The 288,358-nt window shown below is 40.3% G+C and overlaps 1 protein-coding gene across 2 annotated transcripts; it reads right to left on the minus strand.

The window, feature by feature from the left end:
* Positions 1-72,755: 72,755 nt before the first annotated feature.
* On the minus strand, positions 72,756-207,906 carry Sh3gl2 (SH3 domain containing GRB2 like 2, endophilin A1). 2 transcript variants are annotated; one of them, XM_027400369.2, is made up of 9 exons: positions 207,722-207,906; positions 114,637-114,705; positions 103,926-103,998; positions 83,484-83,627; positions 82,506-82,639; positions 80,825-80,983; positions 78,694-78,797; positions 76,406-76,536; positions 72,756-74,439 (listed from the first exon to the last, which is right to left on the minus strand). In XM_027400369.2, exons 2-9 carry the CDS (start codon positions 114,643-114,645, stop codon positions 74,240-74,242), a joined length of 954 nt encoding a protein of 317 aa, XP_027256170.1. In that variant the 5' UTR covers positions 114,646-114,705; positions 207,722-207,906; the 3' UTR covers positions 72,756-74,239. The 2 variants fall into 2 exon arrangements, with proteins under 2 accessions (XP_027256170.1, XP_035295705.1); XM_035439814.1 differs by lacking the exon at positions 207,722-207,906 and adding an exon at positions 118,766-118,967.
* Between the last annotated feature and the right edge of the window lie 80,452 nt (positions 207,907-288,358).

Genomic DNA, 288,358 nt, shown 5'->3' on the forward strand with positions numbered 1-288,358 from the left:
CTAATAAAGTAATTCTTATCATTCTAACCAGGAATTTAGTATGGAATTCTTGTTTTAGAATGCTGGCCAGTAAGAAAGTACCATTCACAAGGGCCCCCAGGCCTTCAGAAGGAGAGTAAATGGGACCTTCAGCATAAGTATTGACAATATGCATGCCATCTCCTCTCCCCTTTACCGCTGAGAGACAAAGAGAGGCACACTTGAACAAAGAGAAGAAGAACAAAATTAATACCAGCACGTGGGAATAAGATGCCTTGGAAAGAAACTGGCTGCCCTCACCCATAGGATTACACATGAGTACACATTACACATGAATTCATCTTGGAACGGAGAGTCAATTAGGAGTGCTAATTATGGATCACAGGCTGGCATAGCACAATGACTCAGACTCCAGTGAGCCTGGTGTGAGCTCCTCAACTTTACAACAGATCCTACTTACAAACATTCAGCATACATATTTTCAAAATCATAAACAAAGTGATATCCCTAAAGTAAGATACTGTTAACTTTTCCTTTCGACGCAGCTGCTGTCATAGGAGATGTCTTGGACTCTTCATCCTCAATTTGTAGTCAACAAGGTGATGCTTCTGTTTACCATCAGTGCTTAAAGTTTTGATAAGCATAAAGTGAGATATTTGAAAGAGCTGTTTTAGAAGGCTGCAAAGGCAATGAAAACATTTATAAGTGAAAACACTTGAAAGTGACAAGAAGATGACAGATGTCCATAGACTGCTGGGATGCAGTCATTCATCAAGAAAGGCAATTTCAAAGGACAAAGAGCAATCATGCAATGGGAGAATCTCTGAGCTTATGCCAAGGAAAGCAAGAGACAAAGCCGTTGTTGATAATGGAATACTTATGCTTACTATCAGAACTCTATTAGCCCAATGTTAATGTAAGAGAGGGTTCTAGGGATGTTGTAGAACTGCATGGGAGAATTTCAAAAGAAGCAGAGTTGGTTTTCTTTTGCAGAAATGGCCAAAAGAACATAGAGCAGCAGAAAGCAAAATTGCACACCTAGGTGTAAGTTTAAAGCTGCAGTCATGAAAGGCCTGGGAAGAAAGGGACCTCGAGCAGGCTATTGAGGATGACCACTGTGCAAAATGAGCTAAAGCTATCTTCTTATAGAAGCATCATAACCAGGGCCACTCTGTTACAGAGGGAGGTCCGTTCCCAGGTTTGGTTGAGAATAGCATCCATTCACAGCATAATGTTCGGCTGCCAAATTGCAGCGCCAAGGCAAAGGGACAAAGAAAGGGGGTCTCTGGCAAGCAAGTTTCAGAAACACCTTGAAGAAAAAAGCTTTATCTTCTGCCCAGTCAGTTCTACCCTCTATCCTCCAGAGATGGAGCTGCAGAGAGGTCCTAAAACTGGGATTGCAGTTCCAGGGCTAATGTGGCTCAGTGGAAAATTGTCTCTGCCTGTGTGTACATGTATGTGCATGAATACACACACACACAGAGAGAGAGAGAGAGAGAGAGAGAGAGAGAGAGAGAGAGAGAGAATTTAAAAGGCTATGAGATCTTTGTTTAAACAGGTGTTCAAGAAAGTACTGACTTCGAGATAGGTGTTCACTATGGCTGAAAAAAATGAGAATTCATTGAAGACAAACACTTAATTCTTGCTCAGTAGGAATCCTTAGTGGAGGTTAGGGGAGCCATATTTGTTTATCTTAGTGGGCTTATTTGTGAATGCACTTAAGGACCAACTCTCTCTCTCTGTCTCTGTCTCTGTCTCTGTCTCTCTCTCTGTCTCTCTCTCTCTCTCTTTGTGTGTGTGTGTGTGTGTGTGTGTGTGTGTGTGTGTGTGTGTGTGTGTTACACTGAGGGCCTTACACTTTAGGGCATATGCGTACCAGGAAAGTACTCCTGCAATGAACCCTAAGTCCAGTTTTAGTTGGATTTGAATTGAGAAACAGAGCAAACTAGACTGATCTCTATAGAAAATCAGTATGAATTCCAGGAGAGAAGAACCAAGGGTAGACATGACAAGAAGAAGAGGGCTCACGGATGACCAGGCTAGAGACAGAAAGATATGGAATAATTCCTGATTTCTGGATTTACTACAATGTTTTAAAAGGAAGGATGTCAGAGTTTCCATTTTCATAAGCTTAGTCTCCAGCCATCATGGGACTTTGCAAGTGACGAAAAAGAATTAGGGCTGCTCCCAGTGGGAGGATACAAGGGACAAAAGGAAAAGCCCCTTATGCCTAGAGAGTTCATTCTAGCTACTAAAAGTAAGCCTCACAACTACCACCTCCCTATACAAACACACATACACATGCACACACACATACATATATACAAACAGGCACATATATATACAGAGACATCCTTATGACACACACACACACACACATATGTTCCCATGGACACACACCTATATGCACACATATACATATATACACAATGCTTCCATACACACACACACACACACACACACACACACACACACACACACACACAAATCTATTCCTTACTACTGCCACCAAGAACCTTAGGAATATTAGAAAAGACACCACACAACCTGTGTATTTTCCATATGTTTCTTATTGATACTTCCTAAATCTTAAAGAGCCAAAAAATTCAAACAAATAGAGATCTCAGGCCCACTCAGGAGCTGAAAACTAGGACTCGTCCCTAAATGGCTCTCCAAGTCCTCACTGTCACTCTAATAACTACAGCACAGCTCCAAATCCTAGGATTCCTTCCAATCTCCTAATGACTTCCAGAGCATTTCTCAGAGATGGAATAAACCTGTCAGAAGAAAACGTCAGGTAGCTTGCAGGTCTCTTAGCAGCCAACCTCCCTCTATTAGAGTGATCCCTGGGCATTTCTCGATGCTTTGTGACAAAGGGCTCTGTGTTGCCTGTACTTCTGGCAGACCCTATGTGTTTGCAGTTATATTTACTTCTTGTTTTCCCTTAGCATGGAAGTCTTCAATTACAATAGCTGATATTTGGAGCTTCTGAAAAGTCAAACAACTTGAAATGACTAACAGTCAAGGTAAGGGAAGGAGTGTCTTAGAGACATCAAACTGCAAAGAACTGGCTAAAGACAAGCTCTTTATCTAGAAGGGTTCAGATAATCCTCTGGGACTTGTGATTAGTTATTTGGTTGGTTGGTTGGTTGGTTGCTTGCTTGCTTGCTTTGACTGTTATGGAATTTAGAACCTAAAAAGCCAGCTAAACTCTGCAGCTTTGGTGTCTTCTGCATTTTCTACTCAAGATGTGTGGAGAGGTTGTTTCCATTCTCAAGACACATTGACTGAACCTGCAGGAAACCACACCAAAGACTCAGAGATACAGGTCTGTTTCCCCTGCCTGTCTCATGATAACCTGCAATCCGATTCTAGTTCATAATCTGTGCCCAAAACTTCATGTGTTTATCTTAACTATTGCTTAGCATAGCATGTTTCTGCTCCAATAATTCTGCATAATGGTGACTTGTTTTTCCCAGTGAGTTGTTCTTAAGGAGCCAATGCATTGGATATTAGCAAACCAAATCTATATTAAATATAACTAGAAGCCTCACCACTTATGGAAAGGCTAACAAAAAAATCTATAACACAAGTGGTATCCCTTGACTCATTTCTCCTACAAGTTTGTATGTGAGCAGGCTCTCTTAAAGTCCTTGATATCTAACTTCTTTTAAAATGTGATTATTCTTGTCACTAAACAACTATTTAACCATAATCTCTTTTTATTTCCCCAACCCTACAGTCCTATAGCATATTTCAGTTACACCAATGTCCTATTGGCAATTCCTTTCTTTATGGAATGACTTTCTAATTGGCTTAAACATAAAACAATTGTGTCACAGAAGAAAAATGCCCATCACCATTAAGCTTAGCACTCTGCACTATTAACATTTGCAAAGAGGGAGGCAGGCCTGGGGAAGACCCAGGACTCTAAAGCCCTAGTCTAGGATTAAATGTGTGCTAATCTATCATTGTATCATACTATAAAAGCATTCCGCTGCTGCCTCAGCCTTCACACTGCACGAAATCAGTTCATATATATTTCCCATTTGGGGTTTTGGGCAACGTTCCACTGAGATCTCGTCCAGGAAACTCCCTTAGGGCTTTCAAGGTCATAAGTCCTGCAGGTTTATGATGGTTTGATTTTAACTTCTGACTACATTGGGCAAGATTTTACATACCTGATGATAGCAGGCCTCACTGCAAGCCAAAGAGTTCTGCAATCCAATTGGTGGTAAGTCCTACTGATTCCCTAAAGCCTAGCAAGGAAGTTGAGGAGAAGGATAAAATACACCAAAAAATAGAATTGTTGCTAGGCACACAGAGTCTGGCCCTCCAAAGTGTAATGGGATTGACTCGAGAATATGTATACTTGTGAATTTTTATATAGAAAATGTGTCCTGAATTCTACAGTCTTGCTGCATCTGATGTCCATACAATCAACTGAAAATCCTAAGAGATACAAAGAGTCGAATCTTGAAAGCCAAAGCCAATAAGAGCCAACCAGGACTCCTTGACATTTGAGGACATGCTGACAACTTCCACCAACAGCTTCATGATCATTCTTTCTCCCCCAAGGCTACACAATACATCTAAAAAGGTAGAAGTTTTCAAGGTTTATTTTTTTAAGAAAAAAGTATCTTTAGGTAGCTTTTGACATCCTGGTTTATAATATATGTCTGTTTTCCTTCCAAGACAGTCAAGAAAAAGCACAAATAATTTTTACTCATACTAATTTTTTCTTTCAATTCTGCCTTCCCCTCCTCCCATTTTTGTATTGTTACATCTGATTTAGAAGATAGGTTCTCTTGCAGGGAAATGAGTTGCTGGTTATCGTTTTATTTTGTTTTATTATTTTATTTTGTCAACTTGATACAAGATAGAGTCATCTGGGAAGAAGGAAAATTAATTGAGGCACTACCTTCATCAGATTGCCTATAGCCAGGTCTATGGGGCATTTTCTTGATTAATGATTGGGGTGACCCAACCCACTGTTGTCAGTGTAACCCCTGGGCAAGTAGTTCTGTTTGGTATAAGAAAACAAAGTGAGCAAGTCAAGAAGAGAAAGTCAAAGCCAGGTTCTACTATGCTCAGTTCTTGCTTCCAGGTTCCTTTCTTGAGCTCCTGCTGTAGCTTTCTTTGATACTGAACTGTGATCAGGACCTGTTCCCCCAATACACCATTTTCTTCCTGTGTTGCTTTTGGTCTTGACATTTATGAGAACAATAGAAAAGCAAACTAATAAAATGAAGACTAGCATGAGGCAATATTTAGCACACAAGGAGGCAAATGACAAGGATCTAAGTAAACTCATATTATCTATGATCTAACAGATAACAATAGGTGATCTCCCTCAAAAGGATACATGAGGTTTATACAATAAATATTACATTTATTCAAAGGCAGAGTTTGAGATTGTTACCTCACAATACACATCTTGTGATAGTTTGACAAGCGTGATCCCAAGATTGTAAAACTAACCCAGAGAAATGCAGATGACACCAGGAAACTTTCTAGAAGCAGTGTGAAGGAAGCTGATCAGCTCAAGCCAGAGACAAAGTTTTTGGCCTGATTTCTTGGCATCCTGTCATCTTGGGCTCAGAGTGGGGGAGGCAGCTGCCAGGAGGTCAGTTGCCATTTGAAAATTATGCTATTGCTAAAATGGCAGTTGCAAAAATAAATTCAAGAGTGGAATAGCCTGTTCATATGGTTTACAGATTTTACCTTTTTTGTTTGTTTTTTTTTTCTCCCTTTGCCTCCCTTCCCATTCTTCATGTACACATGGAAAGTAAAATGGATAAAATACAGGAAAATCAAAACACATAGATCACAAAGATGACAACCAAACTTAATATCCAAGACCATGCTATAGTTTTAGAATCCACTCATATATACAGAAGCAACCATTTAAATTCTCTGGTAATTAAAAATATTTATGAGGTAGTCTTCTTTCAGTTATTGGCCACAAAACCAATGCCAACTCTGACAAGGGCTAATTAGCATTGCTCATATAAGAGAGTGGTAAAGTGATAATACCATAGTGAGCAGGTAGGCGGCTCCAGGTCCTTGCTGTACAACCTCAGTACCTAAGGACATCTAATTACTTTAAGGCATTAACAATCACCTTGTGGCCATAAGAAAATGGGAGGGGACCAAGGGAAAGGAGAGAAAAAGAAAAAGAAATTAAGATTGTCTAAAACTTTTATTTGGCCCTGTCTGTCAACTATACTGTCCTACTGAAACTGTGGAGAGCCAGTGTCCAGCATGCAGGGCAGTTCATCGGAATGAGTATAGTGCAATGCTTTGTTACATTTGGGCTTGTAAAGCAGGCTTTGAGGACCCTGTGGTTTTGGCTGAAAGATTTTTCTGAGCTTCAGCAGCTCAACTGTTGGAGCCCAAGCCCTGTTCCAGTGCCAAGCATTTGTCCACACACCATTCCCTTGCAGAGAAGACTCAGCTCTGTCAACATCCTTGTGACTAGCGCAAGGTACTCCTCCTCCCATCCCACATGTGAGGAGTGTCCCCTGGTAATGAAGTCATAGTGGGCTGAATGCACAGGCTTGAAATGAGCTGCAGCACCAATCCTCAGAAGGGACAGGGGAGCTGGTCAGCATCCCATAGTACCTGACCTCTTGGCCCAGAAAATACAATCAGCTTTCAGGGTTGTACAGCTTTTCCATTCAGGTGTTTCCAAGTTCTGCTTATTAGATCATTATAATTTACAGGACCTCTCTGCATAAGGTGGATGGGTTAAAAGATCAGATAGTTGCATCAATGTAGCCTTTCTGTCAATGCAAGCTTGCCAGACAATGAGGGACTTTGTTGCATGAAACCTAGTCCTCATTAGACTTCTCTCTGCTTTGGAAAACCAGTCCCAGCTGAATAGGCCTTTTTTTTTCCCATCATGTACATGATGTGTTATCTACAAGGATATCAACATAACCATATTTTGAAATAATAGGCTCTCTACGTTTAGGAAATGAAGACTGGGGTAAAGTTGAATTTAAAATCACTTGTGGTTGCGAATCCACTTTTCAGCTTTTCCCAGAAAATCAACAAAATGCATATAACACACACGAAAATTTACACTATCAGCAAAAGTGTAAGTAAATGACTTATTTTAAGAATTAAGGCACTCAAGCACTTAAAGAGTCCCTTTCCATCCATCTCAGTGGACCTCTATACAGTTAGAATTGCCATTCTGAAGCCATGGAACTCCCCTCCAGATTTCCACTTTCACTCATTTGAATGGTTTCCTTAAATTACCCATGTGAAAATTTTGTGTGTTAATATGAAATAAAGTGATTTTATATTTTTTAAAAAGGGAAAAGGTCAACTTTTATTATCTGCAAAATTAGAGAAATAAGATTGAACATACAGTTTTGTTTCCTTGTACTAAAACCAGTGAATAGAGCTATTTACGCATGGCACTCTCAAAACAGACAGTGGACAGGCAGAAGTCTCCTTAACCTGCCTGTGGGTAAAGACTGCTGCCTTCAAGAACTGCTGCCATCCTTTGTCCTCTTCTCCTTTGTGCCCTCATATTTTCTCTATATCCAGTCAGAGACAGGAAATCCCAGAAAGAGACTGAACAGTACAGACTACCAAAGTAGACCACAATAGCAGAATCACCCTTTGGGGATTGACACATCCTAGATTTGTGACCTTCTAGCATTTCCAACAGCACCAAAAAGTCAATGGTGGGGATGATGCTTGTCAGTCTAACAAGTGTTTTTAAAACATTCTGCCTAGAGTTAGAGTAAATCTAGATTCTGTACATATTAATGCACTGTTCAGCTTCTCATTTAAAGAATAAGGTTGTGATGGTTCCTTTTATGTCAGCTTGTCACAAGCCAGAGTCATTTGGTAAAAATGAACCTCAATTAAGAAAATGCCCCCACCAGATTGGTCTGTGGACAAGCCTATAATGTATGTTTTTGGATTTATGATTGATATGGGAAGTTCCATCTCACAAAGGGTAGTGCCTTTCCTGACCTGGTGGTCCTGAGTGCTGTAAGAATTCAGGATGAGCAAGCAATGGGGTGCAAGCCAGTAAGCAGCGATCCTGCATGATCTCTGCATCAGCTCCTGCCTCCAGGTTCCTGCCCTGTTTGAGTTCCTGCAGTGAAGGTCTGATGTGGAACAATAAGCTGAATAAACCCTTTCCTCCCCAAGTTGCTTTTGGTTTGATGTTTATCACAGCAATAGAAACCCTAACTAAAACAGGGGCCAAAGAAATGGCAAAAAAGAAATGGGTTTGAAAATTAGTATGTATATCTTTTAAAAATGCCAAAGGGGGGGAAACCTGGGAGGTTGGAATCCTAATACAAACATACTTATAGAATGAACCAGAAGGAAATTTAAGAAAGCCATATCTCATCCTTACTGGGAAGACATGGAAGAACAATAAAAAAAAAACATACTGAACAGAGCTTGAAATAATAAATCTGAGAAGAAATACATAAGTAGCTATGACACAAACTGCTAAAACATGAAACATTGAACAGCAGATTTTTAGTCTATAGTACAAACAAAGTTGACCCTAACAAAAATTAAATTCTTTAATGGCAGAGCATGTACTAGGTAGACAATAGAGAGCTCTAAAAGATTACTGACAAAGCCAGGTTTAGTGGCACAAGCCCATAAGCTCGGCTACTTGGGCAATTAAGGCAAGAGGATCTCACATTTATGTCCTATGTGGACTGTAGAGTGAGCACAAGGTGAACCCGGGAAATGTCATGAGACACTGTTTCAAAATAAAAATGTTTTAAAGAGAGAACAGAGATTGAGCTCAGTGCTCAGTATTTCCCAGCATTCACGTGAGACCTTATGTGAATCCCCAGTTCTGTAACACAGGAATAAAAAGGAAAAAGAATGCTAATGGTGTCAGAACCATTGTCCAGAACAAATGCCTCTGAATTGCCCATTTTCTTCTTGCTATTGCTTAGGAGAAGGAAAGAGAAGATGAAGAAATGACTTGGTACATAAACAAGATATCTAGAATTACACAGACTACTCTAACTGATGAAATGGACTCCATGGCTGTGTGCCCTTCTCTGGACTCAGATGGGAAAGAGGGTGGTTGTGATGGGGATTTATTTTATTTTGCATGGAAGCAGCACATCCTTGTCAAGGAATGGACCACAGACCTCCTTACAACTCTTTCAGCACATAAGCAGAGAGGACCCTAAATTGTCAGTTCCACATTCACTCTTAAATAGGATAAAATATGTGGGCTATGGATGAACATATGGAGAGCTAGTCTGCAACTGCAGCCTTGAAAGCCATACTTCCTATGCTATGAGGAACCTAATTGTAGTCCCTAGTTTACTCTGAATTCTTATATCATTCCCCCAAATCAAATGATGCTATACTACACAACTGAGATGGACATACTACACAACATACTACACAACATATCCTTCCAAATATGTTTGGCGTTTGCTAGCTTCATCTTTCTTTGAAGCTAATCAAAAGATAATGATAAAAATTTCACCGTCAGCCTAAAGGCAAACAGATGAAGTGCTAAAACAATAACTCCCATTGTTAGAACATCATCCATCAGGCCACTGGCAGGCTGGCCACCTCTCCAGCTGTGAGGCTGTCAGCTTAATGCTCTTAGGCTGGGATGGAACAGAGTACCAAAGTAGACATTCCTAGAGATGCACACCATTGACTCACTGATAGATCCTCTTCTTCTTCAATTAGACTCCAGAACATGTGTGACCAGGAAGCTGGAGCTGGTGGGGTAGCCTCTGCCTGCTTGGTTTCCTATTGCCCACAGGAAGGACGGATCTCCAAGTTGGTGGGTATGGGAATTTGGGAGGGCATAAATATGGGAAGATGGAAGAGTTTGAAATCAGACACATAATCAGCTGTACTTCTATCTGTAATGATAACTCTTCTGCCAAGCAGCCCCAGCCCTGCCACCACAGGGTGCCCAAAATAACACACAGAGATTAATATTAAGTACAATGCTGCTGGCCAATGACTAGGGTTTCTTAATTGCTAGCTCATTCTTAATTATCAACCATAGTTACTCACCTATATATTTTATAAGGACTTACCTAATCGAGGACGCCAGTGGCATGCATCCTCTCTTGTTGGGCTCACATGGCGGCTACAGAGAAGAGAGGGGGAGGAAGAGAGCAATTTCCTGCTTGTCCCTGCTTATATACTGAGTCTGCCTGCTATGTCACTTCCTGCCTGGATCATAAGACTTCTTTTTACTGCATTTCCCAGAATCCTCCTCGACTCCTAGTCCTGCATAACTTGCTTCCCTATTGGCCAACAGTATTTTATTTATCAACCAATAAGACAAACATATACACAGCAGAAGGACTTTCCCCATCATCTATCACTTGAGAATTGTGTGATTCAGTGTCCCAAACCTTCAGTTCCTCAATTCCAAGATGTGGATACTAGTAGTTAGTTTCCTTGAAGAGTTGATGAGAGACAAAGAAGGCAACTCCTGGAGAAATAGTCAACATCAAATCGTCTTAAAGTGATGGAGAGGCTATAAAGGGCAACCTGGAGAATTGCCCAGAAAATAAGCAGCTAGCAAAGGAAAAGACAGCACTTAGAGAATCATAACATTAATATTATATTCCTATACCCTTGACTGTAAAGACTGGCTTTATTTAGATGCTCTGTGAATGCAGGGAAAACCTACATACAATGTGTTAGGAAGCTTTATCATCCTGTGATATAAAAGTTGACATAAACAACTTAATAAAAGATTGGTTTAAGCTCACAATTCAGAGATTTCAGGCCATAGTCTTTAGTCCTGCTGATTCTGGTCTCCTGATGAGGCAGAACATCAGGACAACAGAGCAACATGAAAGAGGAAGAAGTTCCCTCATGGCATCAGGAAACAGGACAAGGAGGGGACTAGAAACCAGGAGTTCCTTTAAATACACATTTTCTCCAGCTGGTCCTACTGCACAAAGTCTCTACCCATTCCCCAAATAATAACAGCATCTGGGGAACAAGCATTCAAAACATAAGCTAGTGTGAGACAGTTCATATTCAAGGCTTAGCATACATGCACGTGCATGTGAGCACTCACACACAGAGACATACAGAGACAGAGACAGAAACAGAAACACCTAGCAGAAATCTACCAGTAGAGTTGATATAGAATTAAATAGATTACATTGGCAAGATTCTATATGTAATTGATGACATATAGTCAGAGCTTCTTTAGACAGCTACAATATTTTGAGTGATTTAGTGCATGATGCTTGTTTTTATTTATACATGATATATTTTATATGTTAAATATAAATATACAACATGATTAGATATTATAATACACACTATAGCATAGTTTACATATTATAATAGGTACTATGCTACATAATATGCACTACAGCATATATAACATTGTATTTTTTCTACCAATTACTGAAAGATATAAGAAAATGCAGTAAGTTTAAGAATGCCCCCATCACACATGCACACTTTATGCTGTTTATCTTGATAGGTGGCTAGTCAGTTGCTTCATCATAGACACATTTATCGATTATAGTAGCTTTCCAAAATTCTTGCTTATTTTTATTATGGATGCCACAATGTGTGTTTGTATGTATTATTTTAAATTAATTCATACATAATTCTACTTATTGAGTACCTTTGTTACAATAATAATTATTACAATTGTAAAACAGTTCCCAATTTCAGGCCTTATCCTACATCTATCCCCCCAAATAAAACATATTTACCTAAAAACATTACCATTTGTAGGTACTTGCTTACTAATAATAGCAAGAAGATATGAATATTGTTTTTGGAACCATAAACTCAGAGTTATGATTATGTTAATGGCACATGCTTGGTAGAAAATTATACTTTAAAAGAAAGTCTTAGATATAAAATTATATGTATACCTGAACAGACTAAGAAAACCTGACAAGATCCCCAGAGAGGAACCTACAATGACTCATAAGTAGTTCACAGGATAGGGGAGTAGTTAAAGGCCCACAGTCCTTCTTCCTGGCCTGAACTCATCCTGGCTTCCATTGCAGAGAGGTGAGATGGAGTAAAACCTGAGTTCTTGGAAGAATCTCTAATCAAAGTGAAAGCTGACAGGTATCACCTGTGTGGATCCAAGTCACCCAGGAGAGACTCTTTACAAGCCAAGGTCCAGTGCAGCTAGGAAAAGGAATTCTGAAAGCCACCCTGAAGGCAGGATCTGATGGTCACTAACCTGGCCAGCTCTAGACAAGGCCAATAAAGCAAGCCATATGGGACCTAGTATAATAATTCACTTTCCCACAGTTATCTATGAATTTCAATGACTCTGGGATTTTCCCCAGGATCCCTAAAGTTTAGTTATTTATTTATCACACCAAGAGATGTCAACGATTCACATGGAAGATACAATAAAACAAAGCCCACTGTTGGAACATCCAGCCAGGTAGAGTATATGATTACATTCTTCACATTTCAGAAAAGATTTGCACCATTCCTCCTGGATGACTGGAAATTCTGGTGCCCACTGGCATTAGTGGTGTTCTAGTTTTATTGAATGGCTTCTGTGTGAACAGAATGTGAGTCTAAAATATTCCTTGTTTTCTTATTTATAAGTCATCCATAACCAATCATCTCAAATTATGTATGAGACTAAGACCAGGCCTGCCTCATGGGTAAAATAACTGATAAAATGACAAACAGGATGGCTCAGAATATAAAGGCACTTGCTGAGTAAGCCTGACAAGCTGACTTTGATCGTTGGAACTCATGGAAGATTGAAGAAGAGAACCAACCCCAGGTCGTTGTCCTCTGGTCTCCACTAGTGTTCTATGGCATATTGCCCCACAATAATAATTTTAAATTAAAGGATAAAGAAACTGTATGTATTATGACTTAGATGTAAAGTGATACAATGATGTCTTAAAGATCTATCTTTGCATTGCCTTCTACATGGTGTGAAGTTCTAGAGAGCTGGACGTGGGGTGAGGCAGAACTGGAAAAGCAGATGGACAGTGGAGCAAAAGCAGTCGGATGATGTGAAAGAATGAGAAAGCAGGTGGGTGGCAAACAGAGGAAAAGCCAGCAGACAGTGTGGCTTAAACTTACTCCATCCTTCATGCCTCGGAACCCACAGGGGAAGCCCCTGAAGCAGTTGTCTTCCTCACAGCATCAGGGAAATAGTTTCTCCACATTTCAACTAGTATGTATCCTTTTGCAAAACTTTCTCTTGGTCCAGTTCATCCCTAAATGGTAGTGCAGATATCAGGAAAACAACCATCTCCAGATGCACAGCAAGCCAGGGTTGTCAGCACTCTAATGAAAAGAATGGGCCTCCTGTAGTCTGTTGGTGGAGATATTGCAAGTCATCTGAATGGCAAGTAAGTGGGAATGTAAGGCTTGTTTAGGTACCTGAAGATCTAACCATCCCTTGCAACAAAGATGCACATACCTCACCTCTCCTTGGAGGTGAAGTGAGAAGGCGTCGCCTCTCCATGGGCCAGAAATTGAAATGATAAATCCTGCTTCAGGGTTACACTTCTTTCAAATTACAGGAAAAAAAAGATCAAAATCTACATTTATCCTTTGAACTTCATTTGAGAGAAGAAGAAAAGTAAACTTAGAGAAGACTAAAAGGAAGGCTCTTCTCTCATGGAAAGAGGAGACATGTTAGTGTCACCTATGTTGTACACTAAATATAAGCAAACACAAAACATTCTTTAAAAAAATTTAAAGGAAAGAAAATAGCCAAAAGATCCTGGATCTAGTCTCAGATAAAAATCCCACCCAGGAAGCAGAAGATGCTCATCAGAAACACTTTGAGATATAATATTTTCAAATATCTAAATTCTGTAAATGAAAATAATAAAACCACCGAGGGAGCAGAATGGATGTGCAGTGAAAAATTAAAAAAGAAAAGAAAAAAAGAAATACTAGAAAATAGCATACTATATCAGATAACTAATTAAAAACAAAGTACAAAATAGATATAACTGGATTCTTTAATCTGAAAGAAAGCCTTGTGTGTTCTACACTGAATGTTGGCAAGAATGACAGTGTCTATAGCACCAAGAGAAGAAGTGTGTATAGAGAACAGATCAAAACATAGTTCACTTAGTACATTAGGGTCACTATTAATAAAAAGAACAGAAAGCAAGGATTGGTGAGGAAACAAATAATTGAATTTTGTGAACTGCCAGAAGGAATGCAAAGCTGGTAGGAAAATGAAACAACAGTTCTTCAAAAAAAATTTGATACATGCCAAATGTGGTGGCATATGCCATTTATCTCAGCACTCTGGAGGTGAAGGCAGGCAGATCTCCATGAGTTCAAGACTCTATATGAGTTCCAGATAGCCTGCCTCAAATAACCAAACAAAAAATCAAAATTATTATTTTATCTATTTATTACTTCACATATCTGTATTTACACACATATATGTATATATGTTTATACACGTACATATATATCAACTATAGGAAACACACACATATATATAAATGTTTTTATATATATATATACACATGAATGTTTATGAATGTATATGAAAGAGTTGAAAGCTGAATCTTAGACATTTGCTGCACCACACCCACATTTATAACAGAGTTGTTCAAGTAGAAAAAAGGTAGAAAGAGACTCAATGCGTAATGACAGATGAGTGCATAAACAAAGCATGGTAGATAAAAACCATTGGATACCATTTCATTTTAGGAGAAAAATTCATACATTTTATGCTATGCATGAGCCTTGAATGCAATAGGTTAAGTGTAATAAGTCAGTCACCAAGTGATAAATACTGTATGATTTTACAGATGTGCATATACCTAGCAGGTCAAATTCAAAGATATGAAGCAGAATGTTGTTATCTGGGAATGAGTAGAGGGCTGAATAAGGAATTGCTTCAAGAGTATGTAGTCTCAATTTTACATGATGGAAAGATCTGCAGATGGATAGTGGTCATGGCTACACAGCTGTGTGGATGCAATTGACACCGCTTAATTTGACACTTTACCATGGATACTTTACTGAAACTTTCTATTTTTTAAATGAGCCACTATGCTGACAATGTTGTATCCTTTAAGTAGATAATTCAGTAAATAAACCAGAATGAGAGAGATGAAACATAAAAAATAGAAAAATTCTGAATAAATTGATCTGTAACAACCTATGTAAAGATATAGCCTCATTTCTTTTCTTTTTTTTTTGGAAATAGATATTGTTATTATTATTTTTAGAAACAAGCTTCTTTTACATATCACAGTTCCCTCTCCCTTCCCTCCCATCCTCCCCTGCCCCGCCCACACTTCCCATCCCAATCCCTTTCTGCTCCCCAGGGAGGGTGAGGTGTTCCATGGGGGATCTTCAAAGTCTGTCATATCATTTGGAGCTGGGCCTAGACCCTCCCCTGTGTGTCTAGGTTAAGAGAGTATCCCTCTATGTGGAGAGGGCTCCCAAAGTCCATTCACATACTAGGGATAAATACTACCAGAGGCCCCATAGAGTGCCTAGACCTCCAAACTGACATCTTCCCAGGGGGTCTAGAACAGTCCTATGATGGTTTCCTAGCTATCAGTCTGGGGTCCATGAGCAACCCCTTGTTCAGGACAGCTGTTTCTGTGGGTTTCTCTAGCCTGGTCTTGACCCCTTTGCTCATCACTCCTCCCTCTCTGCAACTGGATTCCAGAGTTCAGCTCAGTGTTTAGCTGTGGTTGTCTGCTTCTGCTTCCATCAGCTACTGGATGAAGGCTCTAGGAAGTCATATAAGGTAGTCATTAATCTCATTATCAAGGAAGGTTTTTTAAGGTAGCCTCTCTACTATTGCTTAGATTGTTAGTTGGGGTCAACCTTGTAGATTTCTGGACATTTCTCTAGTTCCAGAATTCTCTTTGAACCTATAATGGCTCCCTCTATGATTGTATCTCTTTTCTTGCTCTCCTCTATTCTTCCCTGACTAGATCTCCCTGTTCACTCATGTCCTCTACTCTCTTTCTCTTCTCCCTTTCTCTTTCTTCTAACTCCTTCTCCCTTCCCCCAGGCTCCCCATTAGCTTAGGAGATCTTGTACCTTACCCATTCTGTGGGGGACCATGTATGTCTCTCTTAGGGTCTTGTTTCCTAGCTTCTCTGGAGTTGTGGATTGTAGGCTACTACTTCTTGGCTCTGGATCTAAAATCCATATGTAAGTGAGTACATACCATTTTTGTCTTTTTGCAACTGGGTTACCTCACTCAGAATGGTATCTTCTAGTTCCATCCATTTGCCTGCAAATTTGAAGATTCCATTGTTTTTGTTGTTGTTGTTGTTGTTTTTTGTTTTTGTTTTTTGTTTTTTTTTTTGTCGAGTAGTAATCCAGTGTGTAAATGTACCACATTTTATCCAACCATTCTTCAGTTGAGGGGAATCTAGGTTGCTTCCAGTTTCTGGCTATTACAATAAATGCTGCTATGTACAGGGTTGAACAGATGTCCTTGTTGTATGAATGTGCATCTTTTAGGTACATGCCTAAGAGTGGAATTGCTGGATCTTGTGGTAGACTGATTCCCATTTTCCTAAGGAACCACTATACTGATTTCCAAAATGGCTGTATGAGTTAGCACTCCCACCATCAGTGGAGGAGTGATCCCCTTCCTCCATATCCTCTCCAGCATAAACTGTCATTGGTGGTTTTGGTTTTAGCCATTCTGATAGGAGTAAGATGGTATCTCAGAGTTGTTTTGATTTGCATTTCCCTGATGGCTAAGGATGTGGAGCACTTTCTTATGTGTCTTTCAGCCATTTTAGACTCCTTTATTGAGAATTCTCTATTTAGTTCTGTACCCCACTTTTTAATTGGATTAGTTGGTGTTTTGGAGACTGGCTTCTTGAATTCTTTGTATATTTTGGAGATCAGCCCTCTGTCAGATGTGGGGTTGGTGAATACCTTTTCCCATGCTGCGGTGTAGCCTCATTTTTCTCTGAACTTCAATCAGCCAAATTTAAGAACTATATACATTAACTATTCAGGGAAAAGAAAAGTGACTTCTTGTATTAAGAAACTATCAATCTGGCCTCTTGCTTTTTCTGTAGCATCATGGATCATATTTTTCTACTTTCTTTTAGATTTTCTCCCCTTCTTTTTCTTTTGTTGTTGTAGTGTTGTTGGTGGTAGTGGTGGTGATAGTAGTATTGGGGTGTGTGTGTGTGTGTGTGTGTGTGTGTGTGTGTGTGTGTGTGTGTCTGTGTGTCTGTGTGTCTGTGTGTCTGTGTGTCTGTGTAGTAGTAGTAGGGATCAAACCGAAGACCCTGCCTCTGTTTTGTAGGTTGTCTACCACTAACCTACATCCTCAATCCTCTTTTAATGTTTTTCCCCAAATTTTAAGATCAATAAATTATAATCAGAGAGTCTTATAGTCAGTCAAGTCTATGTTCAAGTAAATATGAGCCACATAAATGTATTCACAAATTTGGAAATTCTCAAACAAAATATGTTTAGTAATGCCTACTTTTGAAGATGAAATGTGAATCTTTCAGAACTTGAAAGGCCTATATAAATCATTGGTATTAAATTCACTTAAATTAAAACTCAGACTAAAAATTGCATCAATTGTTTACCAGACTGAATAGAAATATATATTATATTTTGATTATACAACAAATAAAACCAATATCCCATTAGATTATAATAACAAATACTTTTTACCTTGTCACATTAGGTAAGGTAGAGAATCATCTCCACAAGTTCACTCCTTGTCACATCCAGATCTATGAACAGCTTCTCTTTAGAGAATACTATTTCCACTGTGGAAAGTGAAACCTCTTGATCCCAAGCTGAAATATGCACGTGTGTGTGTGTGTGTGTGTGTGTGTGTGTGTGTGTGTGTGTGTGTGTGTGTATGGACAACTTGTTTTAAGTGGAACATTTTTAAATTTTTAAACTTTTAAACACACACATACACACACACACACACACACACACACACACACTAAAACTTCTTACTCACAAGAGGCAAATATTATGCCCAGTCATAATTCACTGGCTAATGCAGGCAACACAATCAAGTCTATAACCATCGAGAAGGGACTTTAACTAACTACAGAGCTTGGGGAAAATTGGATTGGAGAAAATACAAAAGTATTAATCCCATCTTTTCCATAAAGAATCTATTTATTCCTTATAAAGTCAAAAAGTGTAATGAGTATGTTGTAAAGATCACAATCTCTTAATATTTTTCTCCCTTAACATTCTAGGAATCTTATATAAACTACTCTTCTGGAGGTAAAGAGACATTGTCAACTGGCCATGAGGGTTGACATTTGCAATCCAATACTCAGAAGGCTGAAGCAGGAGGATTGACAAGAAGTTAAATTAAGCCAGGGTTACACAGTGACTCTAAGACCATCTTAGGCTACAGAGTGAGACTCTGTGTCCAAAAACAAAAGGCAAACATAAATGACATGACTTACAACAATTCCATTGTTTTGCTTTACTGTGGCTCTCCTATATAACTTAAGTCAAGTAAAATTAAATATAATCCTTTTTACCTAAACATAGAATTCACCATTGATTCCATTTTAATAAAATTATCCCTTTCCCTTGTTTGGTTTTTGATTATATACAAATATATGTCTAGAATGAATTTCACTACTGTTAGCACAGATGGGTTATTCATCCTTTCCTAAGTGTGGAAAATATACCCAAAATGTTTGATTCTAACAGGAAGTGAAAGCTTTGTTTTGTGGTTTCTATACATGGTCTCCTTGCCTTGTTGCTTTGGGCTTGTGGTGACACAATACACAGCAGGTACATGTGGTAGAGGAAGCCTATTCACTTAATGGCACCTGGAAAGTAAGGAGCCAGGTGGCAAGAACCCAGGATCCCAGTATCAGCTTCAAGAGTGTACCCATTATTGCCCAATTTCTTCTCACCAGGTCTTGCTTTCTAATGATTTTAGCCTTTCACAATAGTGGCTGCTAAGAACAAAGTCTTCAACACATAGGCCTTTGGAGGGTATCTCAGATCTAAACTACTGTAATAGGTTACCTCTAAAGTGATGCTATTTGGCACAAAATGTTGTTTGTTTCTGTCATTTATTATTATTATGATGATGATGATGATGATGTTTATGTTTATGTTTATTATTATACCCTTTTACTAATAAAATCACTTTTATAAAATTGTCATAAAAATTCCAGTCATGGGCAGATATATATCTCATTACAAGAGGTCTCATGCAGTGGTAGCCATTTTTGCTATTATTCTATGACCTGTTTTCCTATTATTCTTCCATGTGAGGGCATAGCAATAAGGTATAATTTTGCAAGTATAGCCTGCAGTAGAAACTAAACCCTGGCACCTTGATCTTAACCATCCCAGCCTCCATCACTGAGAGAAATAAATTTCTCTCTGTTGTGTAATAATCTTTTTGTACACTGTGAAGATGTGTCTCTAGCAAGGCACCTTCTGATTGGTTTGATAAAGTGCTGAATGACCAATAGCTAGGCAGGAAGAGGTTAGGCGGGACTTCCGGGCAGACAGAAAGGAAGAGGAGATGAATGTAGATGTGGGAAGGATACCAGAGGACACAGAGAGTAAACAGGAGATGCAAAATGGAAAAGAGGAAAAAAGTCACAAGGCAAAACGTAAATTAATGGGTTAGATTAAGTTATAAGAGCTAGTGGGACAAGTCTACACTATAAGCTGAGCTTTGATAATTAATAATAAGTCTCTGTGTCATTTTTTTGTGAGTTGGCAACCCAAAGAAAAATCTTCCTACAGTCTTCTTTAGAAAATAAATGGACACTTGACCTTTGATACACCTAAGCAAAGGCAATAAAAGCCTTTACTTAACTCAGGAGGTTCCCTTCAGTCTGATGGGTTTTCTTCTTCCATTCCTCATCAAAGCACACAGCTCCCACTGAGATTGACTATTGCCTTTTTGGCTAAATCCAGCAGGAGGAAGTTTTCTTCTGGTATCTTCATAATTCTGTCAAACTCTGCTCCAGGCCACATTACCCATGAGCAATCCCCAGAATACTATATGGTAATGGGTAGCTAATTACAAGTCAACAATAATGTAAGGCCTAAGTCCTCTCAGGCTTCAAGTCTTGAATATTCATTGGGAAATGATACAAATCTGGTTTAATATCCTGTCTCCAGTCACATCCCAATTCTTAGGCCTATTTTCCAACCTCCACACACTGGGAGGAAGAAAGCCACTTTGCCTTGAAGAAGACTTCAGTGACGTTACCAACCAAGATTCCTAAGGGATGCTTTTACTTTCATGAAATTTCCTTAGGGGCACATAGGTTTGGGAGTATGCAAACATCTGGGTTAGTTTTCCCATTGCTGTGACAATTAATATAAAAGACAGAAGGGTTCATTTGGCTCACATTTTAGAAGTTTCAGCACATGGGCATCCAGCTCCATTACTTTGAACTTAAAGGAAGGCAGGTAGAGTGTGTATAGCATATGTGGCTCACCACAGGACAACATGAAAGCAGAAAGAGAATGGGCAGATAGGGTCAAGGACAAGTTTATTCTTCCCAGGTACATCTCCAGTAGCCTACTTCTTGTAACTAGACCCCACTTCTCACTTTCCTTCACCTCACAATATTACCATCACATGACTCCATCATAGATTTAATGTGTTGACAAAGTCAGAACCTTTATGAGCTTATTGCTCCCCAAAAGTCTATCAGCTAGCAACCAAGCTGCCTCCACAAATAAGTCACTTTAGGTTACTATACAGAGCTGGACATTCTGTTTGTTGAATAGAAACAAGGGAAAGGGACACACACACACACACACACACACACACACACACACACACACACACACACACACAGTCTAAAGGAAGGATGAAAGATGAAGGAAAGCCACTGGTTGACAACTCAAAGGCACTTTTTTAGCACATCAACACTGAATGTAAAAGCTGAGAGGTCAATTTGGAAGAGCATGTACCTGCAGACTACAATCGCTTTTGTTTTTGGAAAGGTCCTCAGCAAATGATGAAGAGGTTGGGAGTTAGTTATTTTTCTGGAAGACTGTTTTCAGCTAACCTCCAAAACAGAGCAATGTCTTCTCCAGTATGCCAAGTCTTGTGAAGAACAAGAAAATGCTTAGGAAGGGTCTGAAATATTGGAGAAGGGAGTAAGCAGGATGTCGAAGCAGGCCAACTAGAGGATTTATGGCCAGTGGGATTTTATAACCAGACAGATTCTCATTTAGACAGAAGCTGAAGGGGGTAAAGAAAGCAAGAGAAACAGACAGAAATGAAAGAAAATACATTAACAAAGAGGTAGAAATTTTAAAACTCAATTACAGATCTGAAGTTGAGAAAATCTTTCTAACCAACTAGAGTACATTGGCACAGCATAAAGCCAAACAGCTTTTAGGTCTTTCTAGAGACTTAAAGGCATAGGAACATGATCCATACAAAATAGCTATCCAATGTGCATAAAAATCTGAAAGCACTTTTGTTTTGTTTTGGTTTTTTTGTTTCTTATTGTATATTAGCCATGGGGCCATTTAAAGAGGGCATCCCGTAAACAAATGAAATGGTACACGGCAAGCTTATGTCCCAGATGGTGAATCTTCCAGCTTAAGTGCTTGGGGCATTTTCTGCATTCCTATAGTATATCACAGTTCCCAAGCAAGTTATGTTGTTAATTCAACTCAGATAGGTCAAGCTTTTTATGCATCTCACAAGTAAAGGAAGCTTTAACATTAAGTAGAAATTACAAATACTATCAGAGAGGAATATGCTGCTAGAGTCAATTTTACATGCTTTAAACAAACAAAAACCTTTGCTCACTTATGCTTTGCTCTTTTATTAGATTATATGTATGCTCCATGTCATTCCAAAAGAATCTGATATATGTGTTATACACAATGTCTGCAGTTGTGACCTAAGCATTGGCAACCACCCAAGATACAGTTCTCACAGTTTTTACCCTGATATTCACAAGAAGGTCAAGTTGCCAAAGTCTCTAATTCTCAGTAATTTAAACAATTGTTGTCAAAGGTGACAATGATAAAATGTATCTTTCCATTGATGTTTTAAGCCTTGTCCGAACATCAGTATTAAAGCAGCTTGGTTATGTGTCAGGAATTCGTAGTTAGTTCCAAATCCTTTGAGAAAACTATTACATAGAGGCTATGTTCCATTCATCTCTGATCATTTTCCCCTCTTGGCTCAATGCTACCTGTATGCACTTTCTCTTCACCATGTGTCTTCAGCCTATCAATAGCTTTCAGCAAATGGGTCTTAATTCTGTCACTTAGATTTAGAGTCTATCTAAAGAAGTTGGTGAGTCACCAAATGCTAATTTGCTTAAATATATTTGATGTTGAAGTGGGAGCCTATGTATAGTAGCTAATTAATTATTATGTCCTGACCTTCAGGTCTCACTACCAAGTCCCTCTACCAAAACAAACCAGGAGACAATTGCTGAAACCAATAGTTTCAAAGACATGACATTAATACTATCCATCTTCTTTTTTCTTTTATTAAAAGTATACTTTATCATATAATATATTCTGATAATGGTTTTCTTTCTCTTCACTTCTCCCAGTTCCTCCACACAGCCCTTCCCATCTGTATCTACCCCCTTCTGTCTCTTACCTAGAAAGCAAACGGTCATCTACGGGATAATAATGAAGTAAAATATAATGTGATAGGATTAGCAACAAAAGTTAAAATAGGACAAAACAAACAGGAAGAAACCAGCCCAAGAAACAGACATAGATCAGAGATGCACACATTTGCATACTCAGGAATATCATAAAATACAAAACTGGAAACCATAATCTGTACACAAAATTTTTAAGGTAATAAATAAGCAAATAAAATAAAAGTACAAAAAATTTAAAATAACATTTTTATTCTTTAAAAAGCCCTGTTGTGACATTATAAGACAAGGAAACTCCAAAGATGCTGCTGAGTTCATTTTCTGCTGGGTGTGTGGCCTACACTTAAGTGTATTTTATTTCCCCAGTGAGATTCTCTAGGCCAGTGGTTCTCATCCTTCCTCATGCTGCGACACTTTAACACAGTTCCTCATGTTATGGTGACCCCCAACCATAAAATTATTTCATTACCACAATTTTGCTACTGTTATGAATCATAATGTAAATATCTGATATGTAAGCTATCTGATATGTGACCCCTGTGATGGTCACTACACACAGGCTGAGAACCACTGCCCTAGGAAAACAACCATTTTTTTCATTTGTAAGCAGTTATTAATTGGTGATATCTTCTTAGTTAAGGGATAAGGGCATGGACCCCATGGATGCCATCTGGTGCAGGCCCTGTGCATGCTGCCTCAATCTCTGTAAATTCACATGTGTATCAATCAGCACTGCTGGGTTTAGAAGGCTTTGTTTCTTTGTTGCCCTCCATCCCCTCTGACAATTTCTGCCTCCTCTTCTGCAGTTCCCCTCAGGGAGGGGAAGAGTTTGACGGAGACATCCTTTCTAGGGCTGAATGTCCCAAGTTTTCTCACTCTCTTCATATTGTATGACTGTGGGTCTCTGTTTATGTTCCCATCTGCTGCAGGAGGAAGCTTCTGTGATGATGGCTGAACAAAGCACTGATCTATGAGTATGACAGAATTATCATTAGGAGTCATGTTATTGTGTTCCTTTTGTAGAACAGTAGTATTTGGTTTTCCTTTGGGTCCCTCCCTGCACTATATAGTCTCAGGTTCTTAGTCACATAAGTAGCTTTGGATATGGGTTCCATTTCATGGAGTGGGCCTTAAATCAAAGCAGATATTTACTGGTTACTCCCACAAGCTTTGTGCAACCTCTTCATTGGAGTATCTTGCTGGCAGGACACTGTTGTAGATGGAAGGTTTTATAGCTGGGTTGGTGCTTACATTTCTCCTTTGGAAACAGTGCTAGCACACATGAGTGAAGGCGCCATGTAGGCATCATGAGTTGTATAAGTGTTGTCTTCAGCAATAGGGTCTTGCAATCAATTTGTAGAAAGCAACCTATAGTCAGCGACAGCCTGGGTTGTTTGGAGGATCCCATGGGACCCTTTTGGTCAATAACTCAATTCCCAGTTCTGAAGCCTCATTGATGAGAGCTATCTAATTGGGGTTCTGTCTCCTTCATTTTTTAGCAATTTCATTTAGATTGCCTTAAATATGTGTATATTTTAGGAAGCTTCTACTATATTTGTTTCCATATAACCCTTAATTTTAGATGTCCCTCATTCCATATTCCCTTACCAGATATTCCCTTCCTCATCCCACTCTTTCCTCTCCCTCCCTACTTAAACCTTCCATTCCACCCCTCACATCCATCCATAGTCATCACATCTATCCATAACTATCTATTCCATTTCTACTTCCTAGGGAGAGCTGTCATTCCCCACTAGTCCCTATTCTATATCTAAGCTTTGTGGTTCTATGGATTGTAGATTGCTTATCTTTGACTTAACAGCTAACATCTGCATACAAGTGGGCATATGCCATATTTATCTTTCTGAAACCACCTCACTCCGGATGATCTTTTCTAATTTCATCCATTTACCTTTGAATTTCATTTTTAACAGTGGAATAATATTCCATGTGTAAATGTATCACATTTTCTTTACTCATCCATTGACAGATATTTAGGTTGTTTCCATTTTCTGGGCATCATGAATAGAGCAGCATTGAACATGGTTGAACAAGTGTCTGTGTGGTAAGACAAGTCATCCCTTAGGTATACACCAAGAGTGGTATAGCTGGAGTTTGAGGTAGATCAATTCCAGCTTCCTGAGGAATGCCACACTGATTTCCATAGTGGCTGTACAAGTACTCACTCCCACCAGTAATGGATGAGTGTTTATCTTACCCCACATATTTACTAGCTGAACTGTCACTTGCTTTATTGATCTTAGCCATTCTGACTGGTATCAGATAAACTCTCAGAGTAGTTTTGATTTGCATTTCCCCGATGATTAGGGATGTTAAACATTTCTTCAAGTGCTTCTTAGCCATTTGAGTTTCCTCTTTTGAGAATTCTGTTTAGATCTCTACCCCTTTCAAATTAGTTTTTGAGTTCTTTATATATTTTGTATATTAGCTTTCTATTGGCTATGTAGTTGGTAAAATCTTTTCCCATTTTGTAGTTTGCCATTTTGTCCAGATATCAGTGTCCTTTGCTTTACAAGGGCTTTCAATTTCACGGGGATCCATTTATTATTAACTGTTGGTCTTAGTGCCCAAGCTAATGGCTTTCTGTTCAGAAACTCACCTCCTGTGCCAAAGATCAGTGCTACTTCTCATTTTCTCTTCTATTAGATTCATGGTATCTGGCCTTATGTTCAGGTCTCTCACCCATTTGGAGTTGTTTTGTGCAAGGTGATAAATATGGGTCTATTTGGATTCTTCTATATGCTGCAATCCAATTTGACTGGCACCATATGTTGAGGATGCTGTCTTTTTTCAAATGAAACAATCTATCTTGGAGAAAAGCCTTCCTATTTTTCAAAAGGAGAAAGAAAGATATGATGTGCTTGGTGGCAGAGTTCTCTGTACTGTGACATGTTCATTGTCTAGTAAGTCTTTAGGACAGAAACGTGCTTCAGACCCCATCTCCTGTGTCCCTGTTTAACACACCAATTTTGCAAGTGAAAAACAGTGACTGGTAAAGGAAGAATTGCCAGACAGCTCTAGAATTTAGAAAAGCTAATCAGGGGTGGTAAGATAGACAAAGAGGGGAAGGTCCAGGGCAAGGTGCAGACTTTGTTACTTACATATAGACACTTTTGGATGGACCCTCCCAGTAAGGCAGGGTTCATTTATATTCTTTCTTAAATTATTAGAAATGACCACATTTTCTTTTTACCTTGTCATAGTTTGAATACTTCGGTCCCTCTACAATTGATTCTGCAACCCAATTCTCATGGTGACAATATTTAGAAGTGAGTAGCTGTAAGAGAATAGCCTGTGTGAATAGGTGGGTCCCTTATAAAGAGTGGGGGGGCTTGCTCTACCCTTTGGTCTCCTATGGAGGGTTCAGCCCCTCTCTAAAGGAATTCAGAGCTTGGGCTCACTTGAAAGCATGGATTGAGTCTTTTACTGGCATGGATTTGCTAACTCCTTGGTTATAGACATCCCAGCTTCCACAACTGTGAGAAACAAATTGCCATTACCTATTCATTACCAGTCTGGGTTATTTTGTTATAGCAGCAAGAATGGACTGAGACAAGCTTTATCTCTAAAAGGAAATATCTTCTCTTTATAAACATGGCCATGATGCTACCCTCCATTCTCAGGATTGAGCATTACTTTCTTGGAAGCATACAAGGATCTTAGAGATTTTTAGAAAATTTGATGCCCAAATTAAGCATTTAAAGGAATATAAGAATGTGGTTTATATTGCTACTTTATAGTAATATAGAAAATATTCTTTTTAAGCTCCAATGTGGATATGGCCTTTAAAATTATCTGAACATTTATAAAAGATCAGTGCTTGATTATTGTGATCTTTTAAACATATTGATTTTTATCATTTTTATTTAAACTACAAATAATCTTATTTTATATATCAATCCCAGTTCCCTCTCCCTCCCTTGCCTCCCACTGACTCCCATCCCACACCTTTTCTGTTCCATAGAAAAGATGAGGCCTTCCATGGGGGATCATCAAAGTCTGTCACATCATTTGGGGTAGGGCCTAGGCCCTCCCCGTGTGTCTACACTGAGAGGGTATGCCTCTATGGGGAATGGGCTCCCAATGTCTATTCATACACTAGGGATAAATACTGTTCCACTACCAGAGGTCCCATAGACTGTCCATATCTCCTGACTGACATCCACATGCAGGGGACCTGGTTCTATCCTGTGCTATCAGTCTGGGATCTGTGAGCTCCCCCTTATTTGCATCAGCTGTTTCTGTGGTTTTCCTCAGAATGGTCTTGACCTTTTGCTTATCACTCCTCCCTCTTTGCAACTGGATTCCAGGAATTCAGCCCAGTGCTTAGCTGTGGGTCTCTGCTTCTGCTTCCATCAGCTACTGGATGAAGGCTCTATAATGGCATTTAAGGTAGCAATCAATCTCATTATAGGGGAAGGGCATTTAGGATAGCCTCTTCACTATTGCTTGGAATTTTCATTTGGGTCATCCTTGTAGATCACTAGACGTTTTCCTAGTGTCAGTTTTCTCTTTAAACCTACAATGGCTCCCTCTATTAAGGTATCTATTTTCTTGCTCTCCTCTATTTTTGCCCTGACTAGATCTTCCTGATCCCTCATGTCTTCCTCCCTCCTCCTCTTCTCCATTTCTCTTTCTCCTAACTCCCTCTCCCCTCCTCCCATGTTCCCAATTTGCTCAGGAGATCTTGTCCCTTTCCCCTTCTCCAGGGGACTATGTATGTCTCTCTTTGGGTCCTCCTTGTTTCCTAGCTTCTCTGGATTTTAAGTTAGACAATGCTACAAATAAAAGCATTTTCTCTATTTCCATTTGAAAAAGAATTTATATCCCATGCTACAGAATTCCATACTAATCAACCCTAAACTGCTCACTGGCTTTACACTACGTAAGACTGAGAGTACATTTCTTGGTACATAGCCGTCCAAACTCCTGAACACATTTTCTAATCAAATCCTCATGTTCTTCTCATAGATTTTCTTTACATCTGGGTGGGGACAATCTCCCCAAAGTTCAAGTCTGAGGTCATAGACCTCTGTTTAAACCACAGGGACTGAGGGTCTGGCAAGAAAAGGGGGGTGAACCAAGTAAGCCACAGGCACTTAGAGAGTTGGGGCTGCCTTCTTGCCCCCTTGAATTCTGCATTACATCTGGACTACAGGGAGCTTTAGAAAGAACGAACAATGTTGGTCCCCATACATACATCAGCTGCTGAGAATTTGCTGTGATTCTTGGTGGAGAATGAAAACATGGATCCACAAGTCTGTATAACTAATAGTAAAATTGGTTTTCCCAGGGGTTGGCAAAAGGAACTCTGTAATTGGGAACATTTCAAGGGTGTATAAGATGAGCATTCAATGCTGGGAAGCATTAAACAGGGGTTTTACAGTACGTGAAACTCAGCACGGGTTTGCTTTATGCTCCTTCTTCGAGAAAGAAACTGTTACATCATTCTCCCTGCGGACAAATCACCCATTTGGGCAAAGGGAACCACATCATGAATAAGGGGCAAAGCCAGTTTCATTGACACAGATGTCTTTTCTGAACTAGTGAAAAGGGGAAATACATTTTACAATAGAAATAAGCTCTGAATATAACCTCTGGAAGGGTCATTCCTTAACGTGTTTCTTGCACAGTCTGAACAGTACTGAATCTTTTCATTGTGGAAGGAACATCCCAAATGCATTCTTGATTCTCAAGATGAGGGATACTGAAATAAAGCAACTGAGCAGAGTTTCCTCCCCAGCTTCAAGGCAGGTGATGCTATTGGAGCCATTTGCAGGCAGGTGTGAGCCAACCTCCCAACAGAAACGTTCCACATCAGAGTCCTCATCATCACACCTGGAACTTATTGGCCTCCATTTTGGCAAATTCAGTAAGTAGGCCAAAGATTAAATAGGCCTTGGAGTATGCACAACCACTTCCGTTCCTAAGTGTCATCAACTTCAGCCCAGGGAGTGGGGATTCTGGAACTTATCCCAGAGAGATGACTGCCCCACAGGCCCCACACCTGCACCAGGAACACACTTCAACTTTCAAAATCCTCAGATGAAATGCCTGAGTCTGATAGAATGATCCTTCAAATTAGAAACTCCTGCTTGCTGTAGATTTAAAGACAAGTTAACACACAAACACAAAATAATACTTTCAAAACTACATACTTTGAAAGAGTGATACATTAAAAAATATTGGGAAAGTAGATGATTTTTTGGTTACTTAGGTTTTTCTCACATTTATAAAATTCTTGAAGTTTTCTTTTGATCTATGTGCTTGAAATGAATGTGTTTGTGAAAATTATATGCACTTGTGTTTTAAGGCAGCATTTCCCCCCTCCTAAAATGTACAGTCTCTCTGTGCATAAGCTCCCATAAGTCATCAACAGGAGCTTCCAGTCTAATGGGTAAGAAAGACTAATAAACAGATAACTACAATGAACGCTGTAATTACATATTGGCAAAGGGAGACATGGGGCCCTGTAAAAATACAAAAGGGAGCCAGGAGAGGAAGATGCAAGAGCTGTGTATTTGGTTTGCCAGCATGTCTTGCCAGTCCATGCTTCTCTGTGTTTCTACAACGTGCTGGTTTTTGAGGCATCTGAAAGAGATTTGCATGGGTGGAATCTGAGATCAAGGGAAAAGTTCCCAGAGGTGAGGAAACAGACTTAAGTGGAAGCCATTTAATTCTGGCTGGGCATGGCATGCAAAAGAGACTGTGCTGATTCAGGGGAAGGAGTGAGGCACAGAGGAACTAAGTTCAGAGATACTGACTAGGTAGAGCTGAGTGATAATGGATGGTGGACATGGAGACGAATGTGGGGTGATTCCCAGCTGGCCTTGTGCCTTGGCTTATCTAGGGCAGTTTAAGATCTATCAGCCTGGATAGCCTGTTCTCTCGGGAAGACATAGCCCTCATTTATTCATTCACACATTCATGGATTCTCCAAAAGCATTTTAAGGAAGCTGGGCCCTAGCTGAGGCAGTGGAGTTAGTTAGCAAAACAGCATCAATGCTCACCTCCCTGGGGCTTAATTCCAATGAAGAATCACAAGCTCACTCAAATATCACGTGATGGTATGGCAGCCAGAGTCATTAAAAGGGGCCCAAGATTCATTAAGAGCAAATAAAGGAAGCTTCCATAGGGCAAATGTTCATAAAGGTTAGGAAGAATGGGGGTGAGTGACGGGGAGCAAAGCAAGAGTGCTGGGTAATAAAAGGCATCATCAGAAAAGAAGACTCTTTAAGCAGAGATGTGCAAAAGGTAAGGAGGGAGGCAGAGGTGTTCCAGGGAGCATGCGCAAGGTCACATCCCACACAGAGGCGGTCATCGTCCAGATGCAGTCTGTTCCCAGGTGTGTTCCCTAAAAGGTCTAAGTGAGGCAGTGCCCCGCCCTTCCCTACTCAGCAAAATACTACAATTCTTTCTGAAATTTCTTTTGTTTTCACTGAAAATAGATTATTCTGTCATACAATACATCCTGACCACAGACCCCCACCCAGTGAAAGCCACCCTTTTTGCTCCTCTGGAGGCAACCCAACCCACTGCCATTTGTAAATTCATGATCTCTGCCTGCTTAAACAAACTCCCAAATGATACTGTGCCCAGGTTTACCCTTCATCATCCCTCCACAAAACTCAGTTGCAGAATTGCTACCACTAAAGATCAAAGGACATGGTAATCAAAGAGACTCTCCTGCAAGAATTAGTGGATTGGAAAAGGTATGTTTAGGAGAAAGAGAGCCCCCTCCCCCAGGGTGCAGGGAATCCCTGACAACAGGACTTGTGTTTAAAGGCAAAGAGAGGGTATGTATGGCACTGCCCAGCAAAAAGTCCTTGTATCTGCTACACACCACCAGCAAGCTCACTTGCAATCAAAAAGCAAAGTGTCAAAGAACTGGCTCCATGAGAGAAGGAATTCTAGAGGGCTGGAAAAGAAACAACAAAGGGAACTCTAGGGCCCCTAAGTCATAGGATGCAGGGGTAAAGTCACTTGATGGTAACAGCAAGTAGGAAAGATAGCCACATTTATTTATACCCCAGACAATGGCAGCAGAGGGAGGTTGAGGTACTCCATGGGATGCTGAGAACCAACCAGAGGAGTCAGAGGACACTAGGGAAGGAAGGGACGACCTCACAAAACTTGCCTCCAGGTCCAGTGATATGAGGCCAGAAACAGGAAGAGAAGAGTAAGGTACGAGTAGTGGATCATATGTTCTTTCAAGAAATTCACTGAGGAGAGGAGGAAAGAGAACATCTAATCAGGTGGGGAGTGGGATGGGTGTTGGTGTGTTTATTTTGATAGGGAAAGCATAGACAGGTACTAGTAAATGTTGACATGACAGAAGCAGTTAAAAGGGAAAGATTGCAGGTAGGGGCCCAGAAACTAAGGGCAGGTTATGACCAGAGACCCCCTCACAGGAAAGGGGGTAGGATTCTGGAGGTCTTGCAGATAAAAGGGACACAGTCACAACATTGAATTGTGGGTTTGCTTGTAAAACAAGCATTTTTTGTTACCTTCCTGCCTAAACTCACTGTATTCCATGGGAAGACCCATCTTTCAGCTTCACAATATAATTTATCAGGTGCCTGGCCAAGGCAAGTGTGAAGACCAAGTGTTTTGGGTTTTTAAAAAAACCAAAATGAGAGCCCCCTTCCCCAGGATGCAGAGAATGTCTGCCAACAGGACTAGGCTGGGCATCAAGACCAGGCTATTAAGGCTAGAGCATAGCCCTATGGATCAGCAATTTTGTGGCAAAGAGGAAACCACAGACAAGTGGCCAAATATGACATTCAGGTAAATTTTCCTATCACACTGGAGGGAGGTAAAGTGTTTTCCTTGACTGAAGGAAAACCTAGAGAGAAATCAAGATGATACCATTTTAAAGCAAGGCAGCAAAGACCTTCTTTGTATTGTGTCAGCTCTACTATGATGCCACATTGGTCCATTGTTTGTATGTGAGTCTGATGAATGAAAAAACAGATGTTGAAATCTCTCTGGAGTTTCAGTCCTAGCTATTCATATCTCTCCTAATCTATAATCTGCATCAGTTCCCTGCCTTTAAAGGAGAGCGAAGTTAGAGTTCACTTGAGTGTTTGAATGAGGATCCAGTTAGATAACTCATGGGCATTCCCTGGCACAATGGAAGTATGTTTACAGGAAGAATCGATGTGATATCTTGCTTGCGTTGGCCATCCAGTAGCCCATATGATTACTCTGTTTCTTCACTGGAGCATAGTGGTGGGACTTTTCTTTAGCAGTCACAGTAAAAATGCTTTGAAAAAAATCCAATTCAAAGACAGAGATGTCAAAAGCACAACTATCAGGCAATGAACTATGCAAGCCTTGATTTTTGACTATCCCATCCTGTTTCTTTCCACCATGGGCCTGTTCTATTTATTATATAACAGCATAGGAGGCAAAGGCTGGCAATGTTCCTGATGCTTTCATTACTGACCCTCAGTTCATTGACCAAACAATTACATAGCTCAACGTCATGTCAGGATTTGAAACCTGCTTTTTCAGTTTTGTGTTGCATAGTGGCAGTATTTCTGCATTGGGTTCTTGTTACTAAGAGAAATTGAGTCAAATAAAATACTAGTTTTTAAAAGTAGTCTACTGTCTATCAAAAAAAGCAGTCTATTCTCTAGTTTAAAAGTAGCCTAATTGTCTACTATAATTCAACAAACTTCCAGCACGTTGTGACTTAAGACAAAAACTTCATTTTCTTTTCCATGATTCTGGGGTTTATTGGCTTGGGTGGTCTTGCTTATGGGGTGTCTTGTAGGTGGCTATAGTCAGGTGGTGAGCTGGGACTGGAATCATTAAAATTGGAAGGCTGCTAAGTAGGAAGAGTATGTTCAGATGACAACTGAGTGCATGTCTGTGTCCTGAAATAGTCTTTCCTTTCCAGGAAAATGTTAGGGTTATTTGTAAAACTCAAGAATCTATTTCATTAGTGGTGACACAAGAAGCTTTGGGATGGTTATGGTGGGTCAGGGCAGGAGGCAGACACAGATCTGAGATGGTCCAATGGAAGCCTGAAAGTAAAGGACATAGATTATACAAATAGAGGCCTTGGGATCAACTGGCCACTGTGGCACTTCCTAAGTCCTGTTCACTTTCTCTGTACAGGGAGGACGTCCTTGTCCTATCTAGCTTCATTTTTCCCATTTCTCAAAGGAAGCTAGTGGTGCTTGTGTTAGAGAGTATTTGTGAAGGACAGTGCTTGTGTTTTTGGTACTTGTTAAGAATTTGAAGATAGCAGGAGGCTTCCTAAACAGTGCTGAGCTCAGATATAGTCCAACAAATAAGATAAGCCAGTGTTGAGAAGCTTAAGTTCTGGGATCTCTGATGTAACTGGAGTCAAACATTCCTTGCACTATTTTAAGTTCAAAAAGGAAAATGTTTTTGATGAACAAACTTGTTTCAAAGATACTTGTTTTTACCTGCATAAGTGTCTTTGTAGGGTGTCCCCTAAAGAAAACCACAGCCACAGCTTACACTGATGACTTGTTGGTTTTTATTACAGCGGTTAAAACACTTTTCCACTCTGTGAGTCTGGCTCTGGGGAAAGGGGAGTTCAGATCACAACATGCTCTAAGTGGGTGTGTGCCGGAAATGCCCACTGCTAGTCCTTTACACACAGCACCTCTCCCATAAACTGTCAGATCTCCTGGTGACAGCTAAATATGTGCTTTAGATGTGTGTTAAAATTCAGGCATGCCAGGCAGGCTCAGATTTCATCTTGCTGAATCACCTTCTGCATGAGTCCTGGAGCAATAACCCCAGCTCCGATTAAGTTACTATCATGAAGAATTACAATAGAAGAGTCTGGCTGGAGAAATGGTCTTGGTATTTAAGGGTATCACAGACTTATTACTGCTTGAGTGCCTTAAAAAATTAGAAGAGGGCATTTTTATGCCCTAAAACATTTTGTGGGCCTTTAAAACCCAACTTAACAAGCTAACTGAAAATGGACCAGCAGGAAAAAGTTATACTTCTATCAGTATTGATGTTAGGACAAGCCTTTTGTTCAAGGGGCAGTGAAGCAACCAGAGCTTTAAGTCCTCAAGAAGATTTCAAAACTCATGATACCTCAATGTTAGGGTGGGTGTAGAGCCAAATCTATCTTCTTTTGGCTTACTTTGCAAGACATCTCTTTTTACCAAAATAAACAAATGATCAAAATAGCAGGCCAGGGGTGGAGAGAACCTGACTAGGGAATTTTAGTCATTAACCCAGATCATGGACTAAATTTAGAGTGGGCAGTTTCCTCGACATCTTCCCTGGTCAAATGTGAAGCTTTGTGATGAGTAAGATGAGGGTCAAGTACAGTATTGATCCCTTTAGTACATGTGGCCAACCCATAATCTCACATGACAGGTCTGTTTATTTCTGTTAGCCTTTAAAGGAAATGATTTTTTTACAAGGATCAGCAAAAAGGATTTACCAATTTTTCATTTTGAGATCAAAGAATAAAATGACTATCAAACTTGACTGGAAATAGACATGGAGGCAATCTGTGATTAGATAAATTGAATACAGATCACCTAATGAGTATTTCTTAAAGCTCTTGGCACATATATGGCTATGATTTCAAAGTCAATTTTACTTAATCATAGAAATAAAAAGTAATATTCCAAGGAACATTTCCAAATAATGTAGCCAAGCATGAGCTAAAGAAAATTTAGGTGGCATTAACAAGAGACATGAAAATGATGCTAAGTTCCAATGTGCCCAGGGTTCCAAAGGCAGCATTTGAAGTGGGAATAGTGATAATTTGGGAAATACACAAGAGAGAGAGAGCAGAGTCAGAAGAAGATGTAAACGTGGAACATAGATAATCTTCAAGACCAGGAGCTACTTAGGTGAGGGAGAGGGACCAAGAGGCAAAGGAATATGATGCCTTTTTTACTTAAGCAGCTATGTAATCTTTAACCGGTTTCTATCATTGTGCCAAGATGAAGTTTAAGGTGTATGGGCATCTTAGATGGGCATCACAGTGGAAGTGACTTTGCTGCCACAGATATGCTTAAAGGGTCCTTAAATGGAGGTACAGTAGAGTGATGGACGAGAACAAGAGTCGGATGGTGCCGCAGAGAGGTATGATGGCTACAGAAATAATTAAACTACATTAATGAATTCATTTCTGATTCCTGCCAATTATTACATATGACCCTGAGCACTTACCTTCTGAGCTTCAGTTGCCACATTAGGGAATGGAGGTGACAGTGTCTGTCTGATAATATCTTGATAAATAAATTTACTGATGAATAGAGATCTAGTTTTGCTTCACTTATAGCACCTGCTCCTACCTTCAATCACAATTGTGAGGGGTTTTACTTGCTCGATTGCCAAACATAAACTTTCCAGATTATCTTGTTTCTGGAAACTTGGGCTATAACCAAAGTGTGTGGCCAGGCCATCACCCTAGTGTGTCTGCTGGGAGCAGGTCTGGAAAGAAGCATCAGGCAGAGAGCAGCGAGCTGTGAAGAGAGGAAGAACACTCATCCTGGCCCCATATACTCACAGTCAGAAATACAGGCCAGGGATTAGCGGTGAGGTTACTGTGTTTTGACTTTTATATGAGTACTGTTTTTGTTTGGCTTTCATAGAATAAAATATCCATTGGATACATGGCAGTCTTCCTGAAAGTTGATGCTGATGTTGACATTACTCCATGACAGACAAGTGAGAAATGTGGTGTTTGCTAAATGTGTTTATAGGCATGCCAGAGACATCCTGGACATACATATAGCAACACCCTTCTCACCCAAGCACAGTTGCCTCCAGCTCAAGCTTGTATCTAAAGACATAACCCACACATAAAGGCACCTAAAAGTCCTTTCTTGCCTATGTCTTCCAAGAGTATTATCCCCAAGTTCCTAGTGAAATAAACACAAAAGTACAACTTTTCCCCTGGGAAAAGGACATTGGCATGGGGACCAGAGGGGCATATAGTCACATCTTAACTACTTTAGTAGTAACTGTTAGGCTTTAGATCAAGCTAGGACCAGGACCCAAGCCTTCATAAATTCTTTCCAGGAACACACATGCACACACATGTGTGTGCATTTCACACACACACACACACACACACACACACACACACACACTGGGGGTGGGCAGGGAATGCAGGCACATACCACTCTATGTATAGTGAGTTTTAAATGCAATTTCATGACTTATTAGTTATGCAATTCAGTAATTTCTACTAAATATATAGGAATGTATTTGAAATAATCATGTAATGTCAGAACTGCCTCTGTGCTGGCATGTTGCAGTCTATTTTTTTATTCCCACACCACACTCACTGGCATGAGTCTACATCCTGGTTTTATAAATTTACTTCCCAGGGCATGTTATATAAATGATAGCAAACAATATATAATTGTTCTCCTAATTTTAAAAAAGAAAACTGTCCGTTGACCAAAAAACATGATGCTACCTGCCTATTTTTCATAGGGTCCCTTTATTAAGTTGAGGAAATTATTTTCTATTTTAGTTTATTGGGAGGTTGTTTCCATCAAGAATACTATATTTTGTAAAAGGAGATTTATGCATCCATTTATATGGCCACATGTTTTTGTTTTATTTTTATTTATATTACCATATTAATATGACATTAATTAAATTTATTAATTTTTAGATACTAAACCAATGTTATTACTGGGTAAAATTCTACTTTGACAGAGTGCATAATTATTTTTATATGTTGATATGCGATTATCTTTGAGAGTCTGAACCTAGATTAATAAGGAATATTGGCTTGCAATTTTCTTGTCTGTTTGGGGTTTGGGGATGATATTGGCTTCTTGGAAGTTAGAGTGCTCTTTCCATGCTGTGTGGAAGACTGAGTTAGCATCCATTACCAAATACCCAAGAGAACAGCTCAAGAGGAAGGATTTCTTTGGCCTGGTGTTTCTGCATTTCAGTCCAAGCTTGGCTGAAACCCTTACTCTGGGGAAGAGATAAGGTAGACCGTCACTATAACATGAAAATAAAAGACTCAGAGACAGATATGGGGTTCAAGCTTCAAGCTGAAGATCAGAGAAACAAAGCAATCAACACAGTAGATCTTACATCTGATGAGCTGAAAGGGCAATCCTATCTCCAGGAATCCTCAGAGGCAAAAGGCTCTCCATTCCTGTCTCCTCCTGCCTTTTATTCCTTTCTCTGCCCAGTCACATCACTCCTGGTCCACCTTCCTAGTGCTGGGAAGAAAGGTATGTGATCCCAGGTGCTAAGATCACATTTGTGTGAGCTGGATCTATTTTGTGTAGTCAGTGTGGCCTTTAACTAACAGATCCATCTACCTTTTAGTGTGTGCCACCACTGTCTGGCTAGCTGGTATGGGGGCTGGGACTAAAGATGTGTGTCACCACTACCTGACCTCTATAGCCTGTGGCTTGCTTTGCTTTCTGAATCCTTAGGCAAGCTTTCATAAATCATAAATAATATATCAACACAATTCCCCTTTTTTGTCCAATACAAAAAGAAGGCTACAACTAACATAAGAAAAACTATATGCAATAAGTATATACAATATATACAAGCAACAAGTTCATTAATAACATCTAGTCCATTTGCATTTAACAAATACAGAGAAAATATCTAGTCCATTTGAATTTGACAAATTTAGAGAAAACACTTCATTATCTATCCTATCTTGGTGAGTTCCAAGTCTTGTACCTAATTTACTTTCCATTCTAATTTGCATTATCAAAATATCTTTTAATGTCATTAAACCTTTTATACTTTACATATCTTTAGTGAATATCTTTTCTGAGTCTGGTGACAAGGAAAACTGTAACTATACTCTCTAGTTTTCATCTCCCTCAGAGACCAGAGAAGGAAATAATATTAAGTGACTAAACAGGAAGTGCAAACAAGCAACTTCCAAAAAAATGTGAGAAATGACAAAAACATCTGACTGCCTGGATAGTCACCCAAAGTTCTTCTGAAACTTTGGGGCATCCAACTTCAGCTTACAGACCTAGTATATCTGACAGGCTTTTCTGTAAAGCAGGATTTTCTGAAGGGCTGTCCTGACTTGCCTTGGCAAGGTTTGTAGTCTCTCTCTCTCTCTCTCTCTCTCTCTCTCTCTCTCTCTCTCTCTCTCTCTCTCTCTCTCTCTCTCTCTCTCTCTCTCTCTCCTCTCTCTCTCTCTCTCTCTCTCTCTCTCTCTCTCTCTCTCTCTCTCTCTCTCCTCTCTCTCTCTCTCTCTCTCTCTCTCTCTCTCTCTCTCTCTCTCTCTCTCTCTCTGCCCCCTCTCTCTCTTTTTGTCTCTCTCTTTCTCTCTTTTTATCTCTCTTGGTTTTTTGAAACAGGGTTTCTCTGTGGCTTTGGAGGCTATCCTAGAACTAGCTCTTTGTAGACCAGGCTGGTCTCAAACTCACAGAGATCCACCTGCCTTTGCCTCCCGAGGGCTGGAATTAAAGGCATGCACCACCAACACCTGGCTGTAGTCACTCTCTTTTGTGTACTATTTGTCCAGTTTGGACAGCATACTGTCAGAAGTCAAGGCAAGGGCACTTTCTTGTCCAGTAGCTACTTTTGCCACAAAGTAAGTAAACTCCATGTAAAGTTTCTTTGATGCCCATCATCTTCTCTGTAGTAGATTGGTGCTGCCTGGAGCAGACATGTCTCACTGTCATAAAAAAAAAGACCTATGTTATTAAAACCTCGTAATTTCCATATTCTATAGATCTCTGAAGTATCTGAATATGGCCTGTCTTTCTAAAATATATCTCTGTTTGACCTTGAAAACATGCTTGTATGATCTGTATAGGTACAATAGCTTGAACAATATTAAAAATGTATGTAGAGTATGTTTTAAACAATTAATTTCAAATTTTTATCAATAATGTAGATTCAATAATCTTTATTTATATCCTATCATATCTGTATTCCCTCTTAAAAAAAAAACAAAAACTTGAACCTAATCCTCTTTGTTAAACTTTCTTCCTGATTGTAACCAATGCTCCTAATCAATGACAAATATCCATAACCCAAAGAGTGACCAAAACCCACCCACCCACCTCTTGGAAATGTGGGAGTTGTGTTCTCAGAGTTACTTCCTGCTGTCTGGTGGAGGCAACAGCATCTTTAGGTGATGGGGAATGTACTGTGTATGTTTATCTTATTGATTATTGAATAAAATACTGTTTGGCCAATGAGACAGCAAGTTAGACGGAACTAGGAGTCAAAGAGGATTCTGGGAAATGTAGTAGAGAAGTGGTGATCCATACAGGAAGTGACATAGCAAGGAGACTCATATTTAAGTGAAATAGAAACAGGAAGGGCCCTCTTTTTCCCCCTCGGCTCTTGCTCCAGAGGCATGATGTGATCCACCAGCTAGGAGGGACGCCAATAAGGCGTCCGATAAGATAAGTCTTATAAAATATATAGACGTATGATAATTGAGACTGAGCTAACAGATGAGAATCCTAGTCATTGGCCAAGCAGCATTGTAACTAATACAAGTCTCTCTGTGTATTCATTTGGGCCTAACTCGGGCAGGCGGCTGGCGTAAAGCACACATGTGGCGGTGGGGCTCAGGCAGCTTTTGGCGGAAAGATTTATCGTAACATTTAGGGGATCCAAAAAGAAAATTTTGGGGCTAACTGTCAAGCTGCATCATTTTTTTCAGTCTTTGAATAATGGGAAAATACAGAGCTTATATCAAGTCCTGGCTAATGTAGTCTGTGAGGCTGGATCATCTCAGCTGGCCACCTTGAAATTGTTTTAAGCAGTTTGTAGTCCAAAGTAGATCTTTAGTTGGTGTTGTTCAGCTTAATGGTGGTGTCATAGTCCTTATGGAAAACTGGTAGAGACTCAAATCCAAAATCATGTATAAGAAGGTACAAGAAACTTTTCCTAGAATTAGTTAGTACTCTATATGACCTTTAGTATCATGACAAAATATTTAAAATATATATGTTAAACTTATAAATTTTTATATAACTATAATATTTATGATTTAAGAAAGCTGTTAAGTCCATATAAAACCAAAGAATTAAGGGATTAGTGGCAATACAATAGTCCTTAAATACTAGTTTTTCTTCTGTTCCATATCAGGTGGCATTTCTAACATGAGCCAGAGATTTTAATTTTTCTTTAACAAGCATTGGGTTTACAGAAGGAGAGAGCCATACTCCAACTCAAAAACTAGTTTATCTTTAATTGAACTGGGACTACAAAAAAGATCATTTGCATTATATGTCTGTAGAGAAAAGCAGAAACAAGCATTTGGGAAGATTTAGAAAATTTATCCTGTTGTAAATGTGATATACCAATAGGCCAATTTACTCCTTTTCTTGGGATAATTTTCCTGGATTATTTGTCCCTTTTCTTCAGATGTCTCAATTGTCCGGTGGTATCTGGATTCCTTAGCTGGATACCTTTAGTCGCCTGAAAAGACAAAAATAAAACCCTTCCCCCAACCCTAACTTTGGGGAGGGTCTCCTTTGGCAAGTTACATCTGATCAAATAAAAAGCATTTATTAGTTTTTCAGATTAGTTTAGATTAAATGGCCATTCTGTTTAATGAATTATCATCTCTTCTAATTAAGAGTTGTCTTGTTCAAATCAAATCTTTATCAATTTTGATGGTATCCATAGCTTTTCTTCACCGTGGAAACAAAAGCAAAACCTCTTCCCCAGCATAACACATGACCTGGTTTCCATTCAGAGGTCAACACATCTTTGATGTATATTGGCTGATTTAATTCCATGTTTTTTTCTGTTATCTAAATGTCCCTCCACAGCTGTTATTCCCTTTTCATTAGCATTCAGAAAATTTAAAGTTAATAAAGCACTATGCAATCTATTTCTGGGGTTCTTTATCATCCCTTTCTGTTTACTTGACATATCCTTTAGAGTTCAATTTGATCTTTGTATAACTGCCTGTCCTGTGGGATTGTATAGTATACCTGTAATATTCTTTATATTAAAATAAGCCAAAAAACCTGTTTCATTTTCTTAGAGACATGTGCTGAAACATTGTCTGTCTTTATTTGTACAGGTATTTTGATAAAGGCCATAACTTCTAGCAAATGTGTAATTTCTGAATCAGACATTTCTGAAATCAAAGCAGTCGCCCTCTGAAAACATGAATAAGTATCAATCGTATGGTGCACATATTTTAATTTTCAAAATTCTACAAAATGAAACATATCCATCTGCCGGATTTCATTCCTTTGAGTTCCCTTTGGGTTACTTCCTGCAGGTAGTAGAGTTTGGTTTTATGAAGAACAGGTAGGACATTTACTTATAATACCCATGGTTTGTTGCCAAGTGATGGAAAAATCTCTTTTTAAACCTTTGCTATTGGCAGACTGAAAGAACATCTCTGCAGTAAGTACAATTAAAGCAGGATCTCACAAGCTGGTTGTAGATGCTAAAATGTTTGCTGGTTTGAGACAGGGTCTTCTGTAGCCAAGACCAGTCCTCAGCTCCTGATCTACCTTCTTCTACCTCCTAGATGCTGAGATTTTAGGTGTGCTTCACCATAGTGGTAACCAACAAACCATTTTAATGAGTCAAACACTTAAGATCTGTTTCAAAAGGAGACATATAAAAGTCTAATTCATTTATGAGAATGCTCACCATCATTAGTCATCAGAAAAAAAATTCAATTTTAAACTCCTATGAAATATTTGGTAATTAGAAGGACTAAAATTTCAAAGAATGATAACATCAAATTCTGACAAGATATGAAACAATTCAAACTTTGATGTACAGCTGCCTGGAAGTGGAAAATAGTACAAATGCATTGAAACAATTACTTGGCTATACCTTAAGGATGTCAAACATAGGAGTTCACACATTCCAAACAGATCATGTGAACAAAACAAAGAAGGACTGGGGAGATGTCTTAGTCAATAACATGCTGATTTGCAAGTGTGAGAGTCCAAGCTAGGTGTGGTAGTATACACTTGTAATCCTGGCACTGAGGAGGCAGAGGTAGGTGGACCCTTTACACTCACTGTTCAAAGAGTCTATCCTAACCAGAGAACTCATAGTTAATGGGAGGGATGAGACCCAGTGTCCTCTGGCTTCCAAACACACATGCATATGTGTGGAGGCACATATGGGCACACTCACAAACATATATACATACTCAAATCCCAGAGAAGATCATACTCTGTTTTATTCCATTAATATAAAGCTTAGAGGATATTGTATAAAAGGTAAACCAATCAACATTTACCTTGAGTTTATAGGGCCCATTAAGAAAAAAAAAATCACAGTAAAAGATGGGCCAGGAGATAGCATTCCTAAAAGTTGTTTTTTGCCTCCATATTTGTGCTTTGGAATGCACTCCCTCCAAATAAATAAATGTATTAAGATGTTTTAGTGTAAAGGAGAAAATTGTCTCAATATAGACTCATCAATTACTTTCCCCTCAAAAGTCTAAAGAAGCACAGAGAATGTTTTGTGAATTCACTGACACAGACACACTTGAACTGCACCATCCCTTCTCTCAGGATCCCTCTTGCAGGCAAGTGAATTGCCCTCCTGTGGTGAAGGGCTGAGTGACCCACCAAGAGATAACTATTATAAGTATAATTGCATTACATCGCCTGTGATTAAATATTAGTAAATGTCCTGTCCTTCTTTAGAATATAAGGAGTCCTAATTGCTTACTGTTGTGCTCTAAGGTGGCAGGGGAGGGGGAGAGTCTTGTGCACACTCCAGATGTGAGCCTGCCAGTTTGGAGGATGCTCATCTTAGACATTTACATCAGGGTTTTCTGCCCCCTGTGGTGAAAAATATCTTCACAGATAAAGCCTGTCATTGAGGAAGGGGTCAGATCATTAAGATAACTCTAGTCCATGCTAAAGCAATATACTGTCTTTTATATTGTCTTTTAAGCTTTTAAGCTGAGAGGTTCCTAACACCTCTTAGGAAAGTAAGAGAACTAGCAAACATCCATGTGTGGAGACTAGAGGCATGAGATCAGCGTGAAGCCTGGGAGAAGCCATGGCCTGAATTAAGATGGGAGTACCAGAGTGAAGAGAAGATGGACTCCAGAGGCAAGCAAGCAGCAGAATCCAAATCTTCTCAGGCAAAAGACTCCAGCCTTGATGGTGGGTGGGATGTGGGGAGTAATGCAGAGAGCAATTACAACTAGCCCAGGTTTCTGCTCAGGCTGCTGGATATGTGGTAGTTCAAGGAGGAAATCTGGAGGTGGGGAGGGCAATAATGAATTCAACTTTGGCCCATTCCAGGCTGGAGGTGCAGAAGGTGTCTGTCTGGTGGGCAGGTGGGAATGCAGCATTGGTGCACAGCACTGAATCTCAGCTTGCCTGGTGCTTAGAATAAGCCCATGTTTAGAAAAAGCTGGTTGCCAGGAGAAGGCCAGCCTCTTCTTCCTGATATCACTGATGCTTTCCACCTGGTCACCATGCTTAAGGAAGACTGAAAAGCATGCCAGTCTTTTCTTCTTGGTGGTTCTGTATCAAGGTCTAAGGCTTCCCTCTTCTAGGAAGAGGACCCTATTTACCCTTTAGCCTAATATGCCTGGTGGTTTACACTACAGTTTCTTCATCACAAATATGGAACTGTGTTCATCTGACACTTATTAAGCTTTTATCTTACATCAGATTCTGAGCTAGAACCATATTTACAACATGCATAAACATGACCTGTGCCTTTGAGCTCATAGTGAAAACAGATACAAACACAGTTGTAACATGATGGAGTCACTAGAGTTCCAAAGATATATATCCTTAACTTCACTGGGATTTGGAGGGTCAGACCACACCCCCCTAAAAATGGGGCAAATATAAGAGAAGAAGTAGTTTTAGGCTTGACAGTGAAGAAAGTGTAAAAATCAGCTAGTCATAGCAAGACACAGAAGATGAGACACGTCTAAAGATAAGATCATGTAAAGACTTATGGTGTGAGAGAGCCTTCGTGTTAACAGTAAGTGGTTGCAGACCACTTGCTATGGCTGGACTGCAATGTACAAGGACAGGAGTGTGTGAGCTAAGTCCGGAGGGAGAATAAGTGGTTTGTTTATAGAGCAAGTGCTAAGCCTAGCATGGGGTTTAATGTTCCACAGGCAAGAACAGCCCTCCTCTCATTTGTTCTTTTACCACAAGAAGTGCATTCACCACTTAGAAATGGAGAGGCAGTGATCCCAGCAGCATCAGGAATAGTCAGGAAAGGACTCTAGCTGGTTAGTGATGATGCTTGCAACTGGAGTAAACAAGGCTGTGTTGTCAAGGGCTGGAATTTCAGGGACAGTCCAGCCAACTGTAGCTAACATTATCCTCAAGTTCCAGCACCACTGGGGTGCAGCAGTGATGGAGTCTAGCACAGAACATTTCCATGACTCAGGATGACATGAAAATTGATAGGGTCTGGACCCTGGGCACTAGTGTAACTACAGTACTTGCTTGAAATAGATAATTAACTCTCCTGAGTAAAGTTAATTCTGTAGGACATTGACATACTAGGTTCCTAGAGAAAGTAGTCAACACAGCAAGAGCCACAGGGACCACCAGGACTCAAAGGTACACAGAAATCTCAGACCCAGAGAGACACAGCAAGGGTGTGACATCAATTTGGACATAGCTGCCCTAACACACACACACACACACACACACACACACACACACACACACACACACACACACTAGACATGACATGAATTCTTGCAGAGATACACTGGGCTTCTGGGTTCATTTTCAGACTCTATTTTTAGTACAATCAATTTTTGACTTTCACCACTTCGTGAAGGAAGGAACCTTGACACTATTCTCAAACTTCCCATTAAAGCCACCAAATTTCATAGCATCTAAGAGGATACATACGGTATTATTACTTTACATACTCTTATGATAACATTCCACTAATCCTAAGGGTTAGGCAACTATTAGACATTGAATTGGCATTAGTCATGTTGGCAAGAGTTTCCTATGCTCCCTCCATACTGGGCACTTCCTAAAGAGCACTTCCTAACCCCATTATGGTTTATTACAGTCATGTGACTAATTTAGATTAATGAACTGTGAATGAAAATGACCAACTAATCACTTCTAAGTTTGAGACCATTGAGGCACCCCTTTCTAGTTCGTACAACTACCATATGGGCTGGTAGTAATATTGGAAACAGTATGCAAGACACAGGACTTGCTAGCTAGGCAGGACTATCAAGTCCTGTGGCAGCTCTGATAAGCCTTCTTTGTGCTCCTACAAGTGGCTGAGACTAGAGAACAAGCCTTGAATACATGTGCAAACTTGGGAACAGTGGGCTTTACTCACATCTATCAGTCTTGTTTCTCCCTTCTGCACCCATATTTTAAAAAGAAGATAGTGTTTAGTTCTGGCTGATATGTATATTTTTCAGAAATATCTTGATTTCATATACCTTAGTCCACACTACCTCTAAGTGTATTCAAGGAAGTACCATGCTTAATCTTCATTGTTGACTAGACTGAATTTGTAATCACCATGGAAATAAACCTCTGTGTAGGAGGCAGGATAGAGAGACAGAAGAAACTTGAAGAAGGACCCTTACCCAAGGATGCAGGTGAAGCCCCTTACCAGCAGAGAAGCAAGAATTCCAGGTAATTAGCAACTGCATTGGCCCTTTTCCTCTCTCAGCTGTAAGACTATGATTTTTCTAGGATGTCAGAGAAGCCCATACGCAGGCTCTCAAATGTGTGTATATTCACTTCTCGAATACCTCACTTCCTCTACGCTTGTGCTTAAGCCTATATTAAAATGTCTTCAGTACAATCTCCAGCCCTGCTCTTCAGCAGTAAAGTTTAAAAACCCAGTCTGCCCTCACTGAAGGTCATAAAAGCTGAGGGGACTGCCTCAGCTCATGAGGCTGACAGCTGTGTCTCTCCTTGATCCTGACCTCATGACCTCATGTATGTCCATGAGGATGTGCCCAGAAAGGTTTAACTGAGGAAGGGAAGACAAGAATGTGGGTGGCACAACCACGTGGCATAGAGTCTAGGACTGGATAAAAACTAGTTGAACTGAGTACCAGAATCCATCTCTCTCTGCTTCCAGAAGGTGGACACAAAGTAATCAGTTGCCTCCTGTTGCTGTCACCATTCCTCCTCAGCCATGATGGAATGTGCCCTTGAACTGTGAGCCAAAACAAACACTTCCTTCCTTAAGCTGCTTTTGTCAACAATGACTGATTAATATTGGAGTTCACGGCTTATAATCTCCCTGTTTGGATTTTAATCCCTGGTTGCTATAGGCACTGGTACAAAGAAAGACTGTGGAAAGCTAGCACATATATTTGAAATCACTGGGAAAAGAGGTGATACTACAGGGTGGGTAAAAGGATGAAGTGGTGTTCTCCACAAAGACAGAAGGGAACACATGGGACTCATCTGAGGCTGGGAAATTGATGCTGCAGCCTAGCTTACAGAAAGGCCCAGAAAGTTTCCTTGAAATGAAATTTAAAGGGCAGTGCTTCTAAATGGTACATGTGGAGATTTTTAATACAAACAAAACCCTAGCACCCACATACTGGATTTTAAGCACTATTCTCCACTAAAGGAAATTAGGGTGCTTAGAAGAGTTAGATGATACCAGCAGTAGAGCTGGAAAGTAGTACAGGAATAGCCTCGGAAAATTTGCTGGGCCAGAGGGTGGACACTTGCTCATAGAATGTAGGGACCTGCTGAAGAGACAGGTGTCAACTTTAGGAAGCTCAACCTGGGACAAACTTTGGTGCAAAAAGTTTGCACCCTATAAACTGTAACTCCTAGAATTCAACAAGAATCCACTGATCTACACCTAAATACTTACATAAACAAGTGACAAAGAAATCTAACATATAGAAGTAAGCTAGGCAAATATAGAGAAATGGACTAAAGAAAAAAATTACCTTGCACCAAATACAATAATAATCATTTTAGGAAAGAGCCTCTAATCAATACAGAACTAAGAAGGAAAGTATGTTGACAGACAGCATTTTTAGATAGTCTAGAAGTGTCTTCCACAAAAGAGATAAAATTAGCTGCATCCTGCTACGCTGGACAGGAGTCTGTAACAGAAAATGATTTAGAGCAAGGTATGAACAGAATAACAACTGTGTGAACACTAATGTCTTGGTATTGATAACAGTGTAATCATAACACCCTCATTTCATGAAATACGTGCTGAAGGACTTAGGTGTAAAGAAATCTTATGGCAGATGTAGTTGCTGGTGACTGAGGGAGACAAGGAATGTTAACATCTTGGGAATCTCATTTAAAAGCATATAGGAATTCTTAAATATTTTTGAAACTTCTATATAAGTTTGAAAGTATTTCAAAATATTTTTTTTAAAAAAATAAAAATGGGAATTTCTCAGGGGATATCTACTTGAAAAATATCCATGGCACTCCAGACAGGGTGGACTGAAGGAACTACTTATACTCACCATGAGTCCAGGGTATCTTTCCTAATGTACACATCCTATAATTACTTTTCCTAGTATAATTTCATAAGGCCTTTAGCTAGCAAATGATGGTTCTGTGCACATGCCCATATATGTACTCAGATACTGAATGCCTGTGACACACCAGGATAATCTCAGAGCATCTCCTCAGGTCACACTACCCAAAGGACAAAAGATCTCACCAGCTGCCCCCAACAAAGACTCTGACTATTCTTCTGATTGTGTCCCCTCTCCAGCTTTTCCTGGCTGCTAAGAAGCCACCCAGTTTCACAAAGTTTCAAGTAGGTCATTTAAAACATGACTTTCAATCATGCTGTTTGTCTTCACGTTTGGCCAGTATCTATCTAAGGCATTCTAGTGGGAAAAGGCACTGAACTGGGTGTCATACATGCACTAACTAGCTGTGTGAGTTCAGGCAACTCACTTATGTAATTCTCATTCATAAAATCAGGAATTCGAACACAATCTTCTTGAGGATAGTAATGATGGTTCCCATTACCTTCAAAAATCATTGTCATTAAAGGTAACAGCCCTCTTACCTCAGACAAGTTGTTTATTCATAAAAACGAACATTTCCTGCTAAGTAAAATCATCAGCTATCTCACTTGATTCCCAAGGTTGACCTTTGTTTGAGTTCATAGCATTGATATTGCTTTAGCCAAGGGAAGGATTACAAGTAAGAGGCAGCATTCCCACACCCAAGTTCTATTTTATAGCTCCGCCTGCCAGCTTTGCTATGTTTAGCTAAAACTATTTCTGGATGTGTAACAGTTAATCACCTCTTCCAGTGAAAAGTTAAAGGAGAAAAATGCTAGTAAAGAAAATAACAAAATTTAAAAGGCCTTTAATCAGTCCTTGATGCCCCCTGAATTCTCCTGGACCCCATCTCTTTCTGCTATCACTGCAACATCAGGTTTACATGTTGTTTCTCTGTGTGGAGGCTCAGGAGCCCATGGCTCTCAACCCTGGCATGGCTTCAACATCTCCAAGTTGTCAAGTTGTTGGGAGAGCTGTGCCCAGTTTTGCATGAAAGGCAGGCTTTGGGCATATACATCTTAGAATCATTTTCCAGGCTCTGCCTTTTCCCTTGGGCTATTCATCTATGCTAGTCTTTGGCTCTTTCCCCCTATATCCAAATGTCTAACACATCATCCTTTCTCTTCCTAACTATTAAACAAAACTCTATTTACTTTTTACAGATTTTTCTTTGATGTCATTGTTACTTTTTTCAAAGGAAAAAAATCTAAGCAAGAAATTTATGCTTGGTTTCCCTTATGAGTCTAGAGAAGGGCACACAATGGGAGTCTCATATCTCAGAGGAATGCAAGGAATCCCAAAGATAGCCACAGGTGCCTAAGAATGCACAGTGAAATGGGCTATGTCCATTGATACAAGCGAGATAAATGAACCCTGAGTCCTAGAAGACTCCTAAAGTTTTGAAGTTTCTATAAAAGTAACCAAAATTCTAATCCCTCTGTTAGATGTTAGAAATGCACTCTAATGTGTTATAGTGCAACACATTATTTTTTTAAATCATAACATGAACAATATGAAAATAAAAAGCATACAAAATGAGAGTATAATGAAAACCCACAGCATTCTGTCCTATTTGCTTTCTTGTATTTTCTCATCTCTTGCCTCTCTGTTGTGCAAGTGTACATACATGTACAAGTGTATGTGTGTGTATGTGGGGTATGTGTTTGTGTGTGTGCACCTCTGTGTGGATAACTTCAACATTGACCTGTTTCCTGATGAACTCATTTATCTCACTGTTTCTGTTTACTCAGGAGATTGTATCTCAAGGCTTAAGAACCATATTTAAGACTTGTGAAAGATTCTTCATATGTAATTCTGTGTGTCTCAGGTTGAAACATATGTGGAGGCACATGATACCAGGTTATACTGTCAGGAACCTAATTTTTGTTGAAAAATACTTTTTCATACAAAGTATTCTGATCATGTTTTTCTCCTGCACCCCCATATCATTCCCATATCCCTGCCTAGAACCCCATTCTCTCTCTCTCTCTCTCTCTCTCTCTCTCTCTCTCTCTCTCTCTCTCTCTCCTTCTCTCTTCCTCTGTCTCTCTCTCTCTGTCTCTCTCTGTCTCTCTCTCTCAAGCAAATAGGAAAACAGAAGGAAAAAACACAAGAAACTCTTTGTGTCTTGTGCACACACACACACACACACACACATAAAATTGGAAAACATAATATAAAAGCAAAAGATCAATAAAACAAAAGAAAATAAAATGCCCAAACAAAAAAATGAGAACAAAAGGTTACAAAAACACCATTGAGTTTGTTTTGCCTTGGCCATCTACTGCTCGGCATTGGACCCATCCTTAAGTGAGATTCCATTGGGAAAAAAACTGATTTTTTTTTTCTTTGCGAGTCTAGGTCAATTGCAGATAACTTCTTGGTTAGGAGTGAGAATCCATGTTCACTTCACCCTCTCAGAAGGTTGACCCTGTGCAGGTCTTATGCTGCTGCCACAGTCTCTGTAATTCATGTGTGTCAGTCCTGTTGTATCTGGAAGACAATCTTTCCTTGGAGTCATCATTACCTCTGACTCATATTAAATATTTTTGCTTCCTCTTCCATATGGCTCCCTGAGCCCTGAAGGGAGAGATTTGATGGAAACATCCCATTTAAGACTAAATGTTCCAAAGTCTCTCACTCTCTGCACAGTGACCAGTTGTGGGTCTCTGTATTTGTTCCCATGACTGCAAGAGGAAGCTTCTCAGATAATGGCTGAGCAAGATATTGATCTATGGATATACCAGAATGTCATTAAAGGTAATTTTATTGCTGTGTTCCTTTAGCAGAAGAGCACTATTTGATTTTCCCCTAGGTCCATGGCCTATCCAGTCTCAGGTTCTTGGCTACCCAAGCAGTGTCAGGCATGGGAGGAAGACAAATTTGACCACCTGGAAAAATATAGTCAGTCTGCCTTTTTACTTTGCTAGATATAAGTTCTTCACAATCACTGGGCTCTGTAAAATTTTGCAAAATAAACTACAGAGCTTAGAGTGCAAATGGAGTTAGCAGTATAAATTTTAAAAAATTGTCAGTTATATATGTTAAAAATATTTTATACATGATAAATGGTTAAGAGATAAATAAAAACTACAACAAATGTGATACTCAGCCTTGAAAAAGACCCAGTAGAGTCAGAGTTTGTGCATCACTGAGAGGCTATTGAAACAGGGTCATCTTAAACAGAATGGAGAAGTTTAAGACAGACAGGAATAGCTTGTGGTAAAATCAATGGAAGAGGTAACAGATACCTGAGGGGTCTCTCTCTCTCTCTTTCTCTCTCTCTCTCTCTCTCTCTCTCTCTCTGTGTGTGTGTGTGTGTGAGAGAGAGAGAGAGACAGAGACAGAGAGAGAGAGAGAGAGAGAGAGAGAGAGAGAGAGGAGCATTTTTGTGCCCTACATAGGGTTGGTTCATTGGGGCACAAGTTTTTGCATTTGTTCTATACATAAACATACATGGGCATTCATGCAAATACACAATACTTACGGTGTTCCCCTTACAGCAATTGCATTGACATTCAAGACAAATTGTTCATTTTGAGACAAATATTTTATCAACTTTATCCCAATTGACCAATTTGGTACTTGCTGCATCTGTCCATTTTTCTTTGCTTTTTATTTTTGTATTATTTGTTTGTGTATGTGTGTGTATGCATATGCAATGTGCATTTGGAGACCAGATGTTAATGTCAAGTGTCTTCTTCTATCAGTCTCTACCATATATTTGGAGACAGCCTGTTACTTGGCCTGCATAGGTCAGCAACTCTAGAGATCCTCCTGCCTCTGTCTCCCTAATGCTGGTATTAAAAGTACATACCTTAAAACCTGGCTTCCTATGTGGGTGGTAGGGATCTGAACTTGGGCCCTCAGGCTTATGAGGTAAGCACTTTACTGACCAAGCCATCTCACCAGACCTTGTCCATTTTTCTTGATTAGTTTTGTTGTTCTTGCTAAAGCACAAGTTGTTACTTTCATTGAAGTCTTCTGTTCCTTTGTTCTCTGGTTCATTTATTGTTTTCATGTTGTATGGTTCCCTTCTTTACACTTCCTTTGCATTTAATTTATTCATGTTTATCTAGGTTCCTGAGGTATTTAGTTTACTTCTTGTAAATCCTCTTTCCTAAATTTTTGGCTATACATTTTTCTCTACTGTTTTAGCTACATCTCAAAAGACCTTGCACGATAAGTTTTGTTTTCTATTTTTTAGGTCTTTGTTTGTTTGTTTGCTTTTGCCCACATTAAGTTCAACATAATTTGTCATATTTCTAAATCAGTAATAATAAATCAAATATACGCCATCCTCCCTTTTCTGTTGAACATAGCAAAAATTCTCTCTCTCTCTCTCTCTCTCTCTCTCTCTCTCTCTCTCTCTCTCTGTGTGTGTGTGTGTGTGTGTGTGTGTGTGTGTGTGTGTGCAGGGGGTCTGTGTGTGTGTGTGTTAAGAAAACTGTTAGATAGAAAGCAAAAGGAAGAATAGGAACCCTGAGGATTGACAGCACAGAACAGTGGTATCCTTCATATCAGAGGCGAGTGAAGATCATGACCTCTGATCTCAACCATCAATAATAAAGAGGCACCTGCTTCCTGTCAGTGTCGGCTAACTGGGTATCCTGGATGTTATGTCCCACCTGAAAGCAACAAACTTTTCCTCCCCATCCCATTGGAGCAGTGTCAAGAAGCCTGCACAACAAGTTTCAGAAGTTTATACAATAATAACCAAAATGTCAGGTTTCAAATGAGAATAATTTGTCCCATAAACAGCCAGGAAAATCTTAACTTGAGTGTGAAAGACAGAGTAGTTGACAACATCAAAATGGCACTGACAGTAGAATTGCTTGACAAGAACTTCAGAGTAGCAGTTGTAAAAATGCTTTTAGAAAAAAAATTTATCAACACAATGAAAAAAATGTAAAGAGCAAAGCAGAAAGCTTCAGCAAGTAAATATAATCTGTGCCAGAACTTTACAACCAAAATGCAATCATTGAAATTGAAAATGTTGTGAGTGGACATGCCAGGAGAATGGAGAGGAAAGGGAAAAAAGAATAATTTGGAGTTGGAAGACTCTTACCAACAGATCAAACGGCCTGGGAGAGAAGAACAGAGCCTTGGAGGTTGGCGGCACTCTCGTAAAGGAGCTGTGCTCATGTTATCAAAGTCTCAGAAAGAGAGGAGAAAGAAGTCAGGAAGAGAAAGTGTTTAGGCAAGTAAAGGCAAATTCTGCCAGAGTGGGCAGAAGGCCCACAACTGCAAATCCAGGAAACTGAGTCTCAAATACAGTATTCCCACAGAATCCCACTTCAAGACGTTTCGTTAGTCAGACTCTATAAGCTGTGAACAAAGAAAATGTCTTGAAAACAGGGCAAGAAAAGCCCTGCCTATCCCCTGCACAAAACTGTAGCATGAAAAATAAAAGACCCAGAGGCAGATATTGGGGTTCAACCTGAAGATCAGGGGAGCAAAGCAGCCAAGCTACCAGAGAACTCTTACCTCTAAAAGGGCTTGTGGCTTACTTTGTTTTCTGAATCTTCAGTCAGGCTTTAATAAACAATAAACAATTGTATCGCCACACAAGATTAGTTCAAAGATAACATGTTTCCAATCAAAACGGTGGAAGCCAGAGAGAAGTGATTCAAGATTTCCTACTGCTGAAAGTCATTGTCAGTTAGTACTGTATTCAGAAAGAAAACATCTTCCAGGAATGAAGAAAAAAGTCCAGATAAGGTAGGTAGAAGGAAAAACTACCAGCCATTGACACTAGAAGACCTACCCTAAGAGAATGGCTGGAAGGATTTCTTTAAATAAACAAGAATAGTAAAAGAAGAATATCTGAGGCAGAGTAAGGGACAGTTGAAAGAATGGGTATGAATAAAGGATTTTTCCAAGTCATGTTTGATAGTTGAGGGACAATTATAATTTCTCTGACACAGTTCTCAGTGTATGTAGATTGTTGGAATTCTACTATTTGTGGCAACTCAATTTGGAGGATGGCTGTGGCATGAGCTAATGTTACACAGTGACTGGAAGCAGTAGACACGGTTAATGCATATTCTCTTCAGCAACAGATAATATCCTAAGTAGGACCAAAGTTAATTATTTAACAGAATTACTTAGGTTTAGAATCTGGCTTCTGGAGTGTTTTGTTTTAAAGAAGCAAATGTATAAGACACAAAATTGAAGGACCATGTTGTGGTGGTTTGAATGGAAATATTCCCCACACCTATTCCAAGTGTAAATTTATTATTGATGGTTGAGATCAGAGGTCATGATCTTCACTCTGCCTCTGATATGAAGGATACCACTGTTCTGTGCTGTCAATCCTCAGGGTTCCTATTCTTCCTTTTGCTTTCTATCTAACAGTTTTCTTAACACACACACACACACACACACACACACACACACACACACACACACACAGACCCCCCCACACACAAACACACACACACACACACAGGCAGGCTCATAGGGAGTGGCACTATTAAGAGATGTGGCCTACACTTTGAAAATTGGTATGGTGGTTTCTTAGAAAATTGGGAATCAATCTAACTTAAGACCCAGCTATACCAATTTTAGGCACATACCTAAAGGATACATGCTCACACCACAAGAACACTTGCTTAACTATGTTCATAGCAGCATTACTCATAATAGCCAGAACCTGGAAACAACCTAGATGCCCCTCAGCTGAAGAACAGATAAGGAAAATATGGTATATTACCACAATGGACTACTACTCAGCTGTAAAAAATGATGACCTCATGAAATTTGCAGGCAAATGGATGGAACTAGAAAAAAATCATTCTGAGTGAGGTAACCCAGACCCAGAAAGACAAACATGGTATGTACTCATTCATAAGTGGTTCTTAGAAGTAAAGTATAAGATAACCAACCTACATTGCACAGCCCCAGAGAGGCTAGATAGCAAGGAAGACCCAAAGAGGGATACATGGATTTCTCTGGGAAGAGGAAATAGAAAATATCTCCTGGTAAACTGGGGGTGGGGGGCTGGGGATATTGGGGGATGGTTTGAGCAGGCTGGAGGCTAGAGATAGGAGAAAGGGGAGAGTAACAAAAGATAGGGAGCATTTCAGGGTTAGGGAGAAACCTGGTACCAGGGAAACCCCCAGAACCCCACAAAGATGATCCCAACTAAGACTCCTCACAATGGTGGAGAAGATGCTTGAACTCACCATCTACTGTAAGCTTCTTTAATTGCCATCAGAGATACTTCATCCAGTAACTGATGGAAGCAGATGCAGAGATCCACAGACAGGCACTGTGCTGAGCTCTGAGAGTCTTTCAGAAGAATGGGAGGAGGGATTGTACCAGTGGGGGGAGGGGAGGTCATGATGGGGGAACCCTCAGAGACAGCTGACCTGAACTCATGGGAGTTCATGGATGCTGGACCAACAGTCAGGGAGCCTGCATGGGACCAACCTTGGCTCTCTGCATATGTGTGACAATCATGTAGTTTTGTCTCTTAGTAAGGCTTCTAACAGAGAGAGCAGTACCTCTCCCTGGAGCTTAGCTGCCTTTGGTAACCTGTTCCCTATGCTGGATACCTGGCCCTGCCTCGACATATGGGTTCTGCCTCAACTTGATGCTCTATGCTTTGTGCAGCCCATGTGAGGCCTTTTCCTTTCTAAATGGAGATGGACAAGGAGTAAATGGGGAGGGGGGTAGATAGGAAAGGGGAGAGTACAGGAGGAGAGGAGAGAGGGGAAACTGGTTGATATGTAAAATAAATGAAAAAAAAGTGTTATTTAAATAAAACAAGATGTGCAGCCTTGTTGGAATAGGTGTGGTATTATTGGAGAAAGTGTGTCACTGGTAATGGGCTTTGAAGTTTCAGATGATCAAGCCAGGCCCAGTCTCTCTCTCCCTCTCTCAATTAAACGTTTTCCTTTATAGGAGCTGTCGTGGTCTTGGTGTCTTTTCACAGCAACAGAAACCCTAAGAAAAATATATAGAGAGAAGGGGATCTAAAGGCAGAAATGAACCTAGATGCCCCTCAACTGAAGAGTGGATACAGAAAATGTGGTACATTTACACAATGGAGTACTACTCAGCAGAAAAAAACAATGGAATCTTGAAATTTGCAGGCAAATGGATGGAACTAGAAGAAACCATCCTGAGCCAGATAACCCAGTCACAAAAAGACAAACATGGTATGCACTCACTCATACATGGATTTTACAATAGAGCAAAGGATTACCAGCCTACAATCCACACCACTAGAGAAGTTAGGCAACAAGGAGGACTTTAAGAGACATACATGGTCCCCTGGAGAAGGGGAAAGGGACAAGATCTCCTGAGCAAATTGGGAGCATGGGGGGAGGGGAAAAGGAGCTAATAGAATGAGAAGGGGAGAAAAGGAAGGGTGAGGAGGACATAAAGGAGCAGGAAGTTTGTGTAGGGGGAAGAATAGAGGAGAGCAAAATAAGAGATACCATCAGAGAGGGGGCCAGTATAGGTTTAAACAGAAATCAGACACTAGGGAAATGTCCAAAGATCTACAAGGATGACACCAACTAACCATCTAAGCAACAGTGGAGAGGCTGCCTTAAATGCCCTCCCCTGATTAATGACTAACTTTTATGCCATCCTAGAGCCTTCATCCAGCATCTGATGGAAGTAGAAGCAGATACCCACATCTAAAAACTGAACTGAACTAGAATCCAGTTGCAGAGAAGGAGGAGTGATAAGCAAAGGGGTCGAGACCAGGCTGGTGAAACCCACAGAAATAGCTGACCTGAACAAGAGGGAGCTCTTGGCCCTCAGACTGATCAGTGGGAAACCAGCATGGAACTGATCCAGACCCCATGACTGTGGGTGTCAGTGTGGAAGCCTCAGAAATCTATGGGGCCTCTTGTAGTAGATCAGTACTTATCCCTAGCATAGGAATGGACTTTGGGAGCCCATTTCACATAGAGGGTATAGGCCCTATACCAAAGGATATGACAGACTCTGAAGACCCCGTATGCAAGGCCTCACCCTCCCTGGGGATCAGAAAGGATATAGGATAGGTAGGGTGTTAGTGGGGGTCAGGGGAGGAGCAGAGGGAGAGGGAACTGGGATTGGCATGTAAAACAATCTTGTTTCTAATTTAAATTTTTAAAAAATGGAGAAAAAAATAAACACAGGAATAACAGAGTAATAAGGGAATGACAGACAGACATTGCATGTTTTCTTTCATAGGTGGGATCTTTACACACACACACACACACCACACACACACACACCATGAAAGCAGGAGGAGAACTATGAGGGAGCAATAGGAGAACTATGTGGGAGCAGAGGAAGGCCCAGAGTAAGCAACAAAGGTGAAAACATGTTTGAAAATATCATTATAAAACTCAGTTTTTGTATATTAACTAAAATATTAAAAACAATTTTTAAAAGACGTCTACAATCCAAGCAACTGTTTGTGAGATTGAGCCCTTGAAGACATAAGGAATGTATTCCAAACCGGTATCTCAAAAGATGCCTAGGAATGAGAGATCTGCCCCCTCTGTGTGTTTGTGAGCGCACATACCTGTATTCATGTGGAGGTCAGCAATCCATGTTGGATGTCTTCTTCAATAGCTCTCTCATTCTTATTTCTTGAGTCAGAGTTCCTTATTGAACCCTGAGCTCACCAGCAAGCCTTGGTTAACTTCCAATCCCCATTTCCCCAAAACAGAGGTTACAAGTGTGCTCCACCTTGCCTGGCTTTTGGGTGAGGGCTGGGGATCAAATTTCAGGTCATTGTTCTTTACTATAAGCCACCTTCGCAGCCAAAGAAATGGATCCTTTCAAGAGAGAATACTTTGTTTTAGCAGATGTTCAGAGGCTTCACCCAATGTGAAGACATGAAATGGGCCCAAAGCCTAGTTAGACCTAAGACAGCACGAGGCACGTGAACACAGTCCCTCCTTGGTTAAGAAACCTGGCACAGGACAGTTCAAAACCAGTTGTGAAGGGTCCTGGCATCTGAAGAGAGTGCTCCCCAGGGATTTCCAGTGACTACCCAGTTTCAGTTAGCCACAGAACCCGCCATATTTAACACAGAGTTACTGTATCAATAACTGCAAAATCATTTGGCCCTCTCCATATTTTATGTCCTTAGCCTTAAGCTGAAAATGCCCTTGGACTTGTCCTGACTAGAAGCCAGAAATGCCACAAGTGTTTGGGCACTCTGATCCCTGGTCTGGATCCTGAGTGATTTTAAGGTTACGCATTGGGGTGGGGGTGGGGGTTGGGGGATGGGGATTGGTACAGTAGCTGTGAAGACCCATAAGGGGAAGCTGTTGCTCTGGGCCAGAAAAATGGGATCTACCTCTGGGTGGAGACATGTCATTGCCTTCTCTCTTAAGAGCTAATCCAGACTGGCTAGTCAAACGCATAACCAAGGATCTATGCCCTCCCCCCCCCCAGGTGGTATCATCATAAGCCAGCTAAAGAGATAGAGGAATCATTAACCCTTTAAGGAGAAGAGACAACATACTTCTCCAACCCCTAGAACAGGTTTGGTGGGGACCAAGACTCAGAAGGATTTAAATTTTCTTCTGTCTTTTTCTTTCTGTTGCTGGCTAGAGTCTAAGTTTGCTTTTTCTGTCATTTTGGCCTTTCTTACTCTTGCCCTCACCATGTGGCTGCTTGTCCACCAGTGGTTGACTGTGTTGGTTTGACACAAATGACTTGGTTTTTCCCCTTCTCTTCTCTGTCTCCCTCTTCCGGGCAGCTGCTGAGATTTTACCCAGTGTCTGCTTTGAGGTTCTTTTTTTAAACAGTAATAAAATTGTCCTTGAACTTCAAAACAAGATTATTACTTTTATTAGTTTACTACTGTAAAAAATGTATTTACGCAAAACCTAAAAAATCTTATGAATACAGCACTTCCCATGGAAATAACTGGTTAGATGATATGAATTATTTCTCCCAGTTATGTAAAAGTCAGTCCAAGGGCAATACCATGCTTGAGAAAAGTCTCATACAAGTCACAGTGTGTGCTGGTTTGGGCTACAACTTTTCCTTCCTGTTTTGCCTCCATCAGCCTCTGCTGCTCTGACAGCCCTGGGGTGTTTCTGGGTTGCAGCCTGACTCAGTAGGCTTCTTTACATGAAGCAGGACATTGGGCCTGGAAGCTTCCTCCATTTCATTTGGGACCATCTTAGCTTCCAATGCTGAGATTCAGGGTGTCCCTAGGAAGAGAACCCCCAGAAAATCACCATTTGTGAGGAGCAGGACCTGAGGCCTACTCTAGAGCTGGCCAAGCTTGAGCCAGCACAACACAGCACAGCCCCTGCACTGGTTTTCTGGCCCTGTTCTGTTCTTCTAAGCCTGGGCTGGGATGGAGTCTACAGTGTGTAGCCATGTGAACACCTTGAAACTTCTCTCTGCTGATTCAAGGTCTACAGTATCTTAAAGAAGCTTGGATGTTGAAGACTTGCCGACCTCCCAGAAACCTTAGTGAGCACAATTAAAGCATTTAAACCCAGTTATCTTTTAATGCAGTTCAGCATACTGGGGCAATTACAAAGTGCTGAGAAACAGTCATGGACCAAAATAATCCCACCCTAACACATGCTAAAACAACTGCAGCCTGGTGATGTGTTCTCATCATTCAGGAATCAGTAAAGGTTGTCAACTAATTTCTAATTATCCTAGAAATGAGAGTGGGGTTTATTTTCCCGTTGATTTTTGTAATCAGGGGTCCTATGCAGAAGTTCTCCCCAGCTTACCAATAAGGACAAATTATCTCCAAGATACTCAGGAGCAGCAACACTTGCTGTTCATTATGAAGATGTCACTCGAACGAACACTGAGGCTGACCGTGTGAACTAACTCCAACGTTGCATTTCTTGAATGTATGCTTTCTGCACTTGTGCCTATCTCATAACTACTTCATTGATGGTGATGTGGGAAGAGAGTGGGACTGAGGAGCTTACAATAAAACAAAGCAAAATAAGTATAGCAACAACCAAATCATAAGTGAACTTAATCTATACTGAACATCATATGGACAAACATAGTTGCATGAAAGGGGATGCCCAGCTCTTCATACTCCTTAAGGCACACCTATTTCCAGAACCAGAGAACACATAAACTGTGATTCTGGAAAGTTGAATTTGAGGTGTACAGTAGAACAAAAGTGAGTAATATGTTCTTCCTTCTCCATTTAGTCTGGCCAGAAAGGCAAGTACATAAACAGCAAAGCACACCATAGCCTGGCAGTGATGATAATGGGACACTTCCGCTACCTTTCCCCAGTGCAGCACACACACCAGCCAGGGCAGCCCCCTGGGGGATGCTTTTCCTGTTTTTTTTTTTCTGCATTTCCTATGCTTCCATAACCCTCAAATAGGATCCCAAACTTCAGCTTTTCATGAATACTCAATAAAAGGAGTAGGACCCCAGCAAGCCCAGCTCTCTTCACCCCTAGTGTGCCCACTTTCATTTCCACATACTGGCCCCCAAGGTGCCTTTGGTACCCTTGATGCTATGCTTTGCTTGCCCACTGGGAGGATCCTTTGAGACTTACTATGGACTCACACTGTCTCTATGCTGGAGTGCAGGGAAAGGCTAGTTTTAGGTTAAGAATTACTTCACCCTGATCCCATCCCTCACCTTGGTTCCCAGCAGGATGTGTCTGCCCATTCCAGTGTTCAGCCCAGAGGCAGGCATTGTTCTGGGTCTCCTGACAACATTTGTGTGGTAATCCAGGAATCGGAGTGTGTGTGCTTCCTCCTTGGAGATACGTAAAATCTATCTCCCTGCCTACTTTACCCTGTCATTCTCTTGTGACAGTATTGCTTGACCCTCCATATCTCCCCAGTAGCAATTAGGGTTAGCCCACTTTCTCCCGAAGATACAGGATCATGCAGGTGTCTGCAGACATGCCATCCTTCTGAGAGAAGACCAGGAGTGAACATAAAGCCAGATCCACACAATTCCCTGTGGTTGTGATGTTCCTCACTGCAACAGTGGACAGAAACTCCAGGAGCCCTCCAAACATTTCAGAGCAAGAGCAAAATGTTCCTCATGCTCTCTGTTTTTATGCCGGAACAGCTAAACTATTTTAAATTGCACAAGGGAGACAAGGAAGGGAAGACAATAACTGAGCTATTTATTTAGCACATATGTAAGTAAAACTTTATAGCACGTTGGCAATTTAATTATGTTTCTTCTTGCTATCCAAAACATGTTAAGCCCACAGTTAATGCCAGGAAGTCAGATCCTATGCCCTTGATGGGAGGCGGGTGATTTGGTTTACCATCTGGGGAAAATTGCAGCAATAGTCCGGGATTTGTAAAATGGAGCATTCCTCAAAACCTCATCCAGTTGTTTCTTCTCAGAATTCTTACAGGAACTCTCACAGAACCTTATAGCTTCTCTCTGGCTGCACCCTAGTGCCAGCACAAAATTATAGGATAGAAATAAAAATGAACCCATAAGCAGTTAGGCATATTAGTGTAAGCATAATTTATGCATATTATATGCACAATGTATGGAGATATGTGTATAATTTATGTGTGTTGTTTTTGTTTATAATTTATGTATATTATTAGAAATGGAAAAAGTTTATAAGAGACATCAACACATAGTCCCTTAACAAATAGCACCCTGGTTACTGGTGTCTGTGCCATATAGAGACACAGGAGGCTTGTAGTGAATGGTTACTCTGGTGGCATTGGGAGGGAGTTGCTTGGACAGAAGCTTTAGAAGCATGTGCTCAGCCCAGCAGGAAAGGAAAGAACACTCCAGGCAAAGGGGCAGCACAGAGCAAGGCAAAGCTGCATCCTTGCTAAAGCAACCCACACATATTCAAGGTCTTCAGAACAGAGGCTGAAAAGTGGGGTTGAGGGGTAGGAGATACCAATGCAAAATTTGCAAGTCCAGCCAAGGTTCCCAAGGACAGTGAAGTGCAGGCTTTATTCTATGAACAAAGGGGTGAATACATTTGAAGGGTGGAATGATAAAAGCCATGACTTAGAAAGATCACTGACGGACTGACGGTGGAAGAAAAGGACTGGGAAAGAGGGAAAAGGCAGACCTGCGATGAGAATGATCTTGTAGAAATGGAGTGAGGAGGAGGAGGAGGGGCCCAAAGCAGGGAAGCACTGAGCAGTGAGGCGACTCAATAGAAAAACGGGCCTTTTCATAATGAATCCCTCTGCAAACATCCTTCCTCAACTGTTAGGTATAAGTATTAGAAGAGGTTCCTGTCTGTAAATGGCAAGAAGCCATTGGATGTTGCCTTGGGCTCCTATTTTTTTCAGAGCTTAGCCTGAGAAAGCCAAGCCTCAGATTCAGGTGTGCGGGCACCACTTGGTGGCCACTTTTGGAATTGCAGGTATGGGACAGAATTATCAAGGCCATAATCAGGAAGGAGGAGGGTGTTGTTAACTTGTCTTAAATGACAAATGCCACCCTGGGGGTTTGTTGCATTTTTTGGAGGAGAGAGAGTGTTGTTGTTTTCTTAAGTTATACAAACAGATATTTTAAAGAGGCTTGCCACTGCTAACATAATAAAACTGCCATTCCTGTTGAAATAGTCAGGGGTGAAATCAGCACATCCCTCCCCCTGGTGTTTGTACAGGGGCCTTGTAGATCACCCAGTGCTGTCAATCACAGGATGATGTAAGAAGTCCCCACTGTGTAGTGGTTCACTGTTCTTTAAAATCAGAGACCCTGGTGTTGACAACAGTTGTTCTGTGCTCATTGGCACTGGGTATAAAAAGGGGGTTAAGGTTGATGAGTAGTTCAACCTCTGTTTAGATTATACCCTTAAAATAGAAAAAACAACCCACTCCGGAAGCACACACTGGTGATTACAGCACTAGAGAGATGGAGACAGGGGATGAGAAGTTGAAGGCCATTCACCTAAATTACATAGTAAGTTCCTGGCCAGCCTGCCCTACATAAAATTATCTCAGAAGACAAAAGACAGAAAGGAGGATGGGAAGAAGGAGGAACAGAAAAAGAGAGGATGAAGAGGAGGGAAATAAGATAGAAACAGGACTCTGGATTTAGCAGCCCTTCCTCTCATATCCTTAGGAGAGCCGTCCATCATAAATCATATCAATTGCCCTTTAAAACCTCCCAACTTTAGACTGTGTGCCACCTCCAACTGCCATTTATGATAGCCCCAGTAGCACCACTCATGGGGATTCAGAAATGGCCCCCTAGATGTCATTGGCATACACTGCTGGCTTACCCCTCTAGGCAGTCAGTTTTTGAAAGTAATTTAGATAAGGCCACTCCCCTGATCAAAGGATTCCTGCACTATGAGGAAAAATCCCATTGCTTGCCAGACCTATTAGTCCCTTCCTTACTCCTTGCTTTGGCTCCTGTTGCCTCATTATAGCCCTTTGAATATGCTGGCACTTTCCCACGTTAGGTCTCTTTGTATTTGCAAGTCTAGAATGTTCTACAATTTATGGGATACAATAATGAACCCCAAATAACAACTTTTACCATACCTTATTTTGTTTTCCCATAATATTTCTCTAGATTCTATGTGGTTAGAATGTGTTGATTTGCATGTCTCACGACTTAGAATATATATCCCATGAAGGCAAGGATTGAAAGTGGTCCATTTAACTGTTAGTCTCAGCTCCTAGAATAATGCCAGGCAATACCAGGTTGGCAAATACTAATCAAAGAATGGATACACTATATTCATTTCCTAACCCAGACCTATGGGAACAACACATCTACCCCCTCCCCCAGCATCCCTATTAACCTGGCCTATCCTATAATATCCCACAGAATGAGGAAATGGAGCAGGCTTTGCAGCATGCCATGAGTTGGGACATTTTCAATCTGCCACCTTATCATCCTTAGACCACTTGAGCTGCTCTCAGGAACTCAGTGGTTGTACCTTGCTGCCTAAGGAGAGGAATTTGGTATTGGCCATCAGCAATGAATTTCAGAGGTGAGTCAGACTGGGTCCTCACTCTGCCTGACATCCATACAGTGCATGATGCACGAATTCTGTAAAATCTAGCTTCAAATAAACAATGCATGACTTCAGATGGCTGGTTAAGAAACCCAGGATCACTTCTTTTATGGAAAACAAAAAGTTAACACTACAGAAATCAAACTGTCTCTACAGGACACTCAGCCAAAGACTACAGTGCCCTCTGCTGGCCAAGGTACCTAACAAAGCCAGGGAGGGACTGTGATGGATCACAAAACCTCTTTTCTTTAAATGACTAATGAAATTGCTGTAAAGTATTTCTATTTGTATTAGTTGGAGCTCTCCAGAGGAACAAAACTGATAGGATGAGTATATAAAAGAATTTACTAAATCAACTTACTTTAGAATATCAACAACTCAATCCTACCTGAGAGGCTGACAACCCCATAGTACTGCCCCTGAGGCTGGGGCATTAGTATTTGAGTAGTCTCACAATGTCTGTCTTTCACAGGCCAACAGCCCAAGGAAGTGAGTGAGTTGCTGAGTCCCAGAGGTTGTGTGCCTCAGCATTCCAATCTGGCACCAATGATCTAGTAAGTTCCTGAAGAGCTGTTCATCCTTGTCAACAATGGAAGCTTGGAAACACTGCTTCTGCTATCAGAAAAGTAAACAGTGGCAGCAGCAGGGCAAGTCAAATTGGGTGGCCCGAATGACGTTCAGAGCAAAAGGCGAGTCATCTTCCTCTGCCATGGCCTTTGTACTGGGTTGCTATCAGAACCTTGCCCACACTCAGGGTAGGTCTTCCTGTATCGCTTATAGCAATCAGAATAGTTCTGCAGGTGAGGCTCCCAGCTCAGGTGATTCTAATCTGTGCCAAGCCAACAATAACCGTCACGCAATTCCTCCAAAGAAACTTGGCCAAGGCTATAATAGCGGTGGATATCCAACCTGTTTCCAAAGGATTAGTATGGGGGAAGAGAAATGTGGAAGCAAGAAGAACAGGATAAATGATGTAACCTAGAAGACAAGATGCACATTGACTCAGCATGTCAGGTGTGAGGCGATGCCTGAGTAGACATTTGAAAGACAAAGGGATTTGGCCATACGAAGGGAACAATGGGCACATGGGAGGTACATTCTAAGAGATGAAGCCAAAGGTGAACAAGTGTGGAGGAGAAAGAAAACATGGCTAGACTGAACTTGAAAGTTGGGGTAATTATTTTTGGTTGCCTACTCATCAACCAACCTCCAAACTGTTTTCTCTTGATGATTCCCCTTCTTCTCAGTGGATCCAAGTACCAGATACTCATTTTTCCAAATGACTTTATGGTTAGAGATGGTCATGTGACCCAGTCCTGACCAATAATTAATATGTAAAGGGATTTGCCAGAGGAAAGGCTGAGATACAGTTTCTTCCAGGATGCAGACACAGAGGAGACACCCATGAAGGGAAACACTTTCAATCTGCTCATTTAACTTGTATGAAGATGTTGACTTGATATTCACCTGGTGACTATGAATGAAGACCTCACCTGTGCTGTGGGGATGGAAGCCCTGGGTGACAATGCAGATTTCTGAAACTATCCAAGTTCAAGTCCATCTATCTTTGGATAGGTGGATACTTGTTTTGGAAGAAAATACAAACTGTGTGGCCTACATCACTCTTGATTAGCTATTCTATTATTTATAGCCAATCACTGTGTGTGTGTGTGTGTGTGTGTGTGTGTGTGTGTGTGTGTTCACTGACACATTCACATTCTGTGGTGTACTGGTTAGTTTCTGTCAGTTTGACACAAACCTGAACTATCTTGGAAATTTAATCACCACTGAGGAATTGCCTCCATTAGAATGGCCTGTGGGCACATCTCTGGGGCATTTTATTTTTATTGTTCATATATGGGGAAGGTCCAGTCCCTGGATAGAAGAGTCAGGGATATATGAGAAAAAATAGCTGAGTAGCCAGAGAGAGCAAACCAGGAAGCAGAATTCCTCATGGTCTCTGCTTCAGTCCCTGACTCTGAAGTCCTGCCTTGAGCTCCTGCCCTGACTTCCTTCAGTGATGGGCTTTTAGCTAGAAGTATAAGATGAAACAAACACTTTCCTCCAAAGTTGCTTTTAATCGGTGTTTTATCACAGCAACAGGGAAGCAAACTAGGACAAGATGGCCTGGGGAGCCAGTGGACAGTTTTTAGGAAAACTGCCACACACACACACACACACACACACACACACACACACACACACACACAGCATTTCAGAAATGTTCACTTTTCAAGTAATGAGGGAACAATTTGAAAGAGACAAAAACAATCAGGTTATTTCCTGGTGTAAATAGATATAGTGGAAAATGCCGAAATTTGAGTCTGCCCTCTTAACTACAAGAAATGAAATGGGTGGACATATTTTCATATACATTTTATAAAAATTAGAAAGCAAAATACATAGGCATTGCTCATCCACAGGGGAAGCTAGCATATGAAATGAAGTGAGACATCAGAAATGAATCTCTAATTGGGGTTTGGGTAATGAGGTAAGTTGACACACCATTTATTGATAAACGTTTTAAGAGAACTAAATCAAGGGTGGAAAGGAAATTATGGTTTCCATTGGGGTACACTAGGTATGTAGTGCCAAGATGTGATGTCTAACAGACACCTGAGTGTCTATCTGGAGCTCACATTGACCTAAGACAATATAAATATACTCACACATACCAGGGAATTGAAGCCAAGAAAGGGATTTGTAGGAAGCACATGTGTAAAAAAGAAGATAAGAAAAGAGAATCAGAGAAGAGTCTCCTGATAGCCATCCATCCCAGTCAGATGGGAAGAAGAGCACAGAGATGAAACATCAAGGGAAGAGAATTGTCTACAAAGGCAAAATGAAGTTTCCAGAAGGAAAACAACAACAACAAAACAAACAAATGAAAAACTGACTTCCTATATCAGAAGAGGTAGGTAAACAGTAAGCAAAGGACACTGCGGTGACCTTTGCCATTGTCATTCTATGGTTGCTGAGCGCTCACAGTGGGTACAAAAGTCGGAATTAAGCCAAAGAGATGAAATGGATATGACTTAACTTTGCTGTCATGAAGATGCCTATGAAAGGAAGGAGAAAGACTGACAGACAATTAGGGAATGTATGGAACCCAGAGGTGGGTTTTTTCAAATTTTGTGAAATATAACCTTATTTACATATCAAAGAGAAAGAATTAGCAGAGAAGGCCTTGTGTTGGTGGTGCATGCCTTTAATCTCAGCACTTGAGAGGCAGAGGCAGGTGGATCTCTGTGAATTCAAGGCCAGCCTGGTCTCTAGAGCAAATGTCAGGATAGGCTCCAAAGCTACACAGAGAAACCCTGTCTCAAAAAACCAAAAAAAAAAAAAAAAAAAAAGAATTAGTAGAAAGGATAATGGCTGACATAAGAGAGGAAGTCCTTTGATGTCCCTGAGAGTTCTCTGGATTATCTGAGGAGTATAGACACCAACATTGCAAACTCAAAAATCACAGCTCCTTCTAAAGGAACAGATATCCAAATCTCTGAAGGAAATTTAACTCCAGTCAGTATTGGAGCCCTTGACTTCTAGTGGGTTATGTGAGGGTTCTACCAGTGTCAAAATATCTTCAGGACACTCCAGCTGTCAACTACAGAGTTACCACAGAGTTCCTCTTTCTTTTGTCCTGGCAAGTCGGCATCAGTGCCTGTATCCCACACAGTATTGGGCCCCTGTACTGGGTGGAATTTGCTTGCTCTGTCCACCATCACCCCTAATACCCAGAAAATCATTCCTCTCTACAGATGGTGGACAAATTGTATCAGTTTGATCCAAATAGTCTCCCTTTTCTACATACGTAAAGGTGAAAGCTACAATTTCTTATGTTTTTTCATAAGCAAATGTTCATAGACCATCTCTTCAGTGAAAATGTAGGAGCATAGCATGCTTTCTCATGATTATGCTAGCCAGAGAGATTTTAAAACATGACCTTGGCACTTGAGATCTGTATTGCTTTTACATTAGCTGGCTATAATTCAGTGCTATACAATCCCAGGGCCCAATCATCATTTGGATTGCTTATTCCATATTCATGATATGGATGATGATCATCCCAAAACGCATCTGTCCTTTGTCATTCTCACCTAGCAGTCAAGTAGCTCTGCAAATCAGGTGTTCGTCTCTAGATTCACTGCACCTTTCAAGAAGAAAATGACTCAGCCTTGGCAGTTAATGATATTTATATGTATGGGCAGTGGCCAGTACTGAAAGCAAGTCCTAGACATCTCCCAAATGAAGATCCCTGTGCTGTTTAGTTGACCTACACTCCAAAAGAGAGCGTGTTCAAGAAAAGGTAGCTATGTTAAGCCATCTTGAAAAAGAGGAGGCTTGGTAGTCTCTCAGAATATCACAGGAAGAACCTGAGAGTATAAATGAGCATGCCAGACCTGGAAGAAATCCTCCATGAAAATAATTCCATCAGGAAATTGGAGCACAGTGGAGCTGAACATTGTGATTGACAACCAGCTGAAAACAGGTCAAATGCACTGAGACTAAAGTGGAGGCTCCTGCACCTATGAAGAAAGCACGGCGATTGGATGACTCGGTCTTTTTGGCTTATGTTACATGCCTCTCCAACAACTGGCATCCCACATTGCTTGAGTGAATGTTTAACCATCGTTAAATAAATGAGTCCTTGCCCCTCGTTCTCTTGAGGCCCATTACATGTATCTGCCCATGTGAGAAACAGCTTGTTCCCACATGTCCATGCCTGGAATCTGAAGCATCTGGCCCAATGACTTCAGTCTCAGCTTTATGTTTGAAAGCACAGCTTAATTTTGCTGTTCACTAGCATAGCTCATGGGATCAATACACCCACAGGCCTTTCATTAGAACTCAGCCTCAGAGCCTCTGGAGCATAAGAGGGTGGATCTGTGAAAAATCCCCCAAAGACCTCCAAAGACAATGGGGGAGGAGGACATACCACAAACAACTTAAACATGAATGTATTGTCAAATGTGGGGCCAGCCTGATGCTAAGAAGGGGTCAAAGAATTCCTAAAAAACCTGATTTTCTTCTCATCCTGAGGGTGGCTGCTCCCCCATCTTGCCCAGGCAGACCCCAACAGTTAGGATTTCCCAGAGCAACATACTTCTCCAAAGAGGAACTGGTTGTTGTTTACCTGACCACCAAATCATCCCAGGTTAGATTTTTTATGATCTTACAGAGTTCCTTCTCCTGGTCCCTACTGCTCCCAGGTATGCAAATAAAGCTTCCTAGATGTTTTTGCCCCAACCAATGACATAACACCACATGAATCCAACTGGCTAGGCCATTCCTCCTAGGGTATAAATGTTCCTTGCCCCTTCTGAATAAATGAGCTGTTCACTAACACAGCCTCCTGGATGTATTTTCCCCAGCTCAGATCTACCTTTTGGCTCCACTCATGCTTGGCCCTGTTTTCCCTCCCTGGGCCAGGCTAGTCTACCGTGCCCCATGGAAGCAGGGCTCAAGCCTGATAGTAAAAACAGACTTAAAATTTTCTTAAAAAAACTGTAATTTTTTCTATAGAATTAGTAATAGAGTTTGTAAGTTATATATAGACTAAATTGAATAATTTAGCATTTTAATTTATAAAATCACACCCCTAGCATCTAGTCTATGGCCTTAGGATTCTGTGAAGAAATATTTAGAAACATTAGTTCTTAATCATTTTAGAAGGCATTTTGATCACCACTTGTAAGGACTAATTAATGACTATTTTGAAGATGGGCAAACAGAAGCATGTCAGGATGGGAAAGTAAAATGGGGATGGGTGGGAAAGGAATAGCTACTAACATTAGGGGTATTTTTAAACTTTAACAACCTACCACATAGGGGATAATACTCTTCCAAGGCACATAGGTTTCCAAGTGAAAAGCCCAATGCTAGGTGTGGCTACATCTCCTTGAGTTTTTCTTTAGGAGTGTCCCAGATAGGAGAAAGTAAGGTTAGCATTCGTGGTGGTCATTTAGGGGAAAAGCATCATAATTAGTAAGTTTTCCCATAGGGTTAGGGTTAGGTGCAAGGAGAAGGTGGACATCTAGGCACAGGACTCAGACACAAAGAGCAATGGGAGTTATAAGGATTGTGGCATTGGCTATTTTAAGTAAAGATTTGAACCTCCTGAAAACAGAAAATTATGACTCTAGGTCAGTGTACTATAAGCTGTGAAAACAGGGAGCCCCTAGGGAAGTCTTTAAGAGCCTCAGAATCTGCCAAAGAGAGAAAGTTGTAAAATAAATCCAGTTCTCATATACCAAAGCACAGGAAAGTATGAAGGAGCTGGCTAGGCAGACAAGCCTCAGAAGTTTGGAGTCTTGGAATCTTCTGAATTAGCTCACCCAGTAGGGGGAAATTCTTCCCCAACTGCTCTGGAAGAAACCAGACTCTCCTTGGTTGAAGACACTGGCCAGCAGATGGACCTCTCTCTGCCTCCAGGGGGGTGATGAAGTGCTGTGTATTACCACAGCCAGAGCAGAGACATAGAGACCACTCTGAGAGAATATCTTCACTTTGAAGGAAGAGTTGGTGATACTGGCAGAAACTGGGGGAAAACAAATGTCAGTGGGCCTTAAAAGCACTGAACTGAAGCTGGATGAGAGAAATACCAGTGTGAAACGGAAATAGTTATGAACATGGGGAGGGCTGTCTTGTGACTTACCTTCCAGAACCTGGAGACTGTCCTATATTCAACCTGACTCCTCTGCAGTAGACAAGGGAAGACTGTCCTACACTCTGCGGGACTCCTCTGCGGTGGACAAGGGAAGGATGCTGGAGCTGTGCTGTACAGAGTCCATAAGGAAGCCATGGGAATCATGGCGGGGAGCACAGGGTAGGGTATTTCTCCAGATGGAGGGCTGGTTGAGCCAGTATCATTTATCCATTTAACTAAAATGCCTCACATTTTGTACTTTTAAAGTATTGCCCACTTCAAGTGTCCTGAAGATGGAGGAAGCAGGAAGGGCTGACTATACATGCACACAAATTCATTGTACATTAATTACACCTCAGTGAAATGGCTTTTAAATGGCTCCTTCTAAGAACACTGCTTATGCTGTGGTGGTTTGAATGAGAATGGCCCCATGGGCTCAAATGTTTGAACACTCAGCCCCCAGTTGGTGGAACTGTTTGGAAAGGAATAGGTGTGACATTAGAGGAGATGGATCACTGGGGATTGGGATTTCAAAGTCCCATGACATTTTCCAGTTAATTCTCTCTGCCTCCTGTCTGCAGATCAGGATGTAAGCTCTAGGCTACTGATCTAGCACCAGGCCTGCCTGCTGCCTGCCTGCCTTCATGGTCTTCATCACGATGCTTATGGACTCAGCCTCTGGAACGAACTGTAAGTTACTATAAACCCTTTCTTCTAGAAGTTACTTCGGTCATGTCACTTTGTCACAGAAGTAGAAAAGTAACTAAGACATATGCGGAATGTAACTTTTATGATTGTCCCTGAAGTCAGAATTTCTTGAAGGTTCAAGGTTAAATGCATTTTATCTGAGGTCCAGAAAACAAAGGGCATATGATGAGCCAGTTCAGAGTATGGTAATTCTAATGCAGTCAAAATGCAGTCACCATGAATGGCTGAATAATTACACATCGATGGCAATTCTTTATTAGAAGAGCAGACACAAGGTTTTCTTCCTTAGGATCACATATTTCACTGGGTATCAATTTGACACTAGAACTACTAGAAACAATCAATTAAAGGAGTGGTATCTTGAGCAGTACGCCAAGGACAAGGGAGATTTTTTTAAGTTCTGCTACTAAAGAAAAACCATACAATTATTAGAGGTAATGTAAAGCTTTTTAATTGATTAATTAGTATGTGTACTTTGGCCACCAGAGGGCAATGTAGGCCCCATGAAACTACTTTGGAAAATGAACCAAGAAAGGTATGGGAGGCATGTAAAGACTGAACAGTAGTCTGGCGACACTGAAGTTTTGGTGCCTGTGAATAGTCTGTCAATCCACCCAGGTATTTATCAAATTCATACTTTGATAAATTCCTCCTCCTCTTTCCAGTTCTTATATAACTTCAGCTCTCTAATGTTTCTACAAGAGACAAGGCTGTCACTTCTGGCTTCAAGAACTGACCTGTACAATCTCCAATGTTTCTTGTCTCTGTCATCCCACAGGAAACACTTGCATGACAGGGTGTGATGAAAGATGCTCCATACCCCCCCCCTTGGTTGCCAGTGTTCCAACTTTTCTTCTATTACCAATCAATTTCCCAGAATGAACTAGATTTCTTTAGAGTATAGTCTTATTGACCACTGGCATATAAGTACAGGATTGGACAGGATGCCTGCAATAGCATGCAGATCCTAGCCCACCTTTAGGTGAGAGTCAGAATCTCCGTTGTCAGAATGCAAAATGAGGAAGAGCTTAAGCATTCTGTTTGCACACTGGTAGCATTTTCTCTTGGGATATTAATATGAATTGTATGATGTATCAGTCCAAATTAGAAAACCAAGAGTTCTGACAGGAGCCCCGGATGGGATATGTGGCCCTGCTGTAGCCATTCCTTTCTCTGGTTCCATCACAAGACAGAGTGACCAGGAAAGCATCGACAACTGACTGCAAGGTGGGAAATCTAGATAGGCAGATACTCAGCACACATGTGGCACCAGTGGGTCTTGGGTTTGTGGTATCCTTTTTGTGTGAAGGTGGAAATACACACGTAAAATCATATAGAATTCATCTATAAATATAACTGCTTTGAGAAGGCAAAGTAAAATGTTAAAAAAGAAAAAGTCAGTTAATAGCACCCTGCTAATTTAAAAATATCTACATATAGCCTAGTGCTTCCCAAACTTACCAGAATCTGAGAGTCCTCTGGGGAAAGGGGTACAATGTTTGCCTTAGTTGGGATTTCTGCTGCTGTGAGAAAACAGCACAAACAAAATCAACTTCATCTTACACCCTGCTGTTCATCATCCAGGGAAATCAGGGCAGGAACTCAAGGCAAGGCAAGAGCCTAGAACTGATGCAGAAGCCATGGAGGAGTGCTGTTTACTGGCTGTCTCAGCTCTCTTTGTTAAATACCCCAAGACCGCCTGTTAGGGGAGGCACCATCTACAATAGGCTGGGCCCTCCCACATCTAACACTAATTAAGAAAATGTCCTACAAGCTGACTTACAGGCCAATCTTATAGTGGCATTTTCTTAATTGATTTTTTTTTCTTCCCAAATTACTGTAGCATATAGATAGTAGTAGATATTGCTGGGAAAGGAAGAATCCTCCTTTTTTGAAGTTTTGGCCACTGGTAGGTTTTCCATGCTTCATGCATAGCCCCATACTTACACACATGATCAACACTAACTGGATTTAAAGACTCCAAGTTGGTTGAAAGGTGTATTGGGGGACACTTGAGAAGTTGAAGGAGGAAATAAGAGGGAGAAATGATATTTTTTCTACATACATATATGAAATTAAAATAAAGGAGTATTCAAAACAAAGCCAAAAGTCTGGCCAAGATACTTTATTTTCCTCTTTTTAACACTGTGTTCTCCTGCTGACATCACTGTTTGTTAAATCACATAACTTTCTTCTCTTACTTACCCTCTCCGCCAAGTTTTTCTCCTTCCTGGCATTACTGCTGCCAGTGCCTACTCTAGCTCACCTTTTGTTTCTTGAACCTCTCTCTCCTGTATGCAACAAGCTGGAGATGAGGTTGGGACCAGGTCTGGATTGGCTGCATTCAATGGCAATGGAGATCAAAGGAGTCTTAGTCCACCCACTGTCAGACCAAGGAACTGATAAATAAGGAAGAGGCAGAACCCTCTGTTTCATCTTCAGCAATATTTATTGGAAACAGCAACGCTTCCCATGGTGAGTTTATACATTAAGCAGGAAGATTTACCTTTCACTCCACATGAACCACTACTGCAAGTGGCATATCGGAAGCAGCACATTAAACCTCTGAAATAGCCTGTACAGCTAGATAAATAGAACTCTGGGTGCCTAACAGGACTTCCATGACTGAAGGGGAAAAGAACCAGAGAAAACACAAAATAAAAACAACACTGATCAGCTTGCACAGCACTGTACACACAAAATGAAGATGCGATAGAAGGGTTAAAGTAATGACTAAAGTGTGAAAGGGTTTTATATGCAGCCACATACTTAAACTGCTAAGCACAAAAATCATCTTTATTTGGTCCTCATTGAGGGCAGAATATACACAAATGATGTTCAAGGAACACAAACAAGATAAAAGTGGGAAGGAGCAACGGTCACTATGTCTTGTTCTATGAAGATGTGGGAAATGCTTACTAGTGTTTCTCTCCTATGTTTTTGTGGCAGAGGGACTCAGGAAATGGACTGATTCCTGGGTAAATAAACAGAGAAGGGAAGACAGCTGTTCCCCCTTCCTGTATCCTTCAGAAATGGGCTACGTATATATACAGCTTCTATACAGCAAGGAATCTGAGCTTGGAGATCAGATTCTTCCCAATTCATCCTGGAGAATTTTCTCTTTTCAGACAATATACACAATGCTCACCAACTCACTCAGAAATAAGTGGGAACGCCACCTCTCTAGTGCTTTAACAGAAGGGAGGGAAGAAAACTGGTATGTCTCAGAAGTAGGAGATAGATGATAGATAGATAGATAGATAGATAGATAGATAGATAGATGATAGAAGATGGATGGATAGATAGCTAGATGGATAGATAGATAGATAGATAGATAGATAGATAGATAGATAGATAGAAAGATAGATGGATGAGAACAAAAGTGCTTTGGACAATTAATACTTCTGCTGATGGCATCAAAAGTCCAAGTTGTTTAGGCCAGCAGACAATTTGCTGGTGGGGGATGCTTCACCAACAATTCTGTGACTCACACATTTAGGAAGGGAAAGTGCAACAGAAAGGACTTTCTCCTCTGTACATGGGGAACTCCAGACCTTGAAATGGCCCCTGGGTGAGAGACAATATCTTCAGTGAGGAGAGTTTTTCTGTGAGGTGGCTCACAGATTTATTATCAAAAACCGCACCCTCCTGAGAACTGTGTGAAGAGCAGTTCTGTAACCACTGGCTAGTCTCAGATGGAGTTTTAAAGCATGTGCCAGACCCACTGGCCTTGGAAGATACCGTCTATCACCAGGTCAACTGTAGGAGCACACAGGTCAACCCAGGACATGTGTGGGCTTGATGACTCATCCACTGCGGCCTGCATTCATGATGTGTTGGAAGCAGCATTACCAAAGCAGTGGTTAAACTTAACTATCTGGGTCAGAAGGAGGTGAGCCAGCCAGCATAAGATCCTAATGGGGCAGAGCAACCAGAATTTCTACATAGTTGATGGGGAAAAAGCCAGACTGGCCATGAAGCATCCCCTCATACCAGTTCTCATCAATTTGATTAGTGAGTGTGATGATATCACCCTCTTTAAAACCCAGTTCCCCTTCATTTTCAGGTTCAAAGTCATACAGGGCACGGCAGCAGGGCTGGTCCATTTGGGCACCTGAGAATCAGAGGCAGAGAGAACACAAAAAAATCACAGGGTATTTAACCAGCAGCACTTACTGCCTGCCCCACCCACCAGCTTGGTTCCCCATTCCCAGTCACTCAACTCCCTTCTGATCTTCATCTTCCTCCAGCACCCACTACAAAGCATCTTTGTCTCTACCAGCTTCCCTATGTTCCATTAGAGCTTTAAGTGTTGGTGAACATTCTCGGTTGACATGTCCAGAATGAAAAATGGTTACTTGTTTTTTTGTGTGTGGTAAGTATAACAGAGTTCATTAGGTTTATCTTCCTGACAATGCTGAGAGGTGGGAAAGCAATGGCTTTGGAGTTAATAATTAAATTAAGGTTAATTACAGGCATGGCCAAATCCATGCATCTTAATACTTTTAAAATAGTCTAATTAGTTACACAGACAACATTCTAAAACCTCAAAATCATAGGTCAGTTCTCACTCTTTAACAACTGCAGAGCCTTGAGAACTGCTGTAGCCACATAAAGCACTAGGCCCAGGGTTTTTCTCCATGTGACCTGGCTCAAACATTCTGTTTGCTTCTTCATCCAAAATTAAAGTTAACAGAATTTGCTTTAAATTATTGTGTCATCAAATGACAAACATTTTAAAATTCACAGTCTCTATTCAGTAAACTGGTATGTAACATACACATGTGAGTACTGGGTAAAAAAACACAGCCTACAATAATAATGTAGTGCATATTGCATAAATTAATAAAAATGGACTGTATCATAAAAGGGATCTCTTTTAAATGAGTAAACATATTAATACAGCATATGCATAAATACAAATACAAAAGTGATTATGGGCCCCACACTAGCTAGATGTCCTAATAAGGAAACAATATATTTTTTTACTTAGAGAAAATTAAATGTATGTCTTTTTCTGGGCAAGGAGAAGTGCAGTCATAGATAATTAACTCGATGAACTTTAGGGTCACTGCTGTCTGGGCCCCACACTGAGTAACACTGGGCAGTCTGAGCTGTGGACAGAGCTTCACCCTCTTCTTCATACCATGACAGCATGGTATAAAAGTTCTCCAATGCAGTAAATCAGGAGAATGGGAGAAAGCTGTGTATCTTTAACATCTGCATCCAGTGTCACGTGGATTCCCCCTTCTTTAACCTAGACAGTTTCACAGTTGGCAATGCCTGAAGAGAAAAACCTGGTCTGATTTGTATGTGGGCAGTTGAGAATGATCATGGCAATGGAGAGACTGAATTAGTGAGTACAATCATTATTCCTGAAGGAAAAAATGTAGCTGTCATCATGCTGACCACAGTTCACGAAATGATGAACTGGTCTACAGTACAGAGTAAAGAGAAAACTAGCATGTGTTGAGGCTTTGTAATCTATCCATCTACAGATATAATCAAACATATGCTTCCTGGAGCTGCCATCTGTGGGTGATAGGGGGTGTATGTGTGCACGCACAGTCCAGGGGCATTCAGTCCCACCTCAGCAGACTCACAGCAGAAGGAAAAGGCAGGAGAAATTATGGTATGATTTACAACTACAGAGGAGGGTGTTTGCTGGGCAGTGGTGTCGCACGCCTTTAATCCCATCACTCAGGAGGCAGAGGCAGGTAGATCTCTGTGGGCCAGCATGAACTATAAAGTGAGTTCCAGGAGAGCCAAGGCTACAGAGAGAAAACCTTGTTTCTAAAAACCATATAAAAAAATAGAAAGATGTGTTATGTGTAGTGGGAGGCCCTTGTGAACTAGAGCATAAGAGAAAACATGAAGCAGAGAAAGTTTCAGAAAGAAAGAAAAGAAAGTGGGATGATATGGCAAGGATGAAAATATCCATGAGCAGACAACCCTCTCATGAGGAGCAGATTGATGGGCAGTTCTTGAGCAGGGGATATGGAAGGCTCTGAATGTTCTCAACATGGTCTATGATGTGCCCAAGACCCAGGGAAAGGGATTTGTAGCCTTCAGCTGCTTACCTCCAGGTTTGGGTGTGCCTGTGTGGGAGAGACCCCCGTTGGGCTGAGTACTGTCTCCAGTGGCAAACTCTAGGCTCATTCGTGGTTTTGGCTGATATTCCCTTCTTGGCTGAGATGAAGCTTGTCTTATTCTGTATCACAAAGAAAAGAGGTGATGGAGAATTATATAGCCAATTAAAAAGCAACTAGAATGGCAGTAAAATCCAGGAACTGCTTGGCTCACTTAGAAATCTGCTATGACCTAGTGGAAAATGTACTAAGAAGCCCTGGTCTTCCACATGCATGCAATGTGTTCTTGGGGAAGTTTCTCTTTCATCTTGTCTTCACTGCCTTCATCCTTTCTCTCAATCTCCCACTTCTGCATTCAGAGTAATTTAAGCTCATATGCACCATGTTAGGGCCAGGAAAAGTGCACAAGACATAGTTGTTGCCCCAAAGCAGCTTGTGCTACATAGAGGACAGCAGGCGCTGCTTGACCACTATAAATAGCAGTGTTGTTGCACAGATTTCCACAAAGAGCTCAAGTACATGGAGCAGAGGTTAGAGGCATAGAGAGTTCACTTATTCATAAAGAAGTGAGAAAATGTTTTAAGGAAAGAGATCACAGGTCTACTAGAGAACATGTGAAAGAAAGCTATTTTGTGCAGATCCTGAAAAGGTTTGGAGGTAGGGTAAGGGGAATGACCATGAGCAAATGAGATGAACAGATGGAGATCAGAGTGGGGAAGGAATAAAGAAAACAGGAAAAGGGAGGGCCTGTCAGTGGATTCTGCCTATCACTAAATCTTTTCCAGTTTTAGGGATTCATTAAGGCAAGTATATTTTATTTTAAGATGAGAAAGATTAGGGGTATGGCAATTCTAGAATTATACTTATTTCAAACATGTTTGTGACTTTTAAAAAAGAGGACATATTCCTTTCATTTTCAACAGATGTGACAGGCATATAGTGTTGCTGTAGTTTTCTGTTGCCTTGGTTTTAAGCCTTTCCATTATAGACACTTCAGTATTAGATATACTTCCATAAGAGTGCTTCCATCAAAGATTTATGCAAAAAACACCAACTGAAGAAGGAAGATTCTAAGGCAAAGTGAAGACCAGCTAGAGAAAAAACGATGGAGAACAAGTGACATCTCCAGGATGCAGCATGTGACCGGAGCCTCCACTCGATATTCTGCCACTTATCACCCAGGAGAGTTTACTGTGGACATGATCTCAAAAATAATGGATGCTATGTAATTCTTTGATGGTTTTAGTTATCAAAGCAATCCTCCTTTATCTAGCTAAATAAAGCAAGAATAGTAAGGTCCCTGGTTAATAATGACGTCACCTGGCTAAATAGAGTATAGTCAATAAGGCCCCTGCCTTACAATGGTTCACTTCAATATCCTTTATCATTATGATGCAAAAGGGATTCCTAATCAATAGAAACCACACTCTAAACTCTGATATTTTCTTAGGCTAGTTGCAATATAATGTCCTCTCACAGTGCCAGGCACCACAAATCCCACTCAGCCATGTAATCACAGCACAGACCACTGACAGTCTTCAGTACACTCAATGCTAAGCTATGCTGTTCTGGGAGGTGAGGACTATTACACCCCTTTCCTTTATGAGAACATACTTCAATCTGATGTTGGTGAAGGCACACCTGCGTTACAGCACAAGGTCACAGCATACACTCATTCAGGCTATACCTCACAACAAAGAGCCCTGTTCACATAGAGAACTACTACAGCTCACTGGGAGGCAGATTTAAGGAGACTGAACAGGCACATGGAAGCAGTCCTCTCTGGAAGTGGACCCCCTGTATTATCATTCCAGAAAACACAAGACTGAAAAGACAAAGGCTTCCAAACAGTTTATTCTCGCCTGTGTGCCCCTCCTGCACCACTCTGTAAGACCCTTGGTCATTGCGTCACCTCTCTGAGCCTCATACTGTTGCTCATCTTTTTGGTCCACGGACCTCTTTCAAAGTGTTCATATGCATGGGAACCATACAGAATATTGCTCAGCAAATCAGTCACCATCATCAACAGAATTTGGATGTGCCATCCATGGCACAAATATACAATTTATACATTAGCATCTCATAAACACAGGGATGAGAGTCAGAAGAAAGTAAGACAAGGCACAGTGCAAAATATAACCAAGCAGTCAGTCCACAAGGTGCCTGTGCTGGATTAGCTGGGGCATGGGCAGATGCTCATCTCCAAATGTATTCTTTTATTTCAGTTCCTTTGAGCATCATTTTCTAGCAGGTGAGAAACACAGGGAAATGTAACTTACCTTTCCTCCAGCCTGACAGTGACTTGCTGCAGGATCTGCACTGCCTGTTTGTGGTATTCCAGCTGGGCTTGCACAAGTGCGGAGAGCTGGCTCACCTGTTCAATCTGTAGAAGGATGGGGAGACCGTCCTTCAGTTGCCAGGTTACTGTCTGTCTTGAAGTATACAACACACAGCCCAGCTATTAGGGATGCCAATGACTGTGCAGCCTGCCATGAACACACACAATGGTTCTACAGGTTCTAAGTTGACTTAGAATATGAGACGATTCTTATGCCTAGGACCCTGCATGCAGTACATCAGGAGAAGCAATGAGCATCCTTGAGAAGGTCTCATTGCTTTCATTAAACAGTTTTGTGCTTAACTATAAACTTTCTGGATAGGATGTAACTTCTTTCATTGAGGTCCTAGAGAAGAAAGATTCACTGACTAGAGGACTCTGTTTCTTGCCTCCAGAAGCCAACATGAATGAAATCAGAGCTTCATTTTACATTCTAATAACTGCTGGTAATAAAAAAAAAAAAACAGGAAAATTGATTTCTCACTTCAGGTACCATGGGATGAAATAAATCTTTTGACCTCTTAGCTTGATCCAAGTGGGATTTAAAGCTAATTATCTAATTTTTTAAGCAGCCTTACTTTTGGGTGTCTTGTGCTGTGGATTAGCTGAGTACTAGCCTCCAAGTCAAGAAGGGCAATGAATGCTGTCCCTATGGGTTGAAGGGTGTAGGAAGAGGACCCAGGGTACAAGGAGACATACTGATCAAGTTTCTTACAGTATTGCACTTGAGTAGTTAGAAGGACAAAAGTTGTCTGTAGGCAAACCCACACTGTCTCTGGAAGAAGAGGACTACATGTTCCATATGTCTTCCCTATCTCTTAGGAGGTAAGCTGATAAGATAATGTGGTGGAAAATTTTGGATGACAACATGGCTAATTTAAAGGATTCTCAAAAAGCTAGCAAAGCATGCCCCTTTGGCAAGTCTGCTTCCCAGAGGAGATTTGCATTTGAAACCAAGGACAAAGAATGAGCTGTGCATATCTAATATAGTAGACACTGCCCAGTCCGTTGAGGGTTCAAATAAAGAAAATGGCAAAAGAGATTCATTCAATCTCCTCTCTCCTGAGGCCAGAGATTCTGCTTCTCTTGCTTTTGGACATCAGAGCTTTCAGCTCTCCATTCTTGGGGTTTATTTTCCACTTCTGTTAGGTTTTCTAGCCTCTGGATACGGAATGAATTAGCCCATTACCGCCTTCCATTCTTGGGCTTTTAGAATTGGCCTGAGCCATGTTTCCAGCTTCTCTGGTTCCCCAAACTTCAAGAGGTATATGTGGGACACCTGTGCCTCAATAATCTCCTTAATAGGTGATTGAACTTTCCTACTGATCTCAAGCTAAACATACTACACCTACACCACCTGTGTATATATCCTTGTGGTTTTCTCTGAAGATTCCTTGCCAATGCAAGTGATGAGTATGTAAAATCCTGCAAACGTTGCAACTGAATTGATGGATTTGAAAGGTGGATGTGAACCACAACAGGAAAGCTGTTTTTTCAGATCTCGACACGTGTGAAATAAGGATGAAAGGACTGTTCAGATAGCTTTATAGCTGAAAGAACTCAAGAAAATTTAATGTCCAAAGCCAGGAGTGATAATTTAATACTCTGGAGATGCAGAAACAATTCTAAAACGTCCCAACAACTCCCCGAACATAGTCCCTATACTATAATAATCAATTGTATTTTGTATACTTTTTCAATGAAAATATCAACCTTACTTCCATATATTGACCACCTTATAATTTTGAATACAAAATTCCGAATGTACTTTAGTTGTCATTCTTAGCTGCAGATCAATATGCTCTATATTTAAACTGTAGTTTTTAAGATGCTGGTTTTATACCTGGGTTATCCCAAGCATTCTTTATCTCTGCACTATTGGTAATAGTTTAAAATTCATTAAGTTCCATGCCTAGTTTATGACAAATTATTCAAAAGAAGCAGTCATCTATGTGTTCTCATCATTTAGAGTTACCAGACAGTAGCATGTTACCCAATGTATCATCTTTCAACACATCCATGCTGTGCCTTCATGATAAAATTGAAGGAAAACCCAAAGGAGAGCAGCTTACGTCCATCTCCAAGAGATTGAACATGCTCGACTCGGCGATTTCTTTAGATTCATCGAATTTCTCCAGTGCTTGGCGAAGTTCTTCATCTGGAATCTTGCCTTGTCGTTTCTTCTTATAATCAAAGTCCAAGCGCCGGCCTTCCAACTTTTTCAGGTGATGCTGAAAAAGTCAAGGGCAAGAGTATGCTTCCAAAGGGCATATTATGGAAAAGGCCAGCTTGTACCTCATTTCCCTTACATTCCTGGTTGCCTCCAAAATGAGACTGGTTGTGTTTGAAATGGCTTGTCACCAGAGAAATGGACACATGCATCTGCAAAGGGCTAACTGTGCAGTGACATCTTTACAAATAATTCAGAATGAGAAACCCTGGAGAGATTGGATTTGGCATTTGAAGCCAACATCAAGTTAAACTTGCCTCTTCCATCAAATGACAAGAAGGAAATGTGAGTGTGCATCCTTCCCACACTCCTCCTTAAGCAAAGGATACACACAGAGCCCATGAGTCATCTTCTCAAGAGAAATGGAATCTCAAAGAAAGCAGAGGAAAGCCCCTTTCTCTGAGTTCAAGGTCGAAGAAATGAACTTCTTCTTTCTTTACTAATCTAGTTTACCAGAAGCACCTAATGTGTCTGTTAAGAATGCAGATTCCTGACTACCTGAGTCAGAAAAACCAGGGCTGAGCCTAGTAATCTCAACAGGTGCCCCATTTGACAGAGGAGGCCTTTAGGGGGCAGATGACTTAGGTTAAAACTTCTCCATGGACAGGTGACACAAGTCAGTCACCAAGCAAACTACAAGGGACCTTGGAAGAGATTTCATCAAATGCCCCTCAAGTCACTTTTGATCCCTCGCAGCATTATCTGCAACAAGGTTTCCAACCCCTTTAGGGACTTGGTTAGGGAGGTTTGCTTTTGTTTTGTTTTCCCTTAAAGACCAATAGCACTTCCCCTGTGGCAGCTGTAGTATCCCATGACTAATAGGGAAGAGAAAAGGATGATTTCCCCTTGTTCCTTAGTGTGTATGAATGAGGGCAGAAGAAAATGACAGCACAGTCAGGAGCAGCAAAGGCCTGGGAAGGGAGGGGACAGCCAATGTTCTAGAAACTCCCCCTCTGGCCACATTTCCTACCTTCAACTCATACTCTTAAGTGTGTGTGTGTGTGTGTGTGTGTGTGTGTGTGTTTCCTTTAGGCAGGGGTGTTCTTAGAAAGCATTTGAACTCACAGCCAGTCAGAGGCAAAGCCAGTTGAATTTATTAGCAATAGCACAACTGTTTTCCATGTTTTAGAAAGAGTGGTTATTTCTTCTCATTTCCAACAACAATCATGAAAACATATGAATGTGCTTAAGAGTGACATAGTAGCTACTTATTTTTAGCTAAAGAAAAGTACAACTAATATTTAAGGGCCACATCAGCCTGGCCCATCATTCATATTAACAAACGTATACATTTCCAGATAAAGGACATCCTGATGAAGAAAAAAAAAATAGTGCCAAGACTATTTAACAAGGAAGTTAAACCAAACTTGAGTTGTGACAGTGGATTGAAGTGCCTTTAGTTTCTGGTTCCTTTTGTCTTGTGGGGCTGCTGGGAAGCCATATGTGTACTGCTTTGTAACCCAGTAAGCGCTGTCTGAACAAATGAGAATCTGCACGAGTGTGGGAAGATGAAGTGCACAGACCTGAATCTCCCTCAGATCCTTGTCATGAAGATTCTGAAGGGGGTCGATGAAGTTCTGCTTCACTTCCATGTCCAAGGAGTCCTTCACCTCTGAGAGCTCCCTCATGGCTTCTCCTACCTCACCAAGAGCGGGACCTGAGAGGGGAAAATGAAGATATAACTCCCATGATGAACAAAGACCAGCTAGCTTTGCAACGGCAACCTTCAAGATGGCAATGTAGGGATTGCTTCTGTCCTATGAAAACAGCAGAGACAAGGAGGGAGCCCATGGTGCTCTCAAGAAATAACAGTAGCTTTCCTATTTCCCACAGAACATTCTGAAATCCAGGTTCCATAGCCTTTCATATGGAGGAATATTCCTCCTTATCAAGAATGTAACACTTTACTCTGAGCAGTAGTTTGGAATGCTCTTAGTCCTATGCTAGTTTTCATATCAGTTGCAGCCCAATGCGTTTAGCAGAAGCAGATATCAAGAATGGAGAACTAGGGTCCAGAAAGGTCAGGTATCAAAGAGGAGGGGTAAAGGCATAAGGTATATAGGGTCCTGGGAGCCAGAGGATAAAAGAGATGGAATAAATGCTATTTTGTCTGGGGATATAGAATCAGGGACCACATACAAATGAGCAGCAGATTAATCAGAGAAAGCCCAGGTGGCAGGGTGGCAAATCATGCTGATTGTGACTGCTCACTCTGTCTCTAAACCTAACTCCTGCCAGATACACCTGGTACAGTGCCAAGGCATCTGGGTATGTCTGCCAAAACTGTTGTTAAAGCTGGGGTCCCATTAGAGAAAAAGGACAAAAGCCCTTAGACAAATCACTTTAGGCATTAGCAATCCTAAAATCACATTTTAGCCACCATGTCTAACATCTACAACTGAGAATTAAAATATGAAATAGTTGACTAGTGATGTCTAGAGTTGCTTTTTACCAGCATTGTAACCTCCATGGAGAGCCATGGTGTGACAAAGGCTATTTACCAAAGTTGCAATCATCGCCCAGCTCCCTGCCGAACTTGAGCATGGCCTCTGCCAACAGTGCTTCTGCCTGAGGATAGCCTGGCCCCTTCTCCTGGCCACGGATTTTTGACATGGTGTTGATCATGCTGAGCTTAGCTCTGGAAGCTGGAAACAAAGAAAGAACAGCCTTTAGAAGCAAACACTTCTGGAGGACTGGAGAACTCAGCCTCAAACCAGCCTACACACCCACTCAGCTCCTAAAGCTGCACCTTCATTGGGCTCACAGTCTTTGCATACAATATGTGGGCAACCAAATATACATCAGCTCTAATCTTTCCCTTAAGATCCAAGTAGAATTCCACAGCAAGGCAAAACTTAGGTCTTGATGAGGCAGCACCATGGGCTCGGATGCTGTCCACACATTTTCACAGTCTACTGGCTGTAGTGACTCAAGGGGCATGGTTGGCTATAAACAGCATTCTTGAAATATCTGGACTATCTGCTCATTTCCAAGTTATATTCCTGTTTCATATCTCAGCCACAGGAGCCTGTGGATTAAGATAAGGGGTGATGGTGAACTCAAGAAGTGTGGGCCTGAGCTTCATTTTGATTACAACATGTATAAAATGAAACCATTTTCAAAGTGATTTCTCAACTAAGAAGGAAATACTACATTTATTAAAATATCTAATTACTTCTGTTAATCATGTCACCTCAAGTTGGTTTTGCTTCTCAACAATTACATCTCTATCCCCTTTCTATTTTTGTTTTTCTAGAAAGGCACCTAGAAAGTAGTCCCAGTTTTATCGAAGGGAGTCATGTTAGTAACTTATTAAGCAAGACTATGCTTTGACTGACTCTAGGTGTCACACCCATTATCAGAGTTGATTACACATTAACCTAGGGCTGAGTCCATAATGATAGCTGCATGAAAACCCTCGAGGAAATCACAGCTGAAAGTAAAAGTGCTTTTAGCATCTTTGATCTAAAGCATACAGTTCAAATAGGCTTATATTAAACTTTGGGCTTCCAAGGCATAGAGTGGAAATGAGAGAAGTTATCCATAGTCACAAAGTTTTTAATGAACTGAAGCCAAAGTCAGCTATATGAAAATTAGAGTTAAGTGTTTACATGAAATGCCAGGATGGAATACTACAGCAAGTTGAATAAGCAAGGCCCACAGGGCAGAGCACTGAACAAGCAAATGTCCATAGCAGAGCTTCACTGAGCTTTGAACCACATAGTTATGCAGTGGCAAGTAGCACTAATATCACATGCCAAGCTGGCAGTGACCACAAAAAATACAAAATTTTCCTTTTGTTCACCTCAAGCTTTTTTTAAAAAGTATATAATGCATGTTAAATCTGAGGAAGTTGAAGTGCTCGTAATGACCTATTCATTGGCGTAGACCTGCACAGCCTTTCCTACAGGCAGCCAGGGCTGAGATGCAGGAGAGAGCTTCTGCCGCACAGCTCTCACTGCAGAGTATGAAGTCAGTGAGACAATTAGAACTGGTAAGTACTACGTCAATGCTAGGACCAGACACTAGACAGCAGGACATAGAGAAGCAGCAGGAACAACATACACAAAGGGAAATAGCAGACCCCAGAAAATAAGGACAAGGTGACAGAAGGAGAGAAGGGAAGTGGACACCACAGAACCACGGTAATAATATCCTAAGAGGCAGCCACACCCCTTCAATCATGCCTCATCCGTGATGAACATCTTTTATAAATACTGGTTACTGATTTATGACTATGCTTTGATTTTATTAAGATCTGCTTTTCAAAAGTAATGTTTGATATAGTGTTGCTGAGTTTCAAATTCTTTTTAAATGTTGTTAAATTATATAGAAACTTACTATTTTACTAATTACTTAAGAACATATCGATACAGCCTACATCTTCAGGAAAAGGAAGAAAGCCATAAGATTTTATTTCTTCAAATACTCTAAAAACTTCTACATCTACATGTTTGAAGGAACTGTCTTTCATATTCATTTGTGAACTCATGGCTTTCTTAAGAACCTTGGATGGTTAAAACGTCTGTGCCCTTGAAAAATACCATCAGACTGCTAAACTACTATCCTCCAGTGTTAGCATAATTGTTTCAAAATGCTCTTCTAAAATGGTGATTTAAAAAAAAAAAACTGACAAAGAACCTAGGGAACAGGAATAGAAGACATTCAAAGCCTTATAATGTTATCTTTTCCTGGTTGCTATACCAAATTATGTATGAGTCTGGAGCGCTAAATCCTTTCTCTCCTAAGCAGACCTGACTCCTCTCCTTCACACTATCCCCCCTCTTAACTCTCCCTCCATCCTACTCCTAGTTCACTTGCTTAACGAGTAAACACACTCCCAATACCATTCTCTCCCCTGATATATGAAAGTGAGACCTACTACAGTGGGTGTGTATCTGCCAGCAAATGTCAACATACAGCAGTGTGCGCAGGGTTAACATATCTGCTGCAGGCATGACATGACAGACAGTCATCTGCGAGAAGACCAAGCATGGCCTCAGTTTGTCCAAACAGACTGCTCACATGCTCTGGTTTCTACGAAGAAGAAGCTTTCTAAGATGTAACGGAGACTAGAAACTAGAGCCTTGTTTCTCTAGATGGAAGAGAAAAGGTGTAAGAGTCCTGGAGGTCTCTTTTGAGAAAAGGAGAGCTGAGCATGATGAAGGTAGGATTCCACAGCACTCACCATGTGTACTAATCAACTAGTATGGCTCTAATATGGATTGTGTGCCCCCAAATGTTAAGGGTTTGGTCCCCAAGATGATACTATTGTTCTCATTCAATCTCTCTTCTTGTCTAGCTTGATATGGCCATTTGTTCCAATACACGAGCCTACCATGATGTAAGGCCAATTCTCTGCTGTCTTCACAGGCCAACTAATAGAGCCCATGTGTTCATCACCTCTGAGCTAAACAAGCCTGTGTTTCTTTACAGGTGCCCAGTGGTCAGTACATCATTATAATCATGCAAAGTTGGCTAATATACCAGCCTGTGTCCTCTATTTTTCACCAAAGAACCTGACAGCCAGGTTGTAACCTCTGAAGGGAGAGGTGTGTGGATGTGTCTCCAGAATAAAAAGACCACTGAAAATCAGTACAAGGTCTGAGGTCCACATAAGGGCCACCAGAAGGAACTGTAGGTAGGATGCCGACTTCAGACAGGAAAAGACAGGCTACACACCATATGAGGAAAGAGACATTAGAAAAAAAAAATGGAGCAATTAATTGAGATTTATTTCATAAAATAACCTATCAGGGTACCTTCAATTATCAATGAAATAAAAAGGTCCAATAGGGATGTTTTCAAATGACACCATTAAGGTTACAATTCTTTTTTTTTTCTTCTCTGAACTCACTAAAGAGGCATTCTACTAAAGGAAAGTAGAAACCAAGAAGAAGGATAGGAATGAAAACTAGGAAATAGGAATGCAACACAAGGAGACAAACAAAGCATGACAGCAAAGAGATCTCAGGGAGGCCTTGTGCCAGGAACCACTACAGCTGTGCCAGGTGTGCAGCTCCAGCTCAGCACAGGTTAATGCTGAAGTGGGCATGGCTCCCGTGAAATTCGGCAAGAAAACAGCTAAAAGGGAGGAAAGGGAGAAGTCTTCATGCAGGAGTGTTTACCTTCACGACTAGAGGTAAAAACCATAAAGGAAAAAAGAAAACAAACAAACAGTCAAGAGTCTTAAATGTTGCTTTTCAGGAGCAGAAATGGAGGAAGGGATTTCAACCCTGGGGGCAGCTGGAGGTTTATTTGTACAGTTCTTTGCGTGTAAAGTAATTTTAAATAACATGTTCATGAATTATTTCCATTATGAAAGAAGAAATCAATTAAAACTACTTTCCAGCCCCGGACCTCACCCCCAGGAGAAGAGTTTAGCCATTATCTAGTGGTTAAATAGTGGACAAATAGAGATCTGACAGGCTAGCCATGCGTGTAGTCTTAAGGGCCATCCAACTGAAAATTTTTTCTATAGCATATGTTCACCAGCTTAAAAGACAATTGGCCAAGGAGAGAAAAGTTAAAGAGGATTGACGTGTAAAATGGGATCAGAAAACAGCATCAAAGGAAAAGACTTGGTGGATCTATGTGATGCAATTATCTGGAAAGACATCTATTGGGTAAACTGCAAGAGCAGAACATAAAATTAGGATGATCATAAAAGGTTGACTCAACCCCCAAAGGGCTTTGCTGCTGTGTCCCAGCACAGAGAACAGCTTCCTTCCTAAGGCAAGATCTCTCTACCTTTTAAAGAATACAAACCTGGGGAGTCTGGCTTGTTACCAGCTCCCAGGGTGAGCTCTATGCAGCCTCTAGCCTCCCGCTGAGCTTTTTTAATTCTGGGCACAGCTGAGGGAAAACCCAGGCTCGTCACAGAGCAAGGCAGTAGTAGGCAGGCTCTGCCTGCAGTTCCCTGATCAAAAGCAATGTCCCTGTGAGTCACTGCTCAGCCATCCTAAGGCTACCTGTCTACTGAAGCAGAAACTAGTGGGGAATGCTCAAGAGTCACACTTCTGAAGTCTTAAATTTATTTTTTTATTTCTTACTCCAAACAAGCAAACAAGTCATTATCAGGTCTTGCCTTCTTTCATGGGAAGTAGTGTATCAGCTTTGAGTTCTTGCAGACGTAGATAAAAGCAGGCTGTACATTTTTCTAGCTGTGTATTCAGAAGATGATGTTATTCAGGAGGTTGTTATCAGCATTCAATGATAAACAGCAAAAAGTCCAAGCACAATCACAGCCTGTATTGGATGACAGAGCCTTTCCCCCTTTTCTCCCCAGCTAGGCTCTGATGTGACAGTGCTTCAATGCTCTCAGGTCACACTATGGTCCTGCAGTCCTTCGGGGAACTATATTTCATAGAGTCCCTTTCTCTGAACATTTCCACATGCCAAGTGAGGACTGATCCAAAACAAGAGCTTGCAAATTTGAGAGGTGGAGACAAGTGTCAACAGGATACTAGGGAAGCAGTCATTGGCTGGAGGAGTGAGAGGTGGGGGCAAAGGCATCCTCTTTTGCCTTGAGTTAAATCTTTTCACTTAAAAGTTTTAAAAGTTCATTGGACATTTAGAAAAGGCTTCATTTTCTAGTGCATTCTGCTAGCTTCCCTCTGTACTCTGGAATGGAGCACGAGGATGGTAGACTCCACTCCCTGCAGTGCTTGGTCTGATGGGCAGCTGGCTGGAGATCAGGAGCACTGTGGGTGGCCTGGCTAGCATTTCCCTCATGCACATTAGGGTCTACAGTTGCCAGGCCTCACAGTCTTCAGACTTCCTTCCTAACCACAGTAGGGTAGAATCCCACTTCCTAACTGCTTAGTCCACAAGGCAGGCAGTCACTCCATACTAGGAAGCACCATTTTTTGAGCTATAAAATCAGCTTACTGACAAAAACTGGGCAATCTTTGTGACTCGGCGAACAAACTCCCATTTCTCCCAACAAAGAACAGTCCCCAAGCTGAATTATGAGTCCTAGATCAACAGAACCAAAACCACTAATGAATATAAAGTCATAGCTCACTATTTGGACATGCAATGGCAGTTGTTCTCAACCTGTGACCCCATGATAAACTTCTATCTCCAAAAATATTTACATTTTGATTTATAACAATAGCAAAATTACAGTTATGGAATAGCAATCAAAATAATTTTATGGTTGGCGTCCACCACAAAAAATGAGAACTGTATAAAAGGGTAGCAGCATTAGGAAGGTTGAGAACCACTGCCCATGTGGGCTGGGTGAGTTGGAGGCCATATGACTACACAGAGATAGATGTAGGGCAGTCTGGGCACAGAGCAACATCCTATTGCACTCACACAAAATTAATGTCAATCATTCATTGCAGAGGTCACACTGGAAAGATTTATGTATCTTTTACACAGTAAAGTTTGGAATACCATGGCTAGATTGGTTATTTACCAAAAATACAATACTTTAAAGAATTCCCATGTAATGATAAATGACACAGTATTTGTTGAGCACCTACTCTGTGAGGCAACTGTGCTAGTGAGGCCTGCTCTCAAAAAACTCATCTACACCATCAGACAGCCCCTCACTGTTATGAGGCAGGAAGTGGCCCACACTACAGGCTATTTAGACCACAGAGAAGAGCACACACCCCCTAAAGTAGCAAGGCTGGGAGGCTCATGAAGCAACTGGTACCTGAACTCTTTTCTGGAAGTGGACTTAAAGGTTGAGTTTGAAAATCCATTCTGAGGATCTGCAGAAACAAGCTAAGCCCATGAAACAGATGCCCCAGGAACTCAGAGTGAGCAAGCAGAACTCTCAGGCACTGCTCTAAGGGAAGGGCAAATTTGGATGCTAATATGGCAATATTTGCAATGTTTGAACACAGGTCTATTGAAAGGGGAAAATTAATAAAAGTCTAAAACCCAGACTCCAAAGCCCAAAAAGAAAACTCTGAGTTCCCTTAAGGCAGCTCAGCAGACAAGGCTAAACAAAGATCCACAGGACTCAAGCCCTTAGACCAGATATCACACCCTAGAAAGGTGTCCACATTCCTCTGGTCCAAAGAGGATCAGATAGTTATCAATTGTAGAAGTCCCCAACCCAGGAGACAATTAACAAACTCATTTTCTCTGAAGCAACCTGCTTAATTGCACCTTTCCTGAGGCATACAATCTTTGACCTGTCCTGTGTAACCATGGAAATTTTGTAATCTTGGGGCTTCCAGCCCTACAATTTTCCCTGATAAAAACACCCCTCAGTCGAAAGTGGGTACTCCATTTGTTCCCGAACGAATGGGGTCCGTGCTGCAGCTCGTATCCTCAATTCAATAAAGAAACCTTTGTCCTTACATTCGGTGAGTCATCTCCTTGTTGGTGGGTTCTTTTGGGGTTCCGAAATCTGGACACAACACTATGACTCCACCTCTTTGCACATTTCTCCTAGAAATGTGTCAATGAACAACACAGATGTACACAAATGTGCCAGTCAGTTTTGTTGAAGAGCCACTGCAGAAATCAATTTGGAGTCTTCTCAAAAACAATTTAAAATGGAACTACTACACAACCCAGCTGTTTCACTCCTGCACAAAGAACTCCACATCCTACTACAGAGACACTTGCATCCCATGCTTTTTGCTGCTCTATTCACTATAGCTAGGAAATGGAAACAACCTAGTTGTCCATGAACAAATGAATGAAAAATGAACACATAGTATTAGAATATGATTAGTTCTAAAGAAAAGAGAAATCACAAAGATTTCAGGAAAGTGGGGGTACTTAGAATGTATAATATAAATTACGGTCACCCAATTTCTTGAGGGGGAAGCATGTTGTCCCTGCTATGTAGCTTCTAGCCTATAATATATACATGCATACAACTAAAGATTTAGGGTGTGTGGATATAGTAGAACATTTAGGAAGGAGATCAAGAAAGGGGAATTAAGAAGAAAAAACTACCTACAATACATATACATATGCATGTACTCTGTCTAGGTCTTTTGAACACTCCCTCAATGGACAACACATTCTCAATGCAAAATTGGTCAGTGTCCACCTGTGATTCCATGGGGGCTGTTCCCTAACAGGAGATTCAATATGAATTTTTTTATTGAATATTACTATAGAATGCAGTTTGTTATAAGCACTACTAAACAGTTCATCTTATTCTTAAAATAGCTATTAATTAATATAATATTGTTAGAAGTATGTTTAAAATACCATTATTATAAAAACTCTGAAAATGCTTTGCAATAAGGATATGTTGTCCTTGAATCTCAAAGATCAGCATGCTGGGAATAAACACACTTTTTAAAATAAAAAAAAGTAACAAAATATTTAAGGTTTATACTTATTCTCAAGATTGATTTCCTTTTATTCACTGTGATACCAAGTAAAAACACATTGACAAGGCATCTGCCACAGCAAGGATGAAGAGCCATTGCCCTTGGCTCATGTTTATGAGCATCAGAGGTACTCTAGGGCAGAATAGGAGGCCACATCATTTCCTGAGATACATCTTCATGTTCTGATTGTTAGGAGAAACACAATAGACTTAGCCATCTATTAGGGAAGAAGAGGGATGTAGAACATGTTTTCTAGAAGTTTCTATAGCTTGTGGGGACTCGTTTCTTCTCCAGCTCTCCTAAGAAAAGCCAGGCATCATTGCTCAGGAGAGGAGAGATCTTTAGCAAGACGATGCTGACAGACTGTAGGGCTATTCATCAATGCTACTGCCTGCAGTACAGACACAGAAAGATCTTGAAAGTCTTTTAAAAGCTGAATATCAGAAACACATTTCATTCTGTGGCTGTCATTTAGAAGTACCTACTATACACAGTTCAGACACAGCATCTTTTTAATCCATGCAATAGCCCATCAGACAGGTTTTCTTTCTCTTACAGAAGAGCAGAGAACATAATTGTTACATGAAGACTTCACCTTTAAAGAACTGACAACAATCTATCAGGAAAATTTCTACAAAAGTAAAGAAGAAGTGCTACTTAAATCATACCAAGAGAATACAGAATCCAGACAAACACTAGAATGTTACAGATTCCTTATGAAATCTAATATAAAAATTATCAACAAAATTCTTAAAGGCCTAGACCAGCAGCTATCCAAAGAAGTATTCACAGGGACCAAATAGATTCTACTCCTAGAACAGAAACCTTTTCTATCTCCTGTGGAATATTATCCAACCTCAAAAAGGCAGAGGATCTTACATATGCTATAACATGAATAAGCCTTGGCGATATCCTAAGCAAAATGAGCTAGTAACAAACACGAAAAAAGTACATGAGTTCAGTCACATGGGATATTAAGAGTACATGAAGTTACATCACCAGAATGTAGAATGATGGTTGTCAGAGAATGGGGAGCTATTATTCAATGGGAATATTTTTATTTTCACACATGAAAGGGGCTATGGGAGTAGACCATGTTGATGACTGTACTGAAATGCATATTTGAATTTAATTAAGATGATATATTTTACCACAACAAAATACCAATTTTGAATTAGAGCTTCATTCATTTTCGTTATTATGTGTATGAGCATTTTACATGTACTGAGCCTATGCACCACATGTGTGCTTGGTGCCCTGAGTTGCCAGAAGAGGGCATCTGATATCCTGCACTGTAGTTACACAGTTGTGAGCTGCCACTCAGTTGCTGAGAAGTGGACTTACATCTTCCATAGCAGCAGCATGAACTCCTACCCATTGATCCATCTCTCCAGCCCCTTAATTTTGAGTTATTTTAGTTAAATTGGTAAAGCCTAGTACAAGGATCACAATGGAAACAAAAGTATAAATCTGCAAATCACACAATTACATCTGAGTTTCATACTTTCAATCAAATCCATATAATGAATAGGTTTCGCACATGTTTCCTGATAGTAATATGCAATGACTATATGACAGGCAGAATTGCAGCACACCTACGACATGGAACTTCCACCCTCCGATGCTCTCAGAACTGTGAACATGGTGCCCCCCTCAGTTTGCACACTAATAATGACTAAATAACCACCAAGATGCAGATGCAATGAAGGCTCAGGTAAAGCTCCTGTAGTTAAATACTGTGAAGAACTGAGGAGAGAGAAGGTCTGCTTGCATCTTGTATAAGCAGGCAACTCAAGTACTGGAACATGGACTTTCAACCCAATAACTGAATTTATGTAACACCACTCTCTCAGGTGACAGCTATCCCTGCGTGGGAAGCAACCGAGCAGTATTTTAGGACACTGTGCACTCAGGCACACTCAGCAGCTGTAAGAACTTGTGACATGGACACCAAATATTTCCCACCTCAGGATGGGATGTTGCAAGTAGCCAATAAAGATCTCACAGCATAGCCTGGGAAAGAATGCAATTGCACCCCAAGAGCATAAACTAGTTTGTATAATTTGAAAGATACACAATTATCACTTTACTAACATGAGGAGTCTTTGCTTATGTGGGTCTGTAGAGAAAAGAGTGGCATTTGGTGCTATGATATCGGTGGGGCCTGCCTCAGGTCAGATGGGGATATGCACCTGAGATGTTTTCTGGAAGAACTGCAGGGCCCTGGGAATGGAAGGTGAGCGACATGTCTTGAACACCTAAGAAGTGATAGGCATGCTAGTGAGTAACTTTCACAACTGTGTTTCCAAACACAGAAAACTCCCCAGCCTTAGTACAGGATAGCAGTCTTGTAGTGTTAAGGACACTTAATCATAAGCTGAAAGCAGTAATGGGCACTCCCAATCTACCTTTGCTCTATTGTACTATAGGTAACTGAGAGCTAAAATCAATAGTAGTGAATGGTCCAACAACCTACAAGAGTCTGGTTGGGTAACTCCCTGCAGGACACACATACTACATCAAAAGTTTCAGTAATAGAGAGAATCCCCAAAGTTGTCTAAGTGACGTTTGGTATCTGGGTCAGTTGGTGTCAGTTAGAGTTATAAAAATGATGACTAGACAATTTTCAATAATTTTCCCAAAGATTTGGAAAAATTAAGAAAGTCCTCCAGACTTTTCAATAAATATGATATACTGTCCATTTCCAGACATGTTTTCTTCTTTATTGTATTTATTCTCAAAAGACCTATCCTTCTGAAATTCAACATTTCCTTATATTTGTATAGGGGAATCTCCTTTGTATGTTTTGAATCACTTCTTGGTGTCAAGATATGGAAAAGTAAAATCTCTGTCTATAAGTAAATACACATCCCTTACTCATTTAGTGAAGGCTGGATGTTGTATATTCCCTCATTCACATATGTGGCCAAACAGAGGGCAAAAATGTGCTGGGATCAATCCTAAGTGCCCTGAAAGACATGATGACGAGAGATCAGGTCCTCCTGCCAAACAGGAAATAAATATGTTGTCCAACCAAGCATTTGGTTAAATGGATACCAAATGACATATAATTAATGTTCAGTTCCACTACCAACTAATAGCTGATCAGCATCATACGTATTCATCTTTGGAAGGAGATGACTAAAAGAACAGCCCATGGGAAGAAATACAATTTTAATATAAAATTATCACAGGGACTAATGAAGCATTTAAAAATTAATGCAGCGTGCTTTTACTTCCACGGGCAATATTCCATAAGTGAGAAATGAAATTACTAAAAAAAAAAAACCCTCTCAACAGAAATCCAATACCTCCAATTTAGTACCTCAGATATCAAGCATACTGTATAAACAGCACACGGTCATCAGGGAAAGCTCTTCCTACAGAAAGGCAAGTGCCTGCTATGCATAATAATCCCCATGTGTGAACTGCTGCTGCCCCCGAGGAGCTTGGAAATTATTATTGTATTATAACAGTCAGGTCAGAGCAATTGCTCAGTGAAAACTGAAAATGCCTCTGGTGCAGAAAGCATGGCAAGCCTAAAACGACCCCATACTGTAATCTGGCCAGAGCTATCCACCTAACAGAAGGGAAACCTCCACTGTATCAATAAGAAATGGATTTTCAGGAGATTAAAATAATTAAAGCTGTCTTGATGGGAACCTAATCATTCATTTCTTTATTGACAGTAAAGAAAACCCTGCAATACACAAACCAAAAGCTAAATATCAGATCTTTATCAAACTTTTGCTTTGCCCACACATGTTCTAGAACAGATGTTTACACAAAGGGAAAATTCATATGATGTGTACATCTGAGGGCCGATAATCTAAGGAAAACGAAGACTTCCTCCACGTGCCCTTTGTGGAGCAGCTGTAATACATCAGCCAGCCATGCCTGATACATCACCATTGCCAAGAGCTGACTGGCTGCCTGTGCCTGAGATGAGCCCAGGGAAGGCAGCAGGAGTGAGATGATTCAGGGCCTGAAAGAGCTGTCAGCTGGCCATGATGGAGGCTTTGGGCAGTTCATCCAGGCAGGGAGGCCTTATAAGCCACTTTAATTCCCAAAGCATGAAAACACAATTTAATGTTTTATGTAACATAATATGATCAGATTTGCCGTTTTAAAATGCCACTCTGGAGGAGGTCAGGGATGAAGATGGGCCTTCATAAGGCGTGTTCACGAATTCCTGAAACCAAACAAACTCTCCTTCTTACCCTTTTAGATAAGAACTAAGTTTAAAGAATATAAAAGTTTTTGAGAGTCTCAAACTGTAAGGCTATGCTCTAACAGGGGTACTCTTTAAATACCCTGGATGTGTCACTTCCCACGATTCTATAAGAATCTATTGATTGTCTCCAGTGAGGGTCCTCATCTAACTCAAGCCAGATCTTGTATATTCAGCACCCATGATCAGTCTCCAAATGGGTTAACCCAGGTTTAGTTCCTGGGATGCAGAATAGGGAGCATATGTAGACAAGTCTGGGGATTCTCTCAGTTTGTCTATACCAAAGCACTAAGGACTCTGGGTATTGGTTAAACTTCTGTGTCTCCTTCCAAGGACAACCAGCTGGTTTTGAATAGCCAGCATAATGACAACTAGCCACTTTCTAGGAACTCCATGTGATGCCTATTTCCAGAACAAGAAATTCAGAGAGAAAGTAAATCCTGTCATAAATTATCAATATGAACTATTTAAATTATCTGGAATTATTATATGGAATTTTGTTTGGTTCTAATTTCTTTGGTGTGACATTTATTTTCATTTTTATGTGACCTACCCACAAATAACTGCTTTTCTGGAGAAAATGTTAATTTGTCTGATGATGGCTTTAAGTTTTTTTGTAGGTAGCACTGGTCCATTCAGTTCTCAGAGTCATAAAATAATTACAGTGACAAAAAAAACACATAGTACTCTATTATGATGTGTTATTTCTAAAGTTTTCTATTTGCTCCAAACCCTATAGGTCCATACATTTGATGTTCTCCATTACCAGGAAGTAGAACTGCTTGAGAAAGACTAGAAGTCTTAGGAGATGTGACTTTGCTGGAGTAGGTGTGGCCTTATTGGAGGAAGTGTGTTATTAGAGGTGGACTTTGAGGTTACAAAAGCTCCAAGCCAGACACAGTGTTTGTCTGTCTGTCTGTCTGTCTGTCTGTCTGTCTCTCTCTCTCTCTCTCTCTCTCTCTCTCTCTCTCTCTCTCTCTCTCTCTCTCTCTGGGCTGTCTCCAGATCAACTACTGCTCCAGTGCTGTGCCTGTCTGCTTTCTGCCATTATGATCATAGACTAACCCTCTAAAACTATAAGCAAGCTCCCAATTAAAGCTATCTTTTGTAAGAGTTTCCTTGGTCAACTTCAGGTTTGTTTCTTTGGAGCAATAGAATAGTAACTAAGATACCTGGTCTTTTCTTAAACATGGTGACCTAGTCTTTGTTTTGTTTTTCTGGGAGAAAACAAGACTACCTAGCAATATTATTTTATGGTGCTACTATTTCAATTTACTACAAAATTAACTGACTTCAAACAGTGGGATTTATTCTCTCACAACAGGATGCCAGAGATCTGAACTCAAACTGTTGAGAAGGTTGGTTCCCTGTGGAAGTTTTATGGGAGACTCCTGCTCCTTCTGCATGGTATGGCTCCTGGCACTCTCTGGCTTATGACAGCACAACTCCCATGTCTGTTTATTCTTCACTTGGTCATGTCTCTGTGTTTCCCAATGCCATCTTCTTTTCTGTTAAGGTGACTAGTGCTGGATTCAGGACCCACTCTTAAATTTAGGGTGAATTCATCTGAAATTACCTCCAAAAACAGTATTTCTAAGTAAGTTCACATTATAAAGTCTGGGTAGATGTGAATTTGTGCAGAGATAATGTTCAACTCAACATACCTACCTGCAACATAGCATAGTTTCATTAAAATTAGGAAAAATGATTAGTGATGGTCTTTACTAAGAATCTGCATTTCTCTCTCTCTCTCTCTCTCTCTCTCTCTCTCTCTCTCTCTCTCTCCCTCTCCTCTCTCTCTCTCTCTCTCTCTCTCTCTCTCTCTCTCTCCTCTCTCTCTCTCTCTCTGTGTGTGTGTGTGTGTGTGTGTGTGTGTGTGTGTGTGTGTATGTGTGTCCAAGTTAGGGTTTCTACTGTTGTGAAGAGACACCATTATCATGGTAACTCTTACAAAAGAAAACACTTCATTGGGTGGCTCACTTACAGTTCAGTGATTTAGTACATTACTGTCATGGTAGAAAGCAAGGTAGCACACAGGAAGACATGTTGCTGGAGTTCAAAGTCCCTCTTGATCTAAAGGCAACAGGAAGTGAACTGAGACATTGGGCAATTATGTTGAACATATACGAGCATATATCAAAGCTCACCTCAGCAGTGACACACTTCCTTCAACAAGGCCATAGCTACTCCAACAAAGCCACACTTCCTAATAGTGTCACCCTCTTTGGAGGCCATTTTGTTTCAACCTACCACAATGTGTATGATGTATGTGTTCTTTGTGTGTGTATGAGTACAGACACAGGTGTTCTATAGCATATATGTGGAGGGCAGAGGACAAACTTATGTAGGTGTCTGTCCATGTTTTTTACCTTGTTTGAGATTTGAGACAGGGTTTCTCTTACTTGCTTCTTCATATACTAGGCAACATGACCCTTAAGTGTCTGAGGATTTCTCCGTCTCTGCTTCCCAGCCTGATAAGAGAATGTTGCAATTCTAGGTGTGTGATACTGCATCTGGAGTTAAGTGGGTTCAGGAGATTCTAAGCCAGGCTATCAGGTTTGCATTGTGACTACTTAATCACAGAACCATCTTAGCAGCCCCACAACATGTTTTTAATACATTTTACACTATGAACTGATTACATTTCATTTCTATATTAGGAAAATCTCGTAAAAGAAAAATTATTACAGATACTAATGAAATTCATAAACTTATTAGACTAGACCTTAAAACATGTATTTCATGAGCTTGGCAGCTAAAGGAAGTGAATTTCTAGACACACATGACCTACCCCAGTTAAATCAAGAGGAGATAAATAATTTCAACACATCTAGTAAGATAACAAAGAAGAAAGAAGTAGGAATAATAAAATATCCAACCAAAAAAGGTCTAGGCCTAGATGGATACAATGGTGAACTTAACCAGACCTTCAAAGGAAAACTACCACAATGTTTTTCAATTATTCCATGAAACAGAAAAAGAAGCAACACTATCTGTCTTTATTTATTTATTTTTTTACAAAGCCAGTATAAAGTCAATATTATCTTGCTATTTCAACTAGATAAACACACACACACACACACACACACACACACACAGGTCTTAGGGGTAATAAGTATAATATTTGAAAACCAATAATTGAATTCAAGAACACACAAAAATATCATTCACTGTGATAAATTTGACATATAAAAATCAATAAATGTAATAAATTATATAAATAGACTTAAGGACAGGTATCACATGATCATCTCAATAGATTCAGAAAAGGCTTTTGACAGCATCCAATATTCCTTTATGATAAAGTTATAAAGAAACTGGGAACGGAGGAGATATAGCTGTATACAATAAAGACAATATATGACAAAACAAACATTATATTACAAATAGAAAAACTCAAATAGAAAATAGAAAAACATTTCCACTAAAATAAGGAACAATACAAGGCGGTTCACTTTGTCTACACTCATTCAGTAAAGTAGTAGAAGCCTTAGCAAGAACAATAAGACAAGAGAAGCAATTTAAAAAGAAAACATACAGGCAAGGAAGAAGAAGAGTCCTTTTTTTAATAAATGGTGTAAGTCAATACATCAAATCCTAAAGACTCCAACAGAAAACTCTCAGAATTGGGCAACTCTTTCAGTAAACTGGCATGGTACAAAATTAACATTTAAAAATCAGTAGCCTTTCCATATACCAGTGTCAAATATTCTGAGGAAGAAATTGGGAAAATATCTGATTGACAAATGTCATAAACACAAAAATAGAATGACCCTAACCAGAGAAGAGAAAGACCTCTCAAACATTAAAAGAAAATTGAATGAAAGCAGACACGTGAATGTGCAAATATATCCCAGGCTTATATTGGAAGGATCAACGTTATAAAAATGGCTATCTTATCAAACACAATCTATATATTCAACATAATCCCCTTCAAAATTCTAATGCCATTCCTCACAGAAATAGGTTAAAAAATGTTAAAATTCATCTGGAAGTACAGACATCCAAAGTAACCCTGAAGGGGAAAAAACAGTCAGGCTAGAGCTTTCACTATACCTCATATCAATTTATATTACAGAGCCATGGATGGAAAACAGTGGGAGACTGTCACAAAATACATCAACACAACAAAACATTCAACTATGAACTCAAACAATTATAGCTACTTGATTTCTTTTTACAAAGGCACCAAAAATTCACTGGAGAAAAGGCAGCTTCTTTAGTAAATGGTGCTGGGAACCTGGCTATCTCTATGTGGAAAAATTATCTAGATCTTGTCTTTCACCTCTCCAAAAATCAACCCCAAATAGAAGGAAGACCTTAAGGTAATAATGAAATGCCAGAAAGTGCTAGAGGTAAAAATAGGGAAAACATGTCATCATACTGGTATAAGTAAAGTCCTGGAATAGGACCTAAATGCTCAGGAAATAAGGTCAACAGCTAATAAACAGGACCTCAGGAAGTTAGGAAACAGTTATGAAGAAACAGCATACTGGATGGGACACAATCTTTGACAGCTATACATTTAATAGAGGATTAATATCCAGAATATAAAGAACTCAAAACAACAACAACAAAACCCATGCAATAAGAAATTAAAAACACAGCTATGGAACTAAACAGAGAGCTCTCAGAAGTTACAAATGACAAATAAATATTTTTATAAAGTGTTAGTCATCAGAGAAATGCAAAATAATACTCCTTTGAGATTCCTTCTCACTCTAGTAAGAACATCCATTATCACAAATGACAACACACACTGGCCAGAATCCTATTCATTCACAGTAAGCTAGTGCAAACACTATGGAAATAAGGGAGAGTTCTCAAAACCCGGAAACTTCCATATGAACCAGCAGTACCACTCCTGGGCATGAATGCAAAAGATTCTATATCCTACCATAGACATACCTGCCGTCATGTTTACTGATGCTCTAATTCACAGGAGCAATGAAACAGAATAAACCTAGGCATGCCTCAAAGGAAAATGTGATGCACAATGAAATTTACTCAGCTGTGAAACAAAGGAATTATGTAATTTGCAGAATAATGGTTAGAACAAAAAACAAAACAGATTAAGTGTGGTAACTCAGATTCAGAAAGATGAACTATGCATGCTCTCTCTTATACATGTATCTTAGCTTTGAACTTTATATGTGTGCTTATGAGGGAGGGAGTTTCTGTACAGGCCAGGAAGTGGGAAATGGGCTGTTAGAGGGGTGAAAATGAGGTTTTGGCAGATGCTAGTTAGTAGAATAAGGTAATATGAAAGTAAAGGAGGAAACAGTAAGGGTTAGAAACACTGAAGCAAAGATGGGGCAGGGAGATGTGAGAGGAGGGGCTAAGAAGGTAAAAAGTAAGGATGTATAAAAAAGCCGTAAGGCAACTTCCTAGTATGCAAGCTAATTAAAAATATAATTAAAAATCAGAAAACAAAGAAGTGTGAAAGCAGTGCCCTGTGCTGGTGGACAAAGCTGTTCCCAGGAGTCATAGGTTATTAAACAATAATCCTAGTACTGAGGTCCGATATTTCCCTACGAGTTGTTGGTCATGAAAACTCCCAAAGCATCCCTCAATAATACAGACAACTGCCACTGCTATTGGTTGCCCACTAAATCTATACTGTAAGAGCATTTTGTCGAGGATACAACACTTTAAGATAGGAGAACATTGAAAAATGGAGCTGAATTTTGCTGGAAGCTTCCTTCCTGCTAGTTAGCCCTCATATTATCAGCAGGTTCTTTTCAGGCCACTAGAGAAGTGTCAACGTTACATTAGCAACAACCAAGCAAGATATGTTTCTTGGTGCAACAATGGCATGTCTCTTATTGGGGCAACCAACCCCTTCCTGATTAAGTTTGAGGCTCACTTCATGGGAGAAAATGCATGCTTACTTCCAATTTAGTTCAAAAAGCCCATGATGGGAAGGACACAGGCCTTAGGTTGTAGGCTAAATCAGTAACTTTGCTAAATCGACATGTTGCCCCACAAAGTTCTTTCTAAATATTTCATTTCTGCCTACAGATTAGTGATTCCATCAGCTTTGGTCAGTGAAGTTTCTTTTGTAATAGATATTAGTTATTGCAGATATCCACAACTGGTAAAGTTTGAGAGAATAAGATATTGAGTGTTCAGCACAAAATGAGATGTCTACTCATAGCCTCCATCATGTAGGGAACAGTGCGATAGAGAAAGTAGAAAGAATATAAGAATCAGAGGAAGAGAGGAGTATTGTGGAATAAAGTGTTCCAGGTGTGATGTGGCTTTCACTCGACTCACAGGAGGTGTGGTTATCTAAACAAGACTATGCCTGTCCACTTTCCATCACAGATGGGGGAAACTCATCAGGTCCCACCTCTCCCTGAGGATTTAGAGGCAGTTTAAGGCTTCTAAGAGAGAAGAAGTCATAGTCCATGGTGTAGCCCACTCACAATTGCTCATGCTGCTACACATAACCCTTCCCCATCTTTGTAAGCAACTCTGATGCTCACTGGACCACACATGCGCAAAGACTTGGTAGTAGGAAAGGGACTGGTTGGAAAGTAGACAAGTATCAGTCAGGGGAGGAAAAAAAGAGAGAGGAACTAGCTGACTATGATCAAAATATAATATATACATATGTAAGATTATCAAATAAAATTAGCTAAGTTTTAAAGATGAGAATGTATGTTACTAGTAATGTATTGAAGCTACAGTAGAACTTGACAAATACTCTATTTTTCTTCTCATTCCTGACACTAGGCCCTTCAACATTTAGTTACCAATATAATTCATGTGAAGGAATCATGGGGTACTTGAAGGGTCTTTGCAAAAGTAATAGGAATATCTCTTGCTTCCACAAAACCATCACTGTGGTAAAGCACAGTGAGGTGAGCTATTCTCTTTTCAAGCCTTGACCGAGTACAGTTGTTTGAACAAATGTGTTCGTCTACAAGATCTTTATATCTCCATGGAAAATAAACACTAGAAAGAAGGTAGGCCATAGCACAAAACTTTGCTTCTTGCTGGTCATTACACAGCTTACAAATCAGCTTGAAAACTTACCTGATCTACCACCAGTTAAACTCGTTTCTGTACCCTATCATATCTTCTTCTATATTCCCCCATCACATCATCTCATCACAGAAAGAATATCATTTCTACATCACTGATTCACTTTGAAATAGCAACTGAGATGCCACTGTAAATAAAGATGGGAAAAAAGCTGTAGTCAGCAGCCAAGAGTCACGAAAGAGCCTGCAGCCTCAGCACCATGACACTTGTCTGCTTCCTCCTGACACTCTCTTTTTACACATTGTCATTTAGACCCTGCATCTGAACCCATTGAGAATGAAATAATTGCCTGTATCTCAAGGACTCCCAGAGACCTAGCATCCTAAGTGAAATTTAAAAAAAAAAAAAAACTAGACTCACGGGCCACCAGCTTTTCAAATGCTCATATTTCACCCAAGTAGCACATTCAGCCTTGCTTCAAGTTATAGCTGGGGTCAGGAACGGAAGTCCATACAATGTCAGAAGGCCTATGATGGAGGCTGGTGTGCTCTGCTCCACCTAGAACTAACAGAGACAGCAGCAGCCATTCCTGGTTTTCTCTTCTAGACATACTCCATGATCTCTACTACAATCCTGTCTCAGATCTAGTGCAAGAAGTTAGCAGGAATTAATGCTGGCCTATGATGTGCCTGGGGAAGCCTCTAGGCTGTATGAGCATAAACCATTTTTATGTCACAAAAATGTCTGGCTTCCTCTTTTTCTTATCTTTTGGAAGTCATCACAACACATCTCAAAATCATCTCGTGTTCTTTCTTATCACTTCTTGAAAAATTAAATATCAGATTGAAGGAACCGGCTTCCCTTTTGGCAGCCATAATGGTCGAACATGTGCTTCTATGACCTTGTCCTAGAAACCAGAAAGTCAGATGCCTGTCTCGTGACAAGGAACCAATCAGAAGTTAGCTGGTGGCGCTATGCTTTATGGCTCTGGGTGTGCTTTACGGACAAGCGCACAGCAATGACGTAGAGAGCATAGCAACCACCCTGGGAGGGCCTTAGCTCGTTAAATTACAATAAAGCCTCGTGCAGTTTGCAGCAAGCTCTCGAATCCGCCTGGTGATTTGGGTGACCGCGAACCTGGCCTGAGACCCCGGATACTTGAGTTTTCGGGGGTCTAACAAGATAAAAAGATCTTGTAGCTACCCTGTCATGATGTATCATCCACGCTGTACACATTTACTGTTAAAGACACACAGTTAGATAAAATACCACTTGTTTTGCAGGCATTTCAATGTGAGCTTTAAAATGACCCCTCCCTCACAGGAAGGAGAAACCTACCAAATCTAACCTGTCAATCAGTGAGAGGCTAACCTGAGGGAACTCCAACTGTACAGGACAACACTTACCCGGATTGGGTTGAAGATATTCAATTGTTTTCGTCATTATTTCCATCACAGCCCTGCTGGTGACATCCACTTTCTGAAATGAAAAAAAGTTTGATAAATGGCACAATCATTTGCTTTAGAGCCTGAAGTTTTTTTTTTTTGTTTTTTTTTTCTTTCTGAAGCCTATATAGGACCCCAGTAGAGCAAGAAAGCAATCGAAAGTCCTTCAGGAGCAGGGGAGACACTATAAGGAACAGCTGGAGGGGAAAATGACTTCATGTTAAGCACTGTCTTTTGAAAAGTCTATCCACCCAAGAAGGAAACTGGTAATTTCACCAAATTTGCTTCAAAGGAAACTTAATTGCCTTTCAGCAAAATTAATAGAGTTTGTCAGTAACATTTTGCCTCCATGCTTTTACTAGATGCCATGAATGGGCCAGACATGGCAACAGGTTTCTTTTCCAATAGGAATAATGCTGGGACACCCAGGTGGCTCAACAGATAGAGCTTACCAGCCAGCCTGGACACCTGAGTTTAATTCCTGGAGTCTACATAAACGTAGAAGGAGAGAAGTAACTCACAAAGCGGGCATCTGACCTCCACACTCATACTATGACATACATGCTCCCACATGTGTATCATGCACATGGTGAGGGGGGGTAAGAAATAAGATAAGAGCAACAATAATACTTTACAAAGAGTGTATCTTCAATTCTGCTTCTACTATCTATGCACATTCTGACAACATCTCCAGAATACGAAAGTCCTCAGTAAACACATCTAGTTGGTCCGTGACCTTTGACTAATTATAAATGCCAATTTCTGACACTAAAAATCCTGTCTCAGAACACTGTGGATGGTCAGCATTTTCCCCAGCAGTCCATCCCCACCCTCTCCACACTGCCAGGTTAGAAAAACATTATTGTAAGGTAGAGCTGCTCTCCTTTCTCCAGGAAAATCTTTTCTTATCAGGCTGTGAAGGGCACTGGTTCATACCACAGCTGACTAACAGGTATAAACCAGTTCCCCTGCCATTGGTAACATTTTTGTTTTATCACTTTTTACAGGACCTCAAAGGTTACTAACCAGTCGCCCTAAGTAACTGTATTTGGTGAAATCTGCTTTGGACAGAGTAAACCTCCTTCTCTTCTATACTATATCTTTTAAAATATCTTGTTTTGTTTGTCTTTTCAATTTTTAATAACTTCTTATCCCACCAAAGTCATAATACAGCAGGAAGTTGTGATTATATGGATAAGCAAAAATACATTATTTTTCTTGCAACACTGTAATGATAATGGTATAAAATAACCTTTACAAGTATTCACTTTTGGATGCATTAGCCTGCTGATGAACTCTATACCATTGTCCTTTTGACTGGCTCAAAATTTTAAGATACTTGAGGCTTGAATGATTAGTGATAGAGGAGTGGCAGCTCCCTGGAGCAGAGAACTGAAAAAGGAGGTCCTGGCAGTTTTATCAAACTGCCAGGCAACATTATGCACTCAAGTCATAGAATGCTTGATGCCCATAGAAAGAGCACAGGTTGTATACTGAACAAACATGCTGAAAGTGTAGAGAACATGAGAGGACAAACAAAGATCTACTGTTGACTATAATATAGACTTGGATTGAGGAATGAGATGCCAAATATATGCAGTGTCCTCTGGGGCCATGGCAGGAAGCAACAGAGTCCAAGGGTCAAGGTTTCTAAGAAAGAAAGCATCTGAAGCCTTGAGACTTGAACCACCTGATGTCCATTTGATACTGCAGTGTCATCTTCTGCTAGGTGGATGACCCGTTTATAACTTTTCCCATCTCTTTCTCTATATAAAAAAGTTTTAAACATCATTAAATGAAGGAGAAAACAGATATAGTAAGATTCAGAAGCTTGCTGTGTTTTTTTCTGAAAATGAAAGGTCAAAAACCCAGAGACAGGGGGCTGGAGAGATGGCTCAGAGGTTAAGAGCACTGGCTGCTCTTCCAGAGGTCCTGAGTTCAATTCCCAACAACCACATGGTGGCTCACAGCCATCTATAATGAGATCTGGTGCCCTCTTCTGGTGTGCAGACATACATAAATGCAGAATGAACACTGTAAACATAACAAATAAATCTTAAAACAAAAAAAAAAACCCAGAGACAGATATTGGAGTGTGCCACCACTGCCCAGCTTCTATTACTGTGGCTATATTTGCATTCTGATCCCAGGCCAAGCTTTATTAAGTAATAAACAATATATAACCACAAGGTCCCCAAAAGAGGACATGAGGTTATGTTTCTCGCCAATAGCAGAAGATACCACACCAGGCCTGAAAGGCACTTTGTACTATTCCTAACTGGGGTTAGGAATCTGAGAAGAGTAACCAAACAGGGTCAGGAACAAAGAACTGCCACCCTAACCTCTGGTTCGTTATGAAAGTTTGTGGTGATATCTTGCTTGTACAAATAAAGCCTGTCTGAAGATCAGAGAATGGAGCGTGCCACTTGCTAACTATATAGGTCTAGAGGTCTGTTCAGACAGACAGGAAGTGAGATGGCTGGGAAGAGAAAGGATATAAGCTGGAAGAAACAGGAACTTGTTCTCTTGTCTACTGAGACAGGGTAAGGTGTGGATGTGACTTGCTCCTTCTCTCTGATCTCTTAGCGTTTTTCTTCATATCTGACTCCAGGTTTATATTATTTAGACTTTTTACAAAAGTCCTTAACACTTATGGAACATTCAACTACAGTAAATATCTGGACCTGACCCCGCAGAAGTGACACTACCATACTGACTTGCTGGGCCATTTATCCCCAACTATTTTGCCTTCTCAACGAAGGCTGCAGCAACAATGACTAAGGTACATTGTCCAAAGGTAGGTTAGTAAGAAAGATATGAGAAGCAGTTCACAGAAATCAAGCCAGTGGTCCCAGATCTCCAGACACCTTAGTGGCAAATATATTGAGAGTATTATTTTTGGTCCTCAAAGTGGAATTCAACATTAACATGTAATGGAGACAAAAAAAATTCTCAGAGTTCCCAATGATCTGAGCAAAGTCTCTGAAGAATTTGACAACACAGACTTTTTTTTAAAACTCTACTCACTAATGCAGACACCTCCAGTACTTATTATCAATATGAGACAAGCTCCATCAGAAGTATTTGATAGGAGTATAATATAATCTTCACTTGAAATTCACTTTCTTTAATTTAACAAGCTTTATTATAAAAATTGGCATAAATACATCACACACCAAAATTAACCAGACCCAATGTCTATACAACTCAACGAACTTCTATACAGTTAGAACAGGCAATTGGAACAGAAGCTGTGTAGGTTCACATTAAACTTTATACTTTCAGCACAGAATATATTTTAGGCACTTATCACTTTTGCAAAGATCTTCATCCAATATGGTTATTTCTGTGGTTTCTTTTCAGGACATGGGCACAACATGGAATAGCCTTTAGCAATTTCTTCCACTGGCTCTTTACTTTTTATTGGATTCTGCTGGGCTATTGCCTGATAGAGAATAGAGATAATTGACACAAGAACAAGAAATCAGTAGTATAGTAGCCTAATCCCTGACCTTTGAAATGTACAACTCAAAGATTTAGAGAGGGGAAATGAACTTCCCAAGCTCACATAACTAGTGACATAATTATAAAAGAAAAGTCCTCCCAAGGCCATAGATGAAAGTCAATGGTCTAATGACTATTCATTATTCTAAATACATCTTCCAGGAGAAGGGTGACTAATCTCTACTTTCTATTTTTTATCCTCAGGACTCTGGCTAAACAGACTGTCAAACAATGACAAGCCAAGAGCACAAGTGGTGACAATCCTTAATACATCTTGTTAGGTTCCTGCTAGGAAAGCTATTCATATACTTAAGTGGGCAATATCCAGTCATATATTCTTTTAATACTAAATCTGGTAACACAGCATAAAGATTTATTATTTATTAAAACAAACAAGAGCTTAATTCTATGTAAGAACAGCATGATTTACTTTGATCCTATGATGTATATGTTTGTTTTTCATTGTCCAAATCTCCTAGTATGAAAATGACTTTTGATATATTATTAATTACAAACATCTTCTAATTTGGAGAGTTCCCAAGCCTCTGTTTTTAGTTGATCTTGCTTTGACTGGGGAAGTACAGTATATTGCTTTGGATATGAAGCATCTCCCCAGAATGTTCATGCACTGAAGACTTGGTTCCCTAGCAAGTGGAGCCACTTAGTGCAAGGTGACTGAGTCATGAGGGCTCTGCTATGACTGATGGGATTAATTCACTTATGGACTCACAACTGACTATTAAGAACTGGTGAAAACTATGGAAGGTGGGGCGTGCTTTGACAATGGAATTGCTAAAGGTATGCCTTTGATGGTTGGATTTGTCCCAGCCTCTCCACTTCTCAGCTCTGCATCCCAACCATCAAGCATTGCATAGCTACCTTAAACCATGTGCTGCTGTTGCTATGATGCTCTACATCACATTAAGCCCAAAGCAATGAGCCAGCTATCCTTGGAATGAAACTTCAGAAAAACTGTGAATCGAAAGAATTAACTTGTTGCTCTCAAGTTTTTGTCACAGCAATGAATTTTGTTGTTGTTTGTTTGATACGTTTTTTTTTTTTTTTTTTTTTTTTTTTTGGTTTCTATCATGGGGGGGCTACTGGGAAAGATTGTTGAAAGGAAATGAACTGTGAATGTATACAGCATAGGTTCCTATTTAAGGGCTGTAAACCCATGTGTAAAATATGACTTTCTTATTTATTTATTTATTTATTTATTTATTTATTTATTTATTTATTTTGGCTTTCTTTTTAAGGCAGACTCACAGGCACATATTATTCACAGATTCTGGTCTGTGTGCTTCCATCTTCTTAAAGCCAGATTTTAGCAACTCTCAATACTGGAGAGAAGTCGAGTCCAGAGAAACAAACAAACAAACAAATGGCTTTCTTGGGAAGCGGAGATAGCTCAGTGCTAAAGTGTTTGGCACATAAGCCTAAAGGCCTGAGATGGAACTCCACAACCCACCAGATACACTAGTGCAACTTCTTGATCCCAATGTGCCCTACTGGAAGATGGAAGTTAGGACAGGAGCCTTAAGTTCACAGACAAGCTAGCCTGACACACAGGAGACACTGTCTCAAACAACATAGAAGCTGAGGCCACACACTGGAGCTCATTCCTTGAGCTTCACATGTATGCTGTGGCTTTGGAATGCTAGCTCCTGTACTCCACACACAGAGGGAACAGCATTTTCAAGTTAAAGAAGGGGTTGCCAAACTAAGGCCAATTGTTGAAACTATGCCAATAAGCCACCCGGCAGGGTGAGCTTCAAAGGCTTCCTTCTGTGTAGCCTGAGAGTTAGCAGCCTGTCTCCAAACTGCCTTGCTGTAACAGCAAATATCATATGTATTCAGAAAGTCTGACTGATAATTTGAAAAACAATGAAGGAATTAGATTCTGATTACCAATGAAATCCATTTTAATTTTCCTAATCTTCTTAAATATCCCTTTACTGTGTATAGATTTGGAGATAAACCCTAAACATACCTGCACACCTTAAAGGATTAAGAAAGAAGTTAATATTTCTATTTTATTGTACATAATAATCATAAAAATTCTAATTTCAGTGTCCTCAAAATTTTGTTTTGTTTCTTTTAACATAGCTGTACTGATTGACATAGGCATTGCCAATGGACCCTTTACATATCTTTTACATACATAAACAGCCCTAGAGAGGAGTTACAACACAGAGGGCAAAGACCCTGCAGCCCGAAAAGTTTCAAAGATTTACCAAAAGAATATGCTGATCCCTGATCTAAGGTGTGAGCTTTGAGCATGCTGTGCTCTATCTCTGAATGAGGTTGCTACTTCCAGTCTTGAGATATCAAATACCGGAACACTAAAAGGCAGGGAATTGGCATAATGGGATTATTGTTTCATATACAGATGGATGAATGTAAAATAATGTTCTCCCCTGTAGAAAATAAATCAGCATTTTGTGAACTCAAAAAACATGAAAATTATGGAATCTTTTACAAAGCAATGGAAGTATGAAAGACATTATTTTATATTGTCAAATGCCGGAAGCAGAACACCTTGTATGTGGCCCAGGTAGTCTGTTGGTTTGGCAATCAATAATAATGACATGAATTAAATGCCCACTTAGATAAGGAAAAATTCCCAGTGGTTTCATCAAAGAACTTAAAATGACATATAGAACACCAACATATTTTCAAGTTTTTAATTTTATTATTGCTGTAGTTAGGGATATACACACACTCACTTGAAGTGCTGAAAGAGAACAGCTAAATATATAAGTCCCAGAAACAAGATGAAAGCAGCATCCTGGGATAGCCTGTCTGGCAGAAAGACAGCTGATCCAAACTGACATTTGTAATAGCTCCCTACTGACTCTGGGAGAATTAACAGCCATCTCCAAACTGCCTGCTTTATAGCAGCAACCATATATTAGAAAGGCTGACAGATAATATTTTGAAAATAAAGGATAGTTTAGGCTCTGGTTACTCTAACATATTAATTTTAAGTTTGTGAATCTTCCTAGGCATTACCCCAGAGTATAGCTTGGAAATACACTTTACACATGCAACTGAAAGGAAGCCTATCTCCATAGAAGTTTTGGCAGAACAGAAGGATATCTTTGAAGCTCATCTTGTTTGTTACTCAAGCTCCTCATCTAGCTTACACCAGCAAGATAATACTGCCTTAGGCCAGTGACCCATGGCTCCTTCACTACTGTTCCATAAAGGAGACCGCTGGTAGCATGGTGGACCCTAACTCTACTCAAAAAAAGATATTCTGAGAACACTGGCCAAAATGTTGTTCCTCTCTTCTCTCCCATTTGAGGTATATCACTGGAATCCAAGAGTGGTATCTTTTAAAAGTGCACACCTAGTAGAAAATTACTTGCTACAAAGCTCAAGCAATGACAAGCATGATTCCCATGATAGCTGGGAACTGTAGGCTTAGCCTATGTTTCAATGTGAGCAGGTAGGGAATTCGGTGACTTCTGTGGCTTCTTCAAAAAACAACTTTGGTAAACAGAAGTTCTCTCTCAAAGTGAGGCAGGTGGTTTCTATTCATGAATCCTGTTCTCTCACTAGGGATTGGATAAGACTAACCCTCTCTCCCTGCAGTAACTAAGGTATGAGGGCAATGACCATGGACACCCTCTACCAGCTCCCTCCACACTGCATACTACCATCAATTTTCACCCTCTCACATTCAGTTGGAATGGCAGCTTTTTGTTTCTCTCTCAAGATCTTCCCTTTCTTAAAATTTGAGTCTCACCATTAGGAATTCTATTTTTTTACTTAAAGGGTTTATTTCCATGTTTCTCACCCCAGAGCCTTTTGTGGTTTAAACAAAGAATTTCCCAAGATGCTTTTCAAGTTGCAGAAAGACTCCATCCCCCTTGACTTGGAGTCTTGCGTGATACTCATTTGCAGTACACAGAAGATTTGAAGATTCAGTTCAGCCATCTCTCTTCTAGAAGTTTCTGCTGTTCTAAGAAACCTGTGTTTGGCCTCTCTCTGGTGTCTCTTATGGAAATCCTTCCAGGGCACTAAGCACTATATCCTACTTGGTATCTATTTATATTCCCTTTTTACCACCCAAATTGAAAGCTCTTTTGGGGATTTGGGCCTCACGTACCTCCATGTTTCTAGTTCTCAGCACAATGTCTGGAACATGGAGGTATTTACATATTTTCCAAGGTAATTAATAAAACAACTACATACTCACTCATCACCCCCCCCCCTATTCAGTGTAACTGTAGCAGCTGATAGAAATTTGAGAAGGAACCAGAAGTTCCTCAAATTCCAGAGTCTTCTATTAACAGCCATCAAAGACAAAAATCTGCAGGTTTATAAAGGAGAAATTTTCAAAATGTCTGGATCACAGAAAGGAATTTGGCCTATATTTAATGAAAGTGATAAGCAATGAAAACATTTACAGTTAAAAATGAAAGCAACTCTGTCCAAGGCACTTAGGAAGAAGAGAACAATGATTAAGGTCAAGACTCCTGTGGATACAACACAGCCAGAGACCTCAAGCATCAGGCTGCAGTGGTGCTGCATCTTAATAGCAGAGCTGATTAGATTGAGATTAGAGACAACTTCTAGGAACCTGTCTCCCTGGAGTACTGCTCCCTTCAGACCTCTAATTTATTTCATATTGTTGACTAATTGCACCTCTGAGAGTACAACTAAATAAAGCTTTCTCCACCTCAAACATTTGCTGAACAGAAACCCAACTGTGGAAGGTCAGATGGTGATGCTTTTGTAGGCTTGGAGACACTGAGTTAAAAGATTTTTGTGAGTATCTAACTTACTAAGATTCAAAGTCCACAGAACTGATCTTCAATGACTGGAAAAATAATCTACCTCCCAATACATTCGTTACAAGTAGAGTACAAACTTTAGGAAAATCACAGATAAGCCAAAGGATGTGTGCAATAAAATCAAATTAAACAATTTCTACACGGTACTGAAATCAAATATCTGAATTTACCTAGAGAAAAACCCAACTGCAGGAATATAGGTAGGTTTGCTTTATTATTACAGGAGTATCTAGGTTTGAAACAAACACCCCAGAGACTTTTGATGAAACAGGGAACATAAATCTTACACTTCATCTTCAGACTCTGAGGGAAGTCTGTGGATATTTGCCTAAAGTAAAACGCCTGGCAAGATCCTCTCATTTTAATTAGTTTGTAAGACTGGCATGGATTTCATAGCAAAATAAGTCTCCAAAGGTCTAATTAGCTGCTCAGTGATTAAAATCCATCCTCCACATTCCCTTTGCTTTTTAGTTTTATTTAAAACACAAAGAGCTGGCTTGTCTTAGCTTTATAGTCAGATACCTAGTTTATCAGCTTTAGTCAGGCAGATGTGCAATGCAGGAGTACTCTTGACACCTGCACATTTCCAATTCCTAACTATTTGTCTAAGCTTCTATAATGACATGGTATTTAACTATGCAGCATAATGTAAGTGCTCTCAAGAGGAATGAAAAGAGAGAGAGGCTGAGCAAGTACCCAGAAGCTGGTGCGCATGAACAGATCCATGGGTTCCTCAGGAAGAAGCAAAGCTCTCATCCTGAGGATGTGTGTCTGTCTAGAGGCATGGACATTGACACAGGATAGGGAAGATACTATTTCTACCACCAGGAAAGTCAGCCTTGGGTGAAGATCAAGAGGAGATGGGAAATAGGGACAGACTTTGACTTCAGTTGGAGAAAGTAAGGTGCCAGGGACTGGGTATGAGAGTTAAATTCTCAGGCTTTTGGGCAAGACTCAGAACACTGGTGTGGGATATCAGCAATGGGCAGCCACTAGCAAAGCTAAGGTAAGGAACAGATACGGAATGGCTGGTCCTCCTGGAACTGCCCAGTTGTACTTAGAAGAGCTGGCGTTTTGCCCTCATCTTTTCAGGAGCTCCACTGTTCTCTCCTGTTTGCTTCTGTGTTACTTCCTTTACTTGAAACATACTAAATTCTCAACTCTTGTTCAGTCCCCACAGCTCCATCAGAAGGTCACCAAAGTCTCCAGCCCCGAGTTTAGTTGGCTGTATCACAGTGTCATTACATATCTCCTCTGTCTATACTGTGGATGCCACACATTCGGGAATATCTGCATTATATGGCACAGACACCTGAAGCATGTAATTTTTAGTGTATCCATAAACCCATTAGGAGGAAACTGAAAAGATGGGAAGCATCAAGGAACAGTCTGTTTTACTCATCAGAAAGGTAGCAAAGCAGACCGCTGGAAAGGAAATAGACTAATAAAAAATTAGGCCCATAAAAATCTTCTGAGAGAGTCAAAATAGAATATAAAGAAAAATCTTTTTATTATAATAGTCTGCAGAGGCAAAATATTAACAACACTTAAATGTACTCTCGGTACCATGGGCTTACAACATCCTCTTTCAGCATGGGGACTTGCCCTTCACTACAGTATTCTTTGCACATTTCAGCAAGCACTCATCTTCTTAAGTCTAAAAATCTCTTGCTATGAACAACCTCAAAGTGAAAGAGAAAGTGCATCGAATATCTCAAGAGAAAAAGAGACTTAATTCACAAACACCAGCCTCACTTGCTGAGGACCTATGTTTCAAACAGAATGCTAAATGATTTATTTGTCTTTAGTCAATCAGAAACATTCCTAAGTGAGCATCAGTAATCTCATTTACTGCCATATGAAAATAGAAACTCCAAGAAAAACTGCACTTTTACAATAGTGCTGGAAGCAGAGTCGAGGCCAGGTCAACTGGCAACTGGACTCCCAAACTGCTCTCTCCTCGCTGTTCTGACTGCCTCTGGCAGGAACCATCTTCATTAGGAAAGTACACTGAAATCAGAGAGAGACTCAAAATCAGAGAGAGATTTGAGACCTCATTCTCCATTTTATTCGCTTTCAACCTCACCCAAAAGCAAGCACAGCTCTACACACACCACCCTGATGAGGAAAAGTAATGACAAAATCTCTCAGGACCATTCATCTTCACAGTGGTTCTGTTCTCTGGATGGACAGGGAAGATAGGCTGCTTTCCAGTTTGTACTTCAAAACATGCAGTGAAAGGAGAGTGGTTTTGTTTGTTTGTTTCTAAACAGAACACTTGGAGACTCTAGAACTGAACAGCTTCAGACTCCCCTCTTCCAGTGGACAACCCCATGCCAAGGGAAGGCTAAGAAATGAAGACTCACCCGTTCCATCTCCTTGAAGTCATCATCTAGCTTGGTGCCTTCAGCTCCTCCAACCTTCTCACTCACTTTCTGCAGAAGATAACAAAAGGGAATCATTAGAAATGGTTTCTTTTCATTACAAAACCATGTTAAAAGTTTTGGGCACAGTTTAGAAACAGCATGCAACATAACCCTGGAACCACTCTCTGACTGTGGTAGGCAGTTCCATTTTCATGGCAGCATAGTATTAGCTTAGAGCAGCTAAGCAACAGTCTACAGGCCATGCATCTGGTGGGTACTGGAGCAGGACTTCAAAGCTGCATCTTCTGATTTCAAACCCCATGCTCTTTCTATTATACAAATTGCTTTATAACTACCTAATTGCTAACATTTTCCTTTGTAAATCCTAAGGAACACCAGCATCACACGATAATCATTTTCCTCTGATAAAGGATCTCAAATGCTCCTAGGTAGAAAATTGCTACTTGTTCAACCTGCTCCTCAATGGGCTATTGAACAGATAATCACAGCATCCATTTAACTATTAAGAAGAAATGAGGCCAAACGATTCCAGATAAAAGGACTTGCTTTCTACTCTCCCGTTTATATCCTCACAAGCAGGCGATGAGCTATATCAAACTATGTTGAGGCATTTCCTTGCTACTCAATCATTTCCTATTACTAGACATTTTTATTTATCAGGTAACATGTGCAAATTATCATAGTTCACATATAAAATTCACATGAATAAAAGTGGATATACTAGTCTTTTCTGAAATAATGATTCAAACTAAGGAAAATAAGACATATGACAAGATCACAGAAAAAGAGATTTCATCAAAGACAGGATTATTGAATTTTTTTCAAATACCCTAACTGTAAAGGTGGATAAATGTTTTTCCCCAAGACATTCCTGTACTATAAAAAGTCCACACAAACAGATAGTGAAGTTCTAACTTCCTTCAAGAGTTGCTTGGCTGGGAGTGTGCAGAGGATCCCACTGTGATCTGCCTGCAGCAAACTTCACAGTGATGTGAGCTTGGCTCATGTTTCTTGAAGGGGTTTCTGGAGACCTAGCTCCAACTCCTGGATCTAAAAGTACTGGCAGGCTCTTGGTGGTCCCTGAGGTGAGTTCTTACCCTTTCTTTCTCTCTGCCTTTCTCTGTCTTCTGCCAAGAGGAAAACATTCAGAAGAGACTACCATTACTACCCTAAGATGCCACTGTTTACTGCACTAGCATGGGGTAGAATATTCACAGATGAGGCACATGGAGGTGTCATGAAGATTACATGTATAATAAGAACCTAAATCTGAACTAGAAATTTATACAACCAACTCTACTCCGTAGGAAGGTGCACACCTGCTTCTCAGCAGTTTGTTTAACTTTCATTCTACACTTTGAGAAGCCAAAATTTTTTTAATGCAATCATAGATAAATAAAGGTTCAATGCTTCAAATGGCAAGATTAATGAAAATAATATCAATAAATTTGTGTCAATGTCACTTTTGCTCAGTGACAGTAATTTAGCTCATATTTCAGCTCTTCTTCTGCTTATGCTCAAAATATATAATTGACCACTATTTTGGGGCAAGCAAACACTAATCTACTACAACTATAAATTGACATCTCTATTCAATACAACTGTTTCCAATGTTGTAAAAACTCACTATGTCCAAAGTCTCTTTTTTTCAGAGATCATTATAGTTAGACTCCTCATGTGACCTGGAACTGAGGTTACAGGTCCTCAGTTACTTACAAAATGGATACCAAAAGCATGTGTAGTGGGTATTTTTTCTTTGTCCTGCCATGTCCCCCTGCCACTCCAGCCCCAAATAAATACACAGATGCTATATTAATTATAAAAGTGTTGGCCGATGACTAGGGCTTCTTATTGGCTAGCTCTGTCTTAATTATTAACCCATTTCTATTAACCTATGTATTTCCACATGGTCTTAGTTTACTGGAGAATGCCAAGACCTGTTTCTCCTTTCAGCAGCTATATGGCATCTGTCTCTGATGGGCTCTCCTGCCTACCTTACCCAGAATTCTCCTCTTCTCCTAGTCCCATCATTCTTCCTGCCTTATTGGCCAAACAGTGTTTTATTCATCAACCAATAAGAGAAACATATATACAGAAGGACATGCCCCATCAAGCATGTAGCTAAGAAATGCCTCTATGTTTATTAAAATGAGAGAATTCTGATACAGAGGAGATAATCCAGTTTTCCCCAACTCTTAAAAAAATACATGATTTTCATGCAAATCACAAGAATTCATATCACACTTTCAATAACATATGCTGCAACTAAGAACTGGTTTTATTTCCCTTCTTTCTGTACCCCTCAATCAATAAACACCACAGTAGCTGACTCTAGATATCAAATGGAACACTAGGGTCACACTAGTAATTAGTAACTCATACTAATTACTATACTGGTTTCAGCTATTTTGTTTACACAGCATGACCAAAAGTGGGTGGAGAAGAAAAGAAAATACAACTAGACTAGGGCAAGAGCAATTATTACTTTTTTCCTACCAAAGCTGACATTTAAACTTCTTTGAAATGGTTTACCACACAGAATGAATGAAGCCAGTATGTATGCTCATACTGATGATGTATTAATTGGCTGTTTGATATAAAACTTTCAAGTTATATTCCTGAAAGGGAAGTAGTACTCATAATAACTTCCACCTATTCTCTTTGACAGGTTCCAGGTCACATGGCACAGAGGTAAATACTAGGTGACTTAAATACAGTTGACTCATTCTGTAGGAGTATAGCAAATATCTCCTTTTGTTTGAATAAGTGCCACCAAAACTTAACTTCTCATGAGTAATACTCAAGGTAAGGGAGATGGGTCTCTTGAGTCCACATAGCCATTGATGAAGGCTTCTGGCATTATTATCAGGTAACTTTATTTTGTGCTATCAGTTTCCACAGAAGAGGAATCTAAAACTACGATATCACAATAGTTAATATATTGAGTATATATGATACCATTTAATATTCTAGTCCTTTGAATACTTTCTCACTTAATCTAAGTAAAAGGTATTAATTTAAACATAAAAGTACAAGACAGCCACTATTTCTATTTGTAACAGCTACAAACCTAAAACAACACCTAAATACTGAAGGGACAAGCCCCTTGCTTTGGCAGCCATGACAGACTGCAGAAAAGAGTCAACAACATGTGCTGAGCTCCTGACCTTCCCTAATTACTGGGAATCAACCTCCAGATACTCTCCTTGTGGCAAAGAACCAATCAGAGGTTAGATGGCAGGTTCTAGATGTGCTTTATGGTAACAGTGGAGTGCAGAGCATAGCAACCACCCTGGGAGGGCCTCCAGGCATAGCAACATTCCTACAGCTGCAGTTGACCAATTAACACAGGACAGGCTGCCCAATCCTGGAGGTGCAGCAATCTTGAGACTGTTGCTATGCAACTAGCAGACCCCCAGACACTCCCATTGATCTACTCCAATATAATCCCTACCCCACTGCTGTTTGAGGTCCCTTGCCTGGTCCCGCCTGCTTCACCCACTATGATGGATGGACTGGGAAATGGAGTTAGTTCGTAAAAATTAAAGACTCTTTGCTTTTGCATTGGATCAGGTCTGTTGGTGATTTGGGGGTTCAGAGTTTGGGCACAACAAATACAACTACCCAATGTCATCTAAAATCTATAACATTAAAGGTTCAGGATGGCCAATGGTACCCCTTTAGTATAAAAGGGAGATTGTACTTCTATTTGGTTCTGTCACTACACTTATATACTACATTCTAACCTAACCAATAATCTTTTAAATTAAAAAAAAAAACTTTAAACCAATGACTGTACCCTCCTCATAATCTTGATTATAATCCCTAAGAAAAACTTGGTAAAGATTTGCCAAAGTGAACTGCAATGTGAATTCTGCAGTGAACTTATGAGGAGCAAATAAGACTGATCATTCTAGGTAGTCTTTCAGAAACTACAACTTTTCAGTAACAATAGCAATCAGGTCTAGTTTAAATCTAATGCTTAGTTCTGACTCTGCACACTCTCAGGCTGCTGTCTATCTGCTAAATAAGCATAATGCAAAGGAGAATCAGCAGCAAGATACATCTCCAGTTAGTTACTACTGTCCCTAGTCCAAAGAATGCTGACCTGCTTTGCAGTAGTGACTCTTCAGCCCTCCAGCCACATGTCACCTCCAGGCTCCATCTTCTCTATGCAGCTCTGATCCTGGTCAGCACTACATTTCATTTACCAAACATGTTAGAGCTGGGTCTCCTCCATCTCCATAAAAAAAAAAAATCAAATTGGTCTATAGACTCTTATACCTCTTATTTTGCTCCTAACTTCTCTGTTTACTTCTGGTTTTGAACCACTTTATCTCCTGATGTTGCAGGATATTTGGTCACACTGTGAACCCTGAGATTGTGTTATTTAGTTGGAAAACCTGTTTCTAGTTGTGGTGTGGTTCAGCCCTAGCAAATACTTGTAATCTAAGAGCTTTCTATTTGAGTATTGTAAACGAGATTAAATAAAGTCAATTGTAGATTAAGAGGCAGAACAAGCAACCAGTTGGCAGGAAATAACAACAGAGAGTAAGATGGAGTCAGTAAGATGGACAGAGAGAGGCACAGGAAGTACAAGGGAGGGACACTCAGTTTGAGGAGTTTTGCTTGGAGACAGTGTAAGAAAAATTCACTTTCTAGAATGTTGGCAGAAGAGGAGGGTCAGCTGGGTGCTTTCTCTGCCTCTCTGAGCTAGCAGTCTTTCACCCCAGCACCTGGCTCCTGAGTTTTTATTGGTAAAATTGAGCAATTGCGATTTAGTCAGAAACAACATTCTACTGTCTATCATACAAAGCCAAGTCTCTTTGCTATATACCAAACATGCTGTGTTTATTTCTTATGCTTTATAACTGTACCTATTCCCTTTTCTGTTCTTCAAATCCTATATATTGTTTAAAATGTCCATGTAGACTCCTAACTTCTCCATCATCAGTGACTGTTCAACCTAGCAGAAAGTTTTCAGATTCCCTCAGGACTCTTCATGAGTCTCATCAGCCGTCAGAGTATCTGCAACTATTTCACAAGCAAAATTACAAAAGGCTTTTGCCCAGTTGAACTCTAAGGTGGACAATGGAGAACTCATACTGCATGTGTTTGACTTCAAAATGTCGGACAGTAAGGAACATAATGATCAGGGGCAAGAGAAAGATTTCCCTGATGAGAATAACTAATGGAGGACACTTACTTGTGAGTCACCATTGGCTCTGAACCTCTATGAATTAGAGATACACACTAAACAGATTTTATCTCAGTAAGAAATAGAATTTAAAAAACCAAAAATTCAAACAGCTAATATGTATGGTAGGTATTTTTGATGGATATTGGCTATATTTACTTTATATTTTTAGTTAAAATTTAATTCATATAATTGTATCACTTTTCACTCCTCTTTCCTTCTCCAGCCACTTGAGACATAAATTTCAGTACTTATAAGGTGATCTCTCAGTTGTAAAGAAGGTAAATGCATAGTATTTCTTACTTAATTTCTTTCTTCACCTGAGATCTGGGACTAACTTCACTCAGCACTAGATCACTTTACAATTAAACCAGATTATGTGTGGAAGAGAATGCTGAAATTTTTCCAAAGTAATTCTTAAAATAACGAATCTTCTTTAGGTAGGATTTGCTAGAGAAGCAACCCTACCTTAGATTTGCACCCCTGTTTAAGTGTTATTATGACTGAACAAAAAAAACACACACATACACACACACACAGTGGAACTTTCAGCTTTTATTTACAGTTTGATAAAATTAAGGTTCAACCTTCACAAAGAAGCTGCCTTAGCTATCCCATAGCATGCTGGTCTGTTTTCCCTTTCTGTAGCCTGTCACCCCAGAGACTGGAAGCACACCCTCTAATCCTCCTTAATATCTTTAGTGACACTAATCACAACAAGTAGAAACTCTGAATGCAACGGTTGACAGTATGTCAGAAAGGTTAATCTTAGAGCAGCACTTTCCTGACTCTGGGCTCCTGTGTGTAGAGCTGGACTATTCCAGATGGTGCCACTCCCATGGGTGGAAGACAGGATAGATTCCCTTTATGGAATATGAGTCTCACACCAGCTTTTCTCAGTGGTTAAACTGGAATGCTTAAATGCCAGGATGTTTCAGAAAATGGATTTCAAAAAATATACATTGATCTTTGCCATCCAGACATTTAAATTTTTCATATTTATAACTAAAAGTATTTTTATGTATCTTCTAGGTTGAACAAATTCTGACTGTTTCTGAGACTAAGTAGTAGAACAATGGAACTCTTTCATAAAAGACAGAATTTTTGTTTGCTAAAAAGATTCAACAGGATAAAGACTGGTTTTCTCTGACTATCTACAGCTAAAATCCTTGAAAGAAGCTTAGGTGAGGCTAACTCCTTGGTCTTTCTCTAGGGCATGCCCCCCTATCCTTGTCAAATACTATGCAGAAAATGCAGGCATCAATCTTTATCATGGTTCTCAAACTTCCTAATGCTGTGACCCTTTAACACAGCTCCTTTTGGGGTGACCCAACCATAAAATTATTTCCATTGCTATTTTGTAACTGTAATCTTGCTATTGTTATGAATAATAATGTAAATATATGTGTTTTCCAATGGTCTTAGGTGAACTCTGTCAAAAGATCTTTTGACCCAAAGTGGTCTCAACCCACAGTTTGAGAATTTCTGAGAACACTTTCTGCTGTGGTGGTTCACTGGGGTGAAAAGTAATCACCCTCAAATCCCCGTTGTCCCAAAACAAAAGCTTCCTTTAGATGACAGGCCTAATTACTTCCAGACACACTTCTAAGGAAGCCTGCGAGCTTACCTCTTGTGCTTTGTGGAGAGTGAGCCCCTCACTAGGAAGGCACTTTGTAAGCATTACTTCTACAGTTTCATTAGCAAATAACCTTAGTTTTGTCTCACAGAAAACCATACCAGAATCTTTTAGCAAGCACTTTTCTAGTCCCCCCCCCCCCCCCGCCCCATAACGTAGTTCTCCAATGGATAAAGAACAATTCATGAGGGCAGTTTACTAGAGGAAAGTGGCATTTTATAGAGCTTCCTACTCAGATGGCAGAAGAGTTTTGTTTCCTTTGTCTGATGTGCACCTCAGTTCTACCAAAGAACAGTCTTATAAGACCTAAGACAACATTATGTACTTGGGCTTGTTTCTTCAACTCCATTAAAAGCTGAGTCACAAATTTCCTCAACTAAAGAAACAGAACTCACAAAGAAAAGGCATGATGTTAATAATGACGTTTTAGATCTGCATAACAAGTGAGTGAGAGCACAACGCCTGATAACTCTGTCTGCAAGTCAAGGAGGGTGTCCAGCTGGGCTTTCGTTAATAGGAGATACTACTAACCTTTTATGAATTAGGGTTTTTTTTTTTTTTCATACAAATTTCCCAGAACCTCTTTCTTCAACTATAAAATGGGTCCAGAGTATATGGACCTGGAAAAGAGAGAATTGTATGACAACTTACAACTAACACTACGATGCCTGCCTCTGAGCTAATCAGCTGGGTTACAGTACCAAACTATTCAACAATCACTAAGGAAAGGGTGCTAGGAACCTACTATTACAGAGTTGATTAAAGGGAATTATCCTTAACAATGTGGGCAGGTTTCATCCAATCACATGAAAAGCTTTTGCAACAAAATCAAAGTTACTGTGGCAGAGAAAAATCTTCTCAAGACTGTTGTCATGATGACTTCTGGCAGTGTCCTAGCATCTCCCACATCTCAGACAGTACCCACAACTGCATGAGCCAATTTACCCAAATAGAACTCCCTCCCTCACTTGTATATCCACCTGGATCTGTTTCTCTGAGCAACGGTTCTCAACCTGTGGGTCACAACCCCTTTGGGAATTGGAATCCCCTTTCACAGGGGCAGCATATCATGTGTCCTGCATATCAGATATATACAATAAGATTCCTGACAGTAGCAAAATTACAGACATGAAGAAGCAGTGTTATAATTTTATGGTTGGGGCCACTCCAACATGAGGAACTGCAAAATTAGGAAGGCTGCGAACCACTGCTATAAAGAAAGGCAAGGAGCATGGTTCTCCCTACTGCAATGCTTTTTACAATACAGCAAAGCTAGGCCATGGATGAGAAAGAGAGGAAAGGAGAACATACTGTACAAAGCATCTACAGGGAAAATGACATGGTGGCGTTCCTTTGCTTTCTTTTAGAGGGCATCCCTGATACAGCTCTGGCTGGCTTGAACCTATTACATCAGGCTGGCCTTGAACTGTTCACATTTTCCAAATGCTGGAATTAAAGGCATGTTACATTTACCAGGTTCAGATTAAGGTTACTTTTGGGGCATATAACATTTTTAAATAAATAAATAAATAGTAAAAATCACCTTAAGTTTATAATAAATAAGTAAATAAATAGTAAAAAAAAATCACCTAAACTATCAAATGGAAAAACTACAACAGAGATCAAATCAATATCCTTAATGTGCCACATATTTTGCTAGCACTGAAGTCCTGGTTCCCTCACCTCATGCCCAATGGAACTTCTCTTTCTAATGTTGCATAAAAAAAGAAAAGATTCAGAGGCTGATATTGGGGTTCAAGCTTCAAGCTGATGATCAGAAAAGTAAAGTAGCCGGCCACTAGCTCTTTCCTCTACCTCAGACTGTAAGGCAATCCTGGCTCCACCAAATCTCAGACTGTAATCCCAGACTTCATGGTCTCCTGAAAGTGGCTGAAGAATCCTGACTACTGAAGACCTTTCTCCCATCTTTTAAACCTCTCTGGTGCTGTGATTAAAGGCCTGATCTCTGTTACTCTTTTAGACTGATTCAATATCCTGTAGCTCTGAGTGGCCTTGAACTCAAAGAGACCCATTTGTCTTTGTCTACTAGGTCCCAGGATTAAAGGTGTGTACCACCACTGCCTGATCTCTAGAGCTTGAGGCTGAATTTGCTTTCTGAATCCTCAGGTAAGTTTTAATACACAATAAATAATATATCACCACATTTTAGAAAACATTCTATCTGGGTTGCTAAACCTATATGCAAATTTTATGTGAAATCATATAAAAGTTTTAACTTGTTTTTCAGATCCATTCGTATTGAAATTTTACTGGTAAACGGTTTATTGGTTACCAACAAGAATTGATTGATAACACTTCCATGATGCTGACTTTCAATATCAAATATCTAAGTTACTCTGTTTATACTCCCTGCAGGGAATGATCACTAGGTAATCTGTACCTGCCTAAAGACTGTCAGAGCCTTCTGTGCAACTACAGCCTGGTTCAGTACACACACATACACACACACAGACACAGACACACACACACACACACACACACACACACACACACACACACACACACACACACACACACACACACATTCAAATGCTCCTTTGGGGTTCCTGAAAGACACTGTTTTTGATCTTGCTTACTGGGTCCTCATAACTCAGGTAGGCCGGGACATGAAGCTAGTCTGCAGTGTAAAAAATGATTTAGTCTGCAGGGTCTTCCTTCATCTTCTTTTTTCTATTAGTTCACCCTGACCTGACATCATTGCCTCACAAAGAATCACTGGATTTGCTGCCTTCCCTTTCCCACTAAATCCCCTCTACTAGTGGCAAAGCTTGAGGAGCAGAGGTTGTTACAGAAAAGAGAGTAATTCTAGTTAGTGGCTATCCTGGTCACATGCTCTTAACAGTATGATCGAATAAGAGAATAAGAGGAGTGAGGGTGGCCAAGGAGGTAGGGCCAACCACGGAGGAGTGGAAGAGGCCTGAATGAAAACAAGGTAAAACCAGAACTCTGTGAGTTCGAGGCCAGCCTGGTCTCCAGAGCGAGTACCAGGATAGGCTCCAAAGCTACACAGAGAAACTCTGTCTCAAGAGAAAAAAAAAGAAAAGAAAAAAGAAAACAAGGTAAAACTGCACATGTTTGAAACTGCCATAACAAAATTTATTATTTTGTATCCTGATATAGTACATACAAAGTGTAACATACAGGCTTCAGTGTTTCTGAGTGTAGGATGGGATGAAATCCAAGAAATCAGGGCAAAAGCTAGAGTTTGCCTACTTAGAACAGTAATTAGTCAGAGTGGTCAGTACCTCCCCCCCCTTTTTTTTAAAAAAAGATTCATTTATTTATTATGTAGACAGTGTTCTGTCTGCATGTTTGCCTGCAGGCCAAAAGAGGTCACCAGATCTCATTATGGATGGTTGTGAGCCACCATGCAGTTGCTGGGAATTGAACTTAGGACCTCTGAAAGAGGAGCCAGTCCTCTTAACTGCTGAACCATCTCTTCAGCCCCATTACCTTGCCCTTTTATATGCTTCTCTAGACATCTTTTCTCCTCAATCACCTGCATCACTTCAATAGAAATGGCTAGCCTCTAATATCTCTCCTGCGAATTCATTTTGGAATGTTCATTGGACATTCTTAAGTGCCAGGTACTAAAGACCCTGCAAGCAGGGATGTGAAAAATAGATGGGAGAAGCACATTTCTTTAAGAGGCTGGCATGCTGGAAGACTGGAGGAAGAGGGGGAAGTCATGAAAGTGAAGCTGAAAAAGCTGCTAAATCCAGATCCTATAAGCTCGTGTGGTCCAACAAAAGTCTTCTTTTTATGGGCAAGGAGAGAGTATATTAGTTTTGGTATTACTCAAAATAAAATACACTCTAAATGATGTAAACAATAGAAAGTTATCTCCCCAGCTCTGAAGGCTACAAGACTAAGATTAAGGCAGTAATATGCCGATGCTTTTGACAGCTGTCCTTCTGACTTGTAGCTAGTTGCCTTGACACTGCACCCTCCTGTGGCATGGGCTCTACCCTCAAAATCTTACCTAACCCTAATTCCAAGCCAATGATCTCACCTCCAAGGATGATCACAATGGGTGGAACTCCCCCATTTGATATTAGGGGGATATGAGCCCTCAGTCTACAGCAAGGAGAAACATGATTGAAATTATAAGCTGAGAGTATCACTCTAGATATTCTTGATGCAGAGGAGAGCCCTGTATATCACAGAGGGATTCTGCATCAGGAAGAGAGTTCACTGCTGCTCTGAGGCCCACACAAGGCATTTTGCTTTGATTTGTGAGACCACAGTCGTGACTGTCACAAGGCTGGCATACAGTAAAGAACATACGGCTCCTCCCTGGAAACAGTCCTACTTGCCTCAAGCCCCAAGATGGTTAATAAAAACATCCTGTTCTCCCAGTAAGCTTAGTGAACACGTTCTTTTAAAAAACTCTGTTGCTTTTGCTTCTTCTCTGTCATTTTCTTTGTCAGTTCTGGTCCCTCTCTTACAGCAAGCACATAAAGCCCCTCCATGGCATTAAATTTTCTGGAACCTGAAGAAAATTTACTAATAAATTATCTTAAAGTTCCCTTCAAATTGTGTTTCTTTTGAATAGATAACCAATCCACTCTTGATATATTTTTTTAACTCAGCATGTTCAAATCATCATCGAACTCAAGAAAGCCTCTTTAGTACAGTGAAAGGTTTAGATGCCCAGTCACTGTTAGGAGAGACAGCTCCACTCCAGGTAAAACAGAGGACAGTCGCCTTAGATGTGACTGCCGTGGACACCTTCTCTTCCTAGTTAAGTCCAGAAACGTTACTTTATTCTTACAACAAATTGATTTTGGCTGATATTTGATGAGCATGTTTATGTAGAAAGCAGTTTTTCTGCATCACCAGTGTCAGGTTTCCAAAAAAAGAATGAAGAAGTAAGAGCAGTTTCTCATAGAAATCCAGCATCATTTAAGTTAAAAAATTGTACACCTAGCTATTAAAAACATTAGTAGGTAGCCACACCTGCTGCAGATGTTTCTAAGTAAAAGAATGAAATGTGACAAGTATTCTCTCCTCCTTGCTGTCCTATGGGGTGGTAGTATGTATGTGTGAGTGGGAGAAGAGTCTGCTCTTTATCTTGTTCTGCAGTTCTCCAAAGCAGAGCCTAAGACATGGATGGAGTGCATCGGCTTACTGCATGGTGATATTAGTAGGCTCACAGAGGAGCAGAAAGAGAGGCACAGGGCTAGGGCAAAGCCAAGGGGGAGTGCTATTAGACATAGAGACTCCCTCCTACAAGATTCTTGTGGGGAGCCAAAAGTAAAGAATTCTTCAATACAGTCCCTTGGAAGAACCAAAAACTATGCAGCCACCTGTCTGATCTGTGTTCCCTTTGGTTGAAGGTCACCTTGATGTTTTCTAACTGCTGAGAATTCAGGATGAACCCAGGAAGTACATGCTATAATTGGGCTCACAGAGGCCACAGGTAGAATGCTGGAAGTGCCTGTGAGACCCAGGAATAGGGTATGTGTACTGACACTCCTGCCATCTGCATGGAGACTGGGTTGTTGAGTAAAGGGGAAAATAGAAATAGGACTAAAAGTCAGGTATATCCGGTGTCACATGTTCTGTTTTTGTTTTCTTGATAACAGTTTAACAATGCAATCCTTTTCTTGTAACTTTTCAAAACCAGCCATGAATTAGGCTTAGAGCACACCCTATCGGCTACTAATGCCCATATTATCAACAGCAAACATTCAGTTACTATTTTTTAACTAACCCAAATGGTGCCATATATTCTATATCTTCATTACTCTATATACATCAAATTCATACCTGTTAAGAGGTCAATCATTCACTTTACCTGCTACACACACACACAAAATGTGCTTTTCCATCTCTTCACCAGTGTATGTGGGATTTCTTTAATGCTTTCCATGATTATAAAATCTCAGCAATAAACATCCCTTTGTGTTCCTATTACATGTAAACAAGTTTTCTCTAGAATATTTGACATGAAATCAAGTTCTGTCATAGGTATGTGCATATATAATGGTTAATTTCAGTTGGCAAGTTGGCAAGATGTAGAATTATATGTAAGGGAAATTTCAATGATATGCTGCCTAAATTAGGTGAGCCTGTGGAATTGCCTATAAGTGATTTTCTTCTTAAAATTTTTATTAATTAACAGGTTAATTAATTAATCTGTCTATCTGTTTATTAGTTTAGGTAGGTATGTACCACAGTGGCTCCTGTGTGGAGATCAGAGGACAACTTGTATTTTCCTTAATCTACAAGGAAATGAGTACAGGATGAACTGCCTTTGACCTACTGGATCACTCTGCTAGCCCAGGGATTTTTTTTTTTTTTTTACTGGGTTAACTGATGTGGGAAGACCCATCCTAAAATGTGAGTGCAATGTTTTATGGCTAAGTCTTGAACTAATGGAAAGGAGAGAAAGACAAAGTGTGAGTATTGCTGGGCTAGAGTATGTATAGCTGTTTTCTTGTTGGCTACAGATGCCAACTGTGCAACTGTTGCAACTGTGACTTCCTCCCAGTGATGGGGTGTAATCTGGAACTGTGAGCCAGATAAATGGTTTCTCTGCTAAGTTTTTTTATCATAGAAGTTTATCACAGCAAACAAGAAATATAAGACAACATATAATCTTCAACCTGCCTAGTTATTGCTCTACTACTGTCCACGGTAGTTCTATCCTTTATAGTGACACCTGAACTTTATCAAAATTTGATTCCCCATACGTTTTCCAACACTTGGTTTTCTCAGAATTCTAAATGTTTGGAAACACAATAACTGTGACTTTATTTTATATCACCATGCTGAAGTCCTCATAAATACCTGGGAGTGGGAAACAATTTAGGAAGGTTCGCTATTACTGAGAGAACTGAATATGAGAGAGATGGTCTCTGGTTCACAGTTCACCAGATAGAAGTGTTTACACGGAGTTAAGAAAGATGTTGAACATGGTATTCAACAATAAGACACACCTTTAATCTCAGCCCTTGGGAGGTAATCAGTTACCAGCTCATAGTGTGTGATGTGTGTTTCTCACCCATAAGGAAGTGGAGATTGCACCCAGCCACCAACCAGCAACCAAGTGTGGCTACTGGATTGGTAAAGACTACAGGCTTGCCTGGAACATGTCAAAAGGGATGTGCCTGCCCTGGCAAGAGGTATGACAAGCTAGAATACTGCCTTGAGACTCAGACAATCAAACAACACAAGGCAGCAGAGCAGCCCCATATCAGCATGTTAGGACAGGGAGCCCAGAAAGCACATGGGAGGTGCCTCAATATTATAAAGGACCACATGGGGCATATATGCCACTGTTCCCAATATATCTCTTTCCATAAAACTTAGTAAAGTAAGGAGATCTTTCCACACCTTGCTAACATTTCAGTTTTAGCTTCCACCTAGTTGCATATAACCAACTGGCACTTAAGTGGAGTGGATAGATGGTGGTGGGCCTTCTGAGATACTGCTCACGCTCTGTAAGAACGTTACTTTATGTAATGCTAAACTTTCAATGTCTTATAGATTTGTTGGGGGGGATTTTTTTGGATGAAAAGTCAGAACAGAGACTAACTAAAGAGGTTAAAGGAGACACCTAGCATGAGGAAGAAATGGTACTACTAGGAGTCACAAGTTGCTGGGTAAAAATCTCAGTGTCATGAATGTGTTGCTATCATTTTAGTTTGTTGCTCAGGGAGGTTCCTAAGACCCCCCAAAATCATAAAGGTTGATGCCATTGCTGTTGGCTTCATGTCAGAATTAAATAGTAAGATCCTCTTGATGAAGATATTGGAAGCTTTGGCTGCAAGACATGGAGAAATCAGGCTAGGGCAGAACAAGAAGCCCCTGCACTGATGTCTGGTATCACAGAGCCAGAAGGTAAAATATAAGCCACTAAGGAGAATTATTTCCAGACAGGCAGTGGTGCTATATGCCTTTAATTCCAGCACTTGGGAGGTAGAGTCAGGTGGATTTTTTTTAGTTCAAGGCCAGCTCTGGTCTACAGAGAATTATTTCCAATAACACTACTCATCTATGGACACTGTATACCATAATGTCAACACTCTAGGAAAAATGTGTCCACTGTCCCAATAATGGCAACAAAGTACAACCAACTGCTTTCTGATTAGATTTAAGCCCCATTCCATACACAGGAACTCACAAATAATACTATAAGACAGTGCAAAAGGCAACAGCTGGAAAGGTCATTGGCCCCAGGAGCAAGGCTACTGTCATTATTTGGTTCAGTGAATGTAATGTTCGTATCAAACTTCCTTCTCAATGTTTATTGAAGCTTATGCCCATAGCTCACTGATACTGGTGGCTTCATTTGATCATGGAGGAAAACAATGTTTTTGCAATGCACACTGCTGCAGGGACACATTACCCATTAAGCTCTTGAGAACAAGTAACTTCTGCTGTCACATAGTGGTCCAATACCTAGCCATTGATGAAAAAAAATCTAATCAGACATCTACATTACACCTTCCAACTCTCAGAGAACATCATAGAGGCGGGAGTTTAAGAGCCAGAGGAAGGGTAGGAGAACACAATAGCCAATTCTTCTTGAAATTGAAATTTCTTCTTGAAATTAAAGCATTCCATCTTTGAGGGAGGCTCATCAAGCCTCAGGAACTTAAACAGTCCACAAGTCTCAAAAAGTTCCTGAAACTAATAGGATTCGTACTAACAGGATTCATAAGACCATCTCCAATATTAAAAATCAGTAACCACTGCTGGGAAGAAGAGACTCTCCTTCTGGTCAAGATCCTGTGAGTTGTTCAAGAAGTGCCAGGGATACAATCTTAGTACTTTGTCACGCATGCTGGGTTGGCTTTCCTATAATATAGCCACCTTTCAGTCATCTGTGCTCTTTTAAGTAACTCCTCACTCTTCCAAGTAACCGGAATGAACATGGGTACGATGATTATTTTGTTTGTTATTAGGACTTTATCTGTGTTGAATGGACTTTGTTCACATCTCAGCAGGAAATGCACAATAGTGGCAAATGGAGAAGATGAAGCAATCCCAAATCATAGAGACTCATAAGCAGAATGAGAACATTGCTTTCCCTGGGGTATAGCTGTAACTTCTTCTAACCAAATATTAGCTGAACATTAAGCTCCCCTAACCCAGTAGTCTACCCTAGAGGGATTAAGTAAAATCACATTTCTTTCAATCTGGAAGACCCACATATGTCTGTACTGGATCTTGTCAAGAAAGGCTGGACAGGGAACTCTGAACCAGTAGAGATTTGCTGAACTCAGGACAAACTAAATTCCTGAACTGTGAAACATACACAGACAGACAGACAGACAGACAGACAGACAGACAGACAGACAGAGACACACACAAACACACACACACACACACACACACAGACACAGACACAGACACACACAACACACACACACACACACCACACACACACACACAGAGAGAGAGAGAGAGAGAGAGAGAGAGAGAGAGAGAGAGAGAGATATTCGAATTCCTAGTTGATCCAAATACTTCAGGCAGACCTGGAGGTGACTCCAAGTGAATCATACTAAACAGATAAAACACAGAACAAAATAATACCACAGGCTACGTGCTGTAGGGAACAAAGGTTCATGATCAAACAAATAATACCAATAAACTTCCAGATAATGAAATCAGTACTAGAGATACAATGTTATCAATACATAGAGGGTTTTTAAAGAGACTTCTTGCTTTTCTTCTTAATAATAGTTTTTTTTCTTTTAAGAATTACATATAGAAGCACTCACTATAGCTACCTCACTCCTTTCTGTGCTTCTCTTGCTTCATTTCCTCCCACCCACCCCTAACCAATGAGCTCTTCTTTAACAATTATTGTTACATCTATATAAAAGCATACAGATGAGTGTAAAGGGTTTTTTCAACCAAAACCTACATTAACCTTGCATAAAAACTAACACATACAATGAAAACAAAATCAAACAATGAATAATCACTAAACAGCAGGCAGTACCTCTGGGTGGCCCAAACACTGGATAAAGACTTAAAAGGCTGCCATTAAAAATAAATTCAAAGAAATAAGGCATAATGACAATGTTTCACTAATCAGAGGCCATGAATAAAAATATACAAAACTTGTGGAAACCAAATGGAAACTCTTAAGTAAAAAAGTACAATAACAACAACAACAACAACAAATTCACAAGAGTGCTAAGTAATGATTTTCATTAGCATAATCAAGACCTGGCCCAGCTGATGATAGAAGACTAAATAGTCCAAAAGAAGAGAAGCAAAAGAAAAAAATAAGAAAAAATTCACAAAGCCTCAGAAACATGAAACTATTACATGTATAAATACATTTATCCAGAAAACTCAATAGCCGAGGAGAGAAAGGAGCACAAAGAATAGGCAAAGAACTAAAAGAGAAAACTTTCAAATCAGCAAAGAGCATTTCCAGACATTTGAGGCTCACAAGTCTGGAAGGTCCAAGAACCACACCAGACAGGTGAAAAGCTGAAAGCCAAAAATCAGTTCTTGAAATCAATAAAATACTATGTATTGACTCCTACAATGAGCTTGCAGGAAGATTGACAGCTGGCCTTTCATCAAAAACACCAGAGGCCAAAAGGCAGCAGCATAACATGTTCAAGGTGCAAAGTCAGGAAGATGTGCATTTCTATTTGGAGAGAGACAAAAATCCCGGAAAGTATATCTGAGAATAGTCTTGGTGGGTAACAGGAAACTCAAAGCAAATACAGGATGAGTGGAGAGGTGACAGCTAGAATATGACGAGTGAGAGGAAGGGTAAAATAATAAATACGTTGTGATAACGTCAATTGTTCAGAGATTGTACCAGAAGCCTGCATATTTATGAAGGGATAATACATAAAATCATCTGTCTACCTGGTTTGGAAATTCATGAGAAATTAAAGGCTCTTTCATCTCAGCAGGCTACTAAAAGGCATTCCTTAACCTGATCTGCCAGCAACCTGAACTTTGTATTTGAAGGTGATTTATAGAAAAGGTAGAAAATCATTTATTCCTCAAAACATTCTGACTAAATTATTAATATCAATTTACAAACACATGCCATGTGGGTAATGTTGAAGGCAAAGGCAATGCCACCAGAGAATTCTTTCATTCAAATGTTTTACCAAATATATAGGAGATGAAGTTTTGTTTTTTGTTGTTTTTGTTGTTATTTTAAGTAGTGGACACAGGAAATGCAAAAAAAAAAAAAAAAAAAAAAAGCTCTTGTTTGTAATTCCAGAAAAATGGTGGCACTGGTAAGTCACATTATGATACCCAAGAGAGATGGCAAGACATGTCAGTAAAGCTGGGGTAATAAGCAGCAGCTAATCCCATTTCGTGCTCCCCAGATGCACATTTCCGATTTCCGACCTGTACTCTTGATGCATCATTGTGGAATTAATCCCACTTTTTACTGTCAGACAGAAACATAAAATACTGACAAAAGAAAATGGCTAACTGATAAAGAGCAGTAGTGAGGGTAAATGGTGCCTGTTCAGACAAGGAAGAAAAGAGACCCCCAGGAGGATGAATGCCAATGAGTCCTTTTAAACAGAAAATCTATAAACAAGTTTTACTTGTACCCAGAGTTAGATAACAAGTATGCAAGCATGCAAGATAAAATGGATGCCCCCAAGTATATGAGGAAATTTCTTTTGACTAATGGGACACTAGTCTAAGTACTGGTCTAGCCCAGAGATAACTGACAGGTAATGTTGAGAGTTAAAGTGACGTTGCATATGAGAAAAACTAGTATTTTTTTATAAGAATGAAGAGCAATGATGCTCACTCAGTAGAAAGTAGTCACAATTACATTTGTCTTCACATATCAGGCACATACTAACTCTATGTTACATAAACTAGGGCCTAGCTGTAATGGTTCACATCTTCATTCCCAGCACTTGGGAAGCAGAGGCAAGCAGATCTCTATGAATGTGAAGCCAGACTCATCTAAATAGTGAGTTCTAGACTAGCTAGAGCTACATAATAAGACCCTTTCTTTAAAAAGAGAGGATGGGAGACAGGCAAGCTAAAACTCACATTTTCTGGGTAACAATCCTATAACTCCCTGCTTACATCAACTTGGGCAGGGGTTTCACTTTCTCAATGCCTCATGATTCCTTATATATTGTGTTAGTTAACTGTATTATCATTGCTAAAAAAGATATCCAGCAGAAACAATAAAAGGAAGTGAGGGATTTTAATATTCCAGGGTAGATTCCATCATGGCAAGGGGGTCACCACAGGAAGCAAAGGGAGAGGAAGGGCACTGCTCAGCTAGCTTCTTTTTATGCAGTCTGGGGCCCAGTCCCAGGGAATGGTGGAAAAGATATTAGTATATCATAAATTACAAATAAATTACCATTAAAATTGCATGAGTATAATTGTAAAATACTTGTAAACAAGATAGAATTGGGGTGCACAGTGAGACTTTGTCTCAAATAAACTACAAAGCTAAGGCAAAGAAAAACAGATGAGGACCCAGTGGGTCAAAATGATTTCCGGCAAGAGAATTTCTCTGTGATTGTATTTTTCATAACGAGTACATATGAGTTTTATAATTCTAAAAGCAAAGCTGAAATGTCATGCTCCATAAACACTCTAGATGTTTCCTTGTCAATGCTGGTTTCCAGAACTAGATAGGGGAGATGTGTATGCATCTAAAGGCCAAAATCAAAATTAGAAGCCAAGGAAACTCCCAGTGCAGAGACATGCAGAGAGACCCCAGCACATGGTCAGGAAGAGCAGGTGGAGTTTCCATAGTCTTATCTCACTATAGCTAGTGTGTCCAATGCTAGCCATGGATAAACGTCTCACTTCCTTTCTCCATTATGCTCCCAAATAGGAAGAAGATCATGCAGTTAATTCACTTCCAGGGAAACTTCTGCAGCACTGTCTTACTACCAAGTTAATCTTCTTGGATGTATGTGACAGAAGATGTATAATAATTAAATCTTCAAACTGATTAAAACCAATTCCTTCTATTGATGAAAAAGCTTTGTCACTGATGGCTGTGTGTATTTATTGTTACCAACTCTATGAACAAGATACTCAACAATAGAGGAGGATCTCTTGTAACAACAAAACAGAAATGAAAAGAATTCTATTTACCAAAAAGAAGATGTGTATAGCCTATAACAGAGTGAAGCATTATTCTATGACTCGGAATGATGCATTAACTTGCTAGTTAAAGCAGAATAAATAATCAAGTGTGGGAAGGAATCTTCACCTTCACAAGGCACTATACTTTATGAATAACCAACCACAAGGGCATTGGAAAGTCCCAATATACAGCTAATGTTGTGATGCTGTTTCTTCTTTATATTTATGAGCTGCCTTGACCTTGGAAGTGCACAAAAACATCAATTATGCCTGGAAGGAGTTTCTAGGAACAGTCTAGAAATAGATGACTCATGCATACAGGGATTTATGTTTTAGACGTTATGGTTTCACTTATTTTAACCAAGTTAGAAAGAAGTAATACTGGGCTGTGGAAAGATTACAAAGCAACCTGTGTTGACTGAGGAAGGAGGCACGTCATTTTCAAAACTCTAATGACTAGATTGATTCTACTGCTCCTGGCATACTCAATCAACTTAAATGTAATCATCAAGTATTATTTGTACATCTGTGTATCTGTGCTTACTGAATAAGACAGCAAGAATGAAGTCTTTGAGATAAGAATAGTATGTCTCATTCTTCTGACACCTCCATCTAAATTCTCAATATGAATTTGACCCATCAAAGGTAATGAAGGAAAAGAATGGAAGGATAGAAGGAATTAGCATATAAGGCACGGGCAGAAAGGATGCTTCTCATTTGCTACACCAGTGTTTCTCAAAGCAGAACCACCTGATCCAATTCCAGAAACTAATTAAAAATGCATTATCCTGGACTATTAGGTGAGAATACTTGGAAGAAGGGCTTACGAATTCCCGTGTAAGCATAATAAATACTGCCACACAGCACATCCTCCCAGGAATGACCTTAGGAGCATGTTAGATCAATAAACAGCATCTCCTCTCCATTTCATTTCGTCTACTGCTGGCATATCAATGAGAAGCTTCTAATCTCCAGTAAGACACTCTAACATCCTGTGAGTGGAGAACAGCATAAACTGGTGCTGCAAAAGGAAGGCTCTGGATTTTGCCTCTGCTTTCTGCTGAACGTGTTTACTGCTTGCTCCATATGGCAAATGCTAAAGTCTTAACATAGCCATCTGGAGTTGCAAAGTGTTCAGCAATGAAAATATCAGTAGAGATGTAGAGTGCCCTCCTTAGAAGACTTGAGTTCACATAGAAATTCAGCTGTCTTTTGCAAGAGCTGAGTCTACACAGTGGTAGAGAAAATCCATGAAAGTGAACTTAATGCGAGTTTCCATGCTTGTGGTCACCACCATGCACTGAAACTCAATAAATATGTAGGATCTAGAGGTTTTGAATGGAACCTTTAAATTGAGATGATCTAAGACATAACAGCCTTCAGAATAAAGGAAAGGGTCAACTGTTGATACATCTTTGAATATTACCACTAATAATACCAGCACATCTATAGCTCATTATTGCATACTGAGTTTGCCTCACATTCAGGTAGACTTTTTCTACTAAGTATCACAAGCCAGAGAGGAGACAACTGAGGCTCACGTAGATCTGGAGAGGTGACATGGGAAGGAAAGGAACAATATGATCTGAAAACTGAAGTAGGGCTACTGTGGAGAAGGAATTAGACTCAGCTCACAACTGCACTAGAGAAATTAGGGTGGTGATTAGTAGGGGAGTGACTTCAGCTATTGTAAGAATACTACAGTTGTAACTGAACCCCAAAATATCTAAAATAGGAAATATATTCTTCAAAAGGGAGAGGTATATTGAAAGGGTTTTGTGTAGAGGTTTGAGACTCAGCCACATGACCTTATGGTTTCTACTTTTGAACTTCTGATCCTCCTGCCTCCACGCTTTAAGTGTTGGAACTTTGTTTCTTCCTCTGTGGTCTCAAAGTACTCTGCACACACAATACCCTCAGAAATGCCATCACTCTACTGTCAGTGCTTTGTATTTCGGTCTCCCTCATGCATCAGTCAGCTACTTGAAAACAGGACACATAATCTTATTCGTTTTTGTATCCCCAGTGTACCTCCACAGAATCTAGAACATACTAGAAGCTTAATGCATATTTGTTAAATTAATGAATGCCAGTTCAACTGTTCAAAAAATAAAAACATTACCATAATGTTTATCTCTCTCTTCTCTCCCCCTCTCTCTGTGTATGAACGTGTGTACACTTTGTTAAAGTTTATAAGTGTCCTGCCAAATGGAGGCATTGAAAGTCTTCTCTCCAGTTCATGAATCCAACCATTTCAAGTTTTATTAATGAGGACTCTGACTCAATCAATTAATTAATCTGTTGGTAGATCTGCAATTTGATGACATTCCTGGAAAATAATGGTTACTGCTAGAAATGGAGCCTATTGGAAAGAAGCAGGTCACAAAGGGTTGTACCTTTGAAAGGTACATCTTGCCCTTGGCTTTCCTGGTCCTCTCTATGCTTTTCAGATGCCATGAGGTGAGCAGTTCTGCCCCATCATGTTCTCTGCTTTGAAAAGACCCAAAGCAAATGAGCTAGCTAAGCATGGACTGAACCCCGGAACCTCAAGGCATTCTTCCTCCACTGTACTGTTCTAACAACAGCACCCTGTCAAACACCCAGGTGAGGTCACTACACAGAATGGGTTTACATTCATACTAAAACTCCTTTCCTCACATGTACTCTTTACATTCGCATGTTAGTCTCCATTTACACTCAAGCCTAATGATGCTGCCTTGTGGGTCCATTAAACACAGTGGAGACAAATACAATAATGGCCCATTACCTGATAGAATGCTGAACACAGCACTAGAAACAGACTAAAACCCATGGCCTTGCTCTCTGCTGGGGAACATACATACTTGTGTCCTTGTCTATGTGCAGATCACACATCTTTGGTTTCATGAACATGCCCACATGAGAAACAGGTTCCAATGCCTGCAATTAGGAAACTGGTAAAATGTTTTCACCAAAGGCTTTAATAATGTCATGCTGGATGATACAGAACTGAAGGAGTAGGCAAACCTGGTGAAAGATCACAGAAAATGGCTTCCTGAAGCAAATGCTTGAAGGAAAATAAAGATTGGTTTCTAACTGTGCATATGAGATAGATGACAACAGATTCTTTTCAATTTCGTTGGTAATCCTGGTAAAGGAAAATGTCAAAATTTCTAAAGTGGTACAGCCTTTCAGAGAGGGCCTCTGCTACCCAAACACTATTCACAGATGACAAGAGCAGCTTTCTATTCACCCATCAGCTCATTTGGACTATGGCAGATTGCACTCAAGTTTCTCCTTCTGAAACTCAAGCGAATAAAACAGCTTCTTCCAGGCCCCCACACATCCTTCTTGAGCCTCAAATAAACAACCCCTAAGAAACATTCCAATACTCACCACCAGATTTTTCATTGTTTTTATTAGCAAGAGAAAAAAATCACTTGGGAAAACATTTTATCTGCCTTATAAATAAGTTTTTAGACAGGTAAGAATCACAGGTGTGGTGTGTGGGTTAGTGGTAGAGAACATGCCCAATATATGCAAGGCATTCTGTTTGGTTATCAGCATATATGCACAGGCATGTCACACACACACACACACACACACACACACACACACACACACACACACACACATATATGAGCTGTAACAGCAAGAAATATACTCATAAACAAAAGTGTGCAAGGCAACAAAATCAACCTCTATACACTGAGGAAAATAACAGTCACACTACAAAGGAATCAAAATGAAAGAAAATATAACAGTATTGAGAATGAAATTCTTCTTATATAAGCCATGAAACACCTAAAATTCAGGTTTTGTTCTTAGATCCCTAGTTCTTAGTACCTGTGCTAAGAAAGAATCTCAAATACACTTTGAATTTCTTTAAAACTAAATCTTGTAATCGGGTTGGATTTGCATAGCCTAATTTCTTAAATGGGGCCACACAGTCTTTAAATAGCGCACTTTAAGCATCTCAGAAGCATCCCTCCTTCAACCAGGAACTTTAAAACAAACTAAAGAGTACTGTCTCAGTCACACTGGGGTCAGCAGGCTGCATAGCTGCCAGAGCCCTGACCACAACCTCATGGTGGAAACACATCAAGTTCAGGAGTCAAAAAGTGCAGGCAAACATGTGTATCGGGTTCCCATGAATTTATTGGACTTAGAAAATCAAGTCTCTTGATTCAATCCTCAATCTCGACATGCTATAAAGGCCCAAGTTAGAATATATCCAAAGTGGAATTGCTCTACTTACAGGGTTCTTGAATTATTTAAATTATAGTTTCTCTAAGAAACAATCACTTCATATGAAAATAGGGCCGGGCATATTTTAACACCATAAAATCAAAGCATACAACATAATAATCAGTTAGCACTCAGAAACACTCAGCAGCACTCAAGCCCAAAAGCCAAACTGAAATACAAGTGAAAGACGAATAGAGGACAAGGATCAGAGAGAGAGCCAGAGCAGTGCTACTAGGCAGGCACAGAAGCCAGCGAGAGCACAGGAGCCATGAAAGAAAGAATTCAGGAGAATGAGGGTGGCTCCAATCTGGACAAACCACTCCCTTCCATCCCAGAGCTCCAAGGGCAACAATGACCCTCTGACCAATCCTAATACAGATTCAGAGAGAGGAGGGCTTTCTCAACCACCTTTGCACACTCCGAAAAATGTATTGGGAACATCATACACAGAGTCAGCATGTTTCCAAGAGGTTAAGTATGAAACTGTGTCTTTCCCCACAATTATATTTGAATGGAATACACCAAGTAAGTAAGTGCAAATGATGGGAGTATGTGACGTGATGCACACTTAGGAAGTCACCTTTAGAGCCTTTTGTGTGAAGACAGAAGTTTGATTATCCATAGCAAGTGGACAGGCTAATAGATTCTCAGACATAAGTAAATGGCTGGTGTCACTGTTCAATACTATTGACAAGAGTCATTTAGTTTTGCTGAAACCTAACTATATTTACACAAGTTAGCTGGAGATCAAAGTGAGTGAGATATAAGAAATTCATTTAGTTTGTGTTAATGAGTACACCAAGGAGTCAAAGATGGTCAAGACGACAGAGCACCCAGGATGAGGGGGAATGGTTTCCATGGGGAGTTCGCCAGATCCAGTGGCACATGTCTCATTGGAGATGTGAGGCTGTTCTCATAAGTTTCTGGTCTTCAGCATGTGTGAAGGAGTAGTTGGTTGCATACCATTGTCAGGTCTGCAACTTATAGGTAAAAAGCTTAACAAAGAGGTACACCTAAAACCCCTCTCTTTACTATAGCATGTTACAATTCTCTTAGAATGACCTCTGTCTACATTTTCTTTTGTCAATATTTTATTGCGGCAAAACCATATAGCAAACTTACTGTAGGCTTCCCTGACTCCTATCAGGGCTCTTATGTGAGGAGGGATTTTTAAATGTCTTTATTCATTTTAATGTAAGATTAGACACAGACATCAAGACAGCAAGCACATATAAAAAAGATCTAAGTACCTGGCATCTCACACAGTTAAAGCTGGAAGGGGGAAAAGAACCATACAAGTTTCCCTTCATAAACAGAAATATCCACTAATACAAAAGAAATTTTAATGAAGATAGTGTCTATCATATACTTACTAACACACACACAAAATGATTCAATGTACCTCATCCAATTTATGGTGGAAAAGGTGATCATGAGAAGTTTTTACCAGGGTGAGGAAAAAAAAGTGGCTCATGAACTATTTTGGGAAATACAAATTATTCTTGCTGGGCCTAGCAGGTCAAGAGCGCATGGCAGGAGCTAGAATAACAGGCAATGTGGGCAAAGGGTTGAAATCACACACGCACACGCACACGCACATAATGTTAATGCCCATCATGCTTTATGAAAATATACATTCTAAGAGAATGAAGATAGCCTTTCTAAGGTATGGGCCCACATCAAGGACACAGGGTTGGGGGGCCAAGACCCCAGGAAGCCATGACTTACTTGGTGCCAAGGGATGTTCTTCACTGCTGTCATTCCAAAATAAAGGGCACAAACTCTCATATGCTCCAATCCTAAGATTTTGTTAAAATATCATTTGAAATCTTATTTATATTCAGTGAAATTACTTTGATATTGCTCAGTGCACTCTGATCAGTCTTTAGCTCTATATCTCCAGAATATTTTTATTACATTGTTTTTCAAAAGAATCTTAGTAAACTAACTACAACATGTTAATCTAAATGCATGGTCATAGTCATTGAAAAATCTAATTAAAAAGTATAACATAAAAGTCTGGGCATTAGTCTCCCGATTACTTGATCTCAGAGGCATCTTGAGTTTCTTTATAAAAAGCGATTTACTTAGGCAACTGTTAAAATGTATTTGTGGGTTTTCTTTTTCATTTTTTCCCCTCTGAGCAAAAGAAATTCCTTAGATGCTCTGTTTTTGTTTTTTTTGTTGTTTTTTGTTTTTTGTTTTTTTTTCATTCCATGAAGGCAAAAAATCCTGGAGGCAGCAGCCTTTAACATCTACCTCTCATTTGTATTGAGTCTCATTCAAATCTGTGAGGTACTGGCCGGTGGCTGACATAGAGGCATCCCTTGAAGGATTTAGTGGAGGTTGCTGGGCTGTCATCTGCCACAGTCCTACAGACAGGACAAAGCAATGGGATTCATTCAGGTCAGAGCAAGATCCAGGATTATCGGAAGGATAATCAAGGACAAGCACAGCTGACAGAGGCATTGACAGATCCAGAGCATGTAGAGCTCTGGAAGGGAAGCACTTCTAAATTTATTTGAACAGGAGTTTCTACAGCATAGCCCTCCAGTTTTAAAACAATTCTAAAGTTATAGAATGCACATGTCTATCTTTAATATACATTTTATATACCAGGAGATTCTTTTTCATATCCTTTAAGATGAGCATGGATATTAGGGTAGCATTTATTTTAGAACTGTGATAATGGGATCTCAATGTTAAAGCAGATATAACTTCCTACACACACACACACACACACACACACACACACACACACACACACACACACATAGACAAAGTCTGTCTTACAGATAAGATGGCATGGCAGCAAGGACATCCTTCACCACAAACAAACCTAGCCCTAAGGTGGAAATGGGGACGCATGAGGTCCCTCTACTTGCTTTTCTGTCTTTCATTTTTTTTCCAGGTCCAGGTTCTTGTTGCTGCATTTGGGGTTTTGTTTGTTTTCTGCATTGCAGTGTGATTTCTTTTAAAAATATGTACATAAGTTCTTTATTCCTTTTCTTCTTTTTTTTCACTTCCTAGGTCTAGGGCCATAATTAGAAAAGCCTTCACTAAACTAATGTTATTAAACTTCTTCCACAGTTTCTTTTAGTGTTTTCTGATTTCAAATACGTCTAACTCAAAGCCATGTTGAAACTGTGACTTATTCCATGTGGAATTATACAAAGATAAGTATAAGCTGTGAGCCACTGATCCAATCTTTCCCAATTGTCTCAATGTCACTTGTTGACTTATCAAATTTGTCTTGACTGAATTGAAACCCACTTGTATCTTACCTTAAATTCCCATATACGTTTAGGTCTACAGAGTCTTTATTGCCTTTCAATGATCTTTCTTCATAAAATACTAGTATTTTCAGTATAAAAGATTTTAAAATGTGTTTGATGTGCATTAAAGCTACTCTCCCCTATTAGCCTTTCATATACCTCCATGGTTATATTTAACAATATTTCATATAATTTATGATAAGTTTATCATATTACAAAAAATAACTTAGGATATAACTTACAACTCAGGGATATAGTGCTTGGCTTACATGTGCACAATCTTGATCTAAAAAAAGAAAAATTATTACATTCCATTGCCAGCCTGGAATACAAGAGGCCCTTTTCATGCTGCTTTAGCATCTACGAAATCATGATTCACTTTTGTATTTCTAATGCTGTTGAGCAGGACTTCTATGCATAGTATTTTTATATTTAAAAAAAGAAAGTTACCCTGAAACATTCCCAATTTTAAGTTTTAAAATGCTACTGCATCTGAGATATTGTGTCTCTTGCATATAGTATAGCATTCTTGCTTTATGACTCAAAGCAAAATCCTTCTTATAAGGCAATTTAACCCTGTAATTTTATTGGTTTTGTAGTGTTATGGGTTTGTAATCTCCAAAAACCCATGTTGAAGTCATCTTTTGATACTGTGGATGTGACTTCATTGAAGATACAATCACATTTGGAATCCTGTACAGATGTACTCAAGATGACAAAATAGTCTACATGGGTGACTCCTTTAATAAATATGACTGATGCACTAATAAAAGAGGAAAACAGGGGCTAGAAATATGCTCAGCAGTTATGAGCACTTGTTCTTACAATAGATCAAAGTTTGATTACCAGCACCCACAGGTAGTTCTTTTTTTTTTCCGTTTGTTTTTTTAGAGACAGGGTTTCTCTGTGGCTTTGGAGGCTGACCTGGAACTAGCTCTTGTAGACCAGGCTGGTCTTGACCTCACAGAGATCTGCCTCCCTCTGCCTCCCAAGTGCTGGGATTAAAGGCGTGCGCCACCACCGCCTGGCCACAGGTAGTTCTTAACTGTCTGCAATGCCAGTTCCAGGGAATCTTATGCCCTCTTCTTACCTTGACCTCAGTGGGCATCAGGCACACAAGTGGTGCACAGACATACATGCAAGCAAAATGCTCTAACATGTAACATAAATAAATCTAAAATATATATTTTTAAAAGGACAACAAATATAGGGACAAAAAGAATGGCATGTGCCAATAATGGCAAAAGCTAGGATGATGGACCTTAACAATGCATTCACCTGCTTCATATGGTTTGTATACACAAAGATATCATTCTTTATACCACAAACTGAAGTACTTGAGCTATAATTGAAAATATCAGAAGCCACATGACCTTGCTGCCAACAGAACTTCAGCTCAGATCCTTGTAAATTCTAAGAGATTCTTCGAATCAATCACAAGCATGGAACACAGGAAATACTTCTAAAGAGTAAGGTTAAATACTAGAAAATTTAGAAAAACTTGGGATGACAAATAATCTTTCCAAAGAAGAAAAGATAAGAGACTGGGGAAATTGCTCTGCATTTGAGAGTACACACTTCTCTCCTACCAGGACCTGAGTTCAGTTTCCAGCACCCACTTTGGGTGCACATAACCACCTGTAATACCAGTGCCAAAGGATCAGACATGTTTAGTTATTACAAATACCTGTGTCCACATGCACATATCCTCACACAGACACATAAACACATACATACACATAAATACAAATTTTAAATGAATATTTAAAAATAGAACAAAAGATGGACAAGAATTGATTACCTTCAGAATAACAACACATATCAGAAACTGGTAGTCACTAATCTATGGCCATAAGGAACATGGTGATTAAAAAGGTCAAGGGAGATATATCCCACACCCAGACAACAAGAGACCCTAACTCAAAAAAAGGTGTTAGTTTTAATATGAAGGAATTCTGCTGTGTTTTCAACTCACAAATAGGTTTAGAGAATTACATTAGTAAATTTTATCTTGCTGAATTTACACTTATGCTGCAAAGTAAATCAAATGTATGTACATGGAAAACACAATTAAAAGATTAGAAATGCTTGGTAGGCTAAGAGAAACCTGACAATTCCTTCAAGTAACATGGGAGAACATAAGCTAATTAGCTTTTCTCTGTATTCAAATGGATCAACAAGACTAAGTCAACGTAGAGGTTCAGGAGACAAAGCAAGAAAAATAATAAAGCCCTAATACAGGGATCCTCAAAAATGAGGAGCCCAAGTTCTCTAGAGATAATATTGTCAAGTGTGTAGTCATGTGTTCCTTTCTGAAGACCACAGTATCCAAAGCCATTTTCTTACAGATAGATCACCAGTACAGGGGACATGAAGAGCACTCTGATGCTCACTCATCAATGTAATCTGGTATTATTTATTCTGGAATACAATTTTCAGTTGAAATTTACCAGGCCTAGATTTTGTTATAGCAACATGACACCCGAGTCTCTAAAGAAATGAACAGACATACAGAGGATATGTACAAAGACATAATGAATACTGGAAAGGTTCTAAATATTTACCATTTGCTGGCTGTCTAAATAAATAAATCAGGTTATCAGGGACATATTATGTGACACAGAAAATATATGAGGCATTGATATAACTCAGTTGCCCATTGTCAGACAGCCATATTGTTTATGCTGGAATATCAGGCTTGTGAGAAGTCACAACCCAACAGACAGCCCTAGACAGCAAGACAGTCAATGTTTAACTGTGGAACCCCTCAGCACGCACTAAAGAGCAGAGACATTAGGAAACAGGAAGATATGAGGCTCTCCACTGCTTGAAAGCTGATCTTGGTGAAATTCATTTTTTGGCTATGTAGACTGGGTGGTAGTAGTTGGGGAAGGGAATGGGGAAGAAGGGTACAGAAGAAGGTATCCCTGGAGGGCAATACTGAAATTCCTGTCAATCTGGAAAGGATGTATTTTACTCGAGTTTAATTTAGTTGGAGGAAATATAAGATTGAACTGCTTATTCCCTTCACCTTGGATGTTATGAAACAGTTTATGATGCTTATACAGAAATCTAATAGTATCTTTAGCAATGACTGACAGTGACTCAATCACAACTTCATATGTATGGAAATAGTTCAGAAAAAGTTTTGACTTTTCCTTCCCACATCTTTCTGCATTTGACCTTTTTTAAAAAAGGAATTTGCATATACTATGCCTTTGGGAAAAGAAAAAAGACTAAAAGAAAAAATAATGACTAAGGAATAATAATTTAAAAAGTGACTAAATGACCCTCAAGGCCAGAAGCATCTCTATTACCTGTGACCTACACAGAATATGAGATAAAATAAATATAGTCCAACATCCTTACTTATACCAAAACAAAGCAAGAAGTTTGCTATATAACCTCTGTAGAAACATTCTATTTATATAGTTATCTTCCTCTATGGAATACTTTTACATGTGCTTATAACTCATCAACTTCAGCAGATGAAATCTTATCTCTTGATATTTCCTATCTTCCTAGTTTATCTAAAGACTAAAAATCATTCTAGCAAAACATATCCATAATGATTGACAAATACTTTCCAGATTTTCATCTGGTTCTCTCCCATTCACTAAAACATTCCAAATGTTTACCCAGCCACTCTTCTGTCTATTTTAATGGAATCCAAAGCTGGCATTAAAAGAAGTAATCGTTTTATGATTCTAGCATTTGGGAATCTGAGTCAGATGCAACAGGATTGGTTTGTACTGTACAATAGAACTTGTCTCAAAAAAAAAAACATGAGAAAAGAAACATACAGAATAGCAGTAATCATTGACAATATGGCCTGGGTCATTTTTAAGAGTCAGAAATTTAAATTGAGACAGCACCATTTAGACGAAACACCTGAAGCCTGGGTAGGAAAAGGGGTAGATTAAGATGTTGACCAAAGCCCCAAGTCAAAATCTGTATGTAGCTCACACTCCAAGTCGTAGTGTGCCTACCCATGAATCTTTCTACCTAGTACAGGACATCGGTCTTGAAATTCTTCCATCATCTACCCAATACACTTATGGATGACAAAATCTAAGAAGGTCATCCATGGGACAAGACTGTGGTAAATAAGAACTCGGGGATGGATAAAGAGGGGTGATCTATTCTAAAGAGCCCTTTAGGTATTTAACACTAACCCTATTATAGTAACAATATAATGGCAACAGAGCAAAGGAAAACACACACACACACACACACAGAGAGAGAGAGAGAGAGAGAGAGAGAGAGAGAGAGAGAGAGAGAGAGAGAGAGAGAGAGAGAGAGAGAGAGAGAGAGAGATGAAAGCCCAGCCACTCCCAGTTGTTCCTGCAACCTATACCAGGAGTGTGCAGTTAACATGAAGGTGGGTTGTCTGAGTATTGAAGAGGAAGATGAGAGAAAAGAAAAAGATTTTGTGAGCTCATGCAGAGGCAATTCAGGGGCCTGGCTTCAGGATGCATAACTGTAGGACAGGTTGATGCTCATTGGCCTATCCTAAGCTCAGAAACAAAAGGATGTTTGATATGGTTTCCTTGACTAAATTTTCAACAGAAACTGCACACTTGCAGATTTATATATTTTTAGATGCTTCTAAAAGAGTAACCCTTACTTCAGAGAACAAAATGTTACCTTGTACTCCTCAGGTGATGTTTTGAACACAAGAGTCGTGACCAACTACTCTGACATAGATAACATAAATTCACTTGAAGAAAAGCCCAAGGTAAACACTGTAAAGCCAGCTGTGAATATGGAAGACAGCAGATGTATACACAACTGGTAGCAGTGACTCTGACCAACCTGAGACCCCAGTTTCTTCATCCCACATGGCCTTGTAGGAACTGTGATTTGAGAGACCTGATTCATGAAGAGTAAATTTTGCCTTGGAACTTCAAAGTCACAGCATTGGCCTTCAGTGCACCCTATGATCTGTGGGAGGCACAGAAGCTTCTGTGTATCCAGTCTGCCCCAAATTCCTCTTTAGCAAGTACAAGCCTGAAGCAGCCAAGGAAGGTGAAAAGGCTGGCTCTACAGATGCTGTGTAAAAGGCGGTGCCAGGCAGGCTAGAGGTGTAGGCTGAGAGAGGCTGCAAGTTGAAGGGGAGTAAAGTGATTTCTTTTTCTTACTATACAACATGCAAGTATGCTTTCTGCTTGTTTTTTTTTTTTTTAATCCAACTGTTTTCATTGCAGTAAACTTCCTTCAAGGTACAAATTTGAAAACATAATTACAAAATTTAAAAGTACTAATGTGTACTGAAAATATTCTTAGAATTATAATGTTATCTTTAAAGGTTTCTTAAAAACAGCTCTGTAATGTCATTAATATGGGCTTGCCCTGGGTTTTTAAGCCACCCCTAATTTTCAAAACTGAAGGGACTTTGGGGTGATAGAAGACATTCCCTGAAGGGAAAAAGAAAGGAAGGATCCAAGGAAGCCACATAATTGGAATATGACTTCTGAAAATCTCAGACGACAGCCTGCACTACAACTAATAGGCCTGGTCTCTTCCTCTCTTGCAGTTTACTGTTTGCCTCACGTTGGGTCAAATATCTTTTGTTTTAAATTTATTTATCACATCATTATTGTCTTCTCTCTCTCTCTCCTCCCAACCATATTTCTCCATCTGTCTGCACGAGTGTGTACGAGTAGGAGCAGGGAGGGTAGCTCTATGTGACAGGGTGAGTGTGCATGTGTTACAGTGTCCATGTAGAGGTCAGAGGCTAATTTTCAGGACTGAGTCCTGTCCTTCCACCGTGGATTTCAGGGCTCCAACTCAGTTCCTAAGGCTTGGCCAGCAAGTACCATTACCTGCTGAGCCCTCCCATCAGTCTATCTAATGTTTGTTAAAAACACAACATCTATTGGCCCAAAACAGCCTCTATCTTATGAAAGACAGGTCAAAGAAATAACCCTGATGCTCCCCACCAATTCCTTCAGATAAAAGGCTGTTCTCCTATTTCAGAAACATCAAGATTTTTTTCCTGATGTTTTCAGTTAAAAAAAAAATCGAAATAGATTTTTCTTTGCTGATTCCTGCCAAGAAGAAATCCACCCTTAGCACTCTGCCTAAAGGCCACCCTGAAAGAAAGAGACTGTGATTGTGTAACTGCCATTCGACCCACCACCACCCGTGAGCATCAATACAGAAAGAGCTTTTTATAGAGAAGGTCAGAAGGCCCCAGGCGAGCATGCAGAGAGTCCAATACCTCCCAGAAGCCTGCTGACGGTTGCCATCTGCAGGAGTGTACTGAGATCTAAGCAATGGCATTAGTTTCCCAGCAATTATATGACACCAAAAACCTTACTGACTCGGAGGAAAGAATCTAATCACTCCTTGTGTGCACAGAGGACAGAGGCTCGGAAAAGTTTCTAGCCTTTTGGAAATAAAAATCTGCAACATTTGCTGATACCTTGGGCATCTAATCTTTTTTAATCAAGCAGAGGCCAGCTCCTGGGGGCCCCCAGTTCCTCCCACATCCTTTGCCATGGGCCTATCATCTGAAGAAAGCAGATGACTTCTGAAAATCTCAGACGACAGCCTGCACTACAACTAATAGGCCTGTCTCTTCCTCTCTTGCAGTTTACTGTTTGCCTCACGTTGGGTCAAATATCTTTTGTTTTAAATTTATTTATCACATCATTATTGTCTTCTCTCTCTCTCTCCTCCCAACCATATTTCTCCATCTGTCTGCACGATTTCAGCAGCATTTCAGGCTAAGAAAATAAAAACATTTTGGTAGGGATGTCGAGCTAAGAAAAGCTATCGAGAACTGAAATCTCATCAACTGGTCAAAACCCAGCAGACGACCAGAACAGAGGCCGGAAGACACGCCAGCAGCTCTCTGCTCAGCCATTCCTCTGAGGTCCCCGTAGTCATTGTTCCAACTCCTCTTTTCCCTGTCACCATCTCTGGATACATTCTATTCTTCCTTCATTACCAATCTCTTATAACAGCCACACCCCATTCTTCAAAATTCAAAGCTGTGATTGCTGCAAAAGAAGAAGAAAAACAAAACAAAACAAAAGAACAAAAAAAAAAAAAAACAAGGTTTTAGTTGCCCCATCCCACTCTCTACCCAAACCACTAGGCTCTGTGAATGTGAGTTTGTTGTTTAATGCATTTTTCTCCTTTTTATTTAAATTAGAAATAATGTTATTTTATATATCAATCCTAGTTCCTTCTCCCTCCTGTTCTGTCCTCTTCTGCTCCATGAAAGGGTGAGGCATTCTATGGGGGATCATCAAAGTCTGTCACATCATTTGGGGAAGTTCCTAGGCGCTCCCCCATGTGTCTAGACTGAAAGAGTATCCCTCTGTGGAGAATGGGCTCCCAATTCCCATTTGTGCACTATGTATGATTGCTGTTCCATTACCTGGGGCCCCATAGACTGCCCAGGCCTCCTAACTGATACCGACATGCAGGGGGCCTGGTTCGGTCCAATGCTGGTTTCCCAGTTCTTAGTCTGGTGTCCATGAGCTCCCACTTGTTCAGGTCAGCTGTTTCTGTGGGTTTCCCCAGCATGGTATTGATCCCTTTGCTCATCACGCCTCCCTCTCTGCAACTAGATTCCAGGAGTTCTGCTCAGTGTTTAGCTGTGGGTGTCTGCTTCTGCTTCCATCAGCTACTGGATGAAGGCTCAAGGATGGCAGGCACATAAAGTAGCCATCAATCTCATTATAGGGGAAGGGCATTTAAGATGGCCTCTCCCCTATTGCTTAGATTCTTACTTGGGGTCATCCTAGTATGTTTCTGGACATTTCCCTAGTGCCAGATTTCTCTTTAAACCTATAATGGCTACCTCTATTAAGTTATCTCTTTTCTTACTGTCCTCTATTCTTCCTCTGACTCAATCTTCCTGCTCTCTCATGTCCTCCTTTCCCCTCTTCTTCTCCCCTTGTCTTTTACCTACGTCCCTCAACCCTCCCCCATGCTCCCAATTAGCTCAGGAGATCTTGTCCCTTTTCCCTTCTCTAGGGGACCATGTATGTCTCCCTTAGGGTCCTCCTTGTTTCCTAGCTTCTCTGGAGGTGTGGAATGTAGGCCAGTAAACCTTTGCTCTATGTCTAATATCCATGCATGAGTGAGTACATACCATGTTTTTCTTTTTGTGACTGGGTTACCTCACTCAGGATGGTTTCTTCTAGTTCCATCCATTTGCCTGATAATTTCAAGATTCCATTGTTTTTCTCCCTCTGAGTAGTACTCCATTGCGTAAGTGTACCACATCTTCTCTATCCATTCTTCAGTTGAGGGGCATCTAGGTTGCTTCCAGGTTCTGGCTATTACAAATAATGCTGCTATGAACATAGTTGAACAGATGTCCTTGTTGTATGAATGTGCATCCTTTGTAACCCAATACATTGTCATAGTTCAAAAAAGCAAAACAATGTTCACAAACCTATAGTAAAAATATTTCTAATCCATCTTTGCCTTCCAGCACATTTCCTTCCCCTATATAATATTTATACACAATCTCACATATGTATTTCTTGGTTATACTTCCAAGGTTTCTTTAGATATGTACCTATACATGCACACATGCACTTATGCTCACACACACAAGCATACACTCCAGTATACACTATCTCCTATTTTTAAACAAAAGTTCACTTAACTGTTTTTGACAACACCCATTCTCTATTAATATACATACATATACGTATACGTATACCTATACATATGGTCTCTTCCCAAATGTTTCCATTTCAATATGCTGTACTTAATGATTGAACATGGAGGTTATGTCACACCAAACTCTACCTTAGATATACTTCTTAGAAACAGAATATATTTGTGATTTTTTTATTTTTAAAAGATTTTATTTATTTATTTATTTATTTATTATGTATACAACATACTGCTTCCATGTATATCTGCACACCAGAAGAGGGCACCAGATCTCACTACAGATGGTTGTGAGCCACCATGTGGTTTCTGGGAATTGAACTCAGGACCTCTGGAAGAGCAGTCCATGCTCTTAACCTCTGAGCCATCTCTCCAGACCTACATTTGTGATTTTAATAGTACTGTCAAATTGGGTTCTATTCTTCTGATTCTCCTGACCACCACAACAGGCATCTTTTCAGATGTACTCCTGAAGGACCTAAGGCCGGGGCTGGTGAGAGGGCTGGCTTTCAAAAGAATGCCTGCACAATAAGACCACCTGAGTTATGATCTCCAGAAACCCCCAGGAAAAGCCAGCATGCTGATCCCCATTGTAACCCCTGCACTGGGAAGGCAGAGACACGTGGATAACTCCAGGCCACTGAGACGCCCTGTCTCAAAAACAAAGAAGAGGGCACCTGTGCTGGCTGGTTTTGTGCCAAATTGACACAAGCTAGTCATCATAGAGGAAGACGTTTCAGCTGAAGAAATGCCTTCATGAGATACAGCTGTAAGGCATTTTTTCAAGTAGTGGTCAAGGGGGAAGGACAAGCCCGTTGTGGGTGGTGCCATTCCTGGGCTGGTGGTCTTGGGGTCTAAAAGAAAACAGGTTAAGCAAGACAGGGGAAGCAAGCCTTTAAGCAGCACCCCTCCATGGCCTCTGCATCAGATTCTGCTTCCAGGTGCCTGGCCTGTTTGAGTTCCTGTCCTGACTTCCTTGATTGATGAACAGAAATGTGGAAGTGTAAGCTGAATAAACCCTTTCCTTCCCAACTTGTTTTTTTGGTCATGGTTTTTCTTTGCAGCAATAGAAACACTAATTGCACCTGAGTAGCAACACCCATGTTTGTCCACTGGTTTACACATGCACACATATATGTGCACACACATACACACATACACACATACACACACACACACACACACACACACACACACACTATATATATATATATATAGGTAAACAAACAATAACGTATGCTAAAAGCATATAAAACTTATGCTTTAATATCAAAGTTTCAAATATCAAAGATTTAAATAACTAGATAAAAGAGCAAAATTCCAGGAAGAAGGAAAGTTGGACAGCAAAAAAAGGATGAAATAATATCATGTATATTTCATGCTATTACTAAAATACCACAAGTTTATCTTGTTAATAAAATATAAATCAGGTTTTTTAAAATCCTTAAGCACAAATAACTTTGTTATAAGCAAGGGCAACAAATTAAAGTGAAAATTCATCTTGTAGAATTTTAAAAATCAGTTAAGTTCTATATAATATAATCCAGTAAACTGTTTATCATTTCACAGCTTTAACATCAAAGGCCAACAAGATGGAAAATGGACATAAATTATGACAAACCCTGCTAAAAATTAGTCTTGAATGGACTAACTTAGATTCTGCTTCCCCAAATAAAGGCCACCAAGTAAAGTTCTAAGCACAGTTGCATAAACAATAAGCTCAGCTCATGTCTAATTTTCCATCATCTGCCAAATTTACAAAGAACTATTAATGCTTTCTGGTTAATAAAATACAAGTGAATTTAGGGTTTGGATGGAATTTAAAGGAGGGTGATTTATGTCTAAAGGGGAAGAGTCCAAAGTCTGGGGGAAGTTACCAAGTAAGGGGCCAGGCACTGAGACAAACTGAGAAATTAAACCTTGAGGAACGTCTTAGAGGAGGAAGTGGAAAGGAAGTACACAAGAAGATGGGGCAGACAAGACAAAGATGCCCAGCCTACAATCCATCACAGAGAAGCTAGAAGTCTCTTCCAGAAACAGATGGAAGCAGATGCAGAAATTCACAACTAACCACTGAGTCAACCTCCTGGAGTACAGTCAAAGTGAGGGAGGAGCAAAAATATGAACAAAAGAGTGAAGACCATGATAGGGAAACCCATGTAATCAGCTGGCCCGAGCTAGTGAGAGACTACTGACCCCAGTCCGACAAATGAGGAACCTGCATAAGACTGGATTAGATTCCCTTAATATAGGTGACAATGGTGCGGCTGGGACAATATGTGAGGCCACTGGCAGAGGGTCCAAGATCTAACTCTAATTCACAAAGTGATTTAGTGGAGCCCATTCTATATGGAGAAATACCTTGCTCAGCCTAGACACAGGTATGGGGGATGGGAAGGTGCCTTTGTCCTAGCTCAATTAGATGATGGTATAGACTTAGTAGACTTCCTAGGGGAGGCCTGACCCACTCCAAGGAACAGATGGGAGGTGGGGGATAGCGGGAGGAGAGGAGGGAGGGGGAACTGGGATTGGAATGTAAAAAATAAATTAATAAAAATGAGAAAGAAAAGAAGAAGAAGAAGAAGAGGAAGAGGAAGAGGAAGGAGAAGGAGAAGGAGAAGGAGAAGGAGAAGAAAGAAGAAGAAGAAGAAGAAGAAGAAGAAGAAGAAGAAGAAGAAGAAGAAGAAGAAGAAGAAGAAGAAGAAGAAGAAGAAAGCATTGAATGGACTCAAGGGGTTACAAAAAATGGAGTAGTGTGACGGAGAATGGGAGAATGTCTGGGGAGAAATGGGAGTGATGATTTGGGGGGTGTGTATGAACAAGATGCATCATATACACATATGAAGCTGTCCCAAATCTTCCTAGTCCGGGCATCTGTTTAATGGAGTATGCTACATAGCATCATGGTGCTAAGGATGAAAGAGCAGCATGAGTCTCACTCAGGTCTACAGTACAAGCCCTCCATCTAAGATTCAGGAGACACCACAGAAGATGAGGAAGAATGGTTAGAAGAACCAAAGGACCAGGACATCTGCTGCAAGACAGTGTGATCTAGATATGACAGGGAAGCTGCACACAAGAAATCTCAACAATATGGTTGCCCAAAGAAAGCCTGCATAAAGACAACACTAGTTGTTGTCTTTCACAAGGCCCTTCCACTAGATAAAGAGTTACAGGCAGTCTCTTGCTGCTGAGAGAGGAATAATCCATTTCTCCAGGGAGGATCCCCTGTGCTCATCCAATTCCAAGTGCTCAGACCTAAACACATGTGTACAGAAACAACCATTACTGAAGAAAGCCTGTAGTGTGTGTGTGTGTGTGTGTGTGTGTGTGTGTGTGTGTGTGTGTGTGTGTGTGTGCGCGCGCGCGCATGCGTCCTGTGCATCCCAATTTTGACAACATAAAAGTAGTCTTAAAACACTGGAATAGTTTTATCCAGAGATCTTGGTTCACATGGCCACTTGTACAAGTTTTCTCTAAGGCTTCTATTTCCTACAATTATCAAAGACAAAACACACAGCTTTAAGGCTACTGAAGTACTTGTCCTTATCTAACCATGTAAAGGTAGAAAATTGAATACTAAAGAATCTAAATTATTAGTTGCTTTTCTCTTAAAAGCACAAAGTAGCCTCCTCCACCCCCTAAAAAAAACCCTCCAAAATCAAGTAACCCCTTGGTATAATAAAGAGAAAAAAAACACATAAATGTTAGTTGACAGAAAAGCTGGTCCAGGGTACTGCCAGGACACACACATCATTAACTTTAAGTACACACACCAGGACTCTGGTTATAAAAGGCTTCCAGTAACTCCACTCTGCAAATCCTGCTCCTGCTTAAATGGAACTGTATTTGCCAAGACGTTGGGAATGAGGCTTACGAGGCCAGGGGCCAAGATGTAGACTTCTGTTACTTCTTAAGGATCTCAATGTTTACAATTCATTCAGGGTAGTTCTACTCAGTGACCTGAGGACCTTGGGATCCGCTTGATGAGTAAAGGGTGCCAGTATCTGAGGACCATTTGTTTGCATTATGAGGTCTTCAGAGTTTTTGTATCTCATACCTGGCATTCTGTCAGTTATTCCTGATAAGTGTGACTGGTTGGAAAGGGAGTAGGAGGGTGTTGATTCCAAGTAAACGGACTTTTTATGCAAGCCACAGTATATATATTGCTAATACTGAGCGAGCTGTTGATGGGCGCTAGCCCCTGACTTGGGCTTCACTGCACGCAGGAACTTAGTGTCACAGCAGTACAATTATCCAGCAAAGTTTCTAGGTTTGCAATCCAGAAGCTTGGTTAACAAACAACAGCAGGGGAGTCATTCATTCTAAACAGGACATATGACACAGGAAAAGGAGGTCAAAGCCAACAGGACAAATACGGAGGGAACTACATCATGGGGGTGCTCAGATTGTAGCAGGGAAGGGAGCCCAGGAGGAGTCCCCAAGCAAAGCCAGCCACATTTAGTTCTTAAGCAGTGTCTGAGGCCTCTAAAGAGGAATTCTGGAAGCAGTTTAAGGACAGATGTAAGCAGATACAAGTATGTGACCCATAAAAGCTACTAAGCAGTAACTTCTTACCAAGGCCTGAGCTGGGTACTACAAGGAACAGAGATAAGTCATCCGCAAAACTACTGCAGCATAAACAAAGACAAAAAGTCATTTGCAACAGAGCCAGAAAGCAATGTGCAGTTGGCATTTTGAAAAAAGACTGAGGCATTCTTATGATATTTCCCTAGCACTCACCTCCCATATGCCACACATCTGTCTAGGGGCTACAGATGTAACAGCAAACACAGCTGACAAAGTCCCTGATCTCATAGGAACTAGAATACATATGACAGTAGACATAAAAGTAAATTATTATTATTATTTCAAGACATACTGAGTATTACAAAGAAAAATTACACGAGGTGATAGTTATAAACCACAAGAGATACCAGAATGAACAGAATCATCAGAATAGATCTTTCTAAAACAGCAGTGTTTGCAAAACAAACACACATAAATTGAAATGAACAGGGCCTGTGAGACGGCAAAAGAAATGGGAAACCAAGGGAAGGCACCAAGATGAACTAACTCTTCAAGTGTAGCAGCAAAGCCAGCATGGGCAGGACAGGGCTAAGGAGGGGGCGGCTGAAAAAGAAATGAAGACAGAAGAGGCCAAAAGAGGCAGACCTTAAGGGCCCACTGAGTATAATCTAAAACAGGGCTCACATGCACTGGGCTTCAAACCCCTTTTATTAATATGACACATATCACAAAATTCACGACACAAGATTGGTGCAAGAAGTGCATAGACTGTTTACATCCCCTCCTCCTTTATTTAGCGGTTTCCTGGGTGCTTCAGGATTCCATCCAAGGTACCATGGTACCTTTAGTGTTACTGATACCCTTAGGCTCCTCTTAGATGTGACAGTTTCCCAGACTTCGGTTTGTTGTAGCCTTCATTTGAGGAATAGTAGTAGGTTGTATTACAGGTTGTCTGCCTGCTGGACTTTGCTATGACTTTATAGTTTCATTAGGGGTGTAGGCTTGGGTGCGGGGAAGACCACAGCAGTATGTAGAGAACCACTTTTATCAAATCTTATCAGCATGATTTCCCCTGCTGATTCTGACCTTGGCTGTGGAATGTCAGTCCTTTCCTTGACTGTAAATGTACTCTACCCACTCCCCCCTTCCCTTTCCACTTGTACTCTCAGCTGGAAGTCGGCATGAGCAGCTCACCTGCGGGGAGAAGCAACTGAAAATCCTCCCATTTCAGGACAGAGTGCAGGCATTATTTATCCTTCTGCAGAAGAAAGTTGTTTCTCCTTCCTTTCTAAATATATTTAAAAATCTATGTATATTGGTATGGATTCATGGCTATTAACTTGATACTTCAACTTACGAAACAATACTATCTCACTTATCTTTCATTGCTCTAATTATTCAGTCTCGGGCATGTGAGAGACCTTGGAGATGACTCCTCTGTCCATTTGACAAACTCCCATCACATGCTGGGTTTTTGTTTTTTAAGTATTTTCTTATTTTATGTCTCTACAAAATGCTTCAGACTCTTGCCTGTGTGCTTCCCTTAGGATCAGTTGTTTCACCAAGGTGCTCTGGCTCAAACCTGAGTACTGAGTAGACTTATGACCACTGCTACTTTCTTCTACTGGCCTTAACTTCCCCCCTTCTACTACTGCTTTGCAATTTATTTCATGTTTCTCCCACTGAAGAACATGTTACTTCTCGTATTATATCCAGCAATTGCCTTTGACCCAGTTTCTATCCCAGTGTATACTGTTGTTCAAACACCGATTAAAGCAACACATATTGAATATTATTAAAAACAGAAAATGACTATATAAAAGGCAATTCTACTGGTTCTTTTGTAAGCCAAACATCTTAGGCATTTCACTGTAGTAATGCTAGTTAATATATGTGGCTTTATATTAGGTGAATAGAAATAATGCAATAATAGAAATAACCCTTGACTCTACATTAGGCAAGTATCTTTAAATGAGCACAAGTTCAAAATAGGTTCAGATTGTAGGGAGTAACCCTAGCCCCGCCCAATAGTCCTGGGGCAGGTACCAGGTGGACCTGGGGACTCGCCCATAAGGGCGGGGTGAAGGAAAGCCAGCATGACGTAAAGGGGGCTTCTTAAAGGACTGCACGTGGGGACCGCGCTCTCTCTTTGTTCTGGCCGCGCTGGCTGGGTTCTTAACCTAGCTCTGGCCTGTGTTTCACCCGGTTGTGCTTGGAAATAAAGAGACCTTAATCCAATATCTGGCGCCCTATATTGGAATGGATATTCTTGCCACATAAGCAGAACAAAAAGTTAAAGACGTATATAGAAAAGATTTCTGATTTGATTTTAAAGGGCAAATTAAGACTTCGTCAGTTGACTGGGAAAGACCCAGCAGAGATTATAGTACCCTTAACTAATGATGAGATTTCCTCCCTATGGAAGGATAATGAATATTGGCAAATAGCTCTCACTGACTTTTTGGGAACAATTAGTAACAACTATCCCAAAACCGACAGAATTAAATTCATAAAAAAGACGGTTTGGATTCTTCCACGCATTGTAAGACAAACTCCCATTTCTGGAGTTCTTACCTTCTACACTGATGCTAACAAAACAGGTAAGGCTGGTTATAAAGCAGGTGAGGTAAGTAAAGTAGTTCAAAGTCCATATACATCTGTACAGAAAGCAGAATTATATGCAATTCTTATGGTGCTCATGGATTTTACAGAACCTCTTAATATAGTTACTGATTCCCAATATGCAGAAAGAGTCGTCTTGCACATAGAGACTGCAGAATTTGTCCCTGATAACACTAAACTAACCTCGTTGTTCTTGCAGTTACAGGAAACAATCAGAAACAGAAGTAACCCACTGTACATTACGCATATCAGATCCCATACGGGTCTGCCAGGCCCACTGGCACAAGGCAATGATGAGATCGATCGTTTATTGATTGGCACTGTGCTAGAAGCCTCGGAATTTCATAAAAAGCATCATGTAAATAGCAGGGGTTTAAAGAAGGGCTTCTCCATCACTTGGCAACAAGCCAAGGAGATAGTGAAAAACTGTCCTACTTGTTCCTTTTATAACCAAACTCCACTGCCAGCAGGATGTAATCCTAAAGGCCTTCGGAGGAATGAGATCTGACAAATGGATGTTTTTCACTTTACAGAATTTGGAAATTTGAAATATGTGCATCATACCATTGACACATTCTCAGGTTTCCAATGGGCTACTGCTCTCAACTCTAAAAAGGCTGATTCCGTTATTACACACCTACTAGAGGTGATGGCAGTTATGGGCATACCGGCACAGATAAAAACTAACAATGCTCCAGCATATGTCTCCACAAAAATGGAACAGTTTTTCAAATATTATAACATTAAGCATGTCACAGGTATACCACACAACCCTACAGGACAAGCAGTCGTCGAAAGGTCTAACAGGACACTTAAGGAGATGCTCCATAGACAAGCTGATAAGTCAAAACCCCCCAAACATAGATTACATAATGCCTTATTAACGCTAAACTTTCTTAATGCCAATGACAGTGGGCAGACAGCTATGGAAAGACACTGGACTACGAAAAAAACAGCTAAACTAAACCAACCAGTGTATTACAAAGATGTGCTGACCTCGGTATGGAAACCTGGACATGTGTTACGTTGGGGTAGGGGTTTTGCATTTGTCTCCACAGGAGAAGAAAATCTTTGGATACCATCAAAATTGATCAAGATTCGAGTTGAGGGAGACAACCCCCTCGACAAGGATGACTGACAGGTATTTTCTGAGGAACTGCCCTCTATAAGTCAAAGGACATTACATGTATGGATACTCAAGAAAAGGACATAGCTATAACCATCGAACAAAAGGAACGTGCTATACGGTAAAAATTTACAGCTGTCTCTCGAATAACTCTATGTCTATTCATTTCCTAGTCCCTATTCAACTAAATCGAGGCTGGATTTAGAGTTGGGTTTGGCTTTCCTACTCTAAAATCCAAGCATGTTATTTAACAACATTTAAAAGTTTCTGTGTTATATCAAGAAGCCAATTGCTATAATACAGAATAAATAAAGAATAAGAGGACTATCTTTGTTTTTCTTGGCTTTCCTTTTACACCCTCTCATAATCGTTGTTAGTCAAGGTTCGTCAAGGTACCTTTCCCGGTACACATACATAAACAAGCGAACATTTCTCTGATGACACTTATGTTTGAGTCCCATACAGCCATCAAGACCCAGCCTAACAACAATCCCTACATGCTCCGGAAAAGGAATTGGACTACACCTTCCTGACTACACTGGATTCAACTCACTCCGTTTCGACTGACACTCCAACCAGAACCTCGAGTAACGACTTCAATCAAGTTGAGGATTTCAACGTAGATCTTCAATCAAACAAATCATCTAACATGGACTAGACATAACTCATTAGAGACTTTCCCTATACTGACATTTTTTTCCACAGGGCCCCCACATGACCATCTTCGTCCCTTTTCAGCAGGAAGTAACCTAGAAGATGCTACGCCCCCGTTCCCCATTATTGTGTATTAGGGTAGTGTAAGCCTAGTTAAGAATAACCTTCTTATTGTTTAGAGTTGGGATTGGAAGAAGGTGTTCAAGTTAGACACTTTTTCCACATAACTTTAAGACTTAGCTAAAATAGACATAGGATGTATCATAACAGATTATTGTATATTCTTGTATTCCACCCTTATGATTGTTAGTTTTGGATATTTTACACTATTAAGTTTTAATCCTCTCTTAGACTAAAAGGGGAATTGTAGGGAGTAACCCTAGCCCCGCCCAATAGTCCTGGGGCAGGTACCAGGTGGACCTGGGGACTCGCCCATAAGGGCGGGGTGAAGGAAAGCCGGCATGACGTAAAGGGGGCTTCTTAAAGGACTGCACGTGGGGACCGCGCTCTCTCTTTGTTCTGGCCGCGCTGGCTGGGTTCTTAACCTAGCTCTGGCCTGTGTTTCACCCGGTTGTGCTTGGAAATAAAGAGACCTTAATCCAATATCAGAGGACTCTGAAATTTCAAGTAATCCCAGAAAAAGAACTCCAATACTATGGGAGAGCTACTACTGCCATGTTGAACATCCTGTGCACATCTTTATACTGCAGAATTACACACATATACTATCAGCCATATTTCAAATAAGGTTAGCTACAGAACACACTTGTCTTCACCATAGTCACAAATAAGAAGCCATGTTTTAAATCATAGGACCCAGATAATAAGTGGCCTTTAAGAATCTTTTTACATAAATCTTTAAAATTCATATCATTATTTTGCTCTCAATGAGCATAATAATAATAGATATTCAACATAATAGTAGTCATCAGAGGACAGATAAACATGTATCTTAGTCTTAATGTATCACCAGGACAGAAAAGTATCACAATTATCCATAGGGAACATTACTTCCTATTTAATTATATACATGTTTCAGAGTGCTTTTAACACTACTATTGCAATATGACTTTTTATGAAGAACATACTCCTATAATTACTTTCTATGACTACAATTCTGCTTACAACTTAAATATATATTCTTTTAAAGCTTATTTTCCAAAACAAATATGCTACTACAGTGCACATTCAAATAAAATTCCAACCCACTATTGACCTCAATTTCCCTCCATCACTGCAAAGACTGCAGTGCAATGATTTCCAGAATTGTCATGAAATCCCACAGTTAAACTTCTCCCCTTGCAGATGAAGTCATAGTGAATTCTGAGCTTTCAAAGCTTTGTGCTGACTAGGCTAATGAGACCAGGCAAACTAAAAGGGCACCTTTGTACTGAAGGAACACAGCGCATATATAAGTGCTTATATTCAGTGATTATAATAAAATCATAGCAAGTACTTGATATAGGAATGAGGACACATAAATAATGCTAGGTTTCATCTCCAATTATATTATCAGTTTATTTAATGTGCATCTTCTTACTGCTACTTCCAGACAGAAACGATTGTGATGTAGTTCCCTGCTGCATTGCGTCATTTGTAGTGGTTCCATTATCAGCCTTTCCATATATCCATTGATAGACCCTAAGATGACTAGTGTATCAACTTGGCTAGTAATCAGTTATTCATCTAGACACTGATGCATGCATTGTCATCACCAGACCCTGTATACACAGCTGAAATGTGTGTGCAGCTGATTTAAGTCAAGGGGATCATTTCAGTAACATAGATGTGTTTCATACAATCAGTTGAAAGGTTTCAAAAGACAATATTTACATTTTCCTAAAAAAGAAATTCAGCCAAAAGACTGCAGCACCACCTACTATTTGATAAATTTGCCCCTGACCTGCCCTATGAATTTGGACTTTATCAGACCTTAGAATAACATAAGCCAATTCCTGAAGTTAACCTACTAAAATACATATACACAGGTACACACACACACACACACACACACACACACACACACACACACACACACACACACACACACACATGTGTTTTTCTGGTGAACCCTTATTACCAAACATATTAGTACCTTATAAGTCACCAGATCTACCATAATGAACTAGGATCAAAAAAATATCAGGGGTCACAGCAAACTCATGCAGTAAGACTCATGGTTCACTCATCCAGGTTGCCAGTTCAGTTCAACATGACCCTCATCCTCCTTTCCATGGCCAGGTAAATGTGAGCAGTGCAAAGGAAAGTGATAGGGTGCTGCACAGATTTGCTTTATTTCCTTCATTCCGGCACACCTCCTAATCCTCTTTAGGATTCTAGGTTTATGTCTTTTGTTTCTGCACTGCCTAATTTTGATAAGAATTTTTCCTTATCTTCAGTTTGTATATAACTCTTTAACTGCCTTTAGAGTTGTTTTTGTTTTCTTATAGTTTGAGTATGCGGTACACACACACACATAGCATATTCAACCTAAATTTTGTTATTGAGTATCATAGGCCTGTCATTTGGTGTCTGCCATCTCTAATTATTTTTCTCTGTCCTGTTTTCATTCTCGGATTTGAACTGTCTATGTTTTGAAACACCTGACGGTGTCTAATTTTTAACCTATCTTTAAGGCACTGATTCTTTCATTTCTGTTACAATGTTTACCATTCCAGAATTTTCATTTTATTCATTATCATTACAATTCTCCTCTAAAAATCTCATTTCTATTCATAATTATCTACCTTTCCCTTTAAAACTTTTAACCCAGTGGTTCTCAACCTTCCTCATTCTGCAACTATTTCATACAATTCCTCATGTCATAGTGACTCCCCACCATAAAATTAATTTGTTGATACTTCATAATTATAATTTTGCCACTGTTGTTAGTTATAAATGTCTAATATGCAGGATATCTGATATACAAGCCCAAAGTGGTCATGACCACATGCTGAGAAGCACTGCTTTAGCCCATCAAAAATACTCTATTTCCTTTTTTGTTTTGTTTTGTTTTTCCATGGCCATTTTTTGTTTGTTTGTTTAGCCCTGTCTGTCCCAGAACTAGCTCTGTAGACCAGAGCTGGCTTGGAATTCACTGGAATCCACCTGCCTCTTCCACCAAAGTGCTGGGCTTAAAGGTGTGTGCCACCACCACTCAGCAAAAAACAAATAAATTAAAGGAAAAAAATAATTGTTATAAAATCTCTTATATTTGTAGTAACTGGGTACTATCTAAGTATGGTTCTCCTGGTTTCTTTTGCCTCATGTAAGTATGTTTTCCACCCAATTTCTTAGGACCTCTTTGCAATCTGGAATTGAAAGACATCTTGTGTAGAATTGTAGAGAAAGAGGTAAGCAGGTTTTTATGTCTGGAAATGAGTGTGATTTCTCTTCTGTTAATCTTTAGAGCAGAGCTGGTTCAATTTAGTCAGGAGGTAACAGATAAATTTTGGTTTTACTGTTGCCATGGTTACACTCCACTCAGACACGTTCCGTGAGACTCAGGGCAGGACTGGTTTCTGGACAGTTTTCCTCAGGGTCAGCTCCATCCTCTGCATTAGATCTTCCCTCTGTGTGAGCACCTCAGAGTGCCTCTCCATGCTCTTTCCACTTCCACAGGAGTAGAAGTCCTTAGTGTCACTCCCTGTGCAGTGCCTGGTGTGTGCACAAAGGAGGAGGTGTTGTCTTGGTCACCTTGTCTTAGGCAAGATCTGTGTAGCTGGGGGTTGGGGTGGGACCTTCCCACTGGTTTTGCTCCTCCCCCAGTGGTAGGATCTCTGGCAGTCACAGTGGAAACTCTCTCTCTCTCATCCTCTGGATCACAGTGTCTTACACTGTGGATTACAGACCCATATAATTTCAAACAGTGTGGAGGGCACTGCCCCTGCTAAAAGGTTTCTGGATATGCAACATTAAAAGAGTATTTTCTGAATCAAACTTATAAAAATTTCAAGTATTTCTAGCAGCACTCACCTATGTCACGTCTTGCCTTGGTTCTGAACATACAACACGAATACCTGAACCAGTAAGGCTGGCATCCATGCAATTCCTATGAACACCTCATGATATACTTGAACTCAAATTCAAGCCTATTCCATGCTCTGAGTTTCAATATGTTTACTGTACATACCAAGTCTTCACATGTTATAGAAACATTGTAGTTTTACTATGGAAAACAAGAAGTTTTAGTTTTCTACCATCATTTCTCAGCATTTACTTGCCTATTAATGCATCTTTGAACTGTATTGCATTGGAGTGCTTGATTTTTAAAAGCTGCTGCTTCTAACTTGAGTTTCACAATGAAACTATTAAATGGTTCTTGGCCTTTGATTAAACAGATTTTCCAATAATTCTAGAGTGACCACAAACATGCTTCTGTTATTTTTGTGGTATGTAATTATGTGAAGCAATGTTCTCAGCCCAGTGAGTATAGAGTCAAACTGTCAATCAACTCTGGAAAACAAAGACAATGCCATATCATGTAGCATCAAATATTCAGCCAACTCTAAGTTCTTTATGTGAAAATAAATTAGAAATCCATTTAATAACTATGAAATCTGATTTCTTCCTAGTCAATGGTTAAAAATAATTTTATGTTTATCAGTAACTATTTAGTCTGTATATCTATTTTATATAACTATATGCCCAGAACTGTGTAAAAGTTTCTTAGGCAAACCTTTTTGTGGACAAGTGGACAACTCTTTTAAAAAAAACCACCCTGCTCTAGATAGATGATGACTTTTTCTTCCCCCAGATTCCCTGAGATGGAGGTGGCCAGCCCTTCCAATCATTTAAGATAGAAAAAGTGTTTCAAGCAACAGAATAGGAGAAAAAGTAAATGTCACTATTCTGACACCTGACAAAGTAGACTTCAAGCCAACACTTATCACACCCCTGTGATGGGAAGACAGTCATGTCTTTGAGATGGGGCATCTCACTGACCTAGGCTAAGTTGGCTGGCAAGCCCCAGGGATATGCTTGTCTCTGTGTCCCTAGAGCTAGCATTACAAGAGTGTGTCACCATGTCTGGCTATTTATACACAGGTTCTAAACTCCTGTCCTCATGATTAGGCAGGAGGCATTTTACCAGCCCCTAAAATGCTACTATTTACAAATAATTCACACTGATATCCTTTGTGTTCCATGGCGATTTGTAGATTTGGCACTCTTTTTTTCCCTCCAGAGTCTCACTATGTAGAGTAAGCTGAGCCTGAACTAATAACCTTCTCGCCTTCCTCCTGACTGATTATAGGTATATGTCACCGTTCCCAGCCCTTCCGTCCAGTTTGATTTTATGTTTTCTTTACTTAGGCAGCAGAGTTAGTGGTGATACAGTGCTGCTCCACAGAAACCCTAAATGAGATTTAGTAATTAGTTTTTATTTTAATATGTTGATCAAGGAGAGAGGAAAACATGATGATAACAAAGGAAATTGAACCACTATTTGACATTATTAAATACTAATCACTATAGTCCAAGTTCCCTAACTCATTTGTTTGGCACATATTTCTTCTTTCTTAACTGTAGGCTTAAGGCTAACATTAATTGATAATATTGTCAGTGCTATGTATCTTTCTGCTCTGTCCTATGTTTTCACTGTAATCAATCTTAAGAGTCTTTGGAAGCTAAGAGACACATAAATGGACAAAAAATTAACGTGAATTTGTGAAATAATAACATATTCCCTTATCCTATTAAGGGAAACATTGTGGAATCCAAATTAAGCACGTGGTAGAAGTTTTAAAATACTAAAAGCAGCTGTGTGTGTGTGGGGGGGAGAATAAACACCTTTAATCTCAGTACTCAGGAGGCAGTGAGATTGAGGCCAGCCTGGTCTACATGGTGAGTGCCAGAACAGCCAGGGATAGGTCTCAAACAAACAGACAAACAAACAAACACAAAGAACCAAAAGGATGCTAAAATTTATAATTAATAATATTCAAAGTACTCACTTTAAAACTAATATTGAACTGTAGCCCTCAAAAAGCCAGGGACTGTAGGTCTACAAAAAACATACAATCTACATGTGATTTTAAAAGTCAAAGGTACATACAAACATGACCATACAGTCAACATGGACACAGAAAAGGACAAAGGGACAAAAACAACTGAGCAGACTGCAGTGCACACACAAAAGGGCACAGGTCAAGAATGTATTAGACACATTATTTTTGTTTTTAAGAAGACAAAGCTAATCTGTGGAAACTGCAGTGAGGCTATATAACGAAGTGGCACTCATAAAGACACACAGCAATCATACTGCAAGACATAATATGCAACAGTGCTCCTAGACACTACTTGAAGTATGATAAACAGCTCTTTCACTCTAGATGCTCAAATACATGTCAAGTTACAGATGTAAGGAAAGAAATGACAAAGAATTATTAAGAATAATAATGAAGGGTAACAACAACTAGAAAGAATATGGTGAAAACAGAGGGGTTGTGCACAGTTATTAAACTTGGATGCACTTCTCTCCATCCTAACCTTTTTCCTTTTCCCACTTGCCAGCTCCCTGAGGTAGACGCAACGCTTCTAAGCACTGACGGAAAAGCCCTCCACGAAACAAATCTAATACACGAGTAAAACCATTAGAATTTTCCTAAAAACATTCCTGAGAACAGATAACTGGACTAGACACAGCATGCCTGCATTCTTAAAGCACTGATGTTTTTTTCTCTATAATAGGCAAAGAATTTTGTAGTGGGGGGGGGGATGGGAGCTTGTAGGGAACTTAAAATACCTTGCAATAAATACAGGGTCTTTAGTTCTGTTTTTGTTTTGTTTTGTTTCTGATGGATACTGGCATTAACCAGATGCTTCTAATATTCACATGTAAAGAAATTTCCTCAAACATTTAAAGGTGGCCCCAAATTTAAGTAACAAAGCAAGCTGCCTGAGATGTAGAGTTCATGCTCCCAGTGAAACAAGGTAATAAACACTCAAGTCAGCCAGCAACAGCTCACTGATACAAAGTAACTGAAAATAAACATTACATCAGCTATCAGTTCATGCTATTTGTACGTCAGGGAAGACACTCACAATGGTAGTTAAATGATATTATTTTCAATTCTCTGTGCGCTGAATTCATTTCCTCTTAATTTAACAAAACATGACTCACTCATCAATGTCCACTGAAAAGATGACAAAATCTGTTGTATACTGCCGGGCTCCAAAAGTTTATTGTACTGCACCTTAATTGAAGAAATGCACTTCACTCTAAAAAGGAGTGTGACCTCTTAAAGTGGGGAGACCTCCATTCTGCCCAATTTATTATTCAATGCTATCCCATCTTCCCTGAAAGTTTAAAAGTAATATTTAGTTTTAATTTCATATGGAAAAAATTTAAAAGATAGCAAAGAATTCTGAGCTGATTTTTAAAAGAATGCTTGAGATATGGTCATTATGAATTGTAAGTTATACTACAGAGTTATAGTAAATAAAAACAAACAAAAACATGGTACCAGCAAAAATACACACACACTGATCAACAAAAGAAAACTAGGAACCTGGATATAAATCCATATACCTACAGCCATCTGGTCTTTTACAAAGAAGCCAAAAATACACACTGGAGAAAAGATAGCATCTTCAACAAATGGTGCCAGGCAAATTGGATAGCTTCAGGGAGAAGAATGAAACTCAATCCTTAACTTTCATCCTGTTAAAAACTTCAATTCCAAATGGATCAAGGTCCTTTATATAAGACCTAACACCCTGAATCTAATAGAGATATTAGAAAGCATTCTTAAACCTACAGACAGGCACAGGAAATGACTCTCTGAACAGGACCCCGGCTGCACAGGTATAAACACCAACATATCATTCAGTTAAAGAGACAACCTATGGAATGGGAAAAAATCCTTACCAGTTATATAGCTAACAGATAATTAGCATCTACAATATAAAAAAGGAAAAAAACTAAACATCAAGAAAACAAACACATTAAAAATTTGGGTGTAGAACTAAATAGATATTCTCAAAAGATGAAACACAAATGACTTAGAAGCTTAAAAAAAAAAAAAAAAAAAAAAAAACCTCAGTGGCCTTGGCCATCAGGGAAATCTAAGTTAAAGCTACCTTGAGATTCCATTTCACCCTCATCAGAATGCCCTAGTTTAAAAAAAAATGACTCCAAATCATGCAGAAATTAAAGGTAAGGAAAAACCTTATTCACTGCTGGTGGGAGTACTGATGCAGCTGATGCTACCAACATAGACTCAGCATGGAGGTTCCTCAAAAGGCTGGAAGGAGAGCCACCACCAAAATCCAGTGATACCAATCCTAGGCATATATGTGTATGGGATATAAATACTCACAAAGGACTCTGCATCTTACTACAAAGATATTTGCTCACTTAGGTTCATTGTGGTCTCTATTCAGAATAACCAAGAAATGGAAATAGCTCAGACATCCAACTACTGATAGATGGACAATGAAAATGAGTTAACCCAGACCCAAAAAGACAGGCATCATAGATTTTCTTTCCTGTGAGGATGTTAGTTTTGATATGCATATTTCATTTCAAATACCTCCAGGGGTTAGATAACTAGTAAGGGCCAATGAGAGAAAACTACACTATAGTGATATAAAGAGGAAAGAGGGCCTGTGGAAGGATTAAATGCAATGGAAATGGGAGGCTAGAGGGGGATAACTAACAATAAAGGCCTTTTGAAAGGACTGTGGAGCTTCCATATATAGAGAGAGTGGAGCATAAATGGATTTACTCTACAATGGGGGACAATACCCCAACTAAATACCCCATGATAGCAAATAAAATCTCCAGTGTCAGTAATGGGTTACCTCCTTTTGAATGCTATGCATGCCACTAGAGGAGAAAAGCAATTGTCAATCTCACCAGATGTGAAGCCTGTGAGATACAATGACCTGTTTAGGACTATATACCCACTGATATAATAGTGGTAGAAATGCTATAGGAGTAACCAACCACTTTCTGATTGGCTTTATGGACTGCTCCACAAGATGCAGCCCATACATGGCACCATAAAAGAGGCCAAGAACTTATTATGGCTAGATAGGTAATAGGTGTAAAGGGAGATACTAATACTAAAGTTCTCCTAGTAGGACAGAATATTAAAATGACTCCTAATGATTTGTTGCTATATTCATACATCAAATCATCTCTCAGCCCTAATTATAGAGGCTTCTTCTTACAGGATATGGCAAGAGACCCCCAAACAGTCAAGGCTCAGACAATAAGAGAATATAGAGTGATCAGTCCTAAAGTGGTTGTTTATATGACACCCCTCCCCTCAAGGCTCAGGGATCTTGGTGAATGACTCCATACCCATGAGTCCATGGGCAGCTGAAACTGGGCTTGACAGGTTATTTAAAAAAGAAAAATAACAGGACATGAAGTTTCAAGGTGGGAAGATGGGGGTGGATCTGGGAGGAATTCAGGGGAGTTCAGGGGAAGATGATCAAAATACATTTCATAAAATTCTCAAAGAATTAATAAAATGCAGGGTTTTTTTTTGAAGGGAGACATAAAACTTGCAATGTGTGCAAAGTCTACCACACAAATAAGATAATATATAAAAGGTGCCCAGGGTTTACAGCGTTCTAACAAAGAGTACTGTGCTAGTGACAAGAAAAACAGCCACAGATGCTTCCATCCATGAGTGTTTGCTCCTTTGCATATGACTTAGCTGCTCTTCCCTTTTAGATAGAATCTGTCCTCATGATTTGCACTGATCAATCAATGCCACAGAAGTGCCACAGTAAACCTCCTGGACCTGGGTCTGGAGACCTAGCATTTCCACCCATACTTCCTTGCTGTCCCCAGACTAGCACATAAAGAAACAGAGTGTAGCCCTGTAGAAGAGAAGCCAGTCTGGGCCAGCAATAAACTTCCAGACATATGTGTAAAGTCACATAAATCACAGGATGCACAAAAACTCACGAGTGACTCAAGAAAAGACCAAAAGAATACATATTCTGCAGAAACCAACCTAATGATTATTTTCCAATAAAATCAACAACAAAGTAAAATGTTTATTTTTTTAAGCCACTGTGTTTTAAGGTGACAGATACCCAAAATAAATACAAAGAAGATGTCACTAATTCTCAGGGACATCATATGGTGGGAGCAAAGATATTCCTTGCTCCCATTACACAGTCCTGATTCCACAACTTCACATTCTCACAGCTTATGACCTTAATACTGCATATGCAAATGTGAGGTCAAATCACAATGACTTAAGCTGCCACACTAGTTAAGAACAATACAAGAGGAAACACACACATTTTCCACTCTAAGAGTGTTCACATCACAGTGAGATGTTAGGCCAATCAAAGGAGTTTAAACTATCTTGGTGACCAAATATCACACGTAAAAAGCTGAAATATGGTCAGAATTGTGTGCCTTAAAAATTCCTTGTGCTTGTAGTTTAGAAGGATGGGCCAACATCAGGGGCAGGAGAATGGGTCTGGGTCAAGGTGAGCTGAGAAACAAAAAAAGAGACTTGCTGAAGAGAACTGCTGAGGCAGAACTGTTGACATGACAAAGTAAGTAACTATATGTGAGGATAACAAAGCAGGAAGAGTAATGGTTCAGTGATGGTTCCATGGTCAATCAAGCAAGTGCAGAGCAGGAGGCACATTAATCTTTTCAGACATACAGACAAGAGAGAAATTCCTTCAAGACATTTTTAATTTAACCTACTAATAAAATATTCAGTGTATGTTGGACTATATAAGTCTAAGTCTTTGAAAATAAGAATGAGGCTGGATTTACAGTTAGATGTCATCTATATCAGAGTTAAATCCGTGAGCTAATCTGATCCATGGAAAGCTGATACCTACCTCAGAGAGAGCTGTGGGTGCATGACACTGAACCTCCTAATGTAGGTATGTAATGCATGTGCTATTTAAAAACCAGTCACTACTTGGAACTTCCAGACTGGGAAGGAGGAGACAGGTACTGTTCAGAAGAAGGGAATTCAACTTGTTTTGAAGTATACAGCCTGGTGAGTTAAGGTCAAGACCCTACCTTCACTAAAAAAAAATGTCAACTTAAGACCAAGTCATTCTCATTGACTACGTGACATGCTATACTTACCTGGCCTCCTTTTCTGGGTGATTCTATTACTTAATTCACTAACCTTGTCAAATGAGCTCCAGGTCAAAGAGCTTAGAAGTCACCTGACTATAATGCCTGTTTGGGTCTCCACATAATCAATTGTTTTTGCTTTTGGTATCTTGGAATAAAGCAAGTGGTACACATATCTGGCAATGCATTTTTGGTTGCTTGGAAACCAAGTCCTTTTACATTGTTCTTCTCCGCTCTCAATTTTACTGACAAACCAGAAACTTTAATATCTGTATCAATCCAATTAACTATAAAATAAGGAAACTTACAGGCTACATTTTCAAGACCTACAAATAAATGCATGTGTCTCCTACTCTAGAGCAAATTTAGGCCAAAACAAAACATCAGATTGCAAAGGTAAATTTCCAGTTAAGCTCCAGAGGACAGTAGTCACTAGGAACTGCCTAGTGACCCTGTTGACCAAAGTGGGATTAATTAGCTATGTCATTTCATTTCAGTCAAGGGATGCTCACAATCCTTGATGGGGAAACAGAGCTGCTAAACAACTACAGAAATGCTGATTCAATTGAAGGCCTTACAAAGTCAAGGTCACCAAGACATTACCAAGTGCTTCCAATGCCATTATTAAGTCTGTAAACTTTGCAGCTTTGGCTTTCCATTTTCCTTCAGTTAATTATATGTAGAACAAAGGAACAGAACTGAAGAAGTTATTCAAACAATCTTAAGTTGAGTGTTTTTTTTTTTTAATACAAGGTCCTAAAATTTCCCAATATTCATGCTGAATACTGGTCTGGGAGTGGAGTCTAGAGACCTGTTTTAACACACATTCCATGTGGTTCTGTCATCAACTGGAGCTTGAGATCCACTGCACACCTAAGTGTCACTGTTTCAAATAGGGAAAAGAGGAGGAAGAGGAAGAACAAACCTGATTCCACAACTTCACATTCTCACAGCTTATGACCTTAAACTCCAGGAAAGTTACAAACAACTGCACCAAGCCGAGACAATTTGCCTGCCTTGGTTGTCGAAACAACAAAGAAAATACTACTTGATGGTCTGCCTGTAATGCCACAGCAGGATAAATCACACACAGACATCTAAGTGCTGTAATATGGCATTTTTATTTAACTGAGTCTGGGAAACATATAAAAAGGAAAGCTGCCAAGTGATATTAACCTCTACCAAGTATGAAAGCATACTCAAAAGTTTCTATAATTGAAAAGTTTAGTAGCTTTTAATAAAAATAAACATGTAATTATCGCATGACTCAGCAATTGTCCTAATGGGCATGTATCCCAAAGAAATGAAGCCTTATGCTTACACAAAACTCTGAACATACATGGCAGCTTTACTAATAAATACAGTGTCTGGGAATACATCTGCTGTCCTTCACCAGGGAGTGGTTGAACAAGCTGTGGTGTGTCCATATCTCTGCAATTATTCAATAATAAGAAGGGACTGTACCATAACCTGGATGAATTTCCAAGAAAACATGCTGAGAAAATCAAGAAAAACTCAATTCCCAAAAATTACATATTGGAATGATACTGGATTCAAAGATACTAAAGAGAAGAGCGAAATTAAATGCAACTCCTATAGATGAATTCTGAACTCAGCAGAGGGGAAACTCCATACAAAAGTCACTATTGAGACAAATGATGAAATTAAAATCTAGATTGTGAACTTGTTGGAATTTGTTCACTATATTTATAATATCTAAGAAAATGTTGGGAATTAGTTCAATGGCAGAGCACTTGTCTAGCAAAGGCAACGAAGTTCTAGGTTCAGTACTCAACTAAAAAGGGCGGAGGTGTTCTAGTTTTTAGATTTATTCACTGAAATATTTGTGGGTCAGTCCACACAAATTTTCAGGTGTGTAGGAAAAGGATAGCATGAATGCAAAGGGAAAGCAGATTATAACAAAGCCACTAAAGGAACAGTAGGAGAATGATGAATCTGGATATAGCATCACTGCAGACCCCTTTTCTAACCCTTGGAACTTCCCTATCTCACTGCATTTAAAATTAAAAGTTACTTTAAAACTAAACATTTCTGTTAAGCAAATAAATACAAAGTTTCCTGAATATTTTGAACAATTTACCCCCTGAAATATCACTGTTCTCTATGAAAGTTGAGGGAATCAAGGAAGAAAAAGAGCACTGGATCTCTGCATCTGGTTCCATCAATTACTGGATGAGCTCAAGGAAAAGGGGGAGGAGGGAACATATGAGCAAGGGAGGTCAAGATCATGATGGAGAAATCTACAGAGACAGCTGAACCAAGCTTGTGGAAACTCATGAACTCTAGACTGACAGCAGTAGAGACTCCAGGGCACTGAACTAGTCCCTCCATATGTGGCAGTAGGACCATGATAGAAACTTGGTACATGAGCTAGCTTGTTGAAGCCCATTCCCTATGACGGGATGCCATGTTCAGCCTTAATGCATGGTAGAGGGGCCTGGCCCTGCCCCAACTTGCTGTGTCAGACTATGTTGACTCCTCGTGGGAGCCCTTACCTGTGAGGAGGAGTGGACTGGGGGTGGGCTAGGGGGGAAGGTAAGGGGTGGGAGGAAGTGAGGGGGATGGGCGGAGCAGTGGGAGGGAGAACTATGGTTGGAATGCAAAATAAAATTTAAAAAATTAAAAAATATTAAAAAAGCACTGGAAAGAAATGTTATTTGTATTCATGGCTGGCCAATATTTTAATTCCTTCCAAGACAGTACTCCTATGTTTTCTATAATCAAAATCAATGTCCTTTTCTTTTTTTGTTTATTTTTCTCCATTTTTATTTAAATTAGAAACAAGTATGTTTTACATGTCAATCCCAGTTCCCTCTCCCTCCTCTCTTCCTCTGCTCCCCCACCCAACTAACACCCTACCTATCCCATACCCTTTCTGCTTCCCAGGGAGGGTGAGGCCTTCCATGGAGGGTTCTTCAGAGTCTGTCATATCCTTTGGGATAGGGCCTAGGCCCATCTCATGTGCCTAGGCTCAGGGAGTATCCCTCTATGTGGATTGGGCTCCCAAAGTCCATTCCTATGCTAGGGATAAGTACTGATCTACTACAAGAGGTTCCATAGATTTATGAGGCCTCCTTACTGACACCCACATTCATGGCATCTGGATCAGTTCCATGCTGGTTTCCCAGCTATCAGTCTGGGGACCAAGAGCTCCTCCTTGTTCAGGTCAGCTGTTTATGTGGTTTTCACCAGCCTGGTCTTGGCCCCTTTGCTCATCACTCCTCCTTCTCTGCAACTGGATTCAGTTCAGTGTTCAGCTGTGGCTGTCTGCTTCTCCTTCCATTAGCTGCTGGATGAGCACTACAGGGTGGCATATAAGTTAGTCATCAATCTCATTATCAGGGGAGGACATTTAAGGTAGCCTATCCTCTGTTGCTTAGATTGTTAATTGGTGTAATCCTTGTAGATCTCCAGACATTTCCCTAGTGCCTGATTTCTCTTTAAACCTATAATGGCTCCCTCTATTATGGCATCTCTTATCTTGCTCTCCTCTATTCCCCCAACTCAACCACAGCAAAGGATTACCAGCCTACAATCCACACTGGCAGAGAAGCTAAGAAACAATAAGGACTCTAAGAAAGACATACATGGTCCCCTGGAGGAGGGGAAAGGGACAAGATCTCCTGAGCAAATCGGGAGCATGGGGGGAGGGGAGAGGGAGCTAGGACAATGTTATTTTCCTTTTCAAATATTAATCCATTTTAATATAATGATTATAAATAAATGTAAAGTTTCTCCTTTCTAAAATTCTTGATTGTCTTATGATGCTGTGAACCCAGGACTGATTCACTTTCATTTTTAACAGTGATGACCCATAGAGGCAAAGAAATACAGGCTGTAAGAGCATTTCAGGTGAATAATGCAAATGGGAAGCCAAGGACTGAAAATGCCTGAAGCTTGATCCCATTCCTGTGCTACAATCACCTTCCTTAATTTTATTTTGGATCACACACTGATAGATAAATGCACAGTCAGAGAAACAACAACAGCAAGCTCTCTTTTCTAGCACGTTCCTGGTAATCCATTTTACCGAAAGGACATTAAGAAAACAGTTACTGTATTTTAATTAGAACTTTGTGGCTTAATATGTCTGACATGTCCCTTAGCACTAGCTACTTCGTTTGGTCACACTCAATGAAAGCTTGGCATGTAAACATGGTGAGGCTAGAAATAATGACTGTTGACCAAGGGCAATTTTTTTCCTGTTTCAGTGTTTTCTCCCTTAGTATTATTTTATTTGAAACTGTCACTAATCATGACAACGACCAAGAACTGGAGATTGGAGAAGTGTCTCTCTTCATACCTAAGTAGCAATAAAAACAATTTTACCATGAATTGCCAAGACTTTAGTTCATGATATTCTAATAGTTTTGACTTAACTTTAAGAGAGCTTACTTTCGGGTTTTTTAAAGCTGTGGTTTATTTTAGCTTCTATTTCATGTTGATCTATGTGCAGAAGCTTCACTTTAATCACAGATCCATAATAGTCAGTCTGCAAGACCTGGATTATATTAAACAGAGTGTATTTCTATCAGCCTTGACAACTCTATGACAGATCCTTCCCCAGGACCACTAATAAGAGTGTAATTAGCAAGCAGCTACAAAGCGTCAGACCTGAATTGCAGAAGAACAACATCAAATTCATATTTCGGAAACCTGAGGGGTCATGTCTTTCAATCCCAGAATAAATCCCTTGTACTTATATTTGCCTTTTATAAAATTGGTCAGAATATATGTATTAAAATTTTGATCCAACAAATTAATAGAATGCATAATATCTAAATCAGTAAACAGGAAAACAATTATAAAATAACAAATGGAGGAAAGTAGGGGAGTAAATGTGCAAGAGACCAAATCCAGGTGTTATGCAGACACCTAAGGCTCCTACTACCTAGCTGCAGCCCTAGACCTATCTTTCTATCTTTTTCATGCAAGGCATTTTGCTGTTTAGCAAAGTTCTAAAGCAGAGATACTGAGAGATACTGGTAGGCCCACCTCTCTTGGCACTGGTCATACATAAACCATCGTGAAAGCATCTAAAAGTTGTATTAAAACTGCTAACATTAATGATTTAATGATTCATTTTGTTTGTGTGTTTTCAAATATTTCTTTCAATGTTCTTTTTCCTAGAAATGTCAGGATACTAGAAATGGAGAAATTTGACTCCCCATTAAGCAGACTGCCTTTTGCTATCTGCACTGTTCTGAGCCAAAGAAGTCTCAGTCATACAGATGGCCAGCACCACTGTCAGGCCTGTACAGTCATCTTGAATAATTCATGGACTTCTTGAAACAACCCTTTTTATTGTTATAATATTTATTTAGTTGTTTGTCTTATATTTTCTTAATTCATTTTACATACCAACCACAGTCCTCCCTCCCCTCCCCTTCCCATCTACCCACCGCCATCCACTCCTCAGAAAGAGTAAGGCCTCCCATAGGGAGTCAACAAAGCCTGGCGCATTCAATTGAGGCAGGACCAAGCCCTACCACCACCACCCAGGAATAACTCTTAAAAAGACAACTGTCAACTGTCCTAACTCTTGAAGATATAATCCCAGCCAGGGATGTTTAACTTTTTGCAGTGACATGTCTTGGCAAACCATATTTCCAGCTCAGGCAGAGGGAGACTAATTTTTTCTGGTAAAGAGATCATAGGATGACCAGGGTTGGTCAAAGCACAAGCCCTGATGGCCATGGTGGGTACTAGAGGAATGGCTATGACTGGGCAAACAAATGGCTGTGGTTGGTCCAAACAGCTCTCTGGCTATATAAGCAGGATACACAGTCTCACTCAGTGCTCTCTGAGCTACTCCTCTCTAATGCTGCAGCACCAGCTCCAATACATACTTCGGTGGAGTGGCCTTTCCTAGTCACTCAGGCTGAAGAAGAAGCACTAAGGAAGCAGCAGACACCGCAGGGGATAGTAGCAATAGGGAGAATTGCCTCTGGCAGGTACCATCTACAAACTCGGCCCATGTGTACCCACCAGTGACTAGACAGTTGAATATCCTACTGGCACCACAGGAATCCAGTGTCTTGGGAATCCATTCCTTTTGCTGGGCTTCCAAACAGCTCTGTGTACCCCCTTGAGCCCATTCCTCTGAGCACAAGAGCATCCACAACTCCTTGACAACTAAGATGGTCAGGTGATCTTGGAGGAAATTCCAGGAGTTGGCACCCGGTTTCCAATTCCCACTGCTGGGTTCCTAATTAGTCTTGTTTTCTATTGATATCTAGTACCCAAGTCCTAGATCCAGTGCAAAGCACCCCAAACCTCGGACTGATGGCTGAAGAAGCTCTGGCACAGAGAACTTGTTCCACATATGTTAGTCCACACTGCCACTCTGACTGCCCACTGATGGTACCCAGGAATTACATCTGCCCAATGAATATCCTGGCCCTGTAAATGGATATGCCTGACGAAGTGCTCAGTGATCATCTAGATGTCCACTCCTGAGTACTCAAAGGAGACAAGTAGCTAAAGTTGTGCTAGCAGCAACCACTGACAACTGAAGGAGTGGTTGAACAGTTGAGTAGGGTCAGGATGGGAAGAGGAGTCAGAGGTTAAGTCATTTCTCATGCAAGTACGAGGATCTGGTTAGGAGGCCCAGTATCCACACAATGCTGAGCAGTGTTTGGGGAATCCAATACAACTGTGATACTGTGTCTCCGTGAATAAGGTGGGGAGTGACCAAGGGATACTGACATCAACGTTGAGCTTCAACATGTACACATATGCTTGCACCCACCCACAAAACACATACACAACATGTACACATGAGAGAAAGAATTTAGAAAAGAAGAGCCAGGGCAGGAAGAAAAGAAGTAGAAGTAAAGAAAGCAAGAGGGCACAGACTGATAAAAGGGAGCCAGGGACAGGAACCACAGTTGTCAAAACATCAAGGCCAAGGGTGTCAGACTCTGGGCTGAGAGTTGGAACACTGGCCAATGTCAAGAGGCTAAGGGTCTCAATGTCAAGGGCCTGCACAGCACAGGACTATAAGCTAAATATTGAAGGAAGAAAGGTCTAATGACACAGTCTGGAATGAAGGGATGTAATATTAGAGGATGAAGCTTAATGCTGTTTCTGCCACCTGCTGTGGCTGCTCAAGAGGGGAAAAAAGCCAAAATAACTTGATGAGTTGATCAAAAATGAGAGATAGAGAAAGAAAATGTTACTTAAGCCTGGCTGCTCTGTTCTCATTAAGATCAGAAACAAAATGAGGCCCTCTGCTTTCACCACTCCTATTCACACAGTACTTTGAGCCCCAGCTAGAGCAATAAGACAAGTGGAAAAAAATAAAAGCGATAAAACAGGAAAAGAAGTCAAAGTATCCCTATTTGCAATGTCACGATTATATACATTAGAGACTCCAAAGACAGCACCAACTGATAAACACTCTCAACAAAGAGGCAGGTTACCAAATTAACATGTCAAAATTCCCTTCCTCTATGCCAAGAAATAGACTGAGAAACTGTCAGGAAACAATCACATTCATTATAGCCTAAAATAAAATATCCTGGAATAAACCTAACCAAGGAAGTGAAAGTACTAGACAATTAAAACCTTAGACACTAAAGAAAGAAATTGAAGAAGATTCCAGAAGATGGAAAGATGCTCAGTGTCCATAGACTGGTAGTGTTAATTTTATGAAAATAGCTGTCATACCAAAGCAATGTACAAATTCATTGCAATCCCTATGTAAATTTCAAGCAAATCTTAACAGAAACTGGGGGGTTCTTAAAATTCCTATGTTTACAACTCATATAGAAGCACAAAAAGACTCTGGATAACCAATATGATTCTAAACTACGAATGATGGAGGTATCCTCATTTCTGATTTCAAGTTATACAACAGAGCCGTAGTTGCAAAAACAGCATGGTACTAGCATAAAACCAGGCACAGTGACTAAGGGAATAGAACTGAGATGCAGCTATTTTTTGACAAAACTGCCAAATACACATATTGGGAAGGAGACAGCACCTTTAACAAATGGTGCTAGAAAAAACATTATCTCCATGTATAAGGATGTAGATTAACCCTTCTCTCTGAGAACAAATCAATTCCATATGGATCAAAAACCTCAATATTTGTCCATTTGTCCTGAAACTATGAAACTTCTAGAAGAAAGAATAGAGAGTACACTTCAGGATATATGCTCAGGTAAGGACTTTATGCCAGGACTCCAGTATCCCAGGAAATAGAACTAACAATTTACAACTGGGACATGACAAAATCAAAAGGCCTCTGTACTGCAAAGGTAACAGTTGTCTGAGACAGCCTACAAATTGGGAAAAGGATCATTGCCAGTTAAACATCTGACAGAGGATCAGAGTCTATAATACATGAAAAACTCAAAAGTCTAAACACCAAGAAAAAAAAGCAAACCAATTTAAAAAAAATAGGCTATGGAGATGAAATGAGAGTTCTCAAAGAATAAGAACATATGACCAGGAAATATTTTATAAAGGTTTTCACTATCCTTAGCCATCAAGAAAATAAAAATTAAAACAAATTCAAGACTTCATTTTACTCGTGTCTGAATGGCTAAGATTAAGAAAACAAATGACCACACAGGCTGTCAAGGATGTGGGAAAGTGGGAACACTCATGCTCTGCTGGTGGGAGTATAATGTGGTACAGCTATTATGGAAATCAGTGTGATGGTTCCTAAAAAAACCTAGAAATAGATCTACAATATGACCTAACATCATTTCTGGGCATGCACTCATAGCATTCTAAATCATATTAGTGAGACACACACACATTCATGTTCATCACTGCTCTATCACAACAGCTAGAACGTGAAAATAGTCTAAACGGCCATCAACTAATGAAGAGATAATGGAAACATGGTACCTATATTCAATGGAGTTTTATTCAGCTGTAAAGAAAAACAAAATTATGAAATGTGATGATAAATGGATGAAACTGGGAAACATTATACTGAGTGAGGTAACCCAGACCTAGAAAGACAAACATGGCACATTCTCACACATATGTGGTTCTAGCTCCAAATCTTTAGATTTGTGGGCTTAATTTGAAGTATCTGCAGAATCCAGGAAACTAGAAAGGAGCTACTAGTAGGAAAGAAAGAACTTAAGGGAGAACATGTGGAAGGACATAGCTTATATGAAGAGGAGGAAGGAAATAACAGGGAGGGAGATAACACACACCTACCCACCCACACACACAGAGAGGGGGGGAGGGGAGAGAGAGAGAGAAACAGAGAGAGAGAGAGAGAGAGAGAGAGAGAGAGAGAGAGAGAGAGAGGCATAGAATTCAGAATTGCCCATCACAAGGAATAATTTTCTCCCCAGAAGCCAAGGTTGCCAAATAAAAGTCCAATCATGTGCTAGGTGTGGAAATCTCCCTCCAAATTGTTGATTGGGTTTGTCCTGGAGACTCGAAAAAAAAATTTACAAATTGCTTGTGGTAAGATTCCATTGCTGAAGACACCACATACTTTGGTCACATGACATGGAGAAATCCAGCTAGTACTGACCAGGAAGCTTCTCCACTGTTAACTAGCTTTCAGTTACTGGAAGGTGCTATGCCAGCTGTTTGAGGGAGAAAAATCATCTACTCATTGAACACATTAATAATAAACCCAGTCAGTAATAATGCATCCATATGACATTAAGGATAGAAATCAATAAAGCACTTCCCCCTTGGTGTCATTTGTCTACCAGTGAGCCCTAATTTGAACTCTCCCTGTGTCTTCTTTCTCTTATATGAGTCTGAACCTATGCGGGCCTAAAGCTGTTTTGTGATTCTCTCTCTCTCTCTCTCTCTCTCTCTCTCTCTCTCTCTCTCTCTCTGTGTGTGTGTGTGTGTGTGTGTGTGTGTGTGTGTCTGTCTGTCTGTCTGTCTGTCTGTCTGTCCCTGATAAAGTGATTTGCTCTGTAATTATTCAACACCACAGAAAGCATCACATGGTAATGGAATGAGGGATACTGTACTGAAAGCTTTAGCAGAATTTTGCAAGGGATTAAGTCATTGACTCCAACTGACCCAGATAACGAACAGTACTTCAAACATCATTGCTGATCAAGCAACATCAACATTTATGGTAGATATTCATTTTATAAGATGCCTTTTAAACTATATTTCTGTTTTCAGCAAATGGTTATCATAATTTACATAGAAACACACATGCATTGCTCTTGGGTCAAGAGCATGGAAGAGTACATAAGATTACAGGTATTCATTAGCTTATGTTGTAAAACTGTTATATGGGATATTGAAGGTCAGCAAATTTGAGTGTTTGTTTTACAGCTGGTTAAACAATCTAGTTAAGTACACAGTAGGATAGCAGTCTTATGTCTTAAATGACCTCAAGTTGTATTATTTACTCTGGCTGCAAGGTCTAGCAAAAGTTCCAACCACTTAAAATGTAAGAAATGCTTTTTATCATAATGCTTTCTAACTGTCTTACTTAGCTTCGAACCCTGGGAGCTACAGTAAAAGCCAGTGTAGTAGGATATGCCCATGGGAGCAGCAATGGCATGAATGTGAGCAGCCACTTTCTGTCTGGTGACCTGGCACAGTTTGTTGAGGCCTTTTCTATAGGAAGAAACACATGCCTGGTACTATAAATCTACCTAAGAAACCATAGTTAAGGAGCTCATAAGCTCCCAGAGTAAGCCAAGTGCTATTATTTGCTAAATAGACATGCTATCAAATTCCCTCTAAATTCCTATCTTTCTACCCACAGATTAGTTCAGCTTTCAGGCCTAATCAGGGAAGTTTCTTGTTACAGTAGATTTCATTAGCTGCTCAAAGTGCATAGACAAAGTATCAGTGGAGTGCTCAGACACAAATGGGATACCTGTATCACAACCCCTCCCACTCAAGTCTCAGGGAGAATCTTGGAAGAGGGGGCAGATAGACTGCCACAGTCAGAGGTAAGGAAGGACTATGGTGCCTTCTTGGCATGACAGGACCACTACACTCATGAAGTCAGCAGCTGTGGCTGCCTGTGTAACATCAAGCCAACAGATATTCCAGCATGGAATAGAAGGGGTTCATAAATCCTGCCCTTAACTGACTAGCTATTAACATTAACAGTTGATGACTTCTGAGTGAGAGAAAACCCATTTTCTTTAATGGTATGGCCCCCAGTAGGTTGACTATTTTCCAGTGAGTGGCTCCACACCCATAAGTTTATAGGCAGCACAAACAGGACTGCATGGGTTATTTACACAGTTTTAAAAATGACATTAAGTTGGGAGGAGACAAGGTAAATTTGGGGGAATTTAGGAAGGAGTGGGGGATGAATATAATCAGAATACATTGTATAAGTTTGTGTAAAATTCTCAGAGAATTAATAAAAAATATAAAAGACAATGCCTATGCAAAACAAGGCAAAAATTCATCTGGTTTAGGGTTGAAGTCGCTATGTGCATTTAATATTTCTCTTTACTGCATTATCAGTGGGCCAATAGAGAAAGGGAACTCTGTAAGTAAGGTTCCAGTATCACAGACAGCACTATATACTCGTCAAAAATCTGTACTTACTGGCAAAGCAACACTGGTGAGCTTGCAGGCTGAGTGTGCAGGATGTCCTAAGGCAGGAAAGTGGTCGTACATGGCTGAGTGGAGGATATAGCCCACCCAGAAAAGCTGCCAGATGCACAAACTGAGGGGCACAGTTGGGCACAAGTACAAGTGCAAAGCAACCACAGCTTTTCACTGCTGGAGTGCAAGAGAATATGGTAAAAATCTCCTGATGCTTACCTATCAGCAGAAGTTTTAACTCAAATATAGTCCTGACTAGACAAAGCACATCTAACTAGAGAGCCCACTTACTTGCAATCATTTTGCATATTGTCTTGATATATTATTATCTCAGCTAGCACTATAAGAGACGAGGGAACTGCCCTTCAGAAAGATGAACTATAGTGGTCTACATTACTAGCAGGTGGTAGAGTTAAAATAGAAGTGTCTCTACTTGATACTTCCACTGCCAGGCAGTAGTGGCACAGGTCCTGAGTTCAAGGTCATCCTGAACTACAAAGTAAGAAAGCAAGTTCCAGAACAGCCAGCCAAGGTGGTTACACAGATCAACCCTGACTCAAAAAAAAAGCTTCCTATGCAAGGGACAGTGGCAGAGGCAGATTGAGGTTTAATTAACAATTTTGTGACTTTCAAAATTATAGTATTTTATTCAGTGTTCCTTAAACTGACTTCACTGTGAGCACGGAAGAGACTCTAACTTATACACCAGGAGAAAGTGTTTGCCAACAATCCTGCCTCAAATATGAGCTAATGGAACCTCATTGACTCTGTATTTCCTTAATCTCACTTGGGATGCTTATCGCCAACAGCCATCTGAAACTGTTGATTTTTATCAAGCCAACAAAATTACATGGAATCTTAATGTTCATAGCACTCCAAAGTGAGGCCCAGGAAAACCTCCTACCGAGATAACAGATATGTAGGGTTCAGACTTTCTGCTGCAAGAATAATGATTATAATGGAGGGCTTACAAACAGAAAAACTGCAAAAAAAGAGAAAGTATCTTCAACAAAAGTTGCTAGGAAAAATAGATAGCCACATGCAGAAGGATGAAATTAGAAACCTATCAATCGACATCCACAAAAGATATCCCCAATGGATCAAAGACCTAAACATGAAGCCTGAAAACACTGAAACTGCCAGAAGAAAACATAGGCAGTGCCCTGTAGGATGTAGGCTGTAGAGAGCCATTTCCTGACTAGGACTCCATTTGCCCAAGAATGAAGGCCAACACTGGATGAGTGAGACTTTATAAAACTAAAAACTTCTGCACAGCTAAAGAAACAACCATCCAAGAGAAGAAGAAGCCCACAGAGTGGAAGACAATATTTGCCAGCTCTACATCTGACAGAGGATCAACATGCAGCATATATAAATACCTCACAATCTAAACAAAACAAAACAAAACAAAACAAGACCCATTCAAATAATGGACTGGAGACCTGGACAGAGAGCTCTCAAACGAAGAAGAAGAAGGAGAAGGAGAAGGAGAAGAAGAAGAAGAAGAAGAAGAAGAAGAAGAAGAAGAAGAAGAAGAAGGGGAAGGGGAAGGGGAAGGGGAGGGGAAGGGGAAAGGGAAGGGGAAGGGGAAGGGGAAGGGGAAGGGAAGGGGAAGGGGAAGGGGAAGGGGAAGGGGAAGGGGAAGGGGAAGGGGAAGGGGAAGGGAAGGGGAAGGGAAGGGGAAGGGGAAGGGGGGAAAGGGGAAGGGGAAGGGAAGGGGAAGGGGAAGGGGAAGGGGAAGGGGAAGGGGAAGGGGAGGATGACTTAGGAATATCTCAAAAACATTCATCTTCCCTAGTAATTAGAAAATACAAATCAAAACCACTTTGATATTTCATCTTAAAGCAGCCAGAAGTGCAAAGATCAACAAAGCAACTGACAACACATGCTGGAGGCAATGCAGGGAAACAGAACCCTCATTGACTGTTAGAAATCATTGTGGAGAATTCTCAAAAGCCAACAACAAATCTACCCTGTGATCCAGCTATATTACTTCTTCCCATATGCCCAAAGGGCTCGACACCCTCCTCCATGGATACTTGCTCATCCCTGTTTATTTATGCCTTATTCACAATAGCTAGGAAATGGAAATAACTTAAATATCCTTTAGTAGGCAAATGGATAACAAAAATGGGCACATATACTTTATGGATTAGTATTCAGTGCTAAGAAAGAATAAATCGTGAACTTCTTAGCTAAATAGATGGAACTTTAAAAAGAACATACTAAGTAGGTAGCCCAGATACAGAAAGACAAATGTTGCAGGTTCTTTCTCATCAGAGAGTCTTGGGTTCAAATCTTCAAGTGTGAGTGCATATCTTGTAGTAACTGCAGAAAGCAGGAAAGTAAAAAGAAATCATTGCCAGATAGTGGGTGGGGAAACAATAGAGAGGGGAATAGCAGGGCATAGATGATCTGGGAAAGAAGAGGGGAATAAACCCAGAAGCGGGGAGGAGGGTAAACAAACAGTGAGGATGTTTGGGAAAAGTCAGCAGGAATTATACTACTGTCTACATAAGGGGGAAATACTGTGATACACATAAACACACACACACACACACACACACACACACACACACACACACACACGCGCGCGCACACGCGCGCGCGCACACACACACACAGTTTAATTGAAATTTTCTCATCTGTACTGACAAGGCTCCCTCCAAGTGCCAAAGGCCATCTCACAAAAAGACCAATACCAGGCATAAGAAATGTTAAATTGTTAGTCAGGGTTTTCTAAGAAAGTACCAAAACATTACAGGCAACTAATATTGTCCTTGGTTGCTCACCAGACATGAAAGGTAAATCCCTATGGTGGAAGGTGCTATGCACTTCAGAATCAGGGCCCAGAGGCCCCTGATCTGGAACTGGCCTCAATGTCTCCTCCCTGAAGACTACCTGTCATAACAACAGCAAGCACTAAGCAAGCTTCCAAAGGAAAGAAACAACTGATAGTTCTACCCAATTATGATGCCAATGAACCACAATGACTAGCATAGCATGATAATCCTCAGGCTGCAGTAGTGGCACGCATACCTTCGTGGTAGCCAACTCTTTAATTAGACTCAAGATAAACTCAACAAGAAGTAAACTATGCCTTGGACTGGAAACCTAGACTACTACCCAATACTAGCAAAGTCATGGATCTTAAGTAACCTATAACTACCACTTTACTAAACCAGCATAATCCCTAACTACATTCTAAACCTCTGTCTTTATACCAAAATATATGTATGTATATATATATATATATATATATATATATATATATATATGAATAGTCCTCACCCCTCACCAAGGAAACTTTTCTTTGCAACAGTGACCATTACAGAAAGCTTCAACCAATCAAAATGCAGAATTGTGGAACCCAGCCCCCACACCTAAGTCTCAAGAACATTGAAGAGAAGTTATAAAGATTCTAAGAGTCAGAGGATCAGGAGTTTGCTGTGAGACTTTGACTCCTAGGAAAGTCAGAAGCTCACCCATACATAAAGGCTTACCAACACAACTGCCAAACATGAGCTGAACAACAACAACAACATATATGCCAAAGTGGACAGGGGAAAGTCCACAAGGTCTCATCACTACACAAAGAACTAAGGTAAATAAGGAATGCTGAAAATGGGAAAAAGTCTTCTCATGGTAGTTGTCCTTATGTATATATATATTTCTCTTATTGGTTGATGAATAAAACACTGAGGCCAATAGAGGCAGAGAGATAGGCAAGACAAGGAAAGGAGGAGAATTCTGGGAAAGGTAGGCCAGAAACAGTTTCCATGTAGCCCACCAAAGGAGTAACAGGTCCGGACCCATCTCCGATAAGATAAGACCACATGAAAATACTTAGATTAATAGAAATGGTTTAATAATTAAGACTGAGATAGCCAATAAGAAGCGCAAACCATCAGCCAACAATTTCATAACTAATATAGTGTCTTTGTGTTTATTTGGGGTTGAGGTGGCTACAGAACGAGGCTGGCGGGAAAGAAGCCCACAACAGTCTCCTCCAGGGAAGAGCATACCAATTGTTTATCCACTACCAAATTGCCATCCCCAAAAAACATAATTCAAGTAATATGATACAGACTGAGATGGTTATATTTAGGAATGTATGTATATATACACACATATATATGCACATAACAATTTGATAGAGAACAGGAAGAAGTATATGGGAGCCTTTGGAAGGAGGAAAAGGGGAAAGGATGTAATTAAATTATAATCTCAATATAAAAAGAAATATTTTTTAAAAAACAAAGAGCTGAGTATATCTTAGTTTAATCCTCACAGTTACTGGAGGTAAAGGCAACTATCACCATTCATCACGTACAGATGATGAATCCAAAGCACTGCAAGATTAAGAACCAAAAGTTACACAATGAGTGCCAATTATATTAGGCAACTAGACTATGCATATTGTTTCTCTGTTGTCAAAGCTCAGTCAGGCACCTTATCCCAACTGGTCCTCATAACTGCCCCTGGGAGGCAAGTGTTTCCACTACTGACCCTAACTCATAGACAAGAAAACAGGCATGCAGATGTGACTGACGTGCAAAGCACACTTTATTACACGGGCTGCCATCAGAATCCAAGTCATTCCCAGTGCACAGCAAATGCTATCTGCACAGCCGTGCTACTGAGATTTTCCTCCATCTAGTCTCAGTCCCACTGCACTGGTTTCTCTCCACCCAATCGGGTCCCAGTCAGCCACTATGAAATAACCACTCTGAGACTTAATATTTATTTATAATTTTTTGGCCATTGGCGTAGGCTTTCTGGGGGGAGAACTCACACAATGATGGTAAGTAGCCACCTCAGTCTTCTGTACCTGGAAACACAGCATCTGCAAGTAGGATGCTCCAACCATAACCCAAGAGAGAGTTCAAAGGAGCCCTTCCTCTTCCTTATAAGGGCTCACGTCTGCACACTGAAGCCACACCCTATTGTATGGCCATTATCTCAAGTCTATTGTCAGGAAAAGATGCCACTACACCATGCACCTGCCAATATTTTGTCTGTCCATATTTGTTAAAGAAGATACCCCACCTCCAAATCCCCATGGGTTATTCTCTTGTGCCCTCAGTTTTATAAGAGCTGAGTGTTCACACCTCTAGGTAGTCTTTATATTAGTACACTGAAGCAGCCCTTTCTACAATCTTGCTAGAAAAACAATTCCTGGTATGCAGGAATATGTGTTATTCATCATTAAATATAAAGTGTTTGGTGGCTAGCAGGCACTGAAAAAACTGGAACTGAAATACTAAGTTGATGGGACTGTTTATCAGGTCACATTCCTCCATGAGGGTAGGTCGATCAAGGACCAGTATGTCATGAGCATTCCTTAGGAAAAGTCACATTTTATTTACACTTCAAGAATCTTTATACCTGACAATTGCAGGATGTGTCTTGGTTATACTGAATCTCAAATAGTTATGTGCTGCCCAATACATTATTTTCTGGATGCCATGAATGAGCTCATTGTTTCAATCATTATCATTAGAAAATTTTTTTAAAAATTACATTTTCCATAAAAATTATATTTCCAAACTAAATTATTCACTGTTTAACTTGTGAAGTAATTATATGTATCCTTTAAAAAAATTAGAGACTATTCAGTTAAAAATTTTTTGATATGCATAAATGTTCTGATGCATTCAAGAGATTTGAGTAATGTAAACAGCCACCACCAACAGTTACTACTCTAAGACATGAAAAAATACGATATAGAAACTAATCATTGACATATACTTCAGCCATTTCTTATTGTTACTGATTGCTTATGAAAATGGCACTGCAAATACAATAGATATTTTTCACTAATATACACAGGCAAGGTCATTCCTATCACTCAAAATCTGCACAGCAATGGCCCACTTTCCGAGGACTATCACCCATCAAAAACATAGAAAGACCTTCTAATACAGCTACTCATGGATAATCACCAGAGCAAACCATTCCTCAAATTAATTTTATTCTTGTTATCTATGCTCAGTAAAACCTCTTAGCTTTCAATAAACTGGCTTTTGCAAAAGGTGAGATACTCTCCAGGTTTTATGCTATATTGGTGTGATAGTTCACCTTAACAACTTGACTCGATTTTCAGTGTACCTCTGTGCATGTCTGTGAGAACACTTTTCTAATTGAACAGGAGAGACATACCATGAATGTGGGTGCTGTCATCTCATGGACTGGGCTCACAAACTAAATACAGAGGAAAAAGTGAGCTCAGGGATGACATTTATCTCTCTGTGTGTTCTGAGTATACTCATTGTGACCTGTTATCTCATGCTCCTGCTGTTATGGGCTTCCTCACCTTGACAGACTGTATCAGCTCAGACTGTGAGCCAAACAGACCCTTCTTTTCCTAGGTTAATTTTGCTAAGATTCTGTCACAGGGAAAGGAAAAGTAAGCAATACAGTCTATTGGCTCATTTTCTGAGGAATACCATCCATCAAAAACATGGAAACACCTTCTAATCTAGCTATCCATGGATAATCACCAGAGCAAACCATTCATCAAATAATTATGACAAAACATTTTCTAATAAAAATGACTTAATGAGATGATGTTATGTACAGAGAACATCAACACATTTCATTTAGAAATCAGAAGAATTCAAATACTGACTAATTAATAGCTAATTTTTAGAAAGCCAACATAAGACACTGAGTTCCAACCTCTTCTAGTTCTTTTCCCAAAAATGTGATGCCATAGGCCAGGTGGCACATGCCCTTAATCAGAGCATTCAGATGGATCTCTGAGAGTTCTCGACTAGTCTGGTATATATAGCATACCCCAGGCCAGCCAAAGCTATGGAGTGAGACCCTGTGTTATAAAAAGTAAGATAGATGATACATAGGTAGACAGACAGACAGATAGATAGATGGATGGATGGATAGATGGATAGACAGACAGACAGACAGACAGACAGACAGAGCGCTGCTTCCCAGTACAGCAGCTCTTCACCATTCTGTTCAAGAGCTTAAGGAAATGGACAGATAGCTCTGTCCTGTAATCCTCACCCAAGTGAGCCTTTTTATCAACTTATTTTTGATCAAAGAGGAGTCCCTGCAACTCTGGGACCAATCTCATTTTATCACCGCTGGCACTAATATTTCTTATGAGAAAGTAAGATAAATGACCATGAAGGTTAGGTTATCTTGGCAAGGCTCTCATTTCAAATGGAGTGAGAGATAGTTAATTCTTGAACCAAATACAAGTGTTTATGGCCAAGGGACACAGATTTTAGGTTCCCCTAAGCACTATACTTCAAAATGGTAAGAGTTATATGAAGTTTTTATAGTAACTGTATAAAGAAAACCCCAGGGATTTCAAATTACATGTGTAAGAACATCATTTAGGTTGTTAAACAGCTAAGCAAGGGTGTCTCCGCTACAGGCCTTGGGTGCAACAATGAGACCCTTGGTCTTCTGTTTGTGGAAGCTACGTGCTCTCTATATTCTAAAAAGAATTTTACCTAAGAAGCACTAGGGGACTAGGTCAAAGACAGAAGTGGGAATAAATAGCTATTCAAGAGGCAAAAGAAAGTCTGTGTTCTATCATCCCAGCCCTCCAAAGCCATAGTTCTGTCAATCACCTGTGTAGAACCTTTAACATGTGTCTTGTTCATGGGTGGCAGGGGCGTTCAGTTCACAGTCCCAAACAAAGTTTGAAGTTTTGTATGTTGAATAATACACTTTTAGCTCTGGTCAGTGCATTGTTGTTTTTGTTTTTGTTTTTTGGGGGGTTTTGTTGTTGTTGTTTTTAATGTGGCACCGAAACCAAAACGGCATTAGATTAGAAATAGTTAAAAATAAAAAGAACATCACTAGAAACCAGCACCAAGAGAAGGGGTGGGGATCATATTTAGATAAACAATTCCTTTCAATTCACCAGAGAATTTGAGATATGAACCAGTCAATGAAGCTCTGATCTTGATGGAAAATATGCCAAGCTGGGATTAAAAGACCCCTGCCCTATGGCGTCAAGAATATGAATTCCTCACAAAGTAGCCTGAGCCCACTTCCAATCTCCCACTGGGACACAGCAGGCTGGGCCAGGACTACAGGGTTGGATACAGTGACTCATGGACAACAACCAGGGTCACCACATGGCTCAGCTATGTGCAGTGTGCCTAAAAGCTTGGAACAGGCTTAATAAGCAGGGGAGGAGCCACAGAAAGAGACCAAAGGCACCAGACAATGCATAAAGTAAACTTGCTGCAAACAACATTCCAAATCTTTACTTTTTGTGGTATGTCAGAATAAATCCAATGTTGGGCTAGCAGAAATAATGCTGCTGTGAACTGTCATGACCAATAACAAAATGCTAGATACTATGTGACTTTTCTTAATCATTTCAAATTATTAAGCTGCAACATAAAAAATATGCTTAATTCACTGGGTATAAGTGCACACATGTGTGCACATATATGGATATGTGTTCCCATCTATGTGGGTGTGTGGGTTTTGCTCTCAGGAGCCTTCTGCCTTGTTTGCTAAGTTCGGCATCTCTGTGTGGCTTGTCAAGTGGGTTAGGCTGGCTGGCTAGGAAGCCCAAGGATCCTTCTGTGCCCAGCACAGGGATTACAAATGCCACACCACATCCTGCTTATTGCATGTGCTAGAGAGTGAACATGAGTCTTCATGCTTGTGTGGCAAGTGCTTCATCAACTCCATTATCTCTCCACCCTTTTAACTTCTGATAATTCTGACAACTTAGAGTCAACTTACAAGGTACCTAAGCTATAAAATAAGATAGAAGCCTTTTTATGCTGTCTTATCTGAATGGACACCGTTCATTTATAACACCACTTCCCAAACTGTACTGAAGGAGGGAAAGCCAAAGCATGCAGTATGTTTATACTGCACTAAGCATACCCCACATCCCCACCAGAGGCTCGGGTACAGGGAGAGCAATGGGATAGCTCACAGGGTCACTCCTTGTGTTGTCTCTCTAGCTACAGAAGTGCTGTATTCATTGATTTGATTGTTGCTATGATTATTAACTATTATTATCTGACTTGTTACACTTCAGGTTTTCCCTCACTACTTTCTCTTCAGAGACCATGACTTAGAAGCCCTCAGATGTCCACAGAGTTTTCAGGGGGAATGAAAATGCATGCTTCACAAGCACCCCTTTATCGCATCCTTCCATTGAAGCCTGTTCTCATGTGCACACAATAATACAGAGAACCACTGGCTCTATGAACATCTGCAGAATGGAACCACATATTTTGATAACTCAGTGAATGTCGCTTCAAAGCTCCTGTTAACCTCCACAAACAGCTTGACAAGCACAGGGTAAAGGAAGATGCTCAAAAGCTACCTGATGCCAGTTTTTCTTTCTGTTGTTACTTTGTTTCCTCCACATCTTCCTCCACCTCTACATCTTGCAGTCCAGCTCTAGCTGTAGGACATTACACTCACTCACTTGATAAGGTGGTCTTACTTCCTTTGGTCCACCAGTTTTTTTCATAGCAACAGCTGGCTAATGCACTGAGATTAACTTTCACCTACAACTTTGTTTTCATGATTTCTTTCTCAAATTCCCTCTTATGAAGTTCTTGGGCACTCTCACCATGCTGGGTTCTAACCTGTGCTTTTGCCTGAGTCTTCCTGACAGGCATGCTGCTGTCAGGGACAAGGTCCGACCAAGAAATCAGAACCTCAGTTGCATAGCCAAGAAACAAGAGATGTTCTAGAGTTGAATTTCACACTGCTTATCCATTCATTTTGTAAACAAAGCTTCCCTGAACACAGGAGATAAACACTGCTGCCCGTTCCTTCTGAGCACTGGGCAATCACCACCACAGAGGAAACAGTATATAAGACTCGTGATCAGACAGAGGAGGGCAGGGCAACAGTGGTCAGCAAAGCAAGAAGGGCGTCCACCCCCAGGAGTATTAACACTTCTAACCTGGTCCTCTTCTGACAGGGAAGGTTCTCATTTGACTTTGCACCCCTTGCCTGTCCACAGCATGTGCCCTTCTCTGTGGTATGATGCCTAGAAGCTACAGCAGGGTCAAAATCAAACCCTGAAAGGAAGGGCAGAATAAGCAGTGGTAGTAGGCCTGTCTCGTAAAGAGCATTGTCCAGCTACTGCTCTCTGGTTTATAAACATCTTTCAGTCATTTTCTTTTGCCATACACTGGGTATTTTCCACCTAACCAAAGCCAGGTTATTACAAACCTCCACATCAGCTTCCTGTAATTTTTCCCATAAATATTTACCAAGGAAGCTATCCTCTTGTGTAAGAATGGCATAGTTCAACCACTCAAATTTAACTACTTTCATCCCCAGGCTCTGTCTTAAAATTAAGTTCCTCTGAGCAATGTGTCATATCAGCCCTGGCTTTTCCTGTCCCATTTCACACATCCTTACAGGATGAGTGACAGCCTTGGTCAGTGTGACTCTCACCACTGTGGCCCTGTGGCCTCCTGGGGCTGGAGAAGCTGCTGCTCATTTGCCCTCACCACATTCACTTGGTGATTCTCTAAAGTTAGCCTCTCTAGAGAACAATGGCAGAAGAAGCTACATAGAGCTCAGTTTTATCGGCCAGAATTCAAGAAGGAAACCGGCACAGTGCCTAGCATAGAGGGGAAAGACAGACTGAATCGCTGAGGATTCCTTACTTCCTTCAGTTCCTGCTGGCAAGACCGAACTTCAAACAAGTTCTCCTGCAGTCACTTGAGTCTTGTTTCAGAGGAGAAGCTGATTTCTCAGAGAAGGGACTGGTTCTCAGTATGACAATGAGAACATTTAACATGAGAAATCACTCAGCCAGTGTCAGGTCCAAAGGAATCTCTAATTTCCCCAACTGGAAAGAACACTCCAAACATCCAGAAATGAGCTCAACCTGGACTACAAGAGGATTTCTGGTGTTTAGATAAAGCCAGCATTCCTCAGGAACTTGTGAAACCAGTTCCCATTTACCAAAAGCAGTCATTTGCCTTACCTTTGGCAAATATGGTTACCCTGATGCCTATCAGCATATCAAGGCACATGCTGGCCCCTAGGCTCCCTCCAAATCCCAAGTTCCTGTTACACATTTCAAAGTTCATGCTAGCATCCTAGCCCTTCTCACCTCCTCTCCTAGCCCAGTGGCCCTCCAGGTCATGGGCTTCCCTCCCCATAGCTACTCATCCTTAAATCCCTGCTAGTTTCATTATGTTCTGCTCGTGCTATTCTCACTATGCTGTCTCTATTCTTTATCCCCTGCTATTCTCCCTTCTTTTGCAGACAGCCCTGAATATGTCCAGACTACTGGACATATTCAGTGTACTTCTTTCTCAGTCTGCTCTGAACTCTTTCAGATGCCTCTGACTATTCTCTCTCCCATATCTACAACAAAACCTTTCTATACTATGGTGTGGTCAGTTCATACAACCAGCACACCTAGTCATCTACCTTATCAAGAGATACTATTTGTATGACTTATAACACAACTGGATTTCTGTTGGTTAATATCTGTGTAGACTTTGTGTATATCTGTTCATTGGCCTTCTCAATCAGATTTTCTTAGAAAACATTTTTGCACATGCAAATTTTCTCATGCTGAGTAGATATCAAAATGTATTTGTGATGCTACACAGAGTATGAGAGACTACAGTCATTTGTAAAGGACAGAAATGTGTTTTTCACAGTTCCAGCTGAGGCAGCCACCAAAGCCCTGTCACAGCAGGTAATAAACCACCAAGTGGTGTTCTGAAAAGGCAAAACATTTAGAATAGCCTCAGGCAAGATAACCAGGGAAAAATAAGCAATGGGGCAGGACTAGGAAGGGCAGATACAAAGACTTGGCTGAGATCTCTGCAGCACACCTGCAAGAAAGCAAACTCCATGTGATCTAAATTTTAGTCAGAAAAAGACAACTAGACTAATACAACTACTGAATTAAGAGATGGGGAAACAGTTTTGTCTACAGACAGTCCATAACAGCCAGCCAAAGCTACACAGAGAAACCCTGTCTCAAAAGAAACAAAAATAAAAACAAACAAACCTGAGAATCAGCACAAAAATAAGGATAATGCTGGAAATATAAGAACAAAAGGAAATGGAATGTTACCATTCTAGAATCTACCACTTAGAAATAAACATCTCTCAAAATGACAGCAAAATCAGGAGTTCTTTAGATAGGGAACACCTGAAAGAACCCATCATCAAGAGACAGTGAAAATGATGCAGAAATGTAGCTGGGGACCAATGTGAGTTTGGCAAGATTGCCCACAGGACAGTTTTCCTAGACCACAAAGAACAGTCAGGAAAAAGGAAACTGTAGCACTTAATCATAAGAGCAACAGAAACAATTCATCCAGTGAACCTGACAAAAATTACTGGAGAAAAAAATGTTCAAATATTAAAAGGATGTTCTAAAGTCACTGAGAAAGTAGAAAGGAAAGATGGTTATCAGGCAGGATGAGTTAGCAGTTTAGTGTTGTCAAGGTTACCTATAATTAATTCATAACCTCAGAGCATTTCCTTTACAATCTATCAGAAATTTGCCAGAATTCAAGGATTACATTTAAAAATATGCATGACGGTATGAATGTAAATTAATAGCTTAGAAACTTAGGCATTATTTGGAGAAAATTAAGCAAAAGCCAGAAGGAGTTTCTCTTTCCATATACTATAATTAGTCATAGTAATTAAATAACATAAAAACTAATATAAAAAAGAATCAAGAAGAAAGTTTTTTAAAAATGGCTATTCTACCATTTTCTTACACACACACACACACACACACACACACACACACACACACACAGGTGTGTGTGTGCTCGCACAGACAAATGAAGAGAAAGGGAAGATTCCAAAGTTAAGGCAACGACAGGTGCCAGAATATCAGCATATGAAAATTTTTAGGGTTCTATAATTAAGACATCAGGGAGAACAGGAATGGGAGAAAAATAGCTAATACATAGAACTGTAGAAGACAAATACCTTACGATGCTCTAAGTCAACAAATGCCTGTCAATCTTTCACATATGTAGACCCCAAATATAACAGTCTACAATGTGTTCCCTTCTGCTTCACCTTACATGTTACTACTTACCTATGGTTTTACAAAAATTTTCTTCAGTGTATTGGCCATGAAAACATAACATGGGCATCATCTCCTATACTCCAAAAACAAATCCTAAGAATGATATGATTATTAACTTGGAGGAATGCATGTTTTGTGTCCTTCCAATTGTTATATGAATGTAATTTATTTTCAATTTCAGTAAAATACTAACAGTAATCAATTTTCCTTATTTTATGCCGATGTACAATATAGGCAATATTTTATTCCATAACTAAGTTGAGGTTATGAATGAAAATAACATCTTCTCAACTGTTTATTATATTTATTAACTTGTGTATGTGTACATACAGCCACCCATGCATTCACATGTCATAGCTATGTGTGTGGCTCAGGATGATTCGCAGAATTAGTTCTCTCCTTTCATCATGTGGGTCATGGGAATCAAACCCAGGTCATCAGGTCAAAGACAAATGCCATTATCCACTACAGATCCATTTCACCCACCTCTCAACTGTTGTTTTCAAAGATCTAATCAGTACTGAAATAGCAACAACTCCATCATCCATACTAGAGCTGACACACACACACACACACACACACACACACACACACACACACACACACAGACACACACACACACACGGACTCAAAGGATTTTCGCTTAAAATAACTTGGCATGAGTCATCCCATATTTTTTTTCTAGATAGAACATCTGGACATACTAAATACCATTCAGGTACAAAACCTGTGAAAACTATTAACCATGGGTTTTCTTTCTCATTTCTCTCTGTTATTCCAGATGTATAGCAAATTAGTCTAAAGTGTTTATTTTTGTCAAGATTCAAGCATAGCAAGTTTTAGATATCTGAGTAAAAGGATATTGCAATTTTTAACTAAAATATTGAACACATTGTTTTTCTTGTGCCAGGAATATGTTTTTTTTTTAATTACATTGCTTTCTTTCAGGCTAACAAACTCACTTGTGTGAGTTAAATGTTACATCATAAACTAATTCAGTTTTTCATTCCAAGTATAAAAGATGAGCTTTGGGCACCTCCTACTGCCCTTTCAAATGTCAGACATTTGGAGACTTATAGGTTTACCCTTATACAGCTGGTTTTTCATCTGAATCATAACTGAAAATGGAGATATTTTGACCATATAAGAATATAATATTTTTATGAGAAAACAAGTGCAGACATGAACAGATCTGACTAACACAGATTGTCCTTTACCTATTACTATAAGCAAACAGATCTGACTAACACAGATTGTCCCTTACCTATTACTATAAGCAAACACACACACACACACACACACACACACACACACACACACACCCTTTTTTTGTCTTGCTAATGTCTTCTGAACCCTTCTCAAATCATGGTACCTTACTCATTAATCATTATCACTGCTAGGAAGCAAGTGAATGAGACTCATGATACACTTGTGTGCTGTGAGGGAATGTTGTTTTCACTGTTTCCTTGTCCCTGACTGCCTGTCTATGAATTTATTCATTCAGAGATGTTGCAGTAGTTTCAGGCTTGAGAGGCTCTTTATTGAGTGAAAACAGACACATCCACAAAGGGTAAACAGAACAAGAATCCTAAGAGAGCTACGAGTAGAGGTTTATGGGTACTCCAAGAAGGCCTCTAGAATCACAAAGCAACTGTCAGCTAAGACTGCTATGCTGGGTAGGGAAGAGGAACTTCAACTGAGAAAACACTTCATCAGGCTGTCCTGCAGGCAAATCTGTGGTGCATTCTTGATTAATGATTGATGTGGGAAGGACTAGCCTATCAGGGATATTACTACCCCTGATCAGGTGGTCCTCTATTGTATAAGAAAGCAGGCTGAAACACACACACACACACACACACACACACACACACACACACACACACACACACACACACACACACACACACTGAGAAAGGCAATAAGCAGCATTCCTCTGTGGCCTCTGCTTCATTCCTGCCTCCAGGTTTTTGCCCTCACTTCCTGTCATGATAGGCTGTAAGATGAAAGAAACCCTTTTCTTTTCAAGTTGTTTTTGTTCATGCTGTTTATCATGCAAAAGAAACCAAACTAAAACAACTGGGAACTTGAGGTCAATCTTCTTGCGCCTGAATCTTGGACCACAACCCAGCCAGTGTCCAGTCACCAACTTGGGCCACCACACAGCCAGTGTCCATGTACCAGCTACACTTGCCCAGGTGGTAATCTTAATTCACCAAGTCTGAATGAGATGTGATCTCAATTGCAGGTCTGAGCTATGTCACAAGCTGACTTGGCACTGGCTTTGGAATGCTTATTTTCAAGCAGAAAAGTTCTCAAACTAAAGCATAAATTTACTCCAAGCTCCACCCATCTTGAGTTCTCAGACAGAGGCCTACTACAGAGGATACCATTATAGCAACACAGGCTCCATTCACTGAGCTCACACTGATAACTCTGTTTCCTTCCAGGTGATATGGCAGGTATTCTGCTACAAACAAAGTGGGAAGATACTAAACAACACACATGGAGGGATTAAAATTTTCCATTCTGTTCTAATGTCTGATTGGGCAGAGTATGTATTATGAAATTAAAATCATAAATAAAATCGCCCAAGAAAAGCAGTATAGGGAACAGTAAAGTCAAAAAAAAAAAAATAGACAAAAAGGGATTTTGGCTCCATGGACTATGTTAAAGACAAGGGAAGTAGTGCAAATTCAGTAGACTTGGGAGAAGCAATTTGAATTAAATGCCAATTTCATCCCAGTATAAACTAAATATTTGGTTTGATCTATTGATAGGGGTTATAAATTCTATGGCTAGTAAACATGCAAAATGGGGGAATAATCATCCTGAACTAAAAGATAACAACACCTAATTTTCTTTACTATTATCCAAACAGCTCAACGATGGGCAGTTATATTATATCATTAGTATGAAGAGGGTCATTGTCCAGAGTTAAAATTAGCACAGTGAATAGAGTGATAATTCAGATTACATCGCACTGCTATGGCTGAATGCTGTGCCAAAAGATTTCTTTATGCAAAGAGCTTAGCTGAAAAGCAGCTAAACTCGTAAGGTAGGGATATGACCTGGAATAATATGCTGGGGATTTCAGAGAGATCAGGCAAACTGTTCATCATGCAGAGCAACCATCTGGCTTGACCACCCCCATACTGCCCACAGTGACAAGTGCTCCATGCAGATCTACAAATAGAGTCTAGGCCTCCCAATCCAAGGGGTTGCTAGTTCTAAAAACTTCTTTTTAGGATATTAGTTTTTAAACCATACATAAAATTTGCAAATGCTTGTATATACACAAACTCCCCCATCCAATTAATAGCCTATTCAAAGCACAGCAAAGAGATGAGAGATGATAATTAAACCTTCTGCAAAAGAGGCAAAGCATCCACTTGCTTTGCCTACTCTGGCAGGTCTTGGCCATACAGAGTCTTCACACTACATTCACAACCTCTTCCTGTGACTTACCTAGATGACAAACATAGAAACCATAGAAAATAGCAAATGTTACTGTTGGGCTTTCATCCTTCCAAACCATTCAGTTGTAGTCTCCCTTGAAATGTTAAGACAAGCACAGGAGTAACTTAATAACCTAAAACTCCACTTTGCATGGGCTACACACACACTCCTCCCCTAACAATGTAGGTAGGTGCCTGGACCCCCCATCTAAATTAAGCTGAATATTCACCCGTCTTCAAACAATGGAACAAACTGCTCCTCCTTCAGTAGCACTTTGGTGAGTTCACTTGTAGTCAGTTTCCAATCAAACATGTCTCAGAACACATTCAGGAACTGGCAGAAAGACTCATACAATCTAAACTAGTCAGTTTCCATTCAAACATGTCTCAGAACACATTCAGGAACTGGAGGGAAAGACTCATACAATCTAAACTAGTCAGTTTCCATTCAAACATGTCTCAGAACACATTCAGGAACTGGAGGGAAAGACTCATACAATCTAAACTAGTCAGTTTCCATTCAAACATGTCTCAGAACACATTCAGGAACTGGAGGGAAAGACTCATACAACCTAAACTACTTCTGAATGCACACACAGTAAGGCTAACTGTCCTCTTGGTGAACATTTAGAGAAATATATCTATTTACCATCTTCTGCCCACCTTGGCAGGCATATGATTGAAATCAGACATGTTATAGAAAGGGGCATGCAAAAAAAAGGCATATACTGCAATATGTCAATCAAATCAGAAAATTGTCACACACTACCTCTAGCATCCAAGCCCCCTCTTCCTGGACTCTAAAAGGAGTCCCTAAACAATAACAGTGTCCTTGGGTACTCTAAGTTAAGAAACCAAGATTCTGTAGCATTGTATCTGATCTATACTATGCTTTCTTCTGAATTAAGATTGCCACTTTATGTGGGTTTCTTCAATTCTTTGAAAAAGATGCCAAGTACCTGGAAACACCAAATCCAGATAGTGTCCACCCATGACCCAAATAATACTGTAAGCAACCAACCAAAAATCCCCACAAAGTCCAAAGACTTGATGTGACCATTCAGAGTGGCCAGGCTTCACTTTCTTTAAAATGAAACTACTGACCTATGCCTAAGTCTGTATTTTCCATCTATAGGACAGCCTATAAAAAGTTTTGTTTGGTAGATTTGTATTACGATAAAACCCAAGAAAGTCAGTGACAAGGACAGTTAGGATGGCCATTGTTCACAGAACAATCCCATGACAAAATGGACATGACAGAATGAGAACATTAACCACAAACCACTACATTCAGGGATGCTTTCTTAATAGCCACTCCTCCCTCACAGCCCCTAGGTACAAAGAAAGCTCTGCTAAATTGGACAACCCAATCACTTACTTGGCAACATCACATTTCCCAAGAAAGGAGGGGCTCCTGTTGCCAACAATCTGAATCTAAAAGGTCCTCATCAAAATAATTATTCGAGGAGAAAAAGATATATCATTTATTTACTCTATTACCCTAACTCTGAATATAAGCTCAGTAATAAAAAAAAAAAAAAAACTAGCATGTAGGCCTGTATTGGATTTTTATTTATGAACTTACATGTCTTATTATATGAATTCAAAATTAAAACATTTGTTAAGTTTAAGGAAATAAATGCAACATTCTAACATTTTTCTTATTTCCACATATCTTGTATCCTGAATATGGAACTATTGATCTACCCCATTCCCCAATTGGAAAAGTAATTCATACTTAATTAAAACAGAGGTTGCATTATCTTCAACTATAGTAACTATAATTCCTTTGCTGACTTTAATGATACATATTATCTCTATATTAATGTTTCCCTACTATAACATCCTCACTGATGAGTTAAGGAATTTCAAGAGGCAGACTGCGATTTCCCTCACACCTACCCAGTCATGCCATTACCCACAATAAAACCTGTAATGAACTACAGTTTCAGTCCCAAAGGCCATGTGAGTCATGGACTCTAGCTCCTTTCCATTCTCCTGAACAGGCACAGATTCTTACTATGAATGTTACTCACTTTTTTTTTCCTCTGTGTGTGACAAAATACCTATGTAAATAAACTTTAAAAAGGAAAGATCTATTTGCCCTCATAGGGGAAAAGGGGAATTATGAGGAGGGAGATTTAAGTGACTAGAGGGTTAGGAGGGAAGAGCAGCAGGGAGGGGATTTGACGAGGGATAACTGACACTGAGGATTTTGAAAAGCCATATGGAAGTGATCTACTTCCTCCAGCGAGGCCCCAAGTCCCAAGAGTCCATTGATCTAGAAATGAATCTTATAAATTATCAATATATCAATGAAGTTAGCATCACCATCATCTAGTCACCTCACTAAGTGGGACACAAGTCTTCAACACAGGAATGTTCTTATCAGACACTCCATAGCCAAACCATAACATTGTGGTTATCACTACTGCACTGAAACCTAAGAGGAGCAAAGTTCAGAGATTAGCCCAATACAGAAAACACCACAGGTCATTGTCAGGGAGGTTATCAAACTGTAGTCAGCCCAACCTTCAAATACAAATAGCTTACCTAGGCTCCAAACTGTCCACTCAGTGCAGAACCTTTCTATGGCATTTCAAATGGCAAAATGCATTTCCAGTACATATATGAAAGGAGAGAAGATGGGGATAGGAAAATAAATTTCAAAATAAGAAATTAGGGATCTTTTGTAGAATGAAATCTAAACAGTAAGAAAAAAGTGTGGTTTTAATTGAATTGGTTATCTACACAGAAGACAAAGCCTGTTATCCGATTCTACTAGAGCTGGAAGAAGTTCCAAGATCAACTTAAGGTATGAAAGTCCATCAGAGACAAAAGACTGGACAAATCAGGTTAAGAACCTGATTAATCTTGACAGTGCGCAAGGGGAGTGTAGGAAATTCTAGGGGTGGCAGAGCTGGAGTGAATACATCCCCATCTCTGATTACCAAATATCCTTTTCTTCTGTTTCTTTCTTTCCTTTCTTCATTCCTTCCTCCCTTCCTCCCTTCCTTCCTTCCTTCCTTCTTTCTTTCTTTCTTTCTTTCTTCTTTCTTTCTTACTTTTTGTTTTTTAAACAAAAACTGATGTACTTAGAATAAACATAGAACAATAAGGAATCTGCTATATGAACAGAGCTAATCACATGTGTGGCTCACATTCTTTATTAGTTGATCGGTTTCTGAAGGTGAAAATCAGAGATGGCTCCACTCCTCACCTACCATACAGTCACCATTTGTAAGTCAGAGCTCCAACTAAAACCAAAACATCAAATGGCAGGCATAGACTTGGAACACTGTCTTCCACTCTCAAAGGTCACATATGAAGTCATTTTGCTCCTTATTGTTCCTCTTCATCATTCTGACTGGATTTGCATGCTGAATAATAGTCAAGTCCCTAAATAATTAGAGTGCCCTAATCCTTTAGTCCATAGAGAAGTAAGGGTAATTAATAAAGAAATCCTCTGTGGCCTGGCACCACTATGGGTCTCAAGCCCCCCACAAGACTAATGGGATTCAGAATCTCATAGGGCTCCATCATTATCCCACAGGGGATTGTTGGCCTTTTCTATGAGTTACAGCACAACTGCAATGGTCTTAAACAAAGAAGGAAAAGGAGTCAAAGAAGTGTTTTTTGATTTCTGCCTACTTACCACATTCTTGCTTTTCTAACGAGACCACGTGATGGTCCTCTGGACACTGACAATATCTATGCTCTGTTGAGCTTCTCACAGAAGAGGAGTGCATTTGGACACAAAACACCCCTTGAACAATGAGTGCACATTCAGAAATGCTCAATACAAACCCAGTAGCAGTCTAACACAGGATGAGGTCAGCTTAGTAGGGAGTGTGGCCTAGCAGGCTCAAGTCCCACTCCTACTAAACATATAACAAAGATGCACTACCTTCAGAGAGTCTGAAAGGGAAGGTAAGAGATCTAGCACTGTGTCAAGAAGTACTCATCCATTAATTAAATATACAGAACCTTAACTGTAATTAGTCTGGAAAGGTTATTTCATTGCTTTCCAGTTACTACCACAAATTCATCCACTTACTTGTGAATTCATTTGCTCGAAAATACTCATTAAATCTCGTTACATATTAGATCTTTGGAATGTGAACAAAGTTATATCCCCAACTCCCAAAGACATTGGTTCTGAGACCTTAATCTCAGCACTTGGGAAGCACAGGCAGGCAGTTTAGCAAGTTTGATGCTAAACCAGGGCAGAAAGCATAATGAGATCCAGACTCAAAAAAAGCTAAATTAAAAAAAAAATTCAACAACAGAAAATCACTTGGTAACTGATGGGGAATGTACTGTGTATATTTATCTTATTGATTGTTAAATAAAATACTGTTTGGCCAATGAGACAGCAAGTAGACGGGACTAGGAGTCAAAGAGGATTCTGGGAAATGTAGTAGAGAAGTGTGATCCAGGTAGGAAGTGACATAGCAAGGAGACTCATATTTAAGCGAAGGAGAAATAGGAAGGGTCCCCCTTTTTCCCCTCTGCTCCTGCTCCAGTGTCACAATGTGATCCACTGGCAAGGAGGGACGCCAATAAGGAGTCTGATAAGTCTTATAAAATATATAGATTTATGATAATTAAGACTGAGCTAACAGATGAGGTATCCTAGTCATTGGCCAAGCAGCTTTGAACCTAATACAAGTTTCTGTGTATTCATTTGGGCCTAACTCGGGCAGATGGCTGGCATAAAGCTCACACGTGGCCGTGGGGCTCAGGCGGCTTTTGGTGGAAAGATTTATCGTAACAGGTAACCTTGCCCCCTCCCCCAGAAAAAAAATGAGGATTTTTATGTCTCACTGGACAAACATGGCTACAGTAAGAGTTGAATTTATCAAGAAATTTGTTCTTTTCTTGTCTCTATGTGACTCCACAGTAGATGACTTGAAATCACATTTTAAACAGTACTATAAGACAAGGAAGCATATTTGCAGAAAGAAATACTTGAGAAAGCATCTAAAAGCCAGATTTTACATAAACAGCTGTCTACTAGCCTGAGACACCTTGAATACAAGTGGATGAAGAGATTATGAAAAAACGACCACCAGTAAAAGGATGATCACAAAGAACACAGGCTTAAGGCAAGCCAAACACTCTCTGAATATAAAACAAGAGATCCACAAAAGCTAGCCCTTGTAGTGTGAGACTGCCAAAGTCAGTATGTTGGTCCTCTAGATCTCATTTTCCCCAAGCACCCTGCAGAACTGCCCACACTACACAGCTCTAAGGTAAGAGTTTCAGGAGAGAGACTTACAGACATGACACTTCGTTTCCATCATGGAGTTGTGACACTACTGAAATTACAACTCAATGTGAAGTCAAGACCGTGCACCACCACAGCTTAATAGTTCACAATTGAGGGCCGGAAGCACTTAATAGGCTTAGATCAGATATTGCATGCCAATCCAAGTCTCCTGGCTCCGAGCTACCCAAATGCCATACAATTCCAAAGGCCAACATCCCAGCTTTTCACTGAATCCTCCATGAAGGCCACATCCTGAACTCTGATGTAGCTTCATGAAGCTTGATGGACAGGGGAAAAAGGCAATTTAATTTTCTTAAAGTTAATTAAAATGTGGATTTTTAGACACAGTATTTCATATCGCCATATGCTGTGTTAGGGTGAGTGTTACTTCTAAAAATACTGAAGCTTCTCTGATGGAATTGGATCTGAGATCAATTCCTGGATGGCAACCTACACATAGCCTTGTTTCCCACCAGAGATACACAAAAGGGCAGCTAGCAGGGCTGCGCCCGATAATGAGTAGTATGCCCAATATACAATTTGAACAGAGCAAATCTACCCAGAATTTTTCACTTCAAACTAAAGCTAGCCATTAAAAACAAAAGGAGAAAAGTAAATAAGCAGCAAACCAGAGTGAATAAAGCTTAGACGCCTGCTGCTAAGACCTCAATCAGAACCAGGCTATGCTAAAACATCATTCATCTTAAGATCATTACAGCAGCCAAAATGTATGATGTCACCGTAGCAAGCTGCAGCACATACCAGGGGACCCTGAGTTATACAAAAACACAGGCAGGTGAATGTGGGCCTAGCCCATACTAAAGTGATCTGGCTAGCTGAACAAGAGGGCAATCACTTGTAAGTGGCACTGCCTTTGAGGAACTGTTAATGTTCCATTCCTAACCACTCACTCATAAGGATCTATTTAGACTGGGGCATTTAAGGAAGTGAGAGAGTCAGGAGCACAATTATACATAATTCTAAAATGCCCATGTGCTAGTAACAATGACAAGCACTTGGTCCACTTGGTATCACTTTGATTCAGCCTATTATGGATCAGGTTTAATACAAGAAGCTGAGTTTCTGAGGAGGGGAATGTAGCCATAATCAACTAGTTATGTATGTCTCAGATATTCAGTGACTTGGGCAAATGCTACCTTGCAGAGACATTACCCCGCTAGCAGAGTTCTTGATGCTTTTCCTTTCTTGTACTTTCATCTTCATAACCAGCCTGAGCAGCAGCAGGAGAAATGCATGAAATGCAAGATGTGGAGAGGCTTTCTTACACACAGTGAGAGAGAGGCTCATGCCGACTCTTCCCAGGCTCCTGGTATGTGGCTAGTTCCCTAGAGCACAGAGTCCCTAGGTCACAATTCCCATCCTCACACAAGCCACAGAGCCACTGTGGATAGCAGAAGTCTTGCAGAACCTCCATCTCAGGAGGTCTATCTGGGTTCCTTTGTTTACATACTTAGCACAGAGGTAGGAAGGGCACAAGAGGGCAATAAATACCTTTTCAAAACGCCAAACAGCATAGCACACCGATTTACTTTTTAATTGATGGCATTCATACTATGACATACAAATTATACTCTCAAAATTAAAAATAAAATGTTTCATGCCAATGTGTCTACATCTAAAACACCCTGTAATTACGATGACGCTAATTATTTCTCATCTGTAAAGCAGAAGGACTGCACCCACTGACACTTTACCCCTGCTACTCTTCATTCTCCCACTGAGTGACTATTGTTAAGAAAGTCACAGTTGCAAGCCCTCAGTCAAAAAGAGCTCTGAGCTGGACCAGGAGTAAAGAACTCAGAGATGTGGCTGCCTCTGCTATTACTCCACAAAGCTCTAACTAGTTGTCTTCCCCCAGTCTCCTATGCTGGTGAGTCTTATGAAAATTGAGGACCAGGGAGATGGCTCAGAGAGTAAAAGGATTTGCTGAATAATGTGAAAATGTTGGTTCAAATCTCAGAACCCATGTAAAGCATAATGTGGAATGGTATGAAGCACCAGTCTTCCTACAGGGAAGTGGATGGCAGAGACAGGAATTCTGGGAAGATGGCAAGACAGGTAGCCCAACATGAGAAGCAATACCAACAGCAAAGAGACCCTACACCAAACAAGATAGAAGGCCATTCCTAACCACACACACACACACACACACACACACACACACACACACACAGAGAGAGAGAGAGAGAGAGAGAGAGAGAGAGAGAGAGAAAGAGAGAGAGGAGGGCATCATAGAAGAGAAGAGAAAAAAAGAACAGAAAGAAAAGAAAGAATGAGGGCTGATATTTTGTTACTTGAGGGCATGAAAAGAATACTGGCTATGGAATCTGGCAGACATTACTGAGTGCCTGCTTTTCTGTTTTATAGTTGAAACATGCTATTTAATCATTAGTACCTAAATTTCAGGTTAGTCTGGGACATCAGCTGAGTTAAAGTGCATACAGCACATGAACCAGGGCCTGACCCAAGTGAAAGCTAGAGCAGACATCCTGCATTCTGCTGGTGCAGAGGAAAGGGGGAATCCCAAAATTTTACAACAAAGAGAGGCTGTTCTCATGGCCTTTCTTCTCCATTCCCTCTTCCACAGATTAAAGGGCTCAGAAATCTATGGAGGACCCAGGAGACAAAGGCGACCCTCCAAAGGAAGGTGAGGGAGATAGTGGAAGCTATAACCTAGCAAAAAACATTGCTGGGGAACAATACACAGACGTCCTTCAGAATCTAACACTGTACTGTGTTTCAAGGTATCCAGGAGCTTCTAAAGAAATCCTGAATCAGGAGTTCTGAGCCATGCTTGGGTTACTGGCAGAGGCAAGCTGGGTTGTGTCATACCTTAGCTACACAAGATTGTCTCTGCTTGACTACAACTTCTTCCTCCTCCTACATCTCCTCCTGAGTGATGAGGCTCAGTCTAGTATAGCAGTAGTTCTCAACCTTCCTAATGCTGTGACCCTTTAATTACAGTTCCTCATGTTGTGGTGACCCCCAACCATAAAATTATTTCATTGCTACTTCATAACTATAGTTTTCCCACAGTTATGAGTTGTAATGTATATATCTGATAGGCAGTATAGCTAATATGTCAACACACACACACACACACACACACACACACACACACACACACACACACACACACGGTAGCAACACAGGTTGAGAATCACTGACCTAGGACCAGGCAAGCACTGCATTGCTGAGCTACACCCTCTGCCTGGGAGGGGGAGTGAAAAGAAGAAGGAGGAGGAGAAGAGGACAGGAAACAAGGGAGGGAAGGAATGAAAGAAAAGGGAAGATCAATCATTACTGCCATGAGAAAAGTCTATGAGCATAAAGCCTTTAATCATATAACAAAAACCAAACAGGAGACAGGCAATATACAAAAGGAGAACACACCAACTAGGACTTGTCTGAAGCCAGACCTCAGGCCCAGTGAGGCTTTTAGGTCAACTTCACTGCCCACACAACCTCACCCTTTGTCACATCACTCTAGCCATTCCAAAACACAACCTGAGGCCACTGTCATGGACTGAGAGTCCCTTGACATATGGAGGCAGAAAGGAACAGGTGTCAGGTAGGGATCAGAACCCAGTACAGACCTGCACCTGCTGAGCACACAAACAGAGCCATCTGCTATCTTACCTGGCCAGAGGCCCCTGTGGGAAGCACAAGCCACAGGAGGACACATCCCCATCCCCAGCAGACAGCCCAAGCACTCAACAGAGGAGCACAAGTGAAGAAACCTGGAACAAAGGGCAGGAAGCAGGAGCTTCTCAGCAGTGTTTCTATGGCCACAGGCAACCACACAGATGCTTTCTACAGTTTTCCCTCATTGCCTGGGGGTGATCCTAGGGTTTAAAACTTCCTGTTGACAAGCTCCCCAGAGTGACCTCAGCATCTCTTTCACTGTGAAAGAACTATCCCTTGATATGTTCTGTGAAACCACAATGGGAAGCTGAGTCAGAAGTCTCCCTTCCTGCCCTCCCCCACCATTTCTCAAAAACAAGATGATTTCCAGAGACCCACTTACATTCCCCAGTCTTCCAGGATCCTGGACCACAGTGAAGGAGCACCAAGCTGAGAGATGGGGCGCCAATGAAGGGCTGATACACCCCCTACCCACTGCCTATTACTGCAATTCTATTCTCTATGCCTTCTTCATCTCCTGTGAAATGGAATTACTCTCTCCCCAATTCTCACACAAGGTTGATGCTGGTAGCATCTCATGGGAAATGTACAAACTCATTTAACGGAGAGCAACACCGGTAAGGAAATATCAGAAGCCAGCGGGTAAAATGAAGATTGGGAGCAGGGGTTCATACTGGGAGGTGGGTTATTTAAAAAGGAGCATGGTGGGGGCTGGAGAGACGGCTCAGTTGTTAACAGCACTGTTTGCTCTTCCAGAGCACCAGAGTTCAATTCCCAGCACCCACATGGCAGCTTACAATTGTCTGTAACTGCAGTTCCAGGGTATCTGACACCCGAACAGACATACATACAGGCAAAACACCAATGTATAGAAAATAAAAATAAAGTACTTTTTAGAAAAAAAAGATAATGGTTTGCCAGACCTCCTCCACCATGACTCTACTCAGTCACACACACTACAAGCTGGGACTAGACTAGAATCCACTGAATCCCAGACACAGACTGAGTGGCACTTCAGGCATCTCCTTCCATGAAAACCAGATTCTTCTTGGTTAACCAGAAAGTAGCAAAAAAAAAAAAAAAACAACTCAAAGACAGAAGAAAAAAAAAAATGGAGACATGCCACACTGACACAGGTGAGCCAAGCGATGAAATATAAAGCAGCAGCAGTTGGGAGCTCAGCAGTTTGCTGAGGCTGAAAAGTGGGTCCCACAAGAATCACCAGTAGATGCTAACTCTTGCTCTGATTTTGGTACAACTCATAGTATCTACAATATTTCAAAGTGTCTCTCCATAGATTTTTTTCCAAGAGAAGAACAAATGATTATTCCAAATCTGTCCTGCCAAGGTGACATTATCGAATGGATACAAACCACCCACAAAATATGCCAGCAGAATTGCACAGCCTACATCTAATCAGTAGGAATTAGTGAACCACTCCAAAACCAAAGAACTGATTTTAAAGAAAAAATACAACCTCAAATTTTTTTAAAGTATCATAGATGATAAAGCAAATCTGAGAATTGTTTTGTGTTTTGTTTTGTTTTTTTTTAAAAAAACTAATCAATGAAATACCTGACCACAGACAATGCATTAATCATTCATTGGATTAACTGCACAATTTGAAAGAAAAATGCTAGACTTTCGACTTGAGTTTTCAAGTTTTATCAATGCTATTACTTGGGCTCCTAGCAAAGCTGTGGTTGGTTAGATGGGAGAATGTAGCAATTCTCAGGAGATGTTTAGATATTTAGAGATAAATAGCCATAGCACATTAACATATCACCAAAGTGCTTCAGAAGTTGTATGTGTGAGCACATGTCAGAAAACAAAGAAGAAAAATAAGTTAAATTTAACAACAGGGCTGGAGAGATGGCTCAGCTGTTAAAGGCTAGGCTCACAACCAAAAATTTAACAACAGATAAAGTGAGTTAAGTTTACCAAAAGGTATTCTGTGTATATTTTTCTGCAAATTTGAAATTACTTCCAAGTAAAAGGGTTTTTGTTTGTTTGTTTTTATTGTTGTTGGGCTTTTTAAAGCCACTTTTCCTTCCCATCCTCTGATTATATTGCTACTAGAATAGTGTCTGTCTTAGTTTCCAGACCGTCATTCTCTCCCAAGTTTTCTATTGGCTCTATAGCATCTCTTTCCCCAGCTTACTTCATGTAGTTAGAGGCTCTCCTATTCTCAGTCTACAATCTACCCAGAACAGAATCCATTCACATGCAAGGTTTCCCAGCTTACCACAGCTTCTAGATCTGGGGTGATGCAGACACAGCTGGAGAACCTGACAAAGAAACACTACCAGATATCATATTCCTAGTCCTTCCTGCAGAGAAGTCCACAGATGAAGAGAAGGTGAAAGCACAGACCCAATGTTTATAGTACACTTGCAAGCAGCAAGCTGAAATTAGTGATTTCTAGAAAACGTGAGACAATGAGAATTAAAGAAGACCAAGTTTAATTTCACTCTACTATATCATAGCAAGTACAGTCATCATTTTCAAACACCAAAATAATGTCTTTGTTTCGTTCCTCCTGAATACACCCTGCCTACTAAGAGATCAGTAGACCAGACTTGGATTCATCATCCCCCTCAACCCCTGCCATCAAAAGTGCCCTTCACTGATGGGGGAGGTCCTTCTGTGTATGTTCATCTTATTGATTGTTGAATAAAGTACTGTTTGGCCAATGAGGCAGTAAGTTAGGTGGGACTAGGAGTCGAGGAGGATTCTGGGAGAGAATCCAGGCAGGCATACTCATATATAAACAAGGACAAGAAGGAAGTCCTTCCCTTTTCCCTTCTCTCTTCCTCCTGGTCTGTGCTCTGGAGTTGCCATGTGATCCACCGGCAAGAGAGGGTGCCAGTGGAAGGCATCCTGGATAAGTCTCTGTGTGTTACTTGGGACCTTAACATGGTGGTGGGCAGAACCTGAGCAACCTGGCAGAAAGCGCCAGAGCAATGTGGCAGCAGGGTTCAGGTGACTGCGGCAGAAAGACTTATTGTTACACTTCACCTTCCTGTTTCAAAATTCAGAGCACTCAGAATTCCTTTCAACTCAAGTCTGCAGGAAAAAGATCTACCCCAGGCTACATCAGAAAACATAAGTATACTAAATCCCCAATAGGATTTGTCTAAACTTCCTACTTGGTATCATTATTTTTGTTTGTTTTTTAATTTGTGGAGCAATTAAAAGAATCAAGAAAGGCATCTGGAATGGAAGATGGGAAAGGTAGAATGTGTTAAGGGATTTGTTACTCACCAGTAGCCAGGGATCCAACTAAAGCATCCCTTTGCCATGTCAATTTTGTTAATCATGGACTCCTGAGGAGTCCCTCCCCTTTCAGGGAGGCTGCTGAAATTACTACCAGCCCTGGACAGATTTCTGCCTAAAACTGGAAGCTATCCCCCTATTTGGAGACTGCAGATGGCTTATTTGCATATTACAATTCTCCAGCTTGATGACTGTTTGGGGGGATTATAGGAAGAAGCAGATGGATGGACAAACTCTGTGTTAATGTGTCACTCTGGCAAGTAACCAGGCTAATAATGAATCTCTAAACAATACGCTCTCAACACAATTCATAAAATATATTCATTAAAAGGTTACCAGGAACTCAACACGAGTGTAGATAATGCCTAAATGGCAAATTCTTCCAACTTTACATTTGAGATCAAAAGGTGGAAGAAATTAACAATTTCAGGAATTTACATAAAATAGGCCATTGGTTATTGAAAACCAAAACGGAGTTACTATAAAAGTTAAGGATTGGGGAGAAAAAGTTTTACTTTGCAATATAGAAAACAAAGTAAAAATCTGAGGCAGTTACTAGCAAAACTCCAGGCTAAAGTCATCCCAATTTCATTCCAAATGACCAGAAAAAAAAATTAAAATATAATTATTTTATTCCCCCCTTCTCTTTCCTTACTCCAACCCCTCCCTCTCAAATTTATTGCCTTTTTTTAGTTATTGTTATACACACACCCACACACAACACACACATGAATGCCCAAGTGCCTAAATATATAAATATGACCCGACCTGTCATTTAGTGATTTCATTTACTTGTGTGTGTGTGTGTGTGTGTGTAGGTATGTATGGGGGTGTGATTTCAGGGTTGATTACTTGGTACTGAATAACCAATTAGTGGGGCTCATCCCTGGGAAGGACTTTCTTCCCATTTTCAGCATCCCTTAGTGGACTGTAGTTCCTTGCCTTGGGATAGGACTCTGTGAGATTTTTCCCTCTCAGGGTTAGTATGTCTATTGGTGTTGTTCTTCTTCAGCTCTTGTCAAGGTTGAGGTGTCTTGGGTGAAGCTTCCTTGTCATTTGTAGAAGACACAATTTCACAGGTGCTTTCCTGGTCCTCTGGCTCTTAAAATCTTTCTGTCACCTCTTCCTCAATGTCCCTAAAGAGATGTGTTGTAGGTATATCAATACAGTCTGGATACCTCATGATCCCTTGTTCTCTGTATTTTGATGGGTTGTGGGTTTATTTAATGGTCTCCTATTACAAAGAGATGTTTCTTGACAAGGTGTGAAAGCCTCACTTATCTATGGCTCTAAGGAGAGATCTTTAGAATATAGTTAGGAATCATGCTGGTGTTCACTGAAATGGAAGGAGTGGGTCCTCCTCTGAGAGCTGTGACCTCATTTATCTCAGATGCTTTGACATATAATCTTAGGAAAATTGTTTTGATCCTAAATTCTCAAATTAAGGCTTTAATTCTCTACAATGTATCACACCTAAGTAGATTTGAGAAACAGGCACCTACTAGTTCCTATACTGTTCCAGTCATAGGTAGAGAACCTCGAATAACTAAAAATATCCCTGGCAGGAATACTTGGGGCAGAGTTAAGGAGCAATAATCATGTTCCTCCCTTTCCTACCTGATTGTAGCCTTGAGACTTCTTGGTGACATTCTGTGTGAATCAAGTACTAAGTGCAATGAGAAAAAAAATCTAACAGTCCACAAAACAGCATGTAAATGAAGCCATGGGGTGTTTCAAAAAGTAGGAAGTGAATGAGAACAGTACAAAGATTATCAGGACAGCATTTGAGCTACTGGAAGGGTAGGAGCCAAGTGTAGCACATATTTCAAAGACACAAATTACCAGAATGTCCCAAAGTAACTTTATAATGAGTAGTATGATCAGTTATTCTAGTCCTAAATTACAAAAATGTTTTACCAATAAAGACAGTCACTGTAAAATTATCTATAGATAAAAAAATAAGTCACAGTTATGAGGGTTGGAGACATGGATCAGCAGTTAAGAGCTCAGCTGCTCTTCCAGAGGTCCTGAGTTCAATTTCCAGCAACCACATGGTGGCTCACAACCATCCATAATGACATCTGGTGCCCTTTTCTGGCCTGCAGGCATACATGCAGGTAAAATACTGTATGCATAATAATTTAAAAAATGTTAGTTACCGTTTCACAGATTGTTAATTATGTAAACAAGTATGCAAATACATTATAAAATTATCTATTGAAATTAAAATGTTTAAAGTCATGTTTTTAAGATGGGGGTGATGTTTTTATTGTAATTTGTTTATTGGTTGGTGGGTTGACGCTCATAAGTGCCTTGCTTGTAGAGACCAGAAAAGGGCATTGGTTCCCCTGCAGCTGAGTTGTCTGACATGAGGGCTGGGAACCCAACTTGGCTCCTTTCCAAGAGTAGCACATGCTCTTAACCCTTGAACCATCTTTCCAGTCTCATCATTAAATATTAATAAATGTTTTCAATGAAATAAAATTGCATCAGTTCCCCACTCTTTTGCTTCCCTCCAGTCCCTTCCAAGTATCCTCCTCAAACCTCTCCTATACCCCTCACTTTCAAGTGGATAGCCTAATTTTTCTTTGCCTATTAATATTCCATAAATTAATTTTAAAGAGACATTAAAACAATACAATTAAATGTATACACAGGTCCTGCTAATGTTTTGAAACTTTGTTGACATCTTTAAAATTACACAATTTTCCATAGATTAAAGTGTAAATATTTTTACAATAACCACTTGTGATAAGAAAACTATAGGACACACAAATCTGTGAGTTTTTGGCTTACTGTGTCACAAACATTTTGGAGATAGCCCTAACCCTCACTCTTGACAGCTCCCCCTGCCCCATCTATCCAATCACCAAGTATGATAGAGTCTTTCTTGAGAAGTCTTTCTCACCATTCCATTTTTCTCCAGCCCTACTGCTCGACTGTTAGCTAAATTCGCCACTTCTTTTCCATATCCAGAATTCTATATCAAGCCCCTGAATGTTAATCCCTGAAACTAGCAGTGAGCCTTTGCTTGAATTCAGTTTCTGGTTCTGCCACCTCATCATCTGTATGTCTATGAGCCTATGACTTACCTCTTCTGTCTGTCAGTCCCATCAGTTAAAAGGAGACAACAAATACCATAATCTGCTCTAAAACCGTGGTGAAGTTTAAGTGAGCAACACATGATTAGAATAGTGCCCAACACCAAAGAGACAATTTGCTGGATCTCAACATAAGCACAAGTGTGACATAGAACACATACTCATAAATATTGCTGAGTGGTTGACTTACACATGCACTGATTACATCCAACAAGACTCTCTTTACCTAGGTTTTTAAAACTTTCAAACATTGTTTTCCTGACCAGCTAAAATTAAAAGAAAAACATATTAATTTCAAACCATCTGTCATATCTTTTCAGAACGCCTCAAGGTACTGCATTCACAGAATCAGAGACCAGGAGATGAAATCTTAATACTTCGATGCTGTGTTCATGCTGGTGAAGTGCTTACAGCAGAATGAACCTGGATGCTGTACAGTACATGTGAAAAGTGATAAAAAGCTCAGTAGCCCCAGTGAGCATTTAATTGGGTTAGTGCATTAACATTATACCTTGTCTTTTTCATTGTGCTATTATACATTCCGAAATAAAATTAAGGTTAAAATGAGTATATAAACTAATTTTAACCAAAATCCGAAGACATTAAGAAGCAATGATGTACTGAAATAGCAAGCTAGGGTAGAGTAAAGAGTCAAAAAAAGGAACTTACTATAATCATGGATGTGATTGTCAAAACTGACACTTTTGTGGACTTTTTTTTTAAAATAAAAAGTACTTTCTGATAAAACAGTAGCAATATTTGTTCCCTTCATGATTTCATGAAGATTTATAGTCTAGCTATCCTTTGTGTTCAATCATGTGTAGCATCCTCAAATACTAGACTCATAGCCTTGCCTCCTCCTCCTCTACAAAACATAAAAACATTATCTACTAGACACACACACACACACACACACACACTTCTTTTATTAGGTCAGTGCATATGGAATTTGACATATTTCTCCCTGTTGATTATAATTTCTAAAATAATTTCCACATAACCAACTTGCTAAAGTTGGTACTTACCTGTAGACTGTGCTATCCTTCAATGGGACTAATTCAGTTGTTGACTACTTGAAAACAATGGGTCAAGACTCCCTGTGAGTATTCTATGTCACCCTGCTTTTCTCTATGGGTCTTCCTCTGCTGGTGCTGGTGGTGCTGCTGCTATGAAACTCAGAATGAAACCCAGGACCTTGGCACATGGGTGTACAAAGCATGGTTTAGTAAGCATGCTTTCTGCAAAATGTTGCAGCTATTGTGGGATAAATATAATGATGGCTAACTACTACTGATCAAGAGCCCACATCAGAAGTCCTGTAGAAAGCAGAAGGCCAGCCTCCAGGTCATGACCCACAACTACACTCTCTGGGATCCAGCCAGTAAGCCTTTCTTATTTTTACCTTTCTTATTTACAGAGCTACAATCTTCCAAATGATAAGGAAATGAATGGGTGCAAAACATTGTTAAGTTACTAGTGAAAGTTATCTACATATTTATATGGCTATCTGAGTTCTACAGGATGGATATTAAATTTTCCAGAGAGAGGACATGTAGAATTATGTTAAGGAACATCTCTTTGTTATGGCAAAGTCTTTGCTTGGTTTTCCATTTAATTGTTAAATGTTCCACAATAAATGTGTTTTAACTAGGATAAATTTTTCAAAATGTGGGGAAAACTGACAAATGAATACTACATTTTAAAACCTCACTTTATTCAGAAAACTACAGATCAATTAGACAGTTACTCTTGTAGTTACTCTTCCTGCTAGAAGCTTTCAATAAGCTCTTCCTGCAAACAGATTTAGAGCAGGTGCATAGACTCATCCTACTGAGGGGCCTGACTCAGCAATGGCTGGCTTCATCTATTCACATGGCATCTGAGCAGGCAACATATGGCCAAAGTGTCCACTGTAACTAGAAAGGGCCAGGGACAGAGAAAGCTAAGAGCAGGGAGGTTAGGACATTCAAGAGACCTGGGGAGTGGGGTTGGGGATACTCCTCCTTTCCAAGATGGCCGGCAGTTCAGCACTCTATGTCCAGGGAGGTCAGAGTGTTTGCTATAATGGTATCTTCTGAGTGTGGAGTTTCGTTTTGTTTGGAGGTTCTAGCAGGGGAGTGCAGCTACTTGAATACCTTGACCAAAGACAAGATCTCCTCTATTTGGGGAAGGTCTTCCTCTTCGACCAAGCTTGCAGCCTTGGGAGAGACAAACATAGAGTGATAAGGGAGGAAGAGGACACCCGCCTAGCCAGTCAGATCAGCCGAATTAATCCTGGCAATCAATGGGGTGACAGATGTCGAAGCCAGATCACCCTCACATCTTAAAAAAAACAACAACAAAAACTTGTATTCTCATCCATATCTATCTGTGTTTCCATCCATTACATCACCATTATAAACAACGGCCTTCTTTAGAGAATTGGCAAAGACAAACCGATATAGGCTCCAATGCTGGAAAGAAACACCGTCACTGAGCACCGCTGCCTCCACAGTCCCCTTCAAGATAAAAAAAAAAAATGAACCTTGGCTTCTTCTCCATTTCCAAATCAGTGGTGGTAATAGCAAAAGTGACAGTAAAGCATAGCTCACAAGAGTACAACATTCTGACAGGAGGGCTTTGCTGGACACTGGTTGCCTGCCTTTTCCCCTGGAGTTTGCCCTACTAAAGAAAATAACTACCCTGTTCCAATTCCAGTGCCATCAAAGACTCTGACACAGATCTTTAGTGGGCCAGCCCCTCCTACTCCCTGAAGCCCAGCCAAGTCAATTTCCCTAACATTAGGGCTCAGTCAAGATTTCTCATTTCCTCCAACAGATGGATCTGGCTAGACCAGTCAAATCTCCAAATCTAAGAGGGGGGGGGGAATCTCTTTTTCTTGTCAAAAATATGCATTTTCTTTTTTAATTTATTTTTATGTGCATTGGTATTTTTCCTGACAGTTGTAAGCTGCCATGTAGGTGCTGGGAATTGAACCTGGTCCTCTGGAAAAGCAACTGATGCTCTTAACTCCTCTGGCATCTCTCCAGCCCCCAAAATATGCATTTCAGCAACACACACACACACACACACACACACACACACACACACACACACACACACACACACACAAGAAATTTGGTTTAGAGTTTGAAAACCAAACAGCAAATAATTAAGAATTTGCTAAGAATGAACAATACCGCATCATTTTTAAAAAACAAACAAAAAAAATGGTAATCAGGTTGAAGTACCTTACTTCACAAAGAAATCTGTTAAGAAAGCAGTCCCCTAAAGTTGAAAAGCTAGATAAATGGCATTTTTCCCAGAGCCTGCTCAAAAAGAGCCAAATAACGGAGTCTAAGCAGCAAGTAGGGAAAGGGAGAGACAGGCATAAAGCAAATACAAACCCTTTTAGAAAGTGGCCACACAGGATCCCTAGTATTGTCACAATTCATCTGGTTTACCAGGCAGCTTGCCAAACAAGGCACAGGCAATTAAGATGAGCTTGGGCTTGCTGGGGAGGTGGGAAGGGTCCTTTCATGTTGTTAAAAGAAAAGTTAGTACTTCAAACTGGCCATGTGATTTTCTTGGTTACTTCATAGTAGGTGCATTGTGAACCAACTATTGTTACGCAGGACACACAGACCAGGAGGTATTCTGTGGGACAAACTTCTTAAAAAGTCTTTAAATACCAAGGAGAACTAAAGTGTGACCTTTATTGGACTAATGAGCAACTTAGAGGCAAGTACAGACAGCCTGGGAACGAGTGCTGCTTCCCTCAGAAACTCTTGAAATAACTAAATATTGGAAACTACAGTGAAGAGACTCCTTGGGAAAGAGACAATGGTGGGCTTCCTTGTCAAAATTCCAGCATTGCTGTTATTAATCTGAACACAATATTTTCTCTTTTAATTTCCAGCAACATCAGCTGGATATTTTTGAAATAACAAGCACAGTTTTCAGCAGGAAGTCAGGTCCTTCCCCTCACCTGATTTCCTGCCACTAGTTTTGTGGGGCGAGCAAATGAAAAATAAGTAAACTAAACTTCATAAAGAATGGAAATTACTATTTTATTTCTGCAACTGGACGAATTTAATATTGTCCTTACTAGCGTGTGCAGTTCTCAGGGGCTGGGCGTGTCCTTGAGGAGCATATTCAGTATTTAAACTACTCCTGTTGGATATAATTATAATGAGGAAGCAGTCTCAATTACATATGGGCTCCGACCATACTCAACATAGGCCAACCTTGAAAACACATGGCAAGTGGAAAACTCCACCCACAAAGGACCATGTATTATACAAATGCCTTTGCATACATACTATCCAGAATAGAAACTGGAGAAGTGGCTCAGTGGTTAAAGCAAATAATGTTCTTCCAGAGGATCTGAGTTCAATTCCCAATACCCAAGGCAGGTGGCTTACAACCACCTGTGACTCCAACTCAAGGCATCAGATGATATTTTGTGGCCTCCACCAGTACCTGTACTCATGCCCATATCCATACACATGTGTCAGTGGCTGATTGTCTGTGGCCTCTAGAATCCACTGCGTGTTAAGGCCAAATGGTGTGACTACTAACTGATATATTGTTTCTGTTCAAGCAACGGAACTGTTCTGCAGATGATGGCAGTGATTGCAAAAGTCTGCTAATATACTTAAAGCCTTCTTGAATTGTTCATTTTAGAGGACGTGTTTTAAATGGGTAGATTGTACTATATATTAGTTGTATCTTAAAGCTGAGGTATTTGTAAGGAAATGAGAATGTACTCATTTTACTTGACATACTTAACACACCCACAAATGAAATGCATTCTCTCCATTACTCTGCATTCACCCAGCTCCCTTTCCTCTCCACACATAATCCCTTGTCTTCTACATTCCAAGATGCAGTTTGCAAACTTAATATGCACAAGAATCCCCGTGGAACTTACTAAAGCATCAACTATGATTCCTGAAGGGGAACCTGGAAATGTACATTTCTAAAAGCCCCAGGTATGGCAAGGTAAGATGGTCGAGCAGCAAAATGTGAAACAAGACATAGATTCTTAACCTAGCCTAGGCACTAAGCGTTGAACAGAGCTACCACCAATCCAGCCATAGTCCACAGCCAGGGGCACACACTCCTGGAAAGAGCTCTTCCAGGGAAAAGACCAGACAGAATCAATGTTCCCACTGAGTAGCCAGAGTTCCTACATGGATGGGTCACAAGCTGGTCCTCTATAGAGGCTCTGCTGCTGAGGGATCCTACCATAGACACCCTGAGATAGAGCCACAGAGCTACAGCAAATATGATTAACACTGATCTCTTCACATGGCTGCTTCTGGTGTAGAAAGAACAGTTTGTGGGGAGAGCTTAAAGAAACACAATTATTGGGGGAGGGATGAGAGAGTCAAGGTGTCATTATAATTCACCAAGAGACAAAAAGGAGCAACCAGGCAATGGTTCTGAAGGCCAAAAATCCCTAATGCCTCCTTGTATGGTATTGAATACTCAGGCCAAGGCCATAATTACCTCATCCTCTTCCTGATGTCAGTGAGAAAGAGCAAGTTCAGTCCCCCAAGAAGGAAGACTGTAGGGACCAAACCTAACCAAACTCATGTTGTGAGGCAGTGAGACATTTTTTATTCCTTGTTTTAGGCATCGACCAGTTTGTGTGTCACGGTCACTGTGAGATTGCAAGTTTAATAATGAGGAGCTTTGTCAACAGCTCTGACTTCCTAAAAGCACCTCGAATTCACACACATCTCAAGCTCACCACCCCCCACTTACAGGAGAATCCAAGGTGTCTGAACACAATGAAGCCAGAAGGAAGAGATGTCAATAAGGTTCTAAATGGCATTCCTTTCCCATTAATTTTTATTGCCCTGAGTAAGGGAGCAAACATAGTTCAATACAAAACACATTTCACTTTCCAGGAACAATTTCAACCATGATCAAAAATGAGAAGAGAATCAAAGACTTGTCTATTGTCTATTGTTTGTCCAATACCACATGTTTATCCATGAAAGGAGGCTACTCCTACAATTATGAATTTCTTCAAGAAATACAGAATTTAGGATATATTTCTCTTTTTAAAAAATACTAGAAACAAGTTTAAAGGGTTTTGAAATGCTGGTTATCCACTTAGTATCACAAAGTAGTCTTTTTTTTTTTTTTTTTTTTTTTTTTTTGGTTTTTTCAAGACAGGGTTTCTCTGTGTAGCTTTGGAGCCTATCCTGGCACTCGATCCGGAGACCAGGCTGGCCTTGAACTCACAGAGATCTGCCTTCCTCTACCTCCTGAGTACTGGGATTAAAGGCACGTGCCACCAACGCCCGGCCACAAAGAAGTCTTATAATCAGATATTCTATATTACCTATACCAAAATGATAAAGTTTATGTCATAAAAGACTGATAACATAGTTTCCATGCATGGAGATGGCTCAGGATATGAAGACTTCATGCACAAGCATGATGACCTGGGTTCAGATCCTAGCATCCATTTAAAGCTGGATGTTGTGGCATCTATCTATAACCACAGCACTGAGTGGGACAAGTGAATCCCAGGTACCCACTGGCCAGTCAGTCTAGCCAATACAGAAGGCTCCAGGTTCAGTGATAGAACCTGTCTCAAAAACTAAGGTGGAGAGCAATAGAACTTCTGACTTGCCGTAACACACACACATATACTATATGCACATCTGTGAGCATGCAGAAAAAGAGAGAAATTTTTCTAATTTGAAAGATAAGTATGTAATACCTATTCTAAAAGAAAACGTTAAAGATTAATTTAATAATGGAAGAGGAAAACTATTATTTGCTATATGACAGACTACTCCTCTCCAAGGCCACCCACTCTCTAGCTGTTACTCTTTAACTGGATCTTCAAATTTTAGAGCCCACATTGTCAATTATTCCCCTTGTATCAAGTACTATCTGGAGGTTGCATATTAGGGATTCACACACTTGATATGGCCCTAATATTATTCTTGACTCTTGACTTTAAGCCCTTCCTAAAGATCAGCTACCCTAGGCTCCCCTTCAGAATCAAGATGACAAAGGCTGCCCCATAGACAGACCTTCCAACTTAATGTGACCCTTCTGGCAAACTCTAGGCATTTGAATTTCCTGTACATGTAGAGTTGTCTTCGGACAAAGATCATAATCTAAAAACAAAGATCATAGCCTAAAAAGTCCTCAATGGATCTGTTTAAACAAACCAGACTTCTTTGCTTTTTCCTTTAGTTTTAAATGACCTCTGCAAACTCTCCAAAAGAACTTTACCTTTACTCACTTATGGTGCTCAGGGTATATGATCTTGAATTCTGGGTTCAAAATAATTCTTCCTTATAAACTATGATCTCAAGGATGCTATTACATCTTTCCATCTTCACCCATAAATGTGAATGCTTTAAACAACCACTTCACTCCATCATGCAAATTACTGCTCACTAAATGCCCAAGATTGAAAGTGCTGCGGAAATAGCTCAGCAGGTTAAGGTGCTTGCCACCCAAGTCTAGGGACCTGAATCTGATCCTCCACGTAAAAGTGAAAGGACAGAATCAATTCATTAAGCTTATCCTATGCCCACTACATGGGTGTGTGTGTACACATACATACATACATACATACATACATACATACATGCATGCTCACACATTCTCATCATGCAAGTATACTGACAATAGTACTAATAACACTAATAATGATGATATTAATAAAGCCAGTGACCCCCACACCCTGAAGCCAGGACTGCATCTTAATTAGCACAGCTTCTCCCCAAACTGTGACATTGCACTGGCAGACTATTGTAGGGGAGGCTGTAGTCATGCCTGCTTAGGGGCTGGCTACAGGTCTGCCTGACCATGCCTGCGAGGGCGTGGTCAGGGTGAAGTAGAGTGAGAGGTGGTCAGGTGGCTGGTCACTTTTGGTTTCCCTTTCGGCTTGCTGTACAGACTGCTGCCGCACTGGCTGGCTAGGTAGCTCTGTAAGTAAACCTTTTCCCTATTAAAATCCCTTGTATTTCTACCTGGCTCCATATTGGTAATTTCCCGCCATAGACTATAATCAGTTTACCCACCATGAATAAGGATGATGAAGGAATGGATCTGTTACTACATAAGAAGATCTCGGATCTCCACCCACTAAAATAACTGTGCACTACTAAATAAATATGTATGTAAATATTATGTTATAATATGCTATATTATAACTAAATAAATCATATATGATAAATTATGTAATGTATTTCATATTGTATTATATATTTAATATGTTATGTATGTAATGGTAGCTTCTATTAAATATGCTACCATCTCCATGGAGTATTAGGTGCACACTCGATAAAACTAGGAACATTAAGGGCCAAAAATGGCTCAGCAAGTAAAGGTACTTGCCATACTGGCCTGGTAACCTGAATTTTACACCAAAACACACATAAAGATAGGAGAAGCAGAGCCATAAAGTTGTCCTTGGGCCTACACCACATGCATGTGCTCACACACACTCTCACACACACACACACACACACACACACACACACACTTATACATACACACATACCACACATATACACAAACACACACCACTCACACAAACCACAATATACATACTCAGGGGGGAAAGATCTTCAATTTGAACATTAGGACCATTGATTAAATTATGCTTCCTGGTGATACTAAAACAATCCCTCTCTTTAAGGGACCCTCATGCTCACATTTTATTGTAGAAATCTAAGATTAACTTCGACTCCAGCTGACAATCCCTTTGCTTTGTGCCTTGAGGAATAATTTTATTTGCTTTTGAAACATCTGTGCAAGGGAGAGTGAAGACTCCCCAAAGCATCTGCAACGCTCTCAGATTTCAGGTCTCTGTTTCTCACGATCCTCTGCCTCGAGAATGTCAAAGCAGCTTAAAATAAAACATCACATCCCTCTCAAGTTGTCACTTCATGTGAGAAGCATGAGTCAAAAGCAAAACACGTGTTACTTCCAAGCTAGGTGAAGAAGAATCCAGTCCGTTAATTCTGTTCATTAAGTTTCTGTGGATAGACTTTACAATAAAATGTGAGCATGATGAGGGTTCCTTAAAGATTCTAATTTTAAAAAACAAAACAACCATCTCTAAACATCTTTCTCACCATTTATATATTAGTAGTATATATTATACAATTCCATTTTAATTTTTGCAGAAGAGCTAAAGAAAAAGAAACATCTTAATGGTTCTTCAAGATAATAAACACTGTCCATCATTACATGCCCACATATTTGGGAAAGAAAAGATTCAATTAAACTATGACATGAACTGCATTTAACCCATAAATTTGAATGAGCCATTTTGTGATGGCTTAAAAGTTATTTTTACTTAATTTCACATGAGGCAGTTCCGTATTGATGAAATAAACACAAGCTTAAAAGACAATCTATGGGAGCCTTGATGAAGTTTTAATCATTCAAAACTGCAATAAGTAAAAGATGAAGTAAAATTCAATAGTATGTCACAGATACATACATGTACAATGTGAACTGGGAACCTGTATAAGAAAACTAAGTTCTGTTCCCTCTCAGGGGCCTTTGGAATCTGTGTCTGAAATGCATGGTGTCTTCAGCAACAGGGACTCACCCTCCACCTCTTAGGGGCAATCAAAGCAATAGCAATAGGCTGTATGTTTAGGCCTCTCTTGGACAACCCTAACCAATAAACTCAAAAGGGCACTTCTCATAGCTGCCATTGGGGTTTTATGAGATAGCTTTTGGCTCTTGGAAGGAGCATTGTCATCCCAGATGGGGAAAATTCATTTAAACTACATATGTATATTCATACACAGACTTAATATGTATTATAGGGTTTCTTAGGCAGGTAGTTAATAGTATGATTTCTTATGGCATTTTCACAAAACCTTAGTTTTAAAGCCACTTCCACAAGTACTAGCTTTCATGATACTAGAAGGCACCATGCAAGCCTCCACAGGAGGAAAACAACCAAAGTCTTACCCACCTGGACAACTATGAGTCACAACAATGACCATCATGACACCATAAACCAAGGGTGCAGGAATGGCAAGACCAAGAGTTCTTTAACTGGACTTAAGCATAGAATTTTAGAGATAAAATCATACTAACTCCCTTGGCATTAAGTCCTGTTCCTGCCTATGCATGCCAGATAGGAAGACACAGTACTGCCTACTTTGGCACTAGAGTTTTGACCCTTCTGTGGATTCATTGATTTGATGAATGTTATATTTGTCTATCTGCATTACTGTACCAGAATACCCGAGGCTGAGTAAAATAAAGAAAAGAGATTTAAGTCACCAATTTGGAGGTTGAAAGCTAGTATAACATGTATTGTGCGTGTGAGGTTCCCCTTGCAGCATCACACTGTTACTTTCCTGCAAGGACAGACTCTGGATCCAGGAACATGAAACTCAGAGCATGTTCAAGAGGGATCACATACCCAAACATGAAGCCGGATAAATGGGGTCTTCTATCAACTCTCTAAAGAAAGCCAGCCAGAAGAACTTTATCTGTTCCTTCCCATCTCCAGTAGCCTTCTACTGGGCTCCACCTCTCAAAGATCTCCCACTCTCTCAGTGTCTCCATCCTGGGGAACAAGCTTCCATCACACAAACCCTCAGATATACTTACACCACAACCAAACCACAGCAGGTGTCTGCAATGCTGAAGGCTTCCTTAACTAGAAATGGCAGAGATAATGTCGAATTTCACACAATGAGTTTCATGATCTGCCATCTGTATTTCATTACATAAGAACATTTACACGAACATGAAACATACACATGCATTTAAGTAACTGGTAGTATTATTGCAATGCTGGCACCACTCCTCCTCATGGAGGAGCTGTGTACAAAACACCATTCTCTGGTTCTTTCCCATTCCCAAGTACTGACACACTGTACAGTGTGCAGTCTCTGCAGGACACAGTCATTTCTTGACCCCCTCCCATGATCATTTCACTCCCCTTTGTATCACTAGCCCTTTTGGCACACTGTGCTGAATGCATGCTTCATAGATGGACACAGATGGCATCCCTGATGATATCACAGTAGGATAGAGTTTCTTTCAGAAGCTCATGAGGTTGAGCAAGTATAACAGGGACAGCAAGAAAATGAGTCAGCAGAGAGGGGGTTGTTTATCAGCTGGAGTCAGAAGCAAATGCCCTTGGGAAATAACACGAATGCCCCATCTCTGACTCAAATGAAGCCAATCTCTACTTATCCCCACCTCTGCCAAACTTCTACAATAGTCCCAAAGGAGGTAGGTAACCCCGCCCTCAGGAAACTTTGGGAAGGTGACCCAGAAGAACACATGTCCATCTACACCCAGAGGCTAGAGCTCAGGCTGTTCTAGACACTGCTCATGCAGGCTACATCTCTATAGATTTCAAGCCTCTTGACCCTGCAGTAACCTCACTTTATCTGCTGACCACTAAGCCAGTGCATTAGGCAACCATCCCTTCCTTCATAGTCACTATATCAAAACAAACCCTGGCCCATTCTGCTGTACACACACTGGTTAACAAGGACCAACAGAGCATGGGGCTCAGGGCAGAGAAAAAGGGATTGCTACAATCTGCAATTCTCAAGTTGCTGCCCCCGAATCCTCCTGTAGCAGATGCCAGTAACAGCAATAACAACAAATTCAGTAATAATGGACAGCTAACATTTGTTCCTTATTGTATTACAAAACATCACACTAAGTGGAACAGCTTAGGGATCAGCTCAGCTTACCCTCAGAACAAGCTCTTGGAATGCTAGTATTATCATCATTTTATAGGTTCAAAAAGTCTGAGGATGATGTCTTTGCGTGCAAACTTGATGGTAAACACCACTAAGGCAGTAAGCACCCTTGTTGTACTCCACACTGTCTCTTTGAAAAGGTTGGGGAGCCAAAAGTCTGACAATTGTTTGCAACAGCAAGGGGTAAACGCCCTCACTTCTGAGATTTTTTTTCACCTATAAATGAAACTGTTGGGGCAAATGATCTTTCCAACCAATAATTGTGTTTCAAAGACAGGACAAGGAGAACCATACCTTATTTGTGGTGAGAAGCTTAAAAACAGAAAGGCTCCTTCTGTTTGGTTTAATCTTTTCATCGTTACTTTTAGTGAGCTATACATAACATAAAATTCACCATCTTGCCCATTGTAAGTGTGTGCAGTCAGCAGCAAAAATGTATGTTCATGTTTTGTGCCACCACCCACCTCCAGAATTCTGTCAATCCCAATTCAAACTCTGTACCCATTAAGCAATCCCGGATTCCCTCTCTGTTTGCAACCACCACATTCTGTTTTCTGTCCTTAGCAATATGATGACTCCAATATCTCAAAAGTGGAATCATAGGGTATTTGCTATTTTAGCACTAGTTTATTAAACGAAGCACAGTCTCCCTGTAGTTCATCCACACTGTAACAGGTGACAAGATCCCAATCTTTGATATGTACAACCAGACTTTTTACACACTTCCCTTTCTACACACATGGACTGCTTCACCTTTTATCTATAGCATCTAATGACAAATACCTCTGGCAAAGATGCAGCAAAATCAATCCCACTCGTGCTAAAAAATGGTTGTTAGAAAATATGAGACTGCTCATAAACAAATTAAAATTCATTGTCTTTTTTAAGTGAAGCAGAGCTGCATAAACCCAAGCCTGGGTACTGCACCATGTCCTTGGAGTGAGTCACACACAGCATGTACACTTCGTGTGCTCTGATGACAGGTCCTAGCTCCTGGCACAAGTTCATTTCTTTCTCTGCCTGTGGCTGAAGAATAAAATAACACAGTACCTAAAAGAGATAGTCTCTTGGAAAAGATTCACATGGAAGGAAGACATGGATACACTTTTTAGAGGATTAAAGGTGGGTTTTTTTTTTTCTTGACAGCACATCAATTTCTACAATAATTGTAGGATTCCTTCTAACTACCAAGTATTTAGTTCAAGCTTTAAAAATTCTTTGATAATGGAAGTCCACTATTACCTCATGAATCTGGAAAAAATAGCAACCAACTGTCTCAATAATATCTGTTTGAAATCCTTTCCCAAATCAAGAATACTGAAACCATTTGTATATTGATAGCAAAGGGGGCCTGGCTATTCCTCCACCCAGAAGTCAAATCTGATCTGGGAGTTATAAATCCTGACAATCTCCTAGAAATGGGTGGTAGATGTAAGGTGGTTGGCAACCTCTATATTGCAATATGTTCTAAACAAAAAGGTCTTATAAAAAATGTTCTGGCCAAAATGTACCAATAAAGAAAGAGTTCTGAAAGTTTCATGATAACACAAAAAATATAAGGTACTGATTTCTGCTATGTGTTGTGGGGTATTTGGACATTGTGTGGAGATGTATTTGCTGTGATTGGTGTCATAAAAAAGCTGAAAGGCCAATAGCTAGGAAGGAGTTACAGGTGGGACTTCCAGGGAGAAAAAGGAAGAGGAGGAGGAATCTAGGTGCACAGGAGACTCCAGGGGAGAGGAAACAGGAGGTGCAAGATGGAAGAGGTTACCCCACATGATGGGACACAGATTAGTAAAAAACATAGGTTAATTTAAAATATAAGAGCTAGCTAGGAACAAGCCTGAGCTATAGGCCAAGCTTTCATAATTAATAAGAAGTCTCCATGTCATAATTTAGGAACTGTCTGGTGAGACAGAAAGAGACTCATTACAGCTATGACCTGGTAGTGATTTCCCAAGTAAAATCAGAGTTAGGGAACAGCATTTAGATTGACACTCAATTTATTTATTTTTTTAAGTAGTGAACAAAAACCCACCCATACACAAATACATGACATGCAGGATTCTTAGAAGACAAAGGAAAAGCCAAAGGCAATACTGCTTCTGGAGTAGACCAAGGCAACCTGTGCAAAAAATAATAATAGAGGCTGGCAGGGCAGGCAGAGCCAGATAGGCCCTATCTGATTAGATACTGCACTAAGCCAAAACCAAAGACTATTGCAAGACAAAGAGATGGAAGCTAAGTGGTCCCACTGCGAGTCATGGTCTCATGTTTATAGTCATCTGTCAGGTACTTGGATACCAGTAACATCCTACCTGGAGCCCAAAGAGATCATCAAGGATGGATGAGTGTGTGCCTTTTTCCTGTTATGCCACACTATCCAATACAGATAGCTAGCTGCTCAGCTTAGAGTTTTCATGAAGACTGACCATGTGCTTTTCAAGTTGTGGGAGAGGCATTCAAGGAAGAAAAGCTAAACTGGAAGGCTTTTCCAACATTGCAAACAATAAGGCTTTGGGTTGGCAATGTGAATGGTTCATGACCCATTAATGATTTCAGCCTAAAGATGAGATTCTTGGCTCTGATGTGTGACTAATTCTCTCTAATGACTAACAGGAATGTGATGGTTCCTACTGACTCCAGACAGAAGAAGTCAGGTGAAAAGGTCTGCCACTGGGATTTTCTTAAGGACCACGTCCCAGGCTAGAGAGGAAGACATTCTCAACAAGTCTTCTCACCAGCTGCACTGACTCAAAAGGAGTAAAAGTTGCTTCTAACTCCACTTAAGCATGGGAATTGAAATTGTACTGTGCCATCTATCTATTCAGTGGTTCCCCCTCCAGTACCCCAAAATAGAAAAATCAAGTTACTGATGTGCTTTATTTTAGTAAATAACTTCACCATGTTCTGAAGCTTAGTGGGGAGAGTATTTGATTTCTATAATAGCTAAAGAAGACACTTTACATGAAATGAATGGAAACACTGTCTAAGCAGCCTCTTAACAAAATAAACACACTGTCAATATCCTTGAGACATGTGAATGCATGCACATGCATGCACACACACATAGAGACACAGACACACACATACAACCAGAGACACAGACACATACACAGAGATATAGACACATGCACACATGCACGTGCGAGCACACACACACACACACACACACACACACACACACAGAGAGAGAGAGGGGGGGGATTGGAACTAGTCATTTACCCTTAAAAGAAAAACCACCAGAAAGAGAAATGTGAGTCATTAATTACACTCACTGATTTCATGGAAAGCAGCAGGCTGCTTCTAAGTCTAAAAATATCCCCTCAACATCAAGCCCTGTGCTTGTTTTTCCAACTTCCCCCATTTTGTTGAGTATCCATTTGCAACGGAATAATACCAATTAATGAATAGGATCTTTCAAGATAATATGAGCTTCAACAAGCAAAAGAAATGAGCCTTCCCATGGCAGGCACCCCTACCAACAGAGCCAGAGCACTGGCTGAAGATGCTGAGCACCTTGAGGGAAAGAAAAGTACAAAGCTTGTCACGGAACTAAAAGGGGAAAAAATCTCAGATTTTTTAAAACGATGTACTACATATTACAACACCAAGGTTCTTAGTCCTAAATTTATGTAATATTTTTATCTATACAAACAATGTGTCCCTCTGCCTTTTGCTCTGCTTTCAAGTACAGTCAGAGGACATGGAGGTTTCTCTTTAATCCTATAGGTATCCTCACACTCTGAATTACCATAAAAAACAGTATTTAAAATCAATCTAAAGCAGTAGTAGCCACACACCAACCACACAGGCTGCTGCATATTAAATACTGTCGGCAGTTCTGAAATCTGCATGCCCCTAGCCATAAGAGGCAGATACCTTTTAACCGAACTCAAATAGTATTCCACAGACATATCATTAGCAAAATGATGCACTTGATCATCTGTAGGGAGACACCCTAGCCCCGCCCTGGGACAGGTACCAGGTGGACCCAGGTCCTTTGGAATAACAGCCAATGCTCTTTACCACTGAGCCATCTCCTGTCCCAGGGCGGGGCTAGTGTGTCTCCCTACAATCATCCCTATATGTGGAGGGTGGGGGAGTGCTCCATGATGAATCTTTATTAGGCTGTTCTCTGAAGACCTATCTGAGGAAGGATCCGAATTGGAAGCAGGTGTGCTTGTTAGTACTCTGAGGGAGGTACTTGTGGAGATGGCTTGTCTGAATGACCACAACATCATACTATTCCTAATGGCTGCAGGGTCACTGCTGTCTGCTCCTCTGTCTTGTTACCCCCTCTTTGAGGCTGAAGAACATGGGGTGTCTAACAAAACATACTTTAGAAACAGGGATGCTTAAAAGGCTGTGTTTCTATTAAACATTGATCCAGTTCGTCGAGGAAGACTTTGTGCTGTGGAGGAATTTCCAGCATCGTTGCAGTTCTCATCAGTGTGTTCCTCGCTGCATTTCCTTGTGTTTAAACTACTGCTCAGATTCCTGAACATTTTCAACAACCCAAAGACAGCAGCAAAAAAAAGCCAAAGTGAGAACAACATATACAGGAATCAAAAATAAGTGCTCTAAGAGTGTAAAAACTGGGCCCGGGGCTATAGCTCCACAGCACAGTACTTAGCTAGCATATTACTTGATCCCCAACACCACAAAAAGGAAGGTGACAATAACAATGATGAAGAGGAGGAGGAGAAACAGGGGGAAGAAAAAGGAGATTAAGAGTGGAGAAAGACATTTTTTTTCTTTTAATTAAAGCCTGGCATGGTAGCACATGCCTGTAAGCCCAGCACTTTAGAGGCAGAGGCAGGAGGATCACTACAAGCCCTAGGCCAGCCTGGCTAACATGTGAGTTCCAGACCAGCCACAGATACATCTTGAGCTCCTGTCTCACAGAGTAACAAAAATTAAGTAAAAGAAAGCTTTCCAAAACCAAAGATACTTATTACTATTATAAACATTATTCCAAACTGACATCCACTCATGGGGATAGACAAGGGCAGTGCCTAAGTACACATCTTTATTCACGAAGTCTGTATTGCACCAAAAGTACATCCAGAAAAGGCTTCCTTGTGTGTATGGATTATTTCACTTTACTAGCCTCAGAGAATTCCATTATGTGATGGAACCAGTATTGACACACAAAAACTAACATGGCAATGCATTCGGAACATGTTTCTTATTCACTAAATTCAGTTACTCCACCAAGTCCAACAGATCTCTGTGAGTTCAAGGCCAGCCTGGTCTCCAGAGTGAGTGCCAGGATAGGCTCTAAAGCTACACAGAGAAACCCTGTCCTGAGATAAACAAACAAACAAACAAACAAAAAAACCAAACAAAAAAACCAAAAACATAATGTGTGCCCTTTGTTGCACTTGTGACCAATTTCCCTTCCACACTTGCATGATTGCTAGACTTTGTCAAGTCACCGCATTGCCAGACCCAAGACAGCAGGGGGGTAAACATTTTATTCACATCTCCACATCCAGAACATAGCACACAGCCTGGCAAGTAACGATTTCCTACCAATTACCTGCAAGATGGGTGTCTAGAACACAGACATGGAGAACCTTGCCTTAGGTTGGGAGAGAATAACAGAAGGATGGGGACATGTCAAGAAGACCCCTGTAATTCCCCATTTGGGATTTTGGTCTTTGAAGTCAGAATGCCTTGAAAGTCTTTCATCACACAAGTGGCAAGGGCAGATGTGGGTGTGACTCACATGTTAACCATGGAGCAGAGCAGGGGCTGAGGTTGTCCACCTGAGAGCTGGCCACAGGATGCAGGAGGCAGGGCTGGTGTTTCCGAAACTGACATTGTGACAAGTACTGATGTTTCACAAGGACAGACTTGGAAAAGGCAATTCTACAGGACTAGTAGCCTGGCATCAATGGTGAAACTGAACAACATGGAAATAAGCCATCAAAACTACAGTCAAAAAGGAAGTATGAGCCCACACATCAGAGGAGGTTCTGGGTCTCAGATATATTATTCATCCAAGGGTCATTAATTACCAACTCTATTTTAAAAGACAGTTCCTGTGTGTGCCAGGTATACGGAATGAACAATGCTACTCTGTCAAAAGCACAAACATAGAGACTAAAGATCTTTACACTGACAGATTGGTAAAAAACAATTTCTCCTCAATTTATTGCTCCCTGGATTTTTTTTTTTCTTTTTGATTTTTTGAGACAGGGTTTCTGGCTTTGGAAGCTGTCCTGGATCTAGCTCTTGTAGACAAGGCTGGTCTCGAACTCACAGAGATCTGCCTGCCTCTTCCTCCTGAGTGCTGGGATTAAAGTTGTGCACCACCAATGCCCAGCTACTCCCTGGAAATTATCAAGTAAAAATATATTATAAACTCCTCTCCCACGATAATATGATGGGAAAGTTCCCTGAATTCTTAGTCCTCAGATTTCATAACATTCCTGGAAAAAAAAATCTATTGTTGCCTATAAAATCCTTCCTAATGATGCAAGTATGAGTCTCCATCAAATGTCTGTGAATGACTTTTTAGGCAAGGAGAGAGGTAAGCCCAAGTCCTTGCCACTTTGGGTATTTGGAGAATAGCATCTACATCCACTGTGCTCTTTGCTGCTCCTCTCCCTTCTGACCCCTCCCAACCATGTCAGCATGGAGTCAAAGGAAACCTGTGCATCTACACAAGGAATACACAAGATGTCTCCAATAGCTCACAGCTGCATGACTTTTTTGTAGAAACTGGACAAGTCACTCAGCCTGTTTTCTCAGCTAAATGGTTTGGTGCCAATATGCATTCTGTGTGGACAGGTGTTCCAATAATACAAATTAACCATATACATGCCATAAAAACTTAGTGTTCCTCAAAAAAGTTAAACTGACTCTCCATTTGTGATAAATAATGGAGAAATAAGGAAGGACATGGTATAGTCCTTTCTACTTGAAGAGTAAAATCATGATGGTCTAATTATCTAACATATTAAATTAGGAACTTTTATTTAGCGAGAAGGATTTTTCAAAAAGCTTCAGTACTGAAGCCACTATTTTATCCCAGAGGTACAACGTGTGCTCAGCATCTAAAAGGACCTGCATTCAATCCCCAGGACTGCCACCCTCTGCATTCCCCCACACACACCAAGAAAAAGGAAGAGGAGGAAAAGAAAACAGTAACATTTGTGAAATTCCCAAACCTATTTTCAAAATAAAGAAACACATACATGACTGGGAATACAGCTAAATAGGGCAGCATTTGCCTAACATGTACAGGGCTTGATTTGACCCCCAATACCACACAAATGTGTGTGTGTGTGTGTGTGTGTGTGTGTGTGTGTGTGTGTGTGTGTGTGTGCGCGCGCTCTCTGAGCTTTAAGGACTTTTGGAAGAAAAACACCATTATATTACACAGGTAATCTGTAACAAATCCTTAAAAGGAGTTTTGAAGGAAGGATAAGGAGGGAAAATGAAGAGAGAGGAACAGAAGGAAACAGATGGGCATTGAGGATTTAATAACCAAGTATGAGAAACTAACCATCCCCTGCATCAAGAATGTGATTTTTTTTCATATTTAGACTCTAGAAGTCCTGTCATATAGAAACTTGGTTAACATTGCCCACTCCAATATTTTCCAAATCATCTGTCCTCTGCACATATATTACCCCATATTCTATTTATTCAAAGAAAACTACAAAACCAGCGGAATTGCTGGGGATGGGAAGGGACTGTTTAATGGCAATGCTGTCTCCACAGCCTTATGCAGGGCAGCAACCAAATATGATCTCAGCCAGGCTGGGGAGCCAGTCAGCAACTCCCAGTAAAGGGGCTGGGCTGGGTAGTGAGCACCCATCAAGTGTGCAGGAAGCAAAGACAAAACACTGTTGAAATCGCAGTGGAGAGCAAATTAAAATGTGATCAGCCCACATTGGAGCTGATCCTTTTTTTTTTTTTCAGTTAATATGTACACCACAGACCAAGAGGGACTCTGAACCCAGAAATCCACTCAGAACAAAGGAGACTAAAATAGTAAAGCAATCAGGAATCTATCTTTCTGGAGTTTTCAAATCAAATTCACTTACATAGCAGCTTATTAACAAACACCTTAATAGCTTTCCAGAAAAACCCGGATGTCAGACTAACTTCACCTATATCAGCAATGCCACCTGTGAGTGGAGGACGCTACACAGTATCCTGCTTTTCAGGAGCCAGCTAAGGAGCACATCATGCAGAAGCGACAGATGGCAGTGCTCTAAGCTACTCCTTCTGCCTTCCTTCAAAAACCATTTCTAGGCACTGCTAAGATTGCTCAGTGGCCTACTGTAAAGGTGCCAACTTCCAATCCACAAAGACCTGGGTTCAATCCACAGAGCCCATACAAAGGGAGAGGGAGAGAAAAGACCTTTGTGTGTGTGTGTGCAATGGCACAAGCACATCCACATAGATGTGTCATACATGTGTACATACACACATCATGTGCTCAACCCACCAGAAACTACACTCTTTTTGGGGGGATGGGGGTTTGAGACAGGGTTTCTCTGTATAGCTTTAGAACCTGTCCTAGAACTTGCTCTATAGACCGGATGACCTGGAACTCACAGAGATCCGCCTGTCTCTGCCTCCTGAGTGTTGGGATTAAAGGCGTGCACCACCAACACCTGGCTGGAAACTATACTCTTAAAGCAAACTGACTCTCCCTCTCTAGTTACTAATAATAGTTCCTGAGCTAAATGGGAGATTGTAAAGCCCTTCTCCATGCTGAGTTGTTTTTTAAAGGTGTTGAATAAACCAAAATAGGAGTATGCATCAGATAGAAGTATCAGGTCAGCAGAGGCACATCTTATTGATCACAAATTTCATTGAATCTCAGGTTTAATGAGATTCTGCAGAAGTTGAAAAAGTAAGCTAAACCACAGAAATGATATTACAAATTATGTGTCAGGGCTCACCAAAAGGTGAGTAATCCCTGGAGACACAATTATCCCAGCATGTGGCACCTTTGTTGTTGCAGATGACCTTGCTAGACTTGTCTGACCCCTCTGAATAGAACCCTCATTTCTGAGGCTACATCATGACAATGGCTTTTCTGTCCTGTTCTACTGTGTTTGAGATACAGCAATGGGGTATTACATTTCCATTATGGCTTCCTATGCTTTGCACCTTTCTGTTCATAAAACTGAACCCCCACCCCTATCCCCCAACACTGTTCTCTTATTTCAAAGGCTATCACAAGGAAACTCCTCTATCTGCTTATGGCATTTCTCCACTTCTACTTCATCCTTCTTTGCTAGAGTGTCATTGCTTTCAAGTCAGTCTTCTGTGGCACAGCTAGAAGCAAGGCATGGCCAGAGAGTTCCTGGTCAGAGGTCAGGAGGCTAAGGAGGGGCAGCTCCCATCTAGCACCAGGCACACCTTCTGTGCCACATGTACCAGCTGCCCCCTTCCCAGCATACAAAGCAGTCAGTGCTTGACACAGAGACAAGAAGAGGGGTCTGGAACACAAAAACCTTCATTTAGAGAAATACCATAAACACCACTAACAGCTGCTTGTTTACAGTATGCAACCACATCTTGGAGAAACAGGAAAAGTGGCCATGCACTCAGAAGAAAATCCAGCAGCAAAATCCAATCTTGGGCACCACAGAGGACAAGGCAAGTAAGTGCTCTTAAGCTAAATGCCAACCGAGAGGCGGTTTTTAGAAACTGTGTTTGCTCTGAATTCCTATCCTGGCTCCTATTATTCTTCTAGATCTTGTCTTGAACTCAGCATGGGTAGGGGTAGGAATGAATAAATGAAGATGGAGTGAGAAGAAAATTAAGTGACAGATCTAATATCAAATTACCAAAGATAGGAAAGAAAGCAAAACTACAAACTGCTCATCTAAAATCCCACTGCCTAGGAATAATCAATGCTCGATGTCCATATGAAAAAGAAATCATTCAAGCAATCCAGCCTTGCATATAAATTATCCATGTGTTTTAGCTACTCTCATTATAATACCAGGCTTATTTATTTGGGAGGATTAGTTTATAATAATTTTGAATAGTTTCTTATACCAATAAATATTGCTCTATGGATAACAATGTTATGGGCATTTTTTAAAATATACATACTAGGATTTAACTCCTCTGTGTTTGATATTTGGGTTGTTGCAATTCCCAGGGTAACTACTAAAGTGAATAATCTTTTCCCAGTCTTACATGTTTACACACTGATTTTCTGTTGATAGGCTTGAAATCAGAAGAATGAGAAGAGAGCACTGGTGTGCAGGCATAGTCCAGCGGTCTGTACTCTCCATCAACAGGAACCTACAGCTCACGGGGGAAATGCCAGAACTCCAGAGGCAGAGGCAGGCTGACCACAAGTTTGAGGACAGCCTGAGCTACACAAGCATAGCCCTGCCTCAACTTCCTGTGGCAAATTACACAAAATGAGAGACAGACACATTCAGATTGTCTTCCTAACTTACAGTGGTGTCATCATTTTCATCTCAGTCCAACTAAACAATGAAAAATGATGTGTGATTCCCATGACTTTTGCATTTTAATCCCAGACACTTGTAGTACCCTGGTTTACTGCCTTTGTAAGGTGTCTACTTTTTATAGCAAAGATTTGCCTTTCCATACTGATTTCTAACAGCTTTTAGATGTTTTCTGCTTTGATGTCAGGCTACACCAAGACTCAAGACAGATGTAGCAGGTGTGGCTTCAAAACCTAACTCTACCATTGAAGAAGCTATGCAATCTTGGACACTAACCTCTCCAAACTTCATTTTCCTCAACTATAAAAAGGGGTTAATAATGTGTAACCTCATGAGGTTTCATGGGTAGTGAAGGACCTTAAACATTGTCTAACTAATTAGCTATTTTCACAACTACAAAAGCTTATTTTAAACTTACAACTTTATGAGGGTATGCTGTGACATCTAAGTAAAAAGTTATAGTCACATAATATATAGGTAAAAATAAAAGCATGCTTAGATACAACTTTAAATTATAAATATTATAGAAAAGAAACCAGAAATACAGATTCATCAGAAATACAGAAATACAGAAAACATCAATTGGAAGTCTACTATATGGCAGATGAGCTCCCTGGAAGATATCAACAAGGGAAATGGTGATTTCAGAATAGTGTACAAGTGATCTACTTGAAGAGATACTATGGTCAATTTTCATTGAATATCAATGAAATCAATGAAATATCATTGAATATCAATGTGGGCATTTGACCCACATTAAATATGGGATGGGTGAGTACCCCAAGATGATATCAAACTAAGACCTTTAAAGATGAGTATAATATAGAACACAGGAAGGAAATGTCCAGAAGAAAGGCTGCAAAGCAAGAACACCCACTCTGCAGAATGAGCATCTTTTGACAAAGATGTGAAAAGCTCAGTAATATTATAGAGACACACAGGGCAATCAGCCAATGGTGGCTCCAAATCCCTCAGTGGGGTCTATAGAGACTCAATGCTGGGAGCCACAAAGAGCTTTAAGCAGAAGCACAATTTTAGATTTGTTCTTTAGAGCACTACAGGGCTGGAGGTGTGGCTCAGTACAGCTACCTATCATGCAGATGACAAAGATGCTTGAGAAAATCCTCACAGGAGAAATGAGAGCAACAAAATGTCTTCTAGATTTCAAATAACAAAGAATTAAGACTGGAAGGACGCCTAAGGAACAAACCTAAAATCAGGCCCCAAACTATATTACTCCAGCTATGGAGCTGAGGAAGGGGGAAGGAGATAAGGGAGGGATGCATTGACAATCAGTGACTGGTGACTGCTCTAGGGCTGTGAATGCACTCAGAATGGGAACCCATGTCCTGAGATTCCACACTGGGCTCCTCCTGACCACACTCTATACCTCCTAGTGACTGGTGGCCTCACACCACATTCTAAATTAGTCTAAGAGTTTGTCTTGATGTTCACCTTCCACTTCTCTTCTGAACTAGTGACACGTGCTTCTCTAAACAATTAACCTTTCCTTTAGTGATAATCAAATCTAATAACTGATATAAATAGAAAACTCCCTGATGGTCAGAGGACAGTGAACCATTTATAACCTCAAGCTGTGGGAGGGACATGTTATGAGTGATACAGTAAAGGCAGACTGGTACCCTTTTAAGGACAGAGAAAAAGCAAGGACTTTCTCTTCCTGTACACTCAATACAGAATTCATGTGACCTCATCTTGGGAAATCTGTAGATTTCTTGCCACAAGCAAGGATGTGAAGCAAGAACAACAATTATGCATTGTTGGTGGAACTGCAAACTTGTCCAGCCATTTCAGAAATCAGTATGGTGATAGCTCTGGAAGCTGGGAATTGATCCAGCTATACTACTCTTGGGCATATACCCAAAGGTCACTTCATCCAACCACAAAGACACTTGCTCAACCATGTTAATTGCTGCTCTATTCATAATAGCTAGAAACTGGAAACAACCTAGATGTCCCTCAACAGAAGAATGGATAAAGAGAATGTGGTACATTCACACAATGGAGTATTACTATCAATACAAAAAGAAAAAAGAAAGAAATCCATAGGTAAATGAGTGGAACTAGAAGAAAACCATCTTGACCCAAAAAGACAAATATAAAATTATAGATAGATAGATAGATAGATAGATAGATAGATATGTAATATTCACTTATATATGGATATTAGCTGCTAAGTTAGTGATAACCAAGTTACAATCCATGGAACCCCCAAAGGTTAGGCATAGAGAAAGGGACTAGGAAGGACAGATAGATCTCCCTAAGAAAGGTAAATAGAATAGTTATTGAGGAGGGGGACGAGGACTGGAACTAGAGTATCAAGCAGAGAAGGGAAAGGAAGAGGGTATCAAGGGAGAGAACAAAGGGAGAGACAGCTAAAATTAAGGGATATTTGAAAGTAGTATGGAAAACTAATATAATAGAAGCTTCTTCCTACTATACAAATATAGATATATATGCATATATATGCAATATAAATGAAATCACCAAATAATGAGGAAGAGAGATCCCCAAATGGCCATCTCTTGTCACCAAATAAGCCTTCAAATACCAGGATTGTGTTACATCTAATTGAGTTGTTGGCCAAAGGGGCCCATGGGAATCCCCAAACAATCTAGGCTGTAGCAGAGACTAAAGGTCACACTCAACAAACAGACAACAAGGCTCCATTGCTGAAGATAACCCCTATACAACTTACAAAATACGGAGAAATCAAGCTGGTGCCTATCCAGAGCCTTCACCCCTACTGGCTATCGTTCTTGGTACAGGAAGGTCCTCTGCACACTGCCAAAGGAAAAACACAAACACGAACCTAACACAAACCCTTTGACTACAATTGTGTTCTTCCTGCAAGATACATTAGTGCAATGGTACCACAAAGTTTGTGGAAGTAACAAACCAATATCTTATTTCATTGAGGGCCCACTCCATGAGATGGAACCATACCCAATACTACTTGGCTGGCCAAGAACCTGAGACTAGATGGAAAGGAAGGAAGGAAAAAAAATGGAGTGATAAAATGGCATTCTGCCATCAGCCATCAGCAGAGAGCTTCCACCTGTAGCAGAAGGAAACAAATACAGAAACTCACAGCCAGACATTTTTCAGAGTAAGAGACCTTGGAACACTCAACCCTAAATGGAATGTTTTCATCATATCCCTCTCTTTAGGGCTTAGGGAATCCTACAGAAGAGGATGTGGAAGAGTCTAAGAGGCAGAGGGGATGGAGGACACCAAGAAAACAAAGCCCTCTAAATCTATATGACTGAAGCAATATGAAGCCACAGAAACTGAGGCAGCATGCATGGGGCGTGCAGTGACATACACACCAGGTAGAGTCCAAAAGCTGAAAACGAGACAAGTGGACACATGCTCTCACCCCTAACCCAGAAGCAATCTCCAATAGATAACCACTTGCAAATGAAAACTTAGTTTCCTCCAAGGAAATCTCACTGGGTAAACAAACTACTCTTAAGGGTAGGCTGCATGCCCAGCAGAAAATAAACTCAATGGCATCTTTGGAGGTTCCTTGTCTCATAATGTCAGGTTAAGGTTTTGTCTTTTTTAAAAAAAATCTTGCTATGTTTTATTTTATTTTTATTTTACTTCATTTTTTTTCTTCTGTCTTTTTACCCTACAGGTCCTTTATAAATACATTATGGCTTCTAATTTAGTGTTTTTATGGGATTCATGAGTGTACAAATGAGTGGATTTCTGTGTATTGTGCCTTCCCTTGGGCTCTTTTCTATTTGTTTTGTCCAATTCTGATGTGTTAATTTTTATTTTCTTGTTTTATAATTATCCCTTAGAAGCCTGTTTTCTTTCTTTTAAAAAAAGATTTATTTATTATGTACACATTGTTCTGTCTGCATGTATACCTACATGACAGAAGAGAGCACCAGGTCTCATTACGGATGGTTGTGAGCCACCATGTGGTTGCTGGGAATTGAACTCAGGACCTCTGGAAGGGCAGTCAGTGCTCTTAACCTCTGAGCCATCTCTCCAGCCCCTTAGAAGCCTGTTTTCTAATGAGCAAATAAAGGGGATGGATCTGGACAGGAGAGGTAGGGAGGAACAGGGAGGAGTAGAAGGAGGAGAAACTGTACTCCGGATTAGTTGTGTGAAAATTTAAAAAATCTATTTTCAATGACAAGCAAATAAGTAAAATAATTAAATAAAATAAGTAAACCACAGTTGCCACTGTTCTGTGCCTAGGTTCCAGTAATTTGGTAGACTGTCTCACAGAAACCTGAAAAATGTTGACTTACAATTGTTCACTTCAAAGAATAATACCCAGGCTACAGAGGAACAGGCCCACAGAAGAGGCGCACAGAATGAGGTGAGGGAGCAGGTCAGAGCTGTGGGGTTTCTCCACACACAGCACCCTCCTGCAAGCGCCGCAGGCCCAGCATTGGGAGACCTTCCGTACACTGGGATGCTACATTTTCTGAAGGCTTCTTTATGTAGCCAAGGCTGACTAAATCCTGATTATCAACTTAGCCTTCAGCCCCTTCCCCCTCCCTAAAGGTTAGGACAGGGCTTCAGTTTCCAGCCTCAAATTACCCCTACATCTGGAACCAGCCCCATCCTGAAGCTGTAAAAGGCCCCGAGTCACCAGTCATTTATTTTAGTTGGTGGGGGGGGGGGACTTTAACTCTGCAGAAAATTCCAAGGGTTTTCAAGAGTCTTTTGCCTGGAAGATGGGACCAAAGCCAAATACATACTGCATTATACCATGACCTCAATAGCACTCTATCCTTAGATAAGGGTGCCATGCCTTCAATTCTCTCTTCTGTTTTTTTACTTCTTGAAAGTCTCGGGATATCACTAGCACCTGGTTCTGCTAATATGGTTTAACAAAGGCAGAATAAAACTCAAAGCACATATTTACTCAAGTAGGACTATATTCGTAAATGGTATTATTTTTAATAAGTAACTTCTTTATGAAAATGATACTGTGGCTGGGTTCAATGATATGCTGGAGTATCATTTCATATCACATCTAAGTAGTTCCCGCTACTGGGAAGTAGATGGAGACAAGAGAATTCTGAGTTCCAGGACAGCTTAGTTAACATGCGGAAATTTACTCACACTCCCACAAATGCCAAAATGATCTGTTTTTAGATTAAGTCAGAATAATGGTTAATTTTTTTTTCCGAGACAGTGTTTCTCTGTGTAGCTTTGGAGCCTATCCTGGCACTCGCTCTGGAGACCAGGCTGGCCTCAAACTCACAGAGATCCGCCTGCCTCTGCCTCCTGAGTGCTGGGATTAAAGGCGTGCACCACCAACGCCCGGCTTGGTTACTTTTACTTATCAAGTCAGCAGAAATTCAGTTGATAAAACATTATATACTTCTAGGTGTGTCTCAGAGGGAGTTTCCTGGAATAGATTAGCATTTTAATTAGACTAAAGTGAATTCATCCAATCCCTTAGGGACCTGTATAGAAGAAAAGGGCAGAAGAGAACTTTACCCTCTTCTAGAGCCTAGACTCTTCTAGAACTTCGTCCTCTGCCTCCACATACCAGAACTGCAGGCTCAGGAGTCCTTTGGTTCCAGAGCTTTAAAACCAGACAGAGTTTAGTCTTCTGCTTTAGACTGTTAAATTACACCCTCGGCTATCATGGTTCTTGTGTCTCGATTTAAATTGAACTACAAACTCAGCTTCTCTGGTCTCCAGTTCAAAACCCAGTGCATAATTTAGGACTTCTGGCCATTGTAGTTTCCTGAACCATTGTCCATGATCAAGCCCTTCTTATATCTAAGAGAATCTAGCCAAAGAACCCTAATGCAGTCAACATTGTAAAATGCCAGTTTAAAACAATATCCACTTATTGGCTCACAACAGCAACTGTATTCATCAAAGCGACTGTCGAATTAGGCAAACAGACAAATTATTCCACCTTACAGAAAGAGGCTACAGTGTCCAAGAGACCAACTTCTAGTTGACCCGAATCATTCATAGCCACAAGAGGCAGACATGGTGCCATTGTACAAAGAGAATCGAGATTATAAAGGGATAATTCTCATCACATGATAGCCACGTAACTTGGTATGCCTCTGAAAAGCAGAAGAAAATAAGTCATCATGCTTTGGCAAACAATTGGCACAGACTTTACGGTTCCTTTTTAGCCCATATCCTTTGATGTAAAGTAGTTCATGGTAAAAATGATCCAACAGATTCACAGAAAAATAATTTGTTGGACTTAAGTGGGCTAAGAGATAGGACTTAAGCACAAGGTTGGGTGTGCTAGGAATATGATGGAGATCACAAAGAAAGAGGCAGTCACTCCAACTGAAGTGTCTCCACAAATCGAAACTTGACCTTTGTCAGGAGGGTGTGTTCAAAGGAGCACGCACAGGGGCCGGGAGGCACACTCACTTTTTCTTCTAACACTGGTGGTGGCTGTCTTTTCCAGTTTGGCTAGGATTGGCTAGTTTTACAAAAGTCAGCACAAGGGAACAGAGGGGAAGGGAGAAGGGGATCCATTCAATTCACAGCACTTTCTTGTAGACAAAGGTTTTAACAGTTGTTGGTGAGTGAGTCAAATATTTGATTCTGCAAACTGTACTTAAATTTCATACATTTGTATATGAACATACACATATCAGCAAACTGTACTTAAATTTCATGCATGTGTCTATGGATATGCTGCATGTATACAGATACACATAATTACATATGTAAATGAATGTTATATACAATGAGAGGAAAAAAGTATAGCTCTTATTTTTGTAGAAACTCAAACAACTTTTTATATTCTCAGATTTGAATTGGGGTGTGTCTGTCTGTCTATCTTGAAGCAGGGTTTCACAATGTTGCCCATTCTAGCCTGGAACTAGAGCTGTTCCTGCTTCAGCCTCCAAGTGCTGGGATTACATCTGTGTGACACCATACGTAGAAACACCTGGCTTTTTAACTAAAACCATGCTCAATTCTGGGCATGCCAAATTCTCTTGGCTTTTTTCTCTGCATTAAAATCATTCAGTGGCCATGTTGTAAGTTCTAGCTAATGGAAGTTACTTTCAGTAGCTTTCTGATATTATACAACAAACTTCTGCAAATGTATCAGAGTAAAAGACTATTCATTTGTTATGTTACAATTCCTTGAGTCTGAACTCTAGGCCAGCTCAACCAGGTTCTGTGTTCAGGAGTCAAGATGTGGCCAAGCCTGGACCCCTACCTGGAAGCTCTAGTGGAAGCCTCCTTTTCCAGGTAGGCTCTTGGTGGAACCTACTTTTTGTTTGATTGGTTGGTTTTGCTTTTTGTTATGTTTTATTTTTTTTAACGCTGTATACAGTCCCAGCTTTCTTTGCTGTTCTCTGCTCCCCGGGCTGTCTGTATGCTATCTCACATCCCCCCTCCCCTTTAATGCAAGGGGTAGTCCTAACCATAGAATTTTCCTCACTTGTTCTTCTGCTATCAACAAAAGACAATGCTCTTTTTTGCTTTATTCTTTGACAATTTCATACATGTATACATTGAGATACAATTACACACCCCTTGCATTCCTGGTTTCTTACCTCTATTTTTTCCCAATATCCTCCCAACACTTCCACCTCCTGGCTTCGTGGTTGGTTCCTTTCTCCTTTTGATAATCCACTAAATCCAATTAGTGTTGCTCTTGTGTGAATGTGTATGTGCCCAACCACTGGAAAAGGGGAAACCTACCATGCCACACCCTCAAAAAAGAGTGAGCTCCCAGCAACTATCAACTACCTATAGCTCCTGGGGAAGAGGTGTCACTTGAAGATCATCTCCCCAGTCTATGGTGGGATCTTTGCTCAGCTTGACTTTATTTAGGTTTTGTGCAAGTACCCAGAGCTGCCAAAAATCTGTGAACGCCATGGCCAGGCCATGTCCTGAAGGCAGGATGCTTCCCCCTCCAGATCTTATAGTCTTTCAGCTTTCTTCTCTACAGTGTTCCATAAGCCTTGGGAGCTGGGGGTTGGAGGGTCTCTGATATGACCCATTTAAAGCTGAGCACTCATTCTCCTCCCAGCACTTTGACTAGTTTTAAGTCTTGGCGTTGACTGCTGCCCACTACGGAAGGAAGTTTATCTGACCAAGGTGGAAAGCAACCCCAGACTATGGGTAAAAACATAAACATTTACAAGACAATTTGATAGCATGACCACTGAGTAAAACAATAATAGTTCTACTCTAAGACCTACGACCTTTGCAGTCATGGGCTTTTAATCAGGATTATTGTGATGGGCATGGCATTGGCTCTTCTTGGAGAAGGCCTTCAATCTAATCAGAAAGTAGTTAGTTACATCATAACAGTTGTGTCACAATTGCACCAGTGCCACTTCTTGCCTGGTAGATAGATATTATAGCTAGCACTGGGTAAGACCTTTAATGCCTTTTAATCATTGATATAATTCTCCCTCAGGAGATTGCATAGTATCTTCCAGCACTATGAAAGCTACCTGGGAATGCTCTGTGTCTTTTTTTTTTTAAATAAAAGGTCATATAACCATGTAATCTTCTTTTTCCTGCATAAAGTAACCATATTTGGAGTGACATCTTCTCTTATTGAAGGCTGTACCCACATAAAAAGGGAAGAGGGCTCACATAAATCCCTGGCATATGAAGAGTTTCCATGCTTTCCCAATACAGTCTTCCCTTTGCCAACCTTGTAAACCCTGTGATAATGACAGCAAACTCCATCCAGAATCACCCTGGGTCCCTGAAGCATCTAATAAAAAGTTAGGAAAGGGGATTTGACCAGCCCATACCCACTGGCTTAATCAAGTCATCTAGATTAACACAGTCAAACTGGGTAAAGTTTGGAATACAAAACCAACATACTGATTGAAACTCAGGCCTAGAAGAGAGTTTTCTACAGTGATAAACAACTCATAGAACTGAGAAGAAAAGTGATCAGAGACCTATAAAGCTCTGTGTGCTTGGGGAGGGGGGAGGGCAGCCAGAGGACACCTTAAATGTCATCCTCAGGAGCCAAACACCTTGTTATTGGAGACAGGGCCTCTCACTAGGACCAGGTTCTCTTGCTGACTATAAAAAAAAACAGCAAGTCCCAGGGACCTGCTTGAATGTGCATTCCCAGCACTGGCATTACAAACCTTCTTTTCCCCTGTGCAGGCTGGGGATCAATTTCAGGTTCTCATAATTGTACCACATAAGCACTTTACAGACTGGACGAGTTCCCAAGTCCCCTAACCAAGTTGTGAAAGAAATTTTATTGCCTGTGGTGGTTATGATGGTGAGTGTTCCCCATAGGCCTGGGTGTTTGAACATTGGTTTAGGTGATGCAGCCTTGCTGGAGGAGTTATGTCATCGAGGGCAGACTTTGATGTTAAAAGCCTCACATCACTTTTAATTCACTCTCTGCTTTGCACTTGGGTTTGGAGATGTGAGCCTGAAGCTTCCCATTCCTGCTGCCACAGCTGCCACTTGCTGCTAAGCCTCCCCACCACAATGGACTCTTATCCTTCTAGAATCACAAGCCAAAATTTCCTTCTTATGTAACATGCCTTGGTCATGGTATTTTATTACAGCAACAGAAAATAATTAATATAGGACCCATCAGCCTAGAGTTACAAGTAGTTAAAAGAATTCCTGCATTTACATAAGCAGGGATGTTAAATGGAAAGTTATACATCTCCCACAGATGCCAGACTTCTTGCTTTTCTCATTAGCCGACCAAATATGAGAAAGAAGAAAGGAATTCTTCCCAAATTATAGGTTGATGGAGAACAATTACTGTAGAGGATGAGTCTTCATAGCACTGACTAGCAGGACAATTAGGGTAGGGGCTGGGTCTTCACAGTGTTGACTTGGCAGGACAACAGCAGTAACTCGACAGGAATGAGCTTCTGTGACTCCCATTTTGTCCTTTTTCAATAGACATGTTCACTTGACACAGGGCATGTTCAGGATTTCTTGGCACTATAAAATTGCCTTTACTACAATTCTTAGGGAAAGTTTTCATTATCAGAAATGCACCTCTATCTATTTTAAATAATGAAATTTAAAAGAGAGCTAAGAATATTGTAAGAGGTCATTTAGAAGCCTAAGCATTAAAGCAAACATCCTAAATGCAAGATGTTCTTCTAAAGTGTTGCAATCTTCTCCATGCTCCAACTCTCTTATGACCACACCCCACTGAATGTCTAAAACAATTCAGAACAAAGCTGCATAGTTGAAAAAAGCTAAAGGATGAGGTCAAGGCAATCAACTCATTTCTTATCCACATCTGGTCTTAAATTCAGAATGAAGCCAGCCAGGTACCCATTTTGAGCATTCAAATGGTTCTGAAACTCTATCTCCTCACCCAGTTATAACTGTTCATATCTCACTCCATTTCCTCAACTACATTCTAAAAAAAACCCTGAGTTCCTAGGAGCCCTGGACACCACTAAAGGGTGAGCAGAATAAAATATTCTCTACAAGACCTAGTTTCCCTTCCCCTAGTTACTATGCCCCTTACTTCACTCAATAAATGTCTCTAAAACAGAATATTTTTAGATCAAGTCTTGCTGTCTGCAATAATATTGTAATTAATGTGAAAGGCACTCAAAACTTTCCTAACTAGATTAAGACCAAAACACAAAAACAACATTAATGAATCACTATGAAGAAAAAGGTTTCCAAAAAATGATTGAATCACACTTCAGTCAGGGAGAGCTACAGCCTCAAGGGAAATTATTTAGTTACTAGTTCTATGTCTAATGTCAAGTTTATGAGTGAGTGTGACCTCATTAACAATCTTTCAAAAAAGAAAAGCAAAAAAAAAGACCAAAATAAGTTTCAAGTCACCCTCATCAAGCAAGCACAGCACTCTCGCCAGTATTACTTCATCCAATCCTAGCATCTCTTGGAATGTCTTTTATATTTGGCTGTCCCTAAAATTAGTTCAGAGGAGGCTACATTTGGGTCAGGTACTGTCAAGTCCAGCTACAGAAGATGAATGGATTCTCTACTAAAAAATATGATCAATTTCTCACCCTGCATTTTTACTTTGTGAAGGAAAGCAGAGATTAAGAATGCCTCTGAGGAGCTGGTGACCAGCTAAGCACCCTCTCTTTCAGGAAAATTCACTCATAATGTGTGGCATATAATTTTACAAAATGTACAGGTCCACAATAGCCTATTGACATTCTCACCAATAGGATGGAGACATAGGAGCCCTGAGCCAAGCAATAAGACAAATTCATGATTTCAAAGCAGCAGTGAATCTACTGAGTAAAGCAAACAATTAAGAAAGTAAAATTTTAATATATAAAGTCAATAGGTTTAATGCTTCCTAAATAGGTTTAATGTTTCCTAAGTCAACAAATGCATAAGCAGACTTAAAGAAAATACTGCATGGCAAATAACATGAAAGCACAAATAAATGAATTAAAACAGAATGCCCCAGAGCACCAATGGAATCAAGTTTTCTCAAAATTCTAGTGAGACAATATGCAACCACTAGACTGTGTCACAGTCACATCCTATTCAAATGAGTTTTATCATTAAAAATGAAAAATCAGAAGACAAGGGTAAATTCAGGTACTGTGGTTTGAGTACATGCCCAAAGAGCTCACAGGCTAGCACCTCAATACAGCACCATTGAAAGGTGAGTGTTGGTGTAAGGAAATGGATCTCAGGGACACAATCCTCATGAGTAGATTAAATTTTTTCTCTCATAAATTCATTCTCCCTCTTGAGAAACTGGAGGTGTCCAGGTATAGATGGCTATTAAAAAGAGAAACTGTCCTTTTATCTTCTTTTATCTTTCTTTTTAATATACGCACCCCACCCCACCCACCCACCCACCCCCCACCCCACCCCACCCCCCCACCCCCCACCCCCCACCCCCGCCCTCCTGATTTCCACCATGAGTTAAACATCACAAGCCCTCGGCAGATACAGCCACATAATCCTGGATTCCCCAGCCTACAGAATTAGGAGCCAAAATAAGCCTCTTTCTAAATCACTCAATATCTGGTATTGTTACAGCAACAGAAAACAGAGTAAGGTAACAAGCAGGCACATGTTTATCTTAGTGCAGATGGCTATAACAGTACCAAAGGCTAGAACTTACACAGCATAGGTATTTATTTCTCACAGTTTGTGAGTCTAAACAAATCCAAGATCAGGACACCAGCAGATGTTTTTGAGGAGACTTGCTTTGAGGGTGGTATGTTGTTGCTATATCCCCACTGTGGCAGAATAGAATGGGTGCTTTCTCCAACCTAGAGGAGAAGTAATTCCATGCATGAGGGCAGAGCCCTCAGACTTAATCACCTTCTAAATCCCATGCCCTTATACTATCTTATTAGCAATTAATTTTCAACACATGAATTTGAAGTGGGGACAAATCAGACTATAGAAATAGCCAACCAAACTGATTAAAAAACAAGAAAGTATATCTGGGTCCACTGAAAAGAAAATTACATAGTACTTAGAGATAGGACTACCCTCTAAATGTTCAATCAAAAGCAATATGAAGAATACTATAACAAATCCTTTTATGCAAAGCAAGCTGCTCTTATTTGAAGTGTATCCTCAAAAAACGTTTATGTTGTAAGTCTGGCTCCATTAACTCAGAATGTGACCTTGCATGAAAATGAGGACACTGCTAATAGGGTCATTTTGGAGTAAATTGGGCTCCTAATCCAACATGGCTGTTACCCTTGTAAACAGAAACTTGAGCATGAACACAGACAATAATACTATGTGAACATGAAGATAAGATCAAGGCAATGTATCTACAAGTTAAGATCAGCCAGACTATCAATAGAGCTCCAGAGTTGGAAATGAGGCCTGGAACAGCCCTAGCCTGGTGCTGTCAAAGGGAGCATGGCCTTCCTGCTGCAGAGACCTCAAACCTCAAGCATCTCCACCTCAAGCTAAGTGATTCAGTGCATTTCTGTTGTTTAAGTTGCTCAGTTGGTGGTACCCTGTTACATAAAACCTAGCAAATTAATGATGTAATGGTCTAAAACAGTTTACAGTTTACCCTGTAAACAACTTCCTTGCAATGGCATACAGTATGAATTATGCACAGATACCATGTATGTACAACATCAAACACATGAACGTGAGGTGAAGGAAAAGAAGTAATGGGTTGGTGGCATTTTAACCAGAACCAAAGCTATTTTTACACAGACTGCTGAAAATTCAAGTAAGCTTGTATTTAAACACTAACATTCCTGCTGATAAAATGAATCCTCGACATAAATAAAACTCACTGAAGTCAGGATAATAATTGTTCATTTGTCTCATTTTACAATAAAAATTGGTCATTTTAACTGCATGGTAACTATTGACAACAGGGAGAAATAATCAATTCTAATAGGACAACCACTGGGACACACCCTAACCAGGATTCCCAAACCAGTTGTAGGGCCCCTAAAGGTATATTCTTTTATTAACAAAATACTACCCACCCCTGGATAACATAAGCAAGAAGCTCAGTTCCACAGAAAGGTGAAATGACCAGCACGGCACAGTCCTCAACAGGAGCCTGACAGTTCCTCTGTAGCTAAGGTCAGATTCAGGAACCAATGTGGGAACATCGCTGCAAAAGCAGGACATGACACTTCCCTCACAGCTCTGAGCACACAGACACCAGCCCTGCCTCTACACACCCTCTAGAATACACATGCATGCACAGGAGTGACCTTTGACCTGCGTGTTCAAAGACTAGGTTCCATTAAGTATGAACAAGACAATGTGCTGCTTCACCTTTAGAGCATAGGGCTTTTTCAGCAAAGGACGAAAACAATGGGGATTGTGCATCTGGGTTCAGAGTAGGAAACAGCAAGTTCACCTCAGTAGAGCTCCTCCAAACCTGGAGAAAGGCTTCCGTGCTGCACCCCAGTTTCTCCCCACTTACAGGATTCACTGAAATGGGTCAGATGGTCATTATGCCTGTTACCAGATCTACAACTTCTAGCTCCAGATGCTTCCAGGTGCCTCATTATTAACAGTGGAAGAGATGCTATCTGACACCAAGGAAATCATCCTCAACTCCTTAATGTTAATCGCTATCACTTAGCGGTATCTATGCATGATCTACAAATTCATTTATCTGTACTTTACCCCTGAGAAATGAATATTAGTCTCATATTTAGCAAGTGGAAATTCAAAAACTAGCTTGCTTAAATTCAGAGATAGCAGAAGGGGGATTCAATTCTTATCTCTTTCTTCCCCAAAGCCAAGGCTCCTAAATACCTTGTATTCAAAAAAAAAAAAAAAAAAAGCATTTGATTTTGCTAATATCAGTGTTTCAGTCTAGTTTAGAAATACGACAAGTACCGAACCAAAAAAGGTTGATAACATCAAGAAATCAAGAAAGTTCTAGCACAGATTAGTTCTGTAAAACTGAAAAGTTGTCAGACGTATGTCTACAATGTACTTGATTTTATATTTCTGGCAGGGAGATTACAGTCAATTCTAATGAGAAAACCAAAACCAGATAGCTAGAAGCACTTAAAAAAAAAAAAAAAAAAGCCCTTCCTTTGCATTTCTAAACTGACAAGAGCTTGAAGAAGGCAAAGAAAGTCCTTGGTGACAGTGGCAATGATGCTCACCAGTGAACTTCACCTTGTTTCACAAACTTATGGAATGCAGCCCTCACCTTTTGGCTTTGCTGTTTCCCATAGCACTGCTGCTGTGGTACTCACGAATGAGAAATAACAGAAACTGCACTATTAAAGCTAGCTTATGTTAAGGACCTTTAAGTCGAGATTATGCAAAAGTATTTAACGGTTTATCAATAAAGTCTTTAGTTGCTAAATATATCTTAAATTTGAACCCGTTCCAAATGAATAAATGGATTGTAATTCCACACATTATGTAAGAAATGGGTCACATCATCAAGTATTTATGTATATTTTCTCTTTGTAAAAACCTTCAGATTGTCCCAATGAGATTTAATTTATGAGGGTCTGGATTAAATGTATTTAATCACAGCTTATTAGCCTCACACAGAAAATCTGGCACATCTAGCAAACGACTCGCTAAAAACAAACAGACGGTGATTTTCAGGTATTTTACAACGGAGTTATGGCTTGGCAGTAAAATCCGTAGGGAAATTTGAAAGACGCACAGACCACTGATCAAGCCCTGGCCTCAAATAAGCTTCAGCAAGGAGTTCTCCAGGGAAAAGTTAATGCATGCAAGCGCCTTGAAGGAACCACAGCCTCCCAGGCTGGGAGCCTAGGGAGGCCTGGGAAGGAGGGGTTAGGGGAAGGCGGGGGAGCCAGCGCAGTGCCCAGAGCGCAAAGCGCGGGCACCTCCGCAGCCTGGACTGGGAACACCGGTCCAGCCAGCACATCCCAGGACAGTGGGGCACACAGCACCGCAAGGTCACCGCAACGAGGCGACTTTACATAATCTCCCGCCGCGCCTCCAGGCACCTGCGCGGCACCCTCCCTGCGGCGCAGGAGAGCTGCCATGCGGGGACCGATTGCCTGGGAACCCGGGTGGGGAGACCAGACGGCGGGGACTGGGAGTTCTGATGCCAGGCACAGGGAGCTGGGAGCTGACAGCCAGGGTGGCAGGGATGAGGGGACTCGAAGCGGGAAGAGGAAGCAGAGATGCCGCGGCCAGGGAGCCGGGTCGGGGAACCGGGTCAGGGAGCCGGACCGCGGCGTAGCGCCCCGCGGGGACCGCACCGTGCCCGGGAGGGTGCAGGCGAGGGAGCTGTCCGTCCGCGGAGCCACCCGCCGCACACCTGCCCGCGCCCTACCTGAGTGGCTTTGTGGAACTGCTTCTTCAGCCCTGCCACCGACATGATGGGATGCGGGAGGCCGCGCGGCGGGCGGCTATAGACGCGGAGATGTGCCGAGGGTCGCCGGACCGCCGCTGGTCCTGCGGCCACCGGAGCTGCTGGCGTGGGGGCGCGGCGCGGGACGCGGGCTTGTGCGGAGAGACACCCTGACGTCAGGGCGGGTGATGCGGCCTCTTAAAGGGGACGCGGGAAGCCCCGCCCCGGTCGCCGGCTGGAGGCAGGTGAGCTCTGGGAACACCCGCAACTGTGTAGGAGCCAGTGTCCCTATAGGATCAGAAGCCTGGGGCGATCTTCAGCCCTAGGGGTCCTTCGTGACCCTGGCAGACTGGTCACCACAGATGGGCAGTCCTGACTCAGGTGACCCAGCCTCCAGGTAGCCGCAGTGGCGCTGCCTGCAGGCTGCTTTTGCCCTTTGAGCCTGGCTTCCCTGCAGCTCAAAAGCAGGGTGTAGGCCTATCTAGATCATGAATAAGTCATTGCTCATTTCATGCCCTGCCTCCTGTCTTGGTTAGCCACAGAAAACATTTCTCTGCCTTGGTTTCAATATCCCTTAAGCTTGTATCACCTTTGGGAAATCCATCAAACCATTAACCCCCACCCCTGGCCATCCCACCCCACCAAACCCTGTTAACTACTTAAGATGAAGAGAAGCTCCTATAGCTTGACTGGAACAGAGGGATATGAGTTGTTACTACTGTAATAGCATTTAATCATCTATATACAAAAGTGAAAAGGCTGAACGTGAACTTGGCATTCATACAATTATCGTAATGATTTGGGTTTTCATTCTAGTGTTTTTATGTAATGTGGAAAGGCAATGTATTAAGTTATACAAACACCACATATGTACTGGAGAGCTTGCAGCAGAAAACTCAGATGCTGGTCAGTGCACATGTACATCACAATGATGAGTAAGAGAGGCCAGTGTGATAGACTCCAAAAGGAAAGTAATTACCTCTTGTAAGGAGTCAACATATGTAAATAGTCAACATGTCAGAGATCTGGTTCCTAGAAATACAGTTCCCCTATCCCCAGACCCCTACTGTCTGGTGTAAGGGAAGCACACACACACACACACACACACACACACACACACACACACACACACACTTCCAGCTTCTGCGGGATGAACTGAAGGGGTAGTGCAAGGAGATCCTAGACATGGACTGGGTACCAGTCATCCTTGCTAATGTGAGCCAAAGTACCTCAGAATGCTGGAGAAGTGAGCAGCCTATCCTGAGTCTTCAAAGCCAAGCCAAGGGAAGGAACAGATCTGTAGTCCTGGCTGCTGGTCACATACCTTCCAATCTGTGACACCTTCTAAGCTTCTTGTCTTAAGTGGAGGCATGGAACAAATATTGCCTAGTGGATTAAGGCAGAAGTGACATGCTACTTCTTGGCAAAGATTGTTGCTCTTGGTATAAGAGCAGCAAGCCTTGGTATAGGAGCAACAAGGCTCTCTTCCCTCTGTCACAATTCTATGACATAGTCTGTCCTTCACAATCCAGAGTGAGGACAAGGTGGGCCAAGAGCTAATGTTTGGTTGGTATTAAGATGATAAGAAATAAATCTAATTAAATTTAATCAACAGAGGCTGAGGTCATCAAGTGTGAACCTGTTCTCTGTTTTTCTTAATTAATTTTTTTCATCGTATCTATAATGGAAACAGAATTTCACTTTCATGTCATTCTTACAACTTTTTTCCTTGTCTAGCAATGGAGTACATTTTCAGAGAGTGGACCTGGGCCAAAGCTGCCAAGAGACATAGCAATTGATTGCAAAGTGAAGTGTCTGAGACTTATGGCTTTGGTCTCAAACATGAAAGAAATGAAATGGGACCTGAAGAGGCTCCTCAGAACTTTTGAGTACTTAACTTTAAACCAAGTCAGTCTCCACCTTTCCCCAGTTCTCTGTCTACTTTCTTTAAAAGCTTTTGCTGCTAAACATCAGAGGAACTACTGTGGGTTCTGCTTAGAAATGTCAAAGCTCTGAATCTATTAGTATCACTTAAATCTCATCAAAATCAGTGATTCTATGTAAGTCTCAATTGGTGCCTATGAAAAATTAGAAGAGAAGTGTTGAGCACCTCCTTTTGGAAGGCATCTTAGAGAGGGTGTTAGGAGATGGTATAGGAAGATGCCAAGACACACAAACTGGACCTTGAACCCCAAGATCAGTGGTACTCAATCTCCCTAATGCTGCAACCCTTTAATACAGTTACTCACGTGGTGATGACCTCCAACCATACAATTATTTTCATTGATACCTCATAACTGTAATTTTGCTACTGTTCTGAGTTGTAATATAAAAATCTGTGTTCTCTGATGATCTAGGTGACCCCTGTGAAAATGGGTCATTTGATGCCCAAAGGGGTCACAATTCACAGGTTGAGCGCCCCTGCCCAAGGTGTTTCCAGGCCAGTGATTCAAAACCATCATTTTAGGGGAATTTATTCTGACTTGAATGCAGAGGGGAAGTGTTCTTGGTGCTAAAAGTCCCTAACCCAGGAGTTCTTTCCTGGCAAAGAAAGGAAATGTACCAAAGGCTCAAAGCACAGTGTGTTGAACTCAACATATTACCCTCTAGTCTCCTGAAATAAAAATCACTGTGGATGGTAAATAAACCCAGGTCAGCTCAGGAAAGTTCCAATTAGATGAATCCCCTACATAGCACCATCTCACTAATTGAGCAGTAAATTCATATTCAGCAATAATTTCATCACATCACTTATGCACTATTTCTCTTTGCAGTATGGCAAAGCTTCAAGTAAACACCAGGCTGCTAGGTTGCACAGAGCTGATCCATTCGTACTACTTTTCATGGGCTATAGATCCCTGAAAGCAGATGGAAAGTAGCTCCTTCCATCTTTCTCCCCGTTGACTCTGTTGTCAGGCTGTGGCCAGCACAAGGGTGAACAGCTCCAGAATTCATGTGCAGCTCAGTGAGCACATGAATTACAACAAAGCAAAGACATTCAGTCCTAGCTGCAGACTTTAAAGATGAGAAATCTGAGGTGACCCAAGGCAGTGACTCAAGCTCATCTTTTTCTACTGCAGCCACTGGCTGTAAACTCAGGACAGTTGCATCAGCCTTGAGTGTAGATGAGAATGACTAAGTGAATGTACCACAGTTGTCACTGATACCAAAATCTTACCACATTAAATCACACATTCAACAGCCTTCGCCACATAGCCCTGTACTGAAGCTGTCCTTGGTGAATGGCATGAAACATTTTTTTGTTTGTGGAAGCTACCCAAGAGCACTGGCATTTGCCCAGAGTGGGCAGGGCTAGCAACACCTTCCTCGAAATGAGAAATCAAGGGAAGGCCACCTTCATATCTCTGCCTCCAGTGTTTTTTTTCCCCATCAGCTACACAGGGAGATACCTATGGGAAGTCTCTTTGAGGCAGAACATGGAAGTCTTATTCCTGTAACACAGCCCTCCTCCCTCCAAGGCACAGTGGGTGTCTCCTTACAAAAGCTTCATCTTCACCAACCTAAGTCGTATTAACCTAATCACTGAAGGAAGAAGAGCCAAGTGAGTGGCTCGCATCAGTCGTCTGCATCGGTGTGGTATTCATCATTTACATGTCAGTTTGAAATGCCCCCAAACACTCCTGGAAGACTGTCACCTCCAGTCCCTTGTCTTTGAAGCCTTTCCTGATCCTCTACCTTTCTTGTCCTTTCCTCATTTTTTTCTGGAGCCTGCTCATCTCTGCTTTGAACTTGGTCTAATGTGTATTTGTACACATTCATATTGAGTTTAGACTATCTTTACTTATATATCACTTAGCAGAGCACGTGAACACCCACTAATTATAGCCTAATTGAATTTTAAAAACCTGATGAGATTTTTTTAATGACTATTTTCAATGGAACTAGACCTATCTGCATATGATCAGTAGTTCTGACTGCTGCTCCCATGTCAGCCATCCCTGTCCTCTCCAGGCTCTGGTCAACACTGAGAGTTCCTGAGTCTTTCCTTTAGCATCCAGATAGTTTCATCAGATAAAGCTCTTTTCTGTTTGTGCACGATCCTCACTAGTTCTTCCCTTGCTCTTTCCTGCAATAGCATTGAAATCTTGGGTACATTTTTGTGCTGGCTCCATCTCAAATACAGAGATTCCAGAAGCTCCAGTTCTTTCTGTTCACAGGCTTCCTTTTCAGAGGAGAGTGGTCGGATTAACAGGAAAGGTAGCAAGTATCCCTTCTCCCTGTGAGACATTGACATTCTGATGGATAATCAATCCTTTCATTTATTTGATTAGTATGTGTCAGACTACCAAGGCCATAACCTCCCTCAGCCCCTGGGAATTGGAAGCTGAATGTCTGTAAGTAAATATCAAACAACTAGGTTACGAGAGGGTAGTGCCCATTTCTAGAATCAGAAAAATTTCAATTAGAACAAACCCTTAGATCATCTTTACCATGGGTTTATCTATTCTTTTCCTGGGTAGTTATTATCATAAAAGCTGCTAAAGACATCTAACATAGCCCTGAGCATAGGATCTGGCTAGTCAGGCTGCTAAAGCATTGTGTTAAAGAGGTCATGTTCTGTTGCTATTTTAGTAGTTAGCCAGCTATGCAGAGAAAAGCTATTCCTCAGTCACGAACAGATTTTACCCATTAGCTGGAGGTTGCATTCTCCTGATTATGGAAATCCAGAAGGAGAAAAGAGACCATAAAGGAGAGCCAGTTTGGTTATCAGAAACCAGCCAACAATACTAAGAGCTGAGGGTACTGTTTCTGCTCATCTGTTAACATCAGCATTATACATATAAATATGTATTGGTTATGCCTCACTATGCCTTTACAAGGGCAAGACTTCTCCTCTAGAGGGGGATAAAACAATTCACAATTTACAACTATCTTAATAGATCATTTATTTATGATTGGTTAGAACCCCCTTTAACCTTTTAGAATATTTTATAGATTGTCTGTTACTACATGTGCTCATTTATAATTTCTTCTCTGAGCCACACATATAAAATTAACTTCATTGACAGTAAGTTAAGTACAAGTCATCATTTAAAAACTGTATTTCAAATATTTTGGTTAATACTGAAATTCTTCCATCTCAGGAATACAGTTTTCTCCCAGGGTCCTGTAAGAAGTATACTAATTACAGAATTCATACAGTCTGCTAGAGCTAAGTACTCCCCTTTGACTTTCTCATCACAGCTGTGTTTTGCACCAATTATTGCCTCTCCTTGCATGCTGATCTTGCCTTTTTCTCTGAAAATTGCACAGAGGCTTGTACCCCTAGCTTATCCCACTGCCGAATGTCCAGTATATACTGCCAATCACCTAGAAACTGCTCAACAGGGCATTATGTGGATGACAAAGAATGCATGAGCTAATAGGTGAGTTTATGGGTAGAGAAGATTAAGAAAATTATAAATTTTTGAAAGAAGTCCAAGGTTCTTTCAAAGCCCACCTAAACATGAACTGGGACCCCTCAAAAAAAGTAACTTAGTGGCCACTAGATGGAAACTACCTCCACCGATGAATGTATGATTGAGTCTTTATACATACATACATACATACATACAAAGATACTTACTGACCCCAGTGAAGGCCTCATCGTGAAAAGGCTTTGTGAGAAGTGAGACAAGATTTTGAAATTTCCTTTGGAGGAAATTCCAGATCACTCACTCAAGGAAGCTCAAGATACAAAAAGTAGACATTCAAATCTGAGCCCAGAATATTCAGGAAAATAATGCCAAATATAGAGCAAAGATGGAAAAGAAACCTGCAGCCAGTAATGTAGCAGGAAATCCTTTAGAGTGGAGTCACCAAGACATCAGAATGTGACTAAAGGGTTGGCGTCACATGAGGCAAGGCCTCCCTCCCCTTCCTCCTAGAGGTCCTTCTGTTATCTGGACTCCCTAAAATAGCCCCAAAAGCCTAATTCTGCTGTTCTCAAAATGTGGCCACTGGCCAGCATCGGCATCACTTGATACCTTATATGATTGACTAGTTGAGACCCTGCCCAGCTTGCAGGATGCTGGACTTGGTGCAGGCAATGCCCTCCAGGTGATTTAAATGCAAAACTCCAGTCAGAGCCCTTTTCTCTACACTGCATGGACAGCGATGCTAAGAGGAAGAAACAGAAGCCACAAGGCTAGGTGCCTCAGACAGCCAAACACTGACACATTCCCTACAGCTGGCTGTTTCCTCAAATGCACTATTATTATTTTTATTCCACAAGCAAAGAGGTTGACATGAGCTTATTAGAAAGTTTCCTTGAGGTTTTCGTCTGTATTAGTTTACAGGAGCTATTGTACTTAACTACCACTGTGCATTTAAAAATATTTTAAAATGTTCATTTTAAGACATACTTTTAATTTTGAAATTGTGTGTACACTATGTTTTGGAGAGAGCATTCAGACATGTATGCTCATGGAGGCTAGAGGCCTAGAACTACAGTTAGAGGCAATTGTGAGCCACCCAACTTGAGTGCTAGGAACGAAACCTGGGTCCTCTACAAGAGCAGTGCATGATCCTAACTGCTGAGGCATCTCTTTCGCCTCTTATTTCATACTTTTGGAAGCTGGAAGTCTGTGGTTTCTGGGTGTGGCCAATAATTTATGGCTAGCACAAGGGGCTTTGCGTACTGGTTAGTTTCCTGTCAACTTGACACAAGGTAGGGTCATCTGGGAAGAGGCAACTTCAATTAAGAAAATACCTCCATCAGATTGGCTTGTAGGCAGATCTGTAGGGGCATTTTCTTGATGCATGATTGACTTGGGAGGCTCATCCCACAGAGAGCAGAGATCCTGGGTTGTAGAAAGCTGAGTAAAACATGCAGAATGAGCAAATAAGCAGCTCTTCTGTGTGGTTCCTTCCATAGCTCCCACCCTGCTTTCACTCAGTGATAGACTGTAATCAGTATGTGTGAGCCAAATAAACCTTTTCCTCCCCTAAGTTACTTTGGTCATGATGTTTGTAACACCAATAGAAAGCAAGCTAGGATAGAATATACAATTAAGGTAGGTTGGACTAAGCTAAGCAGTTCAAGATAGATGTATTAAATAAATTCTCTACATAAGGCATTTCATCTAATGGTGAAGTCTGGTCTGGTGGAACTCTATCAGAAGTGAAGGATTTTCTTCTCATTCTTCAGCAGTCTTGTCACTTTTGCAAGGACAGCAACACAAGGATATTTGCCAATTTCCCCATTTTATACCTCCTCGGAGATCAAAGTCACAAGGAGGGCTGCATTACTTCCACCTCACCGTGTCCCTAAAAGAGTGATTACTGAAGGCACTCCTATAGGATGTTCTTCTCTAGGTCTGCACAGTTAAACATAAGAGATTCCCCCCAGGACCCTAATCAATACTCAGTCTATAGATGCACAGTTTAAAGAACATAGTATCTGTCACCCATCACCTATTACTCTGTGTGCCTTATGGCTTTAGCCATATAAAACCCATCCTGGATAGAAGGGAAAACTCATTAAACCTGAAGACACAGACCACAAACCCAGGGGATTCATAGATTCAGAACTATTTTGGACAAGTCCTCTGGATTCATAGATCTTGCTAAAGAAAAGCTAGAAATGTGTGCTATTAAATTAATAAGCAATTGTGACCTTTAAGTATCAAATTAGAGAAAAGTTGGAGCTGGCAGCTGTTTCCAGTTCCCAGTCTCTCCCACTCAGCCTTCTGGAAGCTCTACCAGCTGAGAACGCATGTTTCACTACAGCAACTGTCTTCATGGGAATGCTGCAAACCAGAAGGTGATGGAGAGCTCAGACCCAGACTTCACCACAGAAATATTTTAAACACAATCACTGAGAGACTGTCAAGAAACAATTGAGAAGACTCTGGATACTTCAATAAATGTAATTAAAGTGTCTAAGAAAGTAAATGAAAATGATCAACCCCAGGATAATGACTACTTCTAATTTCCGGCATTTCACTTAATTTAAAAACATTCAAGAAAGATTAATATGTCTTTTGTAACCTAAGTATTCTTTCTAAATTATCTTCCACTTGATTGTTGTGTTCACTCTTTAAAACACTCTATACATCGAAATTTTTAAAACATGTTTTAAATGTTTGTGCATATGTGTGTGGCTGTGTGAATTCACGTGCACTCTGAGTGTGCACTGGGTGCCCTCAGAGGCCTGAAGAAGGCACTGGATTCCCTAGAACTAGAGTTACAGGTGGGTATAAGCTTCCCAGTAAAGGTTCTAGGAATCAAACCCAGGTCCTCTGCAAGATCTGCAAGTGATCTTAGTTCTAAACAATCCCTTCATCTCACTTTTAAGTAAAAAAGCCCTTTTTAAAAATACATTGAAAACTCTATTTCAGTGGTTCTCAACCTTCCTAATGCTATGACCCTTTAATTCAGTTCCTCATGCTATGGTGACCCCCAACCATAAATTATTTTTGTTGCTACTTCATAACTCTAATTTTGCTACTGGTATGAAAAGTAATATAAATATATCTACTTTCTGATGGTCTTCAGCAACCCCTATTAAAGGGTCAATTGACCGCCTCAAAGGCTTCACAATCTACACATTGTGAACTACTGCTCTAGATGGTGGTAACAAGAATACTGCAAATTATTTTTTGTAAAAATATCTCTTAGTGATAATACAATCAAATATTTTTTTGTTTCCTGTCTTGTTGAGATGGGTTGTCATGTATGTAGGCTGCCCTAGAACTCACTAAATAATCCAAGGATGAACCTGAACTTCTGATCCTTCTGCCTCTGCCTACAGAATGTTGGGATTATAAACCTGCACCATCATGTCCAGCTACTAATTATTTCCAAAGCTAATGTGCTTTAAAAGCAACTTAAAGAAAATATAAAATGTTTAAATAACCCAGTAAAAAGCAAACTCTCACCTAATAGGAAACTGAGCAAAAGCATGGTTTGCTCACTGAAATGATGATAACTATTAGTGTTTCTGTCCCCGTGATAAACATCTTGAACAAAAGCAACTTAAGGAAAAAAGGGTTTATTTCCTCTTGCACTTCTACATTGCAGTTCATCACCAAGAGAACTCAAGGCAATAACTTAAGCAGAAATCTAGAGGCAGAAACGGAATCAGAGACCTCAGAGGAGTGCTGTTTCCTGGCTTGCTCTTAGACTCATGTTACTCTACTTACTTATACCTTCCAGGAATACCTGCCCAGGGGTGGCACCAACAATGGGTTCAGCCCTCCCAGGCTCATCGTTTAAAGTGACTACAGGCAAATCTGATAGCAGCATTTTCTCATTTGTGGTACCCTCTTTCCCAAATGACCTATTGGCAAAAGCTAACCAATACACTTTTGCTTAGAACAGGAATAAAGAATTGGGGTTAATGGCTAAAGGGTGTCTGATTTCCACTGGGAACAATGGAATTTATTTTTAAAGTGGATTATGGTGAAGCTGCATATGCTGTTTGGTGTCATTAAATAAATTGGGGAATTGCATGCTATGTGGATGAGATCTCCATAGAAATCAGACAAAGATGATTATAATATCAAGATAGTAATCAATACATTATATAACAGGAAAGTAGTGGAACAATCCAAAACTCTATTATCATGAAATGGAGGGACTAGAGAGATGAATCAGCAGTTAACAACATGTGCTGCACTATCATGAGGAACAGAGTTCAGATCCCAGGCTCCACATAAAAAGACTTGTTTCCCTGCACGTCCGGAACCATAACTAAGAGAGTTCCAGTGCCCTTTTCTGGTCCACATGTGTAAAAGTGCATTACTAAACATATGTACACCTACACCTACACACACACACACACACACACACACACACACACACAAGTAAATAAATCTTTTAAAAAAAGGAAATGGAGTGCCTAAATCTGGAAAGGCTTCTGTAAGTGAATAAGGTAGAAAGGTAAAAACAGGTGCGTGGAAGAAAAAGCAAGCAAGAGAGGGCAGAGGTTTGCTTTGTTTTCATTGAAAATATTTTATACAATTTATTTTGATGTGGTTGCCCCTCCACAACTCCTCCCAGGGTCCTCTCAACCCACACAAATCTATGACCTTTCTCTCATTAGATAACAAATTATCATTTGAAACAATAATAATAAAATAAGACCAAGTAAAACAAAGGAACTAGAATAGGATAAAACAAACAGAAAAAAATACAAAGAAAAAGAATAAGAACACATATAGAATCAGGGACACATTCATTCACACACATAGAAATCCCATAAAACCACAAAACTTGAAACCATTAAATATAATCAAAAGATCTATAAGGTAAGCAACAACAAAAACAACTCCAAAAATACCATTGAGATTATTTTGTGTTTAGTCATCTACTACTGGCCATGGGCATGCCCTTCAGTGTGGTTTGGATACCCAGTAAGACTCTGTTGGAGAGTTTCCCTTTGCAAGCAGTTAACAATTGGAGACAGCTTCTGGGTTAAGGACGGATGCATGTGTGTCCTTTCAGTACTAGGACCCCATCTGACATCAACTTGTGCAGTCCCTGCAGGTGTAACCAGTCTCTGTGAGTTCATATGTGCTATGTATAGAAGATCTTGTTACCTTGGCATCTTCCATCCCCACTGGCTCTTAGAGTCTTTCCACTTCCTCTTCTGCAGAGTTTCCTGAGCTCTGAATAGAGGGATTTAAAGAAGACATCCCATTTCGGATTGAGTGTTCAAGGATCTCTCACTCTCTGCACATTGTCCACTTCTGGGTCTCTGTATTTCCTTCCATCTGCTGCAGGAGGAAGCTTCCCTAATGGTGGCTGAGCAAGGCACTGATTTATAAATGTTGCAGAACGTGTTAAAAGCCATCCTGTTGCTCAGCTTGCTTTTATAAGAAGTCCATTCTCTTGATTACTAACCAGATAGTGACATTCGTCCATGCATCAATGCAGAACCCTCATTACAATCTGCTCTCAATGGGCACAAGTATTAATGGTACTACTTTTGGGATTAAGTTTCAACATTCAACCTTTGGCTGACACATTAACATCATGAAAATTTTCTAGAGGTAATGGTTTACATCCCAGTGTACAAAATCTTCACTGCATAACCAATTATAAAGCAATCTAACAGTCTGGCTGTATTTTAAGATAGATGTGATAATTTAATTCTCCTATTCAAACTCTTTCTAATTTCTAGTATAATTTCTGTTTTGATCTTCAAATTAACTGGTTAATTTTCAAGAATATCATCTTGTAGAAATCTCTGAGGTTTTCTAGCTTAATCACTCTTAATTACTCTGTGGATCTAGAATACAATTTTTAGTTAGAAATCTTTTGACACTCAATTGAATCTGGCTTTAGGAGCCTAAATATGGTAGATTTTATAAATGTTCTGTTCAATTAGTGTCATTTTGGTTAAACTTTACAATTCAAATATTTATGTTATAGGCATGTTTCTTATAAACCTCATAATTGTCTGTGTGTAGAAATGTTTTAATTATAGCATTTAATTTTCTCATTTCTAATAGCATATGTGCCTATGTTTAAAACCACAACCCTACTTTTTATTTTCTCCTAACTCTACCTGTTCCCTTTCCCTTATTTCCTTCATTGGCTATTCCATGTCTATTAATATTTTTTTCATTACTACTAATTTCAAAGCCACACTTCTATTCTTTAAAACTTTGGGCTGTGGGAGATGGCTCAGTAGTTAAAGGACTGGCAGTACTGGTGTGTGATGGGAGAGGTCCTTCTGTGTATATGTTTGTTTTATTTTTTGATAAGTTAAGCACTGTTGGCCAATAGGGAAACAAGTTAGCCGGGACTAGGAGAGAAGGAGGATTCTGGGAAATGTAGGAAAGGGTGGGAGTCACCATGTGATCCCAGGAAGAGAGGACGCATAAGGCTGGTGTCCTCAGTAAGATAAATTCTTATAAAAATATATAGATTAATAGTTATGGTTGATAATTAAGACTGAGCTAGCAAATAAAAACTCCTAGTCATTGGCCAGCAGCATTGTAACTAATATAAGACTCTCTGTGTTATTTGGGGGCCCTAAAGCGGCAGCAGAACCCAGGCAGCTGGCAGAAAGAGTTGTCGTTACAGGTATGAGTAGCAGAGTTTGGATCTCCAGACCCTTGTAAAATCCCAGGTGGGCCTGGAGGCTGCATGTAATTCCAGTGCCCAGAAGGCAGAGATGGGAGGTTCCCAGAGCAAGCTGGCTAGCCAGATTCTCCATATGAGTGAGCTCTCAATTTAATGGACTCTTTGAAGAATGTAGAGAGAAATCGAGGAAGAGTCCTAGTGCTCTTCTACATGTATGTACACACATGCTAGTGCACAGATGCGCTAACACTCCCCCATATATGAAGCACCCTATACGCAAACATCTGCACATGCACACATATGCTTACACACACACACACACACACACACACACACACACACACACACACATACACACACACCACTTATGAGGGGGAAAATGGGATTACAATATTATAAATTAGAACCCTTAATTTGTCAGGATGCAATGTTTATTGAGATTATTATCCTACTCTTAAACAATGCAAGGATTCAATAATGCTTTAACCTCCTTTATGTGATCCCTGATTCATGACTATGAGACCCTGTTATCATTACTTTATACAGCCAATATTCATTTAGACATCTTCATAAATTTCTTTTTATTGCTATTTCTTTCCTCCTGCTTCTCCCACCTTCCATCTGGGAACATTCTTATTCTGCCTAAAAAAATAACCTTTGGGATTTCTGTAAGAATAGGTTTGATGGTGGTAAATCCTGCCTCTCCTCTGAAAATGTCTTCATCTCAACTGCATTCATTGAAGAGGAAAACTGAATTTCAGTTGCCAGTTACTTTTTAAGGATTTAATATTTTCCTTTAGTACCTATTAGTTTTCACATAAAGTCAGCTCACAGCCCAATTTTCATGATTAAGGACACTAAGTCTTCACTCTCCTTCACTGCAATCCTACCTACTTTTAAAGTTTTTGTTTATAAGAGACACTCTCATATACCCCAGCCTGGCCTCCAAACTATCTAGACAATGAAGGACAACCATTAATATCTGATCCTCCTGCCCAAGGCTGCAGGGGTCAGGCTACTAGCAGGATCCGTTCTTCCTCCTGACTTTAGGAAATCTTTCAATACTTTGTTGGCTTTATTTTATTTTTTTAATCAAGTATAGTGTTTTACTTTTGTCTTGTGGGTATTATTTTCCTTAAGAGATTCCCATCTATTACTAGATTTAATCTTTGTTAAGATTTTATCACAAAGCTGAATTTCATAATATATTTTTGTTCTATTTAATTTAAATAATCATATTTTCCTCTTTGATCTGTGGTTAATTTTAAAATATCTACAATATTGCATACATGTTTTAAATGAATCTACAGGATAGATTTGCTAATAACTTGTTCATAATTTTGCATATATGTTCATAGGAAATAGGACTCATTGGCCTATCATATTCTTTATTATAATGTTGGAGGATTTGTACAGGATTTGTACAAATATCTAAGGGTATTCTGGAACCATCTCAGTTCATTATTATGACTAGAGATGGGTCTAACATGCTCTGCCATCACTGGGGACACCAGTATAAATACAGGAAAATATTAGGTTAATATTTACATAGGCAGAATATACAATGATGGCTACTGAAAAGTAATCTCTGATCATAAAAGATGCATAATCTGTACCACTTCAGCATTCATGCAGTCACAACCCACAGATGTCTGGACTGGCCTGGTGGACATTGGCATGGGACCTGTCATTTTGGCAGACATGTAGCCAATAGTTCAGATTTAGAGTAATGTGGCACATGCTCTCAACAGAAAGAAAAATCTAGAGAACAGGTGAGGCAAATACTATCTTCAAAGGTGTCCTTTTGTTTGAATTCACTTGTGTTTTTACATCTTCAGGCAAGTGTTTGTTTTTCATAAACCATTATCTAAGAGGAGACAAGAAAGTGCATACACTGAGGTGTGTGTAAACTGCCTGGTGATCTATGATCCAGGCTGATTCTCCTTTGCTCCCAGGGAGAAGCAGAGACACGGCTCTGCTGAGTGATAAATATATCCACAGCAAACATCACTAAGTCCTTGAAAATCCTGAGAATGAAAGATGAGGCTATAAAATGCATGAAGAATAACACAGGCATCAGCAAAGTAGAGGCAAGTTTCTTGGAACAAGGGAAACACAATGACTGAATTCCCTCTTACAGCATGTTGTTACAACAAAAATATTTATATTTCCACTGAGCCCTAATGCACTGGAATAAAAGGATCTGTTCCAAGCAAAGACCAACACAGAAAACACATGTCCTGAAGGTAACTGGAGAACATATGCTCTATATGTCCTATCACCCATGTCAAGGGATATTTATTAGCTAGACAGCATTTAGCCATGCCTGCAAACACTTGCAGTAAAAAGCATGTATAAAGCAGACCCAATCTTTTCCCCTTGGGCATTCCATTCCAAACAGCAAGATGTATATGGCTTGTTCTTTCTCTATGGACACATACTACAAGTCTTTCTTCAGCAGGGGGATTCTTAGCAGCTCTATTCCACCAAATGAGAATCAAATTGATGGGGTTTAAATGTGTCTTTGAAGAAATGGGGAAGAAAGCAAGCACAATGGCTATGAACAGAAATGTTGCTCCAGCTACAGGGAATTGAAAGAATTGTGTATTAGGAAAGGAAAAGTTGATGCAGACAGGGATTTTGAAAGAAACGCCGGTGGCATGAGCTGCATCCTCACCTGCCCTTCCCCACCCCATCCCTGCCTCTGATTTCAAACCTACTACACAGAGTCCAAAGAAATAGTTCTCTGCTTTATATCTACTGGAAAAAATTGCATAATGAGGGGTAACCAATGCTCAGTCTTAATGCCAGAGTTACACACAGCAGAGTAGCAGTGGTGAGTCTAAAACATAGGATTTGGGAACCCTTTTGGAAAACCCCACACAATTACAAATACAAAATTAGGAGGCCACCAGAAATCTGGTTATTTGTGGAACCACTTCCACATTCTTAAATGTTGGCAAGAAATTGAGAATCTTACACAGCCCTGGACACTGCATACTACAATACATACCTTCTAGGCAAGATGTGTCCACTGGTGCAACAGTTGCATGACTAACCAACTGTCAGTAATCAACTGTTCTCTGGTTGGTTTGGAGGCCTGTTCCACTGGCAGGAAATTTCCCATCTAGTACTATAACTGTGGTCAAAAGCCCATGGCTGGGATGTCATAGCCAATGGCTGGGAAATCATAGTTCATGGCTAGAGGTCATACCCTGTCTGCACTGGTCATGGATCATAGAGTGGACCCTGTTACTGTTATTTTGTAAATGGTCATGCTGTGAAACTGACTTGGAAATATTTATTTTTATATACATAGACCTGCTTTTTAACCAGTTTTGGTCGGAAAAGCTTCTTCTTCTTCTTCTTCTTCTTCTTCTTCTTCTTCTTCTTCTTCTTCTTCTTCTTCTTCTTCTTCTTTTTTATTTTTTCCTTTGGCAGTTGGAGCAGTATTTGCAGAGACTCATAAATAATAAAAGTTCTAAGAAGTGACCAAGGGAGGCCTTAAATAAGATATCTTTATCACTTGCCCCCACCCTAGCCCATACCAAAGCCTGGGGAACTTTGCAGAAGGGGAGGCAAAACCATTGCAAAAGCCAGATGGGGAAGGATGGTGTGCAATGCTGTCTTCTAGATACAATGTGACCATGTCAATTATGAATCCACAGCATTTTTAGTTACCTTCTCACGATCTACATGGGATCAACCCAGCCAAAATTTCCACATTGAGGAGGGGTTCTCAAGGTCCCAGTCTTTACTGAGGAGCTGTTGGCAGTTGACAGCTGCTAGAGAAAGGAGAATCATTCTTCTCTATGGGTGTAGATGTTGGCAGGTTAACCATGCTCCAGTGGATGGCCCAATACCATGCAGATATAGGAAGAATTAAATAGACCTAGTGGATTATTTAAAATAGGAGGAAAGGAGGAGGAAGAGTAAGAGGAAAAGGCAAAGGAATAGAAAGAGGTGAAGTTGGGAGGAGTATGTGTTAAGGCATACACATATTCCATGGGAAATTGAAGGGAGAAGTAGGGGAATGGTTATAACAATATTATTTTTTATTGTATATAAATATGGAAGTCTCAAAGAATAATTTTTAAAAATAGAAAAAAATCAAAGAGAAAATTACAAATTTAAAAGTCAAAAGATGTGTTAAACTCATCTGTTGTTACGCTTGTCCTATGACAAACTGAGTGACATCAGTGAGTAAGGCTGGAAGAAGGCCCACATGCCAGCAGCATCTCTGCTGTAGCCTCCAAGGAAGTTGATTGAGCTTCAGGGTGGTACCCACAGAAGCCCCATGTAAAACGCCTCCAATGTGGAGGATAATGTGGGTATGTTTGAGGAGGGCATGGACAACAAGAGAATGTTGCAGCAGTGTGGCCAAAGGAGACAACAGACTGAATGTGGGAGGAAAACAATGACCTCCAGACCCTTTTCTTTGGAAATAGATTAAATCCTAGCCTCTCCCATGGAGTAGACAGCTGGGACACATGGGAGGCATGACAGCCCATCTGAAAGCACGCTCTATAGATTGTCTTTGTCTGGAATGGCTGCTGTGCTTTGAAAAGAAAGGTGAAACATCCAGAACCACCCACCTTGTAGTATCTGTGTAAGGATCATGGGAATGTGTAGTCTAATAAGTGCCGTGTGACCCTCAGTCAAAGTGGCATCTCAGAAACACCAAAGAAGGTTTTTTGTTTTTTTTTTTGCTGTTAACCTTACCAGGGACTTCTTATGTAAATGGATGCACATGGAAGTTTGCAGACGTATACCTATGTAAACCTAGGCTTCTAGAGGAGATGGGCAGTCAGTTCAACTCTCACTGCCTACTGCTGTCTTACACATGTTTAAATATAAACTTGAAAAGCCCTCAAAGCTACCCAACAGAATGAATCCGGAGAGACTTTAAGAAAACCACATGACACTCTTACTGCTATTTTACCCTTCTATCTCCTCCTTCTGCTTTCATGCCCCTCTTCTGTCCCTAACTACATTCTAAATATTTGTCTTTATTCCCACAGATAAATTAGCCATCACTATTCATCAAGGGAATTTCTTATTGCCATAAATAGAGACCATTAGGGAGAACCCCACTCAAAGTACAGAATTGTGGAACCCAGTCCCAGTGTATACATTCACAAAACAACTCCAGCACTTAAGGCTCAGAGAGCATTGCAGAAGAGGGGGCAGAAATATTGTAAGAGTCATAGGATCATCCAGTTTGCTGTGTCTCCTAGCAATGTCAGAAGCTACACCCATAAAGTCTCACCAACAAGACTGCCTAAGCATGAATTGAACAAGGACAATAATAGACATGCTAAAATAAGCAGAGGAAAGCCCACAAGGCCTCAGGCCTATACAAAGACATGTGGGCAACTGAGAAAGGCTGAGAGTGGAAGAAGTGGAAGAAACAGTCTTCCCCAGGGAAGAGCACATCAACTGGTTAGCCATTATCAAATGGTCAGCCCTGAAAACATATACATAAAATTAACACAATACTGACTGAGCAGGATATATTTAGAAATATATATGTGTATACCTATACATTTGGAAGGCTCGGAAGAGAAGAAAAGAAAGTGGGAATGATGTAATATATTATAATATCAAAAATAAAAGCAATAATAATTTTAAAAAGAAAAATATGTGTAGTGCTTTGAATGGGAACATATTTGAATGCTTGATTACTAGTTAGTGGGATTGTTTGGGAAGGATTAGGAGGTGTGGCCTTGTTGGGGTAGGTACATCACTGGGGGTATAGGCTTTGAGGTTTCAAAAGCCCATGTCAGGTCAAGTGTCTATCTTTCTGCCTGCAAGTTGTGTATCTGATGTGAGCTCTCAGCTATTTTTCCAGCACCATGCCTGCTTACTGGTTGCCATGTTCCTCACCATGCTGATCATGGACTAACTGTCTGAAACTGTAAGGAAGCCTTCAATTAAATGCTTTATTTTATAAGCTTCATTGAGTCTCCTCACAGCAATAGCACAGTAACGAAGACACCCACATGAGACAAATAAGCCAAGCTCTAACAGCTCTGACTTTCTGACTTCCTCCTTGGCATCCTAGCTGACATTCATTATACATGTTGACACGTGGCAGATGAAGTGTCCTAAAAGTTGAAGGTCTGTATGAGATAAATGACAAAATGCTTACAAAGGACAATGCCAATACTAGGATCTTCTTATTAACATAATCTTAATTAGGTCAGTTTTGCATCTAATTTGTGCATGAAAAAATTTCTCTAGGTATTTTGTCAACCTTATTGCCATAGTGCATGTCCTGGATGGAGCCTTTGATCTAGGTTTCCCCCTAAAGTAATAACAGTGATTGTGACATTTGCGTGTATTGTTAATTTTCCCCTCAGAATTTTAATTACACAGGAGCACAGACCACAATCTATGTGGCGAGAAGTCAACTCAATCAATTTAAATGTGATTAAAGCTTAAGAAGAATAGAAAATAACAAGTTATTTGAGGAATCAAACTGCCAGTTACAACCCGGCAGAACCAAATTCTAGAGAAGAGACTGTCTTTGCACTCATTGGGGCTCTTTCAACAGTAAGCTTCCCCCACACAAAGCCCACCATACATGATAGTGTGCATCTGGCTACCCTGCTCCGGGCTGAACAACCAATAGATTTCCTTGCCCTACAGATTTCACTGCATTCTCTTTATATCTTCTCACCCTACAAAACTCACTCTCTCTCATCTCACAGAGCTCAGTACACTCTCTCAGCCCATCTCCATATCTGCAGAGGTCAGTACATTCTCTCAACACATCTCCATATTCACAGAGCTCACTAAATTCTTTTTACCCCATGCTATCTTTTTCTGGACTCTTCTGTCTGTTCTTTCTGAGCAATGGTTATCTATGTTCTTAATTCTATTTTTTGACTACTGGTGTCCTCTCTGGACCTTTTCCTTTGGCAATCACAGGACCACAATCTTTTGGATCCCATCAAATCAGAAGCAAGGTGTTGTGCTGTAATTTCTTCTAAATTAGAAATTACATCCTGAAGGGACACTCCTTAAGACTAAGAAACTGAAGACAAGAACACACCAGCCATGGCTTTCTCACACCCTGTGAATGAATGTGTGAACTATGCTGTAGTTTTACCTGCTGATACTGTCTGTCCGAAAATAAATTTTGAATGCCCCCCCACCTGAAAAAAAGAGAAACTGAAGACAACTTGTATAAGTTTCAGGAATATTCAGGATACACAAGGCCCCTCCCTACAGTTATGCAAGCAATGCAGCTGCTGAGGATATGAAACTCTGGCCAACAGAACTACATGCAGGTCCTGCAAGAGCTCAAGGAATTCAGATTTAATGAATTGTCACTTATGCTGGGGTGTGCTCCTTGATGATGTGGCTACCTTGAAGTTGTCTATGCTCCTGTAAGTGCCTCCTCATCTATGCTTTGTTAGTAACCCCAAAGAACTCATTGGTTCACTAATCTAGACTTGGGTGAGATTGTACCTTTGTCTCTTGTTGGTATCTGTCTGTGGTGAATACATGTTTGTTCACATCCTTCCAGACATGCAAGAGATAAGGTTCATGTCATTTTTCTTTGGCTATGGGACCTCAGACACTGAGTAACAGTGGTACTTTGCTGGCACAAAGGTCCATGCACTAGACTGAGTGAACTTAACACTTTCAACATCTAAGAACTGCCTGGGACAATGTGTATGTGTAATATGTATACAACGTGTGCATACAATGTGTATACAATGTGTGTTCAATGTGTGTGAGCAATGTGTGCAATGCATGCATTAATTAATGCATGTGGACAATTCTTACTTGCAATGTATTGCAATGCATGTATAATGTTGCAATACATATGTGTAACATAGATTGCAATGGGTGTGTAATGTGTGTGTAATATGTGTACAATGTGTGTTTGGGAAATGTGTATGTGCAATGTATGTGGGGCCTGTTTATCCCCACATTCTTGTTGTCTCTCCTGTGGGTTCCTTTCTGTTCCATGAAGCACTTCCGTCAATCCGCCTCATTGTGCTCTTTCCTTGCAAGACTTTTTTTATTGTCATGGCCTGGTTTTGCTTTTGTGGAGAGCAACCTCTTTGAAAAGTAACAGAATGATCTTGGTTCGGGCATCTGTGCCAGGGGTCTGAAGCAATTCCTCTGCACCATTCCCACACCTTGGTGCAAGGTGTCACCCATCTTGATCAATGGAGAGTTTATATGTCATGTAAAACCATGTCTACACCAGGAATGACCTCAAAGTTGAGGATCTGAAATCAGCCTCAAATTCCCACCCCACTGCTCTGAACTGAATGGCTGCCACCAAGTCCCACATGTGTGGACACAATAGCTGGTAAGCAAGCAGCTTCCTGCCACCTCCCTTACACAGTTGCAGCTGTAGCCTACTAGTGCAAACCAGGCCACATGGATAGGTGTAAAGCCCTAGGCAGAATCCAGGCTCGGGAGGATGTTGAACGACACTCACAGGAGCCTTTGACACGTGGTGCTCTAATCCAATACTCTCTGTTTTAGACTTCTTATTAATTTCCTAAAATGGTGTCCACTGAATCCTAGTTCTTCCTAAGAAGAAACAGATAGGGAGTGACTACTAACACTATTTTAGCTTTCAAATCTGTTAGAAAAGCACTTCCTATCCTCTTTGCTAAAATAAGGACTCTAATGCAGTATCCTCAGAGGTGAGACATATAGTCTAAAAAAAGATTAAGCTTAAAATGACATCTTTTTTCATTCTATTTTTTAAAGTATGAAGGCAAGCCAACACAATTAAATCCCATCTATAGCCTTTATAATTTATGTATTCAGTGTTACAAAAACTCACATCATAAAAAAGGATTTTTCCTTTTCTTCTTGCCCCCTTAACTGGTCTGAGAGAAATACCCAGTTCCTGGTGTGCTCTCATTCCCTCTCCCATGTGTATCCCCTTCCTCTACTCCTTCCCTCTCTCCCTCTCTGTCATGCTGGGACATGTTTCTCTCCAACATGGATAAAAGGCTCCTTGAGCCTAACCTTGTAATAACCAGTAACTCCTAGGAAATATACAATCACACCAGTAACTCCGAGGACATACATAATCACACCAATAACTCCATGGACAAACACAATCACACTAGTAACTGAGCTGAGTTAGGCCATTGCAATTCTTGAAGCTTGTGAAAAGTTGCTGTGATGGACATAGGAAAACTACCACTGCTGTGATGGGTATATGAAAACTACTACTGCTGTGATGGACATAAAAACTACCACTGCTGTGATGGATATATGAAACACTGCAAGACCCACTGAGTGTGACTCTGAGTGTTACATAAGAGATGGAGTGTTGGTGCTACATTTGCTTGTCCAAAGTCCTGGGTTCAACCTCCAGCCCCACAAAATGTTACAATATACCATACTTCAAATTAAGATAAAACTGTATTCTCTTGACATGTCTAAATCCTACTTCTTTTATCACCTTTGCCTTAATTGCTATCTGTGTTATGACACCAAAAAAAACCCCCAAAAGTTCACAACTTAGAATTTTTTTTCATATGGTCTTAACTGCTTTGGAAAATAGTTTGGCAGCTCATCAAACAATTAAACAGACAATTCCCAGACAACCCTGCTAATCCATAGGATTACTGGATATCATGGGCATCTATTCAAGAAAAATGAAAACATGTCCATGTGAAATTTATACATCAATGTTCATAGAAGTAGAGTTGTAAGTAGTGAAATACCCAATTATCTGTCACCAGTAGTCTATTCACAGAAATAGAAGGTAACTCATCAATAGAAAAGGATGAGTTAGGAATACATGCTACAACATGAATGAAACTCTAAGATATTATGCCCAAAAGAAGAAACCACACATTATTCCATTTATACTTTGTCCAGAGTAGGCAAATCTGTGAAACAGAAAGGTTAGTCCATATCCTAGAACTGAGAATAATGGAAGACAATGAGAAGAGCAGGAGAGATGGCAAGTGACTGTGAATATGTAAGCCTTTATGGACAAGAGGTAAGGCTCATTAAAGGTTCATAAATTACCATGTAGAAAGTATGAATTGTCTGTATTAAATGAATGATTCAAATGGTACATGATTTTATCTTTATCAAGATAATGATTTTCAAATGGTGGAAGTTATGTTGACCAGATGGCTCAGAAGGTAAAGGTACTTGTCACTACTGCTGACAACCTGAATTGAGCCCTGGGACCTACATAGTGAAAGGAGAGAATTGACTCCAGCTGTTGTCTTTTGATCTCCACATGTAAGCTACTGTGTTAGAATGCATGCACACATATAAACAAACAAATAAATGGAAAAATGGTGATGGTGAAAAAGAATCTTTAACCCAGCATATAAGTTTAGTTGATTTGTGGATGCACTATTGTAACAATAACTCTTTCAGCCTGATGCCTGGGTTCTATGGATGCATTAGGGTCCCCAAATAACACACAGAGATTAATATTAGTTACAATGCTGCTGGCCAATGATTAGGATTTCTTATTTGCTAGCTCTGTCTTAAGAATCAACCATAACCATTAACCTATGTATTTTATAAAAACTTACCTTATTGAGGACACCAGCGGCATGTGTCCTATTGTCCCTGGGATCACATGGTGACCCTTCTCTTTCCTACATTTCCCAGAATCCTCCTTTCTCCTAGTCCCACCTAACTTGTTTCCCTGTTGGCCAACAGTGCTTTCTTTATCAACCAATAAGACAAACATATACACAGAAAGACCTCCCCCATCACACTATCATATGGAACCCATGAAGAAAGGAAGGCCCCAGCCCTTTGACATTGTGACAGGGTGTTTTTACATACAAAGTTGATACTGGAGAACTAGCCAAGAAGATTTAAAAAACCTGCCAAGAAGGTGTCATAACATTTTAAGTAAGTTTAGAGATTTGTCTTGGAACTCATTCATCTCTAGCCCCTGTCACATCTGGCTCCATGCAGCCCAGGGTCACAGGCTGGACACACCTGAAAACTCTTGGGAATGTGAGTTCACAAATCTGCTACTTGCAGTGGTAACAATATATCAAGGTCATACAAGAGAGAAACTGTAGACAGCATCTTTCTTGACAGCATCCAGCCCCATCTCTGGAGTGAGATCCTGATTAAAGCAACACAGTGAGAGAATTGAGGAGTGATGCACCACTACCAGAACTGAGAAGAAAGGGGAAAATCTCTTGACGAGCAGCTCCTTGCAATATTGCAGAGTGGTTGAATGTCCTGGCTAATTTTACATCAGAGCAGCTGAATGTCCTGGCTAGTTTTAAGCCAATTTTACACAAGTTAAAATCATCTGAGAGGAGGGAACCTCCACTGAACAATGCCTTCATATAATCAAGCTATAGGCAATCTTGTATGGCATTTTTAAAATTAGTGATTGATGTGGGAGGGCCCAGCCCATTGTGAGTGGTACCACACCAGAGCTGGTGATACTGGGTTCTATAAGCAGGCTGAGCCAGCTAGCCATAACGACCGAGACAGTAAGTAGCATTCCTCTATGGCTTTTGCATCAGCTCCTGCCTCAAAATTTCCTCCTGGTTTGAGTTCCTGCCTTGGCTTCCCTGGATGAACTGTATGTAATTCAGGGTATGTCAGCCAAATAAACCCTTTCCTCTCCAAGTTGCTTTTGGTCATGGTGTTTTATACAGTTGTTATAATAACCTTAACTAAGATACTGAGCTTTGCCTTGTGCCTGAGTAGCTCGGTAGAATAGAGAGACTTTCCAAATTATTCTATGTTGAAGATTAGAGGAAGCAAAGAGATGAATAGAAATTCAGGGTTATGTACTTGGGGGCTAGAGAAGAGAGATAGAACATGACTGAGAGTTATCATCCCCTGGTGGACATCCAGATGGTGACCCTCAGAGGCAGTTAGACATAGGATACAAGGCCTAAACTTGTTAGCATAGGGTCTTCTTCCATCAGTTTTTAAACACATCATCCTACTTTACCATTCTTTGATTAAAAAACTATTAAATTCCTACTAGAAACTGTCACAGTCAATGAGAACCTGAGAAGATGTCATGACTTGATGACTCAGTGCAAGGTGGGATTTTAGATGGGACCTTCAACAGCAACAACAAAATTGGGCAAAAATTAAGACAGTTATGGGCTCACTGGGGGCAATGTACTAGAGTAAAATGTGAATACTAGGCGAAGTCAGCTCTGAGAAGACAGAGGTGGGGAGAGCCCAGGCCCAGCCTCAGGGCTTATAGCCTGTTATCCATGTGACACAGTCACTGAATCTGATGGCTCTATTGTACCCAGTAATGGTCATAACCCTTCATGGTATGTAAAATTCCCATAATTTCGGAGTACGGATTGCTGTATTTTGTAACCTATGCAACAAGGAACGAAAACTACCCCCACCTGGTACTAGTGGGAAAAAACAAAAGACCGTTGGTCTTATGGGTTTACTCTAGGTCTCCTGGTGGGCAATGATGTAGGGACAGACGTCAGACTCTGAGACCTTATCTGACTTCTCTCCAAGCTACTTCAACACCAAAAATCAGACCAAAGAAAAGGCCAGTGGCCATAGTCTGTAGCCCTGAGCTATAGAAGGTCCTCCTCAGAATGACTGCAAGTGACTGATGGCAGGTCTAGGGGTAACCAGTGGGTAGCCCAGTTTACTCAAAAATTCAATTATTCTGACCAAGAATTGTAGGGAGTAATCCCGAGTACCCGTAGCGCTGACCCATGCCCATTTGGGCATGTCACAGGTACACAGAAGGGATAGGATAAAAGAAGTTGGAAGGAGGTTCTAGGCCTCTTTCATGGTTCAGGTTGGGTTTCAGAGTGCTTCTGAGACTGGGCTTTTCGGAGTGCCAATCTGGTTATCAGCCTCTCATGTGAGTATTTCTTCTTAATAAATATACCATTAATAACCATATCCCATGTTCAATTCTGTTCTCTTTCAAAGAGATGAGCCCAGAACAGTGCCTGGTCATTAATCCAGGAATCCGCAGAGAGGGTTTTGTGGGGCTCTGCTAATGAACCACAAAACACTATGTCTAGACATTGCTCAATAGTTTATACCAAGCCTTCCTCTTTCTCCTTCCCAGCTCTGCTTGGCCAATGGGGTGTAAAGGGAAATCTGCCGTGGAGTTCACAGGCAAGCCTCTGGATTTGAGCAAATGCTACTTCCCTGATTCTCCTGAATCTTGCATCTCTGAGGGAAAGGCCAGGAAAATCTCACGGTGCTAGTGAGGACTTTGGCAGCAGCCAGGAACCTCCACACTGCCTTTTATGCAAGAAAATAAGCCAAGCTACACTGTGTCAAACCACTAACTCAAATCCAGTGGCTGTTGAATGCATTTCAGGGAAGGGTCTCTTTTGAGATAGTCTCACTATGTAGCTCAGGCTAGTCTAGAACTCATTATTTTCCTGCCTACCTCCTGAGTGCTTGTGTTACAGTTGTAAGGCACTACACTTGGATAAAATGAATTCTTGATTTGATAAAGTATAGTAGAAAGAAAGGGGGTTTAGTTGCCAAACACATTCCAACCATGCTCAGTTATGTGAGTTACCCATCCACCCTGAAATTCAGCTTCCTTGCCTATAAAATGGGAATAATAAGAATTGTTGGAAATTGGAAATAACTATGCAGGCACTTAGGCTTTGGGGAAAGCAGAATTTGTTATTCATATTTTTTTTAGATATATGGACTGCTGGGAAAACAACAATGATTCTTTACAGCATGTTCCCAATGAAAATACACATTTTCTCATCCTTTAAAAATTTTATGCAAATTTCATTTTCCTGTTATGATCCACAGTACAACAAGTACTTCTGATAGATGTGCCTTTAACCCATAATAAATAATTACTCAAGAAAAAATATTTATTGAAGCTGCTTGAATAGCTGGTAAATATTTGTTGAACACATTCTTTGTTTAGCAGATATCTCCAATGCTAAAAAGATCAGAAAGATGAGATCTCCAACCAGTGATGTTTGATTTCTACTAAAGAATGTATAAAAGTTAAAACAAAACAGTGTCTGTAGTCAGGAAGTAGAGTGGAGATATAGGCAAAATCCCAATAAATGAAATTCAGATTTGTTGCATAATTATAAATCAGCATTTTTCCTTCAGCAAATATATAATGTAGGTATTTGACTGACTTACCAGAGCACTCAGATACTAAAAGTCAAAACAATTTCCTTTCATTCTAGAAACTTCATGTTTCTCATTCTGTGAAGAGCAGATGCCTGGCCTAAATCTGAGCTGTGGTACTTACAGCCAGAGTGTCCTTAGCAAAGTCATTTAGCATCTTTTTCCCCAAAGCACCCTGTCTATGAAATGGGGACTGTTGTGGTGCATATACATAGGATCATCACAAAAACTGAATGATTTTCCCCTGAGACAGGGTTTCTTTGTGTAACAGCTCTGGCTGTCTTGGAGCTTGCTTTGTAGACCATGCTGGCCTTGAACTCATGGAGAGCCACCTGTCTCTGTCTCCCAAGTTCTGGGGTTAAAGGTGTGTGCCACCACTGCCTGGGGAATGATTTTTAACACTGCTTGAATCCAGCAGGAACTCTATACAGTCAGTAGTTATTATGTAATTATTTTCCAGGATAAAATTGTAGCTTATACTTATTTTTGAACATTATCAGATCCTTGTCAGTTTCTGTCTCTTTTGTGCTCTGTATAAGCTTGTAACTTTCCAAAGTTTGAAAGCTGTGATGCTCTCCAATTCCAGATTGGTCTGCAGTGCCCCGGACTGCCCTAGGACCCCAGAGTGATGAAGGAGTCTGTGGTTCTTGAGAATAACTGGAGCATCCAGGCTTGTATCAAGGTTGGAAAGCTAGGGTCTGGATGCCGTTGTGTCCTAATGGAATTGGCTATGTACAAGTTGACTTCCATCTAGAGAATGGCCAGTTCCGGCCTCTCGTGCTCCATCTGTTCCTGCACCACAGGGATCTGGGTCTCCTCACTTCTCACTGCATCTTCTCTTCCCCACACGGGGTTGCTTCCTCGAAACTGTTTCAAGGTGAGCACAACCCAAATAGGACTGCCAACTGGAAGCCGTATCCCCTCAAGCCCCATCTATGCAGCAACACATACAAATAGCCAGGAAAATAACCTGTACAGTCCCAGCTCTACTGTCTTACCGCTTTCAAAGAGGATGCTCTGACTTGAGAACACAAACATAAAGAAGCACAGATTTTGGTCATTCTACCACGAAATGAGACCAAATGGAGCTCATCTCTCAGCTGGAACAGTGGGAAACTACTGGGGAAATAACCTTCAGGGTGGAGAAGTGAGGTAAACCATGATTAGTTAATTTCGTTAAGTGTTTAAAGGGGAAAGAGGCGACATGTGCTGTGTGTTACTGCCCTCCAGTGTTCACTGTTATCAGTGATGCTTGTGTTTTACTGGCAACAGCCCTTTTTTTTTCTTGGACTCATTTCGGTAAAGATGGCTTGCTTTGTACAATGTCCAGTGAGTTTTCATGTCTTCCTGGATTACAAGTTTGCTATTCAGGAAAGGAAGCCTACAAATCAAAGTAGCAATGACACAACTAGCAGCAGAAAGAACACACATGGAGACGAGGATTGGGCAACGGAAGGGTTTGTTTTGAATGAAAAACCCTGTAGAGAGTTTTCTAAAACAGATATTACTCAGGAAAGAGAAGGCACTCCCAATTGCCAGCTGAGCCCACTCAGTCTGCTCTTACAACAAAAGTCAACTGTCTTTCTCTGACTATTTGCCTTTTAGATATTGGGTTTTGTGCTTTGGAGTTTGACAAAAACAATGAGCCAATTGATTGCTAGTCAACATCTCTGCGGAAATAGGGCAGCTGCATTCAGCTGCTTCTAAATAAACATTGCATGAAGTCTAAATGATAATAGTGTATTTCCTCAGATTCCCTCTGAATCCTGTGTCCCTTCTGATGCCAGTAACCCAGAGCGGCCTTGGAAGCGCTTACCTTTCTTCATGCTGTCTCTTCCCACAGCAGCAGCCCACAAGGCTGTAAGAAAGTCAGAATCTGTATGCATGTTCTGTGGTAACTACACCGTGTGTGTGTGTGTGTGTGTGTGTGTGTGTGTGTGTGTGTGTCCTATTTATCCTAAATTAAATGTAATCTCTTCTCAGCTGCAACTCTGAGAAATACTGTAATTCCTATTCTACCAAAGTGGTTCAGAAATGACAGGGAGAAGCAGAATTTGCTGCTAACTTGAATTGCCTGCCTCTAATGTCGTATTTACTATTGTGCTATGCTACTTTCTCTAACAAAATTAGTTTAAAAAGGCAATAATGTTTCAGACTTTTAAAAAATGCAGTTGAATAAAAGCATTGTTTTACTCATCTGGGGGACTCTTCAGACACTGGTGACTCATGTCACTAGCTAGAGCTCTGTGTCATTTACCTTTTAGGTGATGGTGATGGCACAAGAGGTCAAAGCATTTCCCATCATGTCATTGCGGATGCAGTCCAGTCAGCTACAACTATGTTGTGAGGCCGTTTGCAGTCAAGGTGCTCCTAAAGTTCCTATGAACAAGAATGGAGCTCAGCATTGCTGGGGGCAGCATTAGCAAACATTCCCACAACCCTGCCTTACCACAGCTCCAGTTTCTCCCATTTTCCTCCATTTCAAGACTCTTTTTGATCTTTCCAACTGGCTTCAACATCCCAGGAGGAAATCTGAGTTAGTTTTGCCTTGTAATAAGCCATCAAGGAAGAAAATGCAGAAGTTTGGATATGTTGTTTTAAAACCCAGAAAGAACCAGTGAAAGTGATTTCTAATTCCAGCTTCAGAAAGAGCTTTTGAGAAGCTAAGGGCTTAAGAATGGAAATATCCTTTATTCAAGTCTGCCATCTTGAGGTCAATTAGAGAAGTACTTAGTCTTTTTTTTTTGGAGAAATTATGCCATATAAAAACAATGTGGGATTTTTTTCCCCCCAGGGGAGAAGGGAGGCACAAAATAAGAATTTTAAAACAAATACTAAGGGGGCAAAGTAAAATCAAGAATTACACAGAGGAAACTCACATCTGAAGCTCCTCAATATCAGCACATGAATGGGCCATGGCCATTTGGTAGGGTGGAGGTCTCTAGGAACACATGCACAGTGAGCACTTGCTGCAATGAGGAAAAGCACTCTCCATGGGGAAGTTCAAAGCTCAGGGAGGGTGCCAAGGTGCCTATTCCAGCATTCAGCTTTCAAGGAAATAGGGCTGTGGATTGGAGGTGTGAAGCATCTGTTAGAATAAATACATCAGTACTGATACTTTATTACTAATTTATGAAATGCTGATACTGGATTATTAACTAATTTATGCAGTTTCTCAACTTTCCTTACTTAGTATGTAATGTCCCATCCCCCCATTTCCAGTACTGAGTACTGAATCCCAAAGCATATATATGCCAGGTAAGTACAGGACAGCTGCACTACACTCTCAGTCCCCAATGTCCTCTTACTTTCCCAGAATTCTACCTAGGAAACGTGTTTAGTTAGTATGTCACTGTCATTTGTTCTTGGGTATGGCAGCCTCTAGTTTGCTTCTGGTCACCATGGAAGTTTTGAGAGCTGTTGGATGTCTTGCCACCATGCCCTGCCTAATGTTTTCCCAGTGTTTCAGCTGGGGTTTGGAGTTCTGGGGAAGAAAAGCACAGGGTAAATCTTCACTCTTACCCTACCTCAAGGCAAATTCCATCAACACAACATGTATGGAATTCATTCAGAGATGTCTATTCACCCTCATTCACTTGATTTCTTAATCAGTTGTTTGTGTCTATTTGGGCTATTTATTTTATACATTGGATTACAATCAAATGCAGATAGATAGATAGATAGATAGATAGATAGATAGATAGATAGATAGATACATACATACATACATATACATACATACATACATACATACATATGTAGATACATAGGTAGATAGATACATAGATAGATGGACACATGGGCCACCATGTACCCCAAGGTGGCTATATAGTTAGCCTGGCATCAAACTCCCAATCTCCGCGCCTCAGCCTCCTAAGTGCTGAGATTATAAACATGCGCTCCATGGCCAGTTTTATTATTTGGTTGATTACACTGCTCCTAAAACCCTATGGGTTGGTTCTTCTGACACACTCCAATCCACGCATTGTCTTTTCTTAAGTTCCTCTCCTCTTTCTGGTATTACACAGTGTTTTGAGGCACCTCTCATATATGTCTTTGCTCCAGTTCTTGCATCTGCCAGTGTTCCAAGAAGCACTGTCACTGGAAGCCAAGATGTGAGTTGTAGGTAGCTGTGTACATTGCTACTGGAGTGTCATTGCTTCTTGGCTCTCTCAGCTGAGCTCAACAGATACATCAACTCTGCTTCATTACCCTTAGATCATTTTAATCTTCCTTTACTACATGGATTTTAAAATTTAAATTTACACATAGTGGTAAATATGACTCCTCCAATTACACACACACACACACACACACACACACACACACACACACACACACAGCCTCCATAGGGAAAAAAAAAACATGTCAACTGGACAGCAGTAAGAACTTAATCCCTCATCAGTAACCATACCTAAAATACACCATACATGAATGAAAGGAAATATTTGTAAATGTTAAAATTCTAGAAAATCTTTAGATTCACAGTGATTGCTCTGATCATTGTGCTAATTCAAAAAATATTCCCTTTAATTTGAAAGGAATCAATGGATGAGAGATAATCATGTCAGTGTGTTTCACTTATGTTATATGCCCAAAGTACATTTTAAATACTAATCTAGTAGGCAAAGTCTCATACCAACTTACCTAAAGTTTGGAAAAGCTTAGGAAAGTCTAGTCAATCCTACATTTGATTGCTCTGCCAGATTTGTTTCATACAATTGTGTGTTAAGTGCTTTATTATACCATCTCAATATAATTTCTATTCTAATATACTGTTGTTTTTATTTATTATTTTTTATTAGTTCAAATTAGGAACAAGCTTGCTTCACCTTCAATCCCTTCTCCTTCTCCCTCCCCTCCCCCAACTCTCCACCCTAACCCCCCATGTATCCCCCACCCCATCCCCCTCCTCTCCCCAGGCAGGGTAGGGTTCTCAATGGGGGTTCCCTAAAGTCCACCACATCATCCTGGGCCAGGCCTAGGCCTGCCCCCATGTGTCTAGTCCAAGAGAGCATCCCTTCACGTGGGCTCTCAAAGTCCCTTCTTACACCAGGGAAAAATACTGATCCACCACCAGGGACTCCCTAGAGTGTGGAGGCCTCCTTATTGACATCCATGTTCAGGGGTCCCATGCTGGCCTCCCAGACAAGCAGTCTGGGGTCAATGTGCTCCCCCTTGTTCAGGGCAGCTTTTCTGTGGGTTTTACCAGCCTGGTACCGACCCCTTTGATCTTCATTCCTCCCTCTCTGCAACTGGGTTCCAGAGTTCAGTTCAGTGTGTATCTGTGGGTGTCTGCCTCTGCTTCCATCAGCCACTGGATGAGGGCTCTAGGATGGCATATAAAGTAGTTATCAGTCTCATTATAGGGGAAGGGCATTTAGGGTATCCTCTCCACCATTTCCAAGATTTCCAGTTGGTGTCATCCTTGTAGTTCTCTGGAAATCTCCCTAGTGCCAGATCTCTCCTCAGACCTATAATGGCCCCCTCTGTTATGGTATCTCTCGTCGTGTTTTCAGTGTCTGTGTTACTGGTGTAATGTTCAGGAAGCAGTCTCCTGTACCAATTTGTTGAAGGGTGTCTCCCACTTTCTCTTCTAGATTTATGTTGGATTTATGGCTGGATTTATGTTGAGATCTTTGATCCATTTGCACTTAAGTTTTGTGCATGGTGACAGGTATGGATCTATCTGCAATCGTCTGCATGTCCAAATCCAGTTGTACCAGCACCATTTGTTGAAGATGCTTTCTTTTTTCCATTGTATAGATTTAGCTTCTTTGTCAAAAATCAGGTTGTCATACATGTGTGGGTTAATATCAGGGTTTTCAATTTGATTCCATTGGTCTCTCTGTCTATTTTTGAGGTAATACCAAGCTGTTTTCAGAACTATGGCTCTATAATAGAGCTTGTAGTCAGAGATGGTGATGGCTCCAGAAGATGCTTTATTGTACAGAGTTGCTTTGGCTATTCTGGGCTTTTTGTTTTTCCATATAAAGTTCAGTATTGTTCTTTCAAGGTCTGTGAAGAACTGTGTTAGGATTTTGATGGGGATTATGTCGAATCTATAGATTGCTTTTGGCAAGATTGCCATTTTTACCATGTTGATTCTACCCATCCAAGAGCATGGGAGATCTTTCCATTTTCTGGTATCTTCTTTAATTTCTTTCTTTAAAGACTCAAAGTTCTTACTGTACAGGTCTTTCACTTTTTTGGTTAGTATTATTCCATTATATTTTTTGTTGCTTGTGGATATTGTGAATAGTGACAGTTCTCTGATTTCTTTCTCATTGCATTTATCATCTGTATATAGTAGGGCTACTGATTTTTTTGAGTTAATTTTGTATCCTGATACTTTGCTGAAGGTGTTTATCAGCTGTAGGAGTTCCTTTGTAGAGTTTTTGGGTCACTTATGTAGACTATCATATCATCTGCAAATAGTGAAAGTTTGACTTTTTCCTTTCTGATTTGTATCCCTTTGATCTCCTTTTCTTGTCCTATTGCTCTAGCTAGAACTTCAAGTACAATATTGAAGAGATATGGAGAGAGTTGACAGCCTTGTCTTGTTCCTGATTTTAGAGGAATTGCTTTGAATTTCTCTCCATTTAGTTTGATGTTGGCTGATTTTTTGCAGTATATTGCTTTTATCATGTTTAGATATGTCCCTGTTATTCCCTTTCTCTCCAAGATCTTTATCATGAAGGGATGTTGGATTTTGTCAAAGGATTTTTCAACATCTAGTGAGATGATAATGTGTTTTTTCTTTCTCAATCTGTTTATATTTTCATATGTTGAACCATCCTTGCAACCCTGGGATGAAGCCTACTTGATCATAGTGGATGATTTTTCTGATGTGTTTTTGGATTCCATTAGCCAATATTTTGCTGAGTATTTTTGCATTGATGTTCATGAGGGATATTGGTCTATAGTTCTCTTTTTTAGTTGTATCTTTGTGTGACTTGGGTATCAAAGTAATTGTAACCTCGTAGAGAGAGTTTGGAAATGTCCCTTCTGCTTCTATTGTGTGGAACACTTTGAGGAGTACTGGTATTAGCTCTTGTTTAAATTTCTGGTAGAATTCTGCAGTGAAGCCATTTGGCCCTGGCCTTTTTTTGGTTGGGAGGCTTTTGATGACTGTTTCTATTTCATTAGGGGTTATAGGTCAATCTAAACTGCTTATCTGTTCTTGGTTTAATTTTGGTAAGTGAAGGGAGAATTGCTTCTGTGTGTTTGTCTTACTGGATGATAAATAAAATACTGTTTGGCCAATGAGGCAGCAAGTTAGGCTGGACTAGGAGTCAAAGAAGATTCTGGGAAATGTAGTAGAGAAGTAGTGTTCCAGGCACAAAGTGACATTGCAAGGAGACTCATATCTAAGAAAGGAGAAACAGGAAGTGTCCCCTTTCCCCTTCCCCTGCTCCATTGTCACCATGTGAGCCACTGGCAAGAAAGGGTGCCAGCAGAATGCATCCTCTGTAAGATAAGTCTTATAAAATATATAGATTTATGATAATTAAGACTGAGATAACAGATGAGAAATCCTAGTCATTGGCCAAGCAGCATTGAACCTAATACAAGTTTCTGTGCATTCATTTGGGCCATAACTCGGGTGGGTGGCAGGTGTAAAGTGCACACATGGCAGTGGGGTTTGGCGGCTTTTGGCGGAAAGATTTATCATAACAGCTAAGTGATATCTATCTAGAAAACTGTTCATTTCCTTTAGATTTTCGAATTTTGTGGAGTACAGGTTTTCAAAGTATGACCTGATGATTCTCTGGATTTCCTCAGTGTTCCTTGTTATATTCCCCTTTTCATTTCTGATTTTGTTAATTAGCATGCTCTCTCTCTGCCTTTTGGTTAGTTTGGATAGTTTGTGTATCTTGTTGATCTTCTCAAAGAACCAACTCTTTGTTTCATTGATTCTTTCTAATGTTTTCCTAGTTTTTACTTTATTAATTTCAGCCCTCAGTTTGATTATTTCCTGGCATCTACTCCTCTGTAGTGATTTTGCTTCTTTTTGCTCTAAAGCTTTCAGTTGTTCTGTCAATTCTCTAGTGTGACTATTCTCCAGTTTCTTCATGTGGGCACTTAGTACTATGAACTTTCCTCTTAGCACTGCTTTCAGAGTGTTCCATAAGTTTGGGTATGTTGTGTCTATATTATCATTAAATTCTAGGAAGTCTTTAATTCATTTTTTTATTTCTTCCTCAACCCAGGAATAGTACAATTGGGTGTTATTCAATTTCCTTGAGTTTGTAGGTTTTCTACACTTTGTACTGCTGTTGAATTCTAACTTTAACACATGGTGATCTGATAAGATACAGGGGGCTATTTCAATTCTTTTTATATTTGTGGAGGTTTGCCTTGTTGCCAACTATATGGTCAGTTTTATAGAAGGTTCCATGTGGCGCTGAGAAGAAAGTATATTCTTTTATGTTTGGATGGAATGTTCTACAGATACATGTCAAACCCAGTCGGATCATAACTTTTGTTAGATCCTTTATTTCTTTGCTAAGTTTCTGTCTGGTGGTCCTGTCTAGTGGTGAAAGCAGGGTGTTGAAGTCTCCTACTATAAGTGTGTGTGGTTTGAGCTTTAGTAATGTTTCTTTTACAAATGTGGGTGCCTTTGTATTTGGGGCATATATAGATGTTCAGGATTGAGACTTCATCTTGTTGGACTTTTCCTGTGATGAGTATGAAATGCCCTTCTTCATTTCTTTCGATTGATTGTAGTTTGAAGTCTCACTTGTTAGATATTAGGATTGCTACACCAGCTTGTTTCTTGGACCCATTTGATTGGAATATCTTTTCCCAACCCTTTACTCTGAGGTAATGCCTGTCTTTGAGGTGTGTTTCTTGTATACAGCAGAAGGATGGATTCTTTGTATCCATGCTGTTAGCCTGTATCTTTTTATAAGCAGGTTAAAACCATTGACATTGATTGATATTAATGTCCATTGATTGTTGGTTCTTGTTTGTTTTGAATTTATTGTTGGTGGTATCATTGTGTGTGGATTTCATCCTCCTGTTTCTTTTCATGTTTGGTAAATTGGATTATCTATTGCCTATGTTTTTGTGAGTGTAGTTATCTTTGTTGGGTTGGAGTTTTCCTTCCAGAACTTTCTGTAGTGCTGGATTTGTGGATATGTACTGTTTAAGTCTGGTTTTGTCATGGAATATCTTGTTTTATCCATCTATAATGATTGAAAGTTTTGCTGGGTACCGTAGTCTGGGTTGGCATCCATGCTCCCTTAGTGTTTGTACCATATCTATCCAGGACCTTCTGGCTCCCAAAGTTTCCACTGAAAAGTCGGGTGTGATTCTGAGAGGTCTGCCTTTATATGTTACTTGGCCTTTTTCCTTTGCTGCTCTTAATATTTTCTCTTTATTATGTAAGTTTGGTGTTTTGATTATTATTGTGTCAAGGGGAATTCTTTTTGTGGTCCAGTTGTTTGGTGTTCTGTAAGCTTGTTGTACTTTCATAGGCATATCCTTACGTAGGTTGGGAATTTTTCTTCTATGATTTTGTTGAATATGTTTTCTGTATCTTTGAGCTGTATTTCTTCACCTTCTTCTATACCTATTATTCTTAGGTTTGGCCTTTTCATGGTGTCCCATATTTCCTGGATATTTTGTGTTAGGGATTTGTTGAACTTGCGATTTTCTTTGGTCAACTGTATATTCTCTATAGAGTCTTCAACAACTGTGATTCTCTCTTCCATCTCTTGAATTCTTGAATTTCTATTTCCAACATTGCCTCATTCTGTGTTTTCTTTATTGTTTCTATTTCAGCTTTCATGCCTTGAACTGTTTTGAGTGCTTCCTTCATTTGTTTGGTTGTTTTTTTCTTGGCTTTCTTTAGATTATTTAAGAGATTTGTTTATTTCTTGAATTTTTTGGTTTGTCTTTTCCTCCATTTCATGGAAGATTTTTGCTTGTTTTTCTTCTATTTCTTGAAGGGATTTTCTTTTTTCCTCTTTAAAGCTCTCTATCATCTTCCTAAGATGATTTTTGAGGTCCATCTCTTCTTCATCCTCTGTGTTGGGCTTTTCAGATCTTGCTGGTGTGGCGTCCCTAGATTCTGGTGGTGTCATATTGGCCTTTCTGTTGTTGAGTGTGTTCTTATTCTGTCTTCTTCCCATCTCTTCTTCCAGTGGGTTCAGGTGGGGTCTCTATATCCTCTTGTC

Source organism: Cricetulus griseus, chromosome 2 (genome assembly GCF_003668045.3).
Source record: "Cricetulus griseus strain 17A/GY chromosome 2, alternate assembly CriGri-PICRH-1.0, whole genome shotgun sequence".
Classification (NCBI taxonomy): domain Eukaryota; kingdom Metazoa; phylum Chordata; class Mammalia; order Rodentia; family Cricetidae; genus Cricetulus; species Cricetulus griseus.

What these genes read in the sequence shown, in the direction of transcription:
- Sh3gl2 (XM_027400369.2), bottom strand. An exon ending in ACTGTCAGGCTGGAGGAAAG is followed by an intron (nt 76,537 to 78,693) that starts GTAAGTTACATT and finishes TTTGTGATACAG; the next exon opens with AATAAGACAAGCTTCATCTC. An exon ending in AGGCACACCCAAACCTGGAG is followed by an intron (nt 74,440 to 76,405) that starts GTAAGCAGCTGA and finishes TCTGATTCTCAG; the next exon opens with GTGCCCAAATGGACCAGCCC.